The sequence below is a fragment of the Typopeltis vanoorti genome, chromosome 7, assembly GCF_054136105.1.
Source record: "Typopeltis vanoorti isolate ZY-2024b chromosome 7, IOZ_Tvanoo_1.0, whole genome shotgun sequence".
NCBI lineage: Eukaryota > Metazoa > Arthropoda > Arachnida > Uropygi > Thelyphonidae > Typopeltis > Typopeltis vanoorti.
This window is the reverse complement of record NC_143555.1, coordinates 157,880,071-158,168,428: the sequence shown is the minus strand read 5'-3', so window position 1 is coordinate 158,168,428 and position 288,358 is coordinate 157,880,071. Positions and strand designations below refer to the sequence as shown.

Here is a 288,358-nt window from a genome sequence, read left to right as displayed (position 1 = left end):
TATTGTAATCATGCACCCTAACTGTATGTTATTCCTAATTTTTGTTTAAATACTGCACTGATGATGTCCTAATATACTTAGGATGAAATATTTATAATTAAATAATTTTCACTGTGGTTTATACGCATGTTTCTTCTAATTATGAACACACCACAGGTTTCGTTATTTAAAAAAATTTTATTCCTTCATGGGGAAATGACAGCACAGAAGACAAACTTACTAGAAAAACTGCAACTAAAACAGGATAAGTTATGAGTTAAAATATCTTTTTAAAAAAGTGCAGACGTGATAATCTTATTCCAACATTTCCCAAACTGAAAGAATCCATCAAATCTCCAGGCGCCCATAAAATCTATTAAAAAGCAAGTCATTCCTTACTACTGATTCAGTTACGAATGTCTAAACATGAACTAGCAACAAACAATTTAAATATTACAGAACTAGAAACAGATTTGTCAAATACGTTAAATCAAGAATTGCTACAATTAATTATATCTGTCTCAAAGAATTCGGAAAAAAAAGCTTTTGATAAAAGCAATAGTACTCTACATATTAAATAACGTAATCTATTAAATCGATCAAAAAAGATCACTAACAAATTACCAACAGAAAAATGGGTGGTCAATTTATCTAACTGTCTACTAACAGAAGATTAATTAAATATTCTAGCAAGAGGCCATAAATTTGCGATTTCACCAAAGTGTTTCCCATATTTAGACTTTATACATAATATACAAAGAAACATCGAGCATCTCTCCAGTATTGAAGCCAAAAAACTTCGTTTTGAAGTAGCTAAAGTGATCTGCAATGCCAAACCTTCAGAACTAAATATCCCACCGTCGGAATTGAAAGCTATTATTTCCTTAAAACGTAACAAAAATTTAATCATTACTAGAGCTGATAAAGGAAATACCACTGTGGTTCTTGATACCAATTCATGTGACCAAAAAATTAATTTACTTCATCAAGATCGGAATACTTACTCCAAATTGGATTTTGATCCTACGAATCGTCAACTCAGAAAATTAAATAAGCTACTTAAAGAAACTTCCTCCTTAGATGAAGAAACAATAAAAAACTTAAGACATACCATGCAAGACCTCCTAGAATTTATGGCTTACCTAAACTACACAAAACTAATGTTCCACATAGATCTGACATACTCTGTATTGGCTGTCCAACGTACAAGTTATCAAGATTCTTATCTAACCTTCTATGCCCTCACATAGGCCACTCAGTCTCTTCAATCAAAAATTCTACTCAGTTTCACACAAAAATTAAAGACATTCAACTATCAAAACTGACTTGTTAATCAGCTTCGACATTGTCTCCCTCTTCACTAACATTCCCCATAAAGAAACAATAGAATTACTAACTCAAAAATTTCCATCTGATATAGTTGAATTGTTGAAGTTTGTTATTGCATCAGGTTACTTCACCTGGAAAGGTCAAATTTACAAGCAAGAGGAAGGAACAGCAATGGGATCTCCTTTATCACCAAACCTAGCAAATTTGTTTCTAGAACACCTTGAGGAAAAAATATTCACTTTTGAACCCAAATCAAAAATTTGGCCAAGATATGTCGATGACGTTTTTGCAGTACCGAATCATTCCAAACCTGAATTACAACTGTTTCTAGATAAAATTAACCTTCTTCATCATCGCATCAACTTTATGTTAGAAAAAGAATCTCCACAGGGTATCTCTTTTTTTGGATTTACACATCAAAAGAAAAGAAGACGGTTCCATCGCCACGTCCGTCTTTCACAAGCATACATTCTCAGGTTGCTACATTCAAAAATCTTCTGCTCATCATCCAACTCAGAAATCTCGCATTTTTAAATCACTAGTTTCCAGAGCACACAAATTCTGCTCCTCTGAAGAATCTTTAAACCAGGTATTAGAAGTTATCAAAAATACAGCCATTCTAAATGGATATAATCCCAAAACAACTCAAAAAAGCATCAGTCACTTCTGCATACATCAAACCAGACAGGAAGAAGTGCATAGGATTTCCATACCTTACGTTAAAGGCATCTCAGAACGTCTTTCTAAAATTATGTAGAAATACAATTTTGCCACTATTTACAAACATATCAACCAAATTTACAACTTATTACCTTCTACTAAGGACAAATTCTCACCCTTGATATTACCTGGTGTTTATGGGATTCCATGCTCATGCAAATTATCTTACTTTGGACAGACAGATAGGTCTGTTCAGAAACGCATCTTGGAACATCAAGACCACATTCGTCTTAGAAAACCGCAGAAATCTGACCTCTCACAACAATGAATTGAAAATCCAATCCATAGGATCCATTGGGAAAAATGCTAAAATTTTACATACATCTTTATTTAAACATGAACGTTTATACAAAGAAAGGTCTGAAGCCCTACTACACAGACCAAACCAAAACCGCAATGAAGTTCTTACTATTCCTAAAGTATGGGAAATTATCATACAAAATTGTGTTAAATAATTAACTTTTTTTTGTACTACTTTAGCACGTTATGCACGTTTTCATGAGATTCTATTGTAATAATGCACCCTAACAGTATGTTATTCATAATTTTTGTTTAAATACTGTACTGATGATGTCCTAAGATACTTATGAAGAAACATTTACAATTAAATAATTTTCACTGAGGTTTATACGTGTCTTTCTTCTAATTAAGTTGGAATTGCAAGGTGCAAATAGTGGTCAGGTTTTGAGGCCATATGGTGTGAGGTAGAAGTTAACAGGAGGAAATATTTAGTTGGGTGTTGCTATAGACCTGATAATATGGAGGGTAATGAGAAGCAAATATATAGTCAAATTGGCCTAGCTAGCAAGAAATGAGTTATCATTAGGGGCGACTTTAATTATGATGATATAGACTTGATGCAAGAGACTGAATCAGGGGGTAAAGAAAATGACTTTTTGGAGTTTTTGAAATTTTTGGAGTTATTCAAATCCAATACGCATGATCGTTGTGTACCCTCCATTACGTACTGCCTAAGGTAACTACCTTAGGCAGTACGTAATGGAGGGTACACAACGATCATGCGTATTGGATTTGAATATATCATCAGATGATGTTATTATAAATGAGGTGTCAAATCTTCCACCAGTTGGTGAGAGTGACCACGAGGTTATCATGTGCAGGGTGACAAGTTATTCGAGGACGTCTGTTAGAAAGGGATATATGTGAAATTATAAGATTGGTAATTACGAAAAGCTCAGGAAACAGCTGGCGATAATAAATTAGAAAGAGGGACCCGGTGGAAAGGATATCAATGCTGGTTGGGCTATACTCAAGAACTAATTGGTGGGGGCAATATCAGAGTGTATTCCAAGGGTCCAGAGGGTAAACAGAGTGGGTGTGAAATGGATGAATCAAGAGATACGGTATGCAATATGGAAGAAGAAGGTACTATGGAAGAAACACAACATGAGAATATATAACAACCAGTTGCATGAGAAGTACAAAGGGCAGGCGAGGAAGGTGACTAATTTAATAAGGGTAGCAAAAATGCAGTATGAGCAGCAGTTAGTTAAAGTGACAAGAAAAAATCCTAAGGAGTTTTTTCAATATCACGCAAGTAGAAGAAAAATGATTATTATGGAATGGGATTGATTGGTGAAAACAGAAGAACGATAATGCTGCAGAGCATATATAGTTGAGATATTTAATGAGCAATTTCTAAAGGTATTTAATTCTTGCGAATGTGACATCATGAAGAACTTGCAAGTAGTGGGAGAAGAGGAGGTGGAACTATTAGTAAATGAATAGGTGGTATGTGAGGAATTGAATAGACTTGATGTAAATAAGGCTGTGGGATTTGATGCAATTTCACCACGTGTCTTGAGGGAATGTGCCAGAGAATTAATAACAGCTTTTGTATAATTTTTCAATATGAGTCTCTCACTAGGTCTAGTTCCAAAAGAGAGGAAAGAGGGTAAAATTTTTCCAATTCAAAATGGAGATTGTAAGAGTAAGGATTTGAATTATAGACCAGTCTGTATGTCTGGAGTTGTGGTCAAGGTATTAGAGAAGTTATTCAGGAATAATGTTCAGAATTGTGTTGACAACAGAAAATTACTCTTTGGTGGCCAGCATGGATTTATTAAAGGAAAACCATGCTTAAGCAACCTGCTTACTTTTTATAAAAAAGTGACAAATGCGTTGGATAAGGGTATTGCATATACAGTGGTATATTTAGATTTTGCAAAGGCGTTGGATAAATAGCCACATGACAAGCAGGTAATTAAATTGGAATGGATGGGGCTAAACAGTAGATTGGTTCACTGGATTGGAGATTGGTTGTCTGATAGGTATCAGCAAATTGTCTAAGGAGGAGCAATATCCCGTTGGAGGAAAGTTACCAGTGCTGTACCTCAAGGGTCTGTTTTGGGTCCATTGCTGTTTAATTTGTATGTAAATGGTATCTTGAGAGGTCTGAATGGTGATGTGCAGTTGTTTGCAGATGATGCTAAGTTGAGCAGAGCAATCAGGAGTAGTGTGGATACTGTAGCTTTGAATGAGGACTTGAATACACTGTCTCAATGGATAAATAAGTGGGGAGTTGATTCAATATCTCAAAGTGTAAGGTTTTGAAATTTGGGAAGCAGAGATGGGATGTAAAGAACACAATCGGTGTGAATAGCTTGGAAGAGGTAGAGGAAATGAGATATCTGGGCATGATTGTAGACAAGGACATAAAATTTCAGGCACATGTTTCTAAATTAGTGAAGACAACACAGCAGATATTGGGAATTCTGTGGAGGACATTGACTTGTAGAAGTAAGGATGTTATGGTTCCTTTGTATAAGGCTTTGTTCAGGCCACATATGGATTACTGTGCACAGATCTGGTCACGTGGTTTTCAAAATGATGAAATTGCATTGGAAAAAGTTCAGAGGCAATTGACTAAGGTGGTTTCTGGTCTCTGGAATGTAGAGTATAAAAACAGATTGACAAAATGCAATTTGCAGGAATTTGTGGATAGGAGGAGGCAGGGATATGATTGTGACATATAAACTGTTGAGTGGTTATTATTAAATTAACATCAGGGGGGTGCACAGAATGGGTGAGGATAGCAGGAGAACAAGAGGTCATTCCTGGAATCTGTATAAGGAAGGTGTGAGCAAGGGAGTGAGGAGAAAGTTTTTTGCATGGAGAGTGGTGAGTGATTGCAATGCTTTACCCGAGAGTGTGCAAAGACAGTGAATATATTTAAGGCACAGTATGATAAGCTGTGTGTATAACAGTGGACCTCCACAATGAATCTTTGACTCAATGGATGGTTTTATAATAATAATAATTATCATAATAATAACAAATATGTAGACCAAAGGGAACAAAGTGATCATTAATGCAGGAAATATTTTTAGGCCAAAGAAATCATTCAGTCGCAAGACTAAGACAGTGTTTGTTGCAGATATAAATCATTCATTCAATCAAAGAAATCTGAGGTGGTCGGAAGTGATATGAAAGAGCAAAAAAGAAAGGGAGGAGAGGTATTTGTTCAGAAGCAAATGGGAAAGTGAGTATTATGAATGAAGTAAATGAGAGAGTGGAGGTACACCACAAAGAGGGAAACGTGGGGAGTCAGGGTGGACGAGAAGAAACTTTATGAAACATGCGGGATTTCATAAAGAATTCAGGAGTGAATCTGTAAGCCGACAAACATAAATTGAGATGGGCTGGGATGGGTGGAAAGAGTTTAGGTGTGAAGAAAGTTGTAGAATTTGTGGTGATTTAGAGGAAGTGACAGGGGAAGGTATTGAAGAGTCATATAGCAGGAGTGATTTTCTTAGGACTTGTAGAAGCAGTAATGTTTTATTATGTTTATTCACTAATGCTAGAAGTATTCGAAATAAGGGGAACGAAATTGATGCTTTGCAAGAGTCTGTTTTCTCCAAAATTGTTGGTATAAGTGAGACATGGTATAATTGAAACTCACTCAAATAACATAGAATCAGGGCTAAGTACAGATAGCCAAATATTAGTTCCTTGTTCTGTATCAACTGAATTCTCTACTTCTCTGCAATTTGCACAAAGTATGATAAAAGATATCGAACCTGGTGTCTCACTCTTATTACCTGGAGCTGCAGTTTCACATTGTGCCATTCTTCATATCAAGACAGTACATCCATGATGATGATGAGTTCTTGGGATACATCCAAGCCTGCTGCTGTTATGCCAAACATTTTCCTAAAATTCATGATCAGCAGCTTACATTACTGGATCAGAATGTTGCTCAAGTGAACGAAAATGGTTCAGTTAATTATCTTTGGATATCATTCCCAGAACATCATTGTGAGGATTGCTGTAGATGCTGCACGACCAAAAATATCCAAAGACATAATATGAAACTACATGTAAATGACAGACAGGAATATATGTTGGATGTGGACATGAAAGCAGAGTTCATGATGATGAAGCAAGATATGAACTGCAAGAGAAATGAGATGAAATGAATTAGAGACATACATGGAAGAACAAATAAGAACAGAAGGAAAGATGGGCATGCGAAATATATATCGAATGATTTGACAGTGGTTCTCTTTTGAGATTCCATTATTAGACATGTGATGAATGAGACGATGCACAAGGTTTGTTTTCCTGGTGGTCGAAGGGTGAGAGTGATTGAAGCATTGGACATGAGGAGTAAGAGAGCAATAGATTCGGTGGCTGTAGTAGGAATTGGATGGGAACAAGGAATATGCCAGATTGGATATAAGGAGATTATTAAGGAGAGTAAAAGATAAGAGTGTGGTAGGAAAGGTATTAAGTGTGTTGCCAAGGTGTGATAGTGCGGAATTGAGGAGGCAGGCAAAGATTATGAATGATATGTTAGTGCAGTTATGTGAGGAGAGTAGAGTGCATTTTGTGTATGTGTGGGAGGAATTTGAGTGACAGATGGAATTGTATAAAGAACATGGGCTGCATTTAAATGGTTTTGGCATGAGTCTGCTCTAGATATTTTTACTGGCAGTAGAAGTAATATCTGTAATGAATATATCTGAGGTGGTGGGAAGTGATATCAAAGAGCAAAAAAGAAAGGGAGGGAGAGGTATTTGTTCAGTTGCAAATGGGATAGTGAGATTTATGAATGAAGTAAACGAGAGAGTGGAGGTACATCACGAAGGGGGAAACAAGGGGTGTCAGGTTGGATGAGAAGAAACTTTATGAAACATGCAGGATTTCATAAAGAATTCAGAAGTGAATGTGTAAATGGACAAACACAAATTGAGATGGCCTGGGGTGGGTGGAAAGAGTTTAGGTGTGAAGAAAGTTGTAGAATTTGTGGTAATTTAGAGGATGTGACAGGGGAAGGTATTGAAGAGTCACATAGCAGGAGTGATTTCCTTAGTAATTGTAGAAGCAGTAATGATTTATTATGTTTATTCACTAATGCTAGAAGTATTCGAAATAGAGGGAATGAAATTGTTGCTTTGCTCCAGTCTGTTTGCCCCAAAATTGTTGGTATAAGTGATACATGGTTAGATAATGATGACATCCTGACAGGAATAGAGATGAACGGATATGATATTTTTCATGAAGATAGACAGGGAAGAAAGGGAGGAGGAGGAGAACTGTTAATGGTAGCAGATGAGTTGTGCCCATCTAAGGTGGAATTGCAAGGTGAAATAATGGTCACGGTTTTGAGGGTGTATGTTGTGATGTAGAAGTTAACATGAGGAAATATTTAGTTGGGTTTTGCTATAGACCTGGTAATATGGAGGGTACTGAGAAGGAAATGTATTGGCAAATTTGGCTAGCTAGTAAGAAATGAGTTATTATGGGAGACTTGAATTATGGTGAAATAGACTGGAAGCAAGACACTGCATCTGGGGATATAGAAAATGAATTTTTTGAGTTTTTTAAAGATAATTACCTTAGGCAGTACCTAGCGGAGGGTTCACGAGGAACAAGGTTATTGGATTTGATCATCACATCAGATGATGTTATTATAAATGAGGTGTCAAATCTTTCACCAGTTGGTGAGAGTGACCACGAGGTTATCATGTGCAGGGTGACAAGTCATTCGAGGACGTTTGATAGAAATGAATATATGTGAAATTATAAGACTGGTAATTACGTAAAGCTCAGGAAACAGCTTGCGATAATAAATTGAAAAGAGGAACTGGATGGAAAAGATATCAATGTTGCTTGGGCCATATTCAAGAACTAACTGGTGGAGTCAATATCAGAGTGTATTCCAAGGGTCAAGAGGGTAAACAGAGTGGGTGTAAAATGGATGAATCAAGAGATAAGGTGTGCAATATGGAAGAAGGTATTTTGGAAGAAACAGAAAATGAGTATATATAACAACCAATTGCATGAGAAGAACAAACAGCAGGCGAGGAAGGTGACTAACTTGATAAGGGTAGCAACAATGAAGTATGGGCAGTAGATAGTTAAAGTGGCCAGAAAAAATCCTAAGGTGTTTTTTCAATATGTAGACAGTAGAAGTAATAATGATTATGGTAGAATAGGATTGATTGTTGAAAACGGAGGAATGATAGCGCTGCAGATTATATAGTTGAGATTTTAATGAGCGATATCTAAAGGTATTTAATTCTTGCGAATGTGACATCATGCAGAACTTGCAAGTAGTGGGAGAAGAGGAGGAGAAACTGTTAGTAAGGGAACAGGAGGTATATGAGGAATTGAATAGACTTGATGTAAATAAGGCTGAGGGAATTGATGCTATTTCACGACGTGTCTTGAGGAAATGTATGTCAGATAGTTAACAACAGCTTTTGTATATCTTTTCAACATGAGTCTCTCACAGGGTCTAGTTCCAAAAGAGTGGAAAGAAGGAAAAATTGTTCCAATTCATAAGGGAGGTGATAAGAGTAAGGCTTTGAATAATAGACCAGTCTGTGTGTCTGGAGTTGTGGTCACGGTATTAGAGAAGTTGGTCAGGAATAAAGATAAGAATTGGGTTGACAACAGAAAAATTCTCTTTGGTGGCTAGCATGGATTTACTAAAGGAAAATCATGCATAAGCAATCTGCTTACTTTTTATAATAAAGTGACAAATTCTTTGGATAAGGGTATCACATATGCAGTGGAATATTTAGATTTTGCAAAGGCATTTCATAAATAGCCACATGACATGAAGGTAAATAAATTGGAACGGATGGGGCTGAACAGTAGATTGGTTCACTGGATTGGAGATTGGATGTCTGATAGGTATCAGCAAGTTATCTATGGAGGAGTGATATCCCATAGGAGGAAAGTTACTAGTGCTGTACCTCAAGTGTCTGTTTTAGGTCCATTGCTGTTTAATTTGTATGTAAATGATATCTTGAGAGGTCTGAATGGTGATGTGCAGTTGTTTGCAGATGATGCAAAGTTGGGCAGAGCTATCAGGAGTAGTTTGGATGCTGTAGCTTTGCAAGAGGACTTGAATACAATGTCTCAATGGGTAAATAAGTGAGGATGTCGATTCAATGTCTCAAAGTGTAAGGTTTTGAAATTTGGAAAGCAGAGAGGGGGTGTAAAATACACAATCGGTGTGAATAGCTTGGAAGAGGTAGAGGAAATGAGAGATCTAGGAGTGATTGTAGACAAGGACATAAGATTTTGGGCACATATTACTAAATTACTGAAGACAACACAGCGGATATTGGGAATTCTGTGGAGGACATTGACTTGTAGAAGTAAGGATGTTATGGTTTCTTTGTATAAGGCTTTGATCAGGCCACATATCGATTACTGTGAACAGATCTGGTCACGTGTTTTTCAAAATGATGAAATTGCATTTGAAAAAGTTCAGAGGCGATTGACTAAGATGGTTTCTGGTCGGTGGAATGTAGGTTATGAAAACAGATTGACAAAATGCAATTTGCAGAAATTTGTGGATAGGAGAAGGGGTGATATGATTGAGACATATAAACTGTTGAGTGGTTATTACTAGATTAACGTCGGGGGGGTTTGCACAGAATGGGTGAGGGTAGCAGGAGAACAAGAGGTCATTCATGGAAGCTGTATAAGTATTGTGTGAGCAAGGGAGTGAGGAGAAAGTTTTTTGCATGGAGAGTGGTGAGTGATTGGAATGCTTTACCTGAGAGTGAGGAGTGTACAGAGACAGTGAGTATATTTAAGGCACAGTATGATAAACTGTGTGTATAACAGTGGACTTCCCACAATGAATCTTTGACTCCATTGATGGTTTTATAATAACAATAATAATAATAATAATAATAATAATAATAATAATAATAATAATAATAATAATAATAATAATAATAATAATAATAATAACAAATATGTAGACCAAAGGGAACCAAGTGATCTTTAAAGCAGGAAATATTTTTAGGTCAAAGAATTCATTCAGTCGCAAGACTAAGACAGTGTATGTTGCAGATACAGTGTTAAGCTAGAGTAAAGTCAGCATATGGGGGAAAGTCAAATTGTTACTAAATAAATGAAATTATAGATATGTTCCATTAAATGATGTCTATTTATTCAATAGAATTCCTATTATCAAGGTTTAATATTAGAAATGTGTGGTGTTAATGCACGATAGACATTTTTGCATTAAACCATTTTATACTGGACAATTTTCTCTATTAAACATTCCAAACATAATACCAAAATTCGTCTTTTTTTTCCCTTTTCATTTTTTTTTCAAATATCCATGCATGACAGAAACGAGTTCGTTATAGACTATTATAGTAGTCGTAATTTCCTATTAAAGTGATATAAAAATAATATCAAGAGCTCGCGATTTTCACATAAAAAAAAGCTCAAAATATTTTCATAGAGTTAAAGATTGTTTTGAATTTATAAGAAAACTATTGACAAAGAGAACATTTGCATTATATCATCTAATATCGGTAATTTTCTCTAATAAACGAATACAAACACAATATCTAAATATTTAATCGAATTTCTGAAAAAATATTTAAATATTTATCATGATTTTTATTTTTTGTGAACAACCTATTGAGGAGGGGGTCATTTTTTATACACTATTATAGCGGTAATTTTTCTCTATTAAGCTTATATAAAGGCAATGTCTAAATGTTCAACAGAATTCCAGAAAAATATGAAACCTTTATCATATTTTGGTTTTTTTATACAAATCTCTATTATCGTGACATATTCCATAGCTTTTTTGAAATAAAACATAAATGCTCTTAACGTTTTCTTAGAAAATCAATTTATGACATAAACACACCATATCTCCAATACACTACATTCAAAACACTATATCTCCAACACACTACATACTCTGTCTAAGTCTTGTCACTGAATGATTTCATTGCTTTACACTTACATTTATTGCATTAAAGGTCACTTTGTTCTCATTGGTTTACACATACATTTATTGCATCAAAGTAGGAAATTTCAATGACTCATCATGACAAAGTATTTTTTTCCATTCACTTTGTTCTTTATTGCATTAAAGTTTAGCAATAATGCTTTAATAATGGAAACTTCCATCAGACAGTGAATATTAAAGATATAGTTTGAAGGTAGAGTAAAGTGAGCATTTAGGGGTAGGTCAATTTTTAATAAATAAATGAAATTTTACATATTTTCTATTAAATGTCTAAATATTCAAAAGAATTCCTATTTTCAATGTTTAATATTAGAAATGTGCAGTTTTAAATCACAAATGGAAATTTTTGCATTACAAAATTTTATACCGGTCATATTTCTCTATTAAACAGTACAAGCACAATACCTAAATTCTTCATAGAATGAGAGTTATTGATGTTTTACTATTTTTAACTTTTTATTTTTTACAAATATCCATGCATGACAGAAACTTGTCCATTATAAATTATTATAGCGGTCGTAATTCCCTATTAAATATATATAAAAATTATGTCCAGCAGTCGGGAATTTCATATAAAAAGGTGTAAATATTTTCATAAAGTTAAAGATTGTTTTGAATTTAAAAGAAACTATTGAGAAAGGGAACATTTGCATTACACCCTTTAATAGCGGTCATTTGTCTCCATTAAACGAATATAAACACAATATCTATATATTTAATAGAATTTCTGAAAAAATATTTAAATATTTATCAATTTTTATTTTTTGTGAACAACATTTTGAGGAGGGGTCATTTGTTTTACACACTATTATAGCGGTAATTTTTCTCTTTTAAACCAATATAAATGCAATGTATAAATGTCTAACAGAGTTCCAGAAAAAATATATAACCTTAATCACATTTTTGTTTTTTATACTAATCTCTATTCAACTGACATATTCATTAGCCTTCTTCAAATAAAACATAAATACTCTTACCATTTTCTTAGTAAATTAATTTATGACAAAAACACATTATATCTCCAAGACACTACATTAAAAACACTATATCTCCAAAATACTAAATACACTGTCTAAGTCTTGTCACTGAATGATTTCTTTGTCTTAAACTTACATTTATTGCATTAAAGTTCACTTTGTTCTCATTGGTCTAAACATACATTTATTGCATTAAAGTAGGAAATTTCCATGAGTCATCATGACATAGCATTTTTTCCCTTCACTTTGTTCTTTATGCCATTAAAGTTGGCCAATAATGCTTTAATGATGAAAATTTCCATCTTTAATGCAATAAAAATGAAAGAGAGAATCCCAGGTTGCAGCGTGTTAGTTAATGTCAGATAATTTTAAATTCTCATGTTTCATTATTAATTTGTGCAGAAGTTCAATTATTTTGATGGTATATGTGTAATCAGTCATTCCTAGAATAAATGAAGTCTTTAATGCAGTGAATAAAGTCAGTAATCCAGTGTTGTTTTTCACTGATTAGAGTTTCTTGTACGCGTCGAGTTAGGCCAAATTTACACGTGTATGAACCATTGTATTGCTGGTAAAGATATAACAATTTAGGTGCTAGTTTCATTTTTACAACTTGTTATTTGTTATCATAAAAAAGAAAACAAATGTTTAATAGATTATGAAGATGGAGGCTCAGCAGATCTCTTTAAGGAGGAATAATCACCATGTCAATGCACTAACTACTTTTAATGAGTTACAGTTTATTGAAACGTTTGTAGATGTGACTACAACGTTTCAATAAACGTTTGTAAAAGTTCAAAACAAAGTGAAGATACAATAACAGAAGATGTAAACTACACAAAATATTGTTGTCTTCCTGCAGTTCTTTCTTTCATGACATATTTCTCGAAAACTTTGGTAAACATCCAGTTGTTTTTCTCTGAGATATAAATGATAATAATTTTATGTACAAGAGTGAGGTGATCATTTTGCAGGACCAACTTGCCATGCTGCTAAGTGCTGCTAAATCTTTGAATGTTGAGATCTGTACAGAAGTTGCACAGAGGGATACTCCATTACTGATATTTAGGTGAAGAGGGAACATGACTCAAGTAACCAGGCTTTTATTACTTGCTGAGGTGGAAAAGAAAAAATTCAGCACAGAATTGCCAGCAGTAATTTAGAAAAAAGGAGGAAGACTTCGAAGTAGATATCTTGGTGGTCATAACAGTAAAGGAACGAAGGTCAATGTGTCATCAAAAGCAAATAAATTAGACACACCAGATGATACCAACAGGTCAATAAAGTCGATCACAAGTGAAGGAAGGTTAGAACTGTCAGGAACTGATTATCCATTAAATGAGATTTCTGTTTCTAATTCAAATATATATCCTAGTCCAACTCAGAACTCATTTCCATCTATACAGAGGTCAGTGTTGATAAAAGTTCACAATAAAGTGAAGATACAATAACAGAAATTCAGGAATCACAGGCGTTGGCATCTTTTGACAGTGCTCTAAAATTCATTGTCAATCCCAGAAAAGAATATTCTGCCTATTCTTAATACTCTTGATTTAATTGAAACATAGAAACCGGGCTAAGTAGAGATACCCAAATTTAGTTCCTTTTTCTGTATCAATTGAATTATCTACTTCTCTTCAATTTGCACAAAGTATGATAAAAAATATCGAACCTAGTGTCTCATTCTTATTACCTGGAGCTGCAGTTTCTCATTGTGCCAGTTCTTCACATCAAGACAGTAGATCCATGATGATGATGATGTCTTGGGATACATCCAGGCCTACTACTATTATGCCAAACATTCCTAAAATACATGATCAGCAGCTTCCATTACAGGATCAGAATGTTGCTCAATAGAAGGAAAATGGGTCAGTAAATTTACCTTGGATATCCTTGCCAGAACATCATTGTGAGGATTGCTGTAGATGCTGCACGACCAAAAATATCCAAAGACATAATAGGAAACTACACGTAAATGAGAGACAGGAATATATGTTGGATGTGGATATGAAAGCAGTGTTCATGATGATGAAGCAAGATATGAACTGCATGAGAAATGAGATGAAATGAAATACACACTTACATGGAAGAACAAATAAGAACAGAAGGAAAGATGGGCATGCGAAATATATATCGAAAGATTCGAGAGTTGTTCTCTATTGAGATTCCATTATTAGACTTGTGGTGAATGAGAAGATGCACAAGGTTTGTTTTCCTAGGGGTGGAAGGGAGAGAGTGATTGAAGCATTGGACATGATGAGTAAGAGGGCACTAGAGTCGGTGGCTGTAGTAGGAATTCGATGGGAACAAGAAATATGCCAGATTGGATAGGAGTATATTAAGGAGAGTAAAAGATAAGATTGTGGTAGAAAATATATTCAGTGTGTTGGCAAGGTATGATAGTGATGAATTGAAGAGGCTGGCAAAGATTATGAATGATATGTTAGTGCAGTTATGTGAGGATAATAGAGTGCATTTTGTGAATGTGTGGGAGGAATTTGAGTGACAGATGGAATTGTATAAAGAACATGTGCTGCATTTAAATAGTTTTCGTGTGAGTCTGCTTGAGATATTTTTACTGGCAGGAGAAGTAATATCTGTAATGAATATATCTGAGGTGGTGGGAAGTGATATGAAAGAGCAAAAAAGAAATGCAGGGGGAGGTATTTGTTCAGATACAAATGGGACAGTGAGTATTATGAATGAAGTAAATGAGAGAGTGGAGCTACAACACGAAGAGGGAAATGGGGGAAGTCAGGGTGGACGAGCAGAAACTTTATGAAACATGCGAGATTTCATAAAGATTTCAAAAGTGAATGTTTAAGTCGAAAAACACAAATTGAGATGGCCTGCAATGGGTGGAAAGAGTTTAGGTATGAAGAAAGTTGTAGAATTTGTGGTAATTTAGAGGAAATGACAGGGGAAGGTATTTAAGAGTCACATAGCAGGAGTGATTTCCTTTGGACTTTTAGAAGCAGTAATGATTTATTATGTTATTCATTAATGTTAGAAGTATTCGAAATAAGTGGAACGAAATTGTTGCTTTGCTCGAGTGTTCGCCCCAAAATTGTTGGTATACGTGAGACATGGTTAGATAATTATGATATCCTGACAGGAATAGAGATGAACGGATATGATATTTTCCATGAAGATAGACAGGGAAGAAAGGGAGGAGGAGTACTGTTAATGGTAGCAGAAGAGTATTGCCCAGCTAAGGTGGAATTGCAAGGAGCAAATAGTGGTCATGGTTTTGAACTCATATGGTGTGATGTAGAAGTTAACAGGAGGAAATATTTAGTTGGGTGTTGCTATAGACCTGGTAATATGGAGGGTAATGAGAAGGAAATGTATAGGCAAATTGGCCTAGCTAGTAAGAAATGAGTTATCGTTATTTGCGACTTTAATTATGGTGATATAGACTGAAAGCAAGAGACTGCATCTGGAGATATAGAAAATGAATTTTTGGAGTTTTTGAAAGATAATTACCATAGGCAGTACCTAACGGAGGGTAGACGAGGATCAACAGTATTGGATTTGATCATCTTATCAGATTATGTTATTATAAATGAGGTGTCAAATCTTCCACCAATTGGTGAGAGTGACCACGAGGTTATCACGTGCAGGCTGACAAGTCATTCAAGGACGTCTGTAAGAAAGGGATATATCTGAAATTATAAGACTGGTAATTTGGAAAAGCTCAGGAAACAGCTTGCAATAATAAATTGAAAAGAGGAACTGGATGGAAAATTTATCAATGCTGCTTGGGCCATATTCAAGAACTATTTGGTGGAGTCAATATCAGAGTGTATTCCAAGGGTAAAGAGGGTAAACAGAGTGTATGTAAAATAAATGAATCAAGAGATAAGGTCTGCAATATGGAAGAAGAGGTATTTTGGAAGAAACACAAAATGGGTATATATAACAACCAATTGCATTAGAAGTACAAAGAGCAGGCAAGGAAGGTGACTAATTGATAAGGGTAGCAACAATACAGTATGGGCAGAAGATAGTTAAAGCGGCCAGAAAAAATCCTAAGGAGTTTTTTCGATATGTCTCCAGTAGAAGTAATAATGATTATGGTAGAATGGGATTGATTGTTGAAAACGGAGGAATGATACTGCTACAGATGATATAGTTGAGATTTTAATGAGCAATATCTAAAGGTATTGAATTCTTGCGAATGTGAGATCATGCAGAACTTGCAAGTAGTGGGAGAAGAGGAATAGGAACTGTTAGTAAGTGATCAGGAGGTATATGAGGAATTGAATAGACTGGATGTAAATAAGGCTGAGGGAATGGATGCTATTTCACCACGTGTCTTGATGGAATGTGCCAGAGAGTTAACAACAGCTTTTGTATATCTTTTCAACATGAGTCTCTCACAGGATCTAGTTCCAAAGAGTGGAAAGAAGGTAAAATTGTTCCAATTCATAAGGGAGGTGATAAGAGTAAGGTTTTGAATTATAGACCAGTCTGTGTGTCTGGATTTGTGGTCATGGTATTAGAGAAGTTGGTCAGGAATAAAGTTCAAAATTGGGTTGACAACAGAAAAATACTCTTTGGTGGCTAGCATGGATTTACTAAAGGAAAATCATGCTTAAGCAATCTGCTTACTTTTTATAATAAAGTGACAAATGCGTGGGATAAAGATATTGCATATACAGTGGTATATTTAGATTTTGCAAAGGCGTTTCATAAATAGTCACATGACAAGCAGGTAATTAAATTGGAATGGATGGGACTGAACAGTAGATTGGTTCACTGGATTGGGGATTGGTTGTCTAATAGTTATCAGCAAATTGTCTATGGAGGAGCGATATCCCATAGGAGGAAAGTTACTTGTGCTGTAACTTAAGGGTCTGTTTTGGGTCCATTGCTGTTTAATTTGTATGTAAATGATATCTTCAGAGGTCTGAATGGTGATGTGCAGTTGTTTGCAGATGATGCAAAGTTGGGCAGAGCTATCAGGAGTAGTGTGGATGCTGTAGCTTTGCAAGAGGACTTGAATACACTGTCTCAATGGGTAAATAAGTGGGGATGTCGATTCAATATCTCAAAGTGTAAGGTTTTGAAATTTGGGAAGCAGAGAGGGGATGTAAAGTACACAATCGGTGTGAATAGCTTGGAAGAGGTAGAGGAAATGAGAGATCTGGGAGTGATTGTAGACAAGGACATAAAATTTTGGGCACATGTTACTAAATAAGTGAAGACAACACAGCGGAAATTGAGAATTCTGTTGAGGACATTGACTTGAAGAAGTAAGGATGTTATGGTTCCTTTGTATAAGGCTTTGATCAGGCCACATATGGATTACTGTGCAGAGATCTGGTCACGTGTTTTTCAAAATAATGAAATTGCATTTGAAAAAGTTCAGAGGCGATTGACTAAGGTGGTTTCTGGTCGGTGGAATGTAGAGTATGAAAACAGATTGACAAAATGAAATTTGCAGAAATTTGTGGATTGGAGGAGGGGTATATGATTGACACATATAAACTGTTGAGTGGTTAGTAATAGATTAATGTCGGGGGGGTTGCACAGAATGGGTGAGGATAGCAGGAGAACAAGAGGTCATTCCTGGAAGCTGTATAAGGAGGGTATGAGCAAGGGAGTGAGGAGCAGGTTTTCTGCATGGAAAGTGGTGAGTGATTGGAATGCTTTACCCGAGAGTGTGGTGTGTGCACAGTCAGTGAATATATTTAAGGCACAGTATGATAAACTGTTTGTATAACATTGGACCTCCCATGATGAATCTTTGACTCCATGGATGGTTTTATAATAATAATAATAATAATAAAAATAAATATGTAGACCAAAGAGAACAAAGTGTTCTTTAATGGAGGAAATATATTTAGGCCAAAGAAATCATTCAGTCGCAAGACTAAGACAGTGTATTTTGCAGATAGAGTTAAGCTAGATTAAATTCAGCATATGGGGAAAGTCAAATTTTTACTAAATAAATGAAATTATAGATATGTTCCATTAAATGATGTCTAAATATACAATAGAATTCCTATTAACCAGGTTTATTATTAGAAATGTGCAGTGTTAATGCATGATAGAAATTTTTGCATTACACCCTTTTATACCAGACTATTTTCTCTATTAAACATTTCAAACATAATACCTAAATTCTTCATAGAATGAAGTTATTGATGTTTTACTCTTTTTCCCTTTTTATTTTTTTTTTCAAATATCCATGCATGACAAACGAGTTCGTTATAGATTATTATAGCAGTCATAATTTCCTATTAATGTGATATAAAAATAATGTCAAGCGCTCTCGATTTTCACATAAAAAAGGAGGTCAAAATATTTTCATAGAGATAAAGATTGTTTTGAATTTATAAGAAAACTATTTACAAAGAGAACATTTGCATTATATCATCTAATATCGGTCATTATCTCTATTAAATGAATACAAACACAATATCTAAATATTTAATAGAATTTCTGAAAAAATATTTAAATATTTATCTTTATTTTTATTTTTTTGTGAACAATCTATTGAGGAGAGGGTCATTTTTTATACATGACCCTCTCCTTTATAGCGGTAATTTTTCTCTATTAAGCTTATATAAAGGCAATGTCTAAATGTTCAAAAGAATTCCAGAAAAAATATGAAACCTTTATCACATTTTTGTTTTTTTATACAAATCTCTATTATTCTGACATATTCAATAGCTTTCTTGAAATAAAACATAAATGCTCTTACCTTTATCTTAGAAAACCAACTTATGAAATAAACACACTATATCTCCAATACACTACATTAAAAACACTATATCTGCAACACACTACATACACTGTCTAAGTCTTGCCACTAAATGATTTCATTGCTTTACACTACACTTGCATTTATTGCATTAAAGTTCACTTTGTTCTCATTGGTCTACACATACATTTATTGCATTAAAGTAGGAAATTTCCATGAGTCATCATGACATAGCATTTTTTCCATTCACTTTGTTCTTTATTCCATTAAAGTTGGTCAATAATGCTTTAATGATGAAAATTTCCATCTTTAATGCAATAAAAATGAAAGAGAGAATCCAGATGGCAGCATGTTAGTTAATGTCAGATAATTTTCAGTTCTCGTGTTTACATTATTAGTTTGTGCAGACGTTTGATTATATTGATGGTATATGTGTAATCAGACATTCCTAGAATAAATGAGGTCTTTAATGCAGTGAATAAAGTCAGTAATCCAGTGTTGTTTTTCACTGATTGGAGTTTCTTGTACGCATCGAGTTAGGCCTAATTTACAAGTGTATGAACCATTGTATTGCTGCTAAAGATATAACAATTTAGGTGTTAGTTTCATTTTTACAACTTGTTATTTGTTATCATAAAAAAGAAAACAAATGTTTAATAAATTATGAAGATGGAGGATCAGCAGATCTGTTTAAGGAGGAATAATCGCCATGTGAATGCACTAACTACTTTTAATGAGTTACAGTTTATTGAAATGTTTGTAGATGTGACTTTAGTATATGAAGGTAAGAGATGTAAAGCACACAAAATATTGTTGTCTGCCTACAGTTCTTTCTTTCATGACATATTTCTCATAAACTCTTGTAAACATCCAGTTGTTTTTCTTAGAGATATAAATGATAATAATTTTATGTACAAGGGTGAGGTGATCATTTTGTAGGACCAATTTGAAACGCTGCTAAATGCTGCTAAATGCTTGAATGTTGAGATCTGTACAGAATTTGCACAGAGGGATACTTCCATTACTGATATTTACGTGAAGAGTCAACATGACTCAAGTAACCAGGCTTTGTTACTTGCTGACGTGGAAAAGAAAAAGTGCAGCACAGAATTGCTAGCAGTAATTTAGAAGAAAAGAGGAAGACCGCGAAGTAGATATCTTCGTGGTCCTAACAGTAAAGGAACGAAGGCCAATGTTTCATCAAAAGTAAATGAATAAGACACACCAGAAGATACCAACAGGTCAATAAAGTCATTCACAAGTGAAGGAAGGTTAGAATTGTCAGGAACTGATTATCCATTAAATGAGGTTTCTGTTTCTAATTCAAATATATATCCTAATCCAACTCAGAACTCATTTCCATCTATACAGAGGTGAGTGTTGGTAAAAGTTTACAATAAAGTGAAGATATAATAACAGAAATTGACGAATCACAGGCATTGGCAGCTTTTGACAGTTTGCTCCAAGATTCATTGTCAATCCCAGAAAAGAATACTCTGCCTATTCTTAATACTGTTGAGTTAATTGAAACTCACTCAAATAACATAGAATCAGGGCTAAGTACAGATAGCGAAATATTAGTTTCTTGTTCTGTATCAACTGAATTATCTACTTCTCTTCAATTTGCACAAAGTATGATAAAAGATATCGAACCAGGTGTCTCACTCTTATTACCTGGAGCTGCAGTTTCACATTGTGCCAGTTCTTCACATCAAGACAGTAGATCCATGATGTATGTATCCCAAGATGAGGTCTTGGGATACATCCAGGCCTACTGCTGTTATGCCAAACATTCCTAAAATACATGATCAGCAGCTTCCATTATAGGATCAGAATGTTGCTCAAGAGAAGGAAAATGGTTCAGTTAATTATCTTTGGATATCATTGCCAGAACATCATTGTGATAATTGCTGTAGATGCTGCACGACCAAAAATATCCAAAGACCTAATATGAAACTACATGTAAATGACAGACAGGAATATATGTTGGATGTGGACATGAAAGCAGAGTTCATGATGATAAAGCAAGATATGAACTGCATAAGAAATGAGATGAAATGAATTAGAGACATACATGGAAGAACAAATAAAAACAGAGGGAAAGATGGGCATGCGAAATATATATCGAATGATTTGACAGTGGTTGTCTATTGAGATTCCATTATTAGACATGTGATGAATGAGAAGATGCAAAAGGTTTGTTTTCCTGGTGGTAGAAGGGTGAGAGTGATTGAAGCATTGGACCTGAGGAGTAAGAGAGCAATAGAGTCGGTGGCTGTATTAGGAATTCGATGGGAATAAGGAATATGCCAGATTGGATATAAGGAGATTATTAAGGAGAGTAAAAGATAAGAGTGTGGCAGGAAAGGTATTCAGTGTGTTGCCAAGGTATGATAATGCGGAATTCAGGAGGCAGGCAAAGATTATGAATGATATATTAGCGCAGTTATGTGAGGAGAGTAGAGTGAATTTTGTGAATGTGTAGGAGGAATTTGAGTGATGGATGGAATTGTGGGCTCCATTTAAATGGTTTTGGCGTGATGTTTTTACTGGCAGGAGAGGTAATGTCTGTAATGAATATATCTGAGGTAGTGGGAAGTGATATCAAAGAGCAAAAAAGAAAGGGAGGGAGAGGTATTTGTTCAGTTGCAAATGGGACAGTGAGTATTGTGAATGAAGTAAATGAGAGAGTGGAGGTACAACACGAACAGGGAAACGGGGGTAGTCAGGGTGGAGGAGAAGAAACTTTATGAAACATACGGGATTTCATAAAGAATTCAGAAGTGAATGTGTAAGTGGACAAACACAAATTGAGATGGCCTGGGATCGGTGGAAAGTGGTTAGGTGTGAAAAAATTTGTAGAATTGGTGGTAATATAGAGGGAGTGACAGGGGAAGGTATTGAAGAGTCACATCACAGGAGTGATGTTGTTAGGACTTGTAGAAGCTGTAATGATTTATTATGTTTATTCACTAATGCTAGTGAAATAAAAAATGTTTCTTTTCAAGACCATCAAAACAGTTCTTTTCAGGACTACAAATATTGATAGAGGGATACCCGAATTCACTGATTCTTTATCATCCTGAAGGCTAATTTTTAAGTTCTTTTTATGACAAAGAAACTGGAAAGAGTATTCCAGGTAAAGTACTTCATCAAAACAATAAAAAATAATGAAATAAAATCTACCCTATATATATATATATATATATATATATATAAACATGAGGGGTTGGGCATAGCCCCCCCTAGTTAATAAATGAAATAATAAATGATAACGGGAACATTTTCACCTTGCCAACACTCAACATTGATGTGATATGGGTTCGAAATTTCTTGTTTCGGAGATATATATATATTACAAAGTTTTGTAATAAACATTTCTGCTACAATGAAGTTTGGCAGAATCAACAATATTATTACTACCTTATTTCTCTTTCTCTTGTGGGAGAAAAACGGAAAATGTCACTCTTATAATTATGTGAGATATTATAATGGCAAAAATAGTAAGAAAAAGTCATTTGCACTTTCTCTTCAAAACACAAAGAAACGACATTGTAAATTCAGCCAGTGGAAAAGAAAATACTACATATTTTTCTTCTGTTATCTGATTTTTTTTCTTGTAGTAAAAAGAAGAAATCACCGCATATAACATGAAGTCTGCAGGAGGGAAAAAATCTGGAAATTGGTTACATTATAACGAATAGAGAAATCATGTCAGAAAAATTATTCACATAATATGCTAATCTCAGCAGACAACATTTTCTTCTAGATTACATATCTAAAGTAACTGAACCTTTGCTACTATTTTACACTAAACTGAATGGGTATGTTCCCCGAGTGATTTTGTTTGTAACAGCTGTCTTGCGAACAATTTATGAAATAAATTATCTGAAATATCTGCAGATTGATTAGGTCTACCCCCCCAAGAAAAAGGAGATTATGAAATGCATATGCACTCTTTCTTTGAAAATAATTTAAATCCTCTCTTTCAAGATAACTGTATGATTTAATTTCTAATTTTTGATAATATAAGTGAAACTGATCATTATAAATTAAGCAATTATTTTAACATAAATAATGTATAAGCATGTACGCGAAATATCAGTATTTCTGTTAGGATATAGGTAATCAACAATCGAAAAGGAAACAAGACATTCTTGACATATTCTACACTACAGCCTGAAGCACTTTTGTGTTCTCCCCTTTCTTCTCAATAGCACTGAGAGTAATAAGCCTTCAACTTTTCCTCCAGCTAAGAGGATATTACCAAGTATTTATGAGACATAGATTATTTCAGAAATAGCTTCCAGCAGCAGAAGAAGTAATATTTAGATTTTTTAAAGAAAAACAAACAAAAATAATACTACTGAACTTTCTTTTGTGTGGTATGCATATAAACAATTTTGAATGGTGAAAATATACCATATTATTTCTAAAATTTCACATAATTTCAGCGGACAGTAGAACAGCTGGTTTTAGAATGCAAATAAATAGAACAGATTTAGAAGCTTCACGATACAATATGACTGCCATATATCTATTGTCAAAATGGTAAAATGAAGTAATTGATTTTGAATGCTGCCTAGAAAATCTTTCAAACCTGTATAGCAATTTAGAGTAGTTATGCAATTGAGTTCCAGGAGAGAATAAGGAGGGGGGGGTTCAAAATGAGCAAAAATGTTGAATCATTCCGTATATGATATTTTTCATATACGGAATGATTTTATATTTTCAACATATCTACAAGGTTATGCACTAGATATTATCGTAATATGCATAATACAAATAAATAAATAAATGACGAAGGCGAAGAATCACTGCTAAAATATCAATGGATATAAATTTTTGATACCTAAAAGACACGATCGGAAACTGAGTAATGCAATTAATTAGCATTTTAACAATTTTTTTTATTTTGTCTTTATGAATAACAAAAAATCGTATCTAAATCTGAAATGTGATGATCCATATAATGCTCTTTGGCTAGAAACGAAAGAAAAATGACATATTTATTTCAATAAATATTATTTAAAAATATAACTATTTGACATAATATTTTCAAAGCAAACATTTGAAATTTCTAAAATTCGAAAAAAAATTATTCAATTATTATAAATAAAGTGAAAGAACAATCAGTGCAACTCTTCCACTGCACTGATTTGTAGAATAAAATACACCAAATTTACTATCACTAAATAGATTCATTGCAAAAGCTGATCAGTGATCATTTCAGGATTGATTTTTTTCGCATATGTGAAATTCGTTTCAATTTTTGGGAAGAGACACAATAAATCATTTTAGAGGCAAGATAGGTCAAATAACTTAGGACAGTAAATGAAATTCTAAGCAACACAATAGATGTAAAGATAGGGGGAGGGGACACAAAGGTCACTCAGCAACAGTTAATCCACTAATGGCTATGGAATAGCCGTAACGAGATTAACGGCAGAGGAAGGTAATGGCATGATAAAAGGTAGAATGCCAACGAAGTTTTGAGCCATGAAAAAGGCTATGGAGAATTGAATATTTCATCCACACTGGCCGGTTGGGATGTTAATTTGGCTAATAGTAGTTCTTGGTCTGTATCCATGTCAATCTTTTTTTAATGTTTTTACATTTTGGAAGGAAAGTTTCCATTTCTTATTAACAAATATATTCTATACAGTTTTTGATTTCACTGTTTGGCAATGTCCAGGTGTATTTGTGTTGTGGGCTGTGGTATAATAAGTTATTGATGGTTAACAGTTGATTTATTTTGCAAAAGTTAATCAAGTCATCTCCTCTTTTATTCTTCTCTCCATGACCAAATTTTCCATTAATTCTGCTTTATCTTCAGTATAATGAGTGATATTTACATTAATATCTCCCATAATAATCTGGATATTTCTTGTACTTGTTTGCTTGGTTTTTTCTTGCAGTTATTCAAGAAATTGACTATATTTCTGCTCTTCATGTGACTGGTCTGGGGCATAAACTTCTCTTATTTTTATGCATATTCCTTTTCTTTTGATTTGAGTCTTGTTGAGTTGATTCTAGAAGAAATTGGTCTTACATGAACCATTGAGTTTAGGAGAAATTTTTTAATGATTAATGCTACACCTTCTCTGTGATGGTTATCTTTCCTTCATGAGTAAAATAAGCTTGCATTTTTATGTAGACTTTTCACTCACCTGTCCAGTGGGTCTCTGCAACTATCACTATTTCCAATTTGAACAATTCGAATCCTCTGTCAGTTTATATTTGGCAGGTTTGTAAAATGTTCTGATGTTCATAGTTGAAATATTATATATGCTGTTGTGTTCCACATAATTGTCTTCTTACATACAATATGTCGGCTTGAGTTAGGCATACAGGCTCTCCCATACACGGTATCATTATTTTTGCTTCTATTTGCTGGCCAATTCATCTTTAAAGATTTTAGGCAATTAATGCAGCTGACTAGCCATTCCTTAGCTGCATACCTGTTGGTTCCACAGACCAACAGATATGCAGAAAATTATAAAGGGATAAATTTATTAAATACTTTTTAAAAGTACTAAAAGAATTTTAAATAATAAAATAACAAAGGAAATTAATCTACTAGATGAACAACATGTAATTAGAGAACATAGATTATTTAGAGATGCAATATTTATAATTAGTCAAGTGATATAGAAAATAATAGAATACAATCGGAAATTATTTATAGGCTTTATAGAACCTGGAAAAAGCATTTGACAGAATATTAATTCAAGATGTAATAGAAATATTTCATAGAAGAAAAGTATCAGAAAACACAATACAAATAATTAAAGAAATATATGATAACAACAGATGTATAATAAAAACAAAAGCAAAAACAAGTAAAGAAATACAAATTAATGATGGCATTGCATAAAGAGACTCCTTAATAATGGATGAAATAACACAAAAGTTTAATAAAATACAGGAGTGGAAATAAAAATAAAAATAATAAGAACTATATGTTATGCAGATGATGTGTTATTAATTACAGAAAATGAAACTCAGTTACAAACATCACTACATGCATTTAATAAAGACACAAAATCATAATATGATGATATCAAAATCTGAAACAAATGTATGGCAATATTTATACCGTCCAGGCATATTATACATAATGCGTGAATAAGATAATGGCGTAATGAACAAACCAAGTACCACAATGATGTAAATTAGAATTGGAAGATAATATTATAGAACAATAACACATTACAACTATTTAGGTAAACAACTGAACTGGGAAGGAAGGCCACATCTAGAAGTCAGAGAACAAGTTGAAAAAGCTGCAAGAATATCAGGATGCTGTAAAAAGAATTTATAAAGCGATAATCAGGTTTATTATGACTCACAGTAGTGCACACAGGAGTTAATCTTGGGGGGGGACAGTTGAGTAGACGATTTGAGAATACACACTACTCATCACATACGACCTATGACTGAGCATCTGTAATGATTGCTAATTCATAAGTAGTATAGAAATGAAAGGCACAAGACAACATAAATAAAAAAATCCATTTTATTCATTAGCAATAAAATTAATCTCCCCCCTCTGGGTGCATTACTGATGATATATAATGCAGAAAAAAGACCAGATACTAGGAAAAGAAGACAAATTTTAAACACAGGTGAAATGGATATATTAAGAAAAATAGTAAACAAAACTAGACTAGATAAAATAAAAAAATACAGATATAAGAAAACAATGTGAAATATAAGCAATAAACAATTGGCTTTCAACCCGACGAATAAAACGCATTGAACATGTGCCGAGAAGAAGTGAACAAAAAATAAGGAAACAGGTCTGCATTTGGAAACCAAAGAATAAACAAAGAGGAAGACCTAGGAAAAGATACCATAAAAGAATATGAAGTTTTGGTTGATATTATACCTAATGCGTGATGGAGATAATGATGTAATGAACAAACCTAAGTCACTCAGGAGACCTGGCAACTCAAGTGTGTTATTCGTAGTTTTCTTCAATTACACTTGATTTTTTATTTTATTTTATTTGTAACTATAATCCTTTCACTCTTCCAACAATGTCAAAAATATTTATAATAATAATAAAAAAAGACGCAACAGTGAAAAACCAGCAAATGAGCAAAAGAAACAAAGAAAAGCACATTAACCACGCTACCGGCCAAGACGTCTATAGACGTTCACTTTATCATGGATGCGAAGTGCTTATTAAAATTGTAATACCATTGTTACAACAATGAAACATATGATGGATACGAAGCGTATGCGGATGCGTATTTGATCCACAACGGCCGGTAAGGTGGTTAAAGAAAGAATGCGAAATTATCACCAGCCATCAAGTGGGTAGCACTGTTAAAGCTCTTTCTGAGAAATTTCTCTGGCGCTTCTACAGTTCACACCATTTTAAAGTATAAAGTAAAATATTTGAAATGCAAACTCTACATGGTTGCATAATAAAGAAACAGGTAGTATAATTCCTCAAAATGAAAAACTCTGAATGCCCTGAATTGACAATCGAGTAGCTGGCCATTATCCTGCTCCTCCACCATCAGAACTGGGCATCACCTACATCCCTAGTCCTTGAATGCAAAACTTCCATTTCATCCCTCCTGGCAGTAACGTCACCTCGGGTTGGCAACAGAGAGGAGGTACCCTCTCACGCAGTTATGCATCTGCTGCGATCTCCAGTACACTCCCGTGTTAAAGAAGTGACTGTTTGGAAGGAAAGAGTCCGATTTTAGAAAAGGAATAATTCAAAATGTGTTAATGACTCCTAATTTTCTTTGGTTGCACTGTCATAATGAAATGTTAAGAAAGTGCATGATGTGCAAATTTTGAAATTTAATACAATTCCGTAACTGCACTGGTGAGTGACACCTTTGATTGCGACCACTGTTCAGCAGTGGAATGCATGCCGCCCGCTTTGGACAAAGGACATGGGTCTTATGAGCTTGGTTGCTCTCTAAATTTTCATGTAACATATTGACAAGTCAGGATTCTGACACTTGTGATAATTTTTGTACTAACTTTCACTCAGTTTTCCACAGTAAAAATTATAGTTTTTGTTACAATTAGAGTTTGCATACCTTATAATATTATTTTTTTCATAGGCTATTTTCTTGCGTATTTTGCAGCGTATTGCCATTTTCGAAGATTAGCATGGACGTAGGATAGAAATTTATGGCAGCTCGGGTTAGTATATCTTTTTCATTGACTGTTTGGATACTATAAAGTGCACGCAATCAGTTATATCATCTTATAGGACAGTTGATAAGGTACATGACACACTAAAATTTACTTACCAATTTGCAGTTAGCTACCTTATGGGAGACTATCTTACTGATACTTCGCCACCTAGTGTTCAAATTGAGGACTTTGCCACTACTGTAACAAAGGACATCGAATTGTTATTCCACTGTTATGCACCGAAAATTATGAGAGTTAAATTTAATTGGATGAAGAACAGTGATATAGTAAAAATATAGTAAATTGTATATATTTTATATATAGTGAAGAAGCGATTAATTCCATGGTCTTGAAAATGTCGAAATTTGAAGTGTAAGGCCTTGATATAAGTGGTGAAGAAAATAACTGCACTTTCATTTTTACTCTCTTCAGGATGGTCTGAAACTGCATCATTTGCAAGTGCATATCCAGCAGGTAGGAATACAGAACCATTAGCTACATTACTCAAACCGTAGTGAAACGGACCATCGAGATTCTTGAAAACTCAAGGAACAAAAAGCACATAATTTTCAGTTGTTTCTGCAAATTCTTTATATAAATAATCCTTTCAAAATTTGCGATTACAGTATTATTCAAAATGGGGTAAATTTCATTATGTATGTACAAGCAAAATTCACATCTGCTTGTATATTACATAGTTATGCACAATCTATGCAATGTACCACAAACCAAAGAAATGCAAGTTTACTGCGGATTTCAAAAATTCTTCAAAAACACATAAAAACAACAAAAAAATTCCAAACATAAAAAAGCATCAAAAATCCAAACAAATAACCGAACACTAATTCTTGTGTCAGGTTATTTGTTTAAAAAAAACTTTCCACATTAACATCAGCAAATATCGATTGCCTAAAAAAGCAGAATAAACGATGTGCAGTTCCACTTGCTGTCATGGAAATGAGATAAATCTTCCTATGAGATAAATGGCAAACTACTCATTACACATACTTTTTCCCCAAGAATGGCACTTTTATATTTAACAGAACGAACATACAATGACACACAGCAAATCCTTGAATATCAGCTAATTGGCTGAAAATTTCCTTAACAATTCAACCTGCCCTTTTCATATGCTTTCTTATTGCTCTCCAAACTCCATCAAGCACTGTAACTTCTTCAGCTATCTCTGTCTAAAAGTGAACTTTCTACATTCAAAATACTGTAATAGTAATGCCAACCTTCTGGGGGACATCAAAGTTCAAAATTCATATTTGCTCTGCTTCTCCAGTTTTATCAATCAATCAGGAATTGATGTTGAGGTGTTTGTTATCAGCAGTGACCTATCTCAGATCGTCAATCTTCTACCAGAATACCTAACCCCTCCAGTTTGCAAACACAGTTGACCTCCTCTTCATAACATGCTTCCCATCCAGGTATACTGTGGTTATCGGATCTCTTCTTCGTAGCTAAGTATTACAAGGGTGCCATCTAGAAGGATCTCAGTGGATTATATTCCTCCATCCAATTATCCATCTATTGCTTCAGTGTTCTTCTCATCCAAGACCCACCCACACTGAATAACAGAAATAATCTTAACAGGAATTAAGGCTTTTCTCTTATTGCACTCGAAATTTTTAGCCACCATCCAAGCTGTGGTTCTCAAAAAAGTGCATCAATGCTGTAAAAGAAAAATAGGTCTGTAGAATGGGTGAAGGCAAAATCATTTGTTGACCACTCTCCCTGTTCTACCACTCGCAACAGTTGTAAAAGAATCATCCCCAAATCGAAGTCAGACTTTGAAAGGGCCAAATTCTGCAGACCTGCCTCATGTCCAGATGGCTGTCGGTCCTTCTATCACATTGCCGATGGCATTAAGAACAATGTTAGCCACCCAGGTTCCAATCATTCTCATATCCCGATGAAACAGAAGTTATCTCACATAAAGACAAAGCCAACTTACTGGAATCACTCTTCTCTCCCAAATCCTGCATTGGTGACCTGGAGAAAGGTCCCTTACTCCCTAAAACAAAGGCATTCTACTTGGCTTCCATAATCTTATGACAAAAAGAACTCTGAAGAATCCTTAATAACCTGAACACAAACAAGGAATGTGCTCTTTATATTGTCATTCCTATTGTGCTAAAAATAATGCCCAAGAGCTAACACCCCTATGCTGTGTAATGCTAGTCAGACTTCGAAAGGGCCAAATTCTGTAGACTCACCTCATGTTCAAATGGTTGTTGGTCCTTCTAGCCCCTTGCCAATTGCATTAGGAACAACGTCTGCCACCCAGGTTCCCATCACTCTCATATCCTGATGGAACAGAAGTTATCTCATGTAAAGACAACGCCAACTTATTGGAATCACTCTTCTCTCCCAATTCCTGCAATGATGACCTTGGTTTCCATAGTCTTCTGACAAAAAGAACTCCGAAGAATATTTAATAACCTGAACACAAACAAGGAATCTCCTCTTGACACTGTCATTCCTATTGCGATAAAAATTATGCCCCAGAGCTAACATACCCCTGCTGTGTTGCCACTTGAATCAATGCAATTCAGCTCTGATCTACCTTACAACATGGAAACACATTCAAAAGCAACCTGTCCCAAAGATAAATGATAAAAGCCAACCAACGAAATGCAATCCAATAAGACTCACTTGCAATGTCTCTGAAAACATGGAGGTTATCAACCAACTCTTGAACCACTTAGAGACAAATCAATTAATCATGAACAATAGCATGAATTCCTCTACTCTCCATCTACAGTTGAACTTTTTGTGATCAGTAATCATTTCTGGACTCAGACCATAAATAAATGTGATCAGGTTTGGTTAATTAACTAAGAAACAAACTTCCATCCTTTGGTCTGCCTTCCTTATACTGCAACTGGATCAGTAACTTTCCCACTGTTGGCTCACTATATATCATAATGGACAGTTTATGCTCATCAGGGTTACCAAACAATGTAGGATTACCCTAGGGTTCTGTTCTTTCGGCTTTTGCTTCCTTTTTGTATATAAATGATCTGGTCTTTTCCAATCTTATCCATAGCTCTGCAGTTGAATGTACACTCCATTCCACCTTTTCATTCCAGAAGTCTTCTATTACTAAAGTATTAGAATTCTCAATGTCTATCATGAGCAGTCACCTGAACTCGAAACTCAGCTATATGCCAGTGGGGCATGTTCAATCTGGTAAGCTTTAATGCAACCAATACTCAGTTATCTCTGATCTCTCACAGGAAAGGGCTTCCAGCAATCCATCTTACCTTCAATAGTATTGAGATATCCAACCGTGTACAGATTTCTCTTCTTGCACTGATCTGTATGTCTGATCTTTCTTAGCACATCCACATTTGGAGTCGTGAACCAAGCTCCTTTCTAAGATTGCTCGATTCTGTCCAAAACGTAGCAATCTAACTGATTATTAATCATATCTCGAATACTCACTTCACTCGGTCTCTCATGGATGTTCAGTTTCTGTCTTGTGCCTCTTCAACAGATACTTTCATGCACAGGTAATTCTGAAGGAAAGATGAAGGCAGGGAATATTGCATTCATTTAGATATACTATTTAATGCTTAATGATTTCGATGATTTCTATATCACTGTCTTTAGCGTGACAAGTAGAATTACTGTGCAACACTTTTAAATTAAAACAGGAATTAGAACCACTTTAAAGTCATAAAAACAGAAGAGTATCACTATATACGTTTATACCTATATACAAGGGTATCACTATATACGTTTGTATGCCTACATAGCACCTTCTCTGATTGATGTTTAGTTTTATAATAATAATAATAATAATAATAATAATAATAATAATAAGAAGAAGAAGAAGAAGAAGAAGAAGAAGAAGAAGAAGAAGAAGAAGCGAAGAAGAGGAAGAAGAAGAAGAAGGGGAAGGAGAAGAGGAAGAAGAAGGGGAAGGAGAAGAGGAAGAAGAGGAAGGAGAAGAACAGGAAGAAGAAAAGGAAGAAGAATATTCCTCCTGAAGGAACATGGCCTGGTCTTGGCGATGGGGCTTGTGTGCTTCAGTGATTTTGAAAGCTATTCTGGTGGGAGTATAGCTGACAGCAGGGCCACTATTGTGCCATCTCACTTCACAGAGCACTATGATACCAATTTTTCCTTTGTCCATTTCCTGTTTGAAATTTTTTAATTTTACACATCTGTTCATCGTTCTCACATTCCATGTTACTATTTTGATTCTCTGACAATCATCTTTCATTTTCAATTTGTTTATAGCTTGTTTTAAGTCACTTTTAGTGGTTTGATTGGTAAGAATATCAGACCTTGAAGCATCCTTATTTTCTGATAGTGTATCCAATCCAATGTCCCCCTTCTTTTCCTCTCTGTGCCAGGAGACACCATCTTGATTTGCAGGGCTAGTATCTGTCCCATATAAGGATAAGGGTGGAGACCCAAGTATCTTTCATTCAAAAACATATGTAGCAACCATGCTTAAACTGTTCACTGCAATCATAGCAAATTCCATATACTACTACTTATCAGATAATCAGATTTATTCGATTGTACAAAAAGGCAATTTTCAAAACTCTAGAGGAACAAAAGACCATATCCTTATTAATAAAGTGATTTACAGAAATTCAAGAAAACAAAAAACGAACTTAAACATGGCATGGATAGACTTCAAGAAAGCACTCGATTCCCTCCCTATTTGAAATTAGAAAAAATATATGTTTGTATCTGGCTACTGCTATGAAATAATGGAAAACAACTTTAATAGTGATTAATAAACAATTCGTAGATATCAGCATTAAACTTGGAATTTTCCAAGGTGATTCCCTGTCACCATTGCTCTTCAACATTTCTTTGATATCTTTATCTATGATTCTGAACAAAACAAAACTTTGATATGAAATTCCTAAATATAATATTAAAATTTCCCATCTATTGTATATGGATGACTTGAAGTTATATGCCCAACAAATAGACTCTTTAGTAAAAACAGTTCGTATTTTCAGTCAGGACATAAAAAGGAATTTGGTTTAGATAAATGTGTAATTTTATGTGAATAATTATTCTCATGTATGAAAGGCAACAAAACAGTCCGCAGAACAAGATTAACCAACGTCAACTTTTCTGCCAAATGAAGGTCCTAGCTCACAATAACTAAGTCCAAATTATGCCAAGCTGGTTAATAATAAATGTTGTCAAGTGTCAGGGAAAAAAAACTGAAATTAAATAATTATAATTATATTATGCAAGTATATATATATATTTTAACCCGAAAATATTATAATTTTTCCCAAAAATATTTTAAAAATTCCCCAAAATATAGAATTCCCGTCCCCCCCAAAAAAAAATATATTTTTACTGCTGATCTAGAAAATAATAACTCCTTAGCTTTCCTGGATGTCATGCTTACACAATGCTCTGAAAGATTAAAAATCTCTATGTACAGAAAACATTCTCATACTAATAGATATCTGTATAATCTTTCTCATCATTTTCCACCACAAAAATTTGGAACTATACCTACCTTAGGACACAGAGCATGCTCTCTCTTGAATGAATCAGATAAACTATAAAAAGAAATAAATCACCTCACTCTTATCTTTAAACAAAATGGATACTCTGAATAAACAATTAAGAAATTTCTTCTGGACCCTCCCAAGCATGCACAACAAACTATTAATTTAAAAGGCAGCATCTCCATTCCATACATTACCACAGTCTCTAAAAATTAGCTAAATTAATTTAAAATATAATATCAAAACGTTCTTCACCAGACTTCCTAAAATCCGTTCTCTAATCAGCCATCCAAAACCTACTCATCACAGTCTAAAATATCCAGGTGTATATAAATTTTGGTGTGATTAAAATATCCCTTATTTTGGACAAACTAACAAATCTATTGAACAACGTATAGAGGAGCATAAGAGAGACATCTCTTACAAAAGGTCTTATGCAACTGCATTATCCAGCCATGTTTTTTTTCAAATAAACCTAATGATGATCAGCAATATCTTGCAATGACATAGAATAAATAAAATTGTTCTTATTAATTTTCCAATTTACTTATACTCATTTTATCACTTCATTTTGATTCTAATTAGTGCAAGTTTTTTTAGTCGAAATTTTTTGTGACCCACTTGAGATCCAGATTTATGGTAACTGGCCCGCTGTCCAAATGAGTAGGACACTCCTGAATTATTTTCATGAAGTGATGTTGAACGGTTCTACCTACCGAGGAGAATCGGTGGACGGGTCTGCTGCAAGTGGGACAAACTGTGGAAGAATAAGAAGAAATTAGTTTAAGAAGGTACATCGCAATAGCTCTAAGCCAATGCTTCAAGCAATTACACAAGAGGGCTTTCGAAAAGCAACAAGGAAAAAAATTCGATTATGAAAAGGAACAACAAAATAACCGATATCTGCACTGGAAAAAATAAACCCTTGCATGACCAATTTCTTCAAGATACTAAGGATGAAATTGACGTGAACAAGATGTGAAAATGGCTAAAATACGGATACATTAAAAAGGAAACAGAAGGAATTATTCTAGCAGCTCAAGAACATGCTTTACAAACTAATTCAATCAAAACAAAAATTTTGAACATTAATAATAACAGAAAATGCAGATTATGCGATCAGAAAGAAGAGACTGTAGAACATCTAAGCAGTGCCTGCAGCAAAATAGCTCAAACTGACTGTAAATACCACCATGATTAAGTGGCCAAATAGTTAATTGGCATGTATAGAAAAAATATGGCTTTCCTACTTCTGATAACTGGTGGAAGCATAAAATAGAGACTGCATTGGGAAACGAAACAGCAAAAATTCTCTTGGACGTTAGAATACAAACTATTCGCCATTTGGAACACAATAGACCTGACGTCACAATTATTGAACATCGACAGGTTTGGATTATTAATATCGCAGTACCCAGTGATCGAACCTAACCTAACCTAACCTATAACTCTTGAGATGATTATTAATATCGCGGACCCAGATCACTGGGTACCACGATATTAATAATCATCTCAAGAGTTATAGGTGCACTTGGTGCAACTTGAAAGAAGCTATCCAACTATTTACAGTAATTAAACATCAACAAAGTGACCCCATATAACCTTCAAAAAAACAGCATTACTTGGAACAGTCCATATTTTATGACTCTATGTGATGTACTATTCTTAGATTCTTGGGTAGAATCTGAATTGTTCTCAATCACCAGTCGAATTTTTATTTATATGATATCTTGTTTTGACTGTGTATCAATTATGTGAATAAAAAATAATAACAATGTTAACACGTTCGCTGCCACGCTACTCAGTCATAGTTTGTTCCCGCACGCCAAGTGCTTTTCGCGTCATCAAGGTCACTATGAGTAATCTCGTAGCCGGCTTATCAGACAGAATTTTGTTTCATATGCCAACTATGAGTAATCTCGTATCACTCCCATCTTCAAGGTCACTACGAGTAATCTCGTAGCCGGCTTATCAGACAGAATTTTGTTTCATATGCCAACTACGAATAATCTCGTATCACTCCCATCTTCAAGGTCACTACGAGTAATCTCGTAGCCGGCTTATCAGACAGAATTTTGTTTCATACGCCAACTACGAGTAATCTCGTATCACTTCCAGCTATATATTTCATGCGCTGATGACAGTGTTTATTGCATCTAGTTCAGTTTTAGTTTCTATTCTCTAAGAACCTTCAATTTCGCCATGACCAGTAAAAGAAAACTTACTGATATAGAAGTGGAAGCTTATGCTAATATGAGCGATGATGAATTTCATGAAATATTTGGTTCCGATTCCGAAGATGATCCTACAGATGACTCTAGCGGTGACTCCGATGATGAAGTGAAATGAAATGAAATTATTTCTTGGACTTTTACTTCATATGGGTCCTTGTCATTTACCGTCTACTGAGCATTATTGGAGTACAAATCAACTTTACAATTTGCCATTTTGGCACTCTAAAATGAGCCGAAATCGATTTCAAATTTTATTGCATCATTTGCATTTCGCAGATAATTCCCAAGCATCTAATGATAAATTGCACAAATTAAGACCAATCCTAGATCATTTTAATAGTGTAATGCGAAATTGCTACACACCAGACAGAAACTTATGTATTGATGAGTCAATGGTGTTGTGGTGCGGTAGACTGGCATTTCGGCAATACATAAAAAACAAAAAACATAAATATGGCGTGAAATTCTATGAGCTGTGCGAATCAAATGGATTGGTGATAAAAATAAAAATTTATACAGGAAAATCTGAATCGTCTTTAGCGAAAATGGGTCACGCATATGATGTTGTATTCCACTTGATGGAAGAATATTTAGACAGGGGTTATGTATTGCATATGGACAATTTTTATAATTCTGTAGCTCTAACAGAATCACTTACCAACAGAAAAACGTATGTGTGTGGAACTCTGAGAAATAATAGGAAAAACAATCCACCAGATGTTATTCAAAAGAAACTAATGAAAGGGGAATTTGTCTGGCAAAGAAGAGGTCCTGTTGCAGTCAGTAAATGGAAGGATAAGAGGGAAGTCCTTTCCATTTCAAATATGCACAAATTTGAAATGGTTGAAACGCAAAATCGGAATGGTAAATTTCAGTTAAAACCCAATATCGTTAGGGATTATAATTTGGGTATGTCAGGCACCGATCTTTCTGATCAAATGCTTTCATACTATTCCACCTTACGAAAGACAATTAGATGGCCAAAGAAATTGGCAATACGCATTTTTGAGGTATACATTCAAAATGCGCATAAATTTTATAACATGATTACTGGAAATGCAATGTCTGCATTAAAATTTAGAGATAAATTTATCTCAATTTTTGTTGGGATGGATGAACTTACAGCATCAGAGAATATCAGGAGGAATCGGGATTTTCATTATTTGGAAATTTTACCACCAACAGAAAAAAAGAATCAACCGACAAAGCCATGCCGTGTCTGTACAAGAAACAAACGTAGACGCAAAACACGTTATTATTGTCCTGTTTGCCAGGAAAAACCATCATTGTGCGTGGAAAAGTGTTTTAAAATGTACCATTCTTAATTTGAATAAATTGTTTTTTTTTTATTTTACTGAGTGCTTTTTTATTTCATTGATTGGTTTTTATATTTATTGATTTTACTAGTTTAAATTGATATACAAATTATGTGTTATACGACGGAGTAACTCACACTTGGCATACGAGGTTGGTAATCAACATATGCGTATACTCGTAGTTGGCTTGTGAAGCTCATATACGAACTACGAGTATACTCGTAGTTGGCATCTGAGGCACATACACAATATACTATATTTTAGTCGAAATTATTTCTCTTCTACCAAGCCCCCAGACATGCTCTCCACATTATTCAGAATCCAAGGGTCCAAATTAAGGTAATTATACAAAGGGATAACTCGTGTTTGGCATAGGAGGTCGGTAAACCGACATACGAGTATACTCGTAGTTGGCTTGTGAAGCTCATATACGAACTACGAGTATACTCGTAGTTGGCAGCGAACGTGCTAATAATAATAATAATAATAATAATAATAATAATAATAATAATAATAATAATAATAATAATAATAATAATAATAATAATAATAATAATAATCTTCAAAATAAACAGAGAAGTTATGAAATGTATTTAGAGTTCAACCCAAGAAAAACGAGGTTTCAGAAAGCGTATACATTTAATTTAGAAACAAAAATTCCCAGACTCTTCAACAGAACAAAGACTTATGGCCTAAATGAATTTCATTTTTGTAACAAAATATTTATTGAAATTGATCTGCAAGTGTTAGGTTATAAACCAACAAGTTCACTAACAGCAAGTCATAAGGAGTTAGTTATATCAAACTTTGGAATTCAATTCAGTAAGCATCAAGACATATCTCACAATGTTATGATAGAAGTGCAGTGTAAATTGAAGTCAGGGAAATTTGAACATATGTACTCCATAAATGACCGTCTAAGACAGACTACCATACTTAGAAGGTTTACTTAAATCTAAGCTAAAACGCTCCTCTTAGATGCAAATTCTGTGACTAAAATCATGAAAAACCAACAGCATAAAGAAAACAAATTAGCTCCTATACAGCACAGCCTATATCATTACAGCGAATGTTGGTTGCAAATCGCAAGAGCAAAAGCCAAGGATAAAACAATCTGCACTATGGAAAATCTGGTTGGAAGGTCAACACTCTTCGAGCTGATCTGAGCAACTTAAAGAGTTTTAAAGAAGGATGGCTGAAAAATAATAACATCAAAAACAAACTGATTAACACATATAATTTGACTTAAAACAATTGCTGAAGTTACCGAAGAGCTAAAACAAAGAATTGTAGTGACTGCACAGAAAATTAAAAGATATGAAGCAAGAATTAACCAATATGTACAAAATATGCAATTTTCACAGAACCAAGGTCAGTTCTTTCAGACTCTCTAGAGAAATACGAATGCAAACCATCATTCACCTGGAAAAGAAGAAACACTCACATTTTGGAAATCAATCTGGGATAATCCTATTGAACACAATAAAGATGCTTCATGTATTAAGGAAATAGAATCAGAACTGAAAAAAAACAAATGCAAAATGTCATAATTACTAAAGAAATGGTCAGTGCTGAAGCTAGAAAATTAAAAACTGGAGTGCACCTGCAAAGACAAACTAGATGAATTTTGGTTAAAACATCTAACCAGTCTAATGATCGAATGGCAGAACAATTTAATTATTTGTTGCAGTCAGCCCCATTGGAAGACTGGATGATATCTGGCCGCATGTGAAAAATATGAATAAGGGTGCACACAAGTAACTATCGCCCAATAGCATGCCTAACAATTTCGATTTCGATTTCGAATGTAGCAGGAAATCGAATGTCTTCGATTTTCTGCTATATTCCTGGATCCTAAAATCACTGCAAATATTTGGAATTAACAAAAATATGTTCCTTTCAGCTGCTGCTATGAAATCATGGAAAACCATTTTAATATTGAGTAATGAACGATTCGGAGATATCAGCATTAAACGTGGAATTTTCCGAAGTCATTCCTTGTCACCATAACTCTTCAACATTTCTTTGATACCTTTATCCATGATTCTGAAAAATCAAAACTTGGATATGGAATTCCTAAATGCAATATTAAAATTTCCCATGCAATCATTTTTTTATGATTGAGCCCATACACAGGTTGTTGGTTGGTCAACCTATAGCACATTAGTACCATGTATGGCTGGTGGGTTGGAAAAGGAGGAATTTGTTTACTTTTAATTTGAATGATTTTAAATTGCATTCCTTGGGAAACACAGCAGGAGGGAGACTGTTCCACTGTGCAGCAGTTGCAGGGATGAAGGGAGATGTAAAGAAATTTGTTTTGTGTGTTTCTAGGTGAAGTGTGAGGGGATGTTATGCAGCAGCTGTACATGTTCCAATGAGTTTAGTACTGATCGTAGGAATTATAGATGATATTTCAGATATTTCAGATGAGCATTTGCCATGGAAATATTTGTAGAATATACATACTACAAAGACCATACGTCTGTGTGAAAGAGGGGGAGAGAGTTGGTAAGGGATGGGTCATTGATAAGTCTAATTGCTCTCCACTGTATTGAGTCGAGCATTTTGAGAGAGCTATTTGGGGCCTCAACCCATATGTGAGAGCAGGATTCAATAGTTGGGTGGATTTATTACTTGTATAATGTTAATAGCTGTTTGGCGGCATGGTAACGTCTTGAGTTGGAATTAAAGTTGGAAAATTTCCCAATAATGCTTTGTCATTGATCTACACATATACTGATTGAATTAAAGTAGGAAATTCATCATCGCAAAGCATTTTCTTTATTGCATTAAAGTTGACCAATAATTCTTTAATGATGGAAATTGCCATCTTTAATGCAATAAATGTGTAGACCAATGAGAACAAAGTGAAATTTAATGCAGGAAATATTTTTAAACCAATGAAATCATTCAGTGGCAAGACTTAGACAGTGCATGTTGGAGTAGAGCCAGAGTAAAGTCAGCATATGGGAATAAGAAAATTTTTTAACTAAATAAATGAAATTTTAAATATGTTCTATTAAATGAAGTCTAAATATTCTATATAATTCTTATTATCAAGGTTTAATATTAGAAATGTGTGGTTTTTAATTCATGATAGAAATTTTTGCATTACACATTTTATAGTGGTCATTGTTATCTAGTCAAAAATACAAAGACACCTAGATTCTTCGTAAAATGTGATTCTTTGATGTTGTAATGTTTTTCCCTTTTTATTTTTTACGAGTATCCATACATGATAGAAACGTGTGCTTAATAGAATGGTTTCAGTTGTCTACACATACATTTATTGCCTTAAAATTCACTTTGTTCTCATTGGTCTACACATACATTTATTGCATTAAAGTAGGAAATTTCCATGAATCATAATGACTAAGCATTGTTTCGATTCACTTTTGTTCTTTATTGCATTAAAGTTGGAAATTTTCTCAATAATGCTTTGTCATTAGTCTATACATACATTTATTGGATTATGTAGAAAATTCATCATCACAAAGCATTTTTTCTTTATTGCATTAAATTTAGCCAATGATGTTTTAATGATGGAAATTTGCATCTTTAATGCAATTAAGGTGTAGACCAAAGAGAACAAAGTGAACTTTAATGCAGGAAATATTTTTAAAATGAAATCATTCGGTGGCAAGACTTCTAAATATTTACGGAATCAAAAGACTCATCACGGGAGATCCTTCCTAAGAAACACATAGTTCTATCATACCACTCCTTAAACTCTTTGACAGTTCTTGCTCTCACGATTCTATCAGACAAAGCATGCCATGGTTCAACCATCTTCCATGCAAAGAAACTACTCCTCACCCTCTTTCTCACAATTTCCTTTCGTAACTTTCCAGGATGGCCCCTTTTCATCACTCCTTTCTGCTGTTCAACCAAGTGAAAGTACTCCCCAGTGTCAGCCATGTAACCACCTCTCAACAGTTCAAAAGTCTCAATCATATCACCTATCTAATCATACTTCTGTCTAACAAATGCTGCAGTCCACATTCCCCCAGCCAATCCTCATAACTAACATTGTACAGTCCTGAAACCATCTTTGTTATCCACCTCTGTACACTTTCAACAGTTAATATAACTGCTTTAAATCCTAGGGACCAAATCAGAGAACAATAGTCTAAGTGTGGTCTGATCAGGTCTTATACCACGGAATGATAACTCTCTTATCTCTGCAGATCAACAGCCTTCTCACTGTTGCAGCAATCCTCTGTGCAATGTGTTACCTTCACCACCTTTGCAATGTGTGTCTTGAATTTCAGGTTTCTCTCAATCATCAACCCCAGATCTCTTGTCTCCCTTACTTCCTCTGGTATAGCTCCTCCAATTGAGTATACAGTGTCCAATTAATGTGTTCCATACCTCAACACTTTATATTTTTGCATTAAATAGACACGCCCATTCATTTGCCCATTTGTCTAGCTTATTCAAATCCTCTAGCTGGGCTACCACATCTGAACTATTACTAATAACCCTTCCCCGCTTCACATCTTTTGCAAACAACTGAATGTCCCCCTGCAAACCATTCACAATGTCATTGATATAAAGGATAAACAATATAGGTACCGGTACTGAGCCCTGTGGGACCTCAATTGTAATCCTCTGCTTCCTTGAAACTGCCCCACCATACACAACTCTCTGATACCTATTGGACAGCCAATCCTGAATCCAGTTGACCAACCTGACATCCAAACCCATATGCTACAACTTAAATATCAGCTTATATTTGTTGCACCCTGTCAAATGCCTTTGCAAAATCCAAGAAAATGGCAGTATATGCCTTTTCCTCATCTATTGCTCTTGTACTTTATCATAAAATACCAGCATATTACTAAAACAAGAGAGCCCCTTCACAAATCCATGTTGACTCTGACAGATAACATTACCCTCATCTGCCCAATGCTGTAAACGGTCCCCCACTAATTTCTGTAAGATCTTACTAACTATTAATGACACACAAACTGGCCTATAATTAGACACTTCCATCTGCTACTGCTCTTATGCAATGGCACTGTCTCACCTTCCTTCGATTCCCTGGGGACCTTTCAAGTAGCCAGAATTTCATTGAAAATCCAGGTGAAAGGAATTTTCCATTCTTTAGCACATTCTTTCAAAATCGTGGTGAAATACCATCCAGTCCCACAGCTTTTACTGACATGCAGAGTACTCAGTATTTGGAACACACTCTCTTCCTGCACCTCTAAACCTCGAATCTGACCTATCTCTCTAGTATTAAAAGTTACTCCTCCAGGATGCAATACTGCAATAAATTGTTCACTGAACAATTCCACTATGTCCTCTGCATCAGTCACTCTATTCCCATTGAATCCAATGAAAATTCGCTAGGATTTTCACTGGATCTTAAGGCCTATCTCTTTTCATATTCCAAATTCGCCTTCCTTACCATACTAGTCACTCTCCTGGCCTGTGTGTATCTGTTATTCACCTGTCTTCTTTTATCACTTCTATAGCCTCTTCTTCATTTGTGGAATACAGCTCATTATTGCTTCCTCCATGAAAATTACCTTGTTGACGTCTAAGACTATTATAATCACTTGCCTTAAAATTCCACACAAGTTCCCGTCTCTTTGATACTCTTGCATGTCTATTCATCTTCCAAATCAAAACCACATAGTCACTCTCTTCATCTAGTGGGAGAGATGTCATCTCAGTTATTATCAACTCTTCGGAGGCTATGACCAAATCCAAAACTCTTGAATCACTTGTTCCCTCTATTACATGTTGCCTAAGACATTTGTCCCTTAAGTATTCTATAAATTCCATTCCCTTATTGCTACATGCATCTTCCTCTCCCCAATTTATACTGCTGTAGTTAAAATCATTCTTTTTGCACTTGCCAAACTCAACTGTCTAAACATTTCCTGGTCCACACCCTCTGTTCTCCTTGATTTGTAGCAACACCTCGCTGAATATCCAGTGTTGCCCACCTCTATCTCACACCATATGCTTCTAAAATCATTAGTATCACCGCATTCCATAGCCTCTACTCTTAGAGCAAATAAGTCTTCACTTATCATGAGCAGTACTCCACCATCACGCTTTTCCTTCCTATCCTGCTGAAAAATACTGTATCCTGCTACTTCAATTCCTGTTATTATATCATCTTCTGTCAACCACGTCTCAGTCATCCCAATAATCTTTGGGCAGGATGATACTATCTGCACCACCAATTCCTCTCCCTTATTTCGGATACTCCAGGCATTAGTACAAAGCATAAAAATGCCATTATTTCTGTACCCAGCATTATCCCTTCTAGACTCCACTGGGCTTAGTGTTATATCATCCCCCTTGTAGTTTCCCTGCATTGACACGCTGACTCGTTTAGGACAGCAATCTTTCCTGATGCTTCCGTCCTTCCTCATTCAAATGTAAGCGGTCCCTCACATGCAATTCCTTTCTATCCTCAAACACCCTCCCAGCATCCTCATATTTGGATCCTCTCTTCTGACACATTCTAGCTATTATGTTATCCAATATTACTGCTCTTTTGCTCAGTTCGTCACAATCATACCTAGGCAACACACACACACAATATTTCCTCTCTGCATTTTCTTTCGTACAACCTCAAGCAAGAATCTCATATCTCTCACTGCCCAATTTACATTACCTCTCAAGTCATTTGTTCCTACTATCATAATCACCTCATCCACCATTTCACCCCTCTTAATCATCATGTATGCAAAGAAAATATTGGCTAGAGGGGAAAGAATAAGAAGTCAACTTTATAAGTTGGATACGAACGTGGTTAGCAAATGTGTGAGGACTAGATTTTTCATTTGGAAAGCGGTGAATGAATGGAATGGGTTGCCTGAGTCAACTGAGGGTGATTTGCCTCTTAATGGTTTCGAGGAGAGGTATAATAGATGTTGTGTTGATAGTTTGGAATTCTCATAATGAGTCTTAGCACTTCATGAAGGTGCCCATGTAATAATAATAATATTTATTAATGATTTGGTGAACCCTTTATTTGGCCATTCTCTTATCGTTCGGTCCTTCTCTAATATAAAACTCTAAAAGAGCCAATTAAAATCAATTCTGAGATCAGGAATGACAATTCCTATGCTTTGCTAAATTGACAGTTCAGTAATTTAAATTCCTAGCTGATTTATGTAAATTTTTTATAAAAATCAGTTTTGAGAGTTTAGTTTTACTGTACAATTTAATCTAAAATCATTTTACATTAAATAGGATTTGTCTGAGTACCTCATGTAACCAAACTAGGAATTGCTGAGCAGTTTAGTTCCATTTTTTTTTCTACCAGAGGAACTCTGCACTGATATTGTCATGAATCTTTTGTTTTGTGTACAAAGAATGGCAAATGAACTTTTTTAAAGCATGATTTATTTTTAATTGCATTCATTATGTTAGAAGTGTTTCAATTAAAGAATATGGAAACAAGTTCAAACTGATAGTAAATACAGAGTGGATGCAATTAATCTTTCCCTGTTCAGAGCCTTATGGCTCCATCTAATAACTGGAATGTCACCAAATTTTGTAGGAAGGATGATCAAAAAATGAAAGGATTCAACACACAAAAATGTTTTTAGTTCGACAAGTTGCCGATCTGGGGAATACACTGTAAAAGCAATGTTAAAATGGAGAGACAAATGAATAACAAAGACTAAACTGAAATTATTGATTACCTTTATGTAGTGTGCACTTATGATAATGCAGCAATAAGATATTTAATGTCAATTTAATTTAGCACAGTAATTACAGTATATCTGGAACTGGAGCATAAGCGCTGTCACAAACCTGTTGCACAACTCGAGCACATTGAGTTCACCCATGTGAAAGAGGACCTCGTTCAATGTGCCCACTGTCCTCATGGACCAGAAAATGTCTCCTGTGCACATCATTCTCAACAGAAGAACGTATCATGTCTGAAGGAACGGTCATCACAGTCCGTGATTTAAGGCTGAGGCTAGAGACGTTGTCCTTCAGGAAACCTCGCAACCAAAAATCGCATGGAGTAATATCAAGGGAACGTGGTGGCCAATCAATTGGAAAGATGCACCTAATCACTTTTTTTCCTATAAAATGATGCTGCTGTACTGGTCATGCAATGTGTGGAGGTGCTCCATCTTCCATAAAAATAGTCTAGCCCAGACTTCATCATTGAAGTTGCTGAATGATGAAACTGTTTAACATATCGCAACAGGAACAAGTTACTGGTCCTGTCGGAGTAATGTCCTCAAAAAAGAATAGCCATATTTTAAAATCTACATTGCAGCCATACCAAACGGCAGTTTTAGGTGAATGTAATGGGAGTTGCTGGAGCGCATGAGGTGATTTTGAAGCCCAGATTCGTTTTGAGTTACAGTCCCATTGATATTTAAAAAAATGCACCTCCTCTCTCAACAGAATTTTCCATAGCCAAGCGTCGTCGACTTTCAATCTGACCAGAAACAAAGCAAACATCAGTCGTGTAGCAGTTGCTGTACATGGCGGCTAATATTGCATGAATGAAATGTAATAATTCTGCACATAATTTTCCATACCGTAGAATAGTGAATTAGCATTACATTCAATTTTCATGCTAATTGACTGGTGCTGTTACTACCGGCAACATTTGTGTGTGATCTGTCAACAATCACAGTTTCAACTTCTTCAATTACCCATGGTGGCTCTGTTTTCCATCCTCTACCAGGTGGAACTTACGAAGTTCCTGTTTCTTCAAACTTCCAAATCATCGATCTAAATGCGTTAGCTGATACCATACCTATATGTAAATTCTTGGAGGGTTTTAAATTCACGAAGAGTGGCTGGTGCATTGCACTCATTAATGTACTCGTAAAAGAACAAGTAACATGTGGTAAAGTAAAGTTGAACATAACTATCAACAGGAATGCATTTGGGGCGTTTTCCCCTTTACTTTATAGTTCTTACTTCGTTAAGCAAGTAAGAAATGCCTAAGAGTAGCAGAAGGCAGAAAAAACCTTCATCAAAAAATTAATAATTGGATATGTTTAATTTTATTTTTTATTTGAAATATTTGTTTAATAAAGCAATCATCATAATATAAACACTCTTGAAAAGATGAATTTCAAATAGTTGGTTATTTGTTTGTCAATGGCCAACAATATTTTCAACAAAAGGTTTCTCTAACTATTTGCATTCATTTCTTGTTTATTTTTTATTCTGTTGATATTTTGTTTCATTTTTAAATACTAAATTGTGTTCATATTCTTACTGTGACAATTCTATTTTTAAATGTTAAAGGACATTGTGTTTCAACCATAAAAACAACTTTTTTTAACATCCTTGAATTTATAGGTAGCAAAATATTGTTCCTATAGAAAGTCAAAACTCATATAATTATAAATCATTTGTAGGCCAACAGGTCTATATAATTTACCTTCTTTTTCATATATACTTTGTCGATCCATCTCCACGAGAGTCATTTGAATGCGAGGCAATGCATTCGTACACATTGTCAGAATCCAAAATTTCAAATCAATTTAAATTATTTCTAATCTCCACAACATCTCGAGAAACAGTTTTACTCTGTGATTCAAAATTAGTGAAATTATTCCCACAATGCAATGAAACATATCACCACACAGCTGTCATTCTGCTAGCAGTTACTTCAAGCCATGATTCACCAATTTCTTCAGCAGCAATTCTTATATTAAAACGTTTGCAAAAATCTATCAAAGTTATGGCCCGTCTCCCTTTGTTGCTTGAGGAAACATTTATCATATAAAATACTTTAAACATGACAATGACACCCTGATCCATTGGCTTCAATAATGATGTGTTGGGTAGCAGAAAATAATGATTTTAAGATTTTCTTGCAAGTTAGAAATATCAATAGGATTATCCGGTGCATTGTCTATTAACAACAAAATTTTAAAATCTTTGCTGCCACAATCCGCTGGCAGAAAAAATAAGTTGTAAACCATTATTCAAACATTTGTTGTGTCATTCATGCTTTTTTATTTGATCACCATATTACAGGAAGAGCACTTTTAACATAGCCCTTAAGAGCCAGTGGAATTTCAGCTTGATAAACAAGCAAAGCTTTAATTAAAGTTGTCAGATGCATTTCCTCAAAATAAAAGTGTCAAACATTCTTTTGGAATTTTATATCCTAGTTGCTACTTTTCATTTTCTGATAAATAAGTGTGGGAGGTCATCTTCTTCCAAAACGAAACTTGTTTTGCTGACTTTAAAAGTTTCGTCATCCTTAAAGCTTCCTTTCTGAGTCGCTTCTTCTAACTCACTGGGAAATTTTGTAGTGGTATCATTATCAGCAGTAATACTTTCGCCTATATTTCGAACGTTTTGGAGCATCGTGGCACGTGGAGCATGATGGCACTGGGGAATCAGTGCCACCACAGGTAACTAAAGAAGTTGCCACCTCCATTGTCGACAGATCACACAAAAATGTCGCTGGTAGTAACAGCGCCAGTGGAGAGCACTAGTAGAGAAACTTGTTCCTTTAGCCTGAATTATCATCTGACTTAATGAAATTATTTCCTGATTGCAAGCTTCAAACCATATCATTAAAAAAACGTTCCATATTACCCTTCACAAAACTTCGCTTTTGTCATATAAGATGCTGCGGAAATTCCGTGATTTTTTCGATTTGACTTAATTAGTATTTGTATCAATCACTTGTTCGTTCTTTTCTCAAGTGTTATTTCAGCATGCTACTTTCCTTCATGATGCTTTAAATTTTCATTTTTTTTTCTGATACTAACTGTTTATGTTTGTTAGGTTCACAAGCTTTGATGTATTTTCTGTTCCACTCATAACTGCATATAAAATGACACGCATATGCATTAAAAATAAATAAATTAAATTATAAAGCGACGACCACTTTGAGGCACCGAAACTGAAATAATACTAAAGCTTGCATCGATACAGTTGTTACTGCGGTATGCTAAACCACTACAATATTGTTTTAGTAGAATAAAAATGTCAGTAATGCAGAACAATACAGTACCGTACAACTGTTAAAAACTTAAATTGTTAAGAAAATTTAAACCATGCTGTAATGAAATTCAGCACCATTGAAAACCACTCTATGCAATTTTTCATTGACTGAACTCTGTAACAGTTGAAGCCAGTCTGGGTAGTAACCTTTCGCATAATGCAAAGAAAAAATAAAAATAATATATATATATATATATATATATATCCAATACAAATCATGATATGCATATATGATACTTAAACAACTAATGCAAAATGAACAGGCTCTGGGGACCAACCGTGAAGATATTTCATAAGCAAAGTTTACTCGCTTACATTTTAAAGGATTAAAATAAAAATATGTCTATCGTTATAACTTACTTTGTTAGCAAGCAGAAAAAAATCGTTGCAGATTATTAGATTTATTTGTAAACCTCATGTTAAATTAACATTAACATGCTTAAGTATTTTTACAATGAATCCAAAGCTCCTTTTTTCAAATGAATTCCACTAAACAAAGATTTATTGGTTTTATTTTTGCATTTTCTTGAAGGAAAAATCTACGTTTTATGACAATGGTATCTGTGCTATTTACCCCAATTTCTGAATCCAAACACTTTAATCTATCTTCACACCAACAATACTCTCTCTCTCTCTCTTTATCTCATCTGCAATATCCACTGGTTCGCATCTTTCTCCTATATGAGGATAAAGATTATGTTCTGTATAAAGAATTTTTTTTCAAAATCATAACAATAAGCTGTTAATTAGTCAGATGTTACTATTGGCCTGGCAATTGAAGTTTGGTAACCATGAAATGTAACCATATAATAATAATAATAATAATTAATAATAATAATAATAATAATAATAATAATAATAATAATAATAATAATAATAATAACTCGGAAGAAATAACAGAAAACGAAGTAAAAGAGCTGTATGGACAATATGGAGAAATATAAATCTAAACATTGCAACTAAGATTGGTGGATATTAAGACTAGTTTTAACTGGCACATTTGAAATAACAGCTGAAACAGTTAAGACCAAGCAGTTAAACACTTCTACATGTATGACAATCGAAAAAAATATGTTGAGTAAAATTAAATAAGATCAGAAATGAAGAGATGTATGAAAATGTGCCTTGCATCCAATAAATGAATACATTATAAACAGAAAAAAAGGAAAGATAAATATGTTTGATAAACTGCAGAAAGACAGAAGAATCAGATGAATAGAAAATAGAAACCACGTACTCGATGACCAGTTGAAAAACAATGAAAACAGTGAAAAGATGGATTGCAATAAACATTGTTGCAATGAAGAAGGGAACACTGTTATCTGCATGGTGGCTGCTGACAGAAGGATAAATGCACAATTCAATGCAGTTTTAGCAAAGGCATTTGCTAAACACCGATACGGATGGCATAATTTTCACAGAAAAATCCTTACCATCTACCACTCATAAATTTGTAGATTTGACTGCTGATGAATTATATAGTAATAATTAGAAGAATATAAGAGGTAGGATATGTTGACGAAATGAAAAGTAGTCACATTATATAGTGCTTAATTTGGAATTAGCAATAAAATAAAAGTCAGGCTCATAGTCCATTTTCTGTTCAAAGAGACAAATTATACAGTCAACGTAAACTAGAATCCAAGAAAAGAGATTTTCAGACCATTATGAAAAGCTGTGCGTCATAACTGATGCACTATTTTCTCTTTGTGCATTTTATGGAATACTTGCTCACACATATCCACTGTTCTAGTGACAAGGCTTAAACATTAGTTATAAAATAATAATAAAATAAATGAGCTAACGCAGTCCGATTGGCTATGCGCCTGCAACCATATGTCTAGGAAAGCAATGTCCTGGGTTTGATTCCCGTTGCTGACGTGTAGAGTTAAGGATATTTCTCATCCATAGCCAGGTTAGCTGGTCTTGGGCATGGACAGCAGAGTGTCCCCCTCCTCCCAGTTTATCTGGGGTTTCTCATCCCACGAAGCAGGCAAACCGGCCTTGAGAACTCAACACCACTATTGACATAGGATACACCGGGGCATAGGGCTGACCAGCTTATCCCGAGAAAGGATGAGGTCAGATGATCAGAAAATCCTCGACACCGCAAGGTAAAAAAAGAGAAAAGGAAAACGAATGAAAGATAAGCTAATGTCTTTTTGTTCTACTATAGGAAATAAGCGAGGCCTTTTTATCCCTATCTAGCTTATTGAGACTGAGTGGACAGTTCATTCTCCACTAATCATAGATAGCTGGCCCATGTCGAATTATAGGCAACCACTGAAGAAGAGGCGCAAAAAAGTGCTGACATCTCTTGGTTCCTAACCCTAATAGGATACACCTACCTGAAAAAACTTTGGGTTCCAGAGGTTTTGCACATGCAAAAACTATATAACATAAGTACGACTGAAAACCACAACAAATTGAACTTTAGCCTTAAATTTTGCCTCTAGTGGGATGGATCTTCTTGGCTGTTGGGCTGAAGTTGTAAGGAGGAGTGATTCCCTGATTTCAGTTAGTTTCATACAACCAAATTTGTTAAGGTTTGGGTACTTCCTTAAGGCTATGGCAGATTCTAGGAAGGCTTTTTTTATTTACATTTACCCATGTGAATGAACAGCCTTTCTACTCATATTGCAAACAACATCGGATTAGATGTAATGAATGTTCGTACTCAAGTAAAACATCCGAAAATCAACCAAGATATGAAGAACACCAAAGGAATTATAATCAGGAAAGCAGATGACTGAAATTCCATAGCAGTTCTTAACCAACAAAGCAATCTTACTTCTCTGCTTAAGAATTTAAGGCTAGTGTAGAAAACACCCCGACATAATCAGTTTTGATGTCTCCTCACTATACACTAATGTTCCTCTTAAGGATATTTCTGCCTTATCCAAACACAATTTCCTCCGGATACCTGTTGTTTAAGTTCACCATGACTTCAGACTATTTCATTCAACAAGAACAATTTTATTAACAAATAGAGAAGACTACCATGGTTCTCCGCTTTTTCCACCCATGGCAAACTACTCCTTGGAGACCTTTGAAGAAAAAACTTAACCGCTGCTTCACAAAGACCGATGTTTTGGCTATGTAGACAATGTGTTCTCCATTTCGCCGCACATCTTCCTAACACATTAGGATCTGGTTCACATTGGAAAAAGAAAATAAATAATTGTCTTTTCCTTAGACACCTTGGTTACATGCTATCCTGATTGATCCTTGGTATTCTCAGTTTACAGAACCTTTCCCCAACACATACACAGAGAGAGAGAGAGACCTATATATTCAAAACAATCACTCCATCCCTATAGTATTGGATTATTAAATCCTGTACAACAAGACAAAATTCATTAGTTCCAATGATAATATCATCACCCTGAACTTAAACAAATTCACACCACTTTCTTAGCTAATGGCTACAATCTCCACCAAGTTAAAAAAAATATTAAAATCCCAAAACTACATTGCTCTCCCCCCCAATCACTACAATAAAGAATACACCAAGTTTATTGCCATCTTATATATGTATCCATGGCACTTAAGAAAATCTAAAAAAATCCTCTAAAGATAGAACCTTATAATAATCACTTACAGGCCACATAAAAAATCGCATCCCTATTCTCTCCCCCAAAGACCAGTCATAGTCCCTAGACGGGCCGTCTACTAGGCACCATAGCTGATAGCTCTCCTACTACTGCCAAGAATGCAGGACAGCCAATATAATAATTGACAGTTCCATCACTACAGCCAACAGGGCTTGATGATCACGCTTTTGACGCCCGCCGTAAGATATGATAGAGAAAGATCACCCTCTCCAAAGGAGGACTTTAAAATGAAAGTCTTTTTCTTAGATTTTGCCTGAGCCTTAAGGAACTGCCCAGTGGCGGCTCGTACATAAGAACTGCGACACTCCGAAGGAAAAAATGAAAAAATTCAATTTTGTTTGTTTTTATAATAACATTATAAACAACATTATATAAATGCAATACATGTTAAAGGTTACCGCTTATGTTTCGACATTTATTGCATGTTTACTAATTGGAAATGTTCGATTATCGCAGTGTTTCTCAACCTTTTTTGGATCACGCCCCACCTCAATGTCGCAAAGATTTTAATGCCTTCCCCTCTAGCATAATAGTCAGCCAAATTCTGAAAAAGTATAACATAAATATGTATAAATATATACAGGTACATTTTCCTAATTACCCCCAAAAATATTCAAATTGCCCCACTGTGGGACTTACACCCCACTTTGAGAAACACTGGATTAACGCTTTAGATTATGAAACAAATGCACTGCGATCTAACGCAAGGATTATCCCGCGAATTGCAGCTAGCCTCGCGAATATTCGTTTACACTTGTCATTGCATAATGACACTGCTCGTTTGGGCAGTGTATCGTATGCTTGCGCTTCTTATTTCTGTGAGATAGGAAACTTACATTATTGATGTTTGTTTGTGGTGAGGATGAAATATATTTAATAAAGCAATTTTTTAATGTGTAAATTTATTTATTAATAAATTGGTTACTGATTAGGAAAAAAAAATATTTTTTATTTTTTTATTATGTATATACAGCACCCCAACATAAAATGTTCACTGGCCGCCACTGGAACTGCTCAAACTTAAACTTATTTGAGTGTGTGAAACTGCCTGAAATCTGAGAACTACTCCACCTTAAAACTCCAGCACAACAAGAACACCCAATCCAGCGCACAAAATGGGAGAACACTGTTCAGGACTTTAGACTTGTTTTTATCGTTTCAGTCACACTTTGCATGCACGTATCAGTTTATTCATTGTTCAGTGATGATTACAGTTTGACTTTGTTGAAATGGAAATATTAATTAAAAATTATTCCAATGAATATACAGTGTACTTTTTAACTTTCATATGTAATATCACTACATACTCAATGAGCAAAAAATTTCATTTGCAATAATTTATTTATTTATTATTTGTGACACCTCCAAGGAGTCTGAAGACTCATCGCGGGAAGACACCTAATGTACAACTCTCCATCTCCACCGCTACACCGATCCTCTACTACCAATCATCTACATCAGCACCATCTACTGTCCACCACCACCACAGCTAGTATTTTTTTGTCTGTAAATTGGGTGTGTTCTGAAGGCCGATTTGTCTGTATGAGAAATGAAAAACCCGCGTTTCCGGGAGAAAAAAAATCCTGCTACCTCCGTATGAGGTCGGCTAACTTACCTTCAGTTGATCCATTTAAAGATTCCTCCCGTCATGACGAGAATCGAATTCAGACCTTTTCCAATCGAATGGTGCAACGTACCGTCATTCTTCCAATTGCGATACAGAGGTGCTTAGCCAATCAGTATATATTTTAAAACTGTGGGTTTTCTCACACACTAAGAAGTGTGCAAAGTTGTTCTTCCTTCTTTCACATACGAAAAAGGAAGAAACTGTACCATATTTATATTGTATGTTTGGTGAAAGGATAAATACATTGGAGCACTACTCTCTTCATTTTTCTATAACTAGTTTGGACAAAATATTATCTTGCATTAATGTAATGTAAATGTATGGTAACTTAGCATCGAATAGTAAACTAAAAATATTTCCTCGATGTATGTATAATTATCAAACCAAACACCAACTGATATTGTTATTTTCACTGTCAAATAAATTTTAAATTTTTCGTTTCCTTCCCAGTTGTGTATGTAATTCTTTCCCAATTTCTCATACTGATTTCAAATATGCTTTGAATTGTTTCCTAGTTTTTGAGAAACAAGTCTATACATTTCTCTGATATTAACACTACTAATATCATACATGCAGAATGAAAGGCCAATAACTGTCTGTCGTAACAGATTCCGTTTATAAGATAAACTTGATGTTTTCCATTTTATCCCCCAACAGTAATCAGCTAACATAGAACGACTCCACTTCTCCTTATAACTACCTTCCACCTTCATAATCTGCTGACAAATCCTCTCGCTGTGTTTATCACTTCCGGACCCTAGAATTTCTTGGAAAAATTCTCCTTGTAATTCCAGAAAGTGTCTTTTCAGAGGCATCATGTATCACATGTCATTATAGGCTTTGATCATAGAAGAAATGATTTCTTTGTAATCTGAAGTTTTGTGGTAGTCCAGAACTTTTTCTCTGATTAACATAAAAGGTGTCCATGCATTAGCTTCCTTTTTGGCTAGAACTTGTTCGAATTTGGGATTGTTCATTAACAATCGAATTTCTGGCTCAATGAAAATGCTTTCCTTTATTTTCGTGTCACCTATTTTGGAAATTTTGTTTCGAATACTGAAACCCTTCTTCTTCCTGATTCATTGCTTTCAAAAACATTTTCATGAGTCCAAGTTTGATATGAAGTGGCATCAAATAGATTTTTTCTGTCTGAACCAATGGTGCATTTTTTAACATTTTTTCTCCATGTGTGAATTGTGTATACAAAGCCCACTGCTTAACAACCACTCGTATGAATCATAGTTAATGTTTCTCAGCACTACTTCTTGCAAATATTCTGAAATACCTGTAGTCAGTGGATAATTATCTAGTGTCCGACACACATTGTTTTCTTTGGAAGAAAATTTATTTTCAGATCAGTTTTTCGTGATGATTTCAAACATGTTTTTAAAATTTTTGTATCACGAACTATTCCAGAGAAAAACAACACTTTCTATATTAGCTATTGTTGCGTATTTTGATGCAGTAACATTTTGCAGTTATTGCATCAACCATGCTTAGTTAATATGAGGTGAAGCAATACGTATGTAACTATTGTGAGATATAACACATGACATCGTTCAGCATTAGCCTCTACAGTCCATTTGGTGTGTGAATCATTTAGAGCTTGTGTCGCATTCTTTGTGTGAAAAATGCTTCGTATATGTGTGAATTCTCGTAATTTGTTTCGCTACGTATTCTACAGGTGTTGGGTGAGAGTCACGCACCAAATGGGCTGTATAGGGTAATGTGCAACGATGTAATGTGTTGCATCATCTTACATATGTATTATTGCAATAGTTACATATGTATTATTGCATAATTCCTTGCACGGCTGATATAATAACAGCAGAATGTAATTGAATCACAATTCACAACAATACCTCATATAGGGAGTGTTGTCTTTCTCTGGAATGGTACGAGATAGAAAATTTTTAAAAACATATTTGAAATCAGCGCCAACAACTGATTTGGAAACATCTTTTCTTGCAAAGGAAACAATATGCGTGTCGGACAATAGATAATTATCTACTTACTGCAAATATTCTGAATATTTTGAACACTATTTATTCAGTTATTTATTCTATATATCAGGCACAAAATCTATAAAAAAAAAATCCATGTGTGGTAAGCTTGTGATTATATGATTAGTACAGCATTCCTACACTAATTTTAATTAGATAATTTTGAGAGATACCCAATCTATATATATGGAAATAAAAATTCACCAATACATCTAATTATGGACATAAATTTCTTGCCAACATATTAATAAATTATATTTATTAATATGCTGGCAAGATCAGAAATGAAGATCAACAAAAAATAGGCATGTGGAAAATGTTAACGTTCCACCCATAAGAGAAATAGAAATTAATACTGATATCAATGAAATGCAATGCAGTAAGTGTCGAGGACAAGATGAAGTGCCTCGAGAGCTTTTCAAATATCTGTTGGACAACTCATTACCATTATTACTTAAACTGTACAATAGAATCTTAAAAGATGTGACTTTCCGTAATCAATGGCTGAAATCAGAAAGAATGCATCCTCATAAAAAAGGGGAAATTCAGAATAAACAACCAGGCCTATAAGATTACTATCATACAATTATAAAATTTTTACAAGAATACTCCTTAAAAGAATTTGTAACCATTTGAATTCTGAACAGCATTCACGATGCATTCTGGAAGTGCATTCCACTCACCCATCACTCTACATATAAAAAATCTGCTCCTCAAAAACATACTCATTTGCCTTTCCTCACCACATCTTTCACACAAATTCCTGAGATGGCGTCTTGTTAATATTAAAACTTCAATCCCCACTGATCTGTCCCCACATTAAAATCTATTCAAATCTTCTCCTGTAGAGAATTAACATCAGCAATACTTCTGATAATTCTGATTTTCTGCATCAATAAATATTTCAAGATCCCCATACAATCAGATGATATATAATTAACAAATAAGTTAAACAGTAGAGTCAAAGAATAGATCCTGAACCATGCCACAGAGTGTCTTCCTCTTCTCAGACACTGTTTCATTGTACCCAACTTGATGGTATCGTTCAGGAGGCCAATCTTAAATTCAATCAAAATCTGTTATTAAAACGCATATTTTGTAGATTAGACACCAATCTATCATGTGGTAATCTATCAAATGCCTTTGCAATGTCCAAGAAAATCACTGTATATGAACCTCACTTATCCAACACATTATCACCTTATGATAAAACGTAAACAGATTGCTAAAACAAGCTTTCCCTTCACAAACCCATGCTGACTATCATTAAAAATCCTCGGTCTATCACGCCAAGCCTGTTCTGTTCCTAACCAGTTTCCCCAACACTTTGATTACAACTGCAGATATACAGACCGCTCTATAATTGGAAACATCTGTTTGCAAATCACGCTTGTGGAGTGGTATTATTATTCCTTCTTTCCACTCCTTTGGAACTTTCCCCACTGCAAGATTTTTATTAAATAACCAGATGAAGGGCATAGCTAACTCGTTTGAATATATTTTAAAAATCAGTGCTGATATGCCATAAATTCCCACAGCATTATTAACATGGAACTCAATCAACACTTGATACTCGTTTTCATTTTCCTAATATTTGCCTCTCTTCTACATGCTGCACAGCATAGGTAACACCAGTATGTTCATTAACATCATTAACACCAGTATTAACACAGGCTGTTGAACTGTTCATGAAATAATTCCATTATATCATTTTGTCTTCTGCCAAAACTATCCGCCAATGTCAACCAGCAATAATTATTTTTGTCCTCTTTCTTGCACCGTGAATTATCATTGACCCGACTGGCTTATCTCTCATATCCTACTTTTCCGTTTTTAACCCTGCTTGTCAAATTGCTGACATGCAGCTGTTCACTAGAAACTGTCATATACCTCCATCAGAACAACTTCTTTTATCACACTACTTGCTTGATTTCACTGTTCCTCTTTTTCAATCCTCATCTGATTTTTCGCCTAACTCTTGATATTCCGAACGCTTTGCTTCTGGCAGGTACTGTCTTATCATTTCTCATACACAGTAAACATCTTTTTTGCACAACTCTTCAATCCAATATATTGATGAGAGTGTATGAAAAATGTAAGGCAGTATCTGACACTAATTGACTATGGAGCTTTTAATATTCACCCATCTTATAATTCTACATATGTACGCTAACAATCATTTGCTGTTTAACTGCCTTCCTAACTGGCACCTCATGATCACTGTACACCAACAGGTGACAATGTTGATACCACGTTCACAACCACATGAGGATATCTCGACATCCAACATCCTAAAACCTTGTGCTTCTTCCCTCACATACTGCTTAAGATAATTGTCCTAAGGAAATGCAACATGTTCCCTCACCTTGTACCATGCACCATCTTTCGTATCTACATTCTTATACGTAAAATCTCCAATTAGGTTGAACTCACATTTAACTGTTCAACTGATTTGTCTAAACATTTTGCAGTCAGTGCTTTCTACATTCCCAGGCCGATGAGGACATCCTGTTAGACATCTTATTCTATTCATCTCAAGTTCACACGAAATAGCTTGAAAATATTCACACGTACTCTTTTTCACTTCCATCACTTTTGATGGACACAATTCCTCTACTATGATTAACAGCCCCCCCCCTTTAAACTCTTCACCTGCCTATCCTTTAGCTACTAAAGTGCTGTCGATGCGCAATATATAGCCTCTCGCAGCAAGCCAATCCCACCTTTTCGTGGTGTAGCCAGTTTTTCGATAATCCAATCTCTGGCTAACCTGACTAGCATTGGTTCAATAAATGTTTACCTTCTCTAGATGGAAGAAATGTCGAATAAATCTCCAGGTGGTAGATATTTTTCATCGCTCAGTTAAATACCCCCACTTTTGCTTATTAGAGACCTGACGTGCCTGCAGCCATGTTTGGTCACTGAAGTAAGGGTTTCCGGTTTCTGTCTCCTCTCTTCTCACATATAACGAAAGTTAAACACTCAATAACATGCCAATCATAGTGTACGGTGGCACGGATCCTTCTTCATTCGAGGTACAGCAGCAAAACAAATCCACAGGCTGACCGCAAGTTAGTGCTCGGGATAAAAACTCGTTAGTAACGAATATTGAGACTTCCAAGTCAGCTTGCATCAAATTCCTGCATCCACTTATTTTGCTAGTTCATGTAGGAAGAACAATTTCAGTGACTCTAGGAGATCGGGTTCTGTGTGTAAGGTCTGGGAATCTGTTGCCTCTCATTATATTATCCACTTTCTTTTTTATGGCCTCTCACCAGATATAATGTATCACAATCCAAAGAAATACGAAGTTTCTGCGGATCACAAAACTTTTTCCAGAAAAAAATAGTTCAAAAATAACAAAAAAAAAAAAAAAAAAATCCGCCAAAAGAAAATACAAAATGCTACACAAATGCAACAAAAAACTTAAAAAGCAACTCTTCCCCCCCAAAAAAGCAAATTGTTACCAAACAAAAAGTTTTGGCATCCATTTTACTAACATCCGAGACCTAAACAACAATGTAAACGATCTGCACCATTACCTACAGTTATTTTAACCAGAATTACTATTTTTATCAGAAACCCCAACTGGCAATCTCAACAACCATTGTCCAACTTAACTGCCCAAACTACACATTACACAGTTCTTTCTGCCAGAAGGGCGGCACTTGTGTATACATCAGAACTGACATGCCATTCCAGAGATTGCAAAACCTTGAGTCGCCAGGTTTGATCTACTTTTGCTCAAAATTTCTTTAACAAACCAACTTTGGCATTTCATATGCTCTCTTCAAACTTTATTAACCATTCTGACATTCTTAATTCTCTCTCTCCAAAGCTCGATATTCTACAGTCGAAATAGCCTAATAGTGAGGTCATCCTTCTTGGGGGACTTTAACTTCCACAACCAAAATTGGCTTTCCTTCTCCAGTTTCACCGATTATGCAGGGAGGGCCAAGGTGTTTGCGGTTAGCACTATCATAGATCATAAATTCCTACCAGAATATCTGAAAACCCCTCCAATTTGCTAATATACCTGATCTCTTTCTAACGAGATCGCCTTCCAAGCATACGGTTGTATACTGATCCAAGTATAGTGAGTCTCTTTTTCCACAGAATAACCTTCATCTGCCAATTATCAGTCTCGAGAATTTTTTGACACTCCTCGGAAAATGCTATATGGGATGACCTCCATGAATTGTATTCCTCCTTCCCCTCGGTCCGAATATTGCTTCAGTGCAGTATTCGGACCATTATCCAAAAACATGCTCAGAGAGAATAACAGAACTCATCCTCACAGGAATGAAGGGCCCCATCCCTTATTCAATTCCAAATTCCAACAATCACCCAAGAGTTAAGTTCTCAAAACGTGTGCCAGAGCTGTGAAAGAAAAACCTCTGCATACCAAATGGCTCAAGACGAAATCTTCGGGTGCTTATTACATCTATACTGCAGCAAGCAAGCAACACTGCAAAATAATCTTCACGAAATCCAAATCAGATATTGAAAGAACTAAATGTTGCTCCTTTTGGTCCATTGCACAGAACATGGGTGCAACTTTTTTCCCAACTACGTTTCTACCATTCTCACATCCAAATGATACAAAAACACCTGACTTGAAGACAAGGCTGATTTACAGGCATCAATCTTCTCTTAATTCCTGCATTGATGACTTAGGCAAATGTTCTTCCACTCCTCCTAGAACTGCTCCTTCCATGTCACCCATAGTCTTCGGCAAGTAAGTAAGAAATCTGGAGAAGTCTTAATATGAACACAAACAAGGGAAACGTTGCACCTAGTGGTTTTGGCAATGGACCAGAAGGAACCATTTATCCCTTTAAATATTTGAATTGGAACTGTTCCTAATGGTATCCACTGATGTTAAAAACTTGTGCTACATAACTAACACCAATCCTTTTTCGCCTCTTCAATCTAGCTATTCAACTAGCATCTACCCTACAGTATGGAAACAGATCCACATCCAGCTCACCCCAAAGAAAAGTGATAAAGGTTAACACTTTCATTGCCAAGCTGAAAATTGGAATTTCGTGTGGTGGCCAAATTTTTTATATTTTTTTTATTTAGTTAGCGAAGTCCACGAGATAACGCGTGATCGGCCGTTTGGTGAGAACTCGCTTCGTGCGATATCACGTGATTGGCAATGAACATGTTAATCAACCAATGAACTACCATCCAACAGTTCTCACTTTGTTTCTCGGTAAAATTATGGAGAATGACATCAACAACCAACTCAACCAGAGACTAATCCATCTAATGAGACCAACAATGCGAATCCTGTCACTCACGATCTACAGCCCATCTTCTGGCTTTTACCACCCAACTCCACACTATAGCAGTGATAGCATACCTATGATACGCGAGTCAATGGTGACACGCTACGACGTTTTGGGTGATACGCCAATGTTCCCCAACAGAGTCAATCAAATAACTTTCTTAACACGTTCGCTGCCAACTACAAGTATACCCGTAGTGGGTAAACCTGCTTCACAAGCCAGCTACGAGTATACTCGTATGATGCTTACTGCCAGGAACGAGATTCTTGTAGTGACCTTGAAGAAGTGAAAATGCTTGGCTTGTGGGGCTAGCATCAAAACTGTGTATTCTCATAGACCATATATGCTCTGTACAAGCCAACTACGAGTATACTCGAAGGACACTTACCTCCGGTAACGAGATTATCGTACTGACCTTGAAGAAGTGAAATTGCTCGGCATAGGGGAACAGACCATGCCGAAGTAGTGTGGCAGCGAACGTGTTAAATTCTTATGAGCTGAAGAATTTAAATTCTTAAATTTATCAACAAGTTTAAGCTGATTTACATCAGCTTAAACTTGCTGATGTAAATTCCACGAATTTACATCAGCAAGTTTCAGGATTGCTCACTCCATAGCTCAGCATGGAAAGGCCTTCAGTGAAGGAGAATTTATTAAAGAAACTCTTCTGAAATGTGCATCTTTTTATTTGAAGATATGCAAAATAAAGATGATGTTATTAAACTTATTTCTGATTTAACAGTGAGAAATACCATTAAAGACAGAGTGATAATCTCCGACGTGCACGAATTAAAAGGAGATTAAATAATCGTAAATATTTTTCGATTTGTTTTAACGAAACGACCTGTGTCACTTCATCAGCTCGGCTAGCCATCATTGATAGATTTTCCGATGATCGGGTAATGAGAGAAGGGCTGGTAAAGCTAGAAACAGTGACAATAAGTTCGTCTATTCTATTCCTTTTCATTCATCCATTACAATGGTAGAACCCCCTAATGAGGCGTTTACGACTAATTAATGCAGCCGGATCATCACTCCTCTGCTTCATCTCCTAATGGCAAGCATTCATGACTGTAATTCTGTGTGTGTTCACGAATACGGTTTGCCTGTTCTGAGGGACGAACACTCGGTCGTTGGGTAGGGTTGAAGACCCGTAATTCAGTAGAGTTAAGATCAGGGATCTATCGAAGCTATTTAAGTGTAGTGACGTCCGTGTCCATAAACCACGCAGTTACAGCAGCAGTCTTATGACACGTTGCATTGTCTTTCTGAAAGAGACAATAATCAGTTTCATAGAAACGCTACAAAGGAAGCATTGTATTGTCCAGAATGTTAAGTAGGGAATTCAAAATACAGTAGGGAATTCAAAGTTCGTGACACCACAAACAATGGCCGGTAGCCAAAGTAGAAAAAAACCAACTGTACCATCAGACCACCACCTTCAAATTTCATAGTCGGGGTTATGTAGTCTGGTAAGGGATGTTCACAAGGCATCCCACATCCTTACCCGTCCATCTGCTCAGTAGAGGGTGCAGTGTGATTTGTCCTTCCACAGCACAGCTTTCCAAGCTACTGAAGACGACGCCTCATGTTGGTTCGGATAATGTGGGGATTGCATACTTCCATCCTTCGATGGAAACCATGTTGTTGGCCTCAGTATTGAATGTACATTCAATACTGAGGGCCAAAACATGGTGGGCCTCAGTATTGAATGTACATTCGATACATTCAATCTGCGTACATTCGAGTTCCAGTCGATACTGGTAACTCCCTCATTCAACGTGTCTGCCGACGAATGGTGGTTTTACATATTAATGCTTCGTAGCACCCTACGATCGCGTTCAATGAATGAGAAGAGTCGATTGCGGGTAGCACTTGCAGTTGACTTTCTGCACTTCCGTCTCAGCATTGTATCACTGATTGAGGACTTGAGATGTCCCAATTTGTCAACAATGTGCTGAACAGATAGGCCTGCAACATGGCATCCTATCACAACGCATCTTTCAAACTCGTTATTTCCTATCTCGCAGCCATTTTACCAAGACATGGTTGCACTGACTTATGAACATGATATGCCTCAAACGTTTACTGGCTACAACCACCTGACTCGTTACATGGGAAGATAAATGTTGGCCATAGCAGGATGTCCGTTGACTTCTTTGCAAGTAGAGTATATATGAGCCGGGAGGTGTTGCTGAAGTTTATGTGGAGAGGTTGAATAAGAGAAAGGAACAAATATGAATATTTAGGAGGTGCGATATGCTGATAACCCACAAGTCTTATTAAAATAAAAGAAAGGAACATGCTGTCATCATAAGTGAAATGAATATTGAGGAAGACTTGAAATGGTATGAAATGTGTAAAACTAATACACATATCATACCAAAATAATACCTTATGAAGAAAATAATATGGTTAACCATAGGAAAGTGTTCCAGATCGACTGTGAAAAACAGAACGTAAGTAACAGAAAGATGATGAGCGAGACTGATGGCAAAAAACGTATGTGCAGCTCATATTAAAATAGCGAGAGAAAGAGAGAGAGAAAGAGAGAGAATAATAACAAAAAATATGCAAAAATTGAATGCTAAGTTGGTGAAGATGAGGCAGGAAATGAAGCAGTTAACGAGAGAAATGCAGGGAATTGTATATATGTAGGAAAGAATGAAGAGGGCTGGATTGAATGATGTCCGAATCAAAGAATGCTGAGTGGTGTTCTATAGGGATTTGATTATTAGACTGGTGGTGAACCTGAAACGGAATTGTATAAGGGTAATTAACTGCATTTGAATGGTATTGTTGTGTCTCATATGGAGAAACCCCTGCTGAAAGGGAGAGTAATGAGTGCAGAGAATGGATGGAGAACAGTGCTAATGAATGGTCAAGTAGATAGCATGAGTGCAGAGAATGTGGTAACGAGTGTGCAAAACAGACAAGGAAATGGGAAGAATTGCGGGTGAAGAGGAGAATATAAAGAAACAAAGTTCATGCCTAAACAGGAAATGAATTTGGGAGTAGACATGTTTAGGAATAGTAGAAAAGGATTAGGATGGCTTAGGGTATACGGGAACAGTTGGATTTGAATGTACATTGGGATGGGTGATTTTGAGGAAATTTGTGTGAAACAGAGGTAAGTATAATGAAATACTTAGTCAGATGTTGCTATAAATCTGGTAATATAGAGGGGAGAACCACGAAATATATAAGCCAATTACTGAAGCAAATAGTGAAAGATTGATCATTATGGGTGATTTTAATTTCTCTCATTATTGAGGAGACAAATACCCTAGGCAGTATGTAGCAGAGTGCATGGGAGGATGTTATCACCTTATCAGAAGATGTTATATATTAAATGAGATGTAAAATATCCCTCCAGGTATTGAGAGTGACCATAAAATGATTACCTTGGGAGTTTGCATGCATATTCTCTCTGTGAGGAAAGGATACACGTGGAACTATAAGATTATGAAAAGCTTTGGAGAGCCTGCGGCTGTAGAATGGAAAGAAGGATTGGTTGGAAAGGAGATTAATGTATCTTGTGTGGTATTCAAGAACTCTCTAGTAGAAGCAATGTTTTAATATATTTCTTAAGGGTTGGAGTGTTAAATAATGCATTGTGAAAAGGCTGAATGCAGAGATTAAGCAAGCATTATAGAGGAAGAAGCAACCTAAAAAAAGTGATATTAACCAGTTCCATGAGAAGTATCAAGAAGAGGAAAGGAGAGTGCCTCAACTGTTAAGGGGAGCAGAAGTGGCGTATTAACATAATGATGCCAAAAGAAAGACTACACAGCTCTTTCGATATGTAGCCAGCAGAGTAAACAACGATACCGAAGAATGGCACTGATTGAAGAAAATGGTAACAGTATAACTTCTGTGGAGGATATAGTTGAGATATAAAACAAGCAGTTCATAAAGGTAATCCTCCTTATGTATGTGATGTCATGCAGAATTTGAGAGTAGTGGAAGGGATTGAAGAAAGACTGACTGAGAGAATAAAAGCTATATGGAGAAATGGACAATTTTCACGTTAACAAGGCTGGGGAACTTGATCATATATCACCATATAGTTTAAGGAAATGTACTAGGAAGATGACATAATGAGCATACTGCCTTTTAATTGGAAGGAAAATATAAATATATATATATTAGGGTTACCAAGTAATTTTATAAACTTGGTTATTTTACTCCTAATCCCAAGTAAGCAAAACAATTAAGTTTGTGCCTCAACGTAGGTGGGTAAAGCTCTGATCACTATTCTTAGTATTTTCTATAATGTAATGCACATCTCACTAAGAGATGTATACTGCAATACATTATGGGTGAGTTCACTACCCAGACCGGTTTCAACCTTTTTTGAGGTGTCCTCAGTGAGTCGCTAGACCCTAAATACCAACGTTTTAGTAATAAAGTGCCTTATTAACTTTACCTATGCAAGTTGCTAAAAGGTGTTTTTATTTTGAATAATCTCTGGAGGAGATAAAGATGTAAATAAGTTTTTTTTTGCCTTGGTAATAATGTATATTAGGGTTACCAAGTAATTTTATAAACTTTGTTATTTTACTCCTAATTCCAAGGAAGCAAACAGTTAAGTTTGCGCCTGAAACGTAGTTGAAGTCTAAAGGTGGAGCAACACCAGGGCAACTCGTTGTAAAGGTGGTCATAGCTCTGATCACTATTCTTAGTATTTCCCATAATGTAAAGCATATCTCCTTAAGATATGTATACTGTTATACTTTATGGGTGTGGGGGGACACTACCCAGACAGGTTTCAACCATTTATGAGATCTCCTCAGTAAGTAGCTAGACCCTGAAATACCAAGGTTTTTAGTAATATAAAGCATTATCAATTTTACTTTGAATCAGAAGCTAAAGATGTGAAAATTTTTTTTACCTTAGGGATAATATATATTTTCCCCAAGGTAAAAAGGAGACTCAAAAAAAGGTTGAAACCGGTCTGGGTATTGCCCCCCCACCCATAATAACATATAACAGTATACATCTCTTAGTGAGATGTGTTTTATATTATGGGAAATACTAAGAATAGTTATCAGAGCTTTATCCACCTTTACAACAAGTTGCCCTAGTGTTTCACTACCTTTCGATTTGAACTACGTTCAGGCACAAACTTAATTGTTTTGCTTACTTCGGAGAAGGAGTAAAAAACCCAAGTTTATAAAATTACTTGGTATCCTTAATATATATTATTCCCAAGGTAAAAAACTTTTCACATATACATTTATATCTCCTCCTGAGATTTTTATTTAATAAGGTTAAAACACCTTATGGTAACTTGTTTTCGTAAAATAGTTATAAGCTCTGTATTACTAAAATCTTGGTATTTCTAGCCTGGCTCCCATTGATGAGACCTCAATAAAGATCAAAACCGGTCCGGGTAGTGGCCCCCTTGCCTTTAATACAAAACATTATACATCTCCTCCAGGTGATGTGCTTTGCATTAAGGGTAAATATTAAGATTAGTGATCAGAGTATATTCTACTTTTACCATGAGTGGCCTTGGACTTGCACTACGTGCAGGGTCAGCTAGACTTGTAACACTTGCAGGCGCAAACTTGACTTGTTTGTCTGTTGGTTTACTTGTGAAATGGAGTAAAACCAGTTTTAAAATAGCTTGGTATCTTTAACATTTATTATACCCAAGGTAAAATACTTTCTACACAAGTCTGGCAGAAGCGGGCATGCAGAGCATGCGGTGCATGCGGGCGCCGCTATGAAGGGAGCGCCGCCGCCGCCGGGGCACCATTCATAAGTTCATTTTTAAGAAACAGAATTTTTATCGTGAAAACAAAAAATTCTTAGAATGATCAATATTAAAATAAATAAGGCCGGATACACCGAATAATAAAAAAAAATTGTATATTGCCACCTCTTTGATCAGCCGGCTCTTTAAAATTTTGCAGCTAGAGCAGGCTAAATGCTTGCCTACAGAATGCTGTGTATACTGCAGTCTATCTAAAGTGAAATGGTGAACTATTTTTAGGTGCAGAAACGAATTTTTGTACAAAACATTTGTTGCTAGTTAACCAGTCATATGGTATGCATCTCAGTAGGCTACTGACATTAGCGCAGGGCAGACTATTATTTCATCTGTGTCGTGTTGAGTAATAATTTCTTGTGAGAATAAAATAGAAATGGAATCAAAATTTAAAAAAAAAGTTATCCGGTGCACAAAATCGTAAGCGTCATGCTGCGAAAGAAGCAGATGTTAAGAAACAAACTGGGGCTCTTAATAAATTTGTTAAAATATTAACATATTCTGATGCATATTGTAACCAACTCGATACATCAGAAATCAGAGTTGAAGAACCATGTAGATCATCCAGTTTGCATGAAAGTACGATTTCAACTATTGAACAAGATAACAAGATGCATGATTTAAGTGAAAAACAGTTAGGTGAAGATTTAGTTGTAGCTGACCATGAAACTAACACATTGTTAGTCTCTGTAAATTTAGAAGATCCAAGTGAATGGGGAAATATTGATGAAAAATTACGAGTTGTTTTAATTGAAATGGGGTCTGTTCAACAGAAAAATATAACATATTTCAGAGATACATGTGGTCGTAAATTTGGCGACATATATTATAATAGAAAAATGGAAAATGGTGAGCTTGTGCCAAGAACATGGCTCATTTATTATGAAACTTTAAATTCTGTTTTTTTGCTTTTGTTGCAAACCTTTCGCACCTACCGAATCAAGTAGTCTTGCAGAAGGTTATAACGATTGGAGAAATGTAAGTACAACTTTGCCTAGACATGAGACTAGTTGAACTCACATGAAAAATTTTTTAAAATAGAAGGAACTTGATAAAAATTTAATAATCAAAACTATTATTAATTGCCAGACTCAATGGAAAAGAAACCTTGGCCGAGTGCTTTAGAATGCATGATTGAAATTATAAAATTCCTTGGTAGCCAAAATTTAGCTTTTTGCAGATAATCTGATAAATTATATGAAAGGAATAACGGCAATTTTTTAAAATTAGTCGAACTGTTTGCGAAGTTTGATAACTTTATGGAAAATCATGTTGAAAGGGCCCTAAAACGAAACAATAGAGTACACTATTTGAGTAAAGACAGTCAAAATTACATATTTGAACCTTTAAGTAATGCAATCAGGGATACAATTTTATTATAAACTCCAAAATATAAATATTAGTCCATAATTTTAGACTGCACTCCTGATGCTAGTAAAACAGAACCCGAGTTAGTCGGTCTCTGACGTGGGCTAGCGAGTTTTTTTCTCAAGGAAACGCGGTTTTTTCGTCCCATAAACTCAAGAAAATCGACCATCGAACCCACGCTATTTTCAGACATTAAAAATATTGTGTTAGGGTAAGGGACCACGAGATAGCGGCACTAGCTTCCCACCTTCTTCACTGCATACCGATGATTCAGTGATAGCCTTGGGCCAGCTATCTCTCTGATTGGCTACCAGTGGAGATTGAATTGCCCACTAAGTTTCCAAAAGTTAGATAGGGTAAACGGCCATGCCTACTCCCTATATGGGAACAAATAGCCGTTAGCTGTTTCCTGTGACAATGGAATTATCAAGATCACGGAAAACTTTGTAGGTTTTGCAAATATATCAGATTCCACAGGACGTGGTTTATGTGCAACAAAAATTTAACAACTGGAAAACTGGAACATTCCCATTGAAGACATGCGAGGTCAAGGGTATGACAATGGGCCAGATACGAAAGGGAAAAAATGTGGGCTCCAAAATTTGCTTTTGAACAAAAATCCTCTAACTTTTTTGTGCCATGTGCTGCTCATACTCTAAATGTAATCATTAACGATGCAGATACAATTAGTTTCTTTGCAATTATTCAAGAAATATGAACTTTCTTTTCATTATTTTACAAACGTTGGGCAATCCTTTTAAAGTTCGTAAAAAATTAACTTTGAAACAGCCATCAGAAACACGATGGGAAAGTAAAATTAATGCAATCCGCCCTCTACGATATCAGTTAGGAAAAATTTACAATGCACTTTTTGAAATTTTAAATAATGAATATTTTAATAAAGAAACTCAGTAAGAAGCACAAACCATATGTGCTAAAATAAAGGACTACAAATTTATTTGCTCTCTTATAACTGGGCATGATTTACTTCATGCTATATAAAAACAAACCCTGTTTGTTTATTTATAGAATAAACCCTGTGAGTAAAATGCTTGAAGAAAAAAATTTGAACATTACACTTGCTTTAGAATCTATCGAAATCTTAAAAATATTCTTACAACAGTATCGATCAGATACAAATTTTAAAGAAGTTGTAAAACAGAAAAAGAACTGAGTGAAGAGGTGGACGGAGAACAAGAATTTAAAACTGATACGGAAGTCAGACGACGAAAGAAGACAGGACCATTTGACCACGAGCTTCATGACGAAACGCCACAACTGCCAGAAGATAAATTTGGAGTGAATGTGTTTGATACACTTCTAGACGTCGCAATGCGTTCATTAATAGAACGTTTTGAACAACTAAAAACATATTATGATAATTTCAATTTATTGTACAGATTATACAAATTAATAATGAAGATTTATAAAAAAATTGTGAAGATTTAGAGATTCTCTTGAAGGACGGCAACAATAAAGAATAAAGATGTAAATGCAATAGAAATATATGACGCGTTATGTGTTTCCGGGATATTTTTCGGAAGGATAAACTAAACATTCAAAGCCCTTTCGATACTCTTAATTTTATTGTGTCCAATAATTTATCTTTCTCTAACTTTTCAATTACTTTAAGAATATTATTAACCTTACCTGTTAGTGTAGCGAGCAGTGAACGATCCTTTTCCAAGATGAAATTGATTTAAACCTACTTAAGAACAAGTATGTAAAAAAAGGCTTGTTAGTTTGGCGTTAATAGCTATTGAAAATAAGTTATGTGCAGACTTAAACGTTAAGACCATTATTTCTAATTTTGTGAATATGAAATCAAAAACCCTAAAATTTTATTTTAAAAAATTTCAAATATATTTATGTAATTTAATTTATTTTCTGTTATTCTGTAAAGATATTATTTTTTGAATACTTATATTAAATGTTCTAATTATTTCTGAATTCTTTTCTTATTTTCTCATCTATCTTGAGTTTCTTTTATTTTCCTAAAAGATAGTTCCACTGATAAAAATTATTAAAAATTTAATAGAAGTTACTAAGAATTTAGTAACTTGTAAAATGCAAGAATTTTTTAAACTTTAGTTCAAATAAATTTTAACTTCAATTAAAATTCATTTTAATTTTGTTAGCGATTTGGGTTGGTGAGAAGGCTATAATCCCTGTATCATTATATTCAACGATTAAAGTGAAATAGCTTCTAAATCACTTAGGGAATTGAAACACCGTAGATCACAATATAAATTAAATAATACTTTAATAGATATTTCCGATATTTCGGCAATGTCTCATTGCCATTTTCTAAAGGAACTTACAAAAGGCAGGCCCTAACAATACAGTAACTGGAAATGCATTAGCATTTCCATTTCCAGTTACTGTATTGTTAGGGCCTGTTGTGCTCCTGCCTTTTGTAAGTTCCTTTAGAAAATGGCAATGAGACATTGCCGAAATATCGGAAATATCTATTAAAGTATTATTTAATTTATATTGTGATCTACGTTGTTTCAATTCCCTAAGTGATTTAGAAATGCATAACCAATGTATAAGCCTATCTACAAGAATAAAGTGAAGTAACGTTATCAAAATTTGCTTTAACTTTTGAATATTCGGGTTTTTAACGATATCCTGCCTTGTCAACACTGCAGGTTCGTTACATTTAGCGAACCCCATGCGTGGCGGTTCTGTCAAAATTTATTTAAGAAATTTCAAATAATTTAAATTTTTATTATCGTAAAAGAACCACACATTCCCGGATCATTACAAGGGTCACTTATAGACATTGCATGCTGGCGACAAAGACCGTAGCGCTGGCTCTGTTTCTACACATACATTGGACAACATTGCCATGATGAGGTAGAAGGCTGCATTGTCGAGTCAAAAGAAATCACTTTGGACCCTCTTCATATGAACAATAATCTCAGCTATAATTTGCCTGACTCTTTCTGCTCTACTATCAGATACTGAAGATCGCATGGTTCCACACACGCACAAGTGTACAACAATAGAACTTTAACACGGACTATAGCTGAAGTTCATAATAACTGCAATTTACAGTTGAATGTTATAGCTTTATAATTGTACAGCTTTAGAGTGTCGCAAAGTTTTTTTTAGTGGCTTTTAATAGCGTTCTGTGTTATTAACGCCTGATGAAGTCAATCCCGATGAAACATGTTGAGTTTTCAAATAAATCTTAATTTGTTATAATATATATATATATATATATATATATATATATATATATATATATATATACATATATATATATATGACAGAATGATAATTGACTCGGTTAACATACACAGTTTTATGAAAAAATTGAATGACTAGAACCGAGATTTAATTAAAAAGGTTTTAATATAAACACACTACTAGTTTCGGCTTGTAACAGCCTTCTACATGTGACATTATAAAAGAAAAAACACTAAACATTGAGGGTTAAAAGACTATGAACAACATAGACAGTCTTTATACATAATTAGCATGAAAACGTTGTAGTTGTATTGGAAGTTGTTCTTTCATTTGTTGCATTGTTGGGAGAGTGCGTCTTGCTGCATCACGTGAACGCCAGTACATGATTACAGCTGAATGATTATCTGGGAGGTTGTAGCTTAAGTTGGTATTTAGATGAACAGAATTGAAGATGATTTCTCTCAATTCCACAATTTTTCTCTCTATTTCGTAACTGCAACGGAAGATGTTTGTAGATTTTTCCCAGCAGACTTTGTGACTTTGGTTATCATCATTAGGATTAGCCAAGAAGGGCATATGGAAGAACACATGAGAGTCATTACTTACAAGAGACAGCGAGCGAGTGCATTATCAAGTCATATCCTTTTCTGGGCTAATCCTAATGATTATAACCAAAGTCACAAAGTCTGCTGGGAAAAATCTACAAACATCTTCAGTTGCAGTGACGAAATAGAGAGAAAAATTGTGGAATCGAGAGAAATCATCTTCAATTCTGTTCATCTAAATAACAACTTAAGCTACAACCTCCCAGATAGTCATTCAGCTGTAATCATGTACTGGCGTTCACGTGATGCAGCAAGCACACACTCTCCCAACAATGCAACAAATGAAAGAACAACTTCAAATACAACTACAACGTTTTAATGCTAATTATGTATAAAGACTGTCTATGATGTTCAGTCTTTTAAACCTCAATGTTTAGTGTGTTTTCTTTTATAATGTCACCTGAAGAAGGCTGTTACAGGTCGAAACTAGTAGTGTGTTTATATTAAAACCTTTTTAATTAAATCTTGGTTCTAGTCATTTTATTTTTTCATAAAACTATATATATATATATATATATATAGATATACAGGGTGTTCGGGATAAATTTGACATATTTATAATTAATTATATTTTTCCGTAAGTTACATGTATTAACACACACTTCTCTTCATTTAAAAGTTTGGACCCTTCTTCATTCATATACAAGATGTCAGAAAGGATGGATAGCTGGAACCCACCTGAATCATGGAAGAGAATAACTTGTATCATGATGATTCGTGCCCGCCATCAAAATAAGGATATTACGACTGCTGCCCAATGCTCCCTGAATACAGTAAAAACAATCAGGCATGAACTAGAGACTTGCAATGGTGACTACGAGGATGTAGCAAGAAGAAAGATCCCTAGCAGACGATCTGATTGCGTTCGTACAGCAGAAGTCCTCGCAAATCTGCAGGAACAGGTGTTGAAGAACCCTGGCATTGGAATTCGGGCTTTGTTCGTGGAGTTGCTAACTGTAGTCAAGCCCTGGATAACAAGGGTAGCCAATGGTAGGCCGTATGTATGGCAGCAGGATTCGGCCCCTTGCCACACCTCTGGGAAAAGTCAAAAATGGTTGTCTGAAAATTTCTACGACTTCACCAGTCCAAATGTTTGGCCTCCAAACTCCCCAGACCTTAACCCCATGGATTATTTTGTATGGGGCGCAGTTGAAAAAGACACCAAGCGCACTTCCAGTAATACAAAAGCCCAGTTAATGGATAAAATTAAAACAGTTTTTGCGGCCCTTCCCAGGGAGACTGTAGCATCAGCTTGTTCGAGGTTCCGAAGCAGAATTGAAGCTGTGATCGATGCTAATGGTGGTTATTTTGAGTAAATCTTGTTGATAGTATTGTAATTAACTCTGCCTGTAATGTTTATTTGTCAATTCATTAAATTTAATAGATACAAAGAAGATTTTCTTTTTCCTTACGAAACTGTCAAATTTATCCCGAACACCCTGTATATATATATATACAGAGAGAGAGAGAGAGTTGAATGAGGGATATAGGACTCAAGGCAGGGTGGTAGTCTAGTAAATTAAGGTGAAGAAAAAAAATACGAAGAGAGGAGACCAGTACTGCGATCCAAAGAGAATCTCAAGTACTTCCTTTGTACGACGCAATACTATCAGAAATGTATGCAGTCAAGTAACCAATGCACATGAAGTAATAAAACCATTTAACCACCAAAACAGCAAAAGGACAAGCTGTATCAAAAATGCAAACTTTATATTCATGTTATTCGAATGGTACTGCACGTTGTATTATATTTAATGGACAATTCGCATTGATGTAATTATTGATGTAATAACACGTCAAGGCCAGTTCTGTGATTAATGATCACTTTATCAGTTTGTGTCATTTTGATAAAGCAGCCTTTATTCCTAGAGGAATAAGGAAGAGTGTCGGATTAAAAGTGAATTAAGGGGATGTATTCTAAATACTGCACTAGATGAGGGGAATCGGATGAGATGGAATTTTCCATATGTTTTATGGGATCATGGTAATGAACAGACCTAGTTATCCCTGAGAAGTGAAAGGAGAGTGCATGGATGCCATTGCATTAAGCTTGTAGTAGAACGAAGGCATCAAACTATTTTGTGTTTCTCTTGCAATTGTTAAGATGTTGGAAAAATTGGTAAGATCTCAAACACAAAACTGGACAGATGAGGGCAATGCTATTTAAGAAGGCCGACGTGGATTTGTTAAGGGAGTCTTATATCTTAGTAATTAGATTGAATTTTATAATAGATTGTTGAGACCACTGGAGGAAGGAAAGGCATACACTCTCGTTTTTCTGAATTTTGCAAAGGTTTAAGAGAATGTCACATGACAATTTCATATTTCAGTTGCACTGTAATGGATTAGATATCAAGTTACTGGACTGTGTTGGAAACTGTTCCGAAAGATATGCATATGGGGAACCCTCTCACGGAATAAGGAGGTTAAAAGTAGTGTTTCACATTGTTCAGTAGCGATACCGTTATCACTATCCAAACTTTACTTCAATGATACTGTACCTGAATTACAAGGAAATATTCAGTTATTTGAGACTCCTTAATTCAATCGGTAGAGACGAAGCCATTTGCTTGGAAAGATCTGGGTTTGAATCCTGTCTAGGATGCTTAAAACCTTTATCAGGACTTTTCAACTTAGATAGCCAGTCTAATATGGAATTGGCAAGGTATTTGCTCCCAGAAACTTGGGTATATAGGCCAACAACCAGGAAAAATCAGGCAGTAGTTCACTTGCAATTTACAGACAAAAGAATTCATAATAGGCATAAGGACAACCAACTTATCTTCGAAATGCAGTTATGAAATCGAAGGATACTTAGAAGGTCGCGGGAGTTTAGTGCCTGTCAGAACTCCTGATGAAATGATTCTTGGTAGGGTAATTAGCTGTGCATACTCAAGAGGGCTTGAGTAACAGGAAATGTGAGTAAATTAATGGGGATATCGATTTACTGTTGCTATATGTAAGAATTAAAAGTTCAGATACTTTACACTCACTTGGTGAAGTTATTCTGGACGATGTAGAAAAAGTAAAGAATCTTGGGGTGAGTGTAGATAAAAATATAAAGTCATGAAGACATATTTCAAAGACTGTGAAGACAACCTGGATGATTGCTACAATATTAAGGACTTTCACTAATAAAAATGGGGTTTTCCATTGCATGAAGCCATGTGCTGACCACATCCAGATTACTGTGCTTAGATCTGGTCACTGGAGTTTGAACAGAATGAAGTAATCCTGGAGAGAGAGAGAGAGAGAGAGAGAGAGGATCATAGACAGATAATAAAAATGATATGATTACTATACAATGTTGGGTATGAGAACAGATTGAGGAGATGCAAACTACAGAGTTTGGTAAATTTCGCTGGTCAAATCTGCCTGCGAAAGAACTCCACGATCTAATCGCATCAACAGTAAACGACTTGATGGAAACCAAAAAAAAAAAACCATTCAAAACCGTCATTTTGAAATTTCCGATTGAAAACCATTAAGAGAGAGAACATCAACAAACTTGCTGAAGAATGCAACATATGTTCTAAGAATATCGTCAGGCGCCATCGTTTCGGGCCTATAAATAAAAGAAAGGACGGAACGAACTTTCTACTCCTAATAAAAGTGACTTGCGACACTCCGACGAACACATCAAAACTAATAACAGCGATCAACAAAAAGTTCAAAGACACCTGTCCCCAATCGCGCATACATGCTGAACCAGATTTATCATTTTCATAATGGGAACAAAGACGCCAGCTTCGAAGGCAACTCGAAGAAAAACGTAAAAATGATGACAATAGTTGCATCATCGACTAAGACAAAATAAACTGGTGCAAAAACCAAGTGGTGCTACTAGCAGCCACCATGGAGACAAGCATGCCTGTACTGCATAGGAAATTTGTAAGATCTTTGCGTTTAAACATATGACTCACAAAACCCTACATATTCACTTCACCAACATCCGTGGCCTAAACTCCAATCTTCATAGAGTCCACTACCACCTTCAATCTATCAAACCCCCTACCCTTTTTGATAGAAACTGAAATCTCACCTCCCCCAGCACTATTTATATCAACCTTCCAAACTACTCACTCTTTAACAACGTTTGTCCCAAGGGTCGTGTTGGTGTCTGCGCATACATCCGCTCTGACATACCTTGCCAGAGAGCACCCAACCTAGAATCAACCAACTTTTACCTTCTTTGGTTGAAATTATCCCTTCCCCACTCATTCAAATTCATTTGCTGTCTCTATCACTCACTCCCCCAACACAGCCGACCACTCTGAGCTCTTTAATTTCCTCTCCTTAAAAATTGACTTTTTTAATCCCACTTTCCCAACAGCGAAATCATCCTCTTAGGAGACTTTAATGTCCACAACACTATCTGGCTTTCCTCTGCCAGTTCTACAGATTTTGCAGACAGAGATGCTGAAACATTTGTCATCACTAACGACCTTACACAACTTGTTCAGATGCCAACCACAATACCAGATAATCCAAACCTCTCCTCAAACACCCTAGATCTCTTCCTCACCAATGACCCCATCCAAATACACAGTAAAAGTAGTGAACCCCTTGGCAATTCTGACCAAAATCTAGTGCTCATCTCCTCCCCCATGCAACAATGCTTACACAGACACTCCCTTACAAGAGTAGTTTGACATTATAACAGTGCCAAGTGGGACAGCCTCTACAACTTCTATGCCACATTCCCATTGTTGGACTATTGCTTCTGGCCTTCCAACCCAAACATATGCACCGAATTTATTAGCAAAGTAATCTTCACCGGCATGGAAACATACATTCCACAGTACTCTGAAATGCCATTCCCTAACGAAACTCTGGTTGTCCAAAAGATGTGCCAAGGCTGTACAAATGAAACACCAGACATCATAACAGAAATCAAGAACCTCTTCCTCCTTTAGAGCTTATACCGAAGCCCAAAATAGATGCAAAAAAAGCATTCAATGCTTCCAAAACAGAGTTCAAAAGAGCAAAAAGCAGGAAACTAGCAGCCTGTTCAAACGGCAGCCGAGCCTTTTGGTGTCACCTTTTGGTGTAACCTCTGTCCAACACTATTCCTGCCCTTATCATACCCAGATGGCTTTATTGCATCTGAGTATGATAAGGGCAGATAAAGCCAATCTTCTGGCTTCACACTTTGCTTCCAATGCATGTATAACTGATGATGGTAAATGTCCCCAAAACCATTCCAGACATCCAACATGCAATGCCCCTATATCCTTTTGTCAGGATGAGATAAGAAAAATACTGTCCAAATTAGACACAAAAATGTCTCCTGATATTGATGGCATTCCCACAATTCTCCTGAAAGTTTGTGCAAGAGAACTGACTCATCCTATGTCACCTATATATACTTTCCTATTCCACTGAAATCTATCCCACAAACTGAAAATTGGCCTATATTCAGCCCATTCCCAATAATGGTCACAGTCACTGCCATCCAACTACCACCCTATCTCTCTTACCTCAGTCATGTCAAAAGTAATGGAAAAAATCATAAATTCCCAACTCTTACACTATCTTGAATACACCCACCTAATAATAAAGGATTCTGGATTCCGTTGCTTCCGATCAAGAGTAGATCTGCTCACATTTGTCAGCCATCTCTGGACAAATGCCATGGAGAAGTTTGCTGAATCTCAAGTAGTTGCACTTAATATCTCCAAAGCCTTTGACCAGGTCTGGCACAAAGGCTTACTAAGCAAAGTTCCATCATTCGATCTGACCCAGGTCTTCTGTAGTTGGATTGCCAGCTTTCTCTTTGGACACACACTGTGTATGATGGTGGATGGCTCCCTATCCTCTCACCATTCAATTAATGCTGGGGTTCCACAAGGTTCTGTCCTCTCACCAATCCTCTTCCTTCTGTACATCAACGACATACTTCAGTTGACCTCCAACCCAATACACAGTTTTGCAGACGACAGCACACTGCACTCCTTGCTTTCATTTCATAAACCTGATCCTACACATCACACTTCAACCTACAGAACATCAACCACAACCACTCTCAATTACGATCTCCAAGCCATCTTACAATGGTGTTCAGATAACCTCATCAATTTCAATGCTAATTAATCCAGTTCTGTACTGTTTCCCATATAAATGAACCATTTTTCCTAAGTATGCTCTTTGATGACACCCAAATTTCCAGACAGTTTGAGATCTCTCTTCTTGGAATTACCCTCACATTAAAGTTCTTCTGGAATAAACACTTAACATCCATTGCATCCTCAGCTTCAAAAAAAAGTAGGATTTCTCTTTCGTTCAAGATATTACTTCACCCCTGAACAGCTGTTAACATTATGCAAATCATAAATCTGCCCAGCTATTGAATACTGCTCCCACATATGAGGTGGGCCCCCAAAAGCTCTCTCAAAATGCTTGACTCAGTATAGACCAGAGCAGAGCAATCAGATTTATTAATGACCCATCTCTTACCAACTCTCTCTCTCTCTCTCTCTCTCTTTATCTCTCTTTCCCCACTTTCGCACAGACGTATGATTTCTGCAGTATGTATATTCTACAACTATTTCCACAAAATACTCATCTGAAATAACATTAATAATTCCTCCACTCAGTACTGAACTCGTTGGAACCCATGCTGCTGCTGCACAATATCCCTTCACAGTACACCTACAACCAAACAGAACAAGTATCTTTTCCTCTTCCTTCATCCCTGCAACTGCTTCACTATGGACAGTCTCCTACCTGCTGTGTTTCCGAAGGAATACAAATTAAAGTCATTCAAATCAAATGTAAACACGTTCCTAAGACACGTTCCTCCTTTCTGAACCCACTACTTATACATGGTACTAATGTAATATAGACTGATCAACCAACCTCTTGTGTATGGGCACAACATAAAAAAATATAGAAGACGAAGAGTGATATGACTGAAACGTTGTTCTGAATGTTGACAGGTATTTACTGGACTGACAAGGTGAATATTTCTCATATGATAGAAAGTGGAGAAAGAAAAAGTCAGGGAACGTTACCTGGGGTTGCAAGAAGTAGTGGAAGGTCTTAAGAAGTAACTGTTTTTCATGGACCTGAGAGAGATCACAGTTTCGATGGTATGGGTATCTGGTCAGAATGCTACAAGAGAGGCTTCCAGCAGGCCCTCTTTGCCAACCCAGAGGGGTTGGAGACCAAGAGGAAGCCCAACGTCTCGCTGGATAGATTATATCCAAGACCTTGGGTGGACACATCTGGGAGTCCCACCAGAACACCTGAGCTTGGTGGCAGAGGAAATTGACCATTAGATGTCTCTCTTGCAGCTGCTACCCCCACAACCCAATTAGGCAAAGTGGGCCTTGAATATGGTTGGATGGATGGATACTTGTAGATTCTTGGAATGCACTGTCTGAGAGAATAGGAGAGTGAAAAGGTGAACAAGAGTAAAGAGTGGTATAATTGACTTTGCATTGCATAAGACAGATCTTCAATAATGAATATTGTAACTCCATGGAATTAGGGAATAAATAGGAAAGGCAAAAGTATAAGGATTTTCCCCCCAGAAATACATTACTTAATAAATGAAATAGTGGAAATTGTAGTCATAATAAAATGCAATAATATACAGACAATTCTTTCATTTAGGATTACATTTATTGGAATTATAGTATTGTTGATGTGGGAAAATATAAACATTTTCAGTTGAGTCATAAAAATAGGCACAATAGCCATTTTATTATGATTACAATTTCCACTAATTCATTTATGAAGTACTGTATTTCTGGGGGGAAAATCCTTATAATATATATATATATATATATATATATATAAACTTTCTCATGTATATTACCTAATGTAGCAAGATCTCCACAAGCCTTATCAACACAGCATTGCTTTGTAATGCTGTGTTGATATGGAGGAAGAAGGCACATCTAAAATGGGGAAAAATAATATTGCCAAATATTATTGAAAAATAATATTTTCAACATTGTCAAATATCACAGATACCTCATTACCTGATACTCATTTATATATATGTTTTACACATTGATGATTAAAACGTGATACTTATTGATCTGAAAAACATATTTTTCTATGGGAATAATTGAATAACTAATTTAGAAATTTTTGTCATATTTATGTAATATTTTGTTGGCTCCATTGAGAACATACTTCTGCTGCAACAGGCTGTGCGTTCAACAGCCTTTGTGAGCATGTACGTTCGTGAAGCGTTTATGAAGTAGATGAATTTTATCATTCAGTGTGAGACCATTACACCACTTATTCGAGTCATGAAGTGAATTAAAAACGTCTCTAGAGCATACCATATGGAGATTCAATGATATGAGGTGCATTAATCATAAACAGATGAAAGCATGTTTCTCAGGTGCGAAGTGGAAAAGAAAAGTGAGATAGTAAAGATTATATGTATTCAGCCTCAGTATGGCAGAACGGAATTGAGAAGATCCGTGATCGTCAGAGTTAATAAGAAGATTGTACAGAAGGAATGGTTAATAGATGTATTAACCATAATGTCAAGCGGTCGCAAATTACATATAAAAAAGGTCTAACTATTTCCATAGAGTTAAGGATATTTTTCAATTTATAAGAAAACTATTGAGGAGGGGAACATTTGCATTATACCAGTTTATAGCAGTTATTTTTCTCTACTCAACAAATACAAAAACAATATCTAAATATTGAATAGAATTTCTGAAAAAATATTTAAACTTTAGCATTTTTTGAGAAACACCTATTGAGGAGGGAGTCATGTGTTTTATACAGTATTATAGAGGTAATTTTTCTCTATTAAACTGGCTTAAATGCAATGTCTAAATGTTCAACAGAATTCCAGAAAAAAATATAAAACATTTATCACATTTTAAAACATAAATGCTCTTCTTACCTTTTACTTAGTAAATCACTTTATGACAGAAACACACTATATTTCCAATACACTACATTAAACACACTATATCTCCAACATACACTGTCTGATTTCATTGGTCTACACATACATTTATTGCATTATTCACTTTGTTCTCATTGGTCTACGCATACATTATTGCATTAAAGTAGGAAATTTCCATGAATCATCATGACAAAGCATTTTTTCCATTCACTTTTATTCTTTATTGCATTAAAGTTGGAAATTTTCCCAATAATGCTTTGTCAATGATCTTCACATACATTTATTGCATTAAAGTAGGAAATTCATCATGACAAAGCATTTTTTCTTTATTGCATTAAAGTTGGCCAATAATGCTTAAATGATGGAAATTGGCATCTTTAATGCAATAAATATGTAGACCAATGAAAACAAAGTGAAATTTAATGCCGGAAATATTTTTAAACCAAAGAAATCATTTAGTGGCAAGACTTCGAAATATTTCCATAGAGTTCACGATATTTTTCAATTTATAAGAAACTATTGAGGAGGGGAACATTTGCATTATACCAGTTTATAGCGGTCATTTTCCTCTATTACACAAATACAAACACAATAAGTAGTAGGGGTGACGGTTCTGAGCAGATCAAGATCAAGATAAGATAAGGAAAGTGGGTGTGTCTTCCTGACGTCATTGTGAGTGACGTCATGAGTTTGGAATTTCCATGTGGGCAAGTGTGTGAATGGCTTCAGTTCTTGTGTTTTGGTTCGCGTATGGGATTATGGGTGATTTTTTTGGTTCCCCTATGGAATTATGGGTGATGATAGAGATAAGGATTCGTGTTGTGATTGGTGGGACAGTTTAAACCAAATGCTTCTGGTGTGCGTGGCTTCCTGAGTCAGGAATATCCCTGGGAGCATATGTGGTCACTGGCTTCAGTTCTTGTGTTTTGGTTCGCGTATGGCATTATGGGTGATGGTAGAGATAAGGATTCGTGTTGTGGGTGTGTGTTTTTTTCAGATGTAGATAAGTGACGTCATTTGTTATTTGTAAATAAATGTCGTGATTTGTTATTTGTAAATAAGTGACGTTGTTTTGAATGGAAAGGATGATATTAGTGGATAAGAAATCGTGTCGTGATTGGTGGGACACTTCTGACCAGATCAAGATCAAGATAAGATAAGGAATCGTGATGCGAATGTTTGTTGTTATTGTTGTAAATAAGTGACGTTGTTGTTTTGAATGGAAAGGATGATATTAGTGGATAAGAAATCGTCTCGTGATTGGTGGGACACTTCTGACAAGTTCAAGATAACATTAGGATTCGTGACGTGAATGTTTGTTGTTATTGAGTTTGGAATGATAATTTAATTTAACTATATTCTATGTCACACAAACATACAGTTTTTTTTTCTTCTATAGATGGTTGTACTAATTTTCCAATACATTTTGGGTATTTCTTTCCTGTTAAAGTGTGGGAATTCTTAGAGAAAGTCGTGATGGCTCTCGTGTTTCGAGTTTTTCTGAATAATTAATTATATACTTAAAAAACCTGTCCTTAAACACACATACACACACACATATACATATTAGATATAAAAAATCGCTAATGAATCCATGTTGATACTCTAATATATACCCTATGATTATTCTTATGGAAAAAAAAAACTATTCAGTATTAGAATTACGCTTACCAAAAACATACGAGCAATTGTTATGTTTATGTTAAATGTGACACACATCTGTCATTGTCGTCTGTGGGAATTCTTAGAGTATGTCGTGATGGCGGGTGTGATTAGATTTTTCTGAATAATTAATTATATACTGGTGTCACTCAAACATACGTTTTTTTTTTATTTTTTTATATAGATGGTTGTACTAATTTTCCAATACATTTGGGGTATTTGTTTCCTGTTAAAGGGTGGGAATTCTTAGAGTAAGTCGTGATGGCGGCAGTCTTTCGAGCTTTTCTGAATAATTAATTATATACTGATGTCACTCAACACACATACTTTTTTTTTCCATACCTCATCTGTATTTTCTTCTATATACATATTCTAATCAAGTTCATATTTTATTCATAATTCATCCGGATATTTTGATTTGTCTAAAAGTAAGATCTTAAAGTTCAATAAATAAATAAATAAACAAATCGTGTGTGTTTTCACGGTTATTTCAAAAGTGTTCTTACTTAAACATACATAACACATCAAAGACACTGTTTATTCTTTTAAGTTTACATATTTATTTCACAGATATTATTTACAATGCAATATGCAGAAATAGGAATTTACATATATCACCAATGCAAATGGTGTTTTTCTTTCACATACACTTTAGACATGAAAAGTCGCTAATGTGTCCATGTTGATACTCTAATATACCCTGTGATTATTCTTATGAAAACAAAAAAACAAACAAAAAAAAACCCGTTCAGTTTTAGAATTACGTTTACTAAAAACATATGACCACTGATTATTGTATTACAATTATCAATTGTTATGTTTAAGTTAAAATTCACTTACATTTCTTTCCAGAATGAGAACATATTGGTACTAACTAGGTTTTCTGAATATTCCAAATTGTTGATTTTTAACATATATTCACAGCACAGAACACAAACAACTCTGAAATCCATTTGACTTTTTCATTATAGGTTTTACTTTTTAAAATTCAGTTAACTACATATTATAACCAGAATAACTGAGTAAAATAAATAAATAAATTGTGTGTGAATTATTTTCCCACACTGTTAATTTTCATTAAACTTATCTGTAGATAACTGAGTGACTCATTTCCGGTCAGCCAGTCATCGTTCTTTTCTTAGCCGTATATAGCGCTTACTTCAAAGGTAAAATATTTCCAGGGTAGTGTATTAGTCAAGCTTTCATGTGAGTAATGTTTACAATAGTGTTAGGTAGCAAAGATTTGTAAATGACCTCATGTGATCTTTGAGACCCAACTTGTTCGCATCCCTTCCTATCCTACACATATTGCACTCAAGCTTAATGTTGTGACTAAGAGTTTTCGAGGTGTTACTCTACTGATGGGTAGCAAAGGTTCGTAATTTGACCTTGTCTGATCGATGAGAACTAAATTATTCATTGTCACATGTTGTGATTATTGGTTTTCCATTGGTTCTGATTTTTCCCACACTGTTAGTTTTCATTCATTAACTTTGTTTCTAGATAACGAACAAATAAGACTTTTACTTCAATGAATCAAAAAAAACGCGTTTTTTTCCTAAAAAGTTATCATAAAAAACCAGTTTTTTAAATTTTTTTTTTCCCAAAAAAGTTATCAGTATTAACTGGAGGTGACATCACTAAAAGATATCCGCAAACGATGAGCTCACTCATCTCCACTAGGCTGAGCAGACATCTTCTGGAGGAGAGGGGATGGTGTGAGACTAGGGTGATGGGGTTAAGTTGGGGGAGCTTTGCAGGGAAGACATCTGTCACCCTCTGTGATATCACAGTATGAGAGACATATGTTCCCCAGAAATATCCAAACACATAATGACATTGTTGTCATGTTTTGTTTGGCTATGGAATTGTGGGTGATTTTTTTGAGATAAGATATCTTGGAATTTTCCCAGGGTGACACACATCCGTCATTGTCGTCATGGTTTATCCAACACCATGTAGAAACATGTCCGTGAATCATCTGCGCAAAAGTTTCATTTTGGAAGGAACGGTCAGGGTTAAGGGTCAGGTAAACAGTACTATAAGGAAAAATAAACGAGTCAAGTGTCTTTGCAGTTACGACAATTCGTTCATCCTGTGAAGTTATCGTATTGTGTTGTGGTGATTGGTATCCAGGAAAGTAAAGTAAAGTAAAATAATGGGTGAGCCACAAAAGTCATTGAAATTTTCTTTCTTCAGGAAAATAGCACGAGACAAAACTCTTCACCTAGCTCTAAAAGGATGGAAACCGATTATTATTTTAGAAGACACGTACATTGTGATGTATTTATCCCGGACCACTTGGGAAAAATTACGCAGGAAGTGGTCTGATATCCTCGGCTACTTGCAAAGAAGAGTTGACTACGAAATGGACCTTGGTGATTGTTATATTCTGAAATGCCAAGATGGGGAACTAATACTTGATGATACAGGAGCTGCTGGAAGTAAGGTTTTTTCTATTAGTTGTGAAGAAGCTGAGAGATTTTCAACAAAAATGTATGACATTGATAATCATTTTTTATTTTTGGAAACTGAATTACCATCTGTCAGATTAATGGGAAAAATTATCGCTCAACATTTAAATTCATCAATGGTAAAATTAGATTTTCAAGATTTTATCCAATTCGATAAAGATTCTTTATTTTGGGACATTTACGAACATTTTACAAAAACTGTTTGTGTATATTTGCTGACAAAAGAATACACAGAATGTTTAGCGAGGCATGGTGTCATTTCCAGACTGACACAATATCAAACATATGGAAGTGTGGTTACCATGGTATCTGATTTAAAAATTCTTTTGCGTGACCAGCTATTTTGATGTAATGTAACCAAGAAACAGTGAGTAACAAAAATTTTATTCATTGAACTCTTTGGAAAATGTTAAGAGTCTAACTAAATATTGTGAAATATTTTAGGTAATTACATGTTTCGAATTTTTCTCAGTGAATATACTTGTAAATAGTATTTCAGCAAAATAAAATGTGCATTTGTAAACTTAAATGAACAAAGATGTGTTTTTGTTGTTGTGTTTTTCCACAGTGAATTTTTACTCAGTTATTCTGATTAGATCTTGATATTTAAATCCACAACTTTATATCTTAATGCAATTCTGTTTAATTATTTTAAAAAATCACAACTGTGAAATTAATGCCAGGACAGGGAAAAAAAAAGTGTTGAAAACGAAAATCCATGTATTGATTATTTTAGAAATTGTCTAATGCTATCTACTGACATTATTTGAGTTATCTGAAAACAAATCGTTCACATAATCGAAAATCCGAACTGTTAGAATTTGGTTATTTTACAGAGAGAGAAAGAGAGAAGCATCTAATTAAACCAACAAAATGTGACTTTAACACTTCTTTAAAGTTTGGCATAGAGAAAATGTTAGTACTCTACAGATAACACATATACAAAATTTTACCTTTCCCTACACAAAGTAAGATAAAAACACACCAACAGTATATCCAACAGCATGTGAAAACATGTCGTTGAGTCATCTGTGCAAAGGTTCATTTTTGAAGGAATGGTCAGGGTAGGGGATGGTAAGTGTAAACAGTACTATAAAGAAATACCAGAGAGTCGAGTGAGTTTGGACTTAAGGTAATCGTTCATCCACTGCAGCTGCTGTTTTGTGATTTGTGTTTGGTAATGCAAAAATAATGGGTGAGCCACAAATTCAATGAAAGTTTCTTTGTGAAAAGTTCTAATTGTTTAGAATTTTGTAAACGAAAGTTACCATAAAGTATACGATCAGAGCTAATAATCAGTGAAATAATAATAAATAACTATTTATTTGTGGTGCCATATGAAGTAATCGAAGAAGAAGAATGAAGGAAAACGATTATGAAAAATCGACAGTGGGTGAAAAATACGAATTTTCACTTATCATTGGGATAATTGATGTACAATTTTTGTTGAATAGCAGTTCAAATTTATTTCCTAAAGAAATTTGTATTTCTGATGGTTTTAGTGTAAGATATGCAGTGACAAAATCACCTTGTAGTTGGAAAGAATTACCTGAAAGAGTTAAAAAACAGAATTCTTGGTTAATAAAATATAACCATCAGCTGAAGTGGGAAATTGGTTCACTAGCTTTGGACAAACTAAGAGATTGGATGATAGAATCAACATGCAAATATCATATATTACTTGCCAAAGGAAGAGAAAAATCAAAAACATTAACAAAGTTAATAGGGAGGCCTGTTCTTGATTTAAATGAAATTGGATGCCCAAAACGTGAAAACATAATGTGTACTTTTAAATGCTTTTGGAAACATAACGAAAGATTCTGTGCTTTTAATAATTCTCTGAAGTATACGTATTGGATTCGAAAATATAAATATGCAACCCTTAATTTTACTACTACAGTAATAAATTCCCAACAAACAACCACCAAATGAAAATTAACTTTCAGATGAGAATCACATTGTCAAAACCATACGATGGTAATTCCACAACTATGGAAGAACCTTTGATGTATTTTTCAATTTATTTATTTTCTGTATTGTTAGATTCAGTAAATACAATTTGTAAATAATATTTCATTCAATAAAATGTGTAAATTAAATGAACAAATCGGGTGTTGTAGATGTGTTATACAAATTTAAGAAAGAAGATAACATTTTTTTTTTTTTTTTTTTTTTCCTTGTGAAATTTCATGCCACAAAGTAACCTGAGAATTTTTTTTTTGATTCATTGAAGTAAAAGTCTTATTTTTTCGTTATCTAGAAACAAAGTTAATGAATGAAAACTAACAGTGTGGGAAAAATCAGAACCAATGGAAAACCAATAATCACAACATGTGACAATGAATAATTTAGTTCTCATCGATCAGACAAGGTCAAATTACGAACCTTTGCTACCCATCAGTAGAGTAACACCTCGAAAACTCTTAGTCACAACATTAAGCTTGAGTGCAATATGTGTAGGATAGGAAGTGATGCGAACAAGTTAGGTCTCAAAGATCACATGAGGTCATTTACAAATCTTTGCTACCTAACACTATTGTAAACATTACTCACATGAAATCTTGACTAATACACTACCCTGGAAATATTTTACCTTTGAAGTAAGCGCTATATATGGCTATGAAAAGAACGATGACTGGCTGACCGGAAATGAGTCACTCAGTTATCTACAAACTAGCTTAATGAAAATTAACAGTGTGGGAAAGTAATTCACACACAATTTATTTATTTTACTCAGTTATTCTGGTTATAATATGTAGTTAACTGAATTTTAAAATACAGAAAATAGCCATTCAATTTGAAAAAAAAAAAAAAATTTCACTTGTCAGAATTCCATACCTTAACAGCACTCGGAATTCGAAACAGGAAATTACACTTACCCTAAACAAAAAGGCGCATAGACTTTCCTACCTTGCTTAGGAAACATAGCATGAGCAACTGTCGGAAGGAATTAAACAGAGAACGAACCATTCGGATAGTAATCTAAATTGGAAAATAAATTCACAATTTACGGTTGTGACTCATGTCATCCCCTTTGAAGAAAAGCGCTCGCTGGGGGATATTGCAATGACGAAACCTCACCATCTACGCTCCGTAATCTAAAGGACAAAGTAACTAGTTCAGGTTACAGTATTTACAGAAATTTCATTCTTTGTGGTTTTTGTGTTTGTGTTGTGTTGTGGATATAAAATTGAACTATTTTGGAATAATCGAATTTCGGAGAGTCATCTGGAAAGCTGTAAGTACTTTTTTAACTTAAACATAACTGATCGCATGTTGTTTGGTAAGCGTAATTCTAATACTGAATAGTTTTTTTTTTTTTCCCATAAGAATAATCATAGGGTATATATTAGAGTATCGACATGGACACATTAGCAATTTTTATGTCTAGTGTGTGTGTGTGTGTGTGTGTGTGTTTAAGGACAGGTACTTCAAGTATATAATTAATTATTCAGAAAAGCTCGAAACACGAGCGCCATCACGACTTACTCTAAGAATTCCCACCCTTTAACAGGAAACAAATACCGCAAATGTATTGGAAAATTAGTACAACCATCTATATAAAATAAAAAAAATAAAAATAAAAAAAACCCGTATGTTTGAGTGACACCAGTATATAATTAATTATTCATAAAAATCTAATCACACCCGCCATCACGACATACTCTAAGAATTTCCACAGACGACAATGACAGATGTGTGTCACATTTAACTTAAACATAACAACTGCTCGTATGTTTTTGGTAAGCGTAATTCTAATACTGAATAGTTTTTTTTTTCCATAAGAATAATCATAGGGTATATATTAGAGTATCAACATGGATACATTAGCTATTTTTATATCTAATATGCATATGTGTGTTTGTGTATGTGTGTTTAAGGACAGGTTTTTTAAGTATATAATTAATTATTCAGAAAAACTCGAAACACGAGCGCCATCACGACTTTCTCTAAGAATTCCCACACTTTAACAGGAAAGAAATGCCCAAAATGTATTGAAAAATTAGTACAACCATCTATAGAAGAAAAAAAACTGTATGTTTGAGTGACATAGAATATAGTTAAATTAAATTATCATTCCAAACTCAATAACAACAAACATTCGCGTCACGATTCCTTATCTTATCTTGATCTTGATCTGGTCAGAAGTGTCCGCCAATGACAACATGATTACTTATACACTAATATTTCCCTTTCCATTCAAAACAATAACGTCACTTATTTACAACTAACAAATGACGTCACTTATCTACATCTCATAACAACAAACATTCACGTCACGATTCCTTATCTTATCTTGATCTTGATCTGGTCACTAGTGCACCACCAATCACAACACGAATCCTTATCTCTAATATATCTCCCTTTTCCATTCAAAACAACAACGTCACTTATTTACAAATAACAAATGACGACATTTATTTACAAATAACAAATGACGTCACTTATCTACATCTGAAAACAACACCCACCCACCTCACCATTCCTTATCTTATCTTGATCTTCATCTTGTTACTAGTGCCCCACCAATCACAACACGAATCCTTATCTCTACCATCACCCATAATCCCATACGCGAACCAAAACACAACAACTGAAGCCAGTGACACACTTGCCCACAGAAAAATTCCAAAAATTACACACCCATGAAGCCATGCCCATAATGACGTCATCAACCAATCACGTCACGATTCCTTATCTTATCTTGATCTTGATCTTTTCACTAGTGCCTCCCCTACTACTACAATATCTAAATATTCCATAGAATTTCTGAAAAAATATTTAAATTTAGCACGTTTTTATTTTTTGGGAAAAACCGTTTGAGGAGGGGTCATTTATTTTAAATATTATAGTGGTAATTTTTCTCTATTAAACTGACATAAATGCAATGTCTAAATGTTCAATAGAATTCCAGAAAAAATATAAAACATTTATCGCATTTTAAAACATAAATGCTCTCTTAGCTTTTTCTTAGTAAATCACATTATGACAGAAACACACTATATCTCCAACATACACTAAGTCTTGCCACTGAATGATTTCTGATGACCTGATATGGCTTGATGGATAACAGTCCCATGGACTTCGATCCCTTAATCGGTATGTACTCTTGTATTAAAGATTAGCGAGCACCTGGCTCACCCTATTTAGGGTTGTAGGAAGCACCAGAATCGATAAGCAAAGCAACTTTCAGGCGCTTATGTTTCCACCTATCGTGTTCGTCATAATTAAATGACTCTTGAATGAGTTGATTTGGATGAACAGCTGATTTGGCAAAATATGCAGCAGCACTGTTATGGAGGAAAGTGGGAATATCTGGAATATCGGCATTGCGATGTAAGAGAGCATTTCTGACAAACCACGGAGCGATGAAGATCATACCGAGGCACTTGTTTTGAATAATTTGTAGCTTTTTGATGTTAGTGGGGGAAGTGTGACCCCAGGCTGGCGACCATAAGTTAACGATGGTCTGATAATTGATTTGTACTTTGTTATCAGTGCTGACTTGACTTCTATTGAGGAGAGAATAGAGTTGTATAATTGCAGAGTTTGCTTTTTTGCATGTGTAAACTATGTGGGAGTTAAAGTTTAAATGGTTATCAAGTATAATGCCTAGATATTTGGTGCTAGATATCCATGGGATGGCTGTGTTAAAAAGTTTAACTTCTCCAAGGTGAGATGCTTGTCTTCTTGTGAAGAGAATAGCAGTGCTTTTATCGGCATTTACAGAAATTCTCCATTTTCTGAACAAGTCCTCTAAATTTGTTGCTGCAGTTTGCAACTGTAGCTATATTAGGCCTGAGAGATCTGCTAAGAATTGCCATATCATCTGCATAACTAGCTATAGTGGTTAGTGATGTGCTAGGAACATCAGAAACAAAGATGTTAAAAAGCAGCGGTGAGAGCAGCAAGCCTTGAGGGACACCAGTAGTGATTTTTTTCACTGAGGATCTAATTCCACACAACTTGACCTGAATTCTACGGTCCTGTAGAAAGGTGTTAATAATTTTGGTAAGATTAAGAGGGACGTTGGCTGCAATTAATTTTAGATGAGACCTTTTTGCCACACCTTATCGAAAGCTTTTGCAACATCTAGAAAGATAGCTCCTGTGTGCTGTTTCCAGTTAAAGCCTCTAATGATGAACTGAATCAGTCTGTGAATTTGCTGTGTAGTGCTATGTCCGGTATGGAAACCAAATTGTTCTTTCAGAATTATGTTATTTTTATTCACCTCCTCATTAAGTCGGTTGAGAATGACTCTTTCTGCGATTTTTCCTAGGCATGATAGAAGACTGATAGGTCTTTAGCTCTGTGGCATCTGAGGTGCCTTACCAGGCTTGAGAATAAGGAATATATCACCTTGTTTCCATCTTGAGTGGAAATAATTAATTCTCAGAATTGCATTAATAATGGCTACCAAATGCATGACAGCTTTGTGTAGGAGGGCTTTAATTGTTTTGTTGGTAATTTCATCTGGACCAGGGGCTTTTTTGTTTTTTAGCTTCTTAATGATTGAATAGACCTCTTTAGGTGAGGTGGGACAGATATTTTCACAGCTACAAGGTTGCTGAAGCACAGAGCGTACCCGACGATCTATTTTTTTTTCTATGAAGACTAGATCCGCTTGTGCATAATTAGGATGGAACTGAAGTTAGAGAGCATCAATGAAAGCTTCTTTTTCGTTATCTCTGTAAACAAGACCTCTTTCTCCGTGAATGGGCTGGATGTTAGAGCGATCTGTACGGAGAGCTTTAGTCAACTTCCACAGAGAATTATCTTCAGTTTTGAGAGAACAGAGTTTTCTTTCCCATTGCTGGTTTCTGTGATCTTTTAAAGCATAATGGACTAGGTCGGATGCTCTATTTAGTTCTCGACGGTCTTGCGGAGGTAGCGTGTTGTGATAGCGGAGTCTGAGCCTATTTTTGTTCCTGATCAGAGCAAGGATTTCTGCAGGAAGTAAGTTAACTTGAGCTGGGGTGGAAATAGAGCAAGCTGCGGATAAACCAGCATGTATTTTACATTCAAGATTGTTGACTGCCACGTCAATTTCTTCACAGGTGGAGATAGTAGGTACTGAGTCTATGATGGTGTTCATTTTAGCCTTGAATTTTGCAAAGTTAGTGTGGGATTGGCTCGGAATGAGCTCAGGCTCCTCCCCTAAACTTAAGAGTACTGGATTGTGATCTCAGCTTAGTTCGTCAACCACTTGAAGTCGGAATTGATGAGAAATATTTTTAAAAATAGCAATATCCAAAACATCCGTTCTGCCGATCGCTCCGTAATATGTTGGCTCAATCGGGCCTGCAATAACAATATTTCTCTTCAAGGCAAAGTTGTAGAGGATCATTCCGTTGTTGTTAACACTTTTGCTGTTCCATAAAGGATGCTTGGAATTAAGATCTCCTGCTACAATTATTGCTTCATTTGTATCTAGTAGCTGAGAGAGATCAGAGGGGGAGTAGAGGTTTGCCAGGGGGGTTGTATACAGAATAAATCCTTAAGCTGCCTGCATTGTTGGTATGAATTTCTATGCTCGTCTCCTCGAGGTACAATGTATTAATCTTCTTAATCTCATTATAGCAAATGTTTCTTCTGACAAAGATGGCAGTGCCTCCACCTCTGGCATTAAGTCTGTCATTTCTAAGTAACGAGTAGTTTTTGAGTTAGGGATTATTGCAAGGACGTAGGTGAGTCTCGTTAATGAGGAGAATATCAATTTGCAAATGATCTGTAAGTTCCTTTAATTCCAAAATTTTGCTGTGGAGTCCGTTTGCATTCCAGAATATTATCTGCATAGAATTTGATGTTGAATCTGGATTAGTCATTAATCATGGAGAAGATGACTTGAGTATTCCTAAGGAATTTGTTGGTGTCGGCCTGGCTTGGATTTGTTTTGCTGAAGGCCATTAGCATCTCCTCTAGTGAGGCAGCGAGTATTGCTGAAGAATTTTGACTGCTAGTTGCAGGGAGTACCTCAATGTTATTCGAGGAAACCATGGAAGCATAAGATTTATCTGGTGTAACTTTACGCACTTTGATTTCAGGCACAGATCTCAAAATATTTTTCTGACTGGGTTGGATTAACTCCTATCTAGGCTTTTGAAGGTTGGATGGGTGGAGAGAACAACCCTTGTAATTAGCAGGATGTGGGCCACTGCAGTTTGCACCTTTAGCAGGTGTGGTCTTTGGCTTGATGCAAGTGTGCGAGGGATGGTTGCCACCACACTTCACACACTTGTAGTCTGCTCTGCATAACATTTGCGCATACCAACTTTTTGGCAGCGATGGCATTGTCCAGCCGATGCCTTTCTTCTCAGTGGCTTGGTCTTGATGACCAAGTTACAGACTATTCTGAGATCATAAATTTCTCTCTGATCTTTACTGATCTCTACTAAGACCAGAGGCATGGGGCGCTTGTCTGCTTGATACATTCGAGAAATCTTGATCTGCTCTAAACCTTGTGATCTAAGGTCAGTAGCTATTTCTTCTGATGTTATGTTTTCTACCAAACCTCTGATCACTACCATGAGGTTCTTTTCACTTTTAAGTTGGTAAGTATGGTATGGAAATTTATGATCGTCCATAAGTCTGGTGTGCTGGCGGTAGTCCGTTGTTCTTTCAGGCTGTATACAGACTCCATCATCTGTGTTTTGGGCTGATGAGAACTTGATGTTATTTTTCTTCATTGTCTCTGCAAGCAACGACCATTTTTCCTTAGATCGCAAGACTACTGGTGGGATCCTCTCTTGGGATTGTGTCGGTATATTTGTCTGTTTTTGCACTAGATTGTGCTAATGTGTCCATTTGAGGTGCAAATTCAGGTTCTGCAGCAAGAGACTCTTTCTTTCTCTTCTTTCTGCTGACTTCCTGATAATCATTAGAATCTATGTCAGATGTTGTAGCAGAGAAATTGACGCTGTCATGTGTAAGGCGAGGAGAAAGTTCGGAGGTTTGATGGTCTTCTGTCTCCACCTCCATAATCTGATGAACATCTACCTTTCCTGGCCATTTTGTGGGTAAGATGTTACCAATTTGCAGAAAGATAGCTAGAAGTTCTTTGAAAGAGAGATCCTCATATGGTGAATCCATAATTAAATCTATCTAGACTTGAAGTGGGGGAAGGACCTGCCTTGTCCCTTCAACCACTGAGTGCTGCACAGGACAGGGAACAGGAGAGCGCCTGGAAAATGTTTTTGAAGATAAAAATAAAAATCTTACCTGCTCTGATGATCGAGCACACTGTTGACCTTATAGGAGAACATCAAACAATCAATATTTTAATTTTAATGTTGAAAGGAACTCTGAACTAATCATTAAGAACAAAAATTAATTACTGCTGTAATACTACCGGAAGAAGATCCTCAAAATTAACATAAACACTATATTTCCAATACCCAACATTAACACACTATGTCTCCAATATACACTGTCCAAGTCTTGCCACTGAATGATTTCATTGGTCTACACATACATTTATTGCATTCAAGTTCACTTTGTTTTCATTGGTCTACACATTTTACTGCATTAAAGTAGAAAATTTCCATGAATCATCATGACAAAGCATTGTTTCCATTCACTTTTGTTCTTTATTGCATTAAAGTTGGAAATTTTCCCAATAATGCTTTGTCATTGACCTACACATACATTTATTGCATTAAAGTAGGAAATTCATGATGACAAAGCATTTTTTCTTTATTGCATTAAAGTTGGCCAATAATGCTTTAATGATTGAAATTTCCATCTTTAATGCAATAAAGGTGTAAACCAATCAGAACAAAGTGAACTTTAATGCAGGAAATAATTTTAAACCAATGAAATCATTCAGTGGCAAGACTTAGATAGTGTATGTTGGAGATATAGTGTTATGCTAGAGTAAAGTAGGGATATGGGGTAAGTCAATTTTTTTACTAATTAAATGAAATTTTAGATATGTTCTATTAAATGATGTCTAAATATTCAATAGAATTCCTATTATCAAGGTGCGATATTAGAAATATGGTTTTAATTCACGATAGAAATTTTTCATTACAAGATTTTATAGCAGTCATTTTTCTCTAGTAAAGAATACAAACACAATACCTAAATTCTTCATAGAATGAGAGTAATTGATGTTTTAATTTTTTTTTTTTTTTTTACAAATATCCATACATGACAGAAACGTGTACTTTATAGATTATTATAGCGGTCGTAATTGTCTATTCAACTGATATAAAATTAATGTCAGGCGGTCGGGATTTTCACATAAAAAAGAAGGTCTAAATATTTCCATCGAGTTAACGATATTTTTCAATTTATAAGAAAACTATTGAGGAGAGGAACATTTGCATTATATCTGTTTATAGCAGTCATATTTCTCTATTAAACAAATACAAACACAAATCTAAATATTCCATAGGTCTGAAAAAATAGTTAATATTTAGCATATTTTTATTTTTTGTGGAAAACCTATTGAGGAGAGGGTCATTTGTTTTAAATAATATTATAGTAATTTTCTCTACTAAACTGACAAAAATGCAATGTCTAAATGTTCATCAGAATTCCAAAAAAAAATAAATCATTTATCGCATTTTAAAACATAAAGGCTCTCTTACCTTTTTCTTAGTAAATCACTTTATGACATAAATACACTATGAAAAAAACACACTATATTTCCAATACACTACATTAAACACACTATATCTCCAACATACACTACATAAAACACACTATATCTCCAACATACACTAAGTCTTGCCACTGAATGATTTCATTGGTCTTGACATACATTTATGGCATTAAATTTCATTTTATTCTCATTAGTCTACACATACATTTATTGCATTCAAGTAGGAAATTTCATCAGTCATCTTGATAAAGCATTTTTCCATTCACTTTTGTTCTTTATTGCATTAAAGATGGCCAATAATGCTTTAATGATGGAAATTGCAATCTTTAATGCAATAATTGTGTAGACCAATGAGAACAAAGTGAACCTTCATGCAGGAAATATTTTAAACCAATGAAATCATTCAGTGGCAAGACATCTAAATATTTCCTTAGAGTTAACAATATTATTCAATTTTTAAGAAAACTATTGAGGAGGATAATATTTGCATTTTACCAGTTTATAGCGGTCATTTTTCTCTGTTACACAAATACAAACACAATATCTAAATATTGCATAGAATTTCTGAAAATATATTTAAATTTAGCACGTTTTTATTTTTTGGGGAAAACCGATTGAGGAAGGGGTCATTTCTTTTATATACTATTATAGCAGTAATTTTTCTCTATTAAACTGATATAAATGCAATGTCTAAATGTTCAACAGAATTCCAGAAAAAAATATAAAACATTTATCACATTTTAAAACATAAATGCTCTCCTTACCTTTTTTCTTAGTAAATCACTTTATGACATAAACACACTATATCTCCAATATGCACTGTCTAAGTCTTGCCACTGAATGATTTCATTGGTTTAAAAATATTTCCTGCATTAAAGTTGACTTTGTTCTCATTGGTCGACACATTTATTGCATTAAAGATGGCAATTTCCATCATTATTGGGAAATTTTCCCAATAATGCTTTTTCATTGATCTAAACATACATTTATTGCATTAAATTAGAAAATTCATCATGACAATCCATTTTTTCTTTATTGCTATAAAGTTGGCGAATAATGCTTTAATGACAGTAATTGCCATCTTTAAGGCAATAATGTGTAGACCAATGGAAACAAAGTGAAATTTAATGTAGGAAATATTTTTAAACCAATGAAATCATTCAGTGGCAAGAATTAGACAGTGTATGTTGGGGATATAGTGTTAAGCTAGACAAAAGAAGGCATATGGGGGTAAGTAAATTTTTTTACTAAATAAATGAAATTTGAGATATGTTCTATTAAATTATATCTTAATATTCAATAGAATTCCTATTATCAAGGTGTAATATATCAAATGTGCGGTTTTTATTTCACGATAGAAATTTTTGCATTACAGCATTTTATAGCGGTCATCTTTCTCTATTAAACAGTACAAACAGAATATTTAAATTCTTCATACAATGAGAGTTATTAATGTTTTAATGTTTTTCCCTTTTTATTTTTTTACAAATATCCAAACATGACAGAAATGTGTACTTTATAGATTATTATAGCGGTAATTGCCCATTAAATAGATATAAAAAAATGTCAAGCGGTCGGGATTTTCACATAAAAAAGAAGTCTAAATATTTCCATCAAGTTAACGATATTTTTCAATTTATAAAAAAAAAACTATTGAGGAGGGGAACATTTTCATTATAACAGCGGTCATATTTCTCTATTAAACAAATACAAAAACAATATCTAAATATTCAATAGAATTTCGGAAAAAATATTTGATATTTAGCACATTTTTATTTTTTGTGAGAAACCTATTGGGGAAGAGGTCATTTCTTTAAAATAATATTATAGCGGTAATTTTTCTCTATTAAACTGATATAAATGCAAAGTCTAAATGTTCAACAGAATTCCAGAGAATAATTTACAAAACATTTATCGCATTTTAAAACATAAAGGCTCTCTTACCTTTTTCTTAGTAAATCACTTTATGACATAAACACACTATATTTCCAATATACTACATTAAACACACTATATCTCCAACATACACTGTCCAAGTCTTGCCACTGAATGATTTCATTGCTCTACACATATATTGATTTTATTAACATTAACGTTTATCTCATTAGTCTAAAGATACAGTTATTGCATTAAAGTTGGCCAATAATGTTTTAATGCAATAAATGTGTCGACCAATGAGAACAAAGTCAACTTTAGTGCAGGAAATATTTTTAAACCAATGAAATCATTCAGTGGCAAGACTTAGACAATGTATGTTTGAGCTATTGTGTGAAGCCAGCGTAAAGTGAGCAATAGGTGGTAAATCAATTTTTTACTAAATAAATGAAATTTTACATATTGTTACACCTGATATCTTAAGAATAGAGTATTCTCATATAACATGGTGTAACATGAAGAATAAATATCATAAATTAAAACCCCTGCATGAAAAAATGAATTATTTAATGGAAAATTTCTTGCATCCAGTAAAATGTATAAAAACGTAAGAGTTGTTAAAGTAGCTGATAAATGGTGAAATGTATTAATATTGTAATATGACTTAAAATAAGGAATTCTAACTAAATAAGTAGCTAACAAAGGAAAGTATAGATTAATATTGTAATACGATTAAAAATGAGAGAGTTAAGTAAATAAGTACAAAGGGGTGAGTCATAAAATACATTATGTGAGAGATTAAGTTATTAAGTAGAATTCATAGAAAAAGTTTGAAAGGGGATTAAGTGAGGCTAGCACAAGAAAAGCAAAGCTATCGCTTAGGGCCGATAACCAGATTGAAACATTGAGAACGGGCTTGCCGATAAAATGACGTTTGGCGTGAAAATGCCACCCTAATTCGTCGATGATTAAAAAACAAGTAGAAGGAGGAGAAGGGAAATAAGAAAAGGTGCCATTAGTGGAGCAGCTATAAAAGGGTTGGTAACCCATCGGAGACTCTTTGTGGATAGTCGCTTTTGGCCTTGGAGTTTGGTTTTGGTTCCAGTGGAGTTCACAGGGTTTTCTTGAGTGGCGACAGGGGTGATATCTCCTTGTCACAACACGGAAATGAAAGTGAGTGGGATTTCAATTCCCGTGTTTCCAGAATAGGAAGCAAAGAAAAAATTGCAATAGACTCCATGAAAAGGAAGAATCTTCTCGTTTCGACGCTAGTAATAACTACGCAAAGCAGAAAGCTGTAAAGAGATCAATGTCCTCGTTGTTAATAGTAGAGCAAATATATGTGTGTTAAATTATTCCAGAGTTATGAGAAGTTATACCAGAGGTTCGTTTGGAAAAGAATAAAGGCCCATACGAAGAGCTCAAGAAAGGTACTGAAAATCATAACCTATGTTAGCTAGAAATTTGTCTGTGAAAAGTATCGTGATTCCAATACAGAACTGTTGAAGTTATACTAGGACTTTAGTTTATGATAGAATGTGAAATGTGTAGATTGACTAGTGTTAAAGATTTGTGAATGATTAAGTGTCCTAAGGTATTTTTGCATGTCTATTATATTGCACAAGATATTTAAATGACATAATTGTGTGTTAGTGCAAATAACGGTATAATGGAATAGTGTGAATTAAGTAATTACGTATCCTAAGAATTGAATACCTAATGTAATATATAAAATAATTGAAATGTCACAAGTATGTGTTATTGAAGTGAATGATTTGTTAATCTACTTCAGTATAAATAATCAGATTGTGTGAATTGATCTAATTTGTTCACATCAGGTGAATTTATGAATTAATGTGTGTGGCAGCATAATCACAAATAGCCATATTGCTTGTAATGATTTAATGTTATTCTATAAGTACTTTAGTATAGTATTTGAATTGTACCATGTTAAGAAACTTAATAAACCATTTGTTCAATGATAAAATAGTTGTCTGATGTTGCTAATCCAATGCACCGCTTAAAATCATCGTATCTAATCACACGGGAAAATTTAATGTTGAGGAAAGAGATTAAGTGTCACGACTGCAATAATATTTAAATACTAAGAGATATATTCGAGATTGACTTTCTCCCTATTTATGACAACATAAATGGTGCAGTTGATAACCATTTGAAAAATACTTAGTCACGCAGAAAATTTAAGTTGAGAATCGAGTTAAGTGTCACGACTGCAATAGTTACACTTTCAGATATATTTGAGTTATTTCTCCTTGTTTATTCATGTAATATCCTAAACTAAATATCCCAAATGGCACAGTATAAATACAAATATTAGGGGTACTACGGGGAGCAATAACTTAGATATTGGTATGTTTTGGTAAAATCTCGGGAATAGAAGTTAGAAGAATATAGATAAAAGGAATTTGTAAGATTAGAGTAGAAATCGTAAATTGGGACATAACAATATGTTCTATTAAATGATGTCTAAATATTCAATAGAATTCCTATTACCAAGATTTAATATTACAAATGTGCGGTTTTAATTCACGATAGAAATTTCTGTGTTAAAACATTTTATACCGGTCATCTTTCTCTATTAAACAGTACAAACACAATACCTAAATTCTTCATACAATGAGAGTTATTGATGTTTTAATGTTTTTCGCTTTTTTATTTTTTTACAAATATCCATACATGATAGAAAAGTGTGCGTTATAGATTATTATAGCGGTCGTAATTCTCTATTAAACTGATGTAAAAATAATGTCAAGCAGTCGGGATTTTCACATAAAAAAGAAGGTCTAAATATTTCCATCGAGTTAACGATATTTTTCAATTTATAAGAAAACTATTGAGGAGGGGAGAATTTGCATTATACCAGTTTATAGCGGTCATTTTTCTCTATTAAACAAATGCAAACACAATATCTATATATTCAACAGAATTTTTATTCTATATTGCTTAGGTAGGCAGGGTAACTCACGTGATTACTTGGTTATTCAATAGCATGCAAAAAGTAAAGATGAAGTCGATATTCCTCTTTATAAAGCCTTGATATGACCATTATCGAGATTAATATGCTTAGGTCTTGTCAGCTGGGTTTTATTGGGGATTGGAAAGTGATGGTAAGGTTCCTGAGGGGAGTCACAAAAAGAGTGAGTGGCCTGTGGAATGTTCAATGTGAGGATAGATTGATGGTCTGTGGACTGCAAAAGTTATTGATAGGTGTAAAAGATGAGAGATATGATAGAAATATTTAAGACTCTTAAGTGTTTCTATCATAGTAATCCTTTGTATAGGATTAATTACTATTATTAATAGTACTCAAGCCTTTACGGAGTCAAAAGGAAATACTCATTACGGGAGGTCCTTTCTAAGAAATACAAAGTTCTATCATACCACTCCTTAAACTCATTGACTGTTCTTGCTCTCACCATTCTATCAGGCAAAGCATTCCATGGTTCAACCATCCTCCATGCAAAGAAACTACTCCTCACCCTCTTTCTCACAATTTCCTTTCGTAACTTTCAGGGATGGCCCCTTGTCATCACTCCTTTCTGCTGTTCAACCAAGTGAAAATACTCCCCAGTGTCAACCTTGTAACCACCTCTCAACAGTTCAAAAGTCTCAATCATATCACATATCTAATCATACTTCTGTCTACCAAACGCTGCAGTCCACATTCCCCAAGCCAATCCTCATAACTAACATTGTATAGTCCTGAAACCATCTTTGTTATCCACCTGTGTACACTTTCAACAGTTAATATAACCGCTTCAAATCCTGGGGACCAAATCTGAGAACAATAGACTAAGTGTGGTCTGATTAGATCTTATTCCACGGAATGATAACTCTTTTATCTCTGCAGATCAACGGCCTTCTCACTATTGCAGCAATCCTGTGTGCAATGTGTTACCTTCACCACCTTTGCAATGTGTGTCTTGCATTTCAGGTTTCTATCAATCATCAACCCCAGATCTCTTGTCACCCTTACTTGCTCCAGTATATCTCCTCCAATTGAGTATACACTGTCCAATTGATGTGTTCCATACCTCAAGACCTTACATTTTTGCATCAAATAGAAACGCCCATTCATTTGCCCATTTGTCTAGCTTATTCAAATCCTCTAGCAGGGCTACCACAACTGCACTATTAATAATAACCCTTCCCAGCTTCACATCATCCACAAACAACTGAATGTCCCCCCTGCAATCCACCGACAATGTCATTGATATAAAGGATAAACAATACAGGTACTGGTAATGAGCCCTGTCGGACCTCAATTGTAACCCTCTGCTTCCTTGAAACTGCCCCACCATACACAACTCTCTGATACCTATCGGACAGCCAATCCTGAATCCAGTTGACCAACCTGACATCCAAACCCATATGCTGCAACTTAAATATCAACTTATCATGTGGCACCCTGTCAAATGCCTTCGCTAAATCCGAGAAAATGGCAGTATATGCCTTTCCCTCATCTATTGCTCTTGCACTTTATTATAAAAGGCTAGCATATTACTAAAACAAGAGATCCCCTTCACAAATCCATGTTGACTCTGACAGATAACATTACCCACATCTGCCCAATGCTGTAAACGGTCCCTCACTAATTTCTGTAAGATCTTACTAACTATTAATGACACACAAACTAGCCTATAATTAGACACTTCCAGTCTGCTACCGCCCTTATGCAAAGGCACTGTCTCTCCTTCCTTCCATTCCCTGGGGAACCTTTCCAGTAGCCAGACTTTCATTGAAAAGCCAGGTGAAAGGAATTTTCAGTTCTTTAGCACATTCTTTCAAAATCGTGGTGAAATACCATCCAGTCCCACAGCTTTTACTGACATGCAGAGTACTCAGTATTTGGAACACACTCTCTTCCTGCACCTCTAAATCTCGAATCTGCACTATCTCTCTAGTATTAAAAGTTACTCCTCCAGGATGCAATACTGCAATAAATTGTTCACTGAACAATTCCACTATGTCCTCTGCATCAGTCACTCTATTCCCATTGAATCCAATGAAAATTCGCCAGGATTTTCACTGGATCTTAAGGCCTATCTCTTTTCATATTCCAGATTCGCCTTCCTTACCATACTAGTCACTCTCCTGGCCTGTGTGTATCTGCTATTCACCTGTCTTCTTTTATTTCTTCCATATCCACTTCTTCATTTGCGGAATACAGCTCACTATTGCTTCCTCCAATTCCAATTCTTTCCTCCATGAAACTTCCCAAGTTGACCTCTAAGACTATTATAATCACTTGCCTTAAAATTCCACACACGTTCTCATCTCTTTGATACTCTTGCATGTCTATTCATCTTCCAAGTCAAAACCACATAGTCACTCTCTCCATCTAGTGGGAGAGATGTCATCTCAGATATTATCAACTCTTCTGATGCTATGACCAAATCCAAAACTCTTGAATCGCTTGTTCCCTCTATTACATGTTGCCTAAGACATTTGTCCCTCAAGTATTCTAGAAATTCCATTCCCTTATTGTTACATGCATCTTCCTCTCCCTAATTTATACTGCTGTAGTTAAAATCTCCCATAAATATCATTCTTTTTGCACTTGCCAAACTCAACTGTCTAAACATTTCCTGGTCCTCTCCCTCTGTTCTCCTTGGTTTGTAGCAACACCTCACTGAATATCCAGTGTTGCCCACTGAATATCCAGTTTTAAAATCATTAGTATTACCGCATTCCATAGCCTCTACTCTTAGAGCAGATAAGTCGTCACTTATCATAAGCAGTACTTCTCTCATTCCTCTCCGAAACAAATAAATGATGCTTTAAAACATGCACTTCTAGCAAAATCACCACACTTTGTGAAATCTGCAAAAATGTTTCATGTGGAAATATTCCACTAAAACATAACCAGAAATCATGCCTACGAAGGAAACAAATTATAAGAGCACTAAGTAACAAATTTTACTAGAAGAAAACTGGTTTTACAATACAGGGGGGGGCACTGTTCCCATTATTAGGCAGTATCATTGTTACATTATTGAGTTCACTTATTAGAAAATGTACACTGCTCCAATCACCAGAGGAGCCTGAATTATACACACTCGATGATGAAATGAGTGCCCTTTTAAAAATAAGAAATAAACATGCAGATGAAAAAGTAAAAGCATATATGAATGTTCTGCAAAAGTATTTAGATTTGCAAAACCAATTGGCTCACACAGAAGGAGAGCAACAGGAACATAGACTGCAACATCCAGAACCTTCACTGAACAAACCGAATACCCAGAACCATTCCCGTCAACTATCAACGTCAGCCAGTCCCAGTGAGGAAAATGCTTCCAATCCACTCCCTGCCGGCAGGAGAGCTCGAAGAACTAATTCCAATTTCGTCTTTTTATCTCCTCGAAAGCTGCGTGGGAATAAGGGAATAAAAAACTGGTGTGGAAAAAATGGTAAGTGAAAAAAACAATTTTGTTTTTAATTATTTTTTATTTTCAGTAAATCATCTGTAACAGAATAAGTTACTACAATATCATTTAACCACAAATCCCTAGAATAGCATTTGCTAAGAATGTTTTGCATAGAAAGACCACGATATCTCAATATTAAAAAATATACACAGTGCAAACTACACGCGACAGATTCCTTAGCTTTTACAACTACAGTATTATAATGCCATTTATTAGTGTTGACACAAAGTTAACAATATCGTTTTCGGATGGACCACCGAAGCTATCGAAAAAATTGCCGTGTTTATCTTTAATATAGATAGCTTGCCAATGTTGTCTTGGCAACCAGGTCAGATGTTGTGGCAATTCATCACGAGCACAAACTCCTAAACCCACTTTTCTTGTGGTGGGTTCTAACTCTAGTATGCTTACTAATTGTTCAGTGTTCATAGTCCAGTAACACAGAACGATCCTTTGTTACGGATAACGTACACTCAAATTCTGCATAAAGAACCACTGTGATGTTTTCAGGAAGAGGTTGAGCAAATTTAACTTCGAGGCGCACACTTCCTCTTCTTAACAGGCTGACATGGGGGGCAACGACATTTTGATCTGGCCATAAGTCAAATCCATAGAGAAAGTTTCCCTTTACGTATTCCTCATAAGAAATCTCATTACCACAGTCTCTGTTCCATTTGCCTAGCGATGTGAACAGTGACATATAACATCTGCTATAATGCCTTTCTTTGAAGTTCGGAGTCAAACGTTGTGAGGGACATTGAATACCGTCAGCTGTCACCACAAGAAAATTCAGATTGAAATGATGAAAATTAAATTGATTTCTGTTGAAAGTGCCATTATATCCATCACTAGTGACCAGTCCAATAATTAATCCCGATGGTATTTCACCTAGATGCAGATGGTCTCGTGTGACATCTGACATTCCTTTGGGAATCGAAAAATAAGACACATGCACACGATTGATGGAATATACCATGTTTGACTTGTCTAATAAGGACAGGTGAGCCAGTTGAATCTTTGGGTTTATTTTAACTTTGCGTACAAAAAGTGTAGCCTCTTAAATTTGCACATTAGGCTTAGCATCAGCATTTGCAGTCAGTAAACAAAATTCGGGAGAACTGCGAACCATACGAACACGAACAGAAATGTTGTTTGTGGGGGGGGGGGGGGGTGGGGGGGGGGGGGGGTGGGGGGGGGGGGGGGTGGGGGGGGGGGGGGGTGGGGGGGGGGGGGGGTGGGGGGGGGGGGGGGTGGGGGGGGGGGGGGGTGGGGGGGGGGGGGGGTGGGGGGGGGGGGGGGTGGGGGGGGGGGGGGGTGGGGGGGGGGGGGGGTGGGGGGGGGGGGGGGTGGGGGGGGGGGGGGGTGGGGGGGGGGGGGGGTGGGGGGGGGGGGGGGTGGGGGGGGGGGGGGGTGGGGGGGGGGGGGGGTGGGGGGGGGGGGGGGTGGGGGGGGGGGGGGGTGGGGGGGGGGGGGGGTGGGGGGGGGGGGGGGTGGGGGGGGGGGGGGGTGGGGGGGGGGGGGGGTGGGGGGGGGGGGGGGTGGGGGGGGGGGGGGGTGGGGGGGGGGGGGGGTGGGGGGGGGGGGGGGTGGGGGGGGGGGGGGGTGGGGGGGGGGGGGGGTGGGGGGGGGGGGGGGTGGGGGGGGGGGGGGGTGGATTTCATATTTTCCGATTTACAGAAGTTAATGATTTCTGTTAACTGAATATGATTCAATCCAATTAGATATTATTTAAACAACAATTTGACTGGTGATACGAAACAATTCAGATTCTACCGAAGAATCTAAGAATAGTCCGTCAGATAGCGTGGTAAAATATGGAAAGTAATGCTGTTTTTTGTAGGTCATATGGGGTCATTTAGTTGATATTTAATGGCTGTAAATAGTTGGATAGCTTCTTGGAAATTGCGCCAAGTGCGCTGATAACTATTGGAATAACTTTAGTGTGTTTAAGCCACAGTCTGCCAACATCGATTGCCAGAACTCTATATGTAGTAATTTTTTCCAGTTCGTTGTTGTTGATGCTGTTATCACTGGGAACTGCAATATCGATAATCCAAATCGGTCGATGTTCGATAATTGTGATGGCAGGTCTATTGTGTTCCAAATACTGATCAATTTGTATTATAAAGTCCCAGAGAATTTTTGCTGTTCCGTTTTTCAATACAGTCTCTATTTTATGCTGCCACCAGTTATCAGAAGTAGGAAAGCCATATTTTTTGCATACATGCCAATGAACTATTTTGGCCACTTGATCATGGTGATATTTATAGTCCGTTTGAGCTATCTTGCTGCAGGCACTGATTTAGAACATCTAGTCTGTTCTACAGTCTCCTCTTTCTGACTATATAATCTGCATTTGCTGTTATTATTGATGTTCAAAAGTTTTGCTTTGATTGCATTAGTGTGAAATGCCCGTTCTTCAGCTGATAGAATAAATCCATCTGTTTCTTTTTTAATGTATCCATATTGTAGCCATTTCCACGTCCTGTTCTTGTCAATTTTGTTCTCAGTATCTCTAAGAAATTGGCAATGCAAGGGTTTATTTTCCAGCGCATATATCAGTTATTCTGCTGTTCCGTTTTTTGTAATCCGATTTGTTTCCTGTTGCATTTAGAAGGCCCTTTTGTGTAATTGCTTGAAGTATTTGCTCAGAACTATTGTTGATGTAACTGTTTATGCTAATTTCATCTTCTCCCACAGTCTGTCTCACTCGCACACCATCTACCTATTCTCCTTGGTAGATACAACCGGTCAACATCACTTCGTGGATGTAATGCATGATGCATAGTCATTAGTTTTCTAGTTTTGTGGTCCAGTTTGTCCAGGTCTTCTTTTATCCAATCTAGGATGCCAGCGGTGTATCGGGTCACCGGTATAACCCAAGAATTCATAGATCTAACTGAGTTTGATCCATTTAGTTTTGTTTTCAGAATATTTATAATTCTATTGGTGTATTCAAAATTAAGGGGATATTAAATCCCACATTGTTTTAAAACCGAATAAGAAACTCAAAGATTGGAATCAGAGAGTTTCATGCCGAATATAGTAAACTATCAAGTATCGGCGAATTACTAGCCTGAGCTAATGCAGTACTCCTAGTACGTAGTCCATTTTCGGGCAACTCGTTGCAAAGGTGGCGGAAGTCCAGATCGCTGAAAATACGAACTGTGTTCAATAAAAGTCTAATTGCTGGGCCGATTTTCAATAAAACTTCAAGTCATCCTTATACAATAGATGGGAAATTTTAATATAATATATAGGAATTTCATATCCAACTTTTGTGTTCTTCAAAATCATAGATAAAGGTATCAAAGAAATGTTGAAGAGCAATGGTGAGAAGGAATCGCCTTGGAAAATTTCAAGTTTAATGCTGTTATCTCAGAATCGTTCATTATTGTCAATTGAAGTTGTTTTCCATGATTTTATAGCAGCAGCCATAAAATTATTATTATTATTATTATTATTATTATTATTATTATTATTATTATTATTATTATTATTATTATTATTATTATTATTATTATTATAGACGAACGGTTGCATGGTCGTATCGCTCGTCCCATTTTTATAATTTTAATGTGGTTCTGACTCCTGTTTATAATTTAAAAGTGTCATAAAGAAACTCTACTTGTCACGCTGAAGACAGTGAAATATAATTCATCGAAATCGGCCAAGTGGAATCCAAAATCTGAGTGTGCTAAAAAAAAATTGAAGCGTACACCGCGGTTGCTAACGAGTACAGAACAAAGGACGTCGCCATCTTTGCAGCTGTCCAGAGGAAGAAAGGAGAGTCATGAAGTGCAACAAGTGTCAGAAGGAATTGCCGTCCGACGGATGTTACATAATCTGCAGGAAATGCCATAGGAATCTTCACTTTACATGTTCCGGACATTCTGAAACAACCTGGCAACGCAAATCCAATGCCAAACGAGAAGAATGTAAATGCCTAAACTGTAGAGAGAACAAACAAACGCCACCACCCACGGCGCAACTGATTACGCCGGAGGCAGAATCGGACGATGAACTGAACAGACAACAAAACACCGGTGAGTCTTATAATTTGAGTTCCGTTAATTTATTACTAGAAAAAGGTTTATAAAATATAAAAGCCAGCTTGGTAGATCTTGTCCAAGAACTATTTGATAAACAGAATAAAGAAATAAAAAAAAAATTAGCGAATATGAAGAGTTTGTTTAATTTAATAAATCAAAAATCGAAGAAGTCTTACAAACGGTAAAAGACATTAAAACCAGCATTAACGCATTAACTGAGAGGAAGCACAAATTGATAAAAGACACATCGGAACTCTGTCAAGAATTTAATTCCCTGAAACAACAATACGAATTTTTAAACCAACAACAACATAAAGAAGACCTTGTCATAAACGGTCATCCAGAAACCGAATCCACAGAAAATCTCAGAGACGTAGTTCTAAAGTTAGGCCATGCAATTGACATCCCCTTACAGCATAATGATATTCAGACCATAAATCGATTTCCCAGGAAGAACAGAAAAAAAGGTTCGCCACGACCGGCACCAGTCATAGTTCGTCTGACAAGCAAGGCTACAAGAGACAATCTCATAAAAGCCAGCAGACTGAACAAACCAGTAGTCAAGGATTTAAATGCATAGCAAGACAATACACCAATCTTTCTATCTGAGTATTTAACACCATTCAATCAGAATCTTTTGTACCAAGCAAGAAAGGAAAAAACAGAAAAAAAGTATCAATTTTTATGGATCAAAGACGGCAAAATATTCTTGAGAAAGTCACAGACTTCAAAGTCTATACAAATAAAAAGCTCGGAAGATATAGACTGGTTGCCAGAGTGAAACAAAAGACTCTAATTTAGTTCAATAAGAAGATCTCAACACAACAAAAATGAATGTGAACCATCAGATAGATGTAATTACACCAGAATACATCAGTAATTGTACTTTCGAATCTCTTGATGCATGGAAACAAAACACAGTACAAGCGACAGGTCTCTCACTCTTGCATATTAACATCAGAAGCATCCGAAATCATTGGTTATTATTACAGGCTTATCTGAGTAATTACACTGATATTATTGATATATTAATTCTTACAGAAGTATCCATAACTAATGACGAAGCGACTGCTTTCCAAATTCCAGGCTTCCAACAACATAGATCATGCCGCCAAACAAGAAGAGGGGGTGGAATACTAATATTTATGAAACAAAAATTAATAGCAAAAGAAATGGCCTATCAGTTAGAGCATGCTGAAACCCTCTGCCTCGAAATCATTAATACCACGAATACACAGCATCCCATAATACTAAATGCTATTTACAGGCCACCAAACCTAAACATGATAAAATTCTTACACGAACTCAATTGCTGGCTTTCAAGCCAAGAAATATGCTCAACCGAATACCTAAAGATAATCGGCGACATAAACATTAATATTGCAAATGAAAACCAGAACAACACTGTACAATACCTAGACACACTATCCATGTACAATCTAATACCAACAATAACACCATGTACTAGAGAAGAAATATTCGAAAATATTATCACTGCCTCCTGTCTAGACCATATAAACGTCCGAGCATCACCAAATAGTTACACTGCATCAGTCATAAAGTGCAAAGTAGCAGACCATTACTTCACCGCTCTAAACCTGCACACCAAGACAATACCCATGCAATGTCCCACAGAAGAAAAACGACAGAAAACAATAATAGACGAAGAAATAGTCAACCACGAAATAAGAAAAACAGACTGGGAACACCTGGCATCAGATTCAGCAGATATCTTATACAACAACATTAAACTCACACTGCAGGAAATATATAAGAAAGCTACAAAGAAAGTCCGAATTGGATCAAAAACAACACAAAATCCGTGGATAACACAAAACTTAATCCTACAAATACACAGAAAGGACGTTTTATGGAAAGAATTAAAGCGATATCCAAATAACACAACTTTAAAAACTGAATATAAGATAACAAGGAATCGCCTTACAACACAAATCAGAAATGCAAAAAGAAGCTACTACAGAGACAAACTAACCTCCGCACAAAACAACATGAAACAAACCTGGCATCTGATTAAAGAGATGCTAGATTCTGTTGCCAACACCACTGCCTCCGAAACCATAAAACACAGCTTCATGAAAGACGCAAAACTTATCCAACAACTAGCAAATGACTTTAACCAATACTTTGCAGACTCCATCCAAGAACTTCACAGAAATATTCTCCCAATCACAAAACGAGACCCTCCACTTGGACCGCGATCAAAACAGACATTATGGTTCCCAACCATAAAAGAAGCAGAACTTCTCTCAGCAATACATCAAATCAAACCAAACAAAGGTCCAGGAATAGATGGTATCAGACCTAAAGATATAAAGCAACATGCAACTAGTTTAAGTCCTATCCTACTAAAACTAATAAATAAAATATTTAAAACAGGACAGATACCAAGTATGCTAAAGACCGCCATAATTACACCCACATACAAACAAGGAAAAAGAAATTTAATCAGCAATTACAGACCCATAGCAACATTACCAATTATCAATCAAATTATGGAGCGGATCATACTGAAGAAACTCGCAGCATACACTGAAATCTTTAATATTATCCCCAAAACACAATATGGTTTTCAGAAAAATAAGGGAACAACATCTCTCTTGGAAGACTTTACAGACGTAATTAATACCGCCTTAGACAAAAACAAATTAGTCATGGTAGTCTTTATAGATCTAACCAAAGCATTCGATACACTTACACATCAAACCTTGTTAGAAAAGCTGAGGCATGTTGGAATAGACGGGCCTCTTCACAGGTGGTTTACAAACTACCTCCAAAATAGAAAGCATATCACACGTATCGGATCAAACCGAAGCAGAGAGCTACCAGTAACCTGTGGAGTGCCACATGGAGCTGTACTCTCCCCAACTCTATTCAACATTTACACGCACGATATTAATCAGTTACCACTCAAAAGTAAGATATTCCAGTACGCAGACGATACAGCAATAATATCCATCCATAATAACGCATGCATAGCCCAAACAAATATGCAACATGATATAAATCTGATCATAGACTGGCTCACGAAAAACTCCATACACTTAAACTCAGAAAAGACAAAATTAATGATATTCAGAAATCCACTGACTCGACAAGTTGATAACAAATATATAACCATCCAACATCCACTTTCCAACACAAAAAACACACAGAACAGCAAAACCACTACAATCACTCAGCTTGAAACAATACGATACCTTGGAATTTACTTCGATGCAGATGTGAACTGGAATAGCCATATAAAACATCTACACAACAAACTCCGAACAATAAGTGGCAAACTCTACAGATTAAAAGACATAGTTCCCATACGCCTAAAAACACTAATATACAAAGCACTATGCCAAAATATACTAAGATACGCAATAACAAAGTATGCTTTCTGTGCACCCTACAAATTAAATAGATTAATGTCGCTACAGTACAAAATGACAAAACAGATCTTTTGGGAACAAAGAGAAAATCACGACCTTATAAACATTGCAATGGCAGAACATAAAATACTCACAGCAAAACATTTATGTCACTATGCAGCTTTCCTAAAACATTATTTCGATGCCAACTACAGGACAGTTAGAAATACATACCGTATAACAAGACCTCAGACTACTAATTATATCACATATAAATACAATAATCACTACGGAAAGGCCACGCGAAACTTCTACATCCCAGACATGATAAACAAATTACCTTTTGAATAAAGAAACCTTACAAACTACAATAGCCTGAAAAGAGCTCTAAGGACATACTATGAACAAGAAACCTGCACCCAAAATACCGTACAAACTTAATGAAACACAATATATTCGCTCAGGCTTCCAGTTCAGCGACGCATCAGTACATTCCAATTTATTGTGTGTGTGTGTGTGTGTGTGTGTGTGTGTGTGTGTGTGTGTGTGTGTGTGTGTGTGTGTGTGTGTGTGTGTGTGTGTGTGTGTGTGTGTGTGTGTGTGTGTGTGTGTGTGTGTGTGTGTGTGTGTGTGTGTGCGCGCGCACGCGAATTTCTCAATCATAGATTCCGTAGCATCCTAACACAGCAAAAAAAAAAAAAAATACATAATAACCAACTGGTGCATCCTCAGATAAGCTTACATTTAAGCTTCGAGGATGAACGGAAAAAAAAATTAGTTCTCATCCAATATGTATCATATGTAACCAAATGCATGTAATGTACGTATCACAAGAAAACCAATGTATGTATTATATATAAACCAATGTACGTAATGTAAATATCACATGTAAACAAATGTAAGTAATGTATCATATGTAAACAAATGTATGTAATGTATATAATAACTGTAACAAATGTATGCAATGTAAAAAAAAAAAAAAAAATTCTTTTAAAAAGTAAATCATGAGTTTACACCGTATGTTTGTGAAAATAAGGACACATAATATTCAGATTGCATATGTGTAAATACTGATGTGTAATCACACCTTTTCAAATTTGAAAAAAAAATATAGTAAACCACAACATGTAATATTATACTACTTATGTAACTCTGAACAATATAATTGTAAATTATTATTATAATGTTATATATAAAAAAAAAAACCTGTTATCATCATTACTATTTAAATCTCATTATATGTAGCACAAAGTGCTGAACGTTGTAAAATAATATACTGAATAGATGATCATTGTACATATGTAAATATTTGAAAGAACAATAAAAAAAATTATTATTATTATTATTATTGGTAGGTTGTTGTAATGTTCATCATTCACAGAGTATTGTAGCACACATTGATTCATTCAAATCTAGCCTGTATTTTATTTATATTTATTTATTTATTTTCCTTACTTAGACTGGATCTTATACTACAATGAGTGAACGAATGGAATTATCTAGAGTTTGAGATGTTCAGAGCTTTTTAAAGTTAAAATTCAATAACCTTAAGACCCTAATAATATACATATCGCTCTATATTTTTTCTTTTTTTTCATATCAGTATTTTCTCTACTTAAAAAGTGACGTTAGTGAAGCAATCAAAAATGGTCAATAAATTTCTTCATCTTCAGTACATTTATTGATGATGTTCGTTAAGGATCTTAAATTATATTTAGTTACAAGTTTTAGCTTATGAAACTAAAAACTGTCTTTACATTCCTCTCTTTTTTTAAGTTGCTTAATTAATCTTCTTTGTTGACTATACATAGGAAGGTGGAATTACCGCCTCTGCGAAAGGTCACTCCACGTAGGAATATGTGTCGGCCTTTCATCTCCTGTGATTGAGCTAACCAGTGAACGAAAGAGTTCTGATCGGAGATATTTTCTTCTGCGCATTTAAGCTTCTCACGATATTTCCGTAGTTCGCTTCCTAAACTAGATTTTATGGAATCTTTCTTATGCTTATCTTATACCTTTTCTTTCTTTCCTTCTTATTTGATAATTCATCATTGATCCACAATTTGTGTCGATTTTGTTTTCCCCATTTACAGTTGTGTAGTATTTCGATTATTCGTGAGTGCATTTGACCAGTTTGATGTTTTCCTTTTGTAAATTATCTTCATGTCATCGTTGTTCTTAAGATAGTTTGTAAATTTGTATGCATTCTTTAAACTTGTTGGAATGATCTCAATTTGTGTTTTTCTTTAAAATCTATAAAAATAATGTCAAGCGGTCGTGATTTTCACATAAAAAAGAATGTCTAAATATTTCCATAGAGTTAACGATATTTTTCAATTTATAAGAAAACTATCGAGGAGGGGAACATTTGCATTATACCAGTTCATAGCGGTCATTTTTATCTATTAAATAAATACAAACACAATATCTAAATATTCAACAGAATTTCTGAAAAAAATATTTAAATTTAGCATATTTTTATTTTTTGTGAAAAACGTATAAAGGAGGGGTCATTTCTTTTATACAATATTATAGCGGTAATTTTTCACTATTAAACTGACATAAATGCAATGTCTAAATGTTCAACAGAATTCCAGAAAAAATATAAAACATTTATCACATTTTAAAACATAAATGCTGATACCTTTTTCTTAGTAAATCACATTATGACATAAACACACTATATCTCCAACATACACTAAGTCTTGCCACTGAATGATTTCTGATGACCTGATATGGCTTGATGGATAACAGTCCCATGGACTTTGATCTCTTAATCGATATGAAGTAGTCTTGTATTAAAGGTTAGCGAGCACCTGGCTCACCCTATTTAGGGTTGTACGGAGGCACCAGAATCGATAAGCAAAGCAGCTTTCGGGCGCTTATGTTTCCACCTATCGTGTTCGTCATAATTAGATAACTCTTGAATGAGTTGATTTGGATGAACAGCTGCTTTGGCAAAATAAGCAGCAGCACTGTTATGGAGGAAAGTTGGAATATCTGGAATATCGGCATCGCGATGTAAGAGAGCATTTCTGGCAAACCACGGAGCGTTGAAGATCATACCGTGGCACTTGTTTTGAATAACTTGTAGCTTTTTGATGTTAGTGGGGGAAGTGTGACCCCAGGCTGGCGATCCGTAAGTTAACGATGGTCTGATAATTGATTTGTATTTTGTTATCAGTGCTGACTTGACTTCTTCTATTGAGGAGAGAATAGAGTTGTACAATTGCAGAGTTTGCTTTTTTGCATGCGTAAACTATGTGGGAGTTAAAGTTTAAACGGTTATCAAGTTGAATGCTTAGATATTTGGTGCTAGATCTCAATGGGATGACTGTGTTAAAAAGTTTAACTTCTCCAAAGTGAGATGCTTGTCGTCTTGTGAATAGAATGGCAGTGCTTTTATCGGCATTTACAGATATTCTCCATTTTCTGAACCAGACCTCTAAATTTGTTGCTGCAGTTTGCAAGCGCTGAGTAGCTGTATTAGGCCTGAGAGATCTGCTAAGAATTGCCATATCATCCGCATAACTAGCTATAGTGGTTAGTGATGTGCTAGGAACATTAGAAACAAAGATGTTAAAAAGCAGCAGTGAGAACAGCGAGCCTTCAGGGACACCAGCAGTGATTTTTTTCCGTGAGGATCTAATTCCACGCAATTTGACCTGAATTTTACGGTCCTGTAGAAAGGAGTTAATAATTTTGGTAAGATAAAGAGGGATGTTGGCTGCAATTAATTTATAGATGAGACCTTTGTGCCACACCTTATCGAAAGCTTTTGCAACATCTAGAAAGATAGCTCCTCTGTGCTGTTTCCAGTTAAAGCCTGTAGTGATGAACTCAATCAGTCTGTGAATTTGCTGTGTAGTGCTATGTCCAGTATGGAAACCAAATTGTTCTTTCGGAATTATGTTGTTTTTATTCACCTCCTCATTAAGTCAGTTGAGAATGACTCTTTCTGCGATTTTTCCTAGGCATGATAGAAGACTGATAGGTCTATATAGCTCTGTGGCATCTGAGGTGCCTTACCAGGCTTGAGAATAAGGAATATATCAGCTTGTTTCCATCTTGAGGGGAAATAATTAATTCTCAGAATTGCATTAATAATGGCTACTAAATGCATGACAGCTTTGTGTGGGAGGGCTTTAATTGTTTTGTTGGTAATTTCGTCTGGACCAGGGGCTTTTTTGTTTTTAAGCTTTTTAATGATTGAATAGACCTCTTTAGGTGAGGTGGGACAGATATTTTCACAGCTACAAGGTTGCCGAAGCACAGAGCGTACCCGACGATGTATTTTTTCTATGAAGCCTAGATCCGCTTGTGCATAATTAGGATGGCACTGAAGTTGGAGAGCCTCAACGAAAGCTTCTGCTTTTTCGTTATCTCTGTAAACAAGACCTCTTTCTCTGTGAATGGGCTGGATGTTAGAGCGATCTGTACGGAGAGCTTAATCAACTTCCACAGAGAATTATCTTCAATTTTGAGAGAACAGAGTTTTCTTTCCCATTGTTGGTTTCTGTGATCTTTTAAAGCATAACGGACTAGGTTGGATGCTCTATTTAGTTCTCGGCGGTCTTGCAGAGATAGCATGTTGTGATAGCAGCGTCTGAGCCTATTTTTGTTCCTGATCAGAGCAAGGATTTCTGCAGGAAGTAAATTAACTTGAGCTGGGGTGGAAATAGAGCAAGCTGCGGATAAGCCAGCGTGTATTTTACATTCAAGATTGTTGACTGCCACATCAATTTCTTCACAGGTGGAGATAGTAGGTACTGAATGATTTCATTTGTCTACACATACATTTATTGCATTAAAGTTTACTTTGTTCTCATTGGTCTACACATACATTTATTGCATTAAAGTAGGAAATTTCCATGAGTCATCATGACAAAGCATTTTTTCGATTCACTTTTGTTCTTTATTGCATTAAAATTGGAAATTTTCCCAATAATGCTTTGTCATTGGTCAACACATACATTTATTGCATTAAAGTAGGAAATTCTTCATGAGTCATCATGACAAAGAATTTTTTATTTATTGCATTAAAGTTGGCCAATAATGCTTTAATGATGGAAATTTCCATCTTTAATGCACTCTAAAGTGAGCCCCTGAGGCTGGTTGAAGAATAATCAAGATAAAACCAAAATAATAATTTTAAATATTGCAGAAGAGATAGATATTGAAGGAATTGAAAGTGTTAACCATTTCAACTACCTTGGAGTAATAATAATAAAAAAGATGGATGTAAAAAAGAGATAAGAAGAATAGCACTAGCTAAGAAAGTGACGACTGATTTAACCAAGATCTGGAGAGACAGCCATATCTCCAAAAAGGCGAAAATTAAGCTTGTAGAAACCTTAGTTTTTTTCGATCTTTCTCTTTGTTTCTGAGTCTTGGACTGCAACAAAAGATGACAGAAAAAGAATTGAGGCATTCTAGTTCTGGTCCTGGAGAAGATTATTAAGACTGTCTTGGACAGAAAAGCGAACAAACAAAAGTATCCTAGAAGAACTGAATATCCACACAAGATCGATAAACATAGTTGAAAAGAGAATAGTGCAATATTTTGGACACATATGTAGAAGGGAAGACAACTGCCTAGAAAAAGTAATCATCTAGGGTAAACCGTGTGGGAAAAGAAAAAGAAGAAAACCACAGGTGGATTGACCAAATATCAAATATCACTGGACTGCAACTATAACAAGCAATGAGAGAAGCACAGGTGAGAAAGAAATGGTGAAGCATTATTAGAAAGGTCACTAGTCCTCAGATATGAGGAGATCTGAGAGAGAGAGAGAGAGAGAGATGATACCATTGATATTACATTGCAATATGTGATGGATATGAAATGTACGAGGAGTGTGTATTTTATCCATATGGCCAGTAGTGTGGTTAAAAGGGGTTCACATGTAGAAAAAGTTTGGGAATTACTGCTCTAGGAAATGTGATCAACTTTTCCAGAGACAGTACACTGAGGTGGCAGGTGTGTGAAGATTGCATGAACATATTACATACAACAGATTGTTCTAAAGGGATAACATGATTTTGGTTCGTAGTGCATTATTTTAGAAATCATTTTGACAGTAGTGATCACTTGGTATGGTTTTTGTCTATATCGATATTAAAATCTCATATTTTTAAGACTGCATGCTTAGGAGGAGAGCTAGATGAAAATTCTCTGTTAACAGGATCATATCAGACATGTTTTGTTATTTATTTCTAATAACCTCTTTTTGCTTGAAAAAATCCTGCTTCCTAATTTTTCTGTATACAAACTCCGGTTTACGGATATATTCGATTTTATGAGTTTTCTTAAAAAACTATCATTAATGGGGTGTTTATCCCTAAATCAAATTGAGATTCGATCCAATTATCCTATGTGCAATGCAATTCTGGATAAAACCTAGAGAGTTAATACAGACCCTATAGGAAATTTGCAAAGGTTCCTCAGAAATTGGAGAAGAAAAATTAGTGAGGAGAGAACAGAAAATCATTCTGTTCGGCATTGTAGATTAAAAAAGCAGAGTGGAGAAGCCCATACATGTGTGTAAGTGATATTGTATTCAGCAGTGCATCATATACCGAAATAATCTATTTCCGAAGTAGAAAGATCCTTGTTTTGATTCACCAGTAATCAAACCATTATGGCCCTAATTTTACTTCTTACTTTTTTTTGCACAATCAAGAGGAAACTACAGCGATTTTCTCAAAAGTATCACACACAATTTACATCGATGACTGTGGAAATGCGCGAATTTAAAACTTCTGATCCAGAGGAAGTAATAGCATGACTGGAAAATATTGTTACATGTTTGCTTGAATATGTCAGACAAGAAGTTCCAGATTTTAATGAAATACACTTCGCTATGTCAAGTGATGATTTAATTCAGTTGGTTAATCTACCTCTTATGTCAGCATAAGGTAATGTGAAGACTAGGAACAGTAGGTTAGGTACCCCATCGAGGGAAGCGCGTAAAGGAAATCCAGAGTACACTTGCTAGAATTTGTTTCCAGTATTACCAAAATAAATATGGTCTGTGTTTACAGACATGTGCTTCACAACAAGGAGAGTGCAAAGCAGGTCCTTTTTGCATTGATGCCATTTCTCATGCTCAAAAAACAATTACTGAAGTTAATGGCTGCTTTTTTCATGCTCATCCTAAGTGTTGTAATCCTGTGTTATGCATCCTCTCTATAAAGATAACATGAACATGCAAATTTATGAAAAACACTTGATTGCTCATTTGCAATTAAGCAAGCTCTTCCAGATTATATGCCTCACAAATTTGAGAATGTGAGCACCAGGAACTTAAGAAATGTGATCCTGTTTTCCATTCATTATGCGAAGATGAAGAGAGTTTTCCACTTTTTATTTCCTCCTGTGATGCACTGCACAGAACAGCAGATCCAACATGTTTATTTTTTAAAAGTACAGGTGACGAAAAAATCATGTGTGTTGATTTCAACTCTCTATCCTTAAATCCTTTTATCAATAAAAAATGATGCATCCAAAGAAACACCTTCAAATAATAACAGAGAACTATTCTTATGAAATCGATCGTTATTTTGAAATCATAGTGGCGACTGTGCTCACCCCTGGTAATCTATTCCACCTCATCTTATCCTAAAGGATACAAAGCAAGCTTGTTTTTTTTCTATGCCAAACTTGTGCCAAAAGGATGCAGAATTCAATAAATGAACATACTGACAATTTGCGAGCAATCACTGGTGTTTTGTTTGGACTTCTGTAGAACTTTATGCAGCAATTAAATATGGATATCAGCTGTTAAAGATTTATGCAATTTGGCATTACAACGAAACATTTGATGTAGGGGAATTATTTGGAGGTCACATCGATCGTTTTCTTGCCATGAAACACGCAAACAGTGGGTTTCCTTTGCATGTGCAGAACCTTTTATCAGAAACAGAGATACTTGGTAGATTTCAGGGAACTTGGATTAAATTGGACTCCAACAACAGACAAATTAATACTTTCAAGTTTAAGAGCTATAAGAAAGGCCCTCTTGAACCAGCTATGAGAAACGTTTTGTCAGTCAAGTGAGCCACAACTGTGGAATTCGTTGACACTCATGAAACCCTTCTGAAATTGGTGACTGATACATCACAATCAGTCCAAGATATTTTGTGTCATCGGAAACATTATTGGTGTTGCACTGATCTGTATCAGAGTGCATAAATTCTAATGTTAACCACCCAACTGACAAAGATGTATATATACGTCCAGGTTACCGTGGATGCAAAGTGCATATTAAAATTGTAATACCATTCATATTACATTGAAATATGTGATGGATACGAAGTGTAGAGGAGTGATGTCTTTTATCCATATTGATGCCGATGTTGTAATGGGAGCTGTGTGATACGCTCATTTGTTACTTCATGTGGGAGATTTATTCAAAAAAGTCCAGAAATTGCAAAAACTTGTTCTTTATTTTGACACAGATTCTATTCTTTTCACTGTAAAAGAAGGAGAATATATTCCTTCTTTAGGCAACCATTTGGGTCAGTTAGGGGACGAAATTGATTCAAAAACGAGTGGAATAATGCATTTTGTGGCTGTGGCTGCTAAAAAGTATGCACTACGTTTACGAAACGGAAATACCATAATCAAATCAAAAGGCTTTAGCCTAAGAGGACACGCAGCCAATATCATTACTTTTAACTTCATGAAAATAGTTTTTGAAGAAAAAAAGATACAGTTTCCATTCCTGTTAAAGACCAGATAGTCAGAGATAAATATAGTTTGAAGTTATTAAATAAAGATTCATCATCATCATCATCATCAAATTCCTGCCATGTACCCTCAAGGGGTGTACAGGATATGAAAGTACTACATGAATAAATTACATCATTCCTAACTTCCTATCTAAAATTTTCCTCCAAATCAGTCTGTTACTTGTCAAGACTCCAACATTATCAGATCTTATATTTCTATCATCTAAGGCACTTTGTACCGTATCAATCCACCTATATCTTGGTCTTCCTCTGGGTTGTTTTCCTGCCAACCTGGCAGAGAACACTTGATTTGCTAATCTTTCCTCTCCCATTCTATTTAAGTGACCATACCACCTAAGATTAGCTCTGCTAACGCATTCCTGGATGCTGACAATGTCAAGTTCTTTCCTAATATCCTCATTTTTAATATGATATTGCCATTGATGCCATCTGTTCACGCCTCTAATCCTTCTCAGGACTCTTATATCTGCGGTCTCTAGTCTTTGGTCAAGTGTTTTACTTCTGACCCAGCTCTCAGATCCATAAGTTAAAACTGGTGTGAACACTGTCTTGTATACAGCTAATTTAGTGTTCCGACTAATTTCTCTCTTATTCCATATGAATTTATTCAGTTGACTTCCCACCATACCAGCTTTGCTGATTCTGTTGTGTATTTCTATATTTAATTTACCATCTTCACAAAAAACCGTGCCTAAGTAGCTAAAATGTTTTACTTGTTCCACAGGTTCTCCATTCACAACACAGTTGACATTTTCAATGATTCTGCCTATTTTCATTGTCTTTGTCTTTTTATTGCTGACCTCCATACCATATCTATTACAACAGCAATTGAATTTAGTCAGAGAATCTTGCAGCCTTGTAGCAGATTTATTTAGAAGTATAACATCATTCGCATAAAGCAAAGAGCTGACATTAACATCTCCAATTTTGATATCATGTTTAATACCACTTTCCTTCATAATGTGATCCATATAGATAATGAATAACAGAGGGGATAATGTACATCCTTGTCTCACACCAGATTTAACATTAAACCATCTTCCTGTACTTCCTTCAATTCTAACTGCTGACTTACAACTCAAATAAAGACTAAATAAAGATTTAGTGAAGAAATTCGGTTATTCAGATGACAAACGTTAAGCCGATCCTACTATCACATCACTTACCCATACCGATGGTTGGATTACTTCATCAGGCAACAGTAATTGTATGCAGACCAAACCAAAGCAGGAAATCAACTCTGGTTGCTTCATTAGTGCAAAATCGAAATACATTCATCACTCCGAACATGCAGAGAATAGTTTTTTGTACTCTAAAGATCAACCCCTATACGAGTTAATCAAGAGAGAAATTCCCCATATTGAATTTTATAGAGCTCTGCAGGACATCGAGTTTTCTCCAGAAGCAAGAAATCTCTTAACTTAATTATTCAGAATTTGTTTTCCGAAGCAAATGCATCCTCAACGATAGCAGATTTCTTTGCACTGTGTAAGTCACAAGTATCACTACTATTTGGTTGAATCTGAGAGGCATTGTAAGACACATTTTCACAAAATCCTTTGAAGAATTCAACAAACGTCTTGTCTGGCTTACTTCAAAGAGTCAGAACAGAAAAATATCCCTTGATTTTTCTCTTTGATGTTTACTACTATCCAGTGATGCCCAGGTAAATAAGACCCATCCGTATTACAAATGGCTGTGAAACTCCACTTTATGTTTTTAGGAAGATCATCTTTAGGGCAACAGAGTTATCCTTTTAGTAAAATCATCTAAAGATAATAATTGTTCCAAATCTAATGTATTCCTGTTTTTACACCGAGTAATCAAAAATAATGTCATGCTGGTGTGAGATCTCCAATAACTTTCGAACTCTGACAATAGAATCAAAATAGAATAAGAGTGACGTTCTGTTTTAAGGGTTTGGCAAATTTTGTAATCACTGAAAGACTACTGTCATGGACAGGGGTAAAGGCTTCACTATCACACTGTTAACTTGGGGTGAGATCAACTGCATAAAGTGAATAACTTTTCATATTCATTCAGTTTAATATCCAGCCCACGATCCTCAAAAGTCAACTTCATGGCGTTGATTAGAGAATAATATTTCTCTCTGAATACGTTCATGTCAAACTGCAGTGCAACAGATGGCTAGGAATTTGAGTGTTGAGCTGAAAGCATAAAAAGTTCAAATCAAAATTCTGAAAAGAGTATGGATTCTCGCCATAACTCCCGTTAAATGGATTAGAACTGACTAATCCTAATACTATTCTTCTCAGAATTTTTCCCAGAAATAAATGATCGTGAGTAATACTCATAAGTCCTTTGTTTATTGAAACTGTTTTACTTCTGTATCTACCAAGGATATTTGACTGTTGCGTATTTTATTAAACATCGACATGTGTTAGTAAAATCGAAGGTGATATCTTAGCTTTTCGCGCATATAATGTAGCCTCTTCAAAGACAATTTTGTAGTTTGTTTAGCTTCAGTAGAAATCAAGGCAATTCAGTTTTTGCCCTTATAAGTCGTAACCTTAGACCAACTTGATTAATTAAATAGCATGCTTCGCTAAACAAATCGAGATGCGGATGTCCAATCATTTCTATGGTTGGGCTTTTCCACGAGTTTTTGTCTTTGTTATAATCCAGAAGTCAGAGTCATTGTGCTATTCTGTAGAAAAGTTACATTAGAAGGGTCGTCATCTTTATAAAACATTTCACAAGCCATATGAGTTCTCTTTGCTTGGATCCATAGGTCAATAAACTTTCCAAAAAGACACGATATCCATAACAATTATTACTAGACCTTATGTGTCTCCTAAATATAAATCCACTTATGAAAATGTAGAAATAACTTCGCTGGAGTGACTTTGGCATTCTCCGACAGAGATGAACCATGAGCATTCGCAATCTTAACGTGTAAACACAAAACTGATTTCAGCAAATCCAGGTAATGTTATCCACCAATTACAAAGAATTCTGCCTGGTTTCGATATTCAAAAGCGGGTGATATTTTGCATACAAACACTTCTCATGTGAATGGTCAGTTGGCAGTATGAAAAAGATATCGAGCTCTGAATCCACACACTCTGAAGATATTTTTTAAATCAAATATATCATGAGTCGTGTTCTCTTGACATTCTCTTCGACAAGATGTTTGTTCTTTCTGAGAGGTCGCTTTATACCAGATCCCAGTTGTTTTTTTCAACAATTCCTTCGACTGGTTAAGTAAATCTACACCGGCTTCCTGTGCTCGTCGCTTGGCTGACTCATGAATGTTCTGATGAGACACTACATCTCCTATTATTCGTTTTTCTGTTTTCATTGCTTATTTTGAAAGAGCATGAGCTGTTAGTTTAACGAAAGGGGTCAGAAACCTGAACACACTTTTAAACAAACCCCCGCTTCCACATTGGAAAGTAGTACCCTTGAATACGTTCAGGTTTATTCCTAATCCTGCAGATTCCTATAGTATTCTAAGTAACTCATCCTCATTTCCTGAAGTGGAATTTAATCATCAGTTTCACCGAACGAAATAAGAGCGATTATCCACTGTCTAATATTAAATTAATTTCTACAATTTGAAAATTTTTTGTAGACACCAGAAAGTAATCTATCTTGTTATATATTTTAGAAATAATCTGACTTCAGTCATAAGTAGCAGGAATTATTCTGATCAGAGGTGCATACACATCACCTACCACATGCAAAGACCCAGATTGCAATAACAATAAATTCTGTAAACTCCTTTCCTGATGTTAATTATGTACTTTCCTTTGACCTCTCCAGAAAGTGGTCGTCCGATTTGCGAATCGTCCATTCCCAGTAATCTGGCAAGTCCCGTATCAGTTTAGGAAATCGAAGACTAAGTATTATCGGGAATAATTATTTTAACTTTCCCATCTGCTTCTCGTAGAAATGTAATTGCTGTGAGCTTTTCTAAAGTATTCAACAAATCGATTGGGTGGGATAATATTGAAATGGAATATAAACCTTTTTATATTCCAATTGGATATTGGAATATAACCCGTTTTGGTATCAATTTTTGCAATTCTTGGTATTTTACGTATCTGAAAAGGCATATTATTATTATTATGTGACACCTCCAGGGAGTCCAAAGACTCATTGAGAGAGAGTGTGCCAACAGCATCAAATAATTGGTTCCCTTCCAACTACTAACCACGCTCAAACTGCCTTAACTTTATGCGTGAGTTATTAGTCGCAGAGGCTCTACCAATCGACCAACCTTTTCTCCTTGTAAGGACTTTTAAGTTCAGTTATAGCACTTGGCATTGCGAATGTTCCTCGTCCTTCTCAGTAAACCTCGTCAGAAGGGATTGCAGCCCCAACTACTAAGCTAGATCCGAGGAAAGCTTGATCTGATAACCAGCGTGGGTATGTATAACAACATTCCATCTTCCCTTTCTTTTTTTACCATCCACAGTAAATATCACATCGGGTTTATCATCATTAGGAACAGCGTTGTTCAGCTGTCTTGCCAGCTGTTCTGCATTCTGCACTGTAGAATAAGTATCAATTAAACAGCTAATAATCTAGTATTCATCCTTAGTTTCATGTGCAATATCAAGTTTATTGACAGATTCAAATCCCTGTTATTTTCGATGATATACTGTAAATATCATCGAAAATATCAGGGATTTGAATTTCGTCTAAACCCATCATCCATTCACCTGGGCCGACAGTATGCGGTAGTACTTACAGAATAATTTCCTATTTTGTTCTCTGGGAATATATCCATATAAGCTGTACTAGGCAGGATTAGAAACTCCATTACATACAGTAGAATACTCTGTTATCAAAAGATTTTCAACAGATGAATATTCATTGCGATCTGTTAACGACGCTTTGACAAATTGTAGAGTGAAGAACAAAACCTTTTCAATCTCTGTTAAAAACGGCTCAACATGATTGCTCGAAACTTCCAGCACTTCTACAAGATTTACACGTGATAGGGGAAGAGCTAAATGAATAATCACATCCCCATCACTGCAATGAATACATCTTTCTGTGTGTTACTTAAAATGGGGATAAACAGCATGGCGTACAACATCCAATAAGGCTTCATTCATAAATCCTGTATTTTGAGGTTTTGTTTCCAGAATGGTCACTTGTGTAAACCCTCCAGGGATGTAGAGGTTAAGGTATATCTGTCAGTATTGACAGAGTCCTTGGAGTCATGCACCCCTGCTTTTCCGCGTACTTTGGAACTGAAGTGAGATATGCCATGAGACGATATTCTGAACCGTTTCTTGAGAACAGATACTCATCTTTGGCCCCACTTTGGGCGATTTTTTTTTTTTTTTTTTTTGCCTGCCTGGTTGGCCGAGTGGTTAGTGTATTCGCTCTCCAGCCAAAAGGCTGCGGGTTCGAACCCGCCGTGGGCATGAATGTTTGTGATTGTCTGTGAAAATAATAGTAGTGATGGTGGATATTAGATGGCGTTAGTGTAGATGAGGCGGTTTGTGAATGAGGTTGAGTGGTGGAAACGCAGAGTTGTAGAGTAGGTGCCCTCCTTCGATGAGTCTTATGACTCCCTGGAGGTGTCAAATTAAAAATAATAATCTTCAAAAGTTTGCAGCATCAGACAACCAGCAGCCATATCTGTTCTCGGGATGTATAGTAAAATTTCAGGTGGTATCACGAATTTTACTCTTGTATAGTTACTTCTGTTTAGGTGAGGATCGATTTATGCTCATCAAGGTTAAACTATGCCACTAAACGACGCGTTACTATATCTTCCAAACACACATATGCCAATCACCAAACAATGCATGCTCTTGTCTGTTTACAGAAAGCAAAACATAAGGAATCATAATAATGCCCCTGAGCACTATTGTATTTTGAATAGAATACTTCGCTTGCACAATCCCAACTTGGGTCTGGATAAGATTGCCATTTCACCAGCAACTCTGGAATATCACTTCTAACTCTTCATTTCAACACTTTGTCAACAATGTAAAATCCAGGTCTGGTTACCTTTTGTATTTCATCGGAATAAAAACAACCAGAAATTTATTTTATGGTTGTGTCTTTGAGTCAATAGGTGACAGGAATTGTAAATAAAACAGTCTTGATGAAAAAGATTTCCTCGGTTCACGAAGGTGTGGATTCTTTGTGAAATTTTTTTTGCTTGTTGGGAGATACACATAACAACACTTTCTTAAAACAATACAGGGTTCGGTTCTTCATTCTGGCCATATAACCGTTCGTATATGGCTTTACTCTCGTTCCCGTGGTTCGTTTCTTCAGGAGCCATCCCGATAGATGTATGTTTAGATAAATTATACCCTCTTAAAAGCTCAGGTAACACATCAACATAGCCATATGTATTTTTATAAGTGAAATAACACCACATATGTCCTGGTAAAGTACGGTGAAATCTTTCTACTATTGATGCTTTGGTGTTACCTTTAGAAAAGAAAAAATATATCCCTCGTTTTTCGAGTAAAGCACGCACATGTTTATACAAAAATTATTTTCTTCTGTCAATCTGTATAGGATCCTCTGCTTGTGACAACTTCTGCATAGTTTTCGATACTTCTAAACTTCCTTTGAATTTGAGACGGTGAACCCAATCTTTACGAGAAAATACACCAATCATAGTTAATAAATATTTAAGAACATTATTAAATCTAGCAATAACACTTAAACCATCAAATCACATTGATACTGATGAGAAATTCCATTGAAAACTTTTGTTTTCATCGTCTAAACCTTCATTTCACTGGTTTATGTAATGATTAGGTAGGTTGCCCTTGTAACCGTTGTTTAACATTTCTGATATTATGTCGAGAAGTTCTTTGCAAAGATGATATGCTTCCAAACCCTCCCGGATTCACCTGGTCGTAATATATTTTACTTAAATCACCCTTCGTAGACATCTTAACATAAAATGAACATAGACAAACACTGGTTCAGGTTAAATACATTTTTTATCAAGCAAATATTTACATGGAAGACAATAAAGAACGCAAATAACTGTGTTGAGAAATCATTACATAAAAGATACTATACATCTGTAAATATACTCCACACCTTCTTTACTACACAACAATTCACATTCCTCCATCATCGAAAATGGAGAACAACGTTTCATAAATGAGGAAAGCACATCCAAAAACTGTCTATCCATCAGAGAAGAACATTCCAAACCCATCTTCATAGAAACATCTTTGAAATTGTATGCAAGAACCTCTGACAGAAGATGAAACACATTAGCATTTGCTTTCAAAACATCAAGATGCTGGGAAATACCACTTGCACGATCAATCAACATTAATAGTGCAGGAGGGAAGAGAAAATTCCCCTCCTCCATTTTCCTGCAGGCATTATTTGATTTCTGGAAGCTGGAATCTCAACACATCCCATACATCAGGATCAGCAAAAACTATTGTAGCTGAATGGGATTCAAGACATATTCCAGGATCTAATCCTGACATAGAAAAATGCAAACATACTCCATTAGTAAGAAAGTACTTAGCACTAGCCTTAGATATACTTGGGTAATTTCAAGAACCAGGTGGAGGTTCTTATTCATGAAAACACACAGTGATTTGACTCTTTCACCATTGGAGAGAAATACATGATGTGGGACCTAACTACAACCAACTGCAAGACAAGACAGGTCAGTCAGAGACTGACAAGTGGGGAGAGGGAATTTAATTACTTTTTGATAAGGAGAGTAGCATCGATTAAAACTATGCTAGAAACGAATCACAAGGTATGTATGCTACAACATGATATAAACATCAGCATAAGGTAACCTTAAATTATGGAGATATAGACTGGAAGAAAAAAGATCACATGGCAGGAATGAAATAGAATTTATACACCTGCTAATAGATAATTACTTGAGGCAGCATGTCATGGAGGGAACCAGGGGTGGTAGAGTATTGGACCTGGTTATATGACCAGAAGAGCTATCCATGACCAATATGACAACATTGCCTCCGATTGGTGAAAGTGATCATGTGGTCTTGATATGAGATATTGTAAAATATGAGGAATATTCTATCAAGAAGGGGAATTTGTGGAACTACAAGGTAAATAGAAGAAAATGCTGTGAAGGGTGTATAAAGAAAAAGGTGACTCATGAACAGTACAAGGTTAAGGCATTAAAGCATGGCAAGGAAGACAAAATCAGATTATGAGAAGAATCTAACCAAACAGAATAAAGGAAATCCCAAACTTTTGTTATATAGCAAGTAAGAGGAAGATTAACCTTTATTGAAAAAAAACTTCCAACAACTTCCTCTAATCAAGAGTAATTTAATAATATGGTGAGACACCTTTTGTCAACTCGTGTAGGTAAATATGACTTCTCCATTACTTCCACTTTAGTATCACCACCTCTGGGTCTGGCTCCCACTGACGAGACCTCAATAAAGGTCGAAACCAGTCTGGGTTGTGGCTCTTACCTTAATGCATAGCATTATACATGTCTGCAAGGAGATGTGCTGTGCATTATGGGAGATACAAAACAAGTGATGAGATCATAGTCCACCTTTACCATGAGTTGCCTCAGTCCTGAAGATACTTCAGGCACAAACTTTGTTTGCTTATACTTGGATAAAAAATTAAACTAAATTTATAATATATAGTCTAACCAAGTGAAAAAACTTCCAACATCGTCCTCTAATCCAGAGTGACAATATTATTAGTGGCCTGTGGAATGTTCCGTATGATGATACATTAAAGTTGTGTGGATTGCTGATGTTAGGGATATTGGGATTTTCCCCTGCATATGCCCTATAAAACCATTTCAGAAACATTTAAGTTTCTGAAATGGTTTTATAGGGCATATGCAGGGGAAAATGTTTCAGCACTTGGCTAGAGGAACCAGAATAAGGGGTCATTCCTGGAAGTTGAATAAAGGTGTGGTTAGTAGGGATGTGTGAGAACTAAATTTTCTGCTTGGAGAGTTGTGAATGAGTGGAATGGATTGCCAGAGTCAGTTGTGAGTCCTTTGTATGTTAATGGGTTCAAGGAGAGGTATGATAGATTGTATAGACAGATTGGGTCTCCTGCAATGAGTCATCGAACTTCATGGAGGTGCCCATGTAATAATATCGATCAGTTTCAGAATTATTTCAATAATTATAAGTATTATTTTTGATGAATTTACAATGCACACTGTATATAAATTACAATAAATTTAATTAATACTTCCAGTATTTTGGCAGTCAAATTGTCATCATTATGAATACTGAACAATGATTTGTGCATGCAGCACTAGCATTGGGTAAATGAGGCTGAAGAAAGGCAACCAACGTTGGGTCTAGAGTCCTAAATGGTTCCTCTTGTTGGACTCGATAGGGTGGTCTTGGCTGTTGGACTGAAGATCTGAGAACATGAGCTTCCCAAATTTGGGGTAGTTTCAGGCACTCAAATTGGTTGAGGTTTGGAAAGCTTCTCAGGGCTGAGGTATATTCCAAAATTAGTCTTGCATATTTATATTTGCTGTAGTTGAGTTGAGTGGCCTTCTTCCTGTGCAGGGGTCAGCAAACTGCTCACGTGCCACATGCAGCTCTTTGGGTACGTACATGTGGCTCTGAAGTAAAATTGAAAATGAAAATAAAACTATCATAGTTTCATTTATAAAATGTTTAAAGGATTTTATTCACATAATGGTGATTTCATTTGTTTTATAGGTCTCGCAAAACTTCGTGTTCTCAGTATCTTCGGGTCTACATATTTATGTGAGCAATCGTTTTCTAACATGAATTTCATTAAATGTAAATTGAGGAGCCAAATTACTGATGCCAACGTGGAATTATGCCTTAAATTAAAAAGAAATTGCATTTCCTTAAACAGAAACTTTCTAAGGAAATGCAAGCTCATTGCTCACACTGATTAAAACCAATGAGAGCAATTTTTTGCGTGATTTTTCTTCATTTAATAAAGATATAATTAATATTATAAATTTACTATAATATTACTTTAAATTTTCCTTATTTGTAAAAATATATTTATGGCTCTCTAATATTTTTCTAAATTGTTGTGAGGGACAGGTTTGGCTCTTCTGTCTCAAACATTTGCCGACCCCTGGTCTAGTGTATCCTGTAGTGAGTATCCAAAGCATTGTCAGCAAGTCCAAAGTGATTGTAATGGGGGAACTGAATGTAATCTGCGTTCAGAAATTCTTATACTGGCTGTCCTGCTTGATTGGCCATAGTAGGACAGTTTGATAATGCAAAGAATCTGGGAAACATCTGGAAGATACAGTGAATGTGGCTTGACTTGATAGAGTGGATAAGGGATGCCAATTTTTTATGCAGTGTGTAAATGGTTGTAAGGCTGTATTAATTTAAGATTTTTGTTACTTTTTCAGATGTTCCCTAGATAGAATGGTGATAGATTTGTGTAATCTCTGTTCTTGGGAGGGAGATGCAGTTATGGAGTTTTAATATGTTTTGAATTTGATGGGGATTGTAGCCATTGGCTAAGAAAATATTGAGAACATGATCAAATTCAGTAGTTAAAGTGCTGTTACAGAAATGATTAATTTTGCACTGTTATATAGGGTTTTTATAATCACATATTGTTGGCAGGGGAAGTGACAGTTGGTGAGTGTATCTACCAGTGTGTGTATGAATTTTCTGTAAACAGAGAATGCCAGGAATCCATTGGGAATACTGGCATTCATTAAAATCCATTGGGAATAACATCCCTATGAGTCTAAAAAGGAAAGCTTTCTACCAGTGCATACTTCCTGTCCTAACATATGGAGGAGAAACATGGACTTTAACAGAAGCCCTACACAAAAAGCTGAGAACAACACAACATCGCATGGAAAATGCTAAAAATAACATTAAGAGATATGAAGACAAATACCTGAATAAGATCTCAAACAGGTGTCATGGATATTGTAAAATACATTAAACAGGCTAAGTGGAGATGGGCTGGCCATACTGCCAGATGCAATGACAGGAGATGGACTAGAAAAACAACAGAGTGGAGGCAAATGGATGGAGTAAGACAAAGAGGAAGATCGAGAAGAAGGTGGAGGGATGAACTGGAACAAATTGCAGGAGTGAGATGGATGGGAGAGGCAGAAAACCGAGTGATCTGGAAAATCATGGGGGAGACCTTCTTCCAGCAGCGGATAGAACCAAAAGGTTGAAGAAGAAGAAGAAGAAGAAGAAACAAAATAGCCAGAGTTCATGATGAACTGAAAAAAAAAGGGCATTTGCTATTGGGAGGAAATATAGCTTGGATAATGTCTCAGGTATCTAAGTGGATCATTAGTAAATAGAAAGGAGTGGACTGAGGTTTTTATGCGTGAAGGAGTGTTGTTAATATACTGTGAGAGCACTTTAGCTAAATGTATGGCTAATTTGTATATGGATGAATTAATACCATAATTTGTTTGTGAATTTTTGGTAGCCCATATATCTGGGGTTGGGGGAGGTGTCTATATTAATATGGTAACCTCCACAGGCCAGGAGGTGATCTCTTTTTAAGAAGCCCATGAATTTCTTCATGGAAACATTTGAAGAGAATGACTCTGCTCCATTATAGACCCAATGTTTATTATTATTATTATTAAACTCTATCTCCATGGGTCCAGAGACTCATCTTGGGAGACTCAGACTATTATAGACAAAAAACCTATCATATCTCTTCTTAAACTCATTGACTGTCAGGGAACACAGCTAATTCTGGCAATCATTTCAACTTATTCTCCACTCTCCATGCAAAAAATCTGATCTGCACAGCCCCAACTAACACACACTTACATAAATTCCATTAATGGCCCTAGTTTTCTATTTGTTATATACTGAAAAATATCCTTTGCATCTGTTTTATAAATCCTCTGTAATATCTTCAAAGTTTCTATCATGTCACCTCTTTTCAACCTATCATCTAAATTTTGTAGCCCACAAATCTTCAAGCTATCCTCATAGGGAGCATTGCATAGACCTGTCACTGGCTTATTCACTCATTTCTGAAGCTTCTCCACCATCTCTTAGTCCCCAAGAAACCCAGGTGACCAAACCTGTGCACAGTTATAAGATGCAGCCAAATCATAGCCTCTTAAAGAGGGAGTATAACTTCTCTATCCTTATTTGTTAGCATGTGTTTCAAAGTCATAATAATCCATTGATTAATTTTACCTACTTCTACAATATGCTATTCTGAATTTCACATCTCTGTCCACCATTATTCTTAAGTCCATAGGCTCGTCAATTTCCTGCAATCCAGTAGTATGCAACCTTTTAAACCCAAAGCTTACATTTTACACCTTAAATTGACAATCATTATCCTTTGCCTATAATGATAATTTATTTTAATCATCCTACAGAATATGTACATCACCTTTATCAACCATTACTCTTCTCAGTTTTGCAACATCATCAGCAAACAACTGAAAAAATCCCCTTTTAAATTTCTCCTTATATTATTGATATACAAATTAAGGAATAGCAGCCCTAGTACAGAATCCTGAAATACTCCACTAGTCACCTTCATTATTGCAGATTCCACTCAACCGAATACTACTCTCTGGTGTCTGATTGTCACTCACTCACTCTCTATCCATGTTACTAGTTTCATATCCATTCCCATTTACTCCAACTTTTGTAATAGTTTTCTATATAGTATTCTGTCAAATGCCTTTGCAAAGTCTAGCAATATTATTATTATTATTATGATTATACAGGCACTTCCATGGAGTCTGTAGACTCATTGCAGGAGACCAAACTATCCACACAGTTTATCATATCTCTCCTTGAGCCCATTCACAGACAAGGCACTCACAACTGACTCAGGCAATGTATTCTGCTCATTCACAACTCTCGAAGCAAAAAAATCTAGTCTTCACACCCCTGCTAACCACAACTTTATTTAATTTCTGGGATGATCTCTAGTTCTGGCCCCTCTAGCCAAGGGCTGAGACATTTCCCTTGCATCAATCATATAAACCTTTAACTTAAATATAACTATCATATCCCCTCTTTTTCTCCTATCAATCAACTTCTGCATACCACACATCCTCAATTTATCCTCATAGGAAATATTACATAAATGTCAGTTGCTCACCTCTGAATCTTCTCCACCACTTCCTCATTCACAAGAAAGTCAGGATCACACTACTGATTAATGTGTGTTCTTCAATAGCCAAGTAATCTTATGAGCAACTTTAGTAATACGTCATCTAAACTTTAACTCTGTCTACCACCACCCTTAAATCCCTTGCTTCATCTATTTCTTGGAGTGCATTCCCATCAACGTGGTATACAGCTTGTATTCTATTTATCCCAAAATGCATAACTTTACATTCCTTCACGTAAAACTGATTCCCATTATTATTTGCCCATACAGACAGCCTATTTAAATTGTCCTGAAAGCTCTCCACATCGCTTTGTTTAACTATTACTCTACCTAATTTAGCATCAACCACAGTTTTCTATGTGGTATTCTGTCAAATGCCTTTGCAAAGTCTAGCAATTATTATTATTATTATTATTGTATGGGCAGATTCATGAAGTTCAAAGACTCATTGTGGGAGCCCAAACTATCCCCACAATCTATCCTACCTCTCCTTGAACTCATTAACAGACAAAGTACTCACAACTAACTCTGGCAACCCATTTCACTCATTCACAACTCTCCACATATCGTGGGGGTGATCATTTCCTTTATCAAATTCTGCTGTCAATTTAGTATAAAACGTGAATAAATCACTAAGACTGGGCCTATGCTTTACAAAGAAGTACTACCTACTATAGAGTATTGCATCCCTATCCACCCAATGTTGCATTTACCTTTAACTAGCTTTTCCAATACTTTAACAATCACTCTTGATATACTCGTTGGTCTGTAGTTTGCTACCTCTGTCTTAGAGTCACCTTCATACAATGGACCTATCTTGCCCTCTTTCCAATGATCTGGAACTCTGCCAGAGCTGAGACTTAGATTGAACAACTTCATCAGAGGCAATATCATGGGGTCTTCTTGATTGATGACATTTGTTTGCAATGTTGCCACAGGCTATGCTTGTTTTGCAGCACTTAATCGACGATGTATTCTCCATTTGGCAAAATAACCTGGATGTTCTCAGCATATTTTAACAGACCTGAACAATCAACATCCAGAATCAGGTTCCAGTTCACATTAGAAAAAAAAAAAATATGACAACAGTCTCCTCTTCCTAGACACTTTAATTAAATGCCAGCCTAATGGTTCATGGCATTCTCTGTTTACAGAACCACCCCTTCCTTACCATATGGGATTATTAAAACTTTATATAACATGACTAAATGAATTACTTCAGATAACAGTGCTCTCTCCACTGAACATCTTCCCAAAACCTTCTTAGCCAATGGCTACAATTCCTATCATATCTAAAAAATATTAAAACCCCAAACCCACATACCCTCTGCCACTCTCCAAAACATAGACTACACCAAAAGGTATCATTATTCCATATATCCAAGGCCCATCAGAAAAACTAACAAAAATCTTAAAATACTACAACCTTTCAACTACCTACAGACCAATATAAAAAAATTAGCATCCCTTATCTGCTTCACCAATGACCAGCTGCCGACCCAACACCTACCAGGTGTTTATGAGGTCTGTTGTAGTTGTAAACTATCCCCCTATGGACAAGCTAGCAGGACAGCCACCTTCAGAATTTCTGAACATAAGGACTATATCCGTTTTCATCACTAAAGCCACTTGGGACTTGCTGCCCATGCTATTGACTCCTGCCATAGAATAGACTGAAAAAAAAAAGCCACTTTACTCCATCACAGCATATATAAATACAAAAGACTTTTCTTTGATTCTGCATCTGGCTTAAGAAAATGCCTTAACTTCAACAAATTATGTTGCATAAAACTACCTGAAATTTTGGAAGCTCTCATCATCTGCAGTTCATAGGCAAGTAACTGCAGTTAATAAGGGGAGTATTAAGCTAAGGATACTGATGCGTATATGCATAGATACATTTCTGGGTTTGATGCAGTTTGTTAAAAGAAAAAAAAAGGTTAAAATGTTCTCTTGGAATATAATAAAATGGAAAGGATGAATAAAGAATATCAGAAAAATAATAATAAAAAAAAAAAATTACAAAGCTTTTTGAAGCATGCTCATCTGTTGTATCTGGATGGGCAGCTGTTGGAAGTTGCATTCGAACTTCTGAAAGATGCCAATGGTGGGCAGACCATAGTTAGAAAACACAGCACTAAAGGAAAATGGGATTGAGTTGAGTTGTTCTGAATTAAGGCTGAAGCAACTGGCCTTAAATCACCGTATTTGTTTTTCTATTCGTTTCACTTTTCTTTGGCAAGAAAAACCTTCCATCCTCTTATGAAGCAGGCTAACTCACCATCAGGCGATGTGTCCTAATAAAGGCTCTTGGCAGCATAGATAAAAGTACAATGCTGAAGTCCTTTTCAGCAGCATTAATTGAGGTTTTCTCTTTTTTTTCCTATTTGAGATGTTTCTTAAAGTTGATTTTTCTGTTTTGAAGTTTTCGAGTTGTTCACTTGGTTTTATATCATTTGAAAAGAAGTTCAATGCCTTTCTATATGTAAATATAGAAAGGCATTGAACTTCAGGACTTGAAAAGGCATAGGTTGGCTGAGTGGTTAGCATTGGCATGGATGTTTTTGATTGTCTATGAAAATAATGGTCGGCGATAGACGGCGCTGGTGTAGATGAAGGTAGTTGTGGTTAAGTGGAGTGGTGGAGATGAAGGATTCTGGAGTAGGTGCCCTCCCTTGATGAGTCTTTGGACTCCCTGGAGGTGTTATGTAATAATAATAAACAGGTTTTATTTCTGGGAAAATTCCCATGATATTTCCTCTAAGAAAATATTAATTTAAAAAAATAATCTGCTGTGTAAATATGCTTAGACCAAATTGACTTTTTTCTATTTTATATCTTCCTTTCAACAATAAAATTTGGGTTGAAATTCACACATTTCACTTAATAAATGGTGCTTAAGTATTATATATAAATGAACAAAGTGAAAGGTTCTTTGCTAATATCCAAAATAACAGCTATTGTAAAATGTAATGGAAAGAAATCATGAGTTTGTAGATAAAATATTTCAAAAAGTACATTTTTCCCACTTCAGGTCAATTAAGTGCTGACATATGGCACTCCACACTAACATAAAATTTCACAAAGGTGGTTGCCTTTTGTGAAACTGACCTAGATTTTCTTCTCAATATACTGAATTTGTTTAAATCAAGCACAAGCACCATGAATTTTGGCAAATGTGATTATTAAGTGCGAAATACAAGCCTTCAGAAACATATTGGTGGCAATTGATGCAATTTTCTCACAAGCTGTGTTAATATTAATTACAGTCCACTTATATCAGGTTGGAAGTTTATTTTGCACTTGGTTAAACTATAATAAATTTAGTTTAATCCTTTATCCAAGTGTAAGCAAACAAATTTTGTGCCCGAAAATATCTTCAGGACTGAGGTAAGGTAGTGCAACACCAGGCAATTCCGAGCAAAGGTGGACCAAGATATTTCCTTGACGATATTTGAAAATATCATCCTGAAGATATTTTCAGGCACAAACTTTGTTTGCTTACACTTGGGTAAAGAGTTAAACGAAATTTATTATAGTCTAACCAAGTGCAAAGTAAACTTCCAACATCTTTCTCTAAATCCAGAGTAATTCAATAATAAGGTGGTACACCTGTTGGCAACTTGTATAGGTAAATATGACCTCTCCTATTGCTTCCTGCTTAGTAACTCCATGTTTGGGTCTGCCTCCCATGCTGGATTATGAGAGGCTCTGCTTGGGGTAGGTTTTTGCCTGTCTCTGAGTAGAGCCACCGCTGAGACTATGGCTCTGTCTGGTGATAAGGTGAGCCTGCCACTAGGTACAACCAACGCTGAGAAGTTCTTCGTGGTGACGGGGTGAGCCTGTCACTGAGTGGAACAAAGCTGAGTTGGGCAATCTTTCGGGATCGTCTAGTTTTTAGAGAGGTATTTACTTAAATATACACCTCAATAAAGGTCGAAATCAATCTGGGTAGTGGCCCTTCCCTTAATGCATAGCATTACATGTCCACAAGGAGATTTGCTTTGAATTATGGGAGATACTGAGACAAGGAGTTATGAGAGCTTGATCCACCTTTGCTCGGAGTTGCCTGGTGTTGCACCACCTTAACTCAGTCCTGAAGATATTTTCAGGCACAAACTTTGTTTGCTTACACTTGGAAAAAGGATTAAACTAAATTTACCACTTATATCAAATTCCAATTTTTACAAGAAAACATCGCTCATTCCAACAAACTGTTAAATTTTAAAAGCTAAATATTGGAATTGTTTCACTCATTCCATGTTTTGAAATATAATAATACATTACGCAAAGATTCGTTTTATTCTTCACTGGATTTACTTTATTTTCACCTCTCGTGGTTTGCATTATACAAGTAATGTAAATATCTTATAAAGTGCTTCTAATTCATTTCTGAGCTGTAACCTTCCTTGAAGGAACGTGTTCTGCCCTTTGAGTTTACAGATCTCCAAGCCGGAGACAAAAAGCTTATTCCCATTCCAATACCATAATGTTGTATTGTGATGTTATGCTGTTTACTTGTAAGGTCATAAATGTCCACCTGTGGCTATGACCAAATTTAAATTTCTTCTTATTAAATACTCCTGGTAAGCAGAATATAAGTGTTTGAATCATTTATCTGTATCGCAATTTTTGTTTCTTGAAAATAAAACTGATTAGCTCTTAATAAAACTCTTAATAAAACTATAAAAATAAAACTCTTAAGTCAAATTAATTTGGAAAGAAAAATTCTTTCTGAGAATTTCCACCACCTATGGTTTCAATGTTATTTAGAAAACTGATGGCAAGCAGTTCAAAGAAAAGGCAGCTTGAACAAATTCCAACTCATCAAAATTGGTGCTCCTCAGGGCTCAGTTCTAGGTGAAAGTAAGGAGCCGTGAGACGTTTTTTATCATGTATATAAATGACCCCTGTTGAATGGAACTGAATGGAAACCTATTCAGCTATACTGATAATACATCAGGATTTGAAGTGGATAAATTAACTGTGGAAATGGTACAAAGGAAGATAACAAAGATGGTTTCAAAACTATACAATGTTAGTTATGAGGATCAGCTGAGAGAGTGTGGAGTGCAGAGTTTGGTGGATAGAAGAAGGAGAGGTGATATGATCAAGACTTTTAAACTGTTAAAAGGTGAGACTGGGGAGTTCTTTCACTTGGTTGAACAGCGGGAAGGAATGATGACAAGAGGCCATCCCTGGAAGATACGAAAGGAAACCGTGAACAGGAGGGTGAGGAGTGGTTTCTTTGCATGGAGGGTGGTTGAACCATGAAATGCATTGCCTGATGGAGTGGTGAGAGCGAGAATGGTCAATGCGTTTAAGGAGTGGTATGATAGACTGTGTTTCCTAGGAGAGACCTCCCTGTATGTGTCTTGATAGACTCGTGTTTCTTAGAAAGGACCACCCACGATGAGTCTTTTGACTCCATGGAGGCCTGAATAATAATAATAATAATAATAAGTGGACTCATATAGTTCAAACCTGTGTTGTTCAAGGTTAAACTATATATTCAATTTGCTTTTCATAAACTGAGTGCTTTCTGTATCCTATGACTATTATTAACAGCTGTTACACATATTTTCTGGAACTGAAAATTCGAAAGCAGCTGTTCGGACATATGTGTTTAATTAACAGATATGTTTACTGCTGCAATAAATCTGTTCTGTTTGCATGCATGCAGCATAGTCTGCAAGAGCAGAGTGTTTTTCGATTAAGTGTGTAATTCCAGTTGTCTCTAATTACACTAATTGTTCCTAAATATAGTACACAAATATCCATTACTGTATTTAGTGATAAACTAAGTGATTTGTTTTACTTGCTTGTGCGGTATAGCATCTGTTGAGGTTGGAAAGTTTTTAACAGTATAGGGACATTTTCATTCTAGTCTTCAGAAACAACATTAGTAGTAAAAATTTATCTATTCCTGAATAAAAATGAATACTTATATATATTACAACTTCTTATAATACTTATATTATAAGAAGTTGTTGATCTACAGCACTGTAAAATACTAGTGTATGTGAGATATCTTATATTATTGATAAAACAGAAGAGCTGCAGACTAAAACAAATAAACAAACAACAACAACAAAAAAAAGTAATGATTGTAGGAACTGTGGACAATTCTGATAATGATTGGATATTATGTATCCTATTGTGTTAAATGTATACTGAGTTTCAGTAAACTAAAAAAAATTTCTTAGAAAGGCGGTTGAAGAAACGGGCCAGAAGATACGAAGAACAATGTATGCATTTGATTATATCAGCCACATCCTGTTTTCAATCTATTAGGTCTCAGCTCATCAAATGAATGCATCTCCTTTGATGCAGAAACCCAAATGTCATCAAATCCATGTTTCCTGTCATTATGAAGCTGTTTGATAGCGTCATACACTTTTTTACAAGAGTACAATATATCAAAGGGTAAAGTGCTCAGTATATTATTGAAGATATCAATATAAGCAAATTCTTAATAATTCTATAGTGCGTATATATATATATATACAGGGTGTTCGGGATAAATTTGATATATTTATAATTAATTATATTTTTCCGTAAGTTACATGTATTAACACACACTTCTCTTCATTTAAAAGTTTGGACCCTTCTTCATTCATATACAAGATGTCAGAAAGGATGGATAGCTGGAACCCACCTGAATCATGGAAGAGAATAACTTGTATCATGATGATTCGTGCCCGCCATCAAAATAAGGATATTACGACTGCTGCCCAATGCTCCCTGAATACAGTAAAAACAATCAGGCATGAACTAGAGACTTGCAATGGTGACTACGAGGATGTAGCAAGAAGAAAGATCCCTAGCAGACGATCTGATTGCGTTCGTACAGCAGAATTCCTCGCAAATCTGCAGGAACAGGTGTTGAAGAACCCTGGCATTGGAATTCGGGCTTTGTTCGTGGAGTTGCTAACTGTAGTCAAGCCCTGGATAACAAGGGTAGCCAATGGTAGGCCGTATGTATGGCAGCAGGATTCGGCCCCTTGCCACACCTCTGGGAAAAGTCAAAAATGGTTGTCTGAAATTTTCTACGACTTCACCAGTCCAAATGTCTGGCCTCCAAACTCCCCAGACCTTAACCCCATGGATTATTTTGTATGGGGCGCAGTTGAAAAAGACACCAATCGCACTTCCAGTAATACAAAAGCCAAGTTAATGGATAAAATTAAAACAGTTTTTGCGGCCCTTCCCAGGGAGACTGTAGCATCAGCTTGTTCGAGGTTCCGAAGCAGAATTGAAGCTGTGATCGATGCTAATGGTGGTTATTTTGAGTAAATCTTGTTGATAGTATTGTAATTAACTCTGCCTGTAATGTTTTTTTGTCAATTCATTAAATTTAATAGATACAAAGAAGATTTTCTTTTTCCTTACGAAACTGTCAAATTTATCCCGAACACCCTGTATAAGCTATATATATCTGTGGAAAGGGTGCAAAGACGGATAACAAAGATGGTTTCAGGACTGTACAAGGATAGTTATGAGGATCGGCTGAGGGAATGTGGACTGCAGAATTTGGTGGATAGAAGAAAGAGAGGTGATATGATTGAGACTTTTAAACTGTTGAGAGGTGGTTACAGGGTTGACACTGGGGAGTTCTTTCGCTTGGTTTAACAGTGGGAAGGAGTGATGACAAGAGGCCATCTCTGGAAGTTATGAAAGGAAACTGTGAGCAAGAGGGTGAGGAGTGGTTTCTTTGCGTGCAGGGTGGTTGACCCGTGGATGCATTGCCTGATGGAGTTGTGAGAGTGAGAATGGTCAATGAGTTTAAGGAGTGGTATGATAGACTTTGTGTTTCTTAGGGGGGACCTCCCCTCGATGAGTCTTGACAGACTTTATGTTCTTAGGAAGGACCTCCCACGATGAGGCTTTTGACTCCATGGAGGCCTGAATATTAATAATAATAATAATAATAATAATAATAATAATAATAATGTATATATGTATACATATATACATATAGATATGTACAATAGAACATATATTTGCAACAGAATTTTGTGGAAATTTTTTAGTAAATGTATATGTAAATAAATGTGTCTAAATATAAATATATGTAAATGTATATAAATTTTAATAAAAATTTTAGAAAACTGGCTCACACAGACAATACCACAAAAATTTGGTATTATTTCAACCCTGGCACATCGAGCCAGATCTTTACTTACAGATGAAACAGAAATTGAAAATGAACTCCATTTACTTAAAAGTACTTTTGTCAACAATGGTATCTCTCTTAAAAAGATTGATAAATTTTTCTCTTTCCATCGCTCTACTGCTACTGAAGGTTCTTTTCCCCCAAGAGTTTTTATTTCATTATCATACATCAGCTCTCTCTCCTCAACACTAGCAAAAATTCTTAAGAAATTCAACATTAGAACTTGCTTCACTACGTTTCCAAAACTTCGCTCCATACTAAGTAGACCAAAATGAAACATCTCCCTACTCAGTATCCAGGAGTCTACAAGATTTTGTGTGAATGTGGAAAACCATATTACGGCCAGACAGCTAAATCCATCCTTTTGCGTATGGAAGAACACCAGAGAGACATTTCCTACAATAGGACCAGAGCCAGCCTCTCTCTAGCCACGTTCTCTTCTCTATTAACTCAGATGTAGGCCGCCAACACCTCGTAGACTGGCCAAAAACTTCTAATATCCATGTGTGTTATGATGAACTCGAAAGAAAAATCATCGAATCTAGAGAAATTTCAAGATTCATCCCATATTAACAACAGCTTTAGCTTTAATCTCTCTGACGCACACATTGCCACTGTTCAGTATTGGCGCACTTGTGGCAGCACACGCACGTAGTCAACTTTAATGGGAACTCAAGCTCACATTCCTGTTTTTAAAATGTACTATTGTCTTTTATACTAGATCTGTTGATGTAATTTTATCATGTCTCTGTCATTTTTTGTATAACTCTTTGCCTGTGATCAGAGCCGGCACTAGGGTCTTTACCGCACGCATGCAATGTCTATCTAAGCACAGTGTAATGATCCGGGCATGTGTGGTTCTTTTATGATAATAAAAATTTAAATTATTTGAAATTTCTTAAATAAATTTTGACAGAACAGCAACACTTTGGTTCACTAAATGTAACGAACCGGGGGTGTTGACTAGGCAGGATAATCGTTAAAAACCCAAATATTCAAAAAATTCTCAAAAGTTAAAGCAAATTTTGATAAAGCCAATTCACTTTAACCACGCTACTGGCCAAGATGTCTATAGACGTCAAGTTTATAATGGATGCGAAGTGCATATTAAATTTTTAATACGATTGATATTACATTGAAATATGTGATGGATACGAAGCATATGTGTATCCGTATTTGATCTATAATGGCCGGTGAGGGGGTTAATCGTTGAATATAATGATACAGGGATTATAGACTTCTCACCGACCTGAATCGCTAACAAAATTAAAATGAATTTTAATTCAAGTTAAAATTTATTTGAACTAAATTTTAAAAAATTCTTGCATTTTACAAGTTACTAAATTCTTAGTAACTTGTAAAAATCTTTTAATAATTTTTATTATAAGTGGAACTATCTTTTAAGTAAATAAAAGAAACTCAAGATAGATGAGAAAATAAGAAAGGAATTCAGAAATAATTAGAACATTTAAGATAAGTATTCAAAAAATAACATCTTTACAGAATAACAGAAAATAAATTAAATTATATAAATATATTTGAAATTTTTTTAAATAAAATTTTAGGGTTTTTGATTTCATATTCACAAAATTAGAAATAATGGTCTTAACGTTTAATTCCGCACATATATTATTTTCAATAGCTATTAATGCCAAACTAACAAGCCTTTTTTGTGATATACTTGTTCTTAAGTAAGTTTTAATCAAATTCCACTTGGAAAAGGAACGTTCATTGCTCGCTACACTAACAGGTAAGGTTAATAGTATTCTTAAAGCAATTGAAAAGTTAGGGAAAGATAAATTATTGGACACAATAAAATTAAGAATACCGAAAGGGTTTTGAATATTTAAATTATCCTTCCGAAAAATATCCCGGAAAGCACATAACTCGTGATATAGTTCTATTGCATTTACGTCTTTATTGTCCTTCAAGAGAATCTCTAAATCATCACACTTTTTTTGTAAATCTTCGTTATTAATTTATAGTAATCTATACAATAAATTGAAATTATCATAATATGTCTTTAGTTGTTCAAAACGTTCTATTAACGAACACATTGCAACGTCTGGAAGTGTATAAAACACATTCACTAAATTTATCTTCTGGCGATTGTGGCGTTTCGTCATGATGCTCGTAGTCAAATTGTCGTGTCTTCTTTCATCGTCGGACTTCCATACCAGTTTTAAATTCTTGTTCTCTGTCCACCTCTTCACTCAAAAGAACTAAAGTTCTTTTGCCGTTTTAGAATTTTAAAATTTGTGTCTGATCGATACTCTTGTAAGAATATTTTTAAGTTTTCGATAGATTCTAAAGCAAGTGTAATGTTCATATTTTTGTCTTGAAGCATTTTACTCACAGAGTTTATTCTGTTAAGTAAATAATGCCAAGTTCTTCTTATTATTGTGCTATCTTCTATCGAAGGTCAGCGACCATCTTGGCGAAAAAACTGTGCTTTTGTGCTAATCTGAGTAGTTGTGCACTGCTCTTTCCTGTCCACATCTTGATGTTGTCAAACCATGATATTCTTTTTCTCCAATCGTTATAACCTTCTACAAAACTACTTGATTCGATAGTTGCGAAAGGTTTGAAACAAAAGCAAAAAAACAGAATTTAAAGTTTCAGAATAAATGAACCATGTTCTTGGCATGAGCTCACTGTTTTCCATTTTACTATTATAATACGGGTTGCCAAATTTAGGACCATATTTATCTCTGAGATATGTTATATTTTTCTGTTGATCAGGCCCCATTTCAATTAAAACAACTCGTAATTTTTCATCAATATTTCCCCATTCACCTGGATCTTCTAAATTTACAGATATGTTAGTTTCATGGTAAACTACAACTAAATCTTCTCCTAACTGTTTTTCACTTAAATCATGCATCTTGTTGTCTTGTTCAATACATGAAATAGTACTTTCATGAAAACTGGATGGTGTGCACGGTTCTTCAACTCTGATTTCTGATATATTGAGTTCGTTACAATCTACATCAGAATATTTTAATATTTTAACAAATTTATTAAGAGCCCCAGTTTGTTTTTTAATGTCTGCTTCTTTCGTAGCATGACGCTTATGATTTTGTACTGACACCGGATAACTTTTTTTTTTAATTTTTGATTGCATTTCTATTTCATAGACACAAGAACTTATTACACAACACGACACAGAGATGAAATAATAGTCTGCACTGCGCCACTGTCAATAGCCTACTGAGATGCGTACCGTATGACTGGTTAAATAGCAACAAATGTTTTGTACGAAAATTGGTTTCTGCACATAAAAACCATTCACCATTTCACTTTAGATAGACTGAAGTAGACACAACATTCTGTAGGCAAGCATTTAGCCTGCTCTCGCTGCAAAATTGTAAACAGCCGGCTGATCAAAGAGGCGGCAATATACAATTTTTTTTAAATTTTTATTTGATGTATCCGGCCTTATTTATTTTAAAATGATCATTCTAAGAATTTTTTGTTTTCATGATAAAAAATTATGTTTCTTAAAAATGAACTTATGAACGAATCCCCAGCGGCCGTGCCCCCTTCGTAGTGACAATCGCATGCCAGCTTCCACCGGCCCTGCCTGTGATACCTGAAGAAGTTGAATCATTCAATGAAACTAGTTGTATCTTAATATTAAACCTTGTTGTTTTTCATTCTCGGTATATAGTCATTCAAACTAATCTTTTATAATATTTTCTACTCAGTAAAGATGAACAATAACATATATGTATACATATATATGTAAAAAAAAAAAAAAAACAGCTAACGCCTTTTTATTCCTGTATTTGCAACATAATTTTGTGGTAATTTTTTAGTAAATGTATATGTAAATAAATGTATCTAAATATAAATATATGTAAATGTATATAAATTTTAATAAATGTAAATATAAAGAAAAGCTTTTCTGCGAATTTCTTTCTTGTTTAACAGGAAACATTAAGAAAGATTTTCCCAATGTATTGAAATAAAAAAAGAGTGAAATATTTTGCAGTAAAGTATGCTTAAATCTTTTGAAATTTGGTCTTTCTCATCTGTGACAAATTTTTGAACTTTGTTAAGTTTTATTCCCAGTACCATGGCATTGGAACAGTTGTCAAGGGCATCGGTGGCAAGATGTGGTACCAAGTATTGCAACTTTCAACTATAAAAGACCTCAGTTACGAATTTGTTAAAACTTTAAGGAGCTGGCACATAAATGATTCCCAAATTCTATGGGACTACAAGTCATCTTATTGGACAAACATCAGTCAAAGGAATAAATCTCTAAAATCCAAACCTTCCAATTTCATAATCACCTAGTACTAAATTTGAATATAGATATACAGGAATTTTTTTAAGTAGCCACCCTTATAGTCAAGTCATTTCCTGGAGGGTAGCACATGGGGACTTTCCAGTGAAGATGATAAAATACAGAAATTTCAGACTGACAGCACAACTTTTTTGCATATATGGACAGCTTAGAACAGCTAATCACTGCTTTTATTACTGCCCTCTAAGATGTGTTTGGTTTCATATCAGTATAGCTCTGCGTGTTCCCATGTTGACAGTAGAGGAAGTCATATTTTTCTTCAGTTTCCCCCACCAATCACTAGCAAAATCAAAATCATCTTTCTAATTACAGAAGTTAAGTACCATTTATGAAGAATACAGAAGCAGAATGGACAAAAATCCAGCAAGTTATACTCTACGATAATTGAAGTTTTCTACAAGGCTATCTCGAAATTTCTGCCTTTAGAACAGTAAATATTGCGGAACTCTTGGTTCAAAAAGCATTGATACATGGCACCAATATCATGCAGGTTGAGAAATGACGGAATTCAAATTTATCTGACTTCCAATTACCTTTAGTCTATTGAGATCCAACAAGTAATCGTATGAGTAATGTAAAGTCCCTAGAGGGGGGGGGGGGAGTGCTATGAAACCAAAGGATTTAGCAAAATCTAAATATACGGCTGTGTAAGCATCCCATTTTCCCAAAGAGAATATTCTTATCTTCTTCTTCCTAACATAGATTTTGGGCCAGGTGCGTGTTTCAATCTCATGCCATCTCTTACTTTCTTGGTCTTCAGATTCTTCTTTTTCCACTTATTTTATATCTGTATAATATTTTTGGTAGTCTGCTGTTATCCATTTGATTTAAATGTTCTATCCAGTTTTACTTATACTGTCTTATGTAGTGATTAATTGGTTTTATATTCAGGGATTGTAAAATTTCTTCATTTGTTTTATGGTCCCACTTGGTATATCCAGCTGTTTTTCTGAGAAATTTCATTTCTGCTATTTGAATTCATTTTCCAATCATCTTTCATTTTTAGGATCCATGCTTCACTTCCGTATAGTAAAGTTGTTTTTGAAAAGACATTATATAGTCTGCCTCTAGTGTGTTTTTGTACTAGGGATGGCTTAAATATATTATTTATTTATGAATGCCATTATTAATGTTTTTTATTTAGATATTGTCATATTATATTGCTTTGATTCATCATTTAATGATCTTTGTAAATCATCTTCTGATGTAGCTAATACCATTTGATCATCTGCAAATAGTAGTGTATCTATCTTCATTTGTGGGATTACTTGTATACCAAATGGGTTATGCTGTTTCCAGGTTGTTATGATATCAAAAATAATTTTTTTACGCGATTTTTATTCACTTTTACGTGACCAACCTAAAGTCTAACTTAGGAAAAAATCCATAATTCAAGAAAATTCTGAGAATTTTGTAGAATTGCATTCTCGTTTCAATTATTTAGAAAATTCTAAATTCTTATGAATTTCATTTATTGGGAATTCCATGAATTACATAACTGACTGCGCATAAAAAAGCAGTTCTTAGCAGTTTGAATTTGGTGTTTGAGTAGACAACATAGTCTGCATTTTTTGCATTTGCATTTTTTAAGTGAAATCAAAATAAAAATCGCATTATAAAATTAATAATTTTGTCAAGAAATAATAAATGATAAGCTATATGTAATTTTCAAACTTTCATTTCATTAACCAAAGATTTTAATCCAGCCCTCACATGATGTTGCCTATAACCAAAAAAAAAGGAAAGCCGTTTCCTTGGATATAAAAATTCAAATTTTAGATCGTCTTCAAACTGGGGAAGGTGGGATGGCTGTGGTTAAGCATTTTGGAGTCCGTGAATCAACTGTCAGATCAATAAAGGAAAATGAAGAGGCTATTAGAAAAGCGGTATGTTCTGGTACAAAATCGAGTGAAAAATTACGATCATGCACAAGAGATGTTGTTCTAAAAAAGGCCAAAAAAGCTTTAGTGATGTGGATAGAAGATAATGTACAAAAAGAGAATGCCAGTTGACGGAAATTCCATCAAGCAATCAGCATTGAGATTTTATGAACAGATTAAAAAACTGCAGCTAGATACTTCATAGTATCTAGATACTAGATACTGAGAAAAAAGATGAATTTCATGCAAGCAATGGTTGGCTGGTTAAGTTTATTAAAAGACGTGCACTTCATAATATAAAAATTAAAGATGAAACGGCTTCTGCTGATGAAACAGCTGCTAAAGCATTTCCACAAAAACTTGCTAAAATAATTGAAGATGGAGGTTACACTCGTGAACAAATTTGGAATATGGATGAAACCGGCCTTTTCTGGAAAAGAATGTTAAACAGAACTTGCGTATCAAAAATGCAAAAAACTGTTGGTGGGTTCAAAGCAGCAAAGGATTGCATAACACTCCTATTTTGTTTGAACGCTTTAGGAGATTGGATGTTAAAGCCACTGCTCATAAATCGATCATTAAGACCATGGCTGATGAAAGGTGTAGTTTTTCAAAAATTGCCAGTTCATTGGATGGCCAACAAAAAGCTTGGGTGAACATTGATATTTTCAGTGAATGGTTCAACAAACATTTTGTGCCAGAAGTTAGAATGACTATTTGAATGACAAGGGGCTCGAATTAAATTGCTTTTGATTCTTGATAATGCACCTGGCCATCCTGTCATAGAACACCCAAATGTGCAATTTTTTTTTCTGCCGCCCAATACCACATCATTGCTACCTTTAGATCAGGGTATAATTGCGACTTTTAAAACATTATGTCAGACAAACATTTCAGTACGTTTTGAACAAGCTAAATGATGATGAAACACTGTCAGTTATGGATGTGTGGAAAAAAATTTCAATTATGGATTGTATTGATCAGGTTCAATTATCGTTATCTGAATTGAGACCAGAAACTATGAATGCATGCTGGAAAGCTATTTGGCCCACATGTGTTAAAGAGAATGCTCCTGTTCCCCTCAATCATACTGCAGAATTCCCTAATATAATAAGTTTGGCATGTGAAATTGGCGGAGAAGGATTTGATGATCTTACGTCGGCAGATATCGAAGAATTGTTAATTGATAAACCGCTTAGCGAAGACGAAATAGTGAAGATTGTTTCTAAGACTCCAGAAAGAGAAGTTAATAATAATGATCAAGATAATCATACTTTTACTGCTGATATAATTAAAGAAGGTCTTAAACTGGCCAGTAATTTAGGCAATTATTTTGCCTGACATGATCCAAATGAAGAACGTGCTGGGAAGTTTTCACATGAGCTTAAGTTGTTAATGTCTTCATAGAGAGAGTTATATCACGACTTATATAAAGCATCAAGACAGTGATTAATAACTGAGTTCATGCCTAAAACTACTGAAACAACCAGTGGTACTTTTGTTCAAGACATGACAAGAATAATTCCACAAATTGAGGCGGAAGTCGATGATGATGATACCATTACTATTACAGTCTCACGAAAGCGAAAGCTTTCGCGTTTATTGTCAGAAACTGATAGCGAATAACATAATTTTTTTTATAGAATCTTAGCAAACAACTGAAATGAATATGTTTTTTTTTTAAGTTATTAAAATTCATTATATGTATGCGTGTTCTCCATGAAATGTAAATAAAAATCTTATGATCCTAACAAATTTAATGTTTGTTTGTTTTCCATTATTTTGCTTATATTTCAGGTTTGGACCCAATCTTCACTTTTTCTATGGAGTCAGTAGTTTCTTTTTATGCGAATTCTATTTACGTGTAATTTTTAGTAATGTATCTATCACATAAAAAGAGGTTTAGGTGTATATATATATATATTGAAAAAAGCAGAGGTGAAAGGGTACATCCTTGTTTTACTCCTCTTGATATATCTTTCCATTCTGAGATGTGTTCTAATTTAAATGTCATTTTATTTTCTGTATATATTTCTTGGATGGATTGTAAAATTTCGTTTTGCATGCAGAATTTAAATTGGCTAATATTTTAAGCAATTTTCGTCTCCTAATTTTTTCATAATCAATAAAGGCCACATGTGTTTCTTTTTGAAATTCTCTTCTCTTTTCTATTAATAATTTTAAAGTAAAAACTCGATCTGCAGGAATAGGCCTTTTCGGAAACCATTTTGTTTCCTTCTCCACTGTTTGCAAGAGAAGCAAGGTGAGGTCAATGGGATGATTGCTTGCCAACCGACTGTTTTTTTAAAGGAATGTGTTAGTTGGTTATAGATTTGCTTCCAGACTATTTAGGTAGATTGGAGATGAGTATGACAACTCTATAGGTGATATAGGCTAGGTTAGCCAGCCTGTTATCCATTAAGTATATATTTATATATTTTGTGTGGGGTTCCCCTTTCCTCCCCTGTCCCTTAGGACAGGTTGAGCCCTCCTAATGAGGGATTAAGTATGTATTCTTTTTATGAACGTAGATCGTGTGTGTGTGTGTTCACAGGGCCAGATTGCTTGTTCTGAGGGATGAAAAACTTGAGTTTCTGGGTGACAAAAAACCCCACATATGAGACCAGCTAAATTACCGTTAGTCAAAAGAGACCAGATAAAGGTCCCTCACATCATAGACAGGAATCCAACCCAGGTCTTTCTGACCAAAGGGCTTTGTTTATACCAACGAGCTATGGAGACTCGTAGCCCTAAGTATTTCTCAATCATGCAAAACACAGATATGAGATATCACATTGAAATAATATGAATATGGAGGTTAATAAGATGATTAATATATTTCATCCACCCTTGCCAGTTGGGTGGCTAATTGTGGAGTGCAATTTTTAAGCATAATTGGGAGGATACCATCAGGATCAAGGGTTTTGTTGCTATGAAACCTATTGAGTATTTTTCCGATCTATGGTGAGAGGAGGTAAGTTGCATTTTTTTTTTTTTTTGGTAGTGTTCATGGCCAATCAGTTAACTTAGCTGTATATATTAAGAGTTGGAGGAGAAGACTAATGCCAAGAGTTCAACTTTATCTATTGGGAATGTTACAATGATATCATCTGGATGTGTGTGAGAGAGAGAGAGAGAGAGAGAAAGAAAGACAGAGAATCATGGAAGGGCAGAAGTTATTATTATTATTATTATTACGGGCATCTCCATGGAGTCAGTAGACTCATCGCGGGAGACCCAAACTAGCAAAACAATATCTGTCATATCTCTACTTGAATTCATTTACAGACGAAGAGCTCACAACTAAGTCAGCAATGAATTTCACTCATTCACCACCCTCCAGGCAAAAAACCTTGTTAACCATACTCTTCTTTAATTTCCAGGGATGACCTCTTGTTCTTCCATCACTATCACACAGCTGAAACATTTCCCCTACATCAATCCTATAAAAACCTTTCAGTAATTTAAATGTTTCTATCATTTCCCCTCTTCTCCGCTTATCAACCAACCTCTGCAATCCACAAGCTCTCAATCTATCAATGTAGGGAGCATTTTTTACATCACTAACCAACTTGGTCACTCTTCTCTGAACCCTCTCCACAGCCTGCTCATCTCCAAGGAATCCAGGTGACCAGACCTGAGCACAGAAATCAAAATGTGTAAGTATCAACGCTTTATAAAGGGGAATAATAACCTCTTTATCTCTGGATGTCAGTGTATTCCTCAACAACCAAGTAATCCTATGTGCAATCTTGGACACCTTAGCAATGTGTCCCCTGAACTTCATCTCCCTATCTACCAACACCCCTAAGTCCCTAGCCTCATCAATCTCTTGGAGTACTGTTCCATCAATGTAGTACACAGCTGGTAATCTTTTAATCCCAAAATGCATGACTTTACACTTTTCCACATTGAACGGACATCCATTACCTTTTGCCCATTCTACCAGCTTATTTAAATCATCCTGCGAACTTTCAACATCAGCTTGATTTTTTATTGCGCTACCCAACTTTGCATCATCAGCAAACAACTGAATATCTCCCTGTAAGCCACTTCCTATATCATTTATATACAATTTAAATTTGTATATAAATTTAATTTCAATATACAAATTAAACAACAATGGCCCAAGCACAGAGTCCTGAGGCACACCACTGGTCACCTGCCTCATCCTGGACTCAGCTCCTCCATACACCACCTTCTAGTATCTCTTTCTGAGCCATTCTCCTATCCATATCACCAATTTAGTATCCATTCTCATCTGCTCCAATTTGCATAACAGTGCTCCATGGGGTATTCTGTCAAAAGCCTTAGCAAAATCCAGAAGTACCACTGTGTAGCTATTTCCTTTGTCCAACTCAGATGTCATTCTGTTATGAAAAGTTAATAGATTGCTAAGGCAGGACTACCTTTAACAAAACCATGTTGGTCTCTGTAGAGTATCATATCCTGATCCACCCATTCTTGAATTTTGTCTTTAACTAACTTTTCCAATATAACCCAACAAGTTGCACCCAACAACTCTGGTAAGAGACAACAGTTTGCTTTTGATACACACAATATGTTTGCTGGAAAGAATATAGATTTGCATTTTGATAATGTTGGGAAATATAAAACTAAGAAAAAATTTAAATGAGCTGAGTGGCTTGCTTAATACTGATAATTTATTCCTTTTACAAGATTTTATCACTTTAAGTATGATTCTTAAATCTCCATTCTTGCAAGCTCTCCTCAGGTTATCAATCCTTTGAGAAGCCTTATTGTTTGGATTAACAGATCATGAGGCATTCAATAACTGTGAAAAAAAGCACATGTGCTGGTAACATTTTTGTGATGCTTAAATATATATATATATATATATATATATATTTTTTTTTTTTTTTTTTTTAAGATATCTTTGCATTTATTGAACTATAGACATATATTGCTAGGTTGAAAATATAAGAATATCAACATTATTTTTCGGAAAAGTCTTAAAATAGTTTTGAGTTAAATAATCATGCCAAATGTAATTGTGATATCCGAAAAACAGGTGTGTTAATGCAAGACATCAAGCTAATTTATTTTACATTCCATAGACATTAATAAACAAATATTTAAATATTAGAGACTAAATGTTGTTTAGTACTGTGATCTAGATTCTTTTTATTTCTTCTTCTTCTTAAGGCTAGCTTTTGAAAAACTGCATCTGAAACAGCTACTCCTTAATCAAACATAGTTACAAGAGAGACACCTAACCATATTCCAATATATCCACCAATGTAACTCAGGATCTCAATTTGCTGAAACAAAGATTGATAATATAAAATGTGCATTTAGAGAATGATAAATAAAATTCTATCAGTATAGCGATTATAAAGGTATATATATAAATACCAAAATTAAACAGATAATACAAAAACGAAAAGAAGATTCAGTCATCCACAGTTAGAATGATGGGACAAGGCCATTGATAGGAAAAGGTCTTGTTCAATTTGATTCTCACGATATGAGAAATCCATACATGGACTTTTTCAATTCAATGTTAGTTAACTGGTCTTAGAAGATAGTGAATTTTTTTTTTTTTTTTGCAGGCTTGATAACGTGCTTAGAGAATACAACAATCACAAACATTGTATCAGGTGTATTATTATCATCAGACCTTGTAAGGAAAGGGGGGATTTTATGGGAGATTTTAACTACAGCAGTATAAATTGGCAATAAGGGAATGGAATTTCTAGAATTCTTGAGGGACAAATATCTTAGGCAACATTTAATAGAAGGAACAAGAGGTTCAAAAGTTTTGGATTTGGTCATAGCATCAGAAGAGTTGATAATGACTGAGATGACATCTCTCCTATCAGTTGAAGAGAGTGACCATGTGGTTTTGACTTGAAAGATGAATAGACATGCCAGAGTATCAAAGAGACAGAAACATATGTGGAATTATAAAGCAGGTGATTATAAGAGTCTTAGATATCAAGGGAAGTTTTATGGAGGGAGCAATTGTAAGGACGGATATCATTATTTCTTCAGAAATTGTGAAAGAATATTTGTAAGCTGCATTCCACAAGTGAAGAAGAGGACACAATTTGGTGTAAAGTGGATGACAAACAATATTAAACAGGAACTGCATGTGAAAAAGAGGCTATGGAAGAGATATAAGGAGACAGGTGAAGAGCAGATGCATGAAGAATATAAGACACAGGACAGGAGAGTGACTAGTATGGTAAGGAAGGCAAAATTGGAATATGAGAAGAGATTGTCCCTAAGATCCAAAGAAAATCCTAGGGAATATTTTAGCTGTGTGGCCAGTAGTAGGAGAAACGATTGGGGAAGTGAAAATGATCAATGAAACACTTTATCGTGTATATCAACCTGGAGGAGTAAATTTTAATACTAGAGGGATAGGGCAGATTTGAGGTTTAGAGGTGCAGGAGGAGAGTGTGTTCCAAATACTGATTACCCTGGATGTCAGTAAAGCTGTGGGACTGGATGGTATTTCACCATGAGTTTTGAGAGAATGTGGTAAAGAACTGACAACTCCTTTGACCTGGCTTTTGAATGAAAGTCTGGCTGCAGGAAAGGTGCGCAGGGAATGGAAGGAAGGTACGATAATGCCATTGCATAAGAGTGGTTGCATACTGGAAGTGTCTAATTATAGGCCAGTTTGTGTATCATCAGTAGTTGTTAAGGTCTTCGAGAAATTAGTGAGGGACTATATACAGTGTTGGACAGATGAGGGTAATGTATCTGTGAGAGTCAACATGGATTTGTTAAGAGGTGCTCTTGTTTTAGTAATATGCTAGCCTTTTATAATAAGGTTACAAGAGCAGTTAATGAGGGAAAGGCATATACTGCAATTTTCTTGGATTCAGGAAAGGCATTTCAGAGGGTGCCATATGATAAGTGATATTTAAGTTGCAGCACACATGTCTGGATGTCAGATTGGTCAACTTGATTCAGGATTGGCTGTCTGATAGGTATCAGAGAGTTGTGTATGGTGGGGCAGTTTCAATGAGGCAGTGGGTTCCCACGGGGCTTAGTACTGAGACCTATATTTTTTAACCTTTATATCAATGACATTATCAGTGGGATATTCAGTTGTTTGCAGATGATGTGAAGGTGGGAAAAGTTATTAGTAATAGTGCAGATGGGGTAGCCCTGCAAGAGTATTTGAATAAACTAGACAGACTGGCAAATGAATGAGGACATCAGTTTAATACTGCGAAATGTAAGGTCTTGAGGTTTGGGACACATCGATGGGACACTGCATACTCTATTGGAGACTGGAGGAAGTAGGGGAGACAAGAGTCTGGGGTTGATGACTGATAGAAACCTGAAATTCATGGGACATATTGCACAGGTGGTGAAGGTAACACAGAATATTGTTGCAATACTGAGAAGGACGCTGACCTGCAAAGATAAAAGAGTTATCATTCCGTTGAATAAGACACTGATCAGACCACACTTAGACTATTGTTCTCAAATTTGGTCCCCAGGATTTGAACAGATAAATTAACAGCTGAAAGGGTACAAAGGTGATAACGAAGATTGTTTCAGCACTGTACAATGTTAGTTTTGAGGGGATGAGGACTGCAGAGCTTGGTAGATAGAAGAACGAGAGGTGATATGATTGAGACTTTTAAACTGTTGAGAGGTGGTTACAGGGTTGACATTGGAAAGTTCTTGGTTGAATAGTGAGAAGGAGTGATGATAAAGGCCATCCCTGGAAGTTACAAAAGAAAGCTGTGAGCAAATGGGGGAGGGGTGGTTTCTTTGCATGGAGGGTGGTTGAACCTTGGAATGCATTGCCTGATAGAGTGGTGTGAGCGAGAATGGTCAGTGAGTTGATGTGAAATGGACGAATGAAGGGATTAAGTGTGAAAGAGCAGCTGAGGAAGGTGAGGATTTGTAAGGATAGAAAGTGCAAATTGAGCAGAAATGAGCAAATCGGGCAAAAAATAACCCATACAGAGTTTACACAACATGTTGCCATTAGAAGGAAGAATGATTATGTTAATAGATGAAGATCATGTAATAGTAACTGCTGCAGAGGGCATAGTTGTGGTATTCACTGAACAATTTTTAAGTCTGTTTCATGATGATGATGATGAGGATGGAATCATAAGAAGCTCAAGCATAGAGGAAACAGGAAAGGATAGCTTAATTGTGAGTGAGTAGGAGGTGCAAGAGGAATTAAATAAGCTCAATGTCAAAGTCATATTGTCCATAAGACAACATGATTTGATGACATATCATTAAGTGTTTCAAGAGAATATCCCAGGGAGAACAGTAGCATTGGAATGCCTTTTTAATAATAGTCTTACAACAGCCCGGGTCCCATGGGTGGGGGGAGGTAAAATTGTTCCACTGCATAAAGGTGGTGAGAAAGCTGTAGCTAAAGTTTAGTCCAATCTGCATATCTGGAATTGCGGTTAAGGTATTGGAGAGCTTAGAGAGAACTAGGATACAGAAATGGATTGATAACAGCAGTATTCTCTGTGATTATCAGCATTGGCTTCTTAAAGAGATCATGTTTTACCAACTTATCTATTATAACTAGGAGATGAACACATTGGACAAAGGATGCATGTACAGTGGTATACTTAGATTTTTCAAAAGCTTTTTATAGACTGCCACATGACAAGCAGTTAAATAAATTGAAACAGGTAGGATTGGATAACAGACTAGCGTGTTGAATTGCTAACCATCTCTCAGATAGGCATCAGTAAGTTTTATCTAGTGGATGTAATATCTCAAAAGGGGAAGTTCACTAGGATTAAGTGGACTTCATCTTAATAAGGTGTGCCTCAGGGTCTGTGTTGGGCCAATTGTTGTTCAACTTGTATATTAATGATATCGAGACAGCTTTTATTATTATTATTTTTATTATTATTATTATTAGACACTTCCAGGGAGTCCAAAGACTCATCGAGAGAGAGTGTGCCAACAGCATCGAACGATTGGTCCCCTTATATCAGCTTTAACTGGTGATATACAACTGTTTCCAAATGATGCAGAATTTGGGAGAAAAATGTTTAGTCAAGCAAATGCTGGGTTACAGACAGACTTGAACAGGTATGGTTATTTAGTATGAAATGACAGTGGACTTCAATCATAATTTATCTGGAATGTTTTTATACTATTTTCTGTCCTGAATTGTCATGAAATGAATTACTTTTAAACTAGCTAAATGGAAATTCAAGCAAAAACAAGCTAAGAAAAACAAGTATGGTTTCCATACTTGTTTTTCTTAGCTCTATCATCCTCGAGATGGTACAAAGCACAAAACCAGATGTGACATCACTGTTAATCTTGACACCATGGCATAACCATGAAAGAGAATTAAGTGTGTAACTTGTGGCATTACAGGAATGTTGATCACATGGTCTGTAATTCATCCATGACAGTGTGTTAAGTACTTATGTTATACTAATTGATGGAGACTGTGATTTTCTCTCTTGCCAAAACCTGTATCAGGAATTGTGTTATGTCCAATATGCTTAGCCAATATGAATGGACTGGAAAATGAAATGGTCAATTGAATTTAGGAAAGTTTAAGGTTTGAAATTTGGTAAGCAATGATGGGATGCAAAGTATACACATGGAGGGGAAAATAAAAGAAGTAGGAGAGATGAGAGATCTCTGAGTAGTGGTGAACAAGAACCTGAAATTCAAGGACCACATTGCACAAGTTGTAAAGTCGTCACATCAGATAATGGCTATGATGTGTGTGAGGATCTTGGTATTCAGAAATACAGAGTTTAAGATTGGCTCTCTGAATGATATAGGCAAGTGTGTATGATGGAGCAGTATCTCAAAAAAGGAAGGTAACCAGTGGTGTGCCCCAGGATTCTGTTCTTGGGCATCTGCTGTTTAACTTGTTTGTAAATGATATATCTTGTGAACTGACTGGGGATATTCAGTTATTTGTATTTGCTGATGATGCCAAGTTGGGAAGAATTATAAGTAGTACTGCTGCTGATAAATCCCTTCAGGAAGATTTGAACAGACCTTTTCCTTGGACAAAAGAGTGAGGTTGTAGTTTTAATATCAAGAAGTGTAAGGTGTTGTATTTTAGAATGCAGAAATATAAGGCTGTGTACTATATTGATGGTGCTGTGCTGCAGGAAATAGATGATTAGAGATTTGGGAGTGATGGTTGACAGTAGAATGAAGTTTAGAAGGCATATTGCTAGGATTGCAAAGGTTGCACATCGTAGTAGTGGTGCTATGATAAGAAGTACCCTATCATGCAAGGATAAGGAAATGGTTGTGCCACTGTATAAGACACTGGTCAGACCACACTTGGACTATTGTGCTCAAATCTAGTGATCTGGTTTTCAGTGTGATGTGGAGACACTGGAGAGGGTCCAGAGACGAGTGACTAAGACAATATCAGGTGTGTGGAATGTTGGCTATGGAGAGTGATTGAAGAAATGTGGATTGCAGAGTTTGGTGGATAGGAGGGAAACAACTGATATGATAGAGAGACATTTAAGTTAGTGAGAGTATCAGATTAATCCAGAGGGGATTATAGAAAGAGTAGAAGGTGAGAGGGGAAGAATCAGAAGTCATTCCTGGAAGTTATGTAGAAGTGTGGTGAAGAGGAATGTGAGGATTAGATTTTTTACATGGAGAATTGTTAGTGAATGGAACACATTACCAGAATGCGTAGTTGATGCAAGGAGTGTTAAGGATTTTAAGATTCTATATGATGTTGTCAGTTGAATAAACCTCCCATGATTATTCTGTCGACTCCAAGGAGGGTATTATAATAATAATAATTGTGCAAGATCTTGATCGGGCCTCATATGGATTATTGTGCACAGATTTGTTTCCCAGGTTTTCTCTTATTAGAGCTGCAAATATGATTGAGACATATAAGTTGGGCAGGTGTTATCAGGTAACATGGAACAAGTCATTGTAAGAAGTCAGGATCAAGTTGTTTGTTGGTGAGTAGAATGCAATGCTTGTGCTTTTGTGAATGCAGACACTAACTGAATGATTTTAAGGCACAGTCTCATGTACTTCTTGTGTGATAGTGTGTACCTTCTGTGAGAGTTTCTGCTTCTGTGGAAGTTAGATGTTAATAATAGTGATAATAATAACAACAATAAATAAGTTTATTTGTTTTTCAATGAGGAAAAACATGGACAAGTAACATTTTCAGTGTGATGTGGAAACATTGAAGAGGGTCCAGAAATTAGTGACTAAGACAATATCAGGACTTTGGAATGCTGGCTATGGAGAGAGGTTGAAGAAATGTGGATTGCAGAGTTTAGTGGATAGGAGGAAAAGAGGTGATATGATAGATAGAGACATTTAAGTTAGTGATAGGATTTACTGGATTCATCCAGATGGGATTATAAAAAGAGTAGAAAGCAAGAGGGGAAGAATCAGAGGCCATCTCTGGAAGTTAGGTAAAAATGTGGTGAAGAGGTGTGTGAGGAGTAGATTTTTTTACAAGGAGAAATGTGAGTGAATCGAATGCATTACCAGAATGTGTTATTTCTTTTAAGGTTACACGGTGGTCAGCATTCATAGTGAAGAATTTATGGAGACATAACACATGAATATCATTTTCTTAATTTTTAATTTTTTATTTTATTTATTTATTTTTTAAAATAACGAAACTTGTGGTGAGATCATAACCACAGTGAAAATTATTTAATTGTAAATATTTCATCCTAAGAATCTTAGGACATCATCAGTACAGTAGTTTTAAACAATAATAGGAATAACATACAGTTAGGGTGCATGATTACAATAGAATCTCATTAAACGTGTGTAACGTGTTACAGAAGTAAAAAAAAAAAAAAAAAAAAAAAAAAAAAACTAATAATAATTATTTTACACCATTTTGTATAACAATTTCTCATACTTTAGGAATAGTGAGAATGTTCTGGAAAAACTTTTATTGGGATTATATTGATCAAGTGTATATAATAAATAACTAAGTTATACCAACTAGTTTCACCAACTAAGTCTGTTGGCATCTTCAGGGTACATAACTGATGTAAGGCACTAAAAAGTAAAAAACTGTTACAAACTAAAATCAACCGATTCCAATTATATTAAACAAAGAACAGAGTGCGTACAATACATTCATAGAGCGTGGATGATCTCACTTGTTGTTATTTAGGAACGTTCTATAGTTGGCACTATAATTCAGTTCTGGCGAGTTGAAGGATCTGATACTATGTTAAACGTTTTTAACATAGTGAGAATGTTGTTGCGGTTTAAATTTGGTCTGTGTAGTAGGGCTTCAGAACTTTCTTTAACAAGCTTACATTCTCAGGTCGCTACATTCACAATTCTTCCGCTCATCATCCATCTCAGAAATCTGGCATTATTAAATCACTAGTTTCCAGAGCACACAAATTCTGCTCCTCTGAAGAATCTCTAAATGAAGAATTAGAAGTAATCAAAAATACAGCCATCCTAAATGGATATAATCCTAAAACAACTCAAAAAATCATCAGTCACTTTCCCACACATCAAACCAGACAAGAAGAAGTCCATAGAATTCCCATAACTTACGTCAAAGGTTGTGCCGGCATGCACGTGTCTTGTTCTTAAGTTTCTTGAAAATGGCAATGTGACGTTGCCGAAATATTGATGTATATTAAAATTTATTTTAATGTATCCTAGTGACGTTGTGATTTCCTTAAATCACTTAGTTAAAAATGCATAACCAACGTCTAGGCCTTTCCACGAGAATTGTGATGTATAAACTATGTTTTACGGAAAAATTGCTCATTATTTTTCATACAATACTGAACATTCTGTATCATTTAATTCATACTTTTTACAGTTTAGAAAGTATATGATATTTTGAAACAAGAAGTATACACAGAGGGAGTCAAATATTTTTTATGTTTCCCCTTCCTTCCCTTGAAATGAGGTATTTGAACACACACATTACATTACCTTGTAGTACTTTTCAGAGTGGGAAGAACTAGCATTAGGAAGTGTCCTCCTCTCATCCTATAGGATTGGTCACCACGTAAGACACATCCCATTTTAGTGGTTGTTCTCATCATATGAAAGATTTGAAAAGTTTCTCTTATTAGTCAGCTGAAGTCTGCAGTTTAATTATGGCAATATAGACTGAGATGATGAAATAACAACTAGAAGTAAAGAAAATGGGTTTCTCGAGCAGGTGTAGCATGCAATGAGGAGTTGGTTGGAATGGAGATCAATGCTGAGGTAGAGCTACTTCAGTTAATAGACAACAGAGGGGAAGGCAAGGATTGAGAGTCTTGGATATAATCATCTCATCAGAGGATGTTATCATAAATGTGGTGTCAACTCATTCTCCAGTTGATGAGAGTGAATATGAAGTGACTGCCTAGGTAGTTGCCAGCAATTTGATGACTTCTGTGAGGAAAGGGTATGTTTGGAACTACAAAGCTGGTGATCATGAGAAGCTCAGGAGACAGCTTGCAGGTGTAGCATGGAATGAGAAGTTGGTTGGAAAGGAGATCAATGCTGCTTGGGTGATATTCAAGAACATATCTAGTAGAAGCAATGTCTAAATGTATTCCAAGGGTCAGGAGGTTAAATAACGAAGGTGCGAAATGGATGAATAAAGAGATTAAACATGCGATATAGGAAAAATTATTATGGAGACAACATAAGATGAATGGTAATAATCAATTCCATGAGCATTACAATGTACAGACAAGGAGGGTGACTCAGTTAGTAAGGGTAGCAAAAGTGTATTATGAGTGGCAGGTAATTAATGAAGTAAAAAAAAAAAAAATTGTAGGTAATTCTTTCAATATGTAGCCAGCAAAAAATAAATAAATAAATAAATAAATAAATAAAAATAAATAAATATGGAAGGATGACATTGATTGGAGAAAATGGTATAAGAACAACTGCTGTGGAGGTGTGGAGGATATAGATGAGATGTTTAAGGATAAGTTCATAATGGTCTTTCATTCTTGTGAATGTCATATCATGGAGAGTTTGAGAGTAGTGGATAGTGGATGTATCCCAGAATCCTAGGTTTCTTAATGATGAGGAGGAGAGACTGACTGTATGTGAGCAAGAGATATAATGGGAATTGAGCTAATGATATTAATAAGGCCTCGGGGCTTGATGATATATCACCACATTTTTTGAAGGAATGTGCCAGGGAGTTATCTGTCTTGACATATTTGTTTAACATGAGTCTAACATTGCGTCAAATTCCAAAGGAGTGGAAGGAAGGCAACATTGCATTGCTTCATCAAGGAAATGACAGAACTCAAGTATCAAACTCTAGGCTTACCTGTGTGTCAGTTGTTGTTAAAGTGTTGGAGATGCTGGTGAGAACCAGGATCCAGAATCAGGATGATAACAGTGGTATTATCTTTGATGGACAGCATGGATTTGCTAAAGGGAGATCATTTTTTAATAATCTACTTTCTTATTACAATAATGTGGTAGTAGTATACTTTGATTTTGCATTTGTATGGGGAAAGAATGATAGTTATGTATGGGGAAAAATATCTCTGAACAGGAAAGTCACTAGCGTTGTGTCGGGATCTGTTTTATGGACACTGCTGTTTAACCTATATGTTAATGATATTGGGAAAGATATGGATGAGGATATTCAGTTGTTCCAGATGATGCAAACTTGGGATGAATTGTGAGGAGTAGAACAGGTGTTCTGGCCTTACAAGAAGACTTGAATAGATTGAGTTAATGGGTGAGAGCCAGGATTCCAGTTCAGTGTTGTGAAATGTATGATTTAAAATTTAAAAAACAAAGACGGGATGTAGAATTTATGCTTGGTGGGGTTAAATTGATGGCAGTGGAGGCAATAAGAGATCTTGGGGAGATGGTGGATAAAGATCTAAAATTTAGACGACACATTGCCAAAATTGTAAAGACAACACAATGATGAGGAATGATGGGGATGATGAGGATGACTAATTTGTAGAAGCAAGGAAGTTCTGGTTCCATTGTATAATGCCTTGACTGCACAGATTTGGTCACCTGGTTTTCCAAAGGACAAAAGATGTTGGAAAGGGTCCAGAAGTGATTGACTAAGGTACTTTTTGATCTCTGGAATGTTAAATATGAAGAAAGGTTGAGAATATGTAATTTACAGAATCTAGTGGAGAGAAGGAAGAAAGATGTTATGATAGAGACATACAAGTTGGTAAGAGATTGCTATAGGATTAAAGCTGAAGAGGTTTTTCACAAAACCGTGGGAGATTGGGGAAGAACAAGTGATCATCACTGGAAACTATATGAGGAGGGTGTGAGCATGGGAATGATAAGCAGTTTGTTGCATGGAGAATTTGAATGCGTTTAAGGCAAAGTATAATGAACTGTGTATATGACAAAGGAATCTCCTAGATGAGTCTTTGACTCCATGGAATCTTTAGGATAATAATAATAATATGGGATAATGTGGGTAAGTGCCACACACACACACACACACACACCACTGAAATTGACCATATTCTGAACACCTTCTTAGCCAATACAGTCATTCCTCGACTTACATCGGGCTTCCGTTCCATAATGTAGGACGTAAGTCGATACATTAAAAAACAGACAGTCCCTAACCTATAGGGGTTAGGGACTGTCATTTTAATTTTTAAACCTTATTATAAAACTGTACTGTGCGTTAATGCCACTATAAAACAGGAGAATAATCACCCAAATCTTCCTCCACAATCACATCTTCATTACCTTCCCTATATGAAGGACTAGGCTGTGGCTCTTCTGGTGTAACCTTTGTTTTTTTGATGAAAATGTACAATGTGCTTTGCTTATTCCTCTTCTTCTTTATATCATAAATTTCTTTATAGCAAGCACAAGATCATGTACTTTCCTTTCTATATTAGTTAAAAGTGACGTTCAGCATTGGGGCCAGTGTCTTCAACCATTTGGAGAACATCGCTAACTGTAGAGAAGATTTCTGCAAGACCCTTCACTGTGAATTTTTTTAACAACCTCTTCTTGTTTCTCTTCCTTTTCTTCTGCAACACATTATGCTTCCAGTTTGACCAATTCTTCATTAGTCAACTCCTCAGTGGCGCTTCCTACGTGTTGAAGTATGTTGCCATCATTCACTTCGAGATTCAGATCGTTTGCAAGGCGCACTATTTCTTCACTCAATTTACAAACGTCTTCAATTTTTTCAAAACTTCCAAAATCGTGCACAAACCTTTATAATGTCTTTTTCCATATGTTACTCCTACATTGAGAGGTCACTTCGTCCCAAGTCATAGAAATATTTTAATAACATGATAAATATTGAATTTTTCCAGAATTGCATGAGAATCTGGTCGTTTCCTTCAGTAGCAGAAACGGCTTGTGAAAAAGTTCTCCGTAGATAAATAAGCCTTAAACACTGCAAGAATTCTCTGATCCATCAGCTGGATCAATGAATTAGTGTTTGCAGGGAGAAGCATGACCTTGAACTTGGTGAAGATCACCGATATAAGATGGATGACCTGAAGCATTATCTGGAATTAATAAAATTTTAAATTCTACATTTCATTTCACACAATAGCTTTCCATTTCACTCACATCACAGTTAACAGTTAATTAAGGCATTCGCAAACAATTTTTGAATCATTCACGATTTCTTATTGTTCTGATAATGAATTGGAAGGGTATGCTTCCTAATGTTTTTGAAGGCTCGTGGATTCTCTTGTGTCATATCACAAAAGGTTTCAGTTTATATCCAGCCACATTAACCCTAACAGAATTGTAACACGCTCTTTAAGAGCTTCGAAACCAGGCATGTATTTTCGCTTTTTGTGGATGAATTGTCCATTTGGGAATTTTTTTGCGAAAGAAGGAGGTTCATTCATATTAAATATTTGCTGCGGCAAATAATTTTCCTCCATAATAATTTTATACAATTTCTCCACAAACTCCTTGGCAGCCTTCTGATTGGAACTTGCAGATTCACCATACATTTTCACATTATGCAGTGCAAAAACGCTGCTTGAATCTCATGAACCAACCTGAAGAAGAGTCGATTCGTAGTCATAATCGGATCCTATTTCCTCCTTCAACAAGCTGAAGAGACAGTGTCTTAGAGGTTATGATCATAGTGCTAAGAGATATGCACTTTTGGTTCTAGTCCACTATGTAGATGTACAACGTTTTATGAGGATCAATTGAGGGAACATGGACTGCGGAGTTTGGCAGAGAGAAGAAGGAGAAGAGGTGATATGATTGAGACTTTTAAACTGTTGAGTGCTAATTACAGGGTTGACACTAGGGAGTTCTTTTGCTTGGTGGTATACAAGGGGTAGAAGCGAGGAAAAGGGGCCATCACTGCTGCTAGTAAAGAAAAGAAGTTGTGAGCAAGAGGGGTGAGAGCACGAATGGTCAGTGAGTTCAAGAAGTAGTATGATAGACTGTGTGTTTTCTAGGAAGGGAAGGACCTCCCATGATGAGTCTTTTGATCCACGTAACGTAAGCCCGAATCATAATAATAATAATAAAATTTCTTCATACTTTTCAATTCTAATGTCTACATTTCTTATCTGATCTTTCCTTGTTTTTGACAATATTGTCCTTAAAAATTTCATTTCCATTTCTTGTATTCTATTCATGTCTATTTAAGTTAGTCTCTGTTGTATAAGTCAAAATTGGCAAATAATAACTTTTGTTAATCAAAAGCTTGCACGTCAGTGGGACGTCACTGTCCCACTGAAGTGTAAGTAGACTATTTACACTTTAAAAAAAAAGTTTGACCTGGTGAAATCATCCTCATCATAACATTTTACATTTCCTCTGTAATTTGAAACCATACTCTCACTGTTCCTGCTGTTAATATGTAATTCAAAGTTCTTTTTCACACTGTTTCATTTCTCCAGTTTCTTCTGTAGTTCTTCTTCTGATGTGCCAAATCACCAGTCATTTGCATGTATAGCTGTTTCTCCTTTCTTGTCATTAAAAATTTATTCAAATCTGTTTGACTTAACATAGATACTGAGAAATCTGGATGTCAATAAAGCTTTGGGACTGGATGGTATTTCACCACGAGTTTTGAGAGAATGTGCTAGGGAACTGACAGTGCCTTTAAACTGGCTTTTCAATGAAAGTCTGGCTGTGGGAAAGGTGCCCAGGGAATGGAAGGAAAGTAAGATAGTGCCATTGCATAAGGGTGGTAACAGACTGGAAGTGTCTAATTATAGACCAGTCTGTGTGTCATCAGTAGTTGTTAAGATCTTGGAGAAAGTAGCAAGGGACTGTATACAGCACTGGGCAGATGAGGGTAATGTTATCTGTGAGAGTCCACATGGATTTGTGAAAGGGCGCTCTTGTTTTAGCAATATGCTAGCCTTTTATAATAAAGTTACAAGAACATTAGATGAGGGAAAGGCATATACCGCAATTTTCTTAGACATAGCAAAGGCATTTGACAGGGTGCCACATGATAAGCTGATATTTAAGTTGCAACACATGGGTCTGGATGTCAGATTGGTCAACTGGATTCAGGATTGGCTTTTTGATAGGTATCAGAGAGTTGGGTATGGTGGAGCAGTTTCAAGGAGACAGAGGGTTACAAGTGAGGTCCCACAGGGCTCAGTACTACGACCTATATTGTTTAACCTTTATATCAATGACATTGCCGGTGGATTGCAAGGGGATATTCAGTTGTTTGCGGATGACAAGAAGCTGGGAAGGATTATTAGTAATGGTGCAGATGTGGTAGCCCTGCTAGAGGATTTGAATAAGCTAGATAGATGGGAAAATGAATGGGGTTTCAATTTAATGCAGCAAAATGTAAGGTCTTGAGGTTTGGGAAACATCGATGGGATTCTGCACACTCTATGGGAGGAGTTATACTGGAGGAAGTTGGGGAGACAAGAGATCTGGGTTGATGATTGATAGAAACCTGAAGTTTAGGGGAGATATTGCAAAGGTGGTGAAGATTGCTGCAACACAGAGGATTGCTGCAATTATGAGAAGGACACTAAGAGATAAGAGGGTTATCATTCCGTTGTATAAGTCTCTGATCAGACCACACTTGGATTATTGTTCTCAGATTTGGTCCCCAGGATTTGAAGGGTATAAATTAACTGTGGAAAAGATACAAAGACGGATGACAAAGATGGTCTCAGGACTGTACAAAGATAGTTATGAGAATTAGCCGAGGGAATGTAGACTGCAGAGTTTAGCGATGGTTACAGGGTTGACTATTGAGAGGTGGTTACAGGGTTGACACTGGGGAGTTCTTTCACTTGAACAGCGGGAAGGAGTGATGAAGTGAGGAGTGGTTTCTTTGCATGGAGGGTGGTTGAGCCGTGGAATGCATTGCCTGATGGAGTGGTGAGGGCGAGAACGGTCAATGAGTTTAAGGAGTGGTATGATAGACTTTATGTTTCTGGGGGGGGGGCACCCCTCGATGAGTCTTGACAGACTTTATGTTCTTAGGAAGGACCTCCCACGATGAGTCTTTTGACTCCACGGAGGCCTGAATAATAATAATAATAATATATATTATTTATTATGACTATTTTTCCTTTTTTTTTTTTCTATGCCTATCTTTTCCAAATTTTCCCAGCCTTTTCCCCTGTTGGATACAATCAAAAGCTTTTTTTCAAATCAAGAAATGCATTTTTATATTGGCTTTTTCCAAATTCCCACCGTCTTTGCATCATTCCTCTTACAGAAAAAATCAGATCGACAGTTGATCAACCTTTACTGAAACCAAACTATCTTCTCTTAGACTTTCCTCTATTTTATCTCATATTCTTGTTGCCATTATCCTTTCATAAATCTTTGCACAGTGATAGAATAATGTTGTTCCTTTATAGTTACTATTCTCTCTTCTTTAGCCTAGTTTACATATCGAAAGAATAAGCACCTTGTTCGAATAATTTCTTCTTTCTTTCACCTTCTTTCTCCAGATGGCACATAACCATTTCAATCCTGTTCTACCTGGCTCTGATCAATTCAATAGGCAAATCACCTATCCCAGGGAATTTTCTATTTTTCATCTTCCTTAATGCTTTTTCAATCTCTGTCTGACTTATTCCTTATTATCCAACTTATTTCGTTATTATTACTGTATTCAGTCCAATTTATTTTGCTAAGGCTTTCATCTTTATTTAACAGATATCTAACATGATGTTGCCACATTATCTTAATCTCTCTTCCATTACTTACAAGATTCCATCCCAATTTATTATTAAACCTGGCTCCTCATTTTATCGTCTATTCTTCATTAGTCCATATAACATTTTTTGTTCCTATTAATATCTTTCGACTTATGTGTCAACCCAACTTTTTATCTTTTCCTTTTTAATTATTATTATTATTATTATTTTATTTAGACAGATATCAAAAAGTGGTCTACAAGGAATGTGAGCAGTGGTGAGCTATAATTGGTTCGTGGGGACTCGCGCAAGCCCTTAGTTAAATTTTTCTCAAATTTGCGAGTCCCTTGTTCTTCTTGCTTATTAATTGCGTAGAACTAGAAAATACCACCGCTACTTTAAATATAATTGCTACTTTAAATTCATATGGATTTTCTGATTACTATTTAAAAAATCATCACATTGGATTTTGTTCTGATGGAACTAGTTTAATGTTAGGAAACAAATCAGGTGTTGCAATCAAACTTCTACAAAGATTTCCCAACATTGTGATTTGTCATTGTGTAGCTCATTGTTTACAATTAGCATTAGACGATTCGATAAAAAAAAACATTAAAGAAATAAATCATTTTGAAATATTTATGAATAAATTATATGGTTCTTATCATCAATCACAAGACCTTGGTATTAAAATTTTAAAGATCAGCTGTGTGTAATAAATTTAGTTTAATCCTTTATCCAAGTCTGAGCAAACAAAGTTTGCACCTGAAAATATCTTCAGGACTGAATATGGTGTTGTACTACCTTATCAGAGTGAGGCAGTACAACACCAAGCTAACAACACTCCTATCCCAGTATCTCCCAAAATGCAAAACACATCTCCTTGCGGATATGTATAATGTTATGCATTATGGGATTGGCCACTACCCAGACTAGTTTCGACCTTTATTAAGGTCTCTTCAGTGGGAGCCTTCTCTAAATCCAGAGTAATCTCTGGATTTAGAGAAGCAACTCCTATAGGTAAAGATGACCTCACTATTGCTTCTGCCTGGTATCTCCTCTGATATCTGGTATCTTCTCCAGACCACCTCTGGGTCTGGCTCACACTGAAGAGACCTCAATAAAGGTCGAAACTAGTCTGGGTAGTGGCCAATCCCTTAATGCATAACATTATACATATCCGCAAGGAGATGTGTTTTGCATTATTGGAGATATTGGGATAGGAGTGTTGTTAGCTTGGTCCACCTTTGCTACGAGTTGCCCGGTGTTGTACTGCCTTACCCTGGTAAAAACACCATATTCAGTCCTGAAGATATTTTCAGGTCCAAACTTTGTTTGCTCACACATGGATAAAGGATTAAACTAAATTATAGTCTAACCAAGTGAAAAATAACTTTCAACATTGGCTGTGTGTTTGGACTACGATAGGCAGCTTGCAGTTTACGAACGGCTCTTGCTGTGTGGAGAAATTACCAAGCTTTATGCAAGCATTTTGCATCAAAAGATTAATATAAGAGCTTTTTAAACCGAATTCTCAATTTGGAATTTTAAAAGATCTAGCATTAATGATTGATATCCTATAGGAATTATCATATCTGTCAGAATCTCTACAAAGTAGCAATATAAGTATTATAAGGGCTAAGTTAGCCGCTTTTTTTTTTTGCTCCAAGATGCAAGCCCTTTGTTAAAATTTCCATAGCTCTCCACTGGATGTGACTCTGAAAGGTTTAAGGTAACAAGTGGTGTATCACAAAGATGAGTGCTTGGTCTGTTGTTATTCAATCTGTACATTAATGACAGTGGCAGCCGGTGAAAATTTTAAGTGGGGGTGCAAATATACAAAAAAAAAAAAAACACTTTTTTTTTCCTAATCAGTAACGAATTTATTAATAAATAAATTTACATATTAAAAATTTCTTTATTAAAAATATTTCATTCTCACCACGAACAAACAACAACAATAAAAGATTCGTAGCAATGACAAGTGCAAACAAATAACGGCGTTAGATCGCAGTGCATTTGTTTCGTGTAACGATAATTGAAAAAAATATAATTCTTTTCATATTTTCAACAGTGACACTCGTCATAATTCAGCCTTGTATCTATAATAAATAAATAATTATATGTTATTTTAACGAAATAAAATAAGATTTACAAAAAAATAGTTCACCACAAACATGCGTCAATAATAAATGTTTCATATCTTACAGAAATAACGAGCCCAGGCATAAGATAAGTGTATCTAATGACATAATGGTAAGGAAAGCGAAACTGGAATATGAGAGGAGATTGGTCCTAAGATCCAAAGAAAACCCTAGGCAATTTTTTAGCTATGTGGCCAGTAGGAGGAGAAATGACTGTGAAAGAATGATATTGTGGGATAAAAATGGGAATAGAGTGACTGATGCAGAGGACATAGTGGAATTGTTCAATGAACACTTTATTGGAGTATTTCATTCTAGAGGAGTCAGTTTTAATGCTAGAGGGATAGGACTGGTTCGAGGTCTGGAGGTACAGGAGGAGAGTGTGTTTCAGATACTGAGTACTCTGGATGTCAGTAAAGCTGTGGGACTGGATGGTATTTCACCACGAGTTTTGAGAGAATGTGCTAGAGAATTGACAGTGCCTTTAACGTGGCTTTTCAATGAAAGTCTGGCTTTGGCAAAGGTGCCCAGGGAATGGAAGGAAGGTAAGATTGTGCCATTACATAAGGGTGGTAACAGACTGGAAGTGTCTAATTATAGGCCAGTCTGTGTGTCATCAGTAGTTGTTAAGATCTTGGAGAAAGTAGTGAGGGACCGTATACAGCATTGGGCAGATGAGGGTAATGTTATCTGTGAGAATCAACATGGATTTGTGAAAGGACGCTCTTGTTTTAGCAATATGCTAGCCTTTTATAATAAAGTTACAAGAACATTAGATGAGGGAAAGGCATATATACTGCAATTTTCTTAGACTTGGCGAAGGCATTTGACAGGGTGCCACATGATAAACTGATATTTAAGTTGCAGCACATGGGTCTGGATGTCAGATTGGTCAACTGGATTCAGGATTGGCTGTCTGATAGGTATCAGAGAGTTGTGTATGGTGGAGCAGTTTCCAGGAGGCAGAGGGTTACAAGTAAGTTCCCACAGGGCTCAGTACTAGGACCTATATTGTTTAACCTTTATATCAATGACATAGCCAGTGGATTGCAGGGGGATATTCAGTTGTTTGCGGGTGATGCGAAGCTGGGAAGGATTATTAGTAATAGTGCAGATGTGGTAGGCCTGCAAGAGGATTTAAATAAGCTAGATAGATGGGCAAATGAATAGGGGTTTCAGTTTAATGCAGCAAAATGTAAGGTCTTGAAGTTTAGGAGTTTAGGAAACATCGGTGGGATGCTGCATACTCTATGGGAGGAGTTATACTGGAGGAAGTTGGGGAGACAAGAGATCTGGGGTTGATGATTGATAAAAACCTGAAGTTTAGGGGACATATTGCAAAGGTAGTGAAGGTAACACAGAGGATTGCTGCTATTATGAGAAGGACACTGACCTACAGAGATAAGAGGGTTATCATTCCGTTGTATAAGTCCCTGATCAGACCACACTTGGACTATTGTTCTCAGATTTGGTCCCCAGGATTTTAAGGGGATAAATTAACTGTGGAAAAGATACAAAGACGGATGACAAAGATGGTTTCAGGACTGTACAAGGATAGTTATGAGGATCGGCTGAGAGAATGTGGACTGCAGAGTTTGGTGGATAGAAGGAGAGGTGATATGATTGAGACTTTTAAACTGTTGAGAGGTGGTTACAGGGTTGACACTGTTGAGTTCTTTCGCTTGGTTGAACAGCGGGAAGGAGTGATGACAAGAGGCCATCCCTGGAAGTTACGAAAGGAAACTGTAAGCAAGAGGGTAAGGAGTGGTTTCTTTGTGTGGAGGGTGGTTGAGCCGTGGAATGCATTGCCTGATGGAGTGGTGGGAGCGAGAACGGTCAGTGAGTTTAAAGAGTGGTATGATAGACTTTGTGTTTCTCAGGGGGAGGGGGACCTCCCCTCGATGAGTCTTGACAGACTTTATGTCTTAGGAAGGACCTCCCTCGATGAGTCTTTTGACTCCTTGGAGGCCTGAATAATAATAATAATAATAACATGCAATAACAAGCACCAACAATTATTGGCGTTAGATCGCAGTGCATTTGTTTCGTGTAACGATAATCAAAAAAAATATTATTCTTTTCATATTTTCAGCAGTGACACTCGTCATAATTCAGCCTTGTATCTATAATAAATAAATAATATATGTTATTTTAGGAAAATAAAATAAGATTTACAAAAAATAGTTCACCATGCACAAGCACCAATAATAAACGTTTCATATCTCACAAAAATAAGGCACATAAAATACTAAAAATACACTGCCATTTGAGCAGTTACAGTTGGGACTGATGTAACGTGCAATGACAAGCGCAAACGAATATCGCCATTAGATTGCAGTGCATTTGTTTTGTAATCTAAAGTGTTAATCGAACAATTCAAATTATTAACTATTCAGTCAATGTCAAAACATAAGCTGTAACCTTTAACATGTTGTACTGCATTTATATAATGTTGTAAGCATTGTTATTATTTATAACACTAACAAAATTTACTTTTTCATTTTTTCTTGGGAGTGCTGCAGTGTCGCAGTGCTTATGTATGGGCCACCACTAAATAATGATCATGGTTAGGATTTGACAAGTGACATATAGCTATTTGCTGATGATGCAAAGATAGGTAGGGTAATCAGGAATGCTGCTGACATGCTGTACTTGCAGTAAGATTTGAATAGGCTGGAATTGTGGGCATGTGAAAATGAGTGTCAGTTCAATATCAGTTAATGTAAAGTCATTCACTTCAGCATGATTAGATATCTAATGTCATATTATATTGGTAGATTATGCTAGAAGAAACTGATGAGGCTAGGGATCTTGAAGTGTTAGTAGATAGCAAGTTGAAATTCAGGGGCCATGTAGCAAGATTGCAAATACAACTCAGAAGATAATTGCAATGCTGAAACAAACACTCACATGTAAAGATAAAGATGTCATTTTGTTTTTATTTACAAGGCCTTGATAAGACCTCACTTGGACTATTGTGCGCAGGTCTGGTCTCCTGGTTTCTGTTATGATTCTGATACATCGGAGAGAGAGAGAGTGTGTAAAGGAGAGTGTTAAAAATGATATCAAGATTATGGAATACTGATTATGAACACAGATTGAGAATTTGTAGACTGCAGACACTAGCAAAGGAAAAAGAAGGGTGATATTATAGAGACTTACAAACTTCTGAAAGGGTCATACAGGATTTCAATTGATGTAATTTTTCAATTTATAGAGGGTGGGGAAAGGACAAGAGGTTATCCTTGGAAGCTGAGAATGACAGGCCACTAAGAAGAGAGGGGTGAGGGCTAGATTTTTCTCTCAAAGAGTGGTGCATGATTGGAATGGATTGCTATTGGATGTTAGGAGTGCAAGCAGTGTGAATGAATTTGTGAATAAGTATGATAGCTGGTGTGTGTGTGTGTGTGTGTGTGTGTGTGTGTGTGTGTGTGTGTGTGTGTGTGTGTGTGTGTAGTATGTGGCCTCCCTCGATGAGTCTCTGACTTCCTGGAGGCCTCTCTTAATAATAATAATTATTATAGTAATTTATTTATTATTATTTTTTTGCATGGCCCATTCTCTGATTTTAAATAAGCATCATCATCATTTGATCTGGTCTTCATAAACCTCTGAAAAACTTCACTGCTTTATTTAACTCTTCTTGTTCCACCAGCATGTTTGTTTTCCTTTTTCTGCTTCCCATTGTACTTCCACACACCTTTTCTGCTGTTCTTACAATATGTCTCGAAATTTTTCTCATTCCTCATCTACATTATCTGCAGTTAACTGATGTGCATTAGACATAACCAGAGACTCAAGTTCTTGCTTTACTTCAGTTTGTTTCAATGTTCATAGCTTCAGCTTTCTATCCCTTTTTTTGCCACATTTATCCTTCAAATACATCTTAAAAGTGGCTATAAGAAGATTATGGTCTCTCTAAAGCAAATGAAAACAAAAATTTGATGTTCATTACTACCTTGCTCCATCCTTTATCAAGGATGAAATAATGTATTATTGGTTTTTGTTCACCATTCCAGTTATACCTTGTAATTCTGTGACTTTGTCTTTTTTTTTTTGAAACCAGGGTGTTTCCTCACTAAATTCTGAGATAATTTCTGGTGAATAAAAAAATCTAATACCCATTGTCCTTCATGAGTTCTTTGACCAAAACCAAACTGGCTCAAAATTTTTCTACTCCTGTTTTTCTCAATAAAATGTTCTAAGATTTTAACTGCGAAAGTTTAGGAGATGGTTTTGTTTGGGAGAGTGAATTTATATTAAGAGTGACTGACCTGCAGAGGGAGATAGATGAGATGAAAGAGGAGGTGGAATGTCTTGTGAATGAGAGCAGAAGTATGAAAGATAAGATTAGGAGAATGGAAGAGATAAATGCAAGGCGAATCAGAGTAGGGGAGAGAGAGAATTTTGGGAGTGTTGGAAGAGGAGAAAAAGGAAACAGTAGAAAAGAGGGAATGAGTGATAGGTATGGGAATGCTAGCAGATGAGAGGATGGAAACAGTAGGAGAGACGGAATGCAAGAGAGATATGGAAGTGCTAGAAGAGGAGAGAATGGAAACAGTATGAGAGATGGAATGAGAGAGAGGTATGGGAATGCTAGAAGACGAGACGATGGAAACAGTAGGAGAGACGGAATGAGAGAGGGATATGGAAGTGCTAGAAGAGGAGAGAATGGAAACAGTAGAAGGGAGGGAATGAGAGAGAGATATGGGAATGCTAGAAGACGAGAGGATGGAAACAGTAGGAGAGACGGAATGAGAGAGAGAGAGAGAGAGAGATATGGAAGTGCTAGAAGAGGAGAATATGGAAACAGTAGGACAGAGAGGTATGCGAATGCTAGAAGAGAGAATAGCAGTAGAGGAAAGGGAATGAGAGAAGAGGAGAGAATGGAAACAATAGCAGAGAGGGAATGGTAAGATGTATAATGTAAGGGGACTCAATGATCCGTGTTGTTCAAAATAGGATGCGTGAGGAGTGTTTGCCAGGAGGAACAATAGAAAGGGGGGCTATGGCAATTAATAGAGGTGAAAGAGTGGATGAGATGATTGTGATGGTAGGAACAAATGACTTGAGTGGTAAAGTAAGTTGGGCAGCCAGAGATATGAGATTTTTGCTTGAGGCTGTACAGAAGAAGACAGAGAGAGGAAAAATAGTGTGCATGTTGCCTAGGTATGATAACGATGAGCTGAGCAGAAGAGCAGCAGTATTGAATGATATAATAGCTAGAATGTCTGACAAGAAAGGACTGGTATATGTGGATGCTTGGAGTGCGTTTGAGGAAAGAGAGGAATTGTATGCGAGAGACCGATTACATTTGAATGAGGAAGGACATAGGCATCTTGAGAGATTGCTGTTCTGAACGAGTCAGTGTGTCCAAGGAAGGATGGTAGCAGGAGTGGCATCTTGTGGGAATGGATACTTGGGAGAAGGGAAACGACATCAGGTAACACTGAGCCCAGTGAAGTCTAGAGGGGATAATGCAGGGAATAGAAACAATGGCATTTATATGCTTTGTACTAATGCCAGGAGTATCCGAAATAAGGGAGAGGAATTCGTGGCACAGATAGCATCAGCCTGGCCAAAAATTATTGGGATCACTGCGACGTGGTTGACAGAAGAGGATATAATAACAGGAATAGAAGTCGCTGGGTACAGCATTTTTCAGCAGGATAGGAGGGGAAAGCATGGTGGTGGGGTACTACTTATGATAAGGGACGACTGATGTCCTCTAAGAGTGGAGGCTATGGAAGGAAGTGAGACAAATGATTTTGGAGCATGTGGGGTGAGGTAGGCGTAGGCAAGACAGGATATTTCGTGGGGTGTTGTTACAGACCCAGGAGCACAGAGGATCGGGATCCAGGAGATGTTTAGACAGTAAAGTTTGGCAAGTGCCAGAAGAATGATTTTTTTGGGAGATTTTAACTACAGCAGTATAAATTGGAGAGAGAAAGATGCATGTAGCAATAAGGGAATGGAATTTCTAGAATTCTTGAGGGACAGATGTCTTAGGCAACATGTAACAGAGGAAACAAGAGGTTCAAGAGATTTGGACTTGGTTATAGCATCAGAAGAGTTGACAATAACTGAGATGACATCTCTCCACCAGTTGGAGAGAGTGACCATATGGTTTTGACTTGGAAAATGAATAGACATGCAGGATTATCAAAGAGACGGGAACTTATGTGGAATTATAAAGCAGGTGATTATAATAGTCTTAGACGTCAACTTCAGGAAGTTTCATGGAGGGAGGAATTGGAAGGCCGGTATATCATTAGTGCGTGGGAAATTGTGAAAGAATATTTGTTAGCAGCAATGGGAAGTTGTATACCACGAGTGAAGAAGAGGACACAATTTGGAGTAAAGTGGATGACAAACAATATTAAACAGGAATTGCATGCGAAAAAGCGGCTATGCAAGAAATATAAGGAGACAGGTGAAGAGAATACGCATGAAGAATATAAGACACACAGGCCAGAAGAGTGACTGGAAACAGTGTAAGGAAAGCGAAACGGGAATATGAGAGGAGATTAGCCCCAAGATCCAAAGACATTCCTAGGGAATTTTTTAGCTATGTTGCCAGTAAGAGGAAAAATGACTGTGTAAGAATGATATTGTGGGATAAAAATGGAAACAGAGTGATTGATGCAGAGCACATAGTAGAATTGTTTAATGAACATTTTATTTTAGTATTTCATCATGGAGGAATCAGTTTTAATGCTAGAAGGATAGGGAAGTTCGAGGTTTAGAGGTACAGGAGGAGAGTGAGTTTCAGATACTCTGGATGTCAGTAAAACTTTGGGACTGAATGGTATTTCACCACGAGTTTTGAGAGAATGTGCTAGAGAATTGACAGTGCCTTTAACGTGGCTTTTCAATGAAAGTCTGGCTGCGGGAAAGGTGCCCAGGGAATGGAAGGAAGGTAAGATAGTGCCATTGGATAAGGGTGGTAACAGACTGGAAGTGTCTAATTATAGACCAGTCTGTGTGTCATCAGTAGTTGATAAGATCTTGGAGAAAGTAGCGAGGGACCGAACACAGCACTGGGCAGATCAGGGCAATGTTATCTGTGAGAGTCAACATGGATTTGTGAAAGGGCACTCTTGTTTTAGCAATATGCTAGCCTTGTATAATAAAGTTACAAGACCATTAGATGTGGGAAAGGCATATACTGCAATTTTCTTAGACTTAGCAAAGGCATTTGACAGGGTGCCACATGATAAGCTGATATTTAAGTTGCAACACATGGGTCTTGATGTCAGTTTGGTCAACTGGATTCAGAATTGGCTGTCTGATAGGTATCAGAGAGTTGTGTATAGTGGAATAGTTTTAAGGAGTCGGAGGGTTACAAGTGGGGTCCCACAGGGCTCAGTACTATGACCTATATTGTTTAACCTTTATATCAATGACATTGCCAGTGGATTGCAAGGGGATATTCAGTTGTTTGCGGATTATGCGAAGCTGGGAAGGATTATTAGTAATAGTGCAGATGTGGTAGCCCTGCAAGAGAATTTGAAGAAGCTAGATAGATGGGCAAATGAATGGTTTGGGAAACATCGATGGAATGCTGCATACTCTATGGGAGGAGTTATACTGGAGGAAGTAGGGGAGACAAGAGATCTGGCATTGATGATTGATAGAAACCTGAAATTTAGGGGACATATTGCAAAGGTAGTGAAGGTAACTCAGAGGATTGCTGCAATAATGAGATGGACACTGACCTACAGAGGTAAAACAGTTATCATTCCGTTGTATAAGACCGTGATGAGACCACACTTGGACTACTATTCTCAGATTTGGTCACTAGGATTTGAAGGGGATAAATTAACTGTGGAAAGGTGGTTAACAAAGATGGTTTCAGGACTGTACAATGATAGTTATGAGGATCGGCTGAGGGAATGTGGACTGCAGAATTTGGTGGATAGAAGAAAGAGAGGTGATATGATTGAGACTTTTAAACTGTTGAGAGGTGGTTACAGGGTTGACACTGGGGAGTTCTTTTGCTTGATTGAACAGCGGGAAGGAGTGATGAAAAGAGGCCATCCCTGGAAGTTACGAAAAGGAAACTGTGAGCAAGAGGGTGAGGAGTGCTTTCTTTGCATTTAGGGTGGTTGAGCCGTGGAATGCATTGCCTGATGGAGTGGTGGGAGCGAGAACGGTCAGTGAGTTTAAAGAGTGGTATGATAGACTTTGTGTTTCTCGGGGGGGGGGGGCACCTCCCCTCGATGAGTTTTGACAGACTTTATGTCTTAGGAAGGACCTCCCTCGATGAGTCTTTTGACTCCATGGAGGCCTGAATAATAATAATAATAATAAAGATCTCACACGCTTATTTTGAATACTATCCTTCAACTGTTCCTGAAGTAATGTCTTTTCCTCCATATCTAAACCTTGTTGTGGTGCATATACCTGGATAAATGAGATTCACTGTTCATTACATTCAAATACAAATCTCATTATTCTATTATTCCATCACTATGAGTCTGTTGTTTACTTCTTTAATAATGATAAAACTGGCACACTTTTTGATTGCTCATCTGCTCCTTTGCAAAGCAAAACAAAGTCGCCTCTTAAATTCTTTCCTTTTTTTTTCATTTTTTCTCACTCAAACCCAAAATATCTAATTTCCTTTTGCTCATAACACCCACTAACCCACTCACCCACTAACTCATCCTCTCTGTTCCTATTCTTAGTTTTCTTCCTAGACAAGTTACGTTTTAGCTTCAATAAATCTACTGCCTACTTGGATGGATTCCAAGTAGGCTGAAGCTGCTTGGCCTATTGCAGCTTCAGCCTACTGCGAAAAGCAAATACCTCGGAGAGAAGGCATGCTCCCACTGCAAGAGATGAGAAAAAATATTAAATTAGGATTAATTCACCCTTAGCTCTTTAAATCCTATATTTGGGGAACGAACAAAAAGAAGAAAAGAAAGAAAGAAGAGTAGGAACCAGTGTACAAATATTATAACAGATATATTCATCTATTACTCCCATGGTCCATCATCAGGTACCTCAGATTTGCCATTCCCATATTACTAAAGTGAGTCCTTGAGACAAGAAATAATCTTAAGAATGATATTTATTCTTATATTTTTAAACTCATCAAATCGATAGCACCATTTATTGTGAAAAAGATTTGACTGATGATCTTACACTCAGTCATGCTACTGAAAGATGACTTTCATTGATACCCTTAACAGTTCTTTATATCTATTCCTTGTGTCAGAAGCTCTTGCAAAACTCTATGATTCATCTGTTTCACTCCTACTTTATTTATTTTATAATTTTAGGAATAGAATTTGACACTGTAAGTAACATCTCAAAGTTTCAGACACTACTGATTTCTCTCCCCTTCATTTGATCAAGCCACTGCACATTACCAATCTATTTTCAATCCACTCCCCACATCAAAATCATATGATCCCTCTCCCTAGTTTCTGGCATCTTGGTGACATATGAGGCATGTTCAAAAAAAGACCGAACTTTTTAAATAGTGTGCCAACTGGCACAGTGAGTTCACTGCAGCTACTGAGTGTACCTAGCGGCAGGTTTTGGTATACTGCCATTTTCCCCATGTTGCTATGAGCATTAGTAGTTGAGTTACATCAGTGCGCACTCAGGATTTAATCTTGGAGGGGGCCGAGCACTCAGGATTTAACCTTTGGGGGGGGGGGGGGGCGAGTTGAGTAAACGTTTTGCGAATACACACTACACATCGCATACGACCTATAACCTGAGCATCTGCAGTGATCGCTAATTCATAAGTAGCACACACAACATAAATAAAAAAAATGAATTTTAATTAGGAAAAAATTTTTGGAAATTTTTCTAGTGTTTTTTCCTTTTCTTTGGGGGGTGCTCTGGCCCATTGCCCCCCCCCCCCCCTCTGGGTGCGCCACTGAGTTACATCCACTGAAGTGAGCTGCACAAGCTGTTTGTCGAATTAGTGACAAAGTGATAATGAAAAGCTTGACGAACAATGTGTGTGTGAAATTTTGCTGCAAACTTAGCAAAAATTTTACAGAGACATTTCGGGAATGGTTTAAGTATTTTAAAAAGGGCAGAATATCGGTTGGTGACGATCACAGGCCTAGTGACCTTCCACATCAACAGACAACAACCATGTTGAGATAGTTCATACTCTGATTTGTGGAAATTGTTGTTTAACTGTCCAAGAAGTTGTTGATAAAGTGGGGCATCAAAATAGGATCTTGCTATCAAATTTTCACTGAAAAACTTCAGATGCATCACATCAGTGCAAAATTCATATCATATTTGTTGATTAATGATCAGAAAGAGAACTGTGTTGAAATCAGTCAAGAACTGCTATTCTCTGGACTTAGCTCCAGCAGACTTTTTCTTGTTTCATAAACTTAAAACCACTTTGAAAGGACATCGTTTCCAAATCATAGAGGAGATTCAGGAAAATGCAATGAGAGAACTGGGCACCATCACAGAAAGTGTGTTCCAGGAAGCATTCCAACAATGGAAGGAACGATGTATCCTCAATAGAGGTGACTACTTTGAAAGGGACAGTGCTTAAAATGTTGTAAAATGAACAATAAAGTCTTTATAGGAAAAGTTTAGTCTTTTTTTTTGAACAAACCTTGTATTCCTGTTTTCATTGTATGAGATGATATTAAATCCAACACTTGTGTCCAATGGTGTAGCTGGAGCTTTAGTCACCCCGAGCAGTACTTGAGTTTGCCGCCTTTCTCAATACACACCAAAAATATTACAAAAAGTCAAAATGATGTATAAGGAAATAAATTAAAATGCTATGTTTATTTTTGAAGTAAAACATTAATTTCGACATTCTAAAATGTTATATTTCTTCTTTTCTGTTAGGAAAATCATTGATGACATTGGCGAAGTCAATTTCACAGTATTGTAGGTAATTCTTAATCAATTTTATTTAGAAAAACTCCTCTCACAACTAGAAACACTTACAGCAATCATGAGGAAAATTCGCAGCAGTATTACAATATTCGGAACTGAGTTCTTGAGATTGTATTTTAGAAATAGCTGTAATAGTTCAAGAAGGTACAAAGTGCCAAATGGGAGGACTGCCCCCTCTAGCTATGCCACTGCTTGTGTCCCATCTTGCTTCACCTACATGCTCATAAAGTAGTTTTCCTTAAATAGTTCAAGGATTTTGATCTCCTTACATGTTATGTCCTGTTTCTAACCAATGTTTACATAGCTAAAGTTATTATCACCCATTATTATCACCCATTATTATCATCCTCCAGTTTCATTTTTCTAAATATTTCAGAATCATCTTCCTCAACATTTCCTGGCTTGTAGTAACAGCTGACTAAATATCTAAAATTTGTACTTACCTCAGCCTCACATCAAATGACCTTTTAGCCATTCCTGCAAAAATCATCATAATACCTCACCTACAATTTTATCTTTTCTGTTTTTTTGAAAAATGTTATAACCATCTTATTCTATTCCTATAAGTACATCATCCTCATTAATCATGTCTCACTGACACCAGTGATATGCAAATTGACTAACTCCATCAAGGTCTGAAACTCTGCCTTTTTACCTGGTATTCCTTGGTAAAAAGGCAGAGTTTCAGACCTTGTGAGAAGGAAAGGAGGACCAAAGAAAGCTACTGTAGTCCTCCTTTCCTTCCCACAATTCCTAATCCTATCATTCATGTTCTTTAACTCTTTTGCTCCCATCAAGACCATCCATGCATTCTTATCTTGTCTTCCTTCATCATTTATCTCAAACTAATCCTAGTAGCTTATACTCACAGTCTAAAACTGTCTGATTTTTGTTTCCATGACTGGCTTACACAGTCTGCTTCTCTCATTACCAACCAATTTTCAAACTGCTACTCTCACTCAAATGCAGACCATCTGCAGCAAACAGAGCTTCTGCTTTCAAATTTATTCAGTACCACCTCATACTTAACTCCTCTCTTCCTACACATCACAGCTATCATGCCTTTTGTAATCATGTCTGTCCTTTCCTCACCTTCCTACTAATCATACTTTGGAAAACCACTCACAATTCTCCCTCTCGGACTATTCTAGCAACACTTGCAAATCCTGTGCTACCTCATTCACACTTCCTTGAAAATTATTTGTGCCTACCAGCACAGTGAACTCGTCTGAGATTTTTCTCTTCTCTAGAGACCCAGTTATAGTGGTTTCATTATCTTCTGCCTTCTACAGTAAAGCTGAACTGCACTATTACATACTGATATAGTCATCTTATTTGCCAGGTGATGATGATGTGAAGAGGATGCTGATGCGAGTAAACAAAATAATGGCAGGACTATGGAATTATTATCATGAAGTCTAATCCATGGAGTATTCAGACTCTTGAGGGAAGCCCTAAACATCATCCCAAGCATTATCCAACATTCACACAGTACTTTGCTTTGATTTCATTCACAGTCGTGATACCTACAACAGACACTGGCTACTTATTTCACTTATTCACCACTCTCCAAGCAAAAAATCTAATCCTGACAGCCTTGCTAACTACATTCTTGCTTTTCAAGATTTCCTCTGTATTAATCTTGTAAAAACCCTTCAGTAATTTGTATGTCTTAATCATATCACCTCTTTCCCACCTATCAACCAATTTCTGTAAGCAACAGATCTTCAACCTGTTCACGTAAAGTTCATTCCATAGACCTGCTACCATCTTAGTCACTCACCTTCAATCCCCTTCTCATCCACAAGAAACCCTGGTGCCCAGATCTGTGTACAGTAGTCAAGATGGGATCGTATCAAGGCTCCATAAAGAAGTGAAAGAACCTGCTTGTCAGGGTAATTCTTAAGTAAACAAGTAATCTGGTGAGTTACTTTTGCAATACATCCTCTAAACTTTAACCCTCTAACCACTAACATCCTGAAATCCCTGGCGTCATCAATTTCCTGGAGTACAGTTCCATCAACATGGTACACAGCTGGTAATTTTTTCACACCAAAATGCATAACCTTACACTTTGCACGTTACATGACATCCATTCTCCTTTGCCCAGACTGAGAGTTTATCCAAATCATCCTGCACAATTTTAACATCATCCATATTAACTATTACTCTATCTAACTTTGCATCATTGGCAACTGAATAGTTCCTCTCATATCCTTTCCTATGTTATTAATCAACAAATTAACAATAGTGGCAAAGATGTTTACTTGCCTCTTATGTTGAAAGTAAAAGAAAGAATGTGTTGGCAGAATGATTTTAATGAATGCCGATGGTAGGGAGGCAACTACCATTCGCATTCATCACACTTATTCCAAATTCTCCAAATATTAGTGTACATGAAATACAAAAGCCCATTAGGGCCCACCAAATTCCTCTCACTTTATACTTACTATTCCATTCTGATTTGTTACCCATGGTGCTAACTTAGGCATTTGATTCACATTCTGACACTCAGTTGAATTACTATAATCAATATACCCCCCTCTTTCATGTCCTTCTTCATACCATACTTTTTTCCTTTCTGAAATCAACTCTTTCATTTTATACTTTTGCACTCTATTAATTTTTGCAACAGGGAAGCACGATTTTGTCACTCTCTTGCCAATCACACCCCTTATGATAGAATTGCCATACAAGATTCTCTGCTTAATTTTTTTTTCTCTCTTAGCCAAATATTCCTTTTTCTTTTCTTGCACTTCTTTCTTTCTGTTATCAGAAGTTTCGCCATAGGTTTCTGCAGTTGCACCAGTTCATTCATTCATTCATTCTTCATCCTGTGCGTCACTCAACCATGCTATCTCCCTCATTACAGTCAACTCTTAATTCTTTACATCCATCATACTTCAATATTCAGGCAATGACAATCAAGGAAAAGAAGGAGTAGCCATAGTATTCAACATTAAATACGAGGCTAATCTTCTTGAATGATAGGCAGTCTCAAGTAGAGTGATGTGAGCAAATACGAGAATGGGGAACTGGACAATGAGACTTATTTGTGCCTAAGGTCCCACAGAAGGTTCTACTAAGGTAGAAGTTGAGGAATTTTTGAGTCTTTAGAGAAAGCAACTGACACAATGAAAAAGGAAAAGTTGGTCCTTGTTGGGGATCTAAATAGCAGAGTAGGAAATGATTGTCAGATGTACAAAACTATTTTGGTAAAATTTGGAGAAAAGAGCAAAGTGTAATGGCAAATATCTTTTGGATTTATGCTCAGCACATGGACTGGTTATTACTAATACTATGTTCCAACATAAAAATGTGCACAAATTCACATGGAGAGAAGAGGCAAGGAATAAGAAAAGTCTCATTGACTATGTTGTTGTGGATAGTGCTGTTTTCCCACTGGTGCAGGACGCCAGATTGCACAGAGGATTTGAAATTGGAAGTGATCACTATTTAGTCTTCAGCAGGATAAAATTGAATTTCATATTGAAAAGAATGACATACAAGAAAGTTTTAAAGCGAATAAAAGTTGAGCAGCTCTCAGATGTGAACTGTAGACTAAAATACACAAAGATTATTGAAGAAAAAATGAAAGAGTTTGGAAACCAAACCTTGGAGAAAACCTTGTCTGCAAGGATAGAAAAATCAGAACTCCATGGTGAACACAGGAAGTTAAAGAGACAGCAAAGGAAAAGCAGAAAGCATATCAAAAGTTTCTGGCAAATAAATCATGGAATGCATTGCCACGGAATCATGGAATGCATTGCCTGATTGAGTGGTGAGAGTGAAAAACGGTCAATGAGTTAAATAAGTGGTGTGAGAGACTTTGTGTTTCTTAAGGGGGCACCTCCCGTCGATGAGTCTTGATAGACTTTGTGTTTCTTAGGAAGGACCTCCCACGATGAGTCGTTTGACTCTATGGAAGCCTGAATAATAATAATAAATCAGGTTGTGCTCTTAGAAAATACAGAGACAAATGTAAGAAAGCTAAACAAAAGTCATGGGAGGACTTTGGCAAGAACATAGAAAATAAATATCAAGAAGGTGGGAAAAAAATTTGGAGATTGTTGAAGAATCTTAGAAATGGAGGAAAGAGTGCTATAAAAGGAGTTAGAGATGATAAAGGTGACATGAAAACCAGAGAAAAAGATATCCTTTAAGTATGGAGTAATTACTTTGAAAAATTGCTAAATGAAACAAGCAGTGATAGTACAGTGGTAAAAACCACTGACTAGGCATGCAGTCAGGAATACATATCCATAATTGAAGTTGAAAAAGCCATCAAAGTCTTGAAATGTGGAAAGGTAGCAGGAGTAGATGATATTCAACCAGAATTTCTGAAGAGCCCCCCTCCCCTAGTATATATATATATATATATATGAAATTATATATGTAATACATTTTTTTTTTTTTAAACTTGGGGATATTGTATATTAGATAACCAATATAATTTCATATATATATATACAATGATTCATTGCCTCAGTTGAAATACATATTGTGAAATGAGTTGAATGACTTAAACCGAGAGTTAGGTAAAAGAGGGTTTAATAGTAAAACGTGACTAGTTTCGGCTTATAACAGCCTTCATCAGGTGACATTATAAAAGATAAAACACTAAACTCTGAAGGTTAAAAAAACTATGAATAACATAGGGAGTCTCTATACATAATTAGTATGAAAACGTTTTAGTTGTATTTAAAGTTCTTTCGTTTGTTTCATTGTTAGGAGAGTGCGTGCTTGCAGCATCACGTGAACGCCAGTACATGATTACAACTGAATGACTATCTGGGAGGTTGTAGCTCAAGTTATTATTTAGATGTTCAGGGTTGAGGATGATTTCCCTAGGTTCTACGATTTTTCTCTCCAATTCATCATGGCAATGAAAGATGTTAGTAGATCTGTCTATATGACTTGGGGTTTCATCATTAGGATTAGCCGAGAAAAGGATATGGCTTGATAAGACAGTGGCTCGCTGTCTCTTGTAAGCAATGTCCCTCATGTGTTCCTCCATGCATAATTCAATAGATTTGTCTGTCTGGCCAAAATAAGGAATATCACAATCACACCAGATTTTGTACACACTAGGAAACTAGGTGAAGACAAATATCAGGAGACTATTAAGAAGTTTGAAAGATAACAGTGTAGTAGGAAAGGTTATCAGTGTGTTACCCAGATATGATGACGATGAATTGCGACGGAGAGCCTAAATCATGAATGGTATGTTGATGGAGCTGTGTGAGGAGAAGGGAGTGGAGTTTGTGGATGTATGGCATGTGTTTGAGGGAAGAATGAAATTATACAGGCGTGATGGGTTGCATTTAAATGGCTTTGGAGTAAGTGTGCTGTGGAAAGTGTTGCTGGATGAAAGTATAGTGTGTGGAAGTACAGTGTGTGATGCTTGCCAGAGATTAGAAGGAAGAGATGAAGAGAAAAATCAGGAGAATGGTACAGAAGAGACAGCAATGCTTGGCAGTGGAAACAGTAGTGGGGTGAGGGAAGAAGAGAGAACTTGAATACAAGAGGAACAGGGAAATGGGGGGAGCTCAGGTGGACAGGGAGACATGGCATAGGAGACTGAATGTTGAAAGTTGCAGTGAATGTGTGTATGAAGATGGAGTATATTGCAATGTGGGTGCAGAACTGGAGACTGAGCAGATATATCTGGTAAGCGGCGATAAAGGTGATTTGGCTAGTGTAGTGGGGAAATGACAACCAACATATGGCTTGGATAGGACTGGCTATAGGCCTAAAAATTAACTGTTTTGTTTGTTTACCAATGCCGGAAGTATCAGAAATAAAAGGGGATGAAATGGTTTCAGTGATTGTTTTATTCATCCCCAAATCATTGGAATAAGTGAAACATGGTTGAATGATGATGGTATCATAAAGGGAATAGAAATGGAAGGGTACAGTATTTTTCGTGAGGATAGAAAGGGAGAGAGGAAAAGAGGGAGAGTGCTGCTGATGATAGCAGGGGAATTAATTTCACATAAGGTAGACATGATGGAGGGAGATAATGGCAATGGTTATGAGGCAGTGTGGTGTAACATGGAGGTTGAGAGGAAGACATTTAGTTTGATGTTGTTATATACCAGGGAATGTGGAAGGTCGAGATCAAGAAATGTATAAACAACTTGGATTAGTGAACAAAGGAAGGGTAATTATTATGGGTGATTTTAATTATGGCAATATAGATTGGAATGAAGAGATACATTTGAGAATAAGGAAAGTGAATTTCTCGAGTTCTTGAGAGATAACTATCTCAGGGAGCATGTAATGAAAGGCACGCGACGATTAAAAGTTCTGGATCTCATTATTTCATCTGAAGATGTAATTGTTAGAGGGATTTCACATTTTCCTTCCACCAGTTGGTGAAAGTGATCATGAAGTAATCACCTCTGTCATGGCTAGTCATATGCAGGCTTTTTGCAAAGAAAGGATATATGTGGAATTATAAGGCTGGTGATTATGACAATCTTAGGAGAAAACTTGAAGCTATGATATGGAATGGGGAGTTGAGCAGTAAGGAAATAAATGCTGCATGGGAACTTACAAAGAAATATATAACTGCATCAATGTACGAATGTATCCGAAAGGCCAAACTGCTGAATAAGGTTGTTGTAAAATGGATGATTGTGGAACTGAAGCATAAAATCTGGAGAAAGGAAGTCATTTGGAGGAAGTACAAAATTAAAAATGGTAATCAGTCATATGAAGAATATAAAGAACAAACTAGAAGAGTGACTCAGTTAGTAAGGAAAACAAAAGTAGAGTATGAGCAGAAATTGGCAAATCAGGCTAAGAAAAACCCTAGAGAGTTTTTAGATATGTGTAAGTAGAAGGAAGAATGATCATTGAAAGTTTTAGTTAAGGGATGAAAGTGGTAGAATGGTAACTGCTGCAGAAGACATTGTTGAGTTATTCAGTTATAAATTTATGAGTGTGTTTCATCCTGATCAGGGTGGAATCATGAGGAACGTAAGTGTAGAGGATATAGGAGAGGATAGCTTAATTGTGAGTGAGCAGGAGGTATTTGAGGAAATAAATAACCTTGATGTTAATAAGGTGATAGGATTTGATGAAATATCACCACCTATCTTAAGAGAATGTTCCAGGGAACTGGCAGTAGCATTGGCATGCCTGTTTAAAAAGAGTTTTGCAACAGCACAGGTTCCAAGGGAGTGGAAGGAGGGTAAAATTGTTCCACTGCATAAAGGTGGTGATAAGGCAATAGCTTCAAATCATAGACTGGTCTGTATATCTGGAGTTGTGGTGAAGGTCCTGGAGAGATTGGTGAGAAGTATGATACAGAAATGGGTTGATAACAGCAGTATTCTCTGTGATTATCAGCATGGATTTGTTAAGGGGAGATCATGTTTCACTAACTTATGTACCAAAACAAGGTGACAAATACCTTGGACAGAGGAGATGCATATACAGTTGTGTACTTGGATTTTGCAAAGGTTTTTGATAGACTCCCACATGACAAGCTCTTAATTAAACTGAAGGAGATAGGATTGGATAACAGACTTCTGTGTTGGATCAGTGACTGGCTGTCAGGTAGGTATTAAAAAGTTGATTATGGGGGTGCAGTATCTCGAAAGAGAAAGGTCACTAGTGGTGTGCAAAAGGGGTCCGTTTTGAAGCCATTGTTTATTAATCTGTATGTTAATGATATTGGATTGGGATTAAGTAGTGATATCCAGTTGTTTGCAGATGATGCAAAACTCGAGAGAGCAATGCACGGTCAGGCTGATGTTAATGCCTTACAAGAGGACTTGAATAGATTGCATGAATGGGTAGGTAAGTGGATCTATCAGTTCAATGTTGCCAAGTGTAACGTTTTGAGATTTGGTAAGCAATGATGGGATGCCAACCAAGTATACACTTGGTTGGGAAACTTTAACAGAAGTAGAGGAGATGACAATTCTAGGAGTGATGGTGGACAAGGACCTGAAATTCAGGGACCACATTGCACAAGTTGTGAAGACATCACATGGAATAATGGCAATGATGTGGAGAAACCTGATATACAGAAATAGAGAGGTTATGATTCCATTGTATAAGGCCTTGATCAGGCCTTGTATGGATTATTGTGCATAGATTTGTTTGCAGGGTTTTCATGGTGACGAGGATTTGTTGGAAAGGGTACAGAGAAGATTCACAAAGGTAGTCAGTGGTCTTTGGAATGTGGAGTACGAGGACAGATTAAGGGAATGTAAGTTGCAGAGCCTCGTGAATAGGAGGAAGGGGGGGGGATATGATTGATACATATAAACTGGTCAGGGGTTGTTATCAGTTAGACATGGAAGAGATTTTTCATAGAATTGGAGAAGGAAGTAGAACAAGAGGCCATTGCTGAAAACTATAAGGAAGGTGTGAGCAAAGGAAGCAGGTTCTTTGCATGGAGGGTGATTGGTGAGTGGAATGCATTGCCTGAGTGCGTTGTGGATGTGGACACATTGAATCTGTTTAAGATGCGGTTTGATAAGCATTGTATGCAATAGTGAATACCTCCCACGATGAGCCTCTGACTCCGTGGAGGTTAGGTGTTGATAATAATAATAATAATAATAATAAATAATTTACTCACATCAAACTTTGCTTGATAATTGTAACTAATAACATCCAGTTCACTCATGCGTATGACAATGCCAACATCCTGACAACTGAAACACATAATAACGCTGTATACATAAATTCATATAAATATTAACATTTTTTAAACTTTTTTTTATATAAATCAACAACACAACAACACAAGACTAATCATTCAGTTCTCTATACAATTTCACTAATGAAAATTATTTTTAAATACATTTATATTTGTTATTATATTTTTATGAAATGTGTCAAACATAGACATATACATTCACCAAAATGTGCACATGATGCACACCACAAAGATGGAGCAACATGGATAAGAAGTGCTAGCCATCAGTTATCACTATTAAGAGGTGTAATAACCCTATACAATTAGGAGAACCCTTAACCAGCTTAACTTGCATTCATGGCTGCATTTAGAGTCATCTCCACTAAGCAGTATAAAATGCATTGTTACTTATAGTATATAAGGAACAATGGGACTCCAACTCTCGGGACACACTCTAATATTGCATCATTTGGAAATTGTTTAAATGTTTCCCATGCATTGTCAATATTCTTCCCATCCATCAACTGTTCCCATTCCACGGAACTTAGTATACTCTTCAGGTGATCATAATTTCATGCTTTGTAGGTTCAGCATGTAATCTTTTCTGAATAGAACATTCCTAAACTTATTCACTTCCCAAGTGAGCACCACATGATCACTGTCACCAACCGCAGGCAGAATAGTTACATTTTAACTGAAATGCCTGCCCTCTGAAACTATAATCGAATCTAACACACTATGACCTTGAGTTTCCTCTGTCACATGCTGCAGAAGTTGTCCGCAAAGCTCAATAAATGCATTTTCATTCTTCTCATGAGATTTTACTGCTACCCAATCAATATTTGGATAATAAAATTCTCCCATTATGATTACTCATCATTAACAATTGATCCACCAGGTGTGTAACAACACTCCACTGTGTAATTGATCTTGTTAAATTCCGCCTTACAACAGATGGCTTCAAACTCACTGCCACAAGTAGTACTACAATGATAGGTCTCAACTCAAACTGGATTCAGGTCATCAGATATCATTAGTAGCACACTCCTTCTCTCCTATCATCTTTACGTTTCCTAAAAGGAGTATATCCTTACACTCAATACCAGTTAATATGTCTGATTTTGATAGCCAGGTCTCATTAATGTCTATAATCTGAGGTTCCAACATATTGACTAAGGCAACAAATTCGAACCTTTTGTTTCTGATACTCTTAGCATTCGTGTACAAACATATTAATCTATTTGCATGTTCTTTTGCATACTCTTATCTGCAGTCTGCATGACACAGTTGGACAACTTGCAGAACTCTATTCTTCTCTCATGCCTCGTACATGTAGTGATTTTTGCACACATTTGATGGGCCCAAAACAGATGATCACAAAGTTGAAATCGTTCTCTACTCATGAACATTTCCATGACAAAGCCCATTTCCATCATTAACACAGATATATGACATTGTTGCTCATATTCTCACCTTAGATATGAAAAGATATAAGAAGCATAGTCATATTTGTTCGCTGATTGATACGTCGCTTGGTGTCGCACTGATTAGATCATCGGCTTGTCGAGAGCTCCTGAAAAGATTAGTAGAATTTTGTGTTAACATTAGATATTTTACTAGAATTTTAAGTAGTATTGTTTGCTTTTTGTTTCTTGGTGTGTCTGTGCAATTTTTGCGTGTTTTCTGTTATTTAATTATTATTTTTAAGAAAAGATAGCGTACACATGGCACCAATAAAGAAAAAAATGGTGGCCAGGTCGCCATGTTTGTTTAAGAGTTTTGATGTAAACGAATTTATGCAACGTGCTGTCTGTGAGATGTATGCCTTGCGAAGAGCGGTGGGAGTCTGGTTAGAAAGTGATAGTGGAGTTAATATGTGTAGAAAGTGTAAAGAGAATGAGGACTTCAAGCGTGATTCGTGTGGCGAGAATGATATCGTTAACGATAGTCAGAATGTAGAAAATGGCGGTGTGCTAGAGAATTGCGTGGTAGTGCCAAATAGGTGTGAGAGCGTCGCTGAAAGTGTAAATGAAGGTAGAAACACAGAAAGAATGGATGATTTGATCGATAATGAAAATGGTGAGATAAATGCAAGTAGCGAAATTGCTCGTTTGAATGGTGCGATACACAGAGCTAAAAGACAACTGGAGCGTATGGGAAAATGTGTGTTGAACGTACCGACAAATAACCAGCGGAAGTCTGTGACAGCAAATAATAGAATGTTCGTAAACGTCAATAAAATGAAGGAGCGAGTGCTGTATGGAGATTCGCTATTAAGAGGCGTAATAATTGAGAGTTTAACAAAGTCGTACCAGCCGGGTGCGAACATAAAGGACGGCAGCGAATCTATTCGGCTGCAAAAACAGAGGGTGAAAGAGATGATAATCGTGGCAGGAATGAATGATTTGAAAGAGGACAAAATGGAAATGATAGAGGATGTGAGGGAGTTGTTTGAGGTAGCAAAAGAGAAGAGTGAGAGAGTTAGGATGGTGAGTATCTTACCGCGGTATGACAGCAAAGTGTTTAGAAGGAGGGCCATAATTGCCAATGACTTTATGCGTGGGTTATGCATGGAGAGTGGTGTGGAATTTGTGGATGTGTGGAATGAGTTCGATGGGCGAAAGGACTTATGTGGGATGGATGGGTAACATTTGAATGGAGTTGGTGTACGGAGACTTGAAAAAGTGTTGATGAATGATGTGGAAGTGGATGTACAGACTCAGAGAAACTAGATTTATTAAGGGGGGGGAGTAGATATGCAGACTTTAGGGGGGCATTAAGTGTATGAATGAGTATATTATGCCCGAGCGAGTACGACGGACAACAAATCAGAATGGGATACTTAGTATAAGGCATCAAAGTAGGGATGAGACAAATGGGGTTCTGTGATTCATGTATACTAATGCCAGGAGTATTAGGAACAAGAAGGAAGAGTATTTGGCCATGGTTGGCACTTCCAGGCCACAGGTTGTCGGTATTACTGAAACATGGCTGACAGAAGATGATAAAGCTAGTGGGATTGAATGCGACGGGTATAGCGTGTTCAGGAGTGACAGGGTGAATAAAAAGGGGGGAGGAGTGTTATTGATGATAGCTGATGAGCTTCAGCCAAGGAGTATAGAAGGTGAACTGCAGGATGGGGAAAAAAGCACATTTGAGGCTGTTTGGTGTGAGATAAAATCTAGCAGAACAAAATATCCAATTGGGTGCTGCTATAGACCGGGTGATGGAGTGGATGGTGGGGATAGTATGCATAAGCAAATAGAAGAAATGAGTGGAAGGAGGGTAATTATTATGGGTGATTTCAATTATGGTAACATTGACTGGAAAGAGGAGAGGGCACATGGGAGGAAGGAATTGGATTTTATGCGGTTATTAAGGGACAACTATCTACGGCAACATGTATTGGAAAATACCAGGGGGCAAAGAGTGCTGGACCTAGTAATTGCAACTGAGAATGTGGCTGTAACGAACATTACCATGTTGACACCAATTGGTGAGAGTGACCATAAGGTAATGACTTGGGAGGTGGCTAAAGGAGTCGAATTTACAATTAAGACAGGGTACATGTGGAATTACCAGGCTGGTAAGTATGACAAGCTTAGGTGTGTGCTTGGCTCAATGCCATGGCAGGTAAAACTGCAAGGGCTGGATGTTGATAGTGCATGGGAGGTGGTTAAGAACTGTTTGCAGGAGGCAATGGTTGACTGTATACCAAGAGTCCGAATAATAAATCAAGTAGGGGTTAAATGGATGAATAACACTATTAAGCTTGAGCTGCAAAAAAAGAAACAATTGTGGAGAGAATTTAAGGAGAAGGGTGACCATCAGGCGCAGGAACAGTATAAAGCTCAGGCCAGGATGGTAACAAGGGTGGTAAGAAAAGCAAAAGCAGATTACGAAAGGAAATTGGCCACGCAGGCTAAAGAGAATCCGAAACAGTTTTTTCAATATGTTGCAAGTAAAAGGAAAAATGCTCATGTTAGAATGATCTTAAAAAATGCTGAGGGTAGGGAGGTAACCGAATCAGTCGATATTGTGGAATTACTGAGCGAGCACTTAGCAAGAGTATATCATCCAGGTGGTGACTTTGCAGGAATGGAAGAACCAACAGCTTATACTGGAATTGTGATGAATGAAGTAAAGGTAACTAGTCTATTACAGAACCTCAATGTCAATACATCTGTGGGACTGGATGGTATACCAGCTCGTGTCGTACGTGAAGCGGCCAAAGAATTGTCAGTTCCGTTGACCATTTTGTTTAATTTGAGCCTCAGGACTGGGTCAGTCCCAAGGGGGTGGAAAGAGGGAAAAATAGTTCCACTGCACAAAGGTGGTTCCAAGACTGCTGTTGAAAATTCAAGGTCTTAGAGAAAATAGTCAAGAGGAAAATACAAGATTGGATAGAAGAAAATGGGATACTGTATCGGGGACAGCATGGTTTTGTGAAGGATAGGTCATGCCTCAGTAACTTGCTCACGTATTATAACACAGTGACGGCTGAACTGGATAAGGGTAATGGGTTTACAGTGATTCTACTGGACCTTGCTAAGGCCTTTGACAAGATACCACATGGAATTCTAATCAGTAAATTGCAGCATATGGGAATGGATATAGGGTTGGTGAGATGGATAGGAGGGTGGTTGACAGAGAGATATCAGAGAGTGGTTTACTCAGGAGTAGAGTCCACAAGACGGCCTGTGACTAGTGGTGTGCCACAAGGATCTGTTCTTGGACCACTGCTGTTTAATTTTTTCATAAATGATATAGGAAAGGATCTGAGAGGAACAGTTCATTTGTTTGCGGATGATGCGAAGTTGGGTAGGGCAATAGTGAATGCAGATGACGTCAAAATTTTGCAGGATGATTTGGATAGATTGGAGGTCTGGGCTAAGGAGAATGGATGTCAATTTAATGTGGCAAAATGTAAGGTTATGCATTTTGGGGTGAAAAGATTGGCGGCAGTTTACTGCATTTGTGGAAACGTGCTCCAGGAAATTGATGAGGCACGAGATTTAGGAGTGTTGGTGGATAAGGAATTGAAATTTAGGGGACACATTGCAAAAGTGGCCAAATCAGCTCATCAAATCACTTGGTTGCTGAAGAATACGTTGACAAGCAGAGACAAGCAGGTTATTGTTCCTCTGTATCGAGCCTTGATAAGACCCCATCTCGACTACTGTGCTCAGATTTGGTCACCTAGGTTTCTTCTTGATGGGGAGGAGGTGGAGAGGATCCAGAGACGAGTGACCAAGATGATAGCAGGTATGTGGAATGAACCGTATGAGAACAGGTTGAGGATTTGTGGGTTGCAAAAATTGGTTGATAGGCGGATGAGGGGAGATATGATTGAGACATTCAAATTACTGAAGGGTTTCTATAAAATTAATTTAGAAGATATTTTTGAGAACAGGGCTGGTTGTGGGAGGACTAGGGGACATCCATGGAAACTGGGCAAAAGTGTGGTTAGTAAATGTGTTAGAGCTGGGTTCTTTACTTTTAGAGTAGTGAATGAGTGGAATGCGCTCCCTGAGTCTGTGGTGGATGCTGTGACAGTGAATGAGTTTAAGGCGAGGTATGATAGAAACTGTATGAATGTCGAATAGTTGTTATGAATATGATTTGGGGCCTCCCTCGATGAGTCTAATGACTCCCTGGAGTTGCCCGTAATAATAGTAATAATAATAATATGAAATAAATGATGTGTTTGTTAAACTCTATGTAACATGCCTCTAAGGGAATATCAGTTATTAATGTCATTATTCTAATTATTTTCAAAGTTCACTCAGCAAAAATTATGAGAAAATAATCTTGTGCATATCCTGTTTTCAAAAGAAAGAAAGAACTTTGTAAATAATATTTCATTCTGAAATGATCACTAAATGACAAAGAAAATATTTAAATCTGGGGAGTTTGAGGACTACTGGATGGTGCCAAAGTCAGATGAGTGTTCCATTAGCCATACTTGGGTGGTTGCAGCCCAATGGGGCAGTGCATTAACCTGCTGAAACGGACCACTGGCTGGATGATGTGCAAATGACATAAAATGTGTAGATGATCAGCCAGCACATTCTGGCAGATTGCAGAATCTAAGAACCTCTCCAGACACACTAAGCAACCTAATTTGTCACAGGAGAAGCCTCACCAAACCATCACAAAGCTACAACCCCCTTGAATAGAGCCGACCTGGCATGACTGGAATATGGCCTCATGCTGTTGATATCACACCCTTCCATCAGCTCGGTACAACTGATAACAGGATGCATCAGACCACACTACTCTGGCCCACCCTACAAAGGTCCAGTTTTGAGGATTTTGACACCAGGACATGATGTGCTATCAACAGTGGTATATGATTAGGGTGTCAGCTGCCGTAGCCCATGGTATGCAGAGTATGTCATACTGTTAGCTCGCTGATACTGCTTGGACCTCCAACATTGAAACTTGATGTGATCTGTGCTGCTGTTTCCCTGTGGTTAGTCTGTATGAGCCTGGACAGTCTACATTGATCCCTCTCATCCAGGCATGCCGGCCATATGTGCAATGTGTGCGATGCACACAGGCGGCAGGATATTAAAGGCACCAAACATTTGGTAAATATGATATTTTAAATAAAGTGAATTTTTTCAGCAAAATACTGCAGTCTTCATCTATGAATCTCCAACTTGTTTTAGATGCATTGAACAAGCTTGCCATTCAAAACTCACATTTTTTTTTTTTTTGGTGGTTGTTAGCAGTTTTGTTGGCTGAATGAATTCTAGACATATGATTTTGTTTTGCGTAATTTTATCACTAGAAATGATCCAACTGAAAGTAAAATTTGGATCACTCGAAAAATTTCAATCGAGATATAATTTTACTAACACATTTCAATACATTCCACCTATATGTTTCAGAATTATCAGTTCGACTTGCTTTGCAAAATTTTACCAATTAAAATAATCTCAAGTGAAGCCAAACTGAACTACGTCGACATCCTCAATAATTATTATTAATAATAATTTATTTTTGAATGAGGACAATATTATTATTATTATGACTATTTATTTATTTATTTTTGAATGAGGCTTGCACATACCAAATTTTTTTTTTTTTTAAAGTCTAGCTAGATTAACATGCTTACAGACAAAACTAATTTAATAGGCACTTGTGTATTTATTTATTTTATTTTATTATTTTTATTTTTAATTTTTATGTATTTTTTTATTTATTTTTGCAAAACGTATTTAGAAAGTTAGTAACGCAAGAGCGATACCAGAGTGATACAACTTCGAAATGCAGACGATTTAAGAATAGCAGATTAGTGTATGCCACGAATATCCATATGTTAATGCTATATTTCAAAATAACCTTATGTTTTGAAATAACAGAAACTGCAAAATGGATTTTATAACTGACGAATTTATTTATATTTTGCAAAAATTTTAAATGTCTTTCATCGTAACTAAGATTCTGGGCTTACAGGTTTTGATAGAAGAGACGTTTTTTCACTTTTTAATGCGGCTTTTTTTTTTTTTTTTTTTTGTTTTACACATTTTACAATAAGTAGGAGGGTAGTGAACAAAGGCCTAGCAGTTTCTATCAGTAACAATTTTCATTCACTGACTGATCTCTATTATATACAGTTGACCATTGAAGAACGCGTGTTTGAACTACAAGGTCCACTTATACAAGTTTTTTTTTTTTGAACAAATATATTATTATTATTATCATTACCCAAACAGAAGTCATACTTTCCCTTAAATTCATTCACACTAGATGCACTCACCTCCCCTAAAGGCAAACTATTCCACTGCTCTCTGGGAGAAAAATCTATCTCAACCCCTTTCTTGACTGTGAAGAAACTTAACTTTCACATGCTGCTTGCGAATGTTGTCTCGCAACAATTCAATAAATACCTCTTCTTTCTTATCGTGAGATTTCTCTTCTACCCAATCAATGTTTGGATAATTACAGTCACCCATAACGATCACTCATTTAGTACCCATAAGGATAAATTGAATAAATTAGGAACAAACAACAGAAACTTATTTTGAAGGGATCCTCAATCCATCTCTCTAGGGTTCTAATGGGATCTCTCGTATGAGATCCCACTGGAATTCTATTCTTCTCAGAACATCTCTTTTGATCGACTGGTCAAAAGCTGTGTTAAGCAGCTTGATATAACAGTAGATGTTTGAATGATTACCCTTATTAAGTACATATTCATGAATTGTTTGCAAATATCGGGTGCATCAACAAAGGTAATATTTACCAGAACTCATTCAAAGAACAATGAATAAATTATTATTATTATTACCCCAAGACCTCATGTAGTCAAAGACTCATCTAGGAGGTCCTTTTATCACACACACACATTTCATCATACCGTGTCTTAAACACACTCAAATTCCTTGCAGACACCACACTCTCAGGCAAGGCATTCCAATCACTCACAACTCTGCACGAAAAAAATCTGCCTCTCGCTCCCCTACTCACACCCTCTTTATACAGTTTCCAGGGATGACCTCTGGTTCTCCTCTGATCTCCCACTATCCTCTGTAGAACTTCTCCACCATTGATCCTATAACAATCCCTTACCAACTTGTAGGTCTCTATCATATCTCCCCCCTTCCTCCTGTCCACCAGACTCTGTAAGTTACATCTTCTTAATCTTTCCTCATACTTGACATTCCATCGTCAGTTCCAAGATAATTTATTTAAGTTCAGCAATCGAAATTACACATCAATTATTTAAAACAGAAAAGTCTTAAAACAGAAAACTGAAAACATTTTTTTTTGTGAATGATCATTGGTTTACGCAGTGGAATTTCTGAAAAGAGGAAGGATTCGGTGACGTACTGCTTGGTTTACACTCCATAAACAACCTTGTTTGACATGCCAAGCACCATCTGAACATCTTCGCCCCTCACTGTGATTCATTTAGCACAATTCGGTTACACTGACAGAGGCCTTCATGAGATCTGACACGGACAGAAAAATGTCTCTTCTAACTGCGTCCTTCACAACGTGATTTAATTTTTTGATTCCACTTTGTTTCACTAAATGACGAATAGCACGATCATCGATCATTGGTTTTCTTCTGTTCTCTCGAGGGGAAGACATCGGTGGCATTGAAATATTTTCCACCCTTCTTGTTCTCTTCTGAGGGCTTGTGTTGACTTTCTTGTTTGTTTTTGGCATGGAGGAGAGATGAATTAAGTGAAAGACATAACCAGGACACTCACAGCAGTAAACCAAAAACAAACTAAGCATTGATTGTTGGATATTGAAGTTATTGATGAAATAAATTAGTGAAAAGAGCATTCTTAGCTGAGGAAACAATGTTGAAAACAGTTCATTTGTTGCATCGAAATTATTAAAATAAAAATATAGTATGAAAAAATCACACACACACACACACACACACACACACACAGAGCCAATATTACTATAATTTCAAATGTAGTCTAATTTCTTATCGAAGTTCTTTTGTTTGATGCGTAATTTTTCTAATACCACAGAAATATTTGTGTTAAACTGCATTTTTTGTACTTTTTTATTAGTATATTTATTTTTATGTGCATTGTACATTTTAAGGAAAAATTCGCACTAGCTACTGCATGCAGTATTCACATAACATTCATTGTGAAATTTCAAGTTTCACAACAGTGTAGCAAACAAGAATGCTGAATCTAAGGAGTCGATATGATCTTTCCATGATTCTCTTGTTGAGTTGCAGAATTAAAAACCTGAGTTTCCTGGAGGAAACCCTACTCGACTGTGCAAGAGATCGACTAACTACGGATCCAATCGAAGATGTTCCTCTAGGCAGAACCAGAATCGAACTTAGAACAGTCTGTTTTCGAGCAACCTAGTGCAATTGACATTTCACAGGGCTATTGCCATATATTGAATAAGCTGATGAAAAGATGTTCAGGTAGTTGCATTAAATAAAAATAATCTTTCCTAAAAAACAGGATATGTATTATCGTTTTTCATTCTCAACTTTTTACACATTAGGTTTGATGGTCAATCACAACCTTACTCTTTTAGAAGCCGAAAATCGATCCCATGTGCATAGTGTGTAACGTCTGTCGAGTGGGTATTTCCTGACAGGCCTTACAGGCATCGTGTGTCCATTAAAGTGATTTTTCTTTCTGTTTAAATATTTATTTACCTATTTCTTTACCCAATAATGTTTAATATGTTCCTATTTTATATACTTGTAAGTTAATCTGTTTCTTAGTTATACCTATACAAAGGACAAATGACAAAGTGATTTTCTTGCCAAATAAAATATAGTTAGTTTAATTTTGTACCAAAAAATATTTAATATTTTTGTTTTTATAAAACTAAGTTTATCTGTTAATTTACATAAAACTATATAAGGTGCAATTCGCAAATGATTTTCTTGCCAAATAACATAAACTACTTTATTTTTTTTTCAAATTATTTTTGTTTTTTTGTACCCTTGTATGTTTGTTTTTTTTTACATTTTTTTTTGCAATTTCTGCTTTTTGTTTAATAAATTTATAATTAATATATTTCGTATTTCATTTTTACTCACTGATACGTTTTTATAAAAGGAGGGGGGGGGGGTATAGGGGAACCAACTAAGGTTTTGCACACATGCGCCAGACACTACTGGCGTGCCCCTGCTCTCATCATTGAGATGTGGTCGGCCACCACTTGCTCGTTGGGAACTGGTACATCCATTGGCAGTTGATTATTAAATTATTTAAGGAATTTATAACGTATACCGGAATAATAATTAAACGAAACTTTAATAAATACTTCCTATATTTTGGCAATGTCACATTCCATCTTCATGGGAACATTCAAATAGAAATAGCTACCCACTATAGGGCTACATAGGGTGTAGTGTTTGTAGAGAGCTCCTGAACAGATAAGTATTATTATGAGTAATAATTGGTAACTTTTCTTGAATCTTATATAGTATTATTTACTTTTCGTATCTTACCATGTCTGAGTGATTTTTGTTTTCTGAGTATTTTAATTAGTAAATTGATAGATATGATTATTTATGCACATGGCCTCCATAAAGAGGAATACAAAGATGGCGTGCAGGTCGCCATCTTTGTCTAAAAATTTTAATTTAAAGGATTTGATTCAGTGTACCATTAGCGAAATGCATGCATTGAGGAGAGCAGTTGGATTCTGGTTAAAAAACGATAGTGGAGTGAATGTACGCAGATAGTGTAAGGAATGTGAGGATTTAAAGAGTGTTTCAGGTTGTGAGAGTGATATTGTTGTTGAAAGTGAGAATGTAGAAAATAGTGATATGCGAGGTATGAAGAGCGATATGCGAGGTATAAATAGTGATATTTGCGAGGTAGTACCAGATAGCTGTGAGAGTGGCGTTGAAAGTGAAAATGAAGGTAAACATACAGAATGAATGAATTAATTAAAGGAAAATAAAAACGATGAGACTGATGCAATGAGTGAGATCGCACGGTTACGCGGAGCGAAAGACAGGGCAAATCGGCAGCTGGAGTGTTGGCAAAAATGTTTACCGAGTGTACCTACTAATAAACGGCAAAAGTAATGTATAATAGGAAAAATAAGAGTATGGTAGTGAGTGTAAACAAAATGAAAGAGCAAGTGTTGTATGGAGATTCTTTAGTAAGAGGTGTGATAGTTGAGAATTTAAAAAAATTGACCAGCCTGGTGCAAACGTTAAAGATATAAGCGAGTCAATTAGAATGCAAAAGCAGCAGGTGAAAGAATTGATAGTAGTAGCAGGTACAAATGATTTGAAAGGAGACAAAATAGCTATGATAGAGGATTTGAAGGAATTGCTTGAGGTAGAAAAAGAGAAGAGTACGAGAGTTAGGATGGTGAGTCTGTTGCCGTGGTATGAAAGTGAAGAGAATAGGAGGAGGGCCATAATTGCTAATGACATTATGTGTGGATTATGCATGAGGAGTGGTGTGGAATTTGTGGATGTGTGGAGTGAGTTCAATGAACGAAAGGATTTATATAAGATGGATGGTTTAAATTTGAATAGATTTGGTGTACAGAGACTTGAAAAGGTGTTGAATGTAGTGGAAGTGGATGTGCAGAATCAGGGAAACTAGAATTATTAGGGGGGGGGGGAGGAGTAGATACGCAGACTTTAGGGAGACAGTTAAGTGTATGAATGTGTGTAATATGCCCGAGCGAGTACGAAAGACAACTAATCAGAATGGGATAGTTAGTATATGGCATCAAAATAGGGAGAAGACAAATGGGCTTCTGCAATTCATGTATACTAATGGTAGAAGTAGTAGGAACAAGAAGGAAGAATTTTTGGCCTTGATTGGCACTTCCAGGCCACAGGTTGTCGGTATTACTGAAATATGGCTGACAGAAGATGATAAAGCTAGTGGGATTGAATGCGACGGGTATAGCGTGTTCAGGAGTTACAGGGAGAATAAATGGGGGAGGAGTGTTATTGATGATAGCTGATGAGCTATAGCCAAGGAGAATAGAAGTGGAACTGCAGGATAGAGAAAATAACACATTTGAGGCTATTTGGTGTGAGATTGAGGCTAGCAGAACAAAATATACAGTTGGGTGCTGCTATAGACCAGGTGGTGGAATAGATGGTGGAGATAGTATGCATAAGCAAATAGAAGAAATGAGTGGAAGGAGGATAATTATTATGGGGGATTTCAACTATGGCAACTTGATTGGAAGGAGCACAGGACACATAGGAGGAAGGCATTAGATTTTATGCGGTTATTAAGAGATAACTATCTGCGACAGCATGTAATGGAAAATACTAGGGATCAGAGAGTGCTTGACCTAGTAATCGCATCTGAGTATGTGGCTGTAACGAACATGACCATGTTGCCACTAATTGGTGAGAGTGATCATAGGATCTTGACTTGGGGGGTTCTAAAGGTGTGGAATTTACAATTAAGACAGGGTACATGTTGAATTATTGGGCTGGTAAGTACGACAAGCTTAGGAGTTTGATTAGTTCAATGCCATGACATGTAAAACTGCAAGGGCTAGATGTGGATAGTGCATGGGAAGCGGTTAAGAAGTGTTTGCATGAGGCAATGGCTCTGTATACCTAAAGTCCAAATAATAAATCAAGTAGGGGTTAAACGGATGAATAACACCATTAAGTTTGGGCTGCAAAAAAAAGAAACAACTATGGAGTAAATTTAAGGAGAAAGGACTGGCAGCACATGAACGATATAAAGCGCAGGCCAGAAGGGTAATGAGTGTGGTAAGAAAAGCAAAAACGGATTATGAAAGAATATCAGACATGCAGATTAAAGAGAATCCCAAACAGTTTTTTTGATATATTGCATGTAAAAGAAAAAATGTATATGGCAGAATGATTTTAAAGAATGCTGATGGTATGGAGATAACCGAATAAGTTGATATAGTTGAATTACTAAGCGAGCATTTTGCAAGAGTATATCATCCAGGTGGTGACATTGCAGGAATGAATGAACCAATAGATTATATGGGAATTTTGGTGAATGAAGTAAAGGTGAATAGTCCATTAGAAAACCTCAATATCAATACATCTGCGGCTTCGATGGTATACCAGCTCGTGTTGTGCCTGAAGCGGCTAAAGAATTGTCAGTGCCCTTGACCATTTTGTTTAATTTGAGTCTCGGGTCTGGGTTAGTCCTGAGGGGGTGGAAAGAAGAGAAAATAGTTCCACTGCATAAAGGAGGTTCCAAGACTGCTGTTGTAAATTTCCGACAGTTTAGCATATCAGGAATCGTTGTTAAGGTCTTGGAGAAATTAGTCAAGAGGAAAATACAGGATTGGATAGATGAAAATGGGATACTGTATGGGGGACAACATGCTTTTGTGAAGGGTAGATCATGCCTCAGTAACTTGCTCACGTTTTATAATACAGTGACGGCTGAACTAGATAAGGATAATGGGTTTACAGTTATTCTACTGAACCTTTCTAAGGCCTTTGACAGGATACCACATGGAATTCTAATCAGTAAACTGCATCATATGGGAATGGATTATAGGGTTGGTGAGATGGATAGGAGGGTGGTTGATGGAGAGATATCAGAGAGTGGTTTATTCAGGAGTAGAGTCCAAAAGACGGCCTGTGACTACTGGTATGCCGCAAAATTCTGTTCTTGAACCACTACTTTTCAATTTGTTCATTAACGATATAGGAAAGATTCTGAGAGGAAGTGTTCACTTGTTTGCTGATGATGCAATGTTGGGTAGAGCAATTGTGAGTGCACAGGATGTCAAAATTTTGCAAGATGATTTGGATAGTTTGGAAAACTGGGCTAAGGAAAATGGATGTCAATTTAATGTGGCACAGTGTAAAGTTATGCATTTTGGGGTGAAAAGATTAGCAGCAGTATATCACATGGGTTGAACTGTACTCCAGGAGATTGATGAGGCCAGGGATTTGGGAGCATCGGTAGATAGGAAATTGAAGTTTAGGGGGCACATCTGAAATGTGGCTAAATCAGCTCATCGAATCACTTGGTTGCTGAAAAATACTTTAAAAAGCCGAGACAAACAAGTTATTGTTCCTCTGTATCGAGCCTTGATAAGACCCCATCTAGACTCCTGTGCCCAGATATGGGTGCCAGGGTTTCTTCTTGATGGGGAGGAGGTGGAGAGGATCCAGAGACGAGTGATGAAGATGATAGCAGGTCTATGGAATGAACCTTATGAGAATAGGTTGAAGATTTGTGGGTTGCAGAAATTGGTTGATAGGCGGTAAAGGGGTGATATGATTGAGACATTCAAATTACTGAAGGGTTTCTATAAGATTAATTCAGAAGATATTTTTGAGAATAGGACTGGTGGTGGGAGGACTAGGGCCATACATGGAAGCTGGGCAAGAATGTAGTTAGCAGGGGTGTTAAAGCTAGGTTTTTTCTTGAAGAGTGGTGAATGAATAGAATAAGCTGCCAGAATCTGTTGTGGGTGCCATGACTGTGAACGAGTTCAAGGCGAGGTATGATAGATACTGGGTGAATGTCGAATAGTTGTTCTTGACATGATGTTAGGGCCTCCCTCGTTGAGTCTGTTGACTCCTTGGAGTAACATTAATAATAATAATAATAATTATATCATGTGCATGCAGGTACTACAAAAAGCCAATAAGGTAAAAGAGAGAAAACAACTGTTGTTTCTAAAGTCCTAATGGTGCTCCCTAGTGGGCTATATTTGGTTATTTTGGCTGTTGGGCTGATGTTCTCATGATGCAAGTCTCCCAAATTTGGGGTAGTCTCATGCCCCAAATTTGTTGAGGTTTGCAGCATTTGTTTAGAGCTGAGGCTGATTCTATAAACAATCTTTCATACTTAAACTTACTCTGGCTTTTTCCCAAGGTATTCTGTGGCAGGTATTCGGAGCATGGTCTGCAAGCCTAGAGTGGCAGTACTGGTGAAAACAGATGTAGTCGTTGTGTTCAGAAATTCTGATATTCGCTGTCCTGCATGTTTGGCCAAAGTAGGACAGCTTACAGCTGCAAGGGACCTGGTGTACTCCAGGTAGGTCTAAAGGAAGTGGTTGGTCTTTGGTGGACCAGATAAGGGATCCCAATTTTTTATATGGTTTGTAACAAGAAGTCAGGTCATATTTTTTTAGGATTTTGGTTATTTTTTCAGAGGTGCCCCGCATGTAGGGAATGTGTTCAGAAATTCTGATATTCACTGTCCTGCCTGTTTGGCCACAGTAGGAGAGTTTACAGCTGCAAGGGACCTGCCAGAGAATACATTTTTAAAAAGCCACAGTAATACACAGCAGCAGCAAGTTTAAGTATGAAAGATTGTTTATAGAATCACTCTCAGTTCTAAAAAACGCTCCAAACCTCAACAAATTCGGGTGGATGAGACTGCCACAATTTAGGAGACTTGCATCATGAGAACATCAGTCCAACAGCCAAAACAATTGAATATACCCACTAGGGAGCTCCATTAGGACTTCAGGAACAACAGTAGTTTTCTCTCTTCTACTTAATTTGCTTTTTGTACTGCCTGCATGCACGTGTCATATTTGTATGCTCTCATGAAGATGGCAATGTCACATTGCCGAAATATAGGAAGTATTTATTAAAGTTTCTTTTAATTAATATTCCAGTATATGTTGTAAATTCCTTAAATAATTTAATAATCATGTGTTGCCAACATATAAACCTTTCTACAAGAATCCATTGTTAGTATATTCATGGTTAGTATATTCAGTGTAGACATTCAGTGAACTCAGAATGTCTACACTTCAGAGTCAGGAAGAATTAATGTGTGCTATAAGAGGGTGGCTGACCTGGTTGGCCGAGTGGTTAGCATATCTGCTCTCCAGTCAATAGGCTGCAGGTTTGAATCCCGCATAGACATGGATGTTTGTGATTGTCTTCCAACTTCATACCTTCCTTCACCCCAGTATAGATACACTTTCCCAATACGGACTGGGTCACCATGGGAGCAGTAGACCAAACCTCCCGCAATGGGAAAGGCTTTCACCCTACAGTGGGTAGAAAAATAGGCTGTTCATCATCATCATAAGAGGGTGATGAGAAAGTATCCTATGAAAAAGAAGAAGAGAGTCAATATCTTCGGAGAAGGGCCTTAACAGAGAAAAAACTGGCTATGAACATTTTGTTATGGTGTAAACAAAGTGTTTAATCTAGTGGATGTGATGAAGTATATGTTAAACAAATCAGTAATAGAATAAGTTAGAGAATGGGTGATCACTTAAGTGTACGTTTTAAAAGGCCTTGGATCCAATTGATTTTGTATTTTGTTTCATATGCCAACTACGAGTAATCTCGTAGTGCATAAATTAAAATAGAAATAAATAAACGACGGGAAACACGTTATTATTGTCCTGTGTGCCAGGAAAAACCACCATTGTGCATGGAAAATTGTTTTAAAGTGTACCATTCGTTATTTGATTTATAAATTACAAGTTAACTCGTGCCTGGCATAGGAGGTCGATAATCAAATATGAGTATATTCATAGTTGGTTTGTGAGGCTCATATATAATATACTATACTTTTGCTGAAATTATTTTCCTTCTACCAAGCCCCCAGATGTGCTCTCCGCATTACTCACAAGCCATGGGTCCAAATTAAGGGTGCTTATATTACGGGTTAACTCGTGCTTGGCATAGGAGGTCAGTAATTGACATACGAGTATATTCGTAGTTGGCTTGTGAGGCTCATATATAACATACTATACTTTTGCTGAAATTATTTTTCTTCTGCCAAGCCCCCAGACATGCTTTTCACTTTACTCACAAGTCAAGGGTCCAAATTAAGGTGCTTATACTATGGGTTAACTCGTGCTTGACATAGGAGGTCGGTAATCGACATACGAGTATATTCATAGTTGGTTTGTGAAGCTCATATACCAACTACGAGTATACTCGTAGTCAGGCCTGGCTGGTGGCATGCACGAAGTGTGCAATATACACAGGTGCCAGAGAAGAAAAGGTACCTAAAAGATGTCAAAAAATATGAGATAAGAGTTTAAACGAACAATGAATGGTACCATTCTGTACCATTCATTGTTCGTTTAAACTCTTATGAATGAACATCGTCTTCCGTTCGGGCCCCTTCAGATCTTCCTGGAAACAAACAAATAAAGTTTGAAATTGTATACTGGACCCGATTATATCACTGTAATTTTTGATTAAAATTTATGAAACTATACCTAAAATAGTTCTTTATTTTTTGATGTATCATAAATTAACTCATGATTAATTGTTGAGTTCCATTTAAGGGCCGGACCACATGCATTCGTTCTGATTAAAATCTGGATACTAGACAAAGAAACAGCCTCTGTGTGCTATCGACCATAGAGTCGCAATGTACTGTGACAGGATTTCACTAAAATGAAAGCCAGACGAGTCCTTTCAGCAAAATTAATGTAAAGAATATTTGAATAAATCTCTTAACTTTATATTACTATTTTATATTATTTTGAAAATTTATATAACTTGAAAAAATTTGTATAAGCAGGACTAATCTGTTGGTTATATTATACTGTAAAGCAATTTTCGTTTGTTTTTCATTTCCTGTTCATTTTATTTAGACTTTATTCAAAAAAAAACTTTTTTGGAAAGGCGGCGAACATTAATCGCACACACAAGAAAAATACTATGCGCCCGTTCCTGCTTGTAGTTGGCGGCGAACGTGTTAAATGTCTAATTTTTGTATTTTGGTCTTGAGTCAGTGATTTTTGTGGATTCTGAAAGAAACAATAAAAAAGTCATTGTACCAATCGGAGTGAACCCTTGTGCAATGATAAACACTCGGTAAAATAAATAATCACTTTTTAAACAAAATGGCACAGTCTACAGAGTTGGTTGTGACTTAACTTTATTTTAGACTCTAGAAAGTAAATCTTGACCGAAGTAAAATGGCTACAGGAGATAGTAATTCTAGTCATGAAGTTTCTTTAGTTAAAGATGAGGAATTTTTTAAGTTAGTTAATCCAACTTTAGTAATATCTTCTTTCTCAGGAGATAGTAGTGAATGCGTAGAAAGTTTTAGATATGCTGAAAAAATCAGAGATTTAGGAAAAGGGTCAGATTTTCAGTTGTTAATTATACTTCATAATAAATTATTGGGCAAAGCCAAAACATTCTTAAACACATACCCTTTGCTGAGAGACACTGATAGTAGTTACACTTGAAAATCTACTTGAGAGTAGATTTTCAAGTATAAATTCTGATATTAGCAGAATTTGCACTTGAAAATTCTGCTAATACTCTTACACTTGAAAATTCTGCTAATATCAGAATTTTCAAGTGTAAGAGAATTAGGGCCTAACATTTGCAAAATTCATCAGTGCTTCCAAGGTAATAGGGAGTCTGTTTCAGAGTATTACCACACACTTTGGAGCATTGCTCATACATTTAATGTTTCATCTGAAGAGAGATCCTCTTTAGAATGGTTGCTGTTTAATCAATTTAGGCATGGCCTTAAAGATAACTTGAAAGAACCAGCATACAAGAAAAAGGTTAAAAATCTTGAACAATATTTTGAAATTGTTAGGGAAAAGGAAAAGATAGAGATATATTTCATTCCACAAATAATAAACGTGTAAACTCTTTTCAGTATAATGAAACTCATTCTCCTAACATTGTAGCTACAGATAAAGTGAGAGAAGGAAAGTTTCAAAAATTAAAAGTTGCTAAGAAAAAGAAACAGTCTAAGGAAATTTCTGTAAATCTAACAAAAAATGTTCCAGAATCTGAGTCCAAGGTGCAATCACATGATTTGGGAAAATTAGAGGAACTGAAAATATTTCTTAGTGAAGAAATAGAAAGACAACCGAGACCAATAGTAAAAGGACAGGGATGTCTATTTAAGATGATATCTGATTTATCAATATCCAAGATCCTACAGATAATCAATCTTTCTTTTGTAAATTTAATGGTATTGACAGGAATAAAACATCTCAAAAGAGATATGTTCCAAAATGCTTTAGATGCAATAAACCTGGTCATTTTGCTAAAGACTGTTAGGTTAGGGATAAATCTTGTTTTCAACATAAGAAATGTGAGAATAAAGGAAAATCTGGAAATAATTATTATTCCAATATCATACTGGCAAAGACAGAAATGTCAAACTACTCATTATACATGGGTAAAGCTAGAGGCAGCTCTAAATCCTGAAAGAGAGTTTGATTTAGCATTAGCTTCTTATGCTAATGGAGATAATCCTTTGATTGTCTCCATTAGCATAAGGATTTATTCAAGGATCAACAAGGATTTATTGAAAATGTGCCTTGTGAAATCTTACTTAACACTGGTGCACACATTTCACTCATTTCTTATAAAATTAATAAATTGTTTAATAAAATTAAAACTCTAATTCCAAATGACACTGTTATTTTAAGTTATCCAATTAAACTAAAGGGTATATTTGAATCAGAAATTTCAGCTGATAAGCAAATAAATGCTTTTATTTCAATTCCTTGTTTTCCTTTGAAAGTTTGTCATCCTATAATAAATTTAGTTTAATCCTTTATCCTAGTGTGAGCAAACAGATTTTGTGGCTGAAAATATCTTCAGGACTGAGGTAAGGTAATACAACACCGGGCAACTCGCAGCAAAGGTGGATCAAGCTCTCACCTCCTAGTCTCAGTATCTCCCATAATGCACAGCACATGTAATGTTATGTTACATGTTATGTAACATCTCATTATCTATATGAGATGTTACATAACATTTCATATAGATAATGATATTGAAAATAAGTAAATTAGTTTTCAAGCAATATGTTTTCAAGCAAAATAATAACAGTAAATATGCCTATTTACTGTTATTATTTATAATTTTTCATCTCTGTAAAGAGACTGTGTTACACTCAGTGTTAAGTAATTCCACAAGGATTCATTCCGATTGCTACAATGACTTTTAACTCTTTTAGAATCCAAAAATAAAAAATATATACATACAATGAAACTAAAACATTATATACATTTTAAATATCATTAAATAAATAAATTTTACAGATATCAAAAAGTGGTATGTATATGGGGGGGGGATGAGAGTCTGCACGATTTTAGGTAACTAGTGGTCTACCACAAGGATTAGTCCATGGTCCACTGTTATTCAATCTGTACATTAATGACATTGGAAAGATTTTCACAGGCAGCATATGCCTATTTGCTGATGATGCAAAGATAGGTATAGTGAGTGGCGCTAGAGTCACCATAGCATGTGGCAGGGAATTTGAGCTGTGCTGAAGAAAGTGCTTATTAATGAATAGTCCATTTTTCTATGTTTTTGTAGTGCTAAGTTGTATCTGGAATATGAGCCCTTCAATGGTTATTTTTTTGAAGTTAGTTGTTGTCCCGATATCGTGTGTTCTGGTTACCGAGAAGATGGGGTCGGAATCGAATGCATAACGGTGGAAGACAAGACGAAGGATAAGTTTTCATTATTTAAGTTATTTCATTTTATTTATTTATATCTAGTGTACTTAAATGTTTTGTGTGTAATTGTTTTGTACTTTTTCTTATAGTTACACTTCCTAATACTTATTAGCGTTTATTTTTTGACACTAATTAGTTACACTATTTTGAATAATGGCAACAGCGGCAGTTAAAATAGCAAATGGCATATCGCCAAGCCCCCCCCATTTAAGTACTCCATTTTGTGCGATATAATACAGGACTTGCTGAATGTATGCATCTCGACGATTGTATATGTGGCAGGAGAGAGAAGGGAGAAAACATATATGTACAAAATGCAGGCAATGGGAGGGACTTGGTGATTTAGAAATGACCATAACTGACCTTGTTGAGTCAGAGATGGGATATTCTCCATGTAGAGAGAAGACTGGTATGATAGAGCGCGAGAGAAGTATGAATAAAATAACAAGAGTGAGGAATATGGAAAGGTTGAATGATTCTGAAGTTTTAGGAGATAGTCTCAATTGGGTGGATGAATGACAAACAAGAGAGGCTGACTTACAGAGAGAGATAGATGAGCTGAAAGAGCAGGTGGAATGTCTGGGGAATGAGATGAGAAGTGTAAAAGATGAGATTAGGCAGATGGAAGAGACAAATGCAAGGCAAATCAGGAGGTGTGAGAGAGAGTTATGGGAATGAGAGAAGAGCAGAGAATAGGAACAATAGTAGAGGAGAGGGAACCTTCTCGAGGTTCGAGGTTTAGAGGTGCAGGAGGAGAGTGTGTTCCACACACGGAGTACTCTGGATGTTAGTAAAGCTGTGGGACTGGATGGTATTTCAGCACGAGTTTTGAGAGAATGTGCTAATGAACTGACAGCACCTTTGACCTGGCTTTCCAATGAAAGTCCTGCTGCAGGAAAGGTGGCCATGGAATGGAAGGAAGGTAAGATAGTGCCATTGCATAAGGGTGGTAGCACAGTGGAAGTGTCTAATTATAGACCAGTTTGTGTGTCATCAGTAGTTAGATCTTGGAGAAAGTAATGAGGGACCGTATACAGCACTGTGGCAGGGACTGTGGGCAGATGAGGGTAATGTTATCTGTGAGAGTCAACATGGATTTGTGAAAGGGCACTCTTGTTTTAGCAAAATGCTAACCTTTTATGATAAAGTTACAAGAGCATTAGATGAGGGAAAGGCATTTACTGACATTTTCCTAGACTTAGCAAAGACATTTGACAGAGTGCCACATGATAAGCTGATATTCAAGTTGCAGCACATGGGTCTGGATGTCAGATTGATCAACTGGATTCAGGATTTGCTGTCCGATAGGTATCAGAGAGTTGTGTATGGTGGAGCAATATCAAAGAGGCAGAAGGTTACAAGTGGGGATACAAAGGCTCAGTAATGGGACCTATATTGTTTAACCTTTATATCAATGCCATTGTTTGTGGATTGCAAGGGGATATTCAGTTGTTTGCAGATTATGCGAAGCTGGGAAGGGTTATTAGTAATAGTGCAGATGTGGTACCCCTGCAAGAGGATTTGAATAAGCTAGATGGATGACGAATGAATGGGGGTGTCAGTTTAATGCAGCAAAATGTAAGGTCTTGAGGTTTGGAACACATTGATGGGATGCTGCATACTCTATGGGAGGAGTTAAACTGGAGGAAGTAGCGGAGACGAGAGATTCGGGGTTGATGATTGATAGAAACCTGAAATTTTGGGGACATATTGCGAAGGTGGTGCAATATTGCTGTAATAATTGCACCACCTTCATATTGCTGCAATAATGAGAAGAACACTGACCTGCAGAGATAAGAGGGTTATCCTTCCGCTGTATAAGTCTATGATCAGACCACACTTGTTCTATTGTTCTCAGATATAGTCACCAGGATTTGAAGGGGATAAATTAACTGTGGAAAGGGTACAATGGCTGTTAACAAAGATTGTATCAGGACTGTACAATGTTAGTTATGAGGATCAGCTGAGAGAGTGTGGACTGCAGAGTTCGGTGGATAGAAGAAGGAGAGTTGATACGATTGCGACTCTTAAATTGTTGAGAGGTGGTTACAGGACTGACACTGGGGAGTTCTTTCGCTTGGTTGAACAGCAGGAAGGAGTCATGACAAGGGGCCATCCCTGGAAGTTACAAAAGGAAACTGTGAGAAAGAGGGTGAGGAGTGGTTTCTTTGCATGGAGGGTGGTTGAACCATGGAATGTATTGCCTGATATAGTGGTGAGAGCGAGTACGGTCAATGCGTTTAAGGAGCGGTATGATAGACCTTGTGTTTCCTAGAAGGGACCCTTCTCGATGAGTCTTGATAGACGTGTGTCTTAGAAAGGTCCTCCTGCGATGAGTCTTTTGACTCCAAGGAGGCCTGAATAATAATAATAATCAGGAATGCACTGATTTAGAGCTCTTGCAGAATTATTTGAATAGGCTGGAATTGTGGGCATGGAAAATGGATATCAGTTCAATGTCAGTAAATGTAATATAATTCACTTTGGTGTATTATATTGGCAGGATTATGCTAGAAGAAAGTGATTAACCTAAGGATCTTGGAATGTTAGTAGATAGCAAGTTGAAGTTTAGGGGTCATGTAGCAAAAATTGCAAATCCAACTCAAAGGATAATTGTAATGCTGAAATGAACTTTAACAATTAAAGATGAGGATGTCATTTTGCCTCTTTACAAAGCATTGAAAAGACCCCACTTGAACAAATGTGTGCAGGTCTGGTGTCCTGGTTTCTGTTGTGATTCTGATACAGTGGAGAGAGTGCAAAGGCAAATGTTAAAAATGATATCAGAAATACTGTGGAATACTGATTATGAAGACAAAATGAGAATTTGTAGACTGCAGACACTAGCAAGCAGGAGAGAGAAGGATAATATGAGTGAGACGTACATACGTCCGAAAGGGTCATACAGGATTTTATTTGATATAATTTTTCATTTTCTGGAGGGTCAGAAACAGTGGTGCACCCAGGGAGGACACCAAGAGGCCCTGGCTCCCCCCAAAAGAAAAAGGAAAAAACACTAGAAAATTTTCCCAAACTCTTTTCCTAATTAAAATTCTTTTTTTTATTTATGTTGTCTTCTATTTCTATACTACTTATGAATATTGGCCTCATAAGGTGGGAATACCGTATAGCTCTTGGGAATCACGGCCGCTGAACACAAGGCAAACGAAGTAGTGCTCTTGAGTACCGAGCGCTACTTCGTTTGCCCGAACCGGGCTAGAGGAGATCATGGATATCATGTATTGGCGATCACTGCAGATGCTCAGTCATAGGTCGTATGTGCATTCTCAAATTGTATACTCAACTCGGCCCCCCCAAAAGATTAAATGATGAGTGCTCCCCCCCCCCCCCCCCAAATATCTTGAGTGCTCGACTCCCTCCAAGATTAAATCCTGAGTGCCCTACTGGTCGGGAAAGGAAAAGAGGGCATTCTTGGAAGCTGAGAATGAATGCAGCTAAAAGAAGGGGATGAGGGCTAGATATTTCTCTCAGAGGGTAGTGCAAGATTGCAACTGCATGTTGTGTGGACAAGCAGTGTGAATGAATTCAAGAATAAGTATGATAGCTAGTGTGTATGTGGTATGTGTCCCCCCCCCCCTTGGTGAGTCCCTGACTTCCTGGCAGCCCTCTTAATATAAATAATATTTTTATTCAGCATTTCACACATACCATTACACTGGTGGTGGTAAGATGTAATAAAATATTTTTCTTAACACTGAATAATTTACAGAATTGTAACAATAGTTCAGATATGAAATTTGCTCCTTGATCTGAAAGTAAGGATTGAAGAGTCCAATATCTACAAATAATCATATTCAAGAACTTTCTTTCAATAGTCGCTAAAGTTTGCTCTTTCATTGAGACTGCTTCAGGGAATCTTTAACATATCTGTGTCTACTAGAATATACTTATTGCCTTTTTTAGTAGTTGGCAGTGGATCTACCACACCAATAGCAACGGCCTGAAAAAGGTCACATTGGAATTGGAAATGGTTGTAGTGGATCTTTTCTTCTGAAAGGGGGATCTTAATTGGCACTTATGGCATGATTTTGCATATGTGTATATGTCACTCTACATACCTTTCCAGATGCAATGATCTTTCATTCTTTCCCAAGTTCTATAAAATCCATAGTGTCCTGCCAAATCAGAATCATGGAAAGTGTACATAATCCAAGGAGTCATTTCAGTCAGTGTGCCAATAATTTTACTTTCAACTTTCCTTCTTCCATTTGTCTAGATGAGGGGTTGCCAACCTTTTATAGTTCATTCGTCAATTTTTTCATTTTTTAGTTAAGATGCGCCATACAAATTTATACCACTTTTTAGCCATTTTAAAATATGGTAATATGGATATATTTAATAGTTATGCATAAAATAATTTATTATATATATGGTAATATAGACACTTTTAGCAGTTTTAAATAAAAGGATTTCATATAAAGACAAGATAAACATTAATCATTTTATTGAGACTTTTGAAATTGCTTTGCTTTTGCTAAGCTTGTAACGTTTGGAGTTAAATCAGTTACGGAAAGCATTAAACAGTTTTTCAAATTTGAATCGGTCAGTCATGACTGTAGTTTGTTCTTAATAATTTTCATTGATGAAAATGCTTGTTCGCATCTGTATGTAGTTCCAAAACGACTGATTATCTCTGAGCAAATTTTCTTAGTTCTGGATAATGTCCCCGGCAACGATCACCAGAAATTAATTATATCAGAAGCATCTGGGAGTGATGGAAGTTCATTAAATTTCATTTTCAATAAAGAATTGGTTTTGAGATCAATAAGTTCCATTTGTATGTTACTAGGAATCGTCAAGATTTTTTGTTCAGTAAGTGAAAAGGGATTTATAAATGCGAGTATGCAATCTTCTTCTTTGGCAAAATCGCTAAAACGACTGTTAAAGGACTCTTGCAATAATCTGAGTTTCTCAGTATATTCTGTAAAGTTGCCATTATCTTCAACAGATTCACTATGTTACTTTAAATGTGGAAATTGACTTAAATCCCCATTTTCTAACTGGGAGATGAACAGTTTGAATTTCATTTTGAATGCACTGATGTCATTTACTAAGCTAGGAAACAATTTGTTCTTGCCTTGCAGTTCCAAATTTAAATCATTGAGGTGGATGGTAACATCAACTAAAAAAGCTAAATCAAATAGCCATTTGTCATCACACAACAGGGCTTTTTCCTCATGCAGCTCATCCTTCTCTTCCAGAAAATTACGAACACTTTCTTTCAGCTTCCAAAATCTACTGAGAACTTGTCCTTTAGAAAGCCAGTGCACCTCACAATGAAGGATGAGATCACCATATTCCATATCTAGCAATTCACAATATTCACTGAATTCTCTTCTGTTTGTAAAAAATTGTGTATACGATTTATATATATATATATATATATATATATATATATAAATCATATACATAATTTTTTAAAATTTTTCTCTGGGGTTCAGTGCGCCACTTGTGCCAAAGGTTGGCCACCCCTGAACTAGAGGCTTTGATGCTCTGGATTTGGTGATAACTTTCCAAGATGTATTTGTTAATGAAGTGTTGACACTGCCACCAGTTGGTAAGAGTGATCATGAGGTACATGTTTGGGAGGTGATCAAACAAGAAAAGGTTACTGCCAAAAATGGATACATGTCAAAGTATAAAGCAGATGATTATAGGAAGCTCTGTATTAAGTTAGCATCAGTATGTTGGGTAGATGAGCTGAGCAGAAAAGATGTTGACAATGCATGCAGACTCACAAGGCAGTATCTGACAAAAGCAAAGTATGACTGCATACCAAGGGTTAAGCGAGTAAACACAGTAGGAGCGAAATGGATGAACAGTGAAATCAAGCAAGCAAGCTGTGTTGGAAAAGAAAATGCTGTGGAGGAGCAGGAACAAGACAATTGGTGGTGATAAAGATGCATGAAAAGTATAAAGTGCAGGCTAGAAAGGTGAGGAGAATGGTAAAGAAAGAAAAGGTGCAGTATGAGAGCAGATTGGCTGGTTAGGCGAAGGTTAACTCAAGGGAATTTTTCTGCTACATAGCAAGCAAGAAAAAGAATTATGGCAGGTTGACACTTGCTAAGGATATAGTGGAATTATTGAATGAGCATATATTCAGCATATATCATACTGGTGTACATGATACTATGCAATATATAGAAGAGAGGCAATTATTAGGAGAATTGGATGTGAAAGGAGCAGGAATATCAGGATTGGGTTAGATGTTAATAAGGCTGTGGGGATGGATGACATATCACTTCATATTCTTAATGTATGTGCAACAACAGTTAGTTATGCCCTTGCCGTTTTATGATAAGGTGACAATTGTGTTAGATAAGGGAGAATCATATACAGTGATATTGTTAGACTTCACAAAAGCATTTGATGGATTCCACATAATAAGTTGGTGCACAAGCTTCAGAGGATGGGAATAGATAGTATATTGGTTAAATCGATGGTTTCTGGTTATTTACTGAAAGTCTTGCAGCATATAGGTTTCAAAGGCAAAATAACACCTCTCTATATGCATTGTTCTAGGATAAAAGTTTCCAATTAAAGACCAGTCTATATAACTGCAGTTGTAGTCAAGGTGTTAGAGAGATTGGTGAGGTGATCACTCAGGTATTTGGCAACTAAATGTTGATGATGAATCACACAGTGTACAGTGAATATAGGATTGAGTAGATGGACACAGTGTTATGTCGTTACTTTTTCCATTTTAATTTAATGTTTTTACTACTCACTCATACGGTTATTTCTCTTCTGGTTTCTGTAATATTTTGTCAATCAAAACCAGTAATTCAGCTATCATTCTCTTTTCCTTAATCAAGATATGATTCGGGCCATTCCTAAGTTTAGTCACGTGTATTTCTTTCATTCATTAGAGGCTTAGTCTCAATTTGGGACAAAGCCTTTATTTTTACCTCCTGAGACAGTCTTCCTGTTAAATATTGATAAATTTATATTATGCTGTGCCAGCCAATACAGAGGATAGATGAGACTCTTATCCAAGGTGGCTCTCTCAGAATAAAACACAGTAATGGATGTTCTAACACTAATTCAATTCACATACTTCTCTTTGCTTTTGCATGCAGTCGTGGCCCGTAAATTCTAATTATAATCCTGCGTCCCTCCCGCTAAGTTCGGTAATCTTTTTATGAGTGGCAATTCAAATTCATATGACAGGCTGATTTCAGGCAAATGAAATAAGGCATATTATATTTATTGAGGTCTAAGAATTATACATGACAAATATATCAAACACATGGTTAACTTAATCACTTTCCTAGTAAAATTTAGATATCATTACTAACACAATAGAACATAAATAATAACTTGCTCCATAGAGTTATTCATTAAATGTACATGTCGCACTAATATGATCATCGGCTTATTGAGAGCTCTTGAAAAGATCAGTAGTATTTTATGTTATCATTGGCAATTTTACTAGAATTTTACGTAGTATTGTTTGCTTTTTATATATTAGTGTGTCTATGCGATTTTTGTGTGTTTCTGTGTTATTTTAATTATTATTTTTAAGATACGATAGCGTCCACATAGCATCGATTAAAAAAAAAAATAGCAGCCAGGTAGCCATGTTTGTTTAAGAATTTTGATATAAAAGAGTTTATGCAATGTGCTGTCTGTGAGATGTATGCTTTGCGGAGAGCGGTTGGAGTCTGGTTGGATGGTGATAGTGGAGGAAATATGTGCAGAAGGTGTAAGGAGAATGAGGATCTAAAGTGTGTTTCGGGTGGCTAGAGTGATATCGTTAAAGAAAGTCAGAATATAGACAAGTGATGTGATAAGAAATTGTGAGGTAGTACCAGATAGGTGTGAAGCGACGTTGAAAGTGTAAATGAACGTAAAATTACAGAACGAATGGATGATTTAAATGATAACGATAATGGTAAGATAGATGCAAGTAGTGAGATCGCACGATTGAGCGGAGTGATGCATAGAGCAAAGCGACAGCTGGAGCATATGCAAAAATGTGTACTGAATGTACCAAGTAATAAACAGCGAAAGTCTGATACGAAAAATAAGAGAATGTTCGTAAACGTAAACAAAATGAAAGAGCAAGTGCTGTACAGAGATTCGTTATTAAGAGGTGTGATAGTTGAGAGTTTGACGAAATCATACCAACCGGGCGAAAACATTAAGGACGTCAGTGAGCCTATTAGAGTGCAAAAACAGAGGGTGAAAGAAATGATAGTCATGGCAGGAACAAATGATTTAAAAGAAGACAAAATGGAAATGATAGAGGATGTGAGGGAATTACTTGAGGTAGCAAAAGAGAAGAATGAGAGAGTTAGGATGGTGAGTATTTTTCCACGGTATGACAGTGAAGTGGTTAGAAGGTGTGTCATGCATGGAGAGTGGTGTGGAATTTGTGGATGTGTGGAGTGAGTTCGATGGGAAAAAGGATTTATATAAGATGGATGGTTTACATCTGAATGGATTTGGTGTATGGAGGCTTGAAAAAGTATTGACGAATGAAGTGGAAGTGGATGTACAGACTCAGAGAAACTAGATTTATTAAGGTGGGGGGGAAGTAGATATGCAGACTTCAGGGAGGCAGTTGTGTGTATGAATGAGTATAATATGCCCGAGCGAGTACGAAGGACAACAAAACAGAATGGAATAGTTAGTATATGGCATCAAAGTAGGGATGGGACTAACGGGCTTCTGCAATTCATGTACACTAATGCCAGGAGTATTAGGAACAAGGAGGAGGAGTTTTTGGCCTTGGTTGGCACTTCCAGGCCACAGGTTGTTGGTATTAGTGAAACATGGCTGACTGAAGATGATATAGCTAGTGGGAGTGAATGTGAGGAGTATGGTGTGTTCAGGAGTTACAGGGAGAATAAATGGGGGAGGAGTGTTATTGATGATAGCTGATGAGCTATAGCCAAGGAGAATAGAAGGAACTGCAGGATAGAGAAAATAACACATTTGAGGCTATTTGGTGTGAGATTGAGGCTAGCAGAACAAAATATACAGTTGGGTGCTGCTATAGACCAGGTGGTGGAATAGATGGTGGAGATAGCATACATAAGCAAATAGAAGAAATGAGTGGAAGGAGGGTAATTTTATGGGGGATTTCAACTATGGTAACATTGACTGGAAGGAGCACAGGACACATAGGAGGAAGGCATTAGATTTTATGTGGTTATTAAGAGATAATTATCTGCGACAGCATGTAATGGAAAATACTAGGGGGCAGAGAGTGCTTGATCTAGTAATCGCATCTGAGTATGTGGCTGTAACGAACATGACCATGTTGCCACTAATTGGTGAGAGTGATCATAAGGTCATGACTTGGGAGGTGGCTAAAGGAGTGGAATTTACAATTAAGACAGGGTACATGTGAAATTACCAGGCTGGTAAGAATGACAAGCTTAGGAGTGTGCTTGGCTCAGTGCCATGGCATGTAAAACTGCAAGGGCTGGATGTTGATAGTGCATGGGAGGTGGTTAAGAAGTGTTTGCAGGAGGCAATGGTTGACTGTATACCAAGAGTCTGAATAATAAATCAAGTAGGGGTTAAATGGATAAATAACACCATTAAGCTTAAACTGCAAAAAAAAGAAGCAATTGTGGAGAGAATTTAAGGAGAAATGTGACCAGCAGGTGCAGGAACAGTATAAAGCTCAGGCCAGAAAGGTAACAGGGATGGTAAGAAAAGCAAAAGCGGATAATGAAAGAATATTGGCCATGCTGGCTGAAGAGAATCCCAAACAGTTTTTTCAATATGTTGCAAGTAAAAGCGAAAATGTTCATGGCAGAATGATTTTAAAAAATGCTGAGGGTAGGGAGGTAACTGAATCAGTAGATATAGCGGAATTACTGAGTGAGCACTTTGCAAGAGTATATCATCCAGGTGGTGACATTGCAGGAATGGAAGAACCAACAGTTTATACTGGAATTGTGATGAATGAAGTAGAGATAAATAGTCTATTACAGAACCTCAATGTCAATACATCTGTGGGATTGGATGGTATACCAGTTCGTGTCGTACGTGAAGCGGCTAAAGAATTGTCAGTGCCCTTGACCATTTTGTTTAATTTGAGCCTCAGGTCTGGGTTAGTCCTAAGTGGGTGGAATGAGGGGAAAAGAGTTCCGCTGCATAAAGGTGGTTCCAAGGCTGCTGTTGAAAATTACCGGCCAATCAGCATAACAGGAATCGTTATCAAGGTTTTGGAGAAAATAGTCAAGAGGAAAATACAAAATTGGATAGATGAAAATGGGATACTGTATCGGGGACAGCATGGTTTTGTGAAGGGTAGGCCTTACCTCAGTAATTTGCTCAGGTATTATAACACAGTGACGGCTGAACTGGATAAGGGTAATGGGTTTACAGTGATTCTACTGGACCTTGCTAAGGCCTTTGACAGGATACCACATGGAATTCTGATCAGTAAAATGCAGCATATGGGGATGATCATAGGGTTGGTGAGATGGCTAGGAGGGTCGTTGATGGAGAGATATCAGAGAGTGGTTTATTCAGGAGTCCAAAAGATGGCCTGTGACTAGTGGTGTGCCACAAGGATCTGTTTTTGGACCACTGCTGTTTAATTTGTTCATTAATGATATAGGAAAGAATCTGAGAGGAACAGTTCATTTGTTTGCAGATGATGCAAAGTTGGGTAGGGAAATAGTGAATGCAGATGATGTCAAAATTTTGTAGGATGATTTGGATAGATTGGAGGTCTGGGCTAAGGAGAATGGCTGTCAATTTAATGTGGGAAAATGTAAGGTTATACATTTTGGGGTGAAAAGATTAACAGCAGTTTTCTACATTGGTGGAACTGTACTCCAAGAAGTAGATGAGGCAAGAGATTTAGGAGTGTTGGTGGATAAGGAGTTGAAGTTTTGAGGGCACATTGCAAAAGTGGCCAAAACAGCTCATCAAATCACTTAGTTGCTGAAGAATACTTTGACGAGCGGAGATAAGCATGTTATTGTTCCTCTGTATTAATAAGACTTAATAAGACCCCCATCTCGACTACTGTGTCCAGATTTGGTCACCTAGGTTTCTTCTTGATGGGGCAGAGGTTGAGAGGATCAAGAGGTTAGTGACCAAGATGATAGCAGGTCTGTGGAATGAACCTTATGAGAACAGGCTGAAGATTTGTGGGTTGCAGAAATTGGTTGATAGGCGGAGGAGGGGAGATATGATTGAGACATTCAAATTACTGAAGGGGTTCTATAAGATTAATTCAGAAGATATTTTTGAGAACAAGGCTAGTGGTGGGAGGACTAGGGGACATCCATGGAAGGTGGGTAAGAGTGTGGTTAATAAGGGTGTTAGAGCTGGGTTCTTTACTTTTAGAGTGCTGAATGAGTGGAATAAGCTGCCAGAGTCTGTAGTGGGTGCTGTGAGTGAATGAGTGTAAGGCAAGGTATGATAGACACTGTGTGAATGTCGAATAGTTGTGATGAACATTATTTGGGGTCTCCCTCGATGAGTCTAAGGACTACCTGGAGTTGCCTGTAATAATAATAATAATAATGTACAAATTACTAGCTTAAATCATTAGATTTTCAATCACTCTCAAGTCACTGATCATATCTCACAATATATTACAGTTAATTCACATACAGATCCCTTCCTGGGAGACTTTCTTCAAATAGGGACAGGTCACTGCCAAATGTGGTAATCTCTAAAGTTCTCTATCATATGTCCACACATTATCTCTAACTTGAAATAAACTTAAACATTCTACATTACCATCCCATGGAATGATTTCTGTTCTATCAGCAGCCTTTTGTAGGCTATTGTTAATGGGGTCACTTATAATGACTGCATGGCCTGGTCTCTCCGAGTCGATAAAGCGATGTGTCACTCTGGTCTCTCTCTCTGGTATCACTGGCATTCATCTGTATTATCGGTTACTCGATATTGCTTAGCTACTCTGCTATGAAGAGTTAGCTATCCATGACCCGCAAGCTACAGTAGACGACTCTGACTTCTACAGCCGATCATGAATCACCGTGATGGCAGGGAGAGAGCCAACGCCCAAGAGCACAGCAAACAGGAACCAAAAGACCTTGAGAGAAGGGGACAAAACCCTTTTATACCTCCTACTTTGGTGCTCTCCCTTCGCTATATTTTTTACCACATGGCACTCATCCATCGTGCCTAGCGTTCTTCCGAGAATGCGTTCGAGCTTTGCTTTCCATATAAATTCTCCTTCCCTGATGGGATATTCTAATTTAGCTATAATTTTATATAAATTCCCCTTTTTGACTCTGTACAAAATAGGTTAAGTTTCACATTTCTAAATTAAATATTTCTTCAGTTCTGCTTTAAAGTTATAATATACATTTGTATTTCCTTGCCAAAGTACAAGTTTCTCTGCCTACAATTAAGAATTGTTAGATCCTGAATGAATTAATCTTTTATCCAAATTTTGATCATTCAGGACACAACAACAGCATTCTTTATGATGGTCAGCATGGATTTGTAAAGGGTCCTGTTTTAGTAATTTACTTGCATTTTATAAGATGGCAACTGTGTTAGATAAGGGAGCATCATACACAGTGATATTCTTTGACTTCAGAAAATCATTCGATAGATTCCACATGATAAGTTGGTGTACAAGCTGCAGAGGATGGGAATAGATAGTATATGATTAGATCACTGGTTCCCAAACTTATTTGGCCTACATCCCCTTTTCCAAAATAAATTTATTCAGCACCACCTCCACCTGGAAACTACTTTCTAAGACCTGACCAGCTCTACCTGATACATATAAAAGAAAATCACACAAAATTCGGATCAGCAGTTCTCGAGTTTTAAGCAAACAAAACAGATAGATACAGGAACAAATTCGTGTTTTAATATGCATCTAGTAGAGATTCTTGAATTTAAAATAAGACACCTTGGAGCTGAAATTTTAAAACTATTTATTGAAATAAACAAAACAAACATAAATTGCATGTAAACATAGGAAAAGTTGGAGTTGAAAATTTAATAACACTATTAAATTTAGAAAACAAACCTAAATTGCACATATGTAAAAATCACACAGAAAATAGTAAATAACAATCAGTAAGATTAAAAACAATCCTAGAGAAGGATGAACGAATTTATTGATATTTGGGTGTATATTTGTCAGCAGCATTCTTAAATCACTGCAATCTTAAGAAATAGTTAAGAGATATGTGACTGCACTGAACCCACATTCCACTAAATATGATGATGGTAATGCGATTAAAAATTTTTTACTACAGTCAAAATCCAGGATAAAGTATTGGCATCTGCTTTTGCAACCAGAACTGTTAGTACTGTTTTTGAATTTTAATTTCAATTCCTCATTTGTTGTTACTTCCATCAGTTCTTCTTGTAATTGTAAAGATTCTTCTGTGTTTGTACTTAAAAACAGGTCTAAACTGTTTATCTTCTTGGTAAACAATATATCATGTGGATTGACTGGGAAATCTTCAGGTGTTTGCTGATGATGCAAAGTTGGGAAGAATTATATATGGCAGTACTGCTGATGTTTAATCCCTTCAAGAAAATTTGAATAGACTTTTTACTTGGACAAAAGAGCAGGGGTTATAATTCTAATATCAATAAGTGCAAGGTTTTGCATTTTGGATTGCAGAAATATAAGGCTGTGTAGAGTATTGATGGTGCTATACTGCACCATCAATTGGAGATTAGATTAGAGATTTGTGAGTGATGGTTGATAGTAGACTGAAGTTTAGAGGGCATACTGCTAGTCTTGCAAAGGCTGCACGTCATAGAGTTGCGATGTGGAGCCTTTGCACATCATAGTACTGCTATGATAAGAAGCAGTCTAACATGTAAGGATAAGGAAGTGGTTGTGCCACTGTATAAGGCACTGGTCATACCACACTTGGACTATTATGCTCTGATCTGGTCACCTGGTTTTCAATGTGATGTGGAGGCACTGGAGAGGGTCCAGAGGTGAGTGACTAAGACAATATCAGGACTTTGGAATGCTGCCTATGGAGAGAGGATGAAGAAATGTGGATTGTAGAGTTTGGTTGATATGAGCAAGAGAGATGATATGATAGAGACATTTAAGTTAGTGAGAGGATTTTATGAGATTAATCCAGAGGGGATTATAAAAAGAGTAGAAGCATATCAATATGATAAATATGTTGTCAGTTGAATGAACCTCCCATGATAAGTCTGCCGACTCCATGGAGGATGTAATAATAATAATAATAATTAGTTAAAATATGATTCTTATGCTAATATAGAGTGTTATGTTTGTTATTCTTATAATCTGTAAACATTTTGAAGTTTTTAATTTTATGTCTTTTTCACCTTGATATGATATTCCACATCGAAGGTAACTGAAAGTATTTATCTGTTCTATTATTTTATCATTAATAACCGTTTTACTTTAAACTGGAGTTTGCCCACAAAATACATTGTTTTTGTTTTATCTATGGAAATTTTCATTCTAATCTGTTCTACTATGATGTTTAAATTATATATTACTCTTTGTAAATTGTCTTCCTTATCTGATTATTACCTGATCATCTGCAAATAATAATGTATTTATTTTGTTATTCTAGGAAATTTCTATATATAGATTGTTTAAGGTGTTCCACTGTATTAATATTTCATTAATATAGATACTGAAGAGTGTTGGAGACAGAGGATATCTGTCTCACTCCTTGGTTTATAGATTGTTTTTCAGACATTCTTACATTTATTTTTATTTCATTATCTTTATATATATTCAATATTGCATGTAGTAAAATATTATGTATATTTATTTTTTTGTAATATATCAAACAGTATGTATGACCACAGAAGGCGAGACCATCCGACACTCCTGTGCATAGCATTAGAAGGCAAATCCATTCCAATAATAGGGTAATCAATGCATTTCATTGGACGAGTGTTTATTGTTATATGTCGGAAAGTAAGCCTTTCTTTTATGAAAATTCTAGTTTTTAAAATATTAACTATTTTTCATGTACAACAGTTGAAAATTTTACATAATAGACCACATGATTTTGTGCATTAGTGACGAATTCCTATATCGCCTTATTCCTATCTCCCCCTTCAACATGAATTGACTCGTCTTGGTAATCTATCAGCCAGAAATCTGTCATCTGTGGTTGGACAGTATATCTTTTTATTTTGTCAAATACTTTTTCATAACTTATATTAAAACAAGTGATTTTCTAAATTAAATTGTCTTCTTTTCTCTATAAGTAGTTTCAAAGAAAGAGCTGCATCCTGATGGAGTGGTGAGAGCGAGAACGGTCAATGAGTTCGTGGAGTGGTATGATAGACTTTGTGTTTCTTAGGGGGGGGGGACCTCCCATCGATGAGTCTTGACAGACTTTATGTTCTTAGGAAGGACCTCCCACGATGAGTCTTTTGACTCCATGGAGGCCTGAATAATAATAATAATAATAATAATATCCATTTTGACATTCTAATAATAATTTTTCACTGTATATTTTTGATTTTTCATTATTCAAAGAATAGTACATATTATTACATCATACAAAAACCTGGTATGAACGTAAATTTAAAGAAGCCTGGGATTTTGATCAGCCATCCTAATCTTAACAATAATGGTGGCATAAAAATCCCAAGAAATTGGATGGCACACATTCAGCCCACTTAGGCTCTTCAAGGTTTCCAGCAAACCCTTGTTTTTAGGACTCTAAGCAATAATTTCACTCTTATTGGCCATAATGTTTTGTTCTAATGTATATGTGTATTTTTAGAAGTAATTATGTGAGAGCATGTTACTCTCTAGCTTAATTTATTTTTTGAAACCAAATAGATGATAATGATAACAGGTCTCTAGTGTGGATGTAGTCAAGTGTTTTTTTCTTTCATCAAAGGTGAGGCCAGTAGTTTTAATGTCTGATCAAATTAATGTAACTTTAGCATTCCACGTACATTGTAGTATAGCTTATTATTTTGTATATATGTGTATACTCCAGATGCCCTTAATGTGAAGGTCAAAATGTCAAAAGTGATTATGCACTATGCACTGCACTAGTAATAGTGCAGATGTGGTAGCCCTGCAAGAGGATTTAAATAAGCTAGATAGATATACAGTGGGGTCGACAGAGACCAAAGAGCACAAGCAGGAGTCAGGATTTGGATTCATAACTCCCTTTCAAAACAGTTAAAACATTATAAATTATGGAATGAAAGAATAATAGAAGCTAGAATAAAAATAGATAAACAATAATTGGTTTATATGCCCCAGAAGAAGGAAGGGAACAGGATAATATTGATTTTTATAATCAGCTACAGAACATATATAATAAAATAAATAAAAATGATTACATAATTCTTGCTGGAGACTTGAATGCAAGAATTGGAAACACGAAAATTAATAATAATATAGGAATACATGGAGAACACACTCTAAATAGAAATGGTAAAAAATTGATTGACTTTCTAGTTTATAATAACCTAAAAATAATGAATTCCTTCTATAAACATAAAGACATACATAAATATACTTGGGCAGCAAGAGGATAGAAATCAATATTAGATTACTTCATATTAAATGAAAAGACATCAAAATTTTCACCAGATGTTAGAGTTCACAGAGGATATGTAATAAGCAGTGACCACTTCCTTGTTAAAATAAAATTAAGATGGCTACAAGTAACAAGAATAGAAAGAAAAATTGAAACATTTGTTTCTAAAACTAGACTATTGAATGACACAAATATACAAGGCTATATGAACAAAGAATTAACCAATATCTAGATAAAATAAAAAAAAATGAAGAAATAGAATGGCTTAATATAAAATCGATACTAAATGCTGCAGCAAATGAAAGCTTAGGAAAAACCAAAAAATTCAATAAAAGAAAAAAACTGAAGATCTGGGATGATACAATCAAAGAAATAATCAAAAAGAAAAAAGAAGCCTATCACAAATGGTTAAGCAGTAAAAGATTTGAAGATGGAATAGAATATAAAAGAATAAGAGCCATAGCTAAAAGAGAAGTCAGAAAAAGACAGAGAATCATGGAATAAATTTGTTTCTAATTTAGAACATGATTTACATAAAATAAGACCCAAAGTATATTAGATTTTGAAACACTTAAATGCAGATACCAAAGAAAACAAAATTAAACACTGAATTGAAATTAGAAGAATTTCTAAATTACTAGACAGAACTGTGGACAGACAAATATATTAAAAAAGACAACTAGCAAACAATTAACGAAAATGAAAAGGAAATAACTGAAGAAGAAGAATTAGATATCAGCCTGAAAGAAACAAGAAACGGAAAATCACCTGGAGAAGATAAGCTAGGTTCAGAACTATATAAATATGCAGGAACAAGATTCAAAGAAAGATTCTTATTATTTTAAATAAAATTTACTCAACTGGTATCCCTCCAATAGAATGGAAAAAAGCAATTGTGATTCCTATCTTTAAGAAAGGTAATAGAGATGACCCTAGAAACTATAGAGGTATCAGTATACTAAATTCCTGTTACAAATTCTTGTGTCTCTCTTGTGGGAATGGATACTTGGGAAAAGGGAGACGATGTCAGGTAACACTGAGCCCAGTGGAGTCTAGAAGGGATAGTGCTGGGTATAGAAACAGTGGCATTTATATGCTTTATACTAATGCCAGGAGTATCTGGAATAAGGGAGAGGAATTGGTGGCGCAGATAGCATCAGCGTGGCCAAAAATTATTGGGATCACTGAGACGTGGTTGACAGAAGGGGATATAATAACAGGAATAGAAGTCGCTGGGTACAGCATTTTTCGGCAGGATAGGAGGGGAAAGCGTGGTGGTGAGGTACTGCTCATGATAAGTGATGACCTATGTCCTCTAAGAGTGGAGGCTTTGGAAGGAAGTGAGACAAATGATTTTGAGAGCATATGGTGAGAGGTAGAGATAGGCAAGACAGGATATTTAGCGGGGTGTTGCTACAGACCCAGGAGCGCGAAGGATGGGAACCAGGAGATGTTAAAACAGCTAAGTTTAGCAAATGCAAGAAGATTGATTGTTATGGGAGTTTTAAACTACAGTAGTATAAATTGGAGAGAGGAAGATGCATGTAGCAATAGTGATATGGAATTTCTAGAATTCTTGAGGGACAAATGTCTTAGGCAACATGTAACAGAGGGAACAAGAGGTTCAAGAGTTTTAGATTTGGTTATAGCATCAGAAGAGTTGATAATAACTGAGATGACATTTCTCCCACCAGTTGGAGAGATTGGCCATATGGTTTTGACTTGGAAAATGAATAGACATGCAGAAGTAGTATCAAAGAAACGGGAACTTATGTGGAATTATAATGAAGGTGATTATAATAGTCTTAGACGTCAACTTCGGGAAATTTCATGGAGGGAGGAATTGGAAGGCCGGGATATCGTTAGTGTGTGGGAAATTGTGAAAGAATATTTGTTAGCAGCAATAGTAAGTTGTATACCACGAGTGAAGAAGAGGACACAATTTGGAGTAAAGTGGATGACAAACAATATTAAACAGGAATTCATTGAAAAAGAGGCTATGGAAGAGATATAAGGAGACAGGTGAAGAGAGGATGCGTGAAGAACATAAGACACAGGCCAGAAGAGTGACTAGTGTGGTAAGGAAAGCGAAACTGGAATATGAGAGGAGATTAGCCTTAACATCCAAAGAAAATCCTAGGGAAATTTTTAGCTATGTGGCCAGTAGGAGGAGAAATGGCTGTGGAAGAATGATATTGTGAGATAAAAATGGGAATAGAGTGACTGATGCAGAGGACATAGTGGAATTGTTCACAGCCCTATCCCTCTACCATTAATTGTTCATTAATGCTAGAGGGATAGGGCAGGTTCAAGGTTTAGAGGTACAGGAGGAGAGTGTGTTTCAGATACTGAGAAGTCTGGATGTCAATCAAGCTTTTGGACTGGATGGTATTTCACCACGTGTTTTGAGAGAATGTGCTAGGGAACTGACAGTGCCTTTAACCTGGCTTTTCAATGAAAGTCTGGCTTCGGCAAAGGTGCCCAGGGAATGGAAGGAAGGTAAGATAGTGCCATTGCATAAGAGTGGTAACAGACTGGAAGTGTCTAATTATAGACCAGTTTGTGTGTCATCAGCAGTTGTTAAGGTCTTGGAGAAAGTAGTGAGGGACCGTATGCAGCATTGGGCAGATGAGGGTAATGTTATCTGTGAGATTCAACATGGATTTGTGAAAGGGTGCTCTTGTTTTAGCAATATGCTACCCTTTTATGATAAAGGTACATGAGCATTAGATGAGGGAAAGGCATATACTGCAATTTTCTTAGACTTGGCGAAGCATTTGACAGGGTGCCACATGATAAGCTGATATTTAAGTTGCAGCACATGGGTCTGGTTGTCAGTTTGGTCAACTGGATTCAGAATTGGCTGTCTGATAGGTATCAGAGAGTTGTGTATGGTGGAGCAGTTTCAAGGAGACAGAAGGTTACAAGTGGGGTCCCACAGGGCTCAGTACTAATACCTATATTGTTTAACCTTTATATCAATGACATTGCCATTGGATTGCAAGGGGATATTCAGTTGTTTGCAGATGATGCGAAGCTGGGAAGGATTATTAGTAATAGTGCAGATGTGGTAGCCCTGCAAGAGGATTTGAATAAGCTAGATAGATGGACAAATGAATGGGGGTTTCAATTTAATGCAGCAAAATGTAAGGTCTTGAGGTTTGGGAAACATCGATGGGATGCTGCATACTCTAGGGGAAGAGTTATACTGGAGGAAGTTGGGGAGACAAGAGATCCGGGGTTGATGATTGATAGAAACCTGAAGTTTAGGGGGGACATATTGCAAAGGTGGTGAAGGTAACTCGGAGGATTGCTGCAATTATGAGAAGGACACTGACCTGCAGAGTTAAGAGGGTTATCATTCCGTTGTATAAGTCTCTGATCAGACCACACTTGGATTATTGTTCTCAGATTTGGTCCCCAGGATTTGAAGGGGATAAATTATCTGTGGAAAAGATACAAAGACGGATGACAAAGATGGTCTCAGGACTGTACAAGGATAATTATGAGAATCAGCTGAGGGAATGTGGACTGCAGAGTTTGGCGGTTGAAGAAAGAGAGGTGATATCATTGAGACTTTTAAACTGTTGAGAGGTGGTTACAGGGTTGACACTGGGGAGTTCTTTCGCTTGGTTGAACAGCGGGAAGGAGTGATAACAAGAGGCCATTCCTGGAAGTTACGAAAGGAAACTGTGAGCAAGAGGGTGAGGAGTGGTTTCTTTGCATGGAGGGTGGTTGAGCTGTGGAATGCATTGCGTGATAGAGTGGTGAGGGTGAGAACGGTCAATGAGTTTAAGGAGTGGTATGATAGATTTTGTGTTTCTTATGGGGGAACCTCCCCTCGATGAATCTTGACAGACTTTATGTTCTTAGGAAGGACCTCCCATGATGAGTCTTTTGACTCCATGGAGGCCTGAATAATAATAATAATAATAATAATAATAATAGTAATAAGTACAGAATGGATTAAGAAAAGGATGATCATGTATAGACCCAACCTTTTGCCTAAAATTAATAATAGAGAAGAGAAGAGAATATAATTTAGAAACACATATTGCATTTATTGACTTTGAAAAAGCATTTGACAGAGTTAAAAGAAACATATTATTTATCATATTAAAAGAAAGACAAACACCAAATAATATCCTAAAAGCTATCACAAGTATATATGAAAATAATCAAATACAAATAAGATTAAATCACAAGCTATCACATACGAGAGAGATAAACCAAGGTGTCCGACAGGGTTCTCCCCTCTCAGCAACTCTTTTTAATATCTACTTAAATGAAATAATAATAAAATGGAATAAGAATTTACATCAAGGAATTAAACTTTCTCCTACAGTTAACTTAAACACTCTCCTTTTTGCCGACGAGCAAATAATAATTACAAATTCTGAAGATAATTTACAGAAAGCTATTTTAGATCTAAATGAGATATCAAGATTATGGTATGATAATATCAAGAGAAAAATCAAAAACTATGGCCTTTAAAGGACGAGATCCAGCAAGAACTAAAATAGTAATGGATAATAAGATCTTAGAACAGGTGAATTCATTTAACTACCTAGGATGTATGATCACATATGAAAATGAAAAAGATATAAACAGGGTTCTCCCCTCTCAGCAACTCTTTTTAATATCTACTTAAATGAAATAATAATAAAATGGAATAAGAATTTACATCAAGGAATTAAACTTTCTCCTACAGTTAACTTAAACACTCTCCTTTTTGCCGACGAGCAAATAATAATTACAAATTCTGAAGATAATTTACAGAAAGCTATTTTAGATCTAAATGAGATATCAAGATTATGGTATGATAATATCAAGAGAAAAATCAAAAACTATGGCCTTTAAAGGACAAGATCCAGCAAGAACTAAAATAGTAATGGATAATAAGATCTTAGAACAGGTGAATTCATTTAACTACCTAGGATGTATGATCACATATGAAAATGAAAAAGATATAAACGTAAAAATTGCAAAATATTTAAAAATAACAGGTGTAATTAACTCTATATTTAAACCAAACCTAGTTCAAAAACAAACCAGGCTAAAAGTATATAATACATTAGCCCTACCAGTCTTAATGTATGGAAGCGAAATCTGGACAATAAAACAAAAAGGCAAACAAAGATTAATAACAGCAGAAATGAAGTTTATGAGAAAAACTGCAATGTATATCCTATTGATCACAAAAGAAACGAAGATATTATGAAAGAATTAAACCAAGAACCAGTATTAGAAAAAAATTAAAAAATATAAACATAAATGGATGGAACACGTTCAAAGAATGAAAACAGAAAGATTACCAAAACAAGCCTTAAAGTACAAGCCATTAGGAAAAAGAAAACCAGGACGTCCTCTTAAACGATTCAACGATGACTTCTAAGGCCGGAACAGCCATGCTAGGCCTAATTCCTTGATACGCATGATGATGATGATGATTATGTTTTTAAACTGAAGTTTTATTTTAACATGGTAGTTTTTCTGGAAATACTTTTATTGGGATTACATTGATCAAGTGCATATAATAACAACTAAGTTATACCAACTAGTTTCACCAAACTAGTCTGTTGGCATCTTCAGGGTACATAACTGATGTATGGCACTAAAAAGTAAAAAACTGTTACAAACTATAATCAACCGATTCCAATTATATTAAACAAAAAACAGAGCACGTACAATACATTCATAGAGAATGGATGATATCACTTGTTGTTATTTAGGAACGTTCTATAGCTGGCCCTATAATTCAGTTCTGGCGAGTTGAAGGATCTGATAAGGGGCTTCCAGATCACAGGCAAGATTAGTCCTTGGTTCCTGTTAAGGTTTTGTATACAGCGGGCAACTGTTGTGGCCTCCTTAAAAATTTGGGAGCGGAAGTCCTCCTCCATGTAAGGAATTGTGCTTCTATCCCACTCTATGGTATGGTTCGTTCTTGAGAAATGAAAAGCTAACCCCGATTTTTCTTCTCTATTATTATTGCATCACCTATGTGTTCTTTTTGCCTAATTTCAAGGCTCCTTGAAGTTTGGCTGATGTAATTCAAGCCGCACGAGCATGGTATGTTATAAACTCCAGCATATTTGGAGAAAGGATGGCTATCTTTTGGAGATCTTAACAATTGTCTAATCGTTTCTGTGGGTTTAAAGACCACTCTTATTTTATGTGGTCTAAGGAGTCTAGCAATCTTATTGGAAACTGTCCCTAAGTATGGAATGACGATGGCAGACATATAACGTACATCATCTTGTTGTCTTTGTCGGGGTTCGGAGAAAAGTATCTTGTGGATGAGTCTTCGAGGAAATCCATTCATGGTAAGGTTGGTGGATATCAAGGATAGTTCTTCCTGGAGGTCTTGTTGATCTGTTGTAAGAAGAGAGGCACGGTTCTTCAACATGTGTACAATACTAAGTTTCTGAGGATTTTGAAAGTAAAATCTTAACTCAAACAGACCCTAAACCCACAGCATGGTGGAGATACGTGGATGATATCTTTATCGTTTGGAACCACACAAAAAAGGACCTGTTCGACTTTCTTAACAAAATCAACTCTCTACACCACACAATCAAATTCACTCTAGAACTTGAAAAAGATAACCAATTATCATTTCTGGACACTTTAATTAAGAAGTTTCCAAATGGTGGTATCAACCTCTCAGTTTACCACAAACCTACCAATACAGGACGTTATTTACATTTCACTTCCTCACACCACATTTCTCAGAAACTTAGTATTGTAGTTTTTTAACATGGTAGTTTTTCCATAATTTGTACAATGAAAGCAGAAATATTATCTATTGTAGTGAAATTCTTTCTGAAACCATCTTGTTCAGAGCATTGTACTGAATCAAGTTCTTGTTTCTAATCTATTGGATATAATTTTAGTGAAAAGCTTATAAATGTGGAATAGCAAACTAATAGGTCTGTAGTTTTCTAGTTTTAATTTACTTCCGTTTTTATGCAGTAAAATCATGTTTGCATTATTCCATATTTGGGGTGTTTCTCCTTTTTTTGATGCATTTATTAAAGAGGATTTTCAATTCTTGTTTTAGAATATCCCCACCTTCTTTAAACATCTCTATTATTAAATAGAGATCATTTAACATCCTGCTCAGCTGGTCAATTATTTTTCATTTGTTTTAATGCTTTTTCAATTTCAAAGATTTCTAGTGGGTGTATATAAGAGTTATTATGATAATCCATTTTTTCTGTTCATTATGAAATTTTCTTTCTATCTTCACTTTTATACAGATTCATATAGAAAATGTTTACTTCTTTTGTTATTTCTGTTTGCTAAATAATTTTCTATCGTTTTGGTGTTCAAGAATTATAATAATCTTTCTTAATATTTCTTTTTTAATATATTTTAGAATTCTGAGTTTTCCATTTTCATCAATCATTTTTTTTTTGGATCATATAATCCACTCTTTTCTTAATATCTTCTTTTATATTTATCTTTATTGAGTATTATTTCAATAGTTCCTCTTTTCCCTTCTTCCTTTCCTTCTGCTAACAATTGTTTCCTCATTTCAATGAAGTTTGTTTTTTCTGATAGTTTCTTAGTCCAGCTCATTTTGTTTTCCTTTAAATTTTGTGCTGATTCAATAAGAATGTTTCCTATTTCTTCTTCATGGTCAATGCTTATTCCTGTGTCTGATAATATTTGTATATTTTCTTTAAGTTTCTTTTCCACTGATATCCTAGAGGTGTTCCTATTTGCATAAAACATTCTAGATTTTATAATATTTTTTTTCCTTTTTTGCAATACAACTCTCTAATCTTTCTATTTTCTATTTTTTTTTCCTGTATTTCTATTTTCCCTCTCACCATTCTATGATCAGAAGTGATCCCAATATGGATTAAAACACTAACATCCTTGAAGATACACAAAATACGAGGCTAATCTTCTTGAATGACAGGCAGTCTCAAGTAGAGTGATGTGGGCAAATATCAGAATGGGGAATTGGACAATTAGACTTATTTGTGCCTATGGTCCCACAGAAGGTTCTACTATGGTAGAAGTGGCGGAATTTTTTGATGCTTTAGAAAAAGCAACTGACAAAATGAAAAAGGAAAAGTTGTTCCTTGCTGGGGATCTAAATAGCAGAATAGGAAATGATTCACACATACAAAAATATTTTGGGAAAATTTGGAAAAAAGAGGAAAGCTAATAATAATGACAAATACCTGTTGGATTTCTGCTCAGGACATGGACTGGTTATTACTAACATCATGTTCCAACATATAAATGTGCACAAATTCACATGGAGAGAAGAGGCAAGGAATAAGAAAAGTCTCATTGACTGTGATATTGTTGATAGTGATGTTTTCTCCCTGGTACACAACACCAGAGTGTACAGATTTGAAATTGGAAGCGATCACTATTTAGTCTTCAGCAGGATAAAATTGAATTTCATACTGAAAAGAATAACATGTATGAAAATAAATAACTTTTATTATTAAAAGACCAGAAGATAAATGATAAAATATACTAAGAGCCAACAAGTTTCACTAGCCACTGTTTAGCATTTTCAAGGCTGAACTGGTGTGAAAACAAATGCATTGAGTTACATTTCAAACATACACTTTAGTAACTGTTAGGCCGTTACATTTTGTTCCTTCTGTTTGAAGGCGTGCATGTGTTCGAAAGCTTCAGTCAGATTCCGGTACATGACCACGTGTTTTGTAGTTATTTGCATATTGTAATTCTGTCGAACTGAGAGAGATGAGATTTTTCCATATGTCATATAATATTTCCATATGTCATATGTAAAAATCTCATCATCTCTCTCAGTTCGACAGAATTACAATATGCAAATAACTACAAAACACGTGGTCACGTACCGGAATCTGACTGAAGCTTTCGAACACATACACGCCTTCAAACAGAAGGAACAAAATGTAATGGCCTAACAGTTACTAAAGTGTATGTTTGAAATGTAACTCAGTGCATTTGTTTTCACACCAGTTCAGCCTTGAAAATGATAAACAGTGGCTAGTGAAACTTGTTGGCTCTTTGTATATTTTATCATTTATCTTCTGGTCTTTTAATAATAAAAGTTATTTATTTTAATACATCAGACCAAATGTACAATTTAACATATATGAAAGTTTTAAAGCGAATAAAAGTTGAGTAGCTCTCGGATGTGAACTGTAGACTAAAATACACAAAGATTATTGAAGAAAAAATGAAAGAGTTTGAAAACAGGAACAAAACCCTGGAGATTCAGTGGCAAGCCTTGAACAAAACCCTTAATGATTCAGCCAGAGAGGCATGTGGTGAGGTTGTCTGCAAGGATACAAAAATCAGAAATCCATGGTGAACAAAGGAAGTTAAAGAGGCAGTGAAGGAAAAGAAGAAAGCATATCAGAAGTTCCTGGCAAATACGTGAGCTTTAGCTCTTAGAAAATATTATTATTATTATTATTACCACCCCAAGACTTCATGGAGTAAAAGACTCATCTGGGAGGTCCTTTTATCACACACACAGCTCATCGTATCATGTTTTAAACACATTCAAGCTCTTCGCAGACACCACATTCTGAGGTAAGGCATTCCAATCATTCACAACTCTGCACGATAAAAACCTGCCTCTCACTCCCCTACTCACACCCTCTTTATACAATTTAGAGAGATGACCTCTGGTTCTCCCCTGATCTCCCACAATTCTCTGTAAAACATCCCAGCATTGATCCTATAACAACCCCTTACCAACTTGTAGGTCTCTATCATATCTCCTCTCTTTCTCCATACAGAGAATACAGAGACAAATGTAAGAAAGCGAAACACTGTGTAAAACTTGCTCAACAAAATTCGTGGGAGGATTTTGGCAAGAACAAACATAGAAAATAAATATCAAGGAGGTGGGGAGATATTCTGGAGGTTGTTGAAGAAGCTTAGAAATGGAGGAAAAAGTGCTGTAAAAGGAGTTAGAGATGATAAAGATGATATTATTATTATTATTATTATTACTATTATCATTATTATTCAGGCCTCCATGGAGTCAAAAGGTTCATCATGGGAGGTTCTTCCTAAGAACATAAAGTCTATCATACCGCGCCTTAAACTCAATGACCGTTCTCGCTCTCACCACTCCATCAGGCAATGCATTCCATGGTTCAACCACCCTCCATGCAAAGAAACCACTCCTCATCCTCTTGCTCACAGTTTCCTTTTGTAACTAACAGGGATGGCCTCTTGTCATCACTCCTTCCCGCTGTTCAACCAAGCGAAAGAAATCCCCAGTGTCAAACCTGTAACCACCTCTCCTTCTTCTATCCACCAAACTCTGCAGTCCACATTCTCTCAGCTGATTCTTATAACTATCCTTGTAAAGTTCTGAAACCATCTTTGTCATCCATTTGAACCCTTTCCACAGTTAATTTATCCCCTTCAAATCCTGGGGACCAAATCTGAGAACAATAGTCTAAGTGTGGTCTGATCAGAGACTTATACAACAGAATGATAACCCTTTTATCTCTGCAGGTGAGTGTCCTTCTCATTATTGCAGCAATCCTCTGTTACCTTCACCACCTTCGCAATATGTCCACTAAATTTCAGGTTTCTATCAATCATCAACCCCAGATCTCTTGTCTCCCCTACTTTCTCCAGTATAACTTCTCCCATAGCTTATGCAGCATCCCATGAATGTTTCCCAAACCTCAAGACCTTACATTTTGCTGCATTAAACTGAAACCCCCATTCATTTGTAAATCTATCTAGCTTATTCAAATCCTCTTGCAGGGCTACCACATCTGCACTATTACTAATAATCCTTCCCAGCTTTGCATCATCTGCAAACAACTGAATATATCCTTGCAATCCACTGGCAATGGCATTGATATAAACGTTAAACAATATAGGTCCTAGTACTGAGCACTGTGGGGCCCCACTTGTAACCCTCTGCCTCCTTGAAACTGCTCCACCATACATAACTCTCTGATACCTATCGGACAGCTAATCCTGAATCCAGTTGACCAATCTGACATCCGGACCCATGTGCTGCAACTTAAATATCAGCTTATCATGTGGCACCCTGTCAAATGCTTCGCCAAGTCAAAGAAAATTGCAGTATATGCCTTTCCCTCATCTAATGCTCATGTACCTTTATCATAAAATGGTAGCATATTGCTAAAACAAGAGCGCCCTTTCACAAATCCATGTTGAATCTCACAGATAACATTACCCTCATCTGCCCAATGCTGTATACGGTCCCTCACTACTTTCTCCAAGATCTTAACAACAACTGACACACAAACTGGCCTATAATTAGACATTTCCAGTCTGTTACCACCCTTATGCAATGGCACTATCTTACCTTCCTTCCATTCTCTGGGCACCTTTCCCGCAGCCAAACTTTCATTGAAAAGCCAGGTTAAAGGCACTGTCATTTCCCTAGCACATTTTCTCTCAAAACTCGTGGTGAAATACCATCCAGTCCCAAAGCTTTACGGACATCCAGAGTGCTCAGCATCTGAAACACACTCTCCTCCTGTACCTCTAAACATCGAACCTGTCCTATCCCTCTAGCATTAAAACTGACTCCTCTAGGATGAAATACTCCAATAAAGTGTTCATTGAACAATTCCACTATATCCTCTGCGATAATCACTCTATTTCCATATTTATCCCACAATATCATTCTTACACAGTAATTTCTCCTCCTACTTGCCACATATCTAAAAAATTCTCTAGGATTTTCTTTGGATGTTAAGGCTAATCTCCTCTGATATTCCAGTTTTGCTTTCCTTACCACACTAGTCACTCTTCTGGCCTGTGTCTTATATTCCTCATGCATCTCTTCACCTGTCTCCTTATATCTCTTCCATAGCCTCTTTTTCGCATGAATTCCTGTTTAATATTGTTTGTCATCCACTTTACTCCAAATTGTGTCCTCTTCTTCGTGGTATACAACTTACCATTGCTGCTAACAAATATTCTTTCACAATTTCCCATGCACTAATGATATCCTGGCCTCTCAATTCCTCCGTCCATGAAACTTCCTGAAGTTGACGTCTAAGACTATCATAATCACCTCCCTTATAATTCCAGATACATTCCCGTCTCTTTGATACTCCTGCATGTCTATTCATTTTCCAAGTCAAAACCATATGGTCACGCTCTCCAACCAGTAGGAGAGATGTCATCTCAGTTATTATCAACTCTTCTGATGCTATAACCAAATCCAACTCTTGAACCACTTGTTCCCTCTGTTAGATGTTGCCTAAGACATGTGTCCCTCAAGAATTCTAGAAATTTCATTCCCCTATTGCTACATGCATCTTCCTCTCTCCAATTTATACTATTGTAGTTAAAATCTCCCATAACAATCATATCCTTGAAGTATGGAGTAATTATTTCGAAAAATTGCTAAATGAAACAAGCAGTGATAGCAGTGGTAAAAAACATTCAACAGGCATACAATCAGGAATATATATTTATACTTGAAGTAGAAAAAGGCATCAAAGGCTTGAAATATGGAAAGGCAGTAGGAGTAGATTAACATTCGACCAGAAATGCTGAAGTATGGTGGTATAAAAGTCTTACAGTGGCTACACTGCATAGTTCAGAAGGCATAGACAGAGGGACGAATTCCCGATGATTGGAGTAGAGCTCTAATAGTACCCGTATATAAAAAGGGAAATAAAACTGAATGTGAGAATTACAGAGGTATTTCCCTACTGAGTGTTCCTGGCAAGATGTATGCAAGTATACTTGAGAAATGGTTGAGAAGAATTGTAGAAGAAAAGCTTGGTGAAGAACAAGTTGGTTTCAGGCCAAATAGAGGCTCAGGATCAGATCTTCACTTTACGAAAAATAGTTGAGAAAGCATGGGAATATAACAAAGATCTGCATTTAAGTTTTGTTGATTTGGAAATGGCATATGACAAGGTGCCAAAAGAGAAGCTATTCAATATGTTACAGTTATATGATGTCAATGAGGCATTATATCATGCAATACTTAGTCTGTATTTGAGTTGTAAGTCGGCAGTTAGAATTGAAGGAAGTACAAGAAGATGGTTTAATGTTAATTTTGGTATGAGAAAAGGATGTACATTATCCCCCCTGTTATTCATTATCTATATGGATCATATTATGAAGGAAAGTGGTATTAAACATGATATCAGAATTGGATATGTTGATGTCAGCTCTTTGCTTTATGCGGATGATGTCAGTTTGCAAGATTCCCTGACTAAATTGAATAACTGTTGTAATAGATATGGTATGAAGGTCAGCATTAAAAAGACAAAGACAATGAAAATAGGTAGAATTGTTGAAAATGTCAACTGTGTAGTGACCGTGGAACCTGTGGAACAAGTAAAACATTTCAGCTACTTAGGCTTAGGCACTATTTTTACTGAAGATGGTAAATTAACTATTGAAATAGACAACAGAATCAACAAATCTGGTATGGTGGGAAGTCAATTGAATAAATTCATATGGAATAAGAGAGAAATTAGTCGGAACACTAAATTAGCTGTCAGAGCCATATTCATGGGTGTGCGAACTGTGTGGTGCATGGGGTCCTGGGCCACCACACAGTTTTTATGTATTTTCTTGGTAAAATGAACACTGAATTTTTCATGAAAATACATTAAAATTATACTGATAACGGCACTTCGTTCTTTTGTTGGCACTGCACCGCGTTCCTGCTCGCCCAGTATCTCATGGCTGGAGCCAGACCAGCAGTCTGGCTCGATTGTTCGATGAAATAACATTAGGATAAACAGTAATTGGTATAGGGAATAAATTTTAAGATCGTAGCACTAGAGCGATTGTATTTGAAACTACTCTAAGATATATAACAATATCGTACAATATAGCGTTAAATAGGGAAAAGTGTATTTTAAAACAGGTGTTTTTAATAATTTTAAGGATTTTTTTGATTTTAGTTTATGATTTTATGAACAGGTAAGTATATACACGTACTGTTATGGCAATTTTTGTATGTGACATTACTTGGAAAACATTTTAAAAAATATATTTTGTAAACTGGTTTTACAAATCCGACATCAGAATTTTTCTTCAATAGCAGTTTTCAATCTATGTTACATTTATTTATTTTCTAATATTATCTATTTTAGATATTTTATTTATCAGGTAAGTAATTTTGTTTTAATTTATTAACTTATTTTATAATTAAATCTATCGTATTCGATTCTAAATTATGACTATTCGTGAGAGAGATTATTATGGAAGAAAATACCCAAGTGGGCATGAAAAACGAAAGCGAAAACAAGAAAAAGAAGCAGCTGAGGAATGTCAAAGAAATTCATTGTTTAAATTTATGAAGTTGAACTCATATATTCGTTCAGATATGTCAGCTGATAACGGGAGTTCTGAAATAACTATAAACAGTTCTTCGGCTTCAACATTAATTAATAATGAGAGTTCTGAAATACTCAAAGGAAGCAGAGAACATGAAGTGTTTGGTGAAACAATGAGTATTGAAGATCCTAAAACTGAGACACCAGAGGAAGGTGAACTATTTACAACTGATGATCCAGCAACATGGCCCAAAATTTTGAACAATGCAACACTAACACAAATTGTACAACGTAGTCCACCATCTCCTCCGACTGAAAATGATTTTCCAAAATATAACAAGAGGTGTTTTTCCACAGCTCACTATGTTAGGACAATTGCAAATGGAGAGAAGCAAAACAGAAGATGGCTTGTATATTCAAACTCTGCCAATTCTATTTTTTGTTTTTGTTGCAAATTATTTTCTTCTGATGATAATTTTTTTATCTAATAATGGCTTTTCTGACTGGCGACATGTAAGTGAAAGATTAAATTCGCACGAACGAAATCCAGTGAACATGAAATGCAATTTAAAAATCACAATACAATTGATAAGGCATATCAAAATGTCATAATATTTGAAGCAAAACGGTTAAGAAATGTTTTATGACGAATAATAGCAGCAATTCTTTATTTATTGCAAAATAATTTAGCTTTAAGAGGTAATTTTGAGACTTTGTACACAGCCCATAATGGTAATTTTTTAGGAATCATAGAATTAATTGCAGAATTTGATCCACTTTTAAAAGATCATTTAATGCAATGTTCAGGAAAAAAAAATTACAGGTAAGAAACAAAATTCGTATCTCTCACCCATTGTGCAAAATGAATTAATTGTTGATATGGGAACCAAAATTCAACAAAATATTGTAAATATGATACGACAGGCAAAGTACTATTCAATAATTTCATTAATATTTAGATTTTTACATATATTTAAAGCAGATATTGAAATTCGTGAACACTTTTTGACGTTTTTAACAACTAATGACACTACTGGTAAAGGTATATATGAAAATATAAAATCACTTTTGAATAAATTAAATCTTAATTTGTCAGATTTTAGAGGGCAAGGATATGATAACGGAGCAAATATGAAAGGAGTATATAAGGGAGTCCGTGCTTATATTTTAAATGAAAACGAAAAGGCATTTTATACTCCTTGCACCTGTCATTATTTAAATTTGATTTTAGGGGATGTCGCTAAATCATCAATTATAGCTATAATTTTTTTTAATGTTGTACAAAATATATATACATTATTTGCTGCCTCAACTTCACGTTGGGACATATTAACAAACTTTGTTAAACAATTAACTCCAAAACCGTTATGTGATACAATATGGGAATGTAGAATAGAATCAGTTAGAGCAGTACGTTTCCAAATTCCAGAATTTTTTAATGCACTAAAAGAATTATCTAAAACTGCATCGGATTATACTATCAAAGTAGAAGTGGTTTCAATATATGAACAAATAGATTCATTTGAGTTTATACTAAGCCTTGTTATTTGGTATGAGCTTTTGTCAAAAGTTAATTTAGTAAGTAAATTATTACAAAATGCAAATATTCCCACAGGCGTAGCAACTAAACATAATAAAGAGTTAGTGCAGTACTTTGAAGAGCAGAGAATATCAGGATTTGATAGCTATTTTGAGATTGCTAAAGAACTCTCAAATCTATTAGAAATAGAAATTAAATTTAAAAAAAGTCCTGTACGTCGAAGAAAAGTTTTTTTTGATTATGAAACGCCTGATGAATCACACATAAGTGATAAGAAAGATAATTTTAGGATAAATTTCTTTTTTGTAATTTTAGATATTGCTGTGCAATCTGTCAAAAAAATATTTGAATTGTATGAAATTCACCAAAAATCATTTGGATTTCTTTATGATATGAAATTAATAAGAAAAATGAGAGAAAATGAATTAAAATTTTGCTGCAACAGCTGTACCAAAAATTAAATACAGATATTGATGAATCTGAATTTTACAATGAATTAATTATTTTTAGAAATATTGTTCCAGAAGATGCACCCATTAATATTTTAAAATTCATAATTGCAAATAATTTGCTCGATATGTATCCAAATATTACTATGACATTTAAAATATTATTGACCAGTCCAGTTATGGTGGTATCAGCAGAAAGGTCATTTTCCAAATTAAAATGAATAAAAACCTATTTGCATTCTTCTATGTCTCAAGAACGTTTGTCGTCCCTGGCAATAATATCGATAGAGCATGAAATTGCAAAAAAATTTGAATTTTGATAGCGTTATAAATGATTTTATTGATAAGCGCATTAGGTTAAATAAAAAGAAATCTTAAATTTAAAAGAAATCTTAAATATATTAAGATTTCTTTTAAATCTTATATGTTGTTATGCATATATTTCATTCTTTATAGTAAAAATGGATATTTTTTTAATATTTTTATATTATTATGTATATTATTAAATAAATCATTGTTCTAGCATATTTATAAATATTTATAAGATAATGTGTACTTACATTATAAAAAATATATCATGTACATACAAACACATTTATTTTTTAACTCATTTTTTCCCTTTATTTAAATTGATGCTAAAGAGCATACTTGTTTATTTATGTGCATAAATACTTTTCATGTGTTTTAAAATTAAACATTAATGTTTCATGTTAATTAATTAATTAACAAGATGGCCTTCTATTTAAAATTTCCATAAATGTTACTAACTTTCAGGGGCCCCGCTTTTCCATTTCGCACAAGGCCCACAAAATGTAGAAACGGGCCTGTTAGCTGTATATACAAGACAGTGTTCAAACCAGTTTTAACTTATGGATCTGAGAGCTGGGTCAGAAGTAAAACACTTGACCAACGACTAGAGACCGCACATATGAGAGTCCTGAGAAAGATTAGAGGCATTAACAAATGGCATCAATGGCAATATAATATTAAAAATGAGGATATTAGGAAAGAACTTGACATTGTTGGCATCCAGGAACGCGTTAGCACAGCTAATCTCAGGTGGTATGGTCACTTAATCAGAATGGGCGAGGAAAGATTAGCAAAACAAGTGTTCTCTGCCAGGTTGGCAGGAAAACGACCCAGAGGAAGACCAAGATATAGGTGGATTGATAAGGTACAATGTGCCTTAGATGATAGAAATATAAGATCTGGTAACGATAGTATTGGAGTCTTGACAAGTAACAGACTGATTTGGAGGAAAATTGTAGACAGGAAGTTAGTAATGATGTAAATTTTTCATGTAGTACTATCATATCCTGTACACCCCTTCAGGGTACATGCCAGGAATTTGATGATGATGATGACATCCTTAAAGATATGAATATTTGAAGAAAGTATGAAATATATTTCATTCTTTGTTGTCTCATCCAGGCCCAATCAAGTCCATCTTCTGTCGGGTCTTATCTTGAATGTGTTCATAGCTTTGAAGTTAGTCAGTTGCAAGAAATCGATTGGCATTCTCTCCTTTCATTCCAAAACTCTAATCCATATTTTCCTACACCTTTCATTATCATTCCTCTTGACTCCCAATTTAGAATAGAAATCTCTCATGACTATTGTATTTTGACATTGCTGTTTTGATATCTGCATGAAATATTTCCATTTCATCATCATCACTTTCACTTGTTGGGTAGTAAACTTAACCTGTATTATTTGATATATGTTCTGTCATTAATCTTTAATTTGACAAAAGCTACGGTATCACATTTTCAGTTGCTTAGAAGAAAGTTAACCCCTTTAGATCTTGACTCTTCTGGTCCTTTTCAGTAAAGTATATTGCCTGAATGTATTAACTGGTAATTAATTTACGGAATTAACAACGCATATGAAGTATTTAATTAAAGATAACTTTAATGAATCACTTCTATATTTCGGCAATGTCACATTGCCATCTTTATTATTATTATTATTATTATTACGGGTATCTCCATGGAGTCAGTAGACTCATCGCGGGAGACCCAAACTAGCAAAACAATATCTGTCATATCTCTTCTTGAATTCATTTACAGATGAAGAGCTCACAACAAAGTCAGGCAATGAATTCCACTCATTCACCACCCTCCAGGCAAAAAACCTTGTTCTGACACCTTTGTTAACCACACTCTTCTTTAATTTCCAGAGATGACCTCTTGTTCTTCCATTACTATCACACAGCTGAAACATTTCCCCTGCATCAATCCTATAAAAACCTTTTAGTAATTTGAATGTTTCTATCATATCCCCTCTTCTTCGCCTATCAACCAATCTCTGCAATCCACAAGCTCTCAATCTATCAACGTAGGGAGCATTTTTTATATCACTCACCAACTTGGTCACTCTTCTCTGAACCCTCTCCACAGCCTCCTCATCTCCAAGGAATCCAGGTGACCAGACCTGAGCACAGTAATCCAAATGTGGAAGTATCAATGCTTTATAAAGGGGAATAATAACCTCTTTATCTCTGGATGTCAGTGTGTTCCTCAACAACCAAGTAATCCTATGTGCAATCTTGGACACCTTAGCAATGTGTCCTCTGAACTTCATCTCCTTATCTACCAATACCCCTAAGTCCCTAGCCTCATCAATCTCTTGGAGTACCTTTCCATCTATGTAGTACACAGCTGGTAATCTTTTAATCCCAAAATGCAAGACCTTACACTTTTCCACATTGAACTGACATCCATTTTCTTTTGCCCATTTTACCAGCTTATTTAAATCCACCTGCAAACTTTCAACATCAGCTTGATTTTTTATTGCACTACACAACTTTGCATCATCAGCAAACAACTGAATATCTCCCTTTAAGCCGTTTCCTATATCATTTATATACAAATTAAACAACATTGGCCCAAGCACAGAGCCCTGAGGCACACCACTGGTCACCTGCCTCATTCTGGACTCGGCTCCTCCATACACCACCTTATGGTATCTCTCCCTGAGCCATTCTCCTATCCATATCACCAATTTAATATCCATTCCCATCTGCTCCAATTTGCGTAACAGTGTTCTATGGGGTATCCTGTCAAAAGCCTTAGCAAAATCCAGAAGTACCACTGTGTAGCCAGTTCCTTTGTCCAACTCTGATGTTATTCTATTATGGATAGTTAATAGATTGCTAAGGCAGGATCTACCTTTAACAAAACCATGTTGGCCTCTATAGAGTATCATATCCTGATCCACCCATTCTTGAATTTTGTCTTTAACCAACTTTTCCAATACTTTTACCACTACTCCTGAGATGGTGATTGGTCTGTAATTCAATACTGCAGTTTTAGAGCCACCCTTATGCAAAGGAACCACTTTGCCTAACTTCCACTCCCTAGGGACCATACCAGAGTTCAAACTTAAATTAAATATCCAGGTAAGAGGGGTTGACAATTCATTTGCACATTCACGCAACACCCGAGCTGATATTCCATCTAAGCCTACCGCAGTGTTTGCATTTAAGTTTCGCAATATATTTAATACCTCTGATTCTTTAGCTTCAATTCTCACCTTAGGTATTGCTATAGGTATAGAGATATCCTCACTTGGGTGATAGACTTTTGAGAAGTGATCACTCAGTAACTCGACTATTACATCTGATTTTGTCACCTCAATACCATCAGCACCCACTAAGGTTATCCTTCCGAAGTCATTCTTCCTCTTACTTGCCACATAGCGGAAGAACTCTTTGGGATTACCCTTGATCTCTTTGGCTAAGGTCTTCTCATAATCTGATTTAGCTTTTCTTACTATGCTGGTAACCTTCCTAGCTTGAGCCTTGTACTGCTCATGGGTGTCCTGATCGCCCTTCTCCTTGTAAATTCTCCATAACATTTTCTTTTTTTGTAGTTCAAGCTTGATACTACTGCTCATCCATCTAATGCCTGCCTTGTTTGACCTCCTGACCATGGGGACACAATCTGATATTGCTTTCCTCAGATACCCGCTGATTTTATCCCAAGCACTGCTAACATCTTTCCCTTGCAATATGTTCTGCCATGGGATGGCTGCAAGCTCACTCCGAAGCTTGTTATAATTGCCTAACCTGTAGTTTCGTACATAACCCTTCTTAATAGAAAAATCCACAGATTTTGCAACCTCCCAAGTCAATACCACATGATCGCTTTCACCAACTGGAGGTAACGAGGTCACCTTACTTATGCATATAACCTCTGAACCAATAACCAGGTCCAACACTCTCACACCATCTTCAGGAACATAAAGATATGGTATGTGCACTAAGGAACTAACAAAGCAAGTGAGGAAGAATGTAAGAAACTAATTTTGTTCCTAAAGTCCTAATGGTGCCCTCTTGTGGGCTAATTTGGTAGTCTTGGCAGTTGGGCTGAAGTTCTCATAATGAAAGTCTCCCAAATTTGGGGCAGTTTCATGCACCCAAATTTGTTGAGGTTAGGAACGTTTTTTAGAGCTGCTGAAGATTCTTTGAATAATCTTTCGTATTTAAACTTGCTGCGATGGATTATTTTTGTTTTCTTCCAACGAATTTTATGGTGGGTATCTAAGGCATGGTCTGCCAACCCAGAGCGGCTGTACTGGTGAAATGATACCCATGTCTTAGATACCCACCATAAAATTCGTTGGAAGAAAACAAAAATAATCCATCGCAGCAAGTTTAAATACGAAAGATTATTCAAAGAATCTTCAGCAGCTCTAAAAAACGTTCCTAACCTCAACAAATTTGGGTGCATGAAACTGCCCCAAATTTGGGAGACTTTCATTATGAGAACTTCAGCCCAACTGACAAGACTACCAAATTAGCCTGCAAGAGGGCACCATTAGGACTTTAGGAACAAAATTAGTTTCTTACATTCTTCCTCATTTGCTTTGTTAGTTCCTTAGTGCACATACCATATCTTTATGTTCCTGAAGATGGCAATGTGACATTGCCGAAATATAGAAGTGATTCATTAAAGTTATCTTTAATTAAATACTTCATATGCGTTGTTAATTCCGTAAATTAATTACCAGTTATGTCTAACCAACGTATAAGTCTTACTACTAGAAGCCTGAATGTATTGTACGACAGTTTACCTCTTTTATTTTAATTTCTGATAGTCAAATAATGTCCCACTTTATCTTGCTCAGTTCGTTTTCAAGTTCTATTCTCTCCTGAGTTCCCAGTGTTCTTACATTATATATTATTAAAGTTATAGAGTAGTATTTCCTTTTGTGGTATACCAAAAATCAAAAACAATGACAAATATCCATACTTCTGAAAAAGAAGGAAGTACTGTAGCTGAAACTGAAAAATCCTACTTGGGGATACACCCAAAGAAGAAGTTGATCAGTTTAATATCTAGGCAATGTCTTTAATAAAGATGGCAAATCAAGACAGAATATTAGAAAAATTGCAAAAGCAATAGCAGCACTCAAAAACTAAAACCACTATGGACAGATAAGAAGCTTGCAACTACCAATAGATTTCGCCTTATTGGCATATTAGTTAATTCATTACTATATGGAAGTGAAACTTGGGCTCTCCTAAAAGTAGATGAAAAGTGGTTCTTGGCATTTGAAATTAGGTGCTACAGACGACTCCTAAAGATACCAAACACTGATCACATCACAAATTTTGAACTAAGAGAAGAATCAATTCTTTTTCTGGTCCATGAGATAACATCATAACTAAGATGTGAAGGAAACAACTTACGTGGCTTGGTCATATCAGCAGATCAAATAGTCTACCAATGCAAGTACTTGAAGGACTTTTTCCAGGAACTCAAAAAAGAGGCAGATCTAGAATAAACTGGATAGACAATATAAGCTTTGATGCTAGGTGGAGTGAGTTAAACATTGGTTGTCATGTGGACTGCATCAAGATAAGTACGTTTTTTATTTAAATGTGTGCCGATATTGTCTAAATTGTACTTGCATATTACTGTGAGATATTTGAGTGCGAAATGGTGTTTAGATAAATTTCTTAGGTGATATCATAAATTCATTGTTTTTGTTAGCACACTGATACAAAATGACGTTGGAAGGAAAATCATTGCATGGGTCTGCGCGGAAGAGATAGTAAACAGCATGGATTTCTCAAAAATGGTACTGTGCTGTGAATGCAGTATGCATGACAGAAGATGAATAACAAAAGAACGAGTGTGGGTATGTAGGAAACATGATATTCTGATCGACTATGAGGCTTGTTTAAATAGTTTAAATATTTGTAGGGAACATGATGCCATTGACACAACAGCTGAAGATTGTGTGAATGTTCAGAGAGTGTGTGGAAGTGCTAGTGAGGAAAAAAGTTTGACTGATGATAAAGTGGTGATGATCTTCTTCTTCATTCATTAGATGTAATATCTGTTGTGGCCAAGACTTCATCTTCTTTAATAGTATCTTTTAATCTTTTTCTAGATCTTCCTGTTCTTCTCTGATTCTTTGGTTTCCAACTATAGACTTGTTTTATTATTCTATCTTCACTTCTTTCCACGTGTTCAAATTAACAATTAGCAATAAACAATTAGGTAGCAACCCAAATTGTTTATTGCTTGTATTTCACATTATTTTCTTATATCTGTATTTTTTATTTTATCTAATCTAGTTTTATTTAATATTTTTCTTAATATATTCATTTCACCTGTGTTTAACATTTGTCTTGTTTTCCTAGTGTCTGGTTTTGTTTCAGGCTTATATGTCCTATTTACTGCTTTATAAATTCTGGTTTTTGTCTCCATTCTAAGATGTTTATTTTTTCATATTGCTTCATTCAAACATCCTGATATTCTTGCAGCTTTTGCAACTTGTTCTCTGACTTCTAGATGTGGCCTTCTTTCCCAGTTCAGTTGTATACCTAGATAGTTGTAATTCGTTATTTGTTCAATAACAGTTTCTTCCAATTCTAATTTCCATATTAGATGTAAATTGGTGGCAATTAAATGTAAATTGGTGGCGATAACGATGTTGAAAAACAGAGTGGTGTAATTAATGGTAATGTGGCAAGTGGAGTTGATGGCAAACAAGTGTGTGTGTGTGAGAGAGAGAGAGAGAGAGAGACTGGGAATTAAACAGTGAGAGTGAACGACAGCAAAAAAAAAGGAAGGAAGATTTGAAAGCTGAGTTGGTGAAGAAGATGCATGTGTGGAGTGAAATGAAGAGAAATTGGAGATACATATGGAAGAGAGAACATGATCAAAAAAATGATGTCAGTATGAAAAAGTTTTCTCCCAGAAAACTTTTCTGGGGGATAAAATGAATAGAGCAATTGAATCATTGGATATGAGGAGTAAGTGAGCAAAGGAGTGGTAGTGGTAGTAGGAACAAAGAACTTCATTGGGAACAAGGAAAATAGACTGGATATCAGACGGTTGTTGATTAGTGTGATAGGAAAGGTAGTCAGTGTGTTGCCCAGGTATAACAGTGATGAGGTGAGGTAGAGAGCAAGAATTATGATAAATACATGCATGAAAACAGAATAATACATGCATGATTTTATTTTGTCACGTGATCGTGATCAGGGGAGTTTAATCTGGTTGAAGGATAACAAAAACTGAACACTTCAGGAATCTGTCAGCTGTAGAATGATATAAGAGATATATAAAAGAGGGAGTGCAGTTTATTAATGTCCGAAATAGTCTGAAGGAAGAATTAAACTGTATATGAATGACGGACTGCATTTCAATGGTTTCTTTTGAGTCTTTTGGAGGTACTGCTGCTGGAAGGGAGAGTAATGAGTGCAGAGAATGAATCTGAGCAAGTAAGAAGCAATGTGAATGAGAGAGAGAGTAAGAAATAAGAGATTAAAGTAGAGCTTATAAATGAAGATGTAGGTAGCATGGGTGTAGAGAATGAGAGAACAAATGTGCAAGATAAACAGGGAAACAGGAAGATAAAGGGTAAATTGGAACACAGTTTTTTGAATTTTCTATCCAAATGAAAAGCTAGTTATGGCAATGGTTGTTTATACGAAAAGATCCACTGGAGATATTGGTAGTGGAGAATATTCGGTGTCTGAACCAATCTTACATAATATATAATTAGTCACTTGACTGAAGAATGCATTTCCCGAAAAAATTTCAATATTAAGTTTTTTTTTAAATATCACAAGTGGGCATATGAATGAAGAAATAAATAGCATCAGTGTAGAGAATGAGAGAACAAGTGTGCAAGACAAACAGGGAAATGAGGAAACTAAGGATACACAGTGTAATAAAGGTTGATGCTCCAAGTGGGTAGCATCAGTGCAGGGTGCACCAGAAGTGTCCGGCGCCTGTGTGCAAAACTTTAGTTGGCACCCCTATACCCCTCCCCCAAATAAAAAATCACATTATAAAAACGCATCAGTGAGTTAAAATGAAATACGAAATATATTAATTATAAGTTTATGGAACAAAAAGCAGAAATTACAAAAAATGTATAAAAACAATAAACATACAAGAAGGGAACAAAAACAACAAAACTAATTTGAAAAAAAAAGTAAAGTAAATAAATAATAAATAAATATATAAAAAATAAATAAATAATAGTAACTTACAAGTACAGAAAAACCCCGAAGTTACGCGATAGGTCGGACCAACAAAAAGAGCATAAGACGAATTTGCGTAACTCGGGGTATAATTTTGCATGCAATTTATATATACAAACATACAAAATATTAGTTAATTGGGACCAAAGCACCTATTTTTTTAAAAATTACTGTAGAATCATAATTGTAATTTTTCGTACATAAAATAAAAAGAAAGTTATTTCGATATCGATGGTTTCATAAAATCTAATATTTTATTCCTTGCCTTGTGACTACAATTCATTCCTCGTTAAAATCTGTGTGCTCCAAAATCTGTAAACCTTTCTTAATTAAACTGAGACCTTCTGTAAATTTTGCATTTGTCATGTGCTTTTCTGGTAGAACTGGATCTCGGGTTTCGGTCTCTTCAGTGGCGCTTTGCTCACGCATCTCTATGAGCTCGTTGCTTGTAAGCTCCTTGTTATGTCTGACATAACAAGGAGCTTGTTATGTCTGACATATGAGTCTAACAGCTCGCTGACATCTTCACTGTCAACTTCTAAATCTAATTGCCAGGCAATCAGATTTAGATTAGAATTAAATCAGCTTGGCTTGACTACATATTGTCATTTGATCAACTGGACAATTTTATACTCTCACTTGATTATCACACCATAATTTAAGCTTCGTTTCCATTTCACCAATAATCCCACGACGTTTATGAATTATGCTTGAATTCAATGATTGGGCATTTTTCACAGCAGCGAGAATTCTTTCTTTATCTTTTATAATTGTTCTTACTATGGATTCCTGTAGATCAAAATTCTTTGCTAGCTCACAAATTTTCATTCTGCCTTCAAAATCCTTAATAATGTTGAGTTCTGTTTCCAAAGTCAATGTTTTTCTTTTCTTGGTAGCTGTAGAAGAATAGGACTTACTTCTTTTGGACAACATTATTATTTTTTATGTGATAAAATTTTTATCAAAAACATAACATTAAACAATCGCAAGGTTTGCAGACTATAAAAATTGTGGAGACCATGCAAAACACGTCAGTGCTTGTTCACAGCATGTGCTACACTGGCGAATGCAGCCAGAGCCGGAAAGATATGACTAATGGTGAGACGTGAAGTAGGACGGGAATACGTACATATACGAAACCACATAACTCCGCATTGACGTAAGTCAGGGTATTACTGTATATAAAATAGGAACATGTTAAACATTATTAGGTAAAGAAATAGTTAAATAAATATTTAAACAGAAAGAAAAATCACTTAGTTAATTGAACTGTTCTAATTTTCATTAATGAAAATTCTTGAATAATATCATTATTATTACGCATATCTCCATGAAGTCAGGACTCATCGTGGGAGACCAAACTAGCAAAACAATATATGTCATTCTCTTCTTGAATTCATTTACAGATGAAGAACTCACAACTGAGTCACGCAATGAATTCCACTCATTCACACCCTCCAGACAAAAAACCTTGTTCTGACACCCTTGTTAACCAAACTCTTCTTTAATTTCCAGGCATGACCTCTTGTCCTTCCATCACTATCACACAGCTGAAACATTTCCCCTACATCAATCCTATAAAAACCTTTCAGTAATTTAAATATTTCTATCATATCCCCTCTTCTCCGCCTATCAACCAACCTCTGCAATCCACAAGATCTCCATCTATCAATGTGGGGAGCATTGTTTACATCACTTACCAGCTTGGTCACTCTTCTCTGAACCCTCTCCCAGCCTCCTCATCTCCAAGGAATCCAGGTGACCAGACCTGAGCACAGTAATCCAAATGTGGAAGTATCAATGCTTTATAAAGAGGAATAATAACCTCTTTATCTCTGGATGTCAGTGTGTTTCTCAACAACCAAATAATCCTATGTGCAATCTTGGACAGCTTAGCAATGTGTTCCCAGAACTTCATCTCCCTATCCACCAACACCCCTAAGTCCCTAGCCTCATCAATCTCTTGGAGTACCATTCCATCAATGTAGTACACAGCTGGTAATCTTTTAATCCCAAAATACACGACTTTACACTTTTCCACAGTGAACTGGCATCCATTATCTTTTGCCCATTCTACCAGCTTATTTAAATCATCCTGCAAACTCTCAACATCAGCTTGATTTTTTATTGCGCTACCCAACTTTGCATCATCAGCAAACAATTGAATATATCCCCGTATGCAATTTCCTATATCATTTATGTACAAATTAAACAACAATGGCCCAAGCACAGAGCCCTGAGGCACACCACTGGTCACCTGCCTCATCCTGGACTCGGCTCCTCCATACACCACCTTCTGGTATCTCTCCCTGAGCCATTCTCGTATCCATATCACCAATTTAGTATCCATTCTCATCTGCTCCAATTTGCATAACAGTGCTCCATGGGGTATTCTGTCAAAAGCCTTAGCAAAATCCAGAAGTACCACTGTGTAGCCAGTTCCTTTGTCCAACTCAGGTGTCATTTTATTATGAAAAGTTAATAGATTGCTAAGTCAGGATCTACCTTTAACAAAACCATGTTGGCCTCTATAGAGTATCACATCCTGATCCACCCATTCTTGAATTTTGTCTTTAACCAATTTTTCCAATACTTTTACCACTACTCCTGAGATGGTGATTGATCTGTAATTAACTATCGCAGTTTTAGAGCCAGCCTTATGCAAAGGAACCACTTTGCCTAACTTTCACTCCCTAGGAACCATACCAGAGTTCAAACTTAAATTAAATATCCATTAAGAGGACTGACAATCCATTTGCACATTCATGCAACACCCGAGCTGATATTCCATCTAAACCTACAGCAGTGTTTGCATTTAAATTTTGCAATATATTAAATACCTCTGATTTCTTAGCTTCAATTCCCACATTAGTTATTGCTGCAGGTACAGAGATGTGCTCACTTGGGTGATAGACTTTTGAAAAGTAATCACTCAGTTACTCGACTATTACATCTGATTTTGTCACCTCGGTGAATAAGCAAGATAGATGGGCAAATGAATGGGGGTGTCAGTTTAATTCAGCAAAATGTAAGGTCTTGAGGTTTGGGAAACATCGATGGGATGCTGCATACCCTATGGGAGGAGTTATACTGGAGGAAGTTGGGGAGACAAGAGATCTGGGGTTGATGATTGATAGAAACCTGAAGTTTAGGGGACAAATTGCAAAGGTGGTGAAGGTAACACAGAGAATTGCTGCAATTATGAAAAGGACACTGACCTGCATAGATAAGAGGGTTATCATTCCGTTGTATAAGTCTCTGATCAGACCATACTTGGATTATTGTTCTCAGATTTGGTCACCAGGATTTGAAGGGGATAAATTAACTGTGGAAAAGATGCAAAGACAGATGACAAAGATGGTCTCAGGACTGTACAAGGATAGTTATGAAAATCGGCTGAGGGAATGTGGACTGCAGAGTTTGGCAGATAGAAGAAGGAGAGGTGATGATGTAAAAATAATCATATTAAAAAAATTCTGAATATTTTTACGTATTAATATTGCTTGTTAGTTTTTGTTTTCATACACGCAGTGTCTGCACTTGTGATGTGCTCGTTATGAAAATATTATGTTAGAAGTAATATGTAAGAAAGTAAAAATATTGAAGTACTTACTTAATTGATTATTTGTATTATTTATAAGAAAGTTTGTTGTATTTTTTTGTTGAATTTTGTGTTTGTGAAAGACTTTCTTCAGCGTTGGTGGATACAGCGAGTCAGCCATATTTTTACAATGCGTAGTTTCTAACGTTATTGAAGTGCGCATGCTCCCGGAGTGAACTTGATGTTTGATTGACAGCTGACAAGAAAGCGTTGCGTATCCAAGTTACAGTGGTAAACAAGAGAGCGTTCGGAAAGTTTTTATAAACTGGCCGAGGAATATTCAAGTTGGGAGGAACTTGATATTTTTGTGTGCGGCAGTTAAAAGGAAATTTTATATTGTATTCCGAAAAAGGAATAGTGGAAATAATATGTTTCAAGAAGGAATAAGTACAGAAGAAAAAGGAAATCTTGAAACTAAGTTTTTATAAACTGGCCGAGGAATATTCAAGTTGGAAGGAACTTGATTTTTTGTGTGCGGCAGTCAAAGGAAGTTTTATAATGTATTCCGAAAAAGGAATAGTGGAAATAATATGTTTCAAGAAAGAATAAGTAAAGAAAAGGGAAATCTTGAAACTAAGTTTTTATAAACTGGCCGAGGAATATTCAAGTTGGGAGGAACTTGATTTTTTGTGTGCAGCAGTCAAAAGGAAATTTCATATTGTATTCCGAAAAAGGAATAGTGGAAATAATATGTTTCAAGAAGGAATAAGTAAAAAAAAGGGAAATCTTGAAACTAAGCTTTTATAAACTGGCCAAGATATATTCAAGTAGGAAGGAACTTGATTTTGTTTTGTGTGCGGCAGTAAAACGGAATTTTAAAGGGATCCTAAGAAAATGAAGTACAGAATCTTGTAACTTCTGGAAAATAGCCTTAACAGGAAGAGAAAAAGACTATAAACATTTTTTTGTGATTTGTGAAAGAAAAAGTGTTTTGTCTTAAGAGTAAGTTTGTATTTTTTAAATAAGGCCTTGGATCCATTTAATCTGTATTTGTAGTTATGTATTTTTACTAGAAGTGTATATATGTTGTTTTAAGTTTTATTAAATGTGTTTATTTTGTACTTGGTATTGAGTCAATGATTAGCTGGATTCTGAAAAAGTGAGTTAAAGTCATTGCACCAATTGGAGTGAACTCTTTGTGCAAATATAATAACATATAGGGACACTCGGAGTCAAAAATAAAAATAATTGTTAGTAAATGAAATATTATTTATAATACACATTATAAATAAAAATGGCGCAGCCTCTAAAGGATAAATTCATTAAATATTAACAATGGCGCAGTCGCCTACAGGATAAATAAATTCATTAAATATTAACAATGGCGCAGTCGACGACAGGATAATTGGTTATGACTAAACTATTTTAGAATCCAAAAGGCAAATCTTGACTCAAATAAAAAAAAAATGGCTACAGAAAATAGTAATATTAGTAGTAAAGTTCCTTCAGTTAATGATGAAGAATTTTTTAGGTTAATAAATCCAACCTTAGTAATACCTACTTTCTCAGGTGATAGTAGTGAAAGCATAGAAACATTTTTTAGGTATGCAGAAAAAATTAAAGATTTAGGAAATTGGTCAGATTTTCACTTGTTAATTATACTTCGTAATAAATTGTTGGGAAAAGCCAAAACATTTTTGAATACATCTCCTTTACTAAGAGATACTGACAATTATGCAACCTTTAAAAGTTTGCTAATATCAGAATTTTCAAATGTAAGAGAATTAGGGCCTAACATTTGGAAGATTCAACAGTGTATCCAAGGTAATAAGGAATCTATTTCTGAATATTATCATAGATTGTGGACCATTGCTCATGGATTTAATATTTCATCTGAAGAGAAATCCTCTTTAGAATGGTTGCTCTTTAATCAATTTAGGCTTGGCCTCAAGGATAATTTAAAAGAAACAGCGTATAAGAAAAAAGTTAGAAACCTTGAACAATGTTTTGAGCTTGTTAAAGAAAAGGAAGAAAGATTAAGAGATATTTTTCATTCCTCAAGCAATAAGCAAGTAAATTCTTTTCAGCATAATCAAACTCATTCTTCTAGCATTGTGGGTACTGATAAAATGAGAGAAGAAAAGCTTCAAAAGGGTAAAGCTGAAAATAAAAAGAAAAAGTCTAAGGAAACTTCTGTGAATTTTACTAAAGATATTCCAGAATCTGATTCCATGGTAAAATTACATGATTTGGAAAAATATGAGGAACTGAAAACATTTCTGAGTGAAGAAATAGAAAGACAACAGAGACCCATAGTACAAGGACAGGAACTTCTGTTTAAGATGATGTCGGATTTAACATTATCGAAAAATCTTACAGATAATCAATCTTTTTCTTGTAAATCTGATGACATTGATAGGAATAAAGCATCTCATAGAAGATACATTCCAAAATGTTTTAGATGCAATAAACAGGGTCATTTTGCTAAAGATTGTTATGTTAGAGATAGATCTTGTTTTCAAAATAAGAAATCAGAGAATAAAAGTAAATCTGGAATTAGTTATTATTCCAATATTATACTGGCAAGGACAGAAATGTCAAACTATTCACTAAACATGGGTAAAGCCAAAGACAGCTCTAACCAAAAAAGAAAGTTTGATGTAGCATTAGCTCCTTATGCTAATGAAAGTAATCCTTTAACAGTATTACAAGGATTTATTGAAGATGTACCTTGTGATATCTTACTTGACACAGGTGCACACATTTCACTCATTTCTTATAGCTTATTTAACAAAATTAAATCTCTAATTCCAAATGATATTTCAGTTTTAAGCAATCCAATTAAGTTAAAAGGAATATTTGAATCTGAAATTTCAGCTTATAAGCAAATCAATGTCTTTATTTCAATTCCTTGTTTTCCATTAAAAGTTTCTCATTCATTAATTGTTCTTCCAGAATCTTCAAATCCAAATGTACAAATAATATTTGGAATTGATTTTCTGAAATGTCATGGGTTTGTGTGTAATTTTGTTGATAATACAGTATCATTGTGTGGAATAGAATGCTGTTTGGACAGAAAATCAGGTGACAGTGGAAAATTAGAGCAGTCTCCTGAAGTTTTTCTAGATACTAGTGATAGTGATCAAGTATTTAATATTGAAACTCTAAAGAATAAAGATCCTAGTATACAAATTTGGGAAAAAGATAAGATTATCCAAGCTCAGAAGGATGATCTCATACTAAAAACTATTTATGAAGCAGTATTGAAAGAGGAAACTCAACTAGATACATTTTTGAATCTGGATAACTTGTATTTAGATAAAGATAGGTTACTCTTATCTAGACAAATGGAAGATGGAAGGTTGAAGGTGAAAATATTGGCACCAACTGAAATGATTCCTTGGATTATGTATACTTTCCATGATTCTGACTTAGCAGGACACCAAGGGTTTTCTAGAACTTTGGAAAGAATAAAGGATCGTTACATCTGGAAAGGTATGAAGAGTGATATACTCACGTATGTCAAGTCATGCCATAAGTGCCAAATAAGATCCCCTTTTAGAGGAAAAGCTCCTTTACAACCATTTCCAATTCCAACTAGACCATTTCAAGCTGTTGCTATTGATGTAGTAGGTCCTCTACCAATTACTAAAAAAGGAAATAGGTATATTCTAGTAGTCAGACATGCTAACTAGATTTCCTGAAGCAGTATCAATGAAAGACCAATCTGCAAAAACTATTGCAAGAAAGTTTTTGAATATGATAGTTTGTAGATATGGAACTCCTCAGACCTTACTTTCAGATCAAGGAGTAAATTTCACATCTGAACTATTATTACAGTTATGTAAATTGCTTAATGTTAAGAAGATTTTTACAACACCTTATCATCCGCAATGTAATGGTATGTGTGAAAGACTAAATAGAAACATAAAGCAAATACTTTCAAAGTTGGCAAACACCAAAATGAATGATTGGGATACACATATCTCTCAAACATTATTTGCATATAGGTCTGCTTTTCATTCTGCTATCAAGGAAAAACCATCTTTTGCATTATATGGTTTTGACCCAGTTTTTCCTAATGAACTTGTTTCAGTTATTCCAAATACAGGATACAGTGATATAAATAAATATTTAGAATTAGTAATAGATAAGTTTTCCACTACTCATAGACTAGTAGGTGAAATAAGTAAATTAAGTGCTCAGAAAACTAGACAATATATAAATCGTTTTAGAAAATATAAATCTTTTGTACCAGGTGATTTAGTATTGTTAGATGATAAATCTAGTATTAAAAGAGTTGGGAAATTAGGAAAGAAAGCCTTAGGTCCATTTAGAATTTTAGACAATTTTTCTCCTGTGAATTTTAGAATTCAAGATGTCAATAATCCTAGTAAAAATTTAAATGTACACTCTGATAGATTAAAAAGGTACTTTTTGGGAAATAAAAATTTAGTTACTTTAGGTGATAATATGAATAAAATATTGAAGGATGAATGTAGTTTTCCTAATACTAATTGTGAATCTTATTCAAAGTTAAATGATAGGAAAGGGAATAGATCTAATATTCATAATTCAAATATGCAGCGAAAGAAAAAATTAAACTTTGGTAAAGTGAACCAAAATACAAGAAATTTTAGAATTCCCAAGACACATGTTTCAGATGATGTACAATGTAGGAAAAATGATAATCAAATTGATTCTAATATTGATGAAAGTATAGCGGAATTTCATAGGTTGATAAATATGGGATTAAATAAGAAAAGGGAAGTTAAAAATACCTCAAATTTAGTTAGTAAGGATAAGGAATCCCAGAAACTTATAGAATCACAAAAACCTGTAGAAACTGATTCTGATAGTGATGATTCTATAGATTTAAGACATCATTCAAATAGTTTAAATGAAGTGTTTGAAAGGTATAAAAATGAAATTTTTAAGTATACTAATTTGGAAGAAGAAAGTTCAGAATTATCTCTAGTGTCAGATGATTCTGAAACTAGTGATTCAGAAGATATACATAATGATTAGATAATTAGATTAGATCTTAAAATATAACGATCTAGAAATAAATATTGAAATTTTGTTTAGACGTAGGTTAAATATTTAAAAAAATTTTTTTCACAGAAAAATGAAACTGATGTAAAAATAATCATATTAAAAAAATTCTGAATATTTTTACGTATTAATATTGCTTGTTAGTTTTTGTTTTCATACACGCAGTGTCTGCACTTGTGATGTGCTCGTTATGAAAATATTATGTTAGAAGTAATATGTAAGAAAGTAAAAATATTGAAGTACTTACTTAATTGATTATTTGTATTATTTATAAGAAAGTTTGTTGTATTTTTTTGTTGAATTTTGTGTTTGTGAAAGACTTTCTTCAGCGTTGGTGGATACAGCGAGTCAGCCATATTTTTACAATGCGTAGTTTCTAACGTTGTTGAAGTGCGCATGCTCCCGGAGTGAACTTGATGTTTGATTGACAGCTGACAAGAAAGCGTTGCGTATCCAAGTTACAGTGGTAAACAAGAGAGCGTTCGGAAAGTTTTTATAAACTGGCCGAGGAATATTCAAGTTGGGAGGAACTTGATATTTTTGTGTGCGGCAGTTAAAAGGAAATTTTATATTGTATTCCGAAAAAGGAATAGTGGAAATAATATGTTTCAAGAAAGAATAAGTAAAGAAAAGGGAAATCTTGAAACTAAGTTTTTATAAACTGGCCGAGGAATATTCAAGTTGGGAGGAACTTGATTTTTTGTGTGCAGCAGTCAAAAGGAAATTTCATATTGTATTCCGAAAAAGGAATAGTGGAAATAATATGTTTCAAGAAGGAATAAGTAAAAAAAAGGGAAATCTTGAAACTAAGCTTTTATAAACTGGCCAAGATATATTCAAGTAGGAAGGAACTTGATTTTGTTTTGTGTGCGGCAGTAAAACGGAATTTTAAAGGGATCCTAAGAAAATGAAGTACAGAATCTTGTAACTTCTGGAAAATAGCCTTAACAGGAAGAGAAAAAGACTATAAACATTTTTTTGTGATTTGTGAAAGAAAAAGTGTTTTGTCTTAAGAGTAAGTTTGTATTTTTTAAATAAGGCCTTGGATCCATTTAATCTGTATTTGTAGTTATGTATTTTTACTAGAAGTGTATATATGTTGTTTTAAGTTTTATTAAATGTGTTTATTTTGTACTTGGTATTGAGTCAATGATTAGCTGGATTCTGAAAAAGTGAGTTAAAGTCATTGCACCAATTGGAGTGAACTCTTTGTGCAAATATAATAACATATAGGGACACTCGGAGTCAAAAATAAAAATAATTGTTAGTAAATGAAATATTATTTATAATACACATTATAAATAAAAATGGCGCAGCCTCTAAAGGATAAATTCATTAAATATTAACAATGGCGCAGTCGCCTACAGGATAAATAAATTCATTAAATATTAACAATATGATTGAGACTTTTAAACTGTTGAGAGGTGGTTACAGGGTTGACACTGGGGAGTTCTTTCACTTGGTTGAACAGCAGGAAGGAGTGATGACAAGAGGCCATCCCTGGAAGTTACGAAAGAAAACTGTGAGCAAGAGGGTGAGGAGTGGTTTCTTTGTGTGGAGGGTGGTTGAGCCGTGGAATGCATTGCCTGATGGATTGGTGGAAGCGAGAACGGTCAGTGAGTTTAAAGAGTGGTATGGTAGACTTTGTGTTTCTCAGGGGGGGGGACCTCCCCTCGATGAGTCTTGACAGACTTTATGTCTTAGGAAGGACCTCCCTCGATGAGTCTTTTGACTCCTTGGAGGCCTGAATAATAATAATAATAATAATAATTTCGATAGTGAATTTGATGTAAAGTGTTTACATTAGCTAAAAACATTGGTAAGGTATCTATATTGTGAGGCCACACTGCAAAAATATTGTTGCTATATCTAACCCAAAATGAAGGTTGAGGTTATTGATGAAAAACGGATGTCTTCTAAATGCGCTAAATAAAAGTTGGCTAAAGCAGGGGTGAATGGACTTCCCATGGCAGTTTCTTCTACTTGGTTGTAGAATTTGTTTTGACAAATGAAGTATCTAGAATGCACCACGAACGCGAACAGTTTTACAATATCTTGTGGGAATATTTCAGAAAGTATCTGAAAATCTCTTTGAGAAGTTTGTTTGTAATAGGGATTCTGCAGCTTTACTCACAATAAGATCAGTAGATTTTATGGAGACATTTTTAAAAAAAAAAATTTCGGATTTCTTAGACAAATTAAAAAATATCTCCATAAAACCTACTGATCTTATGATGAGTAAAGATGTAGAATTCCTGTTTTAGTCACCTTTTATTTAGAGCATTTAGAAGATATTCTTTTTACATCAATATACCCTCAACCTTCATTTTGTGTTAAATATATTGATGAGTATATAATAACCCTGGCCTCACAATATATATGCAATTTATTTTACGCTTTTATGATTAACCGTTTCTTCATGGAAAGAATAACGCTATTAGCGATTTAGCATCATGTGGCTCGTTCTATTTTGAACAAATCAATTCTTTGCATTCTATCTTGTAACAATTATTTTAAACCACTGACGATTGTCTGTTAATTTCAGACTAAAATAGATGGCAGTATATTTAATAAATAATACTTTCATCTTGCGTTTTCGTGTATATAGCGTATAAAACTATGGCACAAGTTTCTCTTAAAACTAGAATTGCTTTAACCTGTATGATGATAATACTGGAGAAGAGATGAATGGGGATGTTCAGTTGATGGCAGTTTTTTCACTTGGCTGTGCCACCAATTATATATTTGGTTTAATCCTTTATCCAAGTATAAGCAAACTTCGCATCTTAAGTATTTTGAGGACTGGGGCAACTCGTGGCAAAGGTGGTGTAACTTCTCATCACTTGCCTTAGTATCCCAAAATGCAAAGTACATCTCCTTACAGAAATGTATAATGCTATGCATTAAGGGAAGGATCACTACCCAGACCAGTTTCGACCTTTATTGAGGACTCATCAGTGGGAGCCCGACCCAGAGGTGGTAAACGTGGAAGTAATGGAGAAGTCATATTTCTATATACGAGTTGCCAAAAGGTGTCACATTATTATTAAAATTCTCTGGATTATATGTAAATATAATTTCTCCATTACTTCCACCTTAGTATCACCATCTCTGGGTCTGGCTCCCACTGATGAGACCTCAATAAAGGTCGAACCCAGTCTGGGTAGTGATCCGTCCTTAATGCATAGCATTATACATGTCTGCAAGGAGATGTGCTAAGGCAAGTGGAGAAGTTATACCACCTTTGCCACGAGTTGTCCCAGTGCTGAAAATACTGCAGATGCAGATTACAATTGGATAAAGGATTAAACCAAATATATAATCGGTTTAATGTTGTGGCCTTACAAGAAGATTTAAATAGACTGAATGAATATGCATGAGTGTGGGATGCCAGTTCAATGTTGTTCAAAGTTTAGAAATCCAATATGGATGCAGTATTTACTCTTGATGGGGATATATATTTTTGGAGGTGGAGCATATAAGAGATTTTGGGATCATAGTGTATAAAGATCAAAAATTTAGATTCCATATTGCCAAACTTTAGGACAACACAACATATTCTGGCAAATGTGGAGGACACTGATTTCTACAAGGAAGGAGATTCTGGTAATATTGTATTAGGCTCTGATTGGCCACATATGGACTGCAGGTGCACAGATTTGGTCACCTGGTTTCCAAAAAAATGAAGAGATGTTGCAGATAGTCAAGAATTGATTGACTATAATAGTTTCTGTTCTCTGGAATCAAATATGAAGAAGGGTGAGACGATGCAATTTGCAGACTCTAGCGAATAGGAGGAAGAAGGCTGATATGATAGTGATATAGAACTTGGTAAGGAGTTTATATAGCATCAACTTTGAAAAGGTTTTTCATAAAATCATGGGAGAGAACAAGAGGCCATCCCTGAAGGGTGTAAGCAAGGGAGTGAGAAGTAGGTTTTTTCATGGAGAGTTGTGAATGATTGGAATGCATTACCTGAGAGTGTGGTGTCTAGAGAGAATTTGAATGTGTTTAAGGCATGATATGATGAGCTGTATGTATGAAAAAAGAGACCTCGTAGATGAGTAAATGAGTGCATGGGGGTCTTAGGATAATAATAATAATAATGTTTGACCTGTGATTTATTTACAGAGCTGAAAGAAAATTCTAAGTTCTTGATTGACACTTTTTTTGAAGTGTCAATCAAGTTCAATTCTTCAGTTGATTGAAGATTTCTGTAAAAAACATTTCCTAATATCTACTCTACAGTCCTTTGTGTATCATGGGATGAAGAAGGTCTCCATGAAGTCAAAAAATTCATTCCAGTAGAATCACACCAAACATTATTCACTTGATACCCCTCCTTAAACTTATTCACTATTGGGGCCACTGACAACTTTCTGGGATTCCATTCCACTAATTTATCATACTGTAAGCAAAGAACCCAGTCAACACACCCTTAATATCAAAAATTATGGACTGTAATATTTCTTGTGCTTTTGAATAGGAACAAACAGAGAGAAGGGGAGGGAGAGTTAAACTAGAGAAATGAAATTTAAAATGAAAATCTTCTTCAAAAAATAAAAATAAAAATAAATGAAATAAATAATAATGAATGCTTCATATTTAATAAAAAAAAATACTAAGGAAATATACCTGGGTAAGCGATATCCAAATTGCAAGCATCTCTCCTGAAATAAATATATACATATTTTACTTCTTTTAACAAAAAATTTGAACATATTTTGAATTATTTAATTATTTATTAATGTGTTGCAAAATGAATGATCACATATGAATATTGAAATTCGATCATTTGTTGGTGTGTGTGCCAAAGTGGCATGATTATACCAGGTTATCATCTTGTCACTACTTTTCGCTATTTCAACTTGCATGGTGGGTTGTATCACAGAAAGAGTGCTATATCTGGTGGTACTAGAGAAGTTCATGTAACTGAATAATCTTGTGCATATCCGATCTGGGGTCTTTCCTCGAGAGGCAAAGCTGCATGCCAATGGACGGATCCGTAGGTTGGGGATCGGGAAATGGCCACCAGAAATGGTGGCTAGCTACGAATAGCCAACAAGCAGTCCCGGACAAGAAGCGGCAATACTAACAGGACGTGGTGAATTAATGGAAAACTCCTGTAACTCTATAAAATGCCACAGAAGTCCAATGACAGTACTGCGTCAAGGTGAGCTTAGGCTGCCTTAAGCCTAAATCTATATGCTCCTTGATTCTCTCCCAAACTCTTCAAGGAAGACTAAAGGTTTGTCAGATAAGTGTCGATGTGCTGACCTTAAAAAGAAAACACGACTGAAATCAGATTCCAAAGAACAAAAGAATAAACTCATGCCGGCTCGGACGTCCTCCGGTGAAACAAGGTCTGCGTCATCAATTGAGTTATCAGAGCTGGATGGAAAAATCGGTTACTGAAAACAAAGACAAAAAATCAAACTCAGACCTGTTGTTGTCTTGTCCTTTGAAGAGTCTTAGATGTTTCCGTATGCTCCTTGAACTGCTTTGGCTATGTCGATGATTTTATTTGTATGGAGTTGTTGTTCAGGATAAGGTCTATTTCTTGCAAGGCTGCTGTAATTACTGGACAGGTAAAGATGTGAGTGGGTGTCAGTTCGGCATTGGGGAAGTTGTTGCAGTTTCTATATGTTCTCGTATCATCTGTATTGATCCTCATTCCTCTATAATGTCCTGTTCGTAGTCTTGCTATCTTGGTGGTGGTCTTTCTGTCAGCATTAATTTTGGGAATTTGTTGTAGTATCACTGATTTCAGTGGAATTAGTTTAGTTTTTGCTAGTGTGTTAGCATCGGAGAGAGTTATCATGTGAGTTTCTTGCCTCTTTTGCTAATTTATCGGCTGCTTCATTGTAATCAATGTCTACATGAGCATGAATCCATTGGAAATTGCAACTTTTTCCTAAACACTTTAGTTGATTTAAGAGTTTATAGGTGTCTTGTGTGTGCTTGGTATTGCCATTTTTGATTGCCTCGATAGCTGATCTTGAGTCGCTGTAAATTACAATTCCCTCAGATTGTTGAGATGATGATAATTTTAAGTAGGCTTCGAGTACTTTATATATTGCATAAAGCTCGCTGGTAAAATTGGAAGCGATTCTCCCAGATCCAACTTTTATTGAAAATTTTTCACCTTTTGGGAGTAGAAGGAGAACACCAGCGCCTCCATTAATCATGTTGGTGTCTAACGATCCATCGGTATAACAAATAACCTGTTTGGAGAGTGAAATATCAATTGGTACGTGGAATGTCCGTACACTCTGGGCAACTGGAAAACTGCAGTTGCTTCAAGAAGAAATACAGATGTGATATATTGGGTATTTCAGAAATGAGATAGACATTGTCAGGAGAATCACATGGTGGAAGAGTTCTCTGGTCAGGAAATGAAAGTAAGCATGAAGCAGGCGTGGGTTTCCAGCTAAGTAACAAGGCCTGTCAGGCAATGATTGGATACAAACCAGTTAGTGAAAGAATAATGGTTGCAAGATTTAGTGCCCAACCATTTAATACCATGACCATTCAAATATATGCACACACTGCAGAGAGTGCAGATGAAAACATTGAGAGATTTTACAGGGATCTACAACTAGAAATTGATGAGGTGATGAAGCAGGATATACTCATCATTGGAGAAGACTGGAATGCAAAGATTGGCCAAAATAACACAGGATGGGAAAAGATTATGGCAAAATTTGGATATGGGGAAAGAAATGAACGTGGAGAAATGTTTCAGTAATTTGCCACGGATTAGAACTTGATGATTTGCAATACCAAATTCCAACAAAAGGATTGTGGTAAATGGACATGGTGCTCCTTCGATGGCAAACACATGTATATGATCAACCTGATATTAATAGACCAGAAATGGAGAACTTGAGTTCAACAGTGCAGATCATTCCAAGGAGCTGATATTGATTCAGACCACAGCTTAGTGATTGTGAATATAAGACTAAAACAATCAGAAGTACAAAGGAAAGTTTCAAAAAACTAGAGACATCTCAAAACTTAATGAAGACAGGCTAAGAACAGCATATCAGCACATATTGGAAACTAAGCTTATGACCCCAAGTGAAAAACAAAATATTAATACAAGAGCAGAATGACTGACTACAGTGCTAAAAAAAGCAGTAGAGGAAGTAATTCCTGAAAGGGAAAAGATCAACAAGAAATGGATAACTCAGGAAACCCTAAAATTTGCACAAGAGAAAAGAGAACTGAAACTTAAAAGAGATAACTCAGTCATCAGATGAGTTATACCATCAAAAATGCAATGAAGTATGGAAATCAGCAAGATCTGATAAAGCCAAATGGTTGGAAAACCTGTGCAAAGACATTGAACAGTACTATGGAGAACACAAAACTAGAGAGGTCAACAAACTTATAAGAAATGTCGATAAGAAGTGGCAAAAGAAGTGGCAAACAAGATCGATAGCAGTCCAAGATGAAGATGGTAAAGTATTGGTGGACAAGACACAAATTATACACAGATGGACAAGATGTTGTAGCGAACTATATAAAAATCAACTAAATAATACTGCAACAAAAGTAATTGAAGAACTAAAAGCAATCTCTCCACCAGCAGAGATCTTTGAAAATGACATCTTGGAAGAGGAGGCGAATAAGGCTATAAAACATCTCAAGAACAACAAGAGTCCTGAAGATGACAATATAATAGGCAAGATGCTAAAGTATGGGGGAGAATTAGTTGTAAAAGAAATGCATAAGCTATGTAATGAAATATGGAGAACAGGGTATGCCTCCTGAAGAGAGGAAAAAAAATCGGTCTTGGTTGTTCTTCATAAGGAAGGCAGTGCTTTAGAATGCACCAATTAAAGAACTATTGCATTAATGAGTCATTTTGGCAAAGTGCTGATGAAAATACTAACAGAATGCCTCAAGAGTCATATGGAGGCACATCTTCCTGATGATCAAGCCAGATTCCGAAAAGATTGAAGTACAGTGCAACAAATACTCACACTAAGCTAAGACTAATAGCAGAGAAAGCTCAAAGAAAGAACAAAAAGATATACGGCTGTTTCATGGACTTCCAAAAACCATTTGATAATATTGATCAAAATATAACATGGGCTGTCTTGGAATCCTATGGCATGGACAATAAATTGATCCGCCGGCTAAAAGATATAAACAGCCTAGCACAAGCAAAAAGTCAGGATAACAGGTGCGACTGGAGATTGAAGAAGCAGCAGCAGCTGGAACAGACATTGCAAACACTATACACAGAAGGAAAAAGATATGGACTAAATGTCAACTTTGAAAAAACTAAAACAATGATATTCGAACAAAAGGAGTTTCTGAACAGAGTTACGATAGACAGATTTCAAACAGAAAATGTAGAACACTTCACATATCTTGGATGCCACATGATGCATGACTTGCACCCCCAAAAAAAGAGATAAAAATTAGAATATCCAAAGCAACAACTATTTTAAAAGCCATGGACAATATATGGAAGAGCCGAGCTATAAAGATGCAAACTAAACTGTGCATTGTAGACACTGTATCTTCAGCAGCATTTGAGAGGAAGTACTATAGAAGGATCTTGAGAATCATCTGGATCCAGAAAGTGAATGATGAGAAAATCTACAGACAAACACAACCAAAAGAAAACCTGGTCCAAAAAATAATAAAAAGGAAACTACGTCTCTTTGTCCATATATGTAGAATGAACAATTAGAGGAAAATAAAAATGCTGCTGTTTGGGATGATTGAAGGAAAGAACAAAAGGGGAAGACCAAACAGAGAATGGGGCGATGACATTGTCAAATGATGCAGAAACTCTATACAGAAACTGAGTCATCTTTCACAAAACAGGATGTAATGGAAAAATCATATCACGATGGCATCAGACACCTACGGGTATTGGACCCATGGTTGTTGATGATGATGATATCCTCATTTGCAAGAGTGCACCTGAAGAAAGCATATTGAAGTCATCATACTGAAATCCCCACTTTAATGATATTACTGTATTTACTCGAATATAACTCGCATTATTTTCGCCTAAATTAAAGTTAAAAAATCGTGGTGTGAGATATATGCGAGGATTTTTGGAAACCCAAGTTTTTCAGGAAAAACTAAATTGCCATTTATAATTAAATCTTCAGTATTCATTATAATTTATAATGGCTCACATTATTAATTAAATTAAAACAAACAGTTTTACTATGTATTTTCCTTTTATCATTTCGGAATCATGTCATATTTGAGTTTATCATAACTTTAAGTTCAAAAACCAGCACTAGAACTTGAATGTTTCACTAGATTATCAACAATTACTCATAATTTACAAGATTTGAGATGAGTTAACCTGGCTCTGGTGAGGTGGAAGTGAAGTTATAGTGAATTTAAAACCTTTGGGGTCTGTGACACCCAGTGATGTGTTGGTAAATTTTTAACAACCAGCTCGTTTTGATTTGAAAAATTTGATTCTTCACAAAGTTCTATTGTATCTTCAGATGTCTTTGTTTTTGCTTCTTCAAATTTTGTCCTTTTATTGTTTAAGAAGTTTCGTTCTATTTCATTTTTTCAACTAACGGCTATTCGCTTTTTCGACTGCAAACTGATTAATATTATTTTAATTATTAAAATTTAAAAAAAAAAAACGAAATAAAAACATATTAAAGAAAATTTTCTATTATTACCTACAACTTACCTATTATCAAATGAAATCCTGAACAAAAAAAAAAATATAACCCTAATATTACCATTCGTAGTCGATCAAATGACCAGAGACAGTAGTCGTCGCGACGAATTTTTGTATTTATCTATAGTGCAGCAATGTCGCATTTCCAAGAACTTAATATTGCAAGTTCTTGGAAATTTGCCGTAAAATAAGGCACAATTGTTTATTCAGATACCCAGTTTGGGAGTTTTGATAAGGTGTTTGTGTTTTAATGAATACAGACATTGTTCAGTAAATAAAATCGTTTCCAAATTCCCATTCGTAAATTGAATTTGTGCTTTGTGAATTCTCCTTTATGCATTTATTTTTGATAATAATAATAATATATGTAAATGTTTATTACACAATTTCAAAATATTTACGAGAAAAAGTACATACCACCATTCATCATCTATCCTTTCATAAAGAATTTTAATAACATTAACAACCGGCTCACAAAATTTGAAAATTCTAACAACCGGCTCGCATGAGTCGGTGCAAGCCAGTCCCAACACACCACTGATGACACCCCACCTTACTAACGCCGAGTTAAGAACAATCCTTCACGAATGACTAACAAGAAGTGAGAGCTGTGTGTGAAACGAGTAGAGATAGCATAGATGACGTGCATATGATTCGTGCGATGTTAACAAAAGATCGCACAACTCAGTGAGAAAGGCAAGCTGATGATTGCTGAGATGAAATGCTGGGGGGGGGTGGGGGGGGGGGGGGGTGGGGGGGGGGGGGGGTGGGGGGGGGGGGGGGTGGGGGGGGGGGGGGGTGGGGGGGGGGGGGGGTGGGGGGGGGGGGGGGTGGGGGGGGGGGGGGGTGGGGGGGGGGGGGGGTGGGGGGGGGGGGGGGTGGGGGGGGGGGGGGGTGGGGGGGGGGGGGGGTGGGGGGGGGGGGGGGTGGGGGGGGGGGGGGGTGGGGGGGGGGGGGGGTGGGGGGGGGGGGGGGTGGGGGGGGGGGGGGGTGGGGGGGGGGGGGGGTGGGGGGGGGGGGGGGTGGGGGGGGGGGGGGGTGGGGGGGGGGGGGGGTGGGGGGGGGGGGGGGTGGGGGGGGGGGGGGGTGGGGGGGGGGGGGGGTGGGGGGGGGGGGGGGTGGGGGGGGGGGGGGGTGGGGGGGGGGGGGGGTGGGGGGGGGGGGGGGTGGGGGGGGGGGGGGGTGGGGGGGGGGGGGGGTGGGGGGGGGGGGGGGTGGGGGGGGGGCCGTGTCTGATAATTATATTCTGCACAGATATGCACCCGTTCAACTTTCCAATGTTTTCCATTAAGAGACTTGTGCCGAGGATATGTATCAATCCTTATATTTCGGATATTTCATGTATATTTATCAATCTGTCCGATAATTTTATTCACTTTCAATTTACGAACTATTTCTAATTTATTTTCCGTGTATAATTTTCATCGTTAACCATTGCCATTCTTGTGGTACTCATCTATTAAATATTTCCTGAAGGTACATGACCCTCAAGGTACAAAAATAGCGACTTTCATATCGAGGGAGAATGATGCTCAAGGTACATCGGCTGGCAACGGCGTTCTACCTTGAGCATCATCGTCCCTGAACAGGGAACATGACCCTAAAGGTTGTGGAATCAGATCACCCTTGAGGGTCATCTTCCCTAGATTTCAATCCGTGTCTGATAATTATATTCTGCACAGATATGCACCCGTTCAACTTTCCAATGTTTCCTAATAAGAGACTTGTGCGGAGGATATGTTTCAATCCTTATATTTCGGATATATCATGTATATTTATCAATATGCCCGATAATTTTATTCACTTTCAATTTACGAACTATTTCTAATTTATTTTCCGTGTATAATTTTTATTGTTAACCATTGCCATTCTTGTGGTACTCATCTATTAAATATTTCCTGAAGGTACATGACCCTCAAGGTACAAAAATAGCGACTTTCATATCGAGGGAGAATGATGCTCAAGGTACATCGGCTGGCAACGGCGTTCTACCTTGAGCATCATCGTCCCTGAACAGGGAACATGACCCTAAAGGTAGTGTATTCAGATCACCCTTGAGGGTCATCTTCCCTAGATTTCAATCCGTGTCTGATAATTATATTCTGCACAGATATGCACCCGTTCAACTTTCCAATGTTTTCCATTAAGAGACTTTTGCGGAGGATATGTATCAATCCTTATATTTCGGATATTTCATGTATATTTATCAATCTGTCCGATAATTTTATTCACTTTCAATTTACGAACTATTTCTAATTTATTTTCCGTGTATAATTTTCATCGTTAACCATTGCCATTCTTGTGGTACTCATCTATTAAATATTTCCTGAAGGTACATGACCCTCAAGGTACAAAAATAGCGACTTTCATATCGAGGGAGAATGATGCTCAAGGTACATCGGCTGGCGGCGGCATTCTACCTTGAGCATCATCGTCCCTAAACAGGGAACATGACCCTAAAGGTTGTGGAATCAGATCACCCTTGAGGGTCATCTTCCCTAGATTTCAATCCGTGTCTGATAATTATATTCTGCACAGATATGCACCCGTTCAACTTTCCAATGTTTTCCATTAAGAGACTTTTGCGGAGGATATGTATCAATCCTTATATTTCGGATATTTCATGTATATTTATCAATCTGTCCGATAATTTTATTCACTTTCAATTTACGAACTATTTCTAATTTATTTTCCGTGTATAATTTTCATCGTTAACCATTGCCATTCTTGTGGTACTCATCTATTAAATATTTCCTGAAGGTACATGACCCTCAAGGTACAAAAATAGCGACTTTCATATCGAGGGAGAATGATGCTCAAGGTACATCGGCTGGCAACGGCGTTCTACCTTGAGCATCATCGTCCCTGAACAGGGAACATGACCCTAAAGGTTGTGGAATCAGATCACCCTTGAGGGTCATCTTCCCTAGATTTCAATCCGTGTCTGATAATTATATTCTGCACAGATATGCACCCGTTCAACTTTCCAATGTTTCCTAATAAGAGACTTGTGCGGAGGATATGTTTCAATCCTTATATTTCGGATATATCATGTATATTTATCAATATGCCCGATAATTTTATTCACTTTCAATTTACGAACTATTTCTAATTTATTTTCCGTGTATAATTTTTATTGTTAACCATTGCCATTCTTGTGGTACTCATCTGTTAAATATTTCCTGAAGGTACATGACCCTCAAGGTACAAAAATAGCGACTTTCATATCGAGGGAGAATGATGCTCAAGGTACATCGGCTGGCAACGGCGTTATACCTTGAGCATCATCGTCCCTGAACAGGGAACATGACCCTAAAGGTAGTGTATTCAGATCACCTTTGAGGGTCATCTTCCCTAGATTTCAATCCGTGTCTGATAATTATATTCTGCACAGATATGCACCCGTTCAACTTTCCAATGTTTTCCATTAAGAGACTTTTGCGGAGGATATGTATCAATCCTTATATTTCGGATATTTCATGTATATTTATCAATCTGTCCGATAATTTTATTCACTTTCAATTTACGAACTATTTCTAATTTATTTTCCGTGTATAATTTTCATCGTTAACCATTGCCATTCTTGTGGTACTCATCTATTAAATATTTCCTGAAGGTACATGACCCTCAAGGTACAAAAATAGCGACTTTCATATCGAGGGAGAATGATGCTCAAGGTACATCGGCTGGCGGCGGCATTCTACCTTGAGCATCATCGTCCCTAAACAGGGAACATGACCCTAAAGGTTGTGGAATCAGACCACCCTTGAAGGTCATCTTCCCTAGATTTCAATCCGTGTCTGATAATTATATTCTGCACAGATATGCACCCGTTCAACTTTCCAATGTTTTCCATTAAGAGACTTTTGCGGAGGATATGTATCAATCCCTATATTTCGGATATTTCATGTATATTTAACAATCTGTCCGATAATTTTATTCACTTTCAATTTACGAACTATTTCTAATTTATTTTCCGTGTATAATTTTCATCGTTAACCATTGCCATTCTTGTGGTACTCATCTATTAAATATTTCCTGAAGGTACATGACCCTCAAGGTACAAAAATAGCGACTTTCATATCGAGGGAGAATGATGCTCAAGGTACATCGGCTGGCAACGGCATTCTACATTGAGCATCATCGTCCCTAAACAGGGAACATGACCCTAAAGGTTGTGGAATCAGATCACCCTTGAGGGTCATCTTCCCTAGATTTCAATCCGTGTCTGATAATTATATTCTGCACAGATATGCACCCGTTCAACTTTCCAATGTTTCCTAATAAGAGTCTTGTGTGGAGGATATGTATCAATCCTTATATTTCGGATATTTCATGTATATTTATCAATCTGTCCGATAATTTTATTCACTTTCAATTTACGAACTATTTCTAATTTATTTTCCGTGTATAATTTTCATCGTTAACCATTGCCATTCTTGTGGTACTCATCTATTAAATATTTCCTGAAGGTACATGACCCTCAAGGTACAAAAATAGCGACTTTCCTATCGAGGGAGAATGATGCTCAAGGTACATCGGCTGGCAACGGCGTTCTACCTTGAGCATCATCGTCCCTAAACAGGGAACATGACCCTAAAGGTTGTGTATTCAGATCACCCTTGAGGGTCATCTTCCCTAGATTTCAATCCGTGTCTGATAATTATATTCTGCACAGATATGCACCCATTCAACTTTCCAATGTTTCCTAATAAGAGACTTGTACGGAGGATATGTTTCAATCCTTATATTTCGGATATATCATGTATATTTATCAATATGCCCGATAATTTTATTCACTTTCAATTTACGAACTATTTCTAATTTATTTTCCGTGTATAATTTTCATTGTTAACCATTGCCATTCTTGTGGTACTCATCTATTAAATATTTCCTGAAGGTACATGACCCTCAAGGTACAAAAATAGCGACTTTCCTATCGAGGGAGAATGATGCTCAAGGTACAACGGCTGGCAACGGCGTTCTACCTTGAGCATCATCGTCCCTAAACAGGGAACATGACCCTAAAGTTTGTGTATTCAGATCACCCTTGAGGGTCATCTTCCCTAGATTTCAATCCGTGTCTGATAATTATATTCTGCACAGATATGCACCCATTCAACTTTCCAATGTTTCCTAATAAGAGACTTGTACGGAGGATATGTTTCAATCCTTATATTTCGGATATATCATGTATATTTATCAATATGCCCGATAATTTTATTCACTTTCAATTTACGAACTATTTCTAATTTATTTTCCGTGTATAATTTTCATTGTAAACCATTGCCATTCTTGTGGTACTCATCTATTAAATATTTCCTGAAGGTACATGACCCTCAAGGTACAAAAATAGCGACTTTCCTATCGAGGGAGAATGATGCTCAAGGTACAGCGGCTGGCAACGGCATTCTACATTGAGCATCATCGTCCCTAAACAGGGAACATGACCCTAAAGGTAGTGGAATCAGATCACCCTTGAGGCTCATCTTCCCTAGATTTCAATCCGTGTTTGATAATTATATTCTGCACAGATATGCACCCATTCAACTTTCCAATGTTTCCTAATAAGAGTCTTGTGTGGAGGATATGTTTCAATCCTTATATTTCGGATATTTCATGTATATTTATCAATCTGCCCGATAATTTTATTCACTTTCAATTTACGAACTATTTGTAATTTATTATCCATGTATAATTTTCATTGTTAACCATTGCCATTCTTGTGGTACTCATCTAATAAATATTTCATGAAGGTACATGACCCTCAAGGTACAAAAATAGCGACTTTCCTATCGAGGGAGAATGATGCTCAAGGTACATCGGCTGGCAACGGCGTTCTACCTTGAGCATCATCGTCCCTAAACAGGGAACATGACCCTAAAGGTTGTGTATTCAGATCACCCTTGAGGGTCATCTTCCCTAGATTTCAATCCGTGTCTGATAATTATATTCTGCACAGATATGCACCCATTCAACTTTCCAATGTTTCCTAATAAGAGACTTGTACGGAGGATATGTTTCAATCCTTATATTTCGGATATATCATGTATATTTATCAATATGCCCGATAATTTTATTCACTTTCAATTTACGAACTATTTCTAATTTATTTTCCGTGTATAATTTTCATTGTTAACCATTGCCATTCTTGTGGTACTCATCTATTAAATATTTCCTGAAGGTACATGACCCTCAAGGTACAAAAATAGCGACTTTCCTATCGAGGGAGAATGATGCTCAAGGTACAACGGCTGGCAACGGCGTTCTACCTTGAGCATCATCGTCCCTAAACAGGGAACATGACCCTAAAGTTTGTGTATTCAGATCACCCTTGAGGGTCATCTTCCCTAGATTTCAATCCGTGTCTGATAATTATATTCTGCACAGATATGCACCCATTCAACTTTCCAATGTTTCCTAATAAGAGACTTGTGCGGAGGATTTGTTTCAATCCTTATATTTCGGATATTTCATGTATATTTATCAATATGCCCGATAATTTTATTCACTTTCAATTTACGAACTATTTCTAATTTATTTTCCGTGTATAATTTTCATTGTTAACCATTGCCATTCTTGTGGTACTCCTCTATTAAATATTTCCTGAAGGTACATGACCCTCAAGGTACAAAAATAGCGACTTTCATATCGAGGGAGAATGATGCTCAAGGTACAGCGGCTGGCAACGGCATTCTACATTGAGCATCATCGTCCCTAAACAGGGAACATGACCCTAAAGGTAGTGGAATCAGATCACCCTTGAGGGTCATCTTCCCTAGATTTCAATCCGTGTTTGATAATTATATTCTGCACAGATATGCACCCATTCAACTTTCCAATGTTTCCTAATAAGAGTCTTGTGTGGAGGATATGTTTCAATCCTTATATTTCGGATATTTCATGTATATTTATCAATCTGCCCGATAATTTTATTCACTTTCAATTTACGAACTATTTGTAATTTATTATCCATGTATAATTTTCATTGTTAACCATTGCCATTCTTGTGGTACTCATCTAATAAATATTTCATGAAGGTACATGACCCTCAAGGTACAAAAATAGCGACTTTCCTATCGAGGGAGAATGATGCTCAAGGTACATCGGCTGGCAACGGCGTTCTACCTTGAGCATCATCGTCCCTAAACAGGGAACATGACCCTAAAGGTTGTGTATTCAGATCACCCTTGAGGGTCATCTTCCCTAGATTTCAATCCGTGTCTGATAATTATATTCTGCACAGATATGCACCCATTCAACTTTCCAATGTTTCCTAATAAGAGACTTGTACGGAGGATATGTTTCAATCCTTATATTTCGGATATATCATGTATATTTATCAATATGCCCGATAATTTTATTCACTTTCAATTTACGAACTATTTCTAATTTATTTTCCGTGTATAATTTTCATTGTTAACCATTGCCATTCTTGTGGTACTCATCTATTAAATATTTCCTGAAGGTACATGACCCTCAAGGTACAAAAATAGCGACTTTCCTATCGAGGGAGAATGATGCTCAAGGTACAACGGCTGGCAACGGCGTTCTACCTTGAGCATCATCGTCCCTAAACAGGGAACATGACCCTAAAGTTTGTGTATTCAGATCACCCTTGAGGGTCATCTTCCCTAGATTTCAATCCGTGTCTGATAATTATATTCTGCACAGATATGCACCCATTCAACTTTCCAATGTTTCCTAATAAGAGACTTGTGCGGAGGATTTGTTTCAATCCTTATATTTCGGATATTTCATGTATATTTATCAATATGCCCGATAATTTTATTCACTTTCAATTTACGAACTATTTCTAATTTATTTTCCGTGTATAATTTTCATCGTTAACCATTGCCATTCTGGTGGTACTCATCTATTAAATATTTCCTGAAGGTACATGACCCTCAAGGTACAAAAATAGCGACTTTCCTATCGAGGGAGAATGATGCTCAAGGTACATCGGCTGGCGGCGGCATTCTACCTTGAGCATCATCGTCCCTAAACAGGGAACATGACCCTAAAGGTTGTGGAATCAGATCACCCTTGAGGGTCATCTTCCCTAGATTTCAATCCGTGTCTGATAATTATATTCTGCACAGATATGCACCCATTCAACTTTCCAATGTTTCCTAATAGGAGACTTGTGCGGAGGATTTGTTTCAATCCTTATATTTCGGATATTTCATGTATATTTATCAATCTGTCCGATAATTTTATTCACTTTCAATTTACGAACTATTTCTAATTTATTTTCCGTGTATAATTTTCATCGTTAACCATTGCCATTCTGGTGGTACTCATCTATTAAATATTTCCTGAAGGTACATGACCCTCAAGGTACAAAAATAGCGACTTTCCTATCGAGGGAGAATGATGCTCAAGGTACATCGGCTGGCAACGGCGTTCTACCTTGAGCATCATCGTCCCTAAACAGGGAACATGACCCTAAAGGTTGTGGAATCAGATCACCCTTGAGGGTCATCTTCCCTAGATTTCAATCCGTGTCTGATAATTATATTCTGCACAGATATGCACCCATTCAACTTTCCAATGTTTCCTAATAGGAGACTTGTGCGGAGGATTTGTTTCAATCCTTATATTTCGGATATTTCATGTATATTTATCAATCTGTCCGATAATTTTATTCACTTTCAATTTACGAACTATTTCTAATTTATTTTCCGTGTATAATTTTCATCGTTAACCATTGCCATTCTGGTGGTACTCATCTATTAAATATTTCCTGAAGGTACATGACCCTCAAGGTACAAAAATAGCGACTTTCCTATCGAGGGAGAATGATGCTCAAGGTACATCGGCTGGCGGCGGCATTCTACCTTGAGCATCATCGTCCCTAAACAGGGAACATGACCCTAAAGGTTGTGGAATCAGATCACCCTTGAGGGTCATCTTCCCTAGATTTCAATCCGTGTCTGATAATTATATTCTGCACAGATATGCACCCATTCAACTTTCCAATGTTTCCTAATAGGAGACTTGTGCGGAGGATTTGTTTCAATCCTTATATTTCGGATATTTCATGTATATTTATCAATCTGTCCGATAATTTTATTCACTTTCAATTTACGAACTATTTCTAATTTATTTTCCGTGTATAATTTTCATCGTTAACCATTGCCATTCTGGTGGTACTCATCTATTAAATATTTCCTGAAGGTACATGACCCTCAAGGTACAAAAATAGCGACTTTCATATCGAGGGAGAATGATGCTCAAGGTACATCGGCTGGCGGCGGCATTCTACCTTGAGCATCATCGTCCCTAAACAGGGAACATGACCCTAAAGGTTGTGGAAACAGATCACCCTTGAGGGTCATCTTCCCTAGATTTCAATCCGTGTCTGATAATTATATTCTGCACAGATATGCACCCATTCAACTTTCCAATGTTTCCTAATAGGAGACTTGTGCGGAGGATTTGTTTCAATCCTTATATTTCGGATATTTCATGTATATTTATCAATCTGTCCGATAATTTTATTCACTTTCAATTTACGAACTATTTCTAATTTATTTTCCGTGTATAATTTTCATCGTTAACCATTGCCATTCTGGTGGTACTCATCTATTAAATATTTCCTGAAGGTACATGACCCTCAAGGTACAAAAATAGCGACTTTCATATCGAGGGAGAATGATGCTCAAGGTACATCGGCTGGCGGCGGCATTCTACCTTGAGCATCATCGTCCCTAAACAGGGAACATGACCCTAAAGGTTGTGGAAACAGATCACCGTTGAGGGTCATCTTCCCTAGATTTCAATCCGTGTCTGATAATTATATTCTGCACAGATATGCACCCGTTCAACTTTCCAATGTTTTCCATTAACAGACTTTTGCGGAGGATATGTAGCAATCCTTATATTTCGGATATTTCATGTATATTTATCAATCTGTCCGATAATTTTATTCACTTTCAATTTACGAACTATTTCTAATTTATTTTCCGTGTATAATTTTCATCGTTAACCATTGCCATTCTTGTGGTACTCATCTATTAAATATTTCCTGAAGGTACATGACCCTCAAGGTACAAAAATAGCGACTTTCATATCGAGGGAGAATGATGCTCAAGGTACATCGGCTGGCGGCGGCGTTCTACCTTGAGCATCATCGTCCCTAAACAGGGAACATGACCCTAAAGGTTGTGGAAACAGATCACCGTTGAGGGTCATCTTCCCTAGATTTCAATCCGTGTCTGATAATTATATTCTGCACAGATATGCACCCGTTCAACCTTCCAATGTTTTCCATTAAGTGACTTGTGCCGAGGATATGTATCAATCCTTATATTTCGGATATTTCATGTATATTTATCAATCTCTCTGATAATTTTATTCACTTTCAATTTACGAACTATTTCTAATTTATTTTCCGTGTATTATTTTCATTGTTAACCATTGCCATTCTTGTGGTACTCATCTATTAAATATTTCCTGAAGGTACATGACCCTCAAGGTACAAAAATAGCGACTTTCTTATCGAGGGAGAATGATGCTCAAGGTACATCGGCTGGCGGCGGCATTCTACCTTGAGCATCATCATCCCTAAACAGGGAACATGACCCTAAAGGTTGTGGAGTCAGTGCGACAGTTCAACCTTGAGGGTCACCTTCCCTACATTTCAACCCGTGTCTGATAAATATATTCTGTACGGATAAGCGACCACTCAGCTTTCAATGTGTTCGGCTTATATTTCTTTAATTTTTGCACATTGTCGAGCGGGAAATACGTATCAATCTTTAATTGTTCTCATACATCACAAATAATTACCAATCTGTCTGATAATTATAGTCAGTTTCGATAAACGGACCTTGGACGTATATGAGATTGTGTTCCGCATCAGTCGTGTATTTCCTGCAGATATATGGCTCTCTGGGTACAAAAATCGCGAGCGCAATCGGATGGGAGGTTTTGATTACGATACCGTTAGCAAAATTCATCGTATTACTTTTTGCTTCACCATCTTTATCGATGAGAGATCAATCACAAGGTACTTCTTCTGTTCTATATCCTGGTTATCCTTGCCTGGCTTTAAATTTTGTGTGTGTGTGTGTGTGTGTGTGTGTGTGTGTGTGTGTGTGTGTGTGTGTGTGTGTGTGTGTGTGTGCTTTGCGTTTATATTACGTGTGGCTCTTTGTATATATTTTTGTGTATCGTATTATCTATGTGGTGGATTAAGATTTGTGCGTGTGTAATTGTGGTAGTGTTCTTGTGTGTGCTTTTCCTGAGTGTGTGGCATTGTGTGTGGTGGTTTATGTGTGCGTCGTTTTGTCTGAATATGTGTGCGTATTTTTGGTGGTGGTGTGTGTGGTTTTTTCTGAGTGTTTGTGCGGTGGTGGTGGTGTGTGGCATTGTGTGTGTGTGGTGGATTGTGTGTGCTTTTGTCTGTGTGTGTGCTTTTGTCTGTGTGTGTGTTTGCGATAGGGATTTTGTGTGGTTTTTTCTGAGTGTTTGTGTGGCATTATTTCTGTGTGTTTGTGGCAGGGTTTGTGTCATTGTGTTTGTGGTGGTTTCATTCGAGTGTGTGGCATTGTGTTTGGTGGTGGTGGTGGTGTCTGTGTGTGGAGGGTTGTGTGTGTCTGGGGGGGGATTATGTTTGCTTTTGTCTGTGTGTTTGTATTTGTGGTGGTGTTTTTGTGTGGTTTTTTCTGAGTGTGTGGTATTATGTGTGTGTGTTTGTGGAGTGTTTGTTGCGTTGTCTCTATGTGGTTGCTATATCTGTGTGCGAATGCGGTCGTGTTGTCTGTGTGTGGTGGGTTGTGTGTGTGTGAGTGGTGGTTTATGTGTGGTTTTGTCTGTGTGTTTGTATTCGTGGTGGTGTTTTTGTGTGGTTTTCTCTGAGTGTGTGTGTGTGTGGCATGAAGTGTGTGTGATTGTGGCAGTGTTCGTTGCATTGTCTCTATGTGGTTGCTATATCTGTTTGCGAATGCGGTCGTGGTGTCTGTGTGGTGGGTTGTGTGGGTGTGTGGTGGTTTATGTGTGGTTTTTTCTGTGTGTTTGTATTTGTGGTGGTGTTTTTGTGTGGTTTTCTCTGAGTGAGTGTTTGTGGCATTATGTGTGTGTTTGTGGCAGAGTTTGTTGAATTGTCTCTGTGTGGTTGCTCTATTTCTGTGTGTGGTGGGTTGTGTGTGTGTGTGTTTCTGTGGTGGATTATGTGTGTGATTTTGTGAGTGTGTTTATATTTGTGGTGTGTGTGTTTGTGGTTTTTTCTATGTGAGTGTGTGGCGGATTATGTGTGTGTTTCTGTGGTGGATTATGTGTGTGATTTTGTGAGTGTGTGTGTATTTGTGGTGGTGTTTGGTTGTGGTTTTTTCCTATGTGAGTGTGTGGCGGATTATGTGTGTGTTTGTGGTGGTGTGTTTGGCATTGTATGAGTGTGTGCTGGTTTCTGTGTGTTTGCTTGTGGCGGTGTGTGTGGCATTGTGATGGATTATGTGTGTGGTTTTGTGTTGGTGTTTCTGTGTGGTTTGGTCTCTCAGTGTGTGTGTGGCATTGTATGAGTGTGTTTATGTGCGTGTGCTGGTGGTGTTGTGTGTGGCATTGTATGTGTGTGTTGTGGTTCAGGTGCTTGTGTTGTGGCGGTGTGTTTGTGATTGTGTGAGTGTGTACTGGTTTATGCGTGTGTGTTTGTGGCGGTTTTTTGTGTGTGGTGGATTATGTGCCTTTGATTGTGGCATTTTGTGTGGCGTTGGTGTGTGTGTGTGTCATATAATATATATGGGGGAATTTATATGTGTATAATATTTATATGTGTATAATATTCTTCTTGAGTGCATGTTATCATGTACTCAAGAAGAAAATTATTTTCTATGTAACATTTAGTGGTTTTGTGGTGGCGTTTTGTCTCTTAGCGTGTTTGTGGCGGTGTGTTTGTGATTGTGTGAGTGTGTACTGGTTTATGCCTGTGTGTTCGTGGCGGTTTGTGTGTGTGGTGGATTATGTGTCTTTCATTGTGGCATTGTGTGTGTGTGTCATATAATATATGTGGGGGAATTCATATGTGTATAATATGGGTTATCATGAGTGTGTTATCATGTACCCAAGAAGAATATTATTTTCTATATAACATTTTGTGGTGGCGTTTTTCTCTTAGCGTGTTTGTGACGGTGTGTTTGTGATTATGTGAGTGTGTACGGGTTTATGCCTGTATGTTCGTGGCGGTTTGTGTGTGTGGTGGATTATGTGCCTTTGATTGTGGCATTGTGTGTGTGACATATAATATATGTGGGGGAATTTATATGTGTATAATATGGGTTATCATGTGTGTGTTATCATGTACTCAAGAAGAATATTATTTTCTATATAACATTTTGTGGTTTTGTGGTGGCGTTTTGTCTCTTATCGTGTTTGTGACGGTGTGTTTGTGATTATGTGAGTGTGTACTGGTTTATGCCTGTGTGTTCGTGGCGGTTTGTGTGTGTGGTGGATTATGTGTCTTTCATTGTGGCATTGTGTGTGTGTGTCATATAATATATGTGGGGGAATTCATATGTGTATAATATGGGTTATCATGAGTGTGTTATCATGTACCCAAGAAGAATATTATTTTCTATGTAACTTTTTGTGGTTTTGTGGTGGCGTTTGGTCTCTTAGCGTGTTTGTGTTTATGTGAGTGCATACTGTTTTATGCGTGTGTGTTTGTGGTGGATTATGTGCATTTGATTGTGGCATTGTGTGTGGCGTTGGTGTCTGTCTGTCATATAATATATGTGGGGGAATTGATATGTGTATAATATGGGTTATCTTGAGTGTGATATCATGTACTCAAGAGGAATATTATTTTCTATGTAACTTTTGGTGGTTTTGTGGTGGCGTTTTCTCTCAGCGTGTTTGTGGCGGTGTGTTTGTGATTGTGTGAGTGTGTACTGGTTTATGCGTGTGTGTTTGTGGCGGTTGGTGTGTGTGTGTGTCATATAATATATGTGGGGGAATTGATATGTGTATAATATGGGTTATCTTGAGTGTGATATCATGTACTCAAGAGGAATATTATTTTCTATGTAACTTTTGGTGGTTTTGTGGTGGCGTTTTCTCTCAGCGTGTTTGTGGCGGTGTGTTTGTGATTGTGTGAGTGTGTACTGGTTTATGCGTGTGTGTTTGTGGCGGTTTGTGTGTGTGGTGGATTATGTGTCTTTCATTGTGGCATTGTGTGTGTGTGTCATATAATATATGTGGGGGAATTCATATGTGTATAATATGGGTTATCATGAGTGTGTTATCATGTACCCAAGAAGAATATTATTTTCTATGTAACTTTTTGTGGTTTTGTGGTGGCGTTTGGTCTCTTAGCGTGTTTGTGTTTATGTGAGTGCATACTGTTTTATGCGTGTGTGTTTGTGGTGGATTATGTGCATTTGATTGTGGCATTGTGTGTGGCGTTGGTGTCTGTCTGTCATATAATATATGTGGGGGAATTGATATGTGTATAATATGGGTTATCTTGAGTGTGATATCATGTACTCAAGAGGAATATTATTTTCTATGTAACTTTTGGTGGTTTTGTGGTGGCGTTTTCTCTCAGCGTGTTTGTGGCGGTGTGTTTGTGATTGTGTGAGTGTGTACTGGTTTATGCGTGTGTGTTTGTGGCGGTTGGTGTGTGTGTGTGTCATATAATATATGTGGGGGAATTGATATGTGTATAATATGGGTTATCTTGAGTGTGATATCATGTACTCAAGAGGAATATTATTTTCTATGTAACTTTTGGTGGTTTTGTGGTGGCGTTTTCTCTCAGCGTGTTTGTGGCGGTGTGTTTGTGATTGTGTGAGTGTGTACTGGTTTATGCGTGTGTGTTTGTGGCGGTTGGTGTGTGTGTGTCATATAATATATGTGGGGGAATTGATATGTGTATAATATGGGTTATCTTGAGTGTGATATCATGTACTCAAGAGGAATATTATTTTCTATGTAACTTTTGGTGGTTTTGTGGTGGCGTTTTCTCTCAGCGTGTTTGTGGCGGTGTGTTTGTGATTGTGTGAGTATGTACTGGTTTATGCGTGTGTGTTTGTGGCGGTTGGTGTGTGTGTGTCATATAATATATGTGGGGGAATTGATATGTGTATAATATGGGTTAACTTGAGTGTGATATCATGTACTCAAGAGGAATATTATTTTCTATGTAACTTTTGGTGGTTTTGTGGTGGCGTTTTCTCTCAGCGTGTTTGTGGCGGTGTGTTTCTGATTGTGTGAGTGTGTACTGGTTTATGCGTGTTTGTTTGTGGCGGTGTGTGTGTGTGTGTCATATAATATATGTGGGGGAATTGATATGTGTATAATATGGGTTATCTTGAGTGTGATATCATGTACTCAAGAGGAATATTATTTTCTATGTAACTTTTTGTGGTTTTGTGGTGGCGTTTTCTCTCAGCGTGTTTGTGGCGGTGTGTTTGTGATTATGTGAGTGTGTAGTGGTTTATGCCTGTGTGTTCGTGGCGGTTTGTGTGTGTGGTGGATTATGTGCCTTTGATTGTGGCATTGTGTGTGGCGTTGGTGTGTGTGTGTCATATAATATATGTGGGGAAAGTTATATGTGTATAATATGGGTTATCATAAGTGTGTTATCATGTACTCAAGAAGAATATTATTTTCTACGCAACATTTTAGAACAACAAGAACAATAATATATAGATATATATTTTGTGCGTGTATCATTAAGCAAAGTATATATATATATATATATATTGTATCCTTTTTTAATATATATATATTAACTCCTTTGGAACTTCATGTCACAGATTATTCCTGGGATGTAGTTGGAAGGACCGTGTCACTAACTCTGCTAAGCTAAATTTGGCCGAGCAAGAATCGCTTATTAATATACTCAAAAACAAGAACTCCGATGACTTCAATCATACATCCTGAAATTTCTCTTTTAGGAATCTCTCATCCTCTAGAACCAGATGATGGCAATCGCAGTATAGAACGACTATTCAAACATTTTGCATTGGTTCAACCCTTGTAGATATCATGTGTCCTGATCCCACTGATGACACCTAAAGAGAGGTCGAAGTCGGTCTGGGTAGTGGCCGTTCTTCCCGTTATTATTAATTGCTTTATACATACATACACGTAAGACATATCATGGCAAGTAAAATGAAGTCGTTAACTTTTATTTAAAAGTAACGTTGATTTGTACATCATTTACGCAAAAAATCGCAATGTTTAGCTATATTTGGATGAGGATGATAAACGAATATAATATATCTTCGTATCTTTAGTAATTAAATAAATAAATAAATAAATATGTATATATATAAAATAAAAAGGTGAATATATGATGATAATAATAAACTTAAATAATATTATGCAGAGAGCAATCATAATAATGTTAACATAAGAAGAGTAAGATTTAGATGGTCGGGATGATGACCCTAAAGGGTGTCGCGAACCTACGTGTATACGTTCCCGTCCTGTGCGACGGGGTTTTTTCTTTAACTCTCCGGCTTCCTCGAGGCTCACGATCCCTCCTCGGTGCACTTGCCGATGCCGTCCGACTGCTGGCGTGCTTCGGCATAGGTGCACGTACTCGGTGCCGTTTCGAAGTGCTATTGCTGCGATATGCAGCAATAGCACTTAAAAATTTGGCAATGTTTAGTAGATTGACAGATAAGTATATGGAATAGGAGGAAAACACCAACGCGACATTGGCGTTTTCATTGCCGTACTAGTTTTAGACTTTAACGAATGGTTATTCGCGATGTGCGACAGATCCGCCTCTTCATATACTGTTACCATTGGACTGTTTTCTCCTGAAACGGAGCAATGAGGCTAAAGCCTTTCGCAGTTCTATACTATGAGGAGAGGTCCTCTTGCAGGACGGTGGAGATTAAAGACTAAAGAAAGTCTCGTCGACGGAGCGACCCACGGCAGGAGCCCGCACCCGGCAAGCAAGCACAGGCGGTGATGAGCCGTAAGGCGAGCCGCCAGTAAGTGCAGTAAGAATTCCGCCCTAATAAATAAATGAATAGTGAAATAGTAACGAGAAAAAGCAAATGAAAAAAGCATTCTAATACGAATTCCAAATGAAAACTGGTGGTGGTGGTAGTAGCGATGATGGTGGCAGTAGTAAGAGAACGAATGCCGATAACGGTGCGTTGCAGTGTCGTGACGGTCACGTGGACACGTGGTCTCCTCCAGCCTCTCCGTAACGTTTCCCAGGTATGGTCCGTTGATCTACAACGCCCAACTCCCGTCGCAGCGCTCTGCACGTGAATTCGTCTGAGCAAGCGGCTTCCGGAGATGAATTTCTAACCAACGAGTTTGCTGCCTCTGCGACCGAGCGCCCAGATTTCTAACGAAGTCGAAGCCGAAGTCCGTGCGATGCACGGGTTGGGGTCGAGGCGAACCGCTCCTCAGCACGAGGTCTAAACGAATCGGTACGCGAGTACCGCGGTGCTCCGCGAGTCGGAGCACCCCGACTGCGACGCAGTCGAAACTCTGAGAAGCGAATGCGGCAGTGGCTAGGCCGGCCGCGTTCGTTGCATTCGAACGTTATCGAATGCTACCTGGTTGATCCTGCCAGTAGTCATATGCTTGTCTCAAAGATTAAGCCATGCATGTCTAAGTACATGCCTAAGCAAGGTGAAACCGCGAATGGCTCATTAAATCAGTTATGGTTCCTTAGATCGTACCTTTTTACTTGGATAACTGTGGTAATTCTAGAGCTAATACATGCAGCAGAGCTCCGACCTTCGGGGACGAGCGCTTTTATTAGACCAAGACCAATCGGGCTTCGGTCCGAAACTCCTGGTGACTCTGGATAACTTTGAGCAGATCGCACGGTCTCGTACCGGCGACGCATCTTTCAAGTGTCTGCCTTATCAACTGTCGATGGTAGGTTATGCGCCTACCATGGTCGTAACGGGTAACGGGGAATCAGGGTTCGATTCCGGAGAGGGAGCCTGAGAAACGGCTACCACATCCAAGGAAGGCAGCAGGCGCGCAAATTACCCACTCCCGGCACGGGGAGGTAGTGACGAAAAATAACAATACGGGACTCTATTGAGGCCTCGTAATTGGAATGAGTACACTCTAAATCCTTTAACGAGGATCTATTGGAGGGCAAGTCTGGTGCCAGCAGCCGCGGTAATTCCAGCTCCAATAGCGTATATTAAAGTTGTTGCGGTTAAAAAGCTCGTAGTTGGATCTCAGTTCCAGACGGGTGGTCCACCGCCCGGTGGTTACTGCCCGGCCTGAACAATCTCGCCGGTTTTCCTTGATTCTCTTCACCGAGTGTCTTGGGTGACCGGCACGTTTACTTTGAAAAAATTAGAGTGCTTAAAGCAGGCGTAACGCCAGAATAATGGTGCATGGAATAATGGAATAGGACCTCGGTTCTATTTTGTTGGTTTTCGGAACACGAGGTAATGATTAAGAGGGACAGACGGGGGCATTCGTATTGCGACGCTAGAGGTGAAATTCTTGGACCGTCGCAAGACGAACTACTGCGAAAGCATTTGCCAAGAATGTTTTCATTAATCAAGAACGAAAGTTAGAGGTTCGAAGGCGATCAGATACCGCCCTAGTTCTAACCATAAACGATGCCAACCAGCGATCCGCCTGAGTTCCTCAACTGACTCGGCGGGCAGCTTCCGGGAAACCAAAGTGTTTGGGTTCCGGGGGAAGTATGGTTGCAAAGCTGAAACTTAAAGGAATTGACGGAAGGGCACCACCAGGAGTGGAGCCTGCGGCTTAATTTGACTCAACACGGGAAAACTTACCCGGCCCGGACACTGGAAGGATTGACAGATTAAGAGCTCTTTCTTGATTCAGTGGGTGGTGGTGCATGGCCGTTCTTAGTTGGTGGAGCGATTTGTCTGGTTAATTCCGATAACGAACGAGACTCTAGCCTACTAAATAGGGGACCGATCACTGAAGTCGGTCCGTCTTCTTAGAGGGACAAGCGGCGTTTAGCCG

The 288,358-nt window shown here is 36.2% G+C and overlaps 1 long non-coding RNA gene and 1 other non-coding gene across 3 annotated transcripts in view; one reads left to right on the top strand and one right to left on the bottom strand.

The window, feature by feature from the left end:
- Window positions 1–152,022: 152,022 nt before the first annotated feature.
- On the bottom strand, window positions 152,023–264,415 carry LOC150105239 (uncharacterized). 2 transcript variants are annotated; one of them, XR_016548599.1, is made up of 3 exons: window positions 264,379–264,415; window positions 188,920–188,995; window positions 152,023–152,508 (listed from the first exon to the last, which is right to left on the bottom strand). It is a non-coding gene; the product is annotated as an uncharacterized LOC150105239 (long non-coding RNA). The 2 variants fall into 2 exon arrangements; XR_016548598.1 differs by lacking the exon at window positions 264,379–264,415 and adding an exon at window positions 206,629–206,727.
- Window positions 264,416–286,944: 22,529 nt separating this feature from the next.
- The window catches only part of LOC150105238 (small subunit ribosomal RNA), a 1,810-nt gene continuing 396 nt past the window's right edge, over window positions 286,945–288,358 (top strand). Inside the window, exon 1 of the ribosomal RNA XR_016548621.1 lies at window positions 286,945–288,358. This exon is cut by the window's right edge and continues 396 nt beyond it. This is a non-coding gene — a ribosomal RNA (small subunit ribosomal RNA).